This window comes from Pinus tabuliformis, chromosome 2_1, assembly GCF_031772625.1.
Source record: "Pinus tabuliformis cultivar Carrire ecotype Pingquan chromosome 2_1, CPIR1, whole genome shotgun sequence".
Classification (NCBI taxonomy): domain Eukaryota; kingdom Viridiplantae; phylum Streptophyta; class Pinopsida; order Pinales; family Pinaceae; genus Pinus; species Pinus tabuliformis.
In genome coordinates, this window is record NC_142299.1 from 507185063 (window position 1) to 507434750 (window position 249688).

Below are 249688 nucleotides of genomic sequence, written 5' to 3' on the forward strand. Positions count from 1 at the left end.
ATGCAATCTTTCTTTGGGAAAATTAATTTCGTTAGGAAATTCGTTTTAGGTTTCACAGAAATAGTGCGTCCCATGCATTTAATGATGAAGAAAGACGTTGTGTATAGGTGGAGCGGGGAAGCTAAGAAATCGTTTTAGCAAATTAAGGAGGCCATCGCAGAAGCTCTTGTGTTGGTCAACCCCAATTTCGACAAGGAATTCTTCTTGTACACTTTCTCTTCTGATGTTTCATATGCCGCAATCCTCACCCAAAAAAATGATGATGGCAACGAAGTCCCTATTTCTTATATGAGCTCTAATCTTCAAGGAGCAGAACTGAACTACCCAGACGTGGAGAAACAAGGTTTTGCAGTTTTTAAAGCCGTAAAACATTTCCGTCCTTATTTATTAAAGGCCAGGACTAAAGTAATCATTCCCCACCCTACTGTAAGAGCCCTCTTCATGAAGAAAGAAATGGGTGAACGGAGAGGGAATTGGATAACCGCCCTTCAAGAATACGACCTCGAGATTAAGCCGGCGAGATTAAGTTGGAAGGCTATAAATACAAGTGACCTCAACCTCATTTGGACATCATCATGAGACATTCTTCTATTCTCTTTCTTGGTTTTTGGCTCACACAGGTTTGAGACACATCCATGGAGGAATGGGTTCGCTCAAAGTCGAAATTGCAGGGTTTGAATCTCACATCTTTGTTTCAGGGTTTTGGGACTCAGTCATAGGCATGACACAGGAAGAACTAAACCACAGTCACACGCTAACCGGCTCATTCGTGCTACTGAATATTTTTAGTTGCATGCTCAGCGCCTCCTCCATGCGACTGGTATCTAGGGTTTTTGAGTCCTAGTTGCAAACTATAGTTGTTGGCTTATAGGCCCCATGGAGCTATTGGAACCTTCACAGTTGCACACATGACTCCTCCTTCATGCGACCAAGACCTAAATGATGAAATTTCAATTGTCTGAAGATTTTTCTCAGTGATCGTAGTGTTTGATAGTTGACCGCAAACAAGGACAGTTCATTACAGGCTTCAGAATCAAAATTTTGAGTATAAGCATTGTTGGGTTCATTTCATGGATATTGTGTAGTTGTTTTTGCTGGATAGTTGTATGGATGAAGATATGGATCATTGTACTCTCTTTTGTTGAATCATTCGATGACAATCTAATAAGAAGAAGAATTTGAAAGGGTTTTCCCCATAGTGGGTTTTTCCCTGGCCTCCGACCAATCCTAGTGTCTCTGTGTGAATTATTTTCTTCTATTGTTCCTTTATGTTATGTTGCATTGATGATGATGATATTGTTCTTTCTATATAGTTGCATATGTTGCTAAATGATTATGTAAATATGAATAATATTATGATGTTATGGGGTGAACTTAATGTGTTAATGAATAAATGTAATTATCAAAGCAAAGAACAATATAGCCCTAAGAAAAATTAACATGGTATCAGAGTTGGGCTGAATAAAAGTCATGGAGATCACCCCTATGATGACACCATTGATGGAAACAAGAGAGGATGGAGGAGACCTAAAATAATTCTAGGGTTTGAAGGAAACCCTGCGAAATTTGTGTATTAGCGTTTGACGAATATTAGAAGGGTTTGAGAGAAAGCCTGGTTTATGGCAAATATTTTAGATATGGAATCTAGAAACCTTAGCAGGGTCAATATGAAGGTGCTCAAGAACTTGTGTTCGAATTGATGTAGCCCTAGAAGGGGTAGTCTCTATTAGTCCTGGTTGTTAATAAAGTTGGTTGAAATAGTGAAGGAAATATTTTCATATGGACAATAGACTATGATGGCTCTTGAAGGTTGGTTCAAGAGGGAGATGATCACCTCTCATTGAAGATAAGTACTTTTCGACTTATGATGCTCCTTTATATCTTTACTTTTGACTTAGGGATCTAATTATTGTTTTGATTATTACTTATGTTTCCTACATGTATATTTGAGTATTTGGATGCTTTTAACCTCTTGATAAGTTGTGATAAGTGTATTCTTCTTGAGGATCATGGGTTTTTAAGTGGACTAATCCTTCGACAAGATGGATCTCCCTAGATCTCAAATGGAACCTAGTAACAAACAAGAAAAGAATTACTACCTTTCCTTAGCATATCACTGATTGAAACAAGTAATATGTGAAGAATCACTTACCGATTTAACGAATTTCCTGTTGAAGTCCTTTTAGTGCTTTCCACAACCAGCTTCTCCTCGATTCTTTAGATGTCTTTCCAATGCTTTCTATAGCTTATCCATGTTTCTCCAAAAGAGATCTACATAGATAGAAACATACAAAAATATCAAAGCATTTAGCATATACAATCAAAGGTAAATGGAATTCTTAACCCAGCATACATCATAAGTTGAATCAATAACCAATCATAAACTATGTGAGTGATCAAGGAATGTCACAAATAATATAAGAACGGACATGATTAGGAAATAACAATTGTTTTTTATTGAATTCAAAGGATACAAAACTTACAACTTGATTGCCTTCATGTCACAAGCATCTTCCCATGATCTCCAACATTCTCCTTGGATGAAAAGCCTTCTAGCCCTATTTTTGCAACATAAACCTACCTTCAGTGGTCTTCCCCAACCTTCTGGCATGTGTTTTATATATAGGCCAAGAGGAGGAGGTTTGGGATCCCCTTCCTAAGGGAAGAGATCCACAAATAGTGGGATAGGGGATCCACAAAGAGAGGGAATTAGCTCCATGATGAGAGGGATTGGGCTTGAGTAAACATCAATTCAAAGCTTTTCGTTGGGAAATATTCGACTAACAAAGCTTATATATTTTACTTTTTATTTTTTACTTGTGTTGAGTCATGTATGTAGTCCATAATGTAAGATAGAGCACACTTTTGCACTGAATTTAATGGTCAAGTCTGCGTATGCATAGAAACTGGATAGGGAACTACACATGCAACCAAAAATAGGTTTTTGGGGCTTGTAATCCAGAAATTTCATTCTCTTTGGGATTTTTTAGGTTCTATCCTTGCAGGGTGATGCTTTGGGACACTTTGACGGATGGTGAAAGATCCATACTGATGGTCATTTACCTAATGCTACAAAATGACGTGTAATAGTTTGCCCTATAAAGTGCAAAGTCAAAAAAGGTGTTTGAGACTGAAGCGCTTTATCATGCCAAGGTTCAGATTAGAGACCGTGGATGGAGACCTGAAACAATCAATCAAATGTTACAATGGAATATATAATCATCGCGGAGGTAGGCATTCCCATACTCAAAGCATAAATGTCTCAAAGAATCAGCATGGAAATACATTTGAAGATCCATGTCAAAAGAAAACACAGTGTGGACGTAGCCATAAATGGATCTACGTTTACAATCATGAATATTTAATAACTCCAACGTAGCCTGGATGGATGAAACTAGATCCAGGGTCTTGATCTCCATCTCTCAACCCGTAGTACGAATCTAACCATGTGAATGAATGTCTCATAGCCAAACATGGTATAATCACTTGATTATCAGTCAACGATGTGAACCATTAAAAAGTGCGAGAGAAATCACCAATAATGACAATGGTTCTCAAAGTACTTCCAGTACAATCTATGAAGTGTGAAAATATGTCTTGAAGTCGAACACTCATAGAATCATTCGATCAGAGGTCAATGATGAGAACCCGTCGTTGAAGGTGAGAAACATGCCATTAAGACATGCAGGCCCCAAGGTACTGAAGAAGGTTTCTAGGTCAACTTCCTAGATAGTGAGCTGAAGTTGATAGGAAGCGTTGTGTCGTCGGAGGGCCTACGACATGAAACTCATGTCAAGTTTTGAAGAACAACATTTTTGAGTAATCCAGAACTGACTCAAGGATGGTCGATGCGATTGAGGGCTATGAATTTCAAGGTAATTTTGACTAAGGTTGGACTTCTCTTGAACATATTTGTGACATGACAAACTGACTTGCCAACATTTGACTAAAAAATAATACCCAAAACCAGTTTGAAGACTTTCAAGGAGGTATGGCCAACTGAGAGACAAATGTATTTTCCAACCCGGACACAAAAGTGATAGAGTGTCATGTTCTAGAGTGACATACTGCCTTTTGAAATACAAAAACAAACTTTCTTTCCTAAATTCCCCCCACAGTTATTGGCAAGTACCTCTTTGTTTTTGGCAAGCTTGAGAAGGATAACATATGCTTTTCCTGTAAGATCATCATTCGGAGTATTTTTAATGAACACTATGAAGGAGTGGTTCGGTCTCATCATGATTAACGAGTCCTACATTGTTTATGTTTAACGAATCCAGCGAAGGGGTAACTCGATGTCGTTTTCATGTTTAAAGAGTTTGAAAAAACACAAAAAGAAAACTCGTTCCGCGTAAAGTTTTAACGATCCCAGAGAAAGTAAAGCTCGGTGTTTTTCATTTTTAGGGAGTTAGGAGAAAAGCATAAGTAATCTCCACAATGTCATTTTTCGTAAATTTAGTCTCTCAAGCTCGAAAAAGGCTAAAATAATGCAGGAGAGAACTCTATTGACCATGATTAGTCAATGTATACCTTTTTCATAAATAGTCTAGTTCAATCCATAAAATGGGCTAAACTTATACTGAATAGACCACTATTCATTTACTTTTACAAGTTCGAAGTTAAGTACTCGATGATCTTTTCATGTTTAGGGTGTCTGAAAAGGGCTTAAAGCGAACTCTAGCGTTTCACTTTTTTCGTAAGTTTTAACGAGTTTGAAAAAGTGATAAAATTGTACTCATTTCCAAAATGATTCATTTTTGTAAATAACCTGTGTTTTGCACATTTAAACTCAAAGATTATCATCACTGCTTAGAAACATGGTAAAACATTAAAAATTGGGATTTTCAGAAGTTAAAGGCAAAATATAATATTTTAATGGGCCTAAAAAGCTAATAAAAAACCAAAAAGTAAATAATATTTTACCATTTGTGTTTTTACCATTTGACAGTGATTGAGTGCATTAATCACCAACAACTTCAGAGGTGGATTCTGACTAAACTGGTGGACCAAATCACGAATCACTTCCTCGAGGTAAGATATCTTTCTGTTATCTTCATTTTGATTGCTTTCATTTTTCTTTTCACCATGAATTTAGTATTTTTAGAGGGGATTTTATGAACTTAAAAATCTCCCTCGGTGTGCGTAGACGCTCTTCATCGAGTTCGCGCATTAGATTGTCTTGTTTTCTTTTCCATAGGAACCGCACTCTCGTCCTAGGAAGGGAAGTTTTTATGTCGCCCTATTTCAGGTCCTAAGCTTAGATTTTGTGATTGGTCTATTTTCTTATTTATTTTTTTTATTTTTAGGGGCCATTCTCTTGTCCTGGGGAGGGAATTTCTCACCCTGCTCCAGGTCCTAAGCTTTCAATTTGTTTGAATGTTTTCCTTTTATTTTCTGATTGCATGAACAAAGATACAAATAAAAGGGGCAGAGGAAGACCCCCAAAAAGAAGAGGGAGAGATCTAGGAAGAAATACCTACATCCATGAAATCATTTCAAAAGTTCAGTTACGAGCATTGTTGCAAGATGTTGTTAGCGTGAGATCTCACACGAGATCTATAGGGAAATCAATTTCACAACCAAAACCTCCCCCAATAACAGAAGCGCAATTCAGGGAAGAAGAAGTAGCAAGTGGAGGATCTAAGGAACTTCATATTGCAAGTTCAGAGGAAGAAGATTTGAGGGAATTCTCTGCACCATTTGATCGGGGAAGTTCTATTAAACAACCTCAACCGCCTGTTATAGAACAACCAGAGCCAAAACCTGTTGAGATTCCAAGTGAATATTGGAAGATATTCATGGCTCCTACAACTTCTTTGATCGAATTCCCAATTGGATATATCAAAGGTGATGCACCTATGAAGCCTATTCCTCTAACATCATTACTTAATTTCCATGATCTTTCTTCTGAGGATCCGGACACATTCCTTTTTGAATTTGATGTTGTCTGTCGGGGGTATGATTATATTTCTAATGCTCAGAAATTGAAGATATTCCCCACTTCTCTGAAGGGAAAAACTTTGAGATGGTTTATGGGTTTACGGGGGAAATCTATTACTACATGGGACAATATGAAGACGATTTTCCTCGAAAAATATCAAGACTATTGCAAATCCCGAGATGTGAAGGAAGAAATCTTTAAGATTATGCCAAAAGAGGATGAGAACATGGAGGACTTTGTGGAAAGTTTTCAATATATTTTGCAGAGATCAGGCCATAGTGATTTGGATATGAATATCTTGAAGATAATCTTTCTCTGGGAATTGAGGGAGGAATCTTTGGAACTATTGAATGTAGTAGGAAAAGGAGACATATCAAAAGAGGAATTTGATAACATCTACGAATTGTGCATCAAGTGTTCACGAGGAGTTGTGAGGCATAGGCAGGGGATCCAAACTCTCAAGGCATCTAGCGGTAGAGTTACAAAAGCAGAAATAGGGAACTTGATGGACAACTTGAGAACCGATATCCTGAGCACACTATCATCACAATTGGACATTTTGAAGGCGAAACAAAAGAAAATGGAAGCAGAGAAGGCTATGTCCATTTTCTGCCCTCAATGTAGGAAGAAGCATCCACTGAAGGAATTCCCATTGAATTCCATCGAGACTTGTGCGATATGTGAACAGAGTCATTCCACTAGCACTTGTCCATCTCTTCCTAGGTTGAAGGCAGTTTTTCAGGGAACAAATGAAGAAGTAGATCAGTTGTATTTTATGGGATCAAGGAAACCATGGCAACCATGGCCACAGAACATGAATCAAGGTATGCCTCAAGACCCTTCTCAGTATTTTAATAATTTGAATTTTGGGCCTTAGTTTGTACCCTTTTCACCTTCATGGCCGCAATCTTATCAATATCCAATGCCCTGACAACCATGGTACCCTCAATCTGGTCCAAACTCTTCATGGTCCCAGAGCCAGCATGGACCTCCTCCTCCTTCAAGACAATTCTCCCAACCTATTCCACAACAGAAGCTACAACTGCCTTCTAATGCATCCACTAGTAATCCTCCTCTTCATCCACAACTTCTTGTTCAATCCAATCCAAATCCAAACAATAGGCTCAACAGGTTGAGACACTCAACCTCCTTGCATATAGTATTTCCACTGCGGAATATAACGAATTGAATCTCTGATCCGGTTAGGTGGTCAATACTCATACTTCCCCAATAATTGTTAAACATACCGATAATGAAGTCTCATAACCAGAACCTAGAGATTCTACTATAAAAACTGGGGACGAGTCAATACAAATTCCTATGAAACAACAAACCCCTTTGCAAACAATTGTTACTAGAGGATGTCAAACTGGTCCACCTTATCCTGAGATATTATCCTTGAGCAAACAAAGTCCTCGTCCTGAATTTGACTTTTTAGGGGAACTGCATAATTTATTTGTCAAAATCCCGTTACTTCAAGCTATGAAAGACGTAGCGATTTATGCCAAAAAAATTAAAGAATATTGCTTTAAGAAACCTGGTAGAACACCAAAAAATACGCTCACTATTCATGTTATGGGAAAACTATCAGACATAATGTTGGGGAAGCCTATACTTGTTAAATACGGGGATCCAGGGAACCCGATTATGACAGTACAAATTAATGGGGTTGATATCCCAAATGCACTAGTAGATTTGGAAGAAGCAATTAACGTCATAACCTTTGCAACTATAATTATCTCAGGTCTACGAAACTTGATATCGACTACCATCGTCCTAGAATTGGCAAATCGATCTACTATAAGACGGTAGGGAAGGTGGAAGATATAACTATTTCAGTATACTCATGGCAATACCCTATCGACCTTTTGGTTTTACATACCCAATCCATAATCGATGAACATCCTTTTATTTTAGGAAGACCTTGGCTTGCAACCGCAGATGTTTACATTGGGTGTCTGTCTGGAAATATGGTAATATCCAATGTGGAAGTTACAAAGAATCTTATCCTCTACCCCCCTGTAGAACCAAGTTCGTCAGATAAACCAGGATTTACCTTGATACAAAAATCTCTACCCATGAAAGAGCTTGAACATGAGAATGAAGAAGTTAGACCTATCATTACCATCCGTAAGGCTCTCTGTTTTAAGGATGAAACGAAGGATGATGCCATTAGCACCTTTCTCAGTAGTCCCAACTCCATTTCTGATCCAAACTGCTAGTTATTAGAATCTGTCATGAGTTGTGATGATCAGGAAGATATGGAACCAGAAATAAAAGTTGGAAATATTCCTGTAATTGTACCTCGTGATAGTAGTTCTGTAGAAATTGAACCAGGGAAAATGCTGAATATTAATCCTGAACTTTCACCCTCCCAAACCGAACGGTTACTGAAGGTCCTTCGGGAACATAAATAATCCTTTGCTTGGGAGTATACATATATGAAAGAGGCATCCCTGCTGATTTAAGTACTCGTCACATATACATTAAAGAAGAATGTCGACACGTTAAGCAACCACAGAGAAGAATGAATCCTTCCTTAAAAAACATTGTCAAAGGTGAATTATAAAAGTTATTAGATGTGGGTTTTATTTATCCGATATCGAACAGTCAATGGGTTTCCCCGCTGGTCATTGTTCCTAAGAAGAATGGCAAGTGGAGGATTTGTGTTGATTATAGGGAATTAAATAAAGTAACTTTAAAATACCATTTTCCCTTACCCTTTATTAACCAAGTCCTTGATACATTAGCCGGAAAGAAGTTTTTCTCCTTTTTGGATGGTTCAACGGATACAATTAGATACAAATAGCTCTTGAGGATCAAGATAAAACTACCTTCACATGCCCTTGGGGAACCTTTGCCTATCAAGTCCTCCCATTTGGTCTCTGTAACGCATCTGCTACCTTTCAAAGGGCAATATTAGGAATTTTTTCTGATCTAATCAATGATAGCGTTGAAACTACATGGATGACTTCACCCCATATGAGGATTCTTTTGAAGAAGTTCTAGAAAACTCAGATAAAGTACTTAAAAGATGTAATCAAACACATGTTTCTCTTAGTACAATAAAATGCCATATGATGATGAAGGAAGGAATAATGTTGGGACACCTGCTTTCAGCTACAGGAATTCGGGTTGATCCTGCTAAGGTAGACATAATATTGAATTTTCCTACACCTAAGACACCGACACAGGTACGTAGCTTTATCGGTTATGCTAGATATTACAGGCGTTTTATAGTAAAAAATTCTAAGACAACATTCCCACTTTTTCAATTGTTACCTAAAGACGCAGAGTTTGTGTGGATAAATGAATATGAAGTAGCCTTTGTGGAAATGAAAGAACTAGTTTGTAAAGCTCTGATATTATGTGGTATTGACTGGAAGCTCCCGTTTCACATCTCTACAAACTCTTCTCAAACAGCAGTAGGGGAAGTCTTGGGACAAAAGGAGGACAAGAAATCGTACACGATCTATTATGCAAGCAAGAACTTGACTCCTGTTGAACTGAACTATACGGTAATTGAAAAGGAGTTCTTGGCTGTTATTTATGCTATTAATAAGTTTCGGTATTATATTACAGGGTATCCTACTTTCTTGCGCACTGATCATACAACTATCAGGCATCTGATGAATAAACTGATAATCCCTGATGGTATTACAATATGGTTGTTGTCAATTCAAGAATTTGATATTACCATGGTAGATAAGCCAGGGAAAGATAATGTAGTTGCAGATTTCCTGTCTAGGATGGATATTAGTGATGAAGGTACACCTATATAGGATAGTTTTCCGGATGAACATATCTTTGCATTTTCTACTCACACTTCGTAGTATGTAGATATTGCTAACTATCTTGCTACAGGAAAAGTGCCTCAACACCTACCATATAGAGAACAAAGAAATATGATCCATCATAGTGCCCGCTATTCATGGAAAGAAGGATATTTCTTTTATACAGGACCTTACCAACAAATCCGATGTTGCATAAGTGAGGATGACATCTATGATGTCCTAAAAGATGCTCATGATGGCCCCCGTGGGGAACATTTTACAGATAATCAGAAAAATCATAAGGTGTTGCAAATGGGGTACTATTGGCCTTCTATTTTTCGTGATGCAAGGAAGTATGTTCGAGGGTGCGAGAGTTGCCAACGGATGGGTCAACCTAGTCGGGTGGATGAGATGTCGTTACAACCCCAACTAGCTCTTGAGCCCTTTGAAAAATGGGCTCTCGATTTCGTTGGGTCGTTCAATCCACCTTCACATCAGAAAGCTCACATTCTAGTTTGCACGGATTATGTGAAAAAGTGGGTAGAGGTCAAGGCTGTTGTGAAAGCAACGAAACAGGTTGTCTCGAACTTTTTATTTGAATAAATTTTTTCTCGGTACAGAGCTCTTAGAGAGACAGTTTCAGATGGAGGGGCACAGTTTACATCACATTTGATAGCAGGACTTATGAAGAAATGTGGAATCAAGAATAGGGTAACATCACCATATCATCCTCAGGCGAATGGTCAAGTCGAGAGCACAAACAAGGTACTGGAGAATATTCTTACAAAGACCTTAGCGAACCATCGCCAAAATTGGGCTGAAAAGCTTCCTAAGCCACTGTGGGCATATAGAACAACATGACGAAACATAATAGGATTTTCACCATACAAGCTTGTCTATGGGAAATCCCCTTGAAGTAGGTTTGGATCTTTCAGAAGCCTAGAAACACTGATTGGAATAGATAAATGAGTTGGATGAAATTTGTTTAATGGTTGTCCATAATACTGTTGCAATTCAGCAACAACGCACTAAATGGCACGACAAATTTATTAAGAAAAAGGTTTTTCAAAGAGGAGATTGGGAATTTCTCTATGATTCTCGGTTCAAATATTTTAAAGGAAAACTTTGCTCCAGATGGATGGTACCATATGAAGTTGGTACGGTGTTTGATAATGAGACTGTTGGATTTATAACAATTGATGAGGCGCACAACCCCCCTGACTGTAAATGGACACCACCTTAGACTGTATCACCGTCCAGCTTCTAAAGACTCCTTTATTAAACATTTCTCTGATAATTCTGGTTTTGAAGTTGTTAGTGCAAAGAACTCTTCCTCTGCGCCTATGATCTATATATATATATATATATATAATAAAATGTTGTTATTACTCTATCACTCTTTTTCTCGCAGGTACTTCACTAGTGTTGTTACTCCCTCGGTGTTGTTACTCTACGGGTACTGATTTTGTTTAAGTACCTCACTAGTATTGTTACTTCTCCGGTGTTGTTACTCCTTCTATGTTGTTACTCCTCTGGTGTTGTTACTCCTCTGGTGTTGTTACTTTGTTCGTGACGATTTTTTCTAAGTACTCCGCTGGTGTTATTACTCCTTTGGTGTTGTTACTTAGTTCGTGATGATTTCGTCTAAGTACTTCATTGGTGTTGTTACTCCTCTAATGTTTTTACTCCTCCGGTGTTGTTACTCCTCCAGTGTTGCTACTCCTCCGGTGTTTTTACTCCTCCGGTGTTGTTACTTCGTGGAGATTCCATCTAAGTACACTGCTGGTGTTTTTACTCCTCCGGTGTTGTTACTCTGTTTGTGGCGATTCTAGCTAAGTGTTAAATCAGTGATCTTACTCCCCCCGATGTTGTTACTCCCCTCGATGTTGTTACTTCTCAGGTGCTTTTACTCCCTCCGATGTTGTTACTCCTCCGTTGTTGTTACTTCGTCAAGATAAGTCACCAGGTACGTCCTCGATCGCCTTTCTAGATTTGATTGATAATTCATTTGAGATGACTCAACATGACCGTGGACGGTCATCCCTTAGTTGGGGGGGGGATATTATAATAAATTCAAAGATTGCATAATTAAATCGTAGTAATGACTTGTCATTATCACCATTGAACCTTGTGCTAGCGCTTACATTCCATGACCCCCACCATACTTTGCACGATTATCTATATGCATCGAGACTTGAAATAAGTATGATTGTATTAATGGATGGTCCTTTCCAATGCTGTGAAATGATTACCATAATTACCACTCATTATTACCATAATCTGCTATGGATTTTTCCATATTTCACCATTATCTTCCCGGATTTCACTATCACCGCACCTCGTCGCCACCACAACCCTGTCACCGCAAATTTACCTGCCGACACTCTTCCTCAACGGTCTTATCGTTACTCCAATTTTTGTTACTAAGCAACTGCAGAATGGGTGGGCAAGCCGTTAGGCACGAACCAGAAAACACATTGCAGGTTTGACGCAATCCAGATGTATGGCAGGTCTTTTAAGATGCAGGATGGCATGTGTATTTCGAGAGGCTACAGGGATTTCACGAAGCTATCACTGTCAAATTTGAATTAAACTTGCATGTGAATCATTCCAGAGTTCGTGGGCTAGATATTTCAATCACAAAGGAAGTAATTTCGACTGTCAGTGGGTTGCCGCAAGGGGGGCAGGAATGGTTTTCTCGGAAATCTCCTTTGCCAGAGTTCTCATAATTGTTTTTGTAGGCTGGAGAAACAATGGTTTCGAAGGTTAGGGGGTATGATCGAAAGTCTTTGCCACATACATGGGCTGAGGTTGCATATTTTTCATGAGGTATATTACTTGTGAAGGTCAATTTTCTACCCTATTTAAATATCATTTCAAGCTTCTCACATACCTTCGGTTCCAGCATGCGCAGGTTCATTCTTTAGATATGCCATATTTTCTATGGAATAGTCTTCAGCTAATGGCATAGTCTACTCATCGGTCTCAACAAACATTAGCGACCCTTACAAATCATGGGTTGGTCAGACTATTGGTGGTGCATGCTCTGTCTCAAACTTCTATGGCTTGGCCACAATTCACCGAGCTAGTAGAGGAAGAACTTGCGACTATGATGTCTGCAAAGGAGGATGAGGAAGAATTAGTGGCGGAAGAAAAGAGGGCGCATACGACGCTGCTCCACAAGAACCAACATCGCATGCTGGCCCAATGGGAGTAGAAGAAATGGAGATAGAAGAGAATGCAGTCGACGATGCTCCACAAGACCCAACATCACCTACTCGAGTGAATAAGGAACCCTTGGAAGAAACAGGGGCCGCAGTCCACACTGCTCCACAAGAACCAATGTTGACTACTGAGCAGGAGGAAAAATTGAAAGAAGCACAAGCTGAGAAAGAAAAAGGGATCACAAACCAGCGAGTGAATACAGGGGAAGGGGAAGGAGAAGGAGGGCTTGAGGTGGCAGGCATTGAGAGAATGGAAATTGAAGAAAATATCCTTCGTTCTCCACTTCTTGTGTCTTTGCCAAGAGGGGCAAGGAAGTTTCATTCCCCTAGACGCCTGCTGAAAGAAAAAACCTCTCCCCCGATCTTAAAGTTTGTCGGGGCAGTTATAGGCACCATTTTCGACACTGTTACACAAGAACCAGTGTCAACTGGTGAAAAAATTGGAAAAATTGAGGGATTTGTGGTCGGCACTGCCACACAAGAAACAGTGCCGACTGAAGGACAAACTGAAGAAATTATGGCCGATATTGTTTCCACAGGGCCATTAGAGGAAAATGTTGTTGTTGAAACTAACCCGTAAGGGATAGAAACAACTTTTGAGTAGATGAAAGAAGATGGTCGAGCAACGGAGGAGTCGCAAGAAAAGAGTGTTGAAGACACTACCCCACAAGGGCTTGCAGTGACTCCAGAGCCACCAAGGGAAAATGTGGAGGTCCTGAGACCAAAAGGAGAAGATGGTCTGGCAATGGAGTAGTCACAAGAAAATGGTGTTGAAGGCACTACCCTGCAAAGGCCTATAGTGACTCTAGAGCCACCAAGGGAAGATGTGGAGGTTCCGAGACTTGAAGGAGAAGATGTTGGGGTTGTTCCCCAAGTTGAGGAACAAACAAAGGAAATCAGGATAAAGCAAGAGCTAGTTGACGAATTTGTTGACGTCAATCCACCAAAACCCACACTAGCTACGAGAGCAATGGAGGAAATCACTGTTAAACAATAATTATTGAGCGATGTACAAAAAGAAGGCCTCCTCTTAAGGAAAGGTACCAGTCACAGTTTAGAGAAAACATGCAGCTAAAAATGGAAATCATCAAGCTAAGGAAGCAGGTACTGCGCTTAAGGAAAACAGTGAGTAGGCATAAGAAGAATGTTGTGAATTCTAGGGCCAAAACCATTTCAACAGCAATGCAAACCGAAGGCAGGCCCACAACCTCCGCGACTACACAAAACAAGTCATTTTTTCATTTGATCAAGTCACAAGAATTTTTGTTAACTGTAGAGATTTAGAAATGGCATGCTGTTGCATCTCGCCTTCAACGGGGGACCATTCTTGTGGAAGCCCACAGGGAAGGAGTGAGGGGAATTTGTGAGCAAGCCACGAAAATAGTTACTGATTACATGGACCAGATAGAGAAAGAGAAACGGAAGTAGGAGAAGCAGCAGAAGAAAATTGAGGAACTAGAAGAGCAGGTGCAGCTACTGAAGGTTGATAAGGAAGAAATGTTCACTCTGGCGCAGCAGGTAATGGCTTGCCGACCCCCTGCTCACAACTATGCTCTGTTCCTCCATGAACAATATTTATTCTTTTGTTTAGAAAGCATTCATCAGGAAATCAACCATGTAATAGAAGACCCAATACAGTTTTTGTGTATCTTGAAGAGTCACAATACCTTGAACCAACACCTAATGTGCGAACTCTATATGCATGATTACTTTTTGGGTGATGATCAATCATTCAACCCGGTGCCATACGTGGGGGATATTTAGTTAAGAGCCTTTACCTCCTACACAGTTAATCAGGTTAAGTGGAAGAAGGCCTTTGACACGTTCGAAGAGAATCAAGCAAACAAACCACTTGTCCTTCAGATGGAGAATTGTTAGTCTATGAATGTCTATAACAGACACCATACCTTCTTGGAGATCGAAGGATGAAAAGGATAGATGCTGGAAACCCATAAATGGTGTGTTGACATGTGCACAAAACAAATTTTTACTTGTCAGGAGGAGGCTCGGGACAGCTACCAGAAGCGATTGTTGTTATCATCATCAAGTGTCAGGACATGTGAACCTTTTGGGGCCCCCAACTTTGCTCGGGCTTTAAACATAGTACCTTGGTATATTGCATGCATGCAGCTTTGTGGGATCCGATGGATGGGTTTGAGGTTCCAGTTCCCCATTATCTAGATGCCAGTTGATCAGTTTACCCCAGCTTACATGGTAGGCGAGGGTTGGTGGAAGGAAGTCCTTAGGACAGATGGATATTGGCCTCCGAGGATAGAAATGGCTGTAAAATATGATCTCACACAGCTTCATGCTAATCACCACAACTCCAACCCAGATCTGCGCAGGCGACGAGCTGCATGAGGACATGTAGAAAGACTAGTTGGGGGGGGATGTTTGATCTGAATTGGATCCATAAAAGACTGTCGGAAAGAACCATGACTGTATCAGGTCGGGACAAATCTCTAAAGAATTCCAAAACAGTGTTCAAAAACACCCCAAACCAGTGGCAATGGCAGCCAGCGTGGAACGATGAGGACCTCAGCCAAAGCGTGTTGACCCAGGCCCATGGAGACTGCACGGGAGACTAAATTAGCCCCTGGGAGCCCCAGATCGGGAAAAGGAGGTGATTAGCGCTTAGCGCTAATCGCGCATCATTGGGCGAACATGGCTAAAATGGAGGAAGCCCGAGCACTCGGGCGCATGGGAAGCTGGAGAACCGCGGGCGAAAAACGAAAAGCGCTAAAAGTACAAAGGCGGGACCCACATTTTCAAAACCGGTGGTATTAATCGGGGCGCCCTTAAATTGTAAGCGGTTATGGATGGAAGCGGAGCGATCCCACTCAATGATCGACACGTGGCAAGCGGAGGTGAGAGAAAATCGTCATTGATCGCGCGCTAACGGTCGAGCAAGTCAACCGTGCGAAACGTGTGTATGGCGTCAGATCTGGAGGCCCCATATCTAACAGTTGAGATTGCGCCCGATGGGGGAAGCCGAATCGACAATGGATTAAGCCGAGATTTAGAGGAATTTGAGGTCCGTTTGACCGCCACGGTGGAGGAAGACTTCATCCACGACATAACTAAAGAAACGAACCGACGAAGCAGGCTTACGCGAGTTAAAGGAGGACATGTGGCCACTCCCTACGAGCTGATGATGATGCCAAATAGGGAACTCCAAGCGCAGCTGCAGAAGGTGATTTGATAGAGGCAGAAGAGGAACCGATCAGTCTTCGAACGAATGGCTTAAAAGATTTGAACAGAGACAGAATACATATTTAGTCATAGTCAGTCCAAGAGATGAAGAGAGGGACAGAGAACCTCGAGAGACAGAGGAACCAGAATCCCGAGAGGAGGACGGAACACAGAGAAAGAAGACAGTGAAGCAAAAGTAGAAAGAGGACAGAGGGCCAAGCTGACCAGAGGCAGCGTCGAGCACCAGAGGCTTGAGAGATTCGAGCCATCCCATAGAGGAACTGTCTGGGTTGAGCACCACATTGGGCTCTCCACTATAGGCCAGAAGGTCACAGAGCTAGTAGGAAGAAGAAGTTTGTGTACTCAAGTGGCTTGGGGAATCCAAGAACCACCCTGCCAAGTAAAACTGCTTCAGGAGAACTCACATTGAGTCCTTGCATTGTAATTCTCTGCTTAAAGACACAATAAAATAAGGCCACCACTGAGCGCTGGACCGAAGATGTAGCCCTGGAGAATAGGGTGAACTCCTTATTAACTTTTTGTGTTTTGTGTCTGCTTACTGTATTTCTCTGCTGTTTTTCCATTTAAATGTCTGTGTTTTGGAAATCTAATCGATCTGTTGCTTAAATAACACAAAACACACACCGGCACATGAGTCTGTAATACCTTTGTTTAATAAATCTTCAACAGATGTCACTCATAGGGTGATTATCAGATCAAGTGGTATCAGAGCTCTAGGCTGTAAGGTTAGACAAGCTTGTGTTGGTTTAGCTGTTGAATGCTCACTAGATCAAAGCTCAAATTAGGAGAAGGAGAGTTGGTGGAAACTAATCCTGAAATTGGGAGAGTCTATCCTTGGAAGACAATGTCAGAGGAAGGTTTTGTAGGGCCACACCCTCAATTCATAGAAAGTTTCCTAGCTATAAAGTCTATGGTAGAAGAAATGTATAGGGACTTTAAAAAGCATAAGGTTGAAGACTCCTCAGGTTCTAAACAAGATAAAGAAGAAGATGATTCTCACTTCCATGACCACTCCAAGGGAAAAGGGAAAGAGGAAAGCTTTCTCACACCTCCTAATAGCCCTGTGCATAATAAGAAAGCATCTTTGATTAAGTTAGATGTTAAATTTGATTTGCCTATATATGATGGAGAGCTAAATGCTGAAAAGTTGGACAATTGGATTAGACAAATTGATGTGTATCGCAAGGTATAGAACATAGGCTCAGACAAGAGTAAGATTCAGATGGCAAGCCTACGCCTAAGAGGCACTGCCTTGGTTTCGTGGGAAGGCAGAACCCAAGCTGATATGAAAAGACATGGTAAGACCATCTTTGTCTGGAGTGAATCTGTTGCTGCAATCAAGAAGCAGTTCTACCCATTGGCCTACATGCAACAAGCCATGATGAGTTGGAAAACTCTTCGATAGTTGAAAGGGCAAAGTGTGCAAGGGTATACTCAAGAATTCAGAAAGAGAGCATTGATGTTGGGTATCTCATTTGACTCACCAGAGACTCTCTTGAAGTACATTGGTGGTCTACACAGCTACATGAGGCATACCATCCTCATGTTTAATCCCAGTAGTATAGATGAGGTATCTATACAAGCTACTCATCTAGAAGCTAGAGGAAAGAATGGAAATCCAGAAGTTGGGGGACCATCCCAACCCATTGTAAGCAAGAGCAAGGAGAAAAGAAAGCAGAAGTGGAAAGCAAGGAAGGCTAACACTGCACAGAAAAGCAAAGCTTCATGCACTCACTGTAAAAAGGATGGGCATGATGATGAGCATTGTTGGATTCTGCATCCAGAGCTGAGACCTAAGAAGTCCGAGGGCAAGAAGAAGAAGACTGTTGCAGCTATTCAGAAAGATTTGGGGTCAGACTCAGGAGATGAAACAACTATAGCAGCCACAGGTATAAAAGGTTGTCTACTTTAGAGAATGCTGAAATCAAGAAGCAGGTGCAGGAGTTGCTCGAGAAAGGGTTCATCAGGCCTAGCACATCACCATGTGGGTCACCAATCGTTTTGGTGAGAAAGAAAGATGGCTCATGGAGAATGTGCGGATTACCGAGCACTGAATAAGATAACAATCAAAAATCATTATCCCCTTCCTCGCATAGATGATCTTTTAGATCAATTGAAGGAAGTTGTTTATTTCACCAAGCTGGATTTGCACAGTGGATACCATCAGGTCAGAGTTGCAGAGCAAGATGCATGGAAGACTGCTTTCAAAATAAAGCAGGGATTGTATGAATGGTTGGTTATGCCTTTTGGCTTAACTAATGCTCTTGCTACTTTCATGAGATTAATGAATGATGTACTAAGACCTTTTCTTGATGATTTTGTTATTGTGTACCTGGATGACATTATGATTTTTAGTAAAACGTGGGAAGAACATTTAAAGCATGTTAAGCATACATTAGATGTTTTGAAAAGGGAAAAAATTTATGTTAAACTCTCAAAATGTGAATTTGGCAAAACATCTAAACTACTTGGGTCATATAGTAGGGGGAGGTGAATTGAAAATAGATCCCTCTAAAGTGGCAGTCATTGTGAACTGGCCTAAACCTAGGTCTGCTACAGAAGTGAGAAGCTTCTTAGGAGCAGCAACATATTGGAGGAAGTTCATTTCTAACTTTTCCTCAATTGCAGCTACCTTACATGCTTTAACAGGATTGAATAAGGTGTTTCAGTGGGGAGGCAAACATCAGAAAGCCTTCGACACCTTGAAAGAAAAGATTAGTACAACACCTGTACTAGCACTGCCAGATCTACAAAGACCATTTGAGATCCAAACTGATGCCAGTGACTATGCCATGGGAGCAGTGTTGACACAGTACGGTAAATCCATATGTTATCATTATGAGACTTTTAATCTTGCAGTAGTTAACTATCCTACATATGATAAAGAATTGCATGCATTAGTTCAGAGTGTGAAAAAGTGGAAACATTACTTAATGGGCAAAGAGACAGTAATACATACTGATCATCAACCACTTCAATATCTACACTCCCAAATTAAGTTGCAGCAATCAAGACATCACAGATGGATGGGTTTTCTACAACAGTTTCATTTAGTCATTAGATATAAAAAGGGCATACATAACAAAGTTGCAGACATGTTATCTAGACCCATTATAAGTGCATCTACCATAATTAAGCATAATTCTGTGCTACATGAGAGTTACATAGAACAGTATGCTCAGGATATGGACTTTAAAGATGTATATGCAACTTTGAGTCAAGGAAAAAGAGTAGAAGAATTGGACTATCATATGAAGGACCGACTCTTATATCATTGTGGGAAACTATGCATTCCACAAACTGAGAGGATAAAGATAATTAGGGAAGCACACACTTCTCTGATATCAGGTCACTTTGGGGTAAGTAAAACAGTTGCAAAGCTGCAAAGGTTCTGCTATTGGCCGAAAATGAATGAAACAATTTCTAGATATGTAAGAGGGTGTGCCATGTGTGCTAAAAGCAAGCCCAGCAATAGAAAACTAGGCTTGTACACTCCATTGCCAGTTCCTTCTCACCCTTGGGAAAGTATTTCCATGGATTTTGTTGGAGGACTGCCTAAATCTAGGAAAGGTCATGATTATCAATGTTGTTGTGGATAGGTTCAACAAAATGTGTATTTTGATACCTTGTAATAAACAGATTACAACTGAACAGACTACAAAATTGTCTCCTGAACATTTATGGGTTCATTTTGGATTACCCACTTCCATTGTATCTGATCGAGACACCCGATTTGTGGGGAAGTTTTGGTCAAGTCTGTGGGAACTGATGGACACTAAACTGAAGAAAAGCACAACTTTTCATCCACAAACAGATGGCCAGACAGAAGTAGTAAACAGGACAGTGATCCAGTTACTGAGAGGTTATTGCAGCAAACATCCTCAGCTTTGGGATGAACACTTGTGTTATGTGCAGCATGCTTACAACAGAGCAAAGCATTCTTCTACACAGAGATCTCCTTTTGAGACCTGTTTTGGTTTCACACCAAGGTCTCCTTTGGATTTTGTCTTTGGTAAAGATACCATGGTTGATGGACATAATGATGTGGACAAGGCAACTAGGTTCAATGAATAGATCCAGGAGATCCACCAGGCAGTACAGGAACAGTTGGAAAAGAGCCAAGCCAAGTACAAGGCTAGGCATGATAAGCATTGGATGGAGCATAGTTTTCAACTTGGAGACCAAGTCTGGCTGTATATCAATAAGGACAGAATGCAAGGTGAAGGTAAAAAGCTAAAGCCTATCAGGTATGGACCTTTTAGGATACTTGAGAAGATTGGTGAAAATGCTTTTCGCCTTAATCTACCAGCTTACATGCACATCTACTCAGTCATAAATGCAGACTGCTTGAGATTGTTTGAACCTTCAATGGTTGAGGACCCTGAAGAGCAGAGTCCATTGCCTTCTATTGATGACCTACTACCTGAATATCTTAATGAATTGCAGGAAGACACAGTGCTGGGTAAGAATGTGAGGACAACGCGCAGGGGAGATGTGGGATACCTCAAGATTGGGCTCAAGGTTCAAAGCCGAGCAGTGCAAAGTGGATTGAGATTGGACAAGTGAGAAAGCAATACCCTCACTTAGTCGATGCTTGAAAACCAACTTTTGGTGGTCCAAAAGCTTTTTCAGTGGGAAGGCCGTGATTCAAATTGGATCCCTAAAAGACTGTCGGAAAGAACCATGACTGTATCAGGTTGGGACAAATCTCTAGAGAATTCCAAAACAGCGATCAAAAACACCATGAACCAGTGGCAATGGCAGCCAGCGTGGAACGATGAGGACCTTGGTCAAAGCATGCTGACCGAGGCCCATCGAGACTGCGCGGGAGGCCGAATTAGCCCCTAGGAGCCCCGGATTGGTAAAAGGAGGTGATTAGCACTTAGCGCTAATCGCGCATCGTTGGGCGAACAGGGCCGAAATGGAGGAGGCCCGAGCACTCGAACGCATGGGAAGCCGGAGAACCGTAGGCGAAAAATGAAAAGCGCTAAAAGTACAAAGGCAGGACCCACACTCTGGAAACCGACGGTATTGATTGGGGCGCCCTTAAACGGTAAGCGGTTTTGGATGGAAGCGGAGCGATCCCACTCAACGATCGATGTGTGACAAGCGGAGGTGAGAGAAAACTGTCGTTGATCGCCCGCTAACGGTCGAGCAAGTCAACCGCACGAAACGTGCATATGGCGTCAGATCTAGAGGCCCCATATTTAACGATTGAGATTGCGCCCGATGGGGGAAGCGGAATCGACAAGGGATTAAGCCGAGATTTAGAGGAATTTGAGGTTCGTTTGACTGCCATTGTGGAGGAAGACTTCATCCACGATGTAACTGAAGAAACGAACCGATGAAGCAGGCTATCGTGAGTTAAAGGAGGACATGTGGCCACTCCCTACGAGCTGATGATGACGCCAAACAGGGAACTCCAAGCGCAGCTGCAGAAGGTGAATCGACAAAGGCGGAAGAGGAACCGAACAGTCTTGGAACGGATGGCTTCAAAGCCATGAAAAGAGACAAAATACACAATTAGTCATAGTCAGTCCAAGAGATGAAGAGAGGGATAGAGAACCCCAACAGACAGAGGAACCAGAATCCCAAGAGGAGGACAGAACACAGAGAAAGAAGACAATGAAGCAAAAGCAGAAAGAGGACAGAGGGCCGAACTAACCAGAGGCAGCGTCGAGCACCAAAGGCTTGAGAGATTTGAGCCATCCCAGAGAGGAACTGTCCGGGCTTAGCACCACATTGGTCTCTCCACTGTAGACCAGAAGGTCACAGAGATGGTAGAAAGAAGAAGTCTGTGTACTCAAGTGGCTTGGGGAATCCAAGAACCACCCTGCTAGGCAAACTTGCTTCAAGAGAACTCACATTGAGTCCCTGCATTGTAATTCTTTGTTTAAAGACACAATAAAATAAGGCCACCACTGAGAGTTGGACCGGAGATGTAGCCGTGGAGAATAGGGTGAACTCCTTATTAACTTTTTGTGTTTTTTGTCTGCTTACTATATTTCTCTGTTGTATTTCCATTTAAATGTCTGTGTATTAGCAATCTGATCGATCCGTTGCTTAAATAACACAGAACACACACCAACACATGAGTCTGTAATACCTTTGTTTAATAAATCTTCAACTGATGTCACTCATAGGGTAATTATCAGATCAATGTTGGTGGATGAATTTGCATATTTTTACCCACCTTTTTTCCCTGCTTCCTATATCCATTTTACACCATTGTTGGTCAATTTACATTCTAAACCGCATAGGTATACCTCTTGTCATGTCTTTATGAATCATTAATCAATGAAGCATAGTCATAGGGGATTTTTGCCTAAGTGGCTTGCTAATTCGATTATTCTTGTAGATTTGGAAGGAGAATGACTAGGACTGTGGTTTAATGAATGGTGATCATCGAGCTGGCAGTGTTATCTCGGGACATCAACTGCAACAGTTGATCAACCTCTCAATCAACACACTGTTAACTTTATATTCTATTTTACTTTGGAAACCACTATGTAATTGTAGTCAAATAGTTGTCGTAATTCTAGGAGTTGTTAGTGTTAACAAATTGTATAAGTAGAGTTACGTGGCTGTGAAAGCCAATAGTTAAGATCACAAGATAATTACGTTAACTCTGAGTCTGTAACTTCTGAGCATTTCGTGACTTCTTGATCTTGCCACAACCCTGATCAGGGAGTTGGGCCCACTCTCATAACCAAGTGCTGCTAGAATAGATGTGTGCATAAGGTTTATTTCAGTTGAGTTATTCATTACTGTGAATGATTATCAGTGTTTTACTATGAGTCTTAACTTGTTGTTACTCTTATTGTTGTTACAGTTATTGTTTGTTGTTACACATCGTTAAGTTTATAATTGAATGTTAAATGTTGGGTAGGGAAACTGTGGCCTACATATACTTTGCATGATAGCCTTGAAATACCTCATAAAGCCCTGGGTGGACAATTAATGTGGAATTGGGTGAATTGCATGATTCATATCTGAACACCAGCAGAAACAACATCCTCGTCAATCATTGAAATATGCTCAGGAGGGTATGAAAAAACTTTTGAAGGCGATATATTTATTATTTATGTTTCAACACAAAACAAAGTCCTAACTCTCCTGCAAAGGCACAACTGCTCCACGTTGATTTGGTTAATAGCCATGACCAATTGACTATGACAGTGAACATGGGCAATAACGTTATAGAGCGTTTCAAAAACACGTTTACTGTTGGAAATAGTGTTCAAATTACATATTTTGCAATAAGAAACACTGGTATTTATGAACGAGGAGATGAAAAATGTTGCATAGTGTTAAAGGAAAAAACCACGGTTGAATCAATTGCACAGGTTTGTAAAAAACGAATACTGGCTGTAGACACAACAATACACAACCTCATTGTTTCAATCGATGCATATGAAGTTGGGTCAATAGGAGCAATAGTAATAGGCTGCCACCAAAATAACAAGTAACTAGAACTCAATATAAAAGATGGTGAAGTTGTAGAGGACAATGCAATTGTAAGTTTGTTGATAGAATAACTATACTTGCATTTTGAACAAAAAAGCTAATAGTTTCTTTGAAATTGTGTTATTGTATCTTTGTTTTTCATTGTTATCAAGGTAGTAATTATCTCATTTGCTTTTCATAGACAACTTAACCAAAAATATGTTGCTTGGTTGACTGCAACTATTATTAAACGATAGCCATAGAGAGCATTTTTTCAAAATACTGTATGAATTGGCATCAAAGATGACTCCGCTCTATTTGTTCAAAAACATTGTCATAAATGATGTGAAATGGAGTCAACAGTTACGCTCTGGATCAACAACTTTTCTTGAGCCATTGAATGATGAATGTGCAAGAGCGCATTTATTGTTTTTTGTAATGTCATGAACACATGTATATTTACCAATAGCTTCTTTGTTCAAGTAACATTAGTTTTATTTTGATGTGAAAAATCTTGGTTTTTGATAATACATGTTGGTTCTAACAATTCAATTTTCTTTGGGGCAAAAAAAAAACACAAATCCAGGGAGTGTTGAAAGCCAGAAATATTATTTCCTCCTTTTCAACGAATTTGCGATAAATTCAAACAACTCGTTCATCCAACCATAGATAAATGCACAATTTGTAAACATGACACAACATTTAACTATGAGCATAATGTTAAATGCATGCTAGAAACAAAAAAATGCAAAATTGGTTGTATGTTGCAGATGTCACAGCTAAAAGAACATTGCCCAGTTATCGCTGAGACAAGTTTTTAGGAATACATGCAAAACATATCATCTACAATTTTCAATTTAAGAAAACTTAGTATTAGATGTCTTTTTACTTTAAAAGTTAACAACATTATTATTGGGATAAAAGAGTTGTGACCAACAGACAAAAATCTTCTTTCGTACATCAAGTTCATACATTTTGACAGTTAAGTTATTGCTGCTCTTTTCATTTTTTTATTTTTTGTATGGCACCAATTCATAATTGACAAATACTTGCAGAAATACTAATAAATACTTTTGATTTTATTGCAGGTGCGGAAAGAATTACAAAACACAAAAAAAACATTAGTCAAGTGCTCCCTAGATATATGTTGAAATATCTCAACCAAGAATACTTTTTTTTTTTTTTTAATAACTAGTTCTTGTTTCTCTTTTTCATGTAAGTTTTTCTGCTCCGGATGAAAACAGAGAGCAAAATGCACACTATGCAATATGATATTTCAGTTATATCAAAATTTCTATGAGACTATGGTCTCGGTTTTTGGTTAAAAAGAACATTAGATCTTAGCTCCACAATAACATAATGTAACTCCAGAATAGTTAGTATGCCATATTATATATATGTCGATGTTTTGCTGTCCACTGTTAAAATATTGGCTTGGTTTCTCATTTGCTGTAAATTTTGGAACTGTATTCTGTTAGGGAAAAACAAAAAAGAAGGAAACAAACAGTTGCATGTTTATCAATGTGTTCATTTCTGTATATGCACAATTGAATGCCTTGTGTTAAAAGAAGGCAGTAAATGAGAATTGAGATAGTTGTATTTTCAGTTTATTTTTTCATAGATCGAATCATCCTTATTTTCCTATTTGCATGATTGTTTTTCCATGTAGTGTTCATTTTATAATTAGTTATTCTTGTTCCTGTTTTCTGAGCTATATAGTGTTGTGATACAGTCATATACAATTGCAAATTTATTGTGCAATGAATTAAGAGATTTTCTATCTCGTTTCTCTTTCCTAGTTTTTTTTGGTCTCTTCTTATAATGTATATCAATTCATGAAAAAAAATGGAGATTTAAATATAATCTAGGCAGATTGTGGTTTCATTGATAGTAGCTACTTGAACTATGCTACTCAATTACTTTTTGTGACACATATATGGAAACCAGTGTGCATATTTATGGAGCAACTTCTTCTTTCGAAAATTTATGACAACTTAGTGCATTGTTTTGTTAATAGGATCATAATATCTCAGTTGCACAAACACATTGTATATTTACAAAAAAAATCATTATAGCATCTTATATACATATGCATGTTTTATTTTTCGTTGTTACAATATTAAATTGAATTCTCTTTTTCTTGTAAATTATGAAATTGTTATGTTTTAGGGAAAAAACCGCAAATATCTCAATTGTTTGATTTTTGTATATGTTCAATGAAATCTTTTGTGTCAAAAAGAAGGGGGGCTTCTATAAGGGCATCGAGACATTTGTGTTCCTTTTTTTTTCACATATATGAAATTTTCCAGAAATTTTATTTTTATATTTGCACAAGTGTTTTTCCATAGGTTGTGTGTTTTTATTAATTGGCTTTCTTGCGCATGGGTTTTTTATTTCCTAAGCTATATAGTGTTGCATTACAATTATATATAATTGCGAGCTTATTATCGAATGAATTAACAAAATGTGCATCTTATTTTTGTTTTCTAATTTTCTTTGTTTCCTCTTGTAATGCATATCAGCTTACAAAAAAATTGCAAATTTAGCTATAGTATAAGGAAACTGTGGTTCTTCTAATGCTAAGTGCTATAGCAATGATGCCAGATAACTTTTTGGCTCTTTGTCATCAGTGATGCATGGTCACATGCATGCATCTTTTATGTAGCCACTTGTTTTTCAATTTCAAGCTAATAGTTTATTGTTTACCATAACACATGTTAATAGTTTCCAATGTTTAGTCTATGATAATGATTATTTGATGGGTGGTGAAAGATATATGCACTATTTGAAATCAATGATCCATTTTTCGTAGCACACTGTCATTGCTATGAATAATAAATATATTATTTATTTTGAACTATGAGATCTTATGATAAATTTTCATTGAGCTATGTAATCAATCTTACTTGGAAATTATGACAGATTTTAGTTTCTCTCTACCATAGTGTTTTTTGTAACAATATTGCCTTAGGTATTTTATGTATTTATTATTTAACATATACAATTTAGTACTCTAGATATATTGTAAACAAGAGATTGAGAAATTTGTAAAATAATCTCTCAATCATTGGTAATTTGATTTCTTATTTTCGTTTTCTCATGTCACTCTAGAGTTTGTTCTTTCACTGTTACAATATCAAACTCATTATGATTGATAAAAATATCGCTAAATTTGTATATTTGGACACACCTACTTCCGAAATGTTGAAAGTTGTTCAATCGTTGAATCAAGTGCTTTTATCCTTGTATTCATTAAGCATAGTAGAACTATGTTCAATGTTAATTCAATTTCATTTAGCCCTAAATTGGAGGTAGAAATTGTTATTTGCATCAATACACCAATCAAAAACATATGTCAGATGAGCATGTTAAAACAGAGTTACGAAGTATAACATAAAATGTATCTACAATTGCTCTCCATCCACATGTTTTTATTGTACCAATATTATCAATGAATCAATGAACTGAGGTCAATGACGAATGAAAACATGTGCCAAACACTTCAAACAGTGGAATGACTGAGAGAGTAGAAAAGAATAAATTTATGGATAAAGAGGTATGTGTTTTTTAAGCACTTATTACCTATTATTTAATATTGTTGGGAAGTTTTATGAAATAATCTTTGAATGCACTCATATGTCATTTGATATACTCAGTATAACAGTATTATGCATCCACATAATAATGATATTATTAATAATGCACTCATTTCTAAAACTGAAACTAGTCTGCATGCATTGCACATTTTAATATTTTAATGTGAATATGATAATTAATCTCACAATGCAAATTTTGCCCTATAATTTTGTGATTTTCAATCTTAGTATTTGTTTTATCATGTTCCTTTGCAAATAATTCATTCCGTTGCCTTTCTTGTGGGCTCTGTATTATATTGTTCTTTTGCTTGCAGAGTGGTACAAGTTGCTACACTAGGTCACTGAATCCAAAAACTAGAAAAACAACAATGATGTGAAACTCATTTCTAGGTAAACCAGGAAGTCATAAATGGCATGTTTTACTCTCGTGCTTTTTGAACTTTTTTGCTTTACATTGATATTAAGGCCTTTTTTTCACAATATGAATTATGATATATTGATTTTTGTACTAGGCCTCTACAAAGTCTCCCTATGTGCTTCGGCTCATTATTGATATCTAGTGAATTCTAATTATTGTTATTGTAATACACTAATAAAAAAAAAAAACATGCTTTCATGTACAAGGGAAAAAATGTTCTTTGTCACGTATTAAGCAATCTATACATGGTTGTGTTTGATATGTTCTTATATCGTCTCAGTTGCCAACTTTGCAGGAAATTTCATGGTTCTCGAATACTAGAACCACCATGTGTCCTTGATACTCTTCTATTGCACTCGTTGTTAGCATAACAAAAATTGCATGTTTCCTTTGTTTTTCATATTCTCTCTTTGTATTTTCTCATCCAATTTAACTAGAGGTATAGAAATGGTATTTCGTGAGTGAGCTATGAATATAAAAAAAACATTGATTAACATTAAGTCAATCTAAGGATCCTTGGACATACAAAGCATATCTATGTAATCCTAATCAAAGTGCTTATTAATAGATTTTTGTTAACAAATGACACATCATATATGTTCCAATCATTGAACAATATTCCATTTTCCTACTCCTCTTTCAAGATTTTGATTAAAATAAAGATAAATGTTATCAATGTTATTTTCTTTCATGTACTTGGTCAATATTCATAGATTTCCTCTTACTGATTTTGTAGTTATGCATTGTGCAAGATAATCAGAAATTTGTGCCACCGGAGAGGAAACCAGTGAAAAACATGATAGTTATGATATATGTGATGATATTAGGTATACTCTCCTTTGTTCAGAGATTCAGAATCCAAAAAGCTCTTTACTCATTTGTCCCTGTTATTTTGATATGGTTCTTATTCGTTGCTTTCACTGTTATATCGTTACACATGATACAAGTGTCTTCAAAGCATTTTGTTGCAAAAATATCTTTGATTGCTTTGGAAAAAAAATCAAAACAACTTTGTATTCTAGTTGGAGGAATAGTTCTATGTATAGCAAGTCTATAATATGCTTTCAACTGCCTGAACAATTTACCTCGTGGTTATCAAACACATTCTACATTAGTAATTTTAATTATGATACATGTAAACAATTATTTAGAAATTATCGAATCTAGCCTTAATCACTAGTTTCAAGTAACTAGAATCCAAAAATTTATTTAGACATTTACTAATCGAGTCTTTATTGCTAATATTAAGTAAATAACACACAAGAGCTAAAGGTAGAATTGCATATGTCAGTCATTTTTCATTCTCAATTGTAGCTAAAATATGAGCATAAATTAATTGAACACAAGAGGAATACAAAGCCTTTGTGTTATTGTTAATGTTCTTTGTGATTCAAAATCAAAAAGCAATACTCACTCGTTCCATGATCCATGTTCTGTAATTTTTTGATACGAAAGATATAATTTAAAAATTTACGCAATAATTTGCATTCCTGTTATCAGGTTTACAAGGAGCCTTTTTTCTTTTGTGCATCACAAAATAAAAAATAACAAAAAGCATTAAACAAATTAACCTCTGGACTACGCGACCTTCTGACCATGCGACTAGAAAGTCGGGATGACTAGGAATTTTATTATAAATAATCTGAGCAACTCCTGGACCCCAGCATTACCCAACCTTCGAACTAGCTAGCCAAATGAAACCACTCTACTATGGTATAGTCAGGGTCGGGATACAATAAGTGAATCACAAAACAAAGAAAACTCCCGATTGTTCAACCCCCCGACTGCACGATCAAAGAGAAAAGTTGACTATGGTATAGTCGGAATTGAGATATAACAAATTAATCATAAAATAAAAATGCTCGATTGGTCAACCGCCAGACCTCCGATCCATCTGATCATGAAAATAAAATACTATTTATGTTGATTTGTGTGCAATGCGCTTTTTAATAAAGATTTTCAAAATTTCCCATTTCACATTCAATTGATTATTTGTTAAATCAATAATAATTTTTTTAATGCTTTTTCGATTCTTGAAAACAAAAACAGTTGGTCTATTTACAGAGAATTAATACACACGCTTGTTTGCGATTTTCGCATTTTTATAAATAGGATTTTAAAATTTTAGGCTATTGTTCCTTCATGCTATTTTTTGGAGTATTGTTCGAAGAAAATTTGAATTAAGTAAACTGAGTACCAGTTTCAAAAACCTATTTGTAATCATAATCTCATTTTTTTATAGATTCTTGAGCTCAATTTCAAATTTTAAATTAGCAAAATTTATGTATGTTGTATTTGCAATTACAAGTTATAAAATACCAATAAAAGGAAACTCTTTAGTGTCAAATTTAATATTTTAAAGTATTTTTCCTACATGTTGTTCTTTTAACTCGTGTTCAAAGAAGAATTGTATTGAGGCAATGCAGTACTAGTTTCAACAAATTCTGTGTAAGCATAATGTTATTTTTTTGCAAATTGTTGAATTCAATTCTAAATTCTGAGTTATCAAAAACTATATATGTTTTGTTAAGTTTTACAACTCTTAAAATGCTAAAAAATAAAAAATACGCAATTGCAAATTTATGATTTTAGGGTGTTCTGGTTGCATGCTCATTTCTTAAGTCATGCTGCAAGAACCACTGAATTAAGGAAACACAACACCAGTTTTAAAAAATTATGTGTAAGCATGACGTTATTTCCTTAAGAAATTCTTGAATTCAATTTCAAATTTTAAATAAGAAAAAATTATATATCCTTTGTTATTGTTTATAGGTTATACAATGGGGAAAAAAGGGAAAATATGCAGCGACAAAGCAACAAATAGAGAAGACTAAAGAAAAGATTGAGAGCATGGATGTTGGACCAGCACAAAAAGTGAACTTCATTGCATTATTCATGTTAGATTTAACCTACAAGACTCAAAAAACAGGTACGATGACTTGGCAGGAGATATTTGAATTCTTTTAGCAAAGGGAATGGTTAAAAAGTCCAAGAGCTACTGAAACGAAGAACACACTGTTTGAAACAATTAGAGCAATAGAGTTATATAAATTAGCAACTAGGGCCAAAATTTTTCCCTATTATGACATGATTTCATGGATTTTCTCTCACGTTGATATTAAAACCTGAACAATATCTGACCATCAAGAAATTGTGATAGCCTCCTAGAAATTTGAAATGTTATTGTCCATATATAAGCTCAGTGCCCCGCAAATCACACTTAATTTTGAGTTCCTTCATAAAATTCGAAGTATTGTCTTAAAGGAATGTCACGAGAATTATGATATAGTAATTGAAGAATGGTTGAGAGAAGAAGCATAAGATTTCAAGCTCAAAGTTAAAAAGGACTATCAAATAGCTATTTTTAAGAAGCCTGTTAAATTTTGTATTAAAATGCTAAGCAAATTATATGGGGAACAAGAACCTGAGCATTGTAGAATTAAATGGATCCCAATAATCCATAACATTTTGAATGAGGGGAAACACCTAAACTGGGTTGAGTTGTTGTCGTAGAATATCACGGATTCAATGAAGTTGTCATTGTCATCTCCCCTCGAGTTCAATTATATTTGTTGTATGTTTGCCTATTTGTTAGATGTTGTTATTGCCTCGGTCCCATTTCCCCTCATGAAATGGAATTACCCATCTGACCAACAACTACTAATTCAAAATTATGCTCCTATTCTATGGGAGTCTAATTTTAAATACCATTATTATGATATTTTCCATTATGTTTTGATTCCTTTGCATCAAGTGTTCTTTGGAACAATACCTCCCAGAATAAGTGATAATATGAAAAAAGCCTTAGAATCAATAGGTCGTTGGTTTGTTGAAGAATTATTTTCCTACATCAAAGTTTTTGGCAGCGAAGTTGGTCCCCATCTTCTGCCCTGATATATTCTGGAAAGACTTGCTTTGAGAGAAGTGGCTAATCAAGTTGTTTTGTATGGGCAAGCCAAAAAATTGAGTAAGCTGCAAAAAAAACTTTGGCCTAATTTCCCAATAAAGTTTTGTGACATTAATATTCAAGACAAAGGGCACAGAATCATAAAATCCAAAGAGGTTGAGGAAATTTGGTTATTTACTTTGCCTCATTATGACTATGATCCCCAAGGTTTCATTGGCCATCATTATATAATAGTTAGTTATATTAAAAAAATTGTTCATCGAGAACCACCTTTCGATGAGGTTTTTATATGCATTGATGATTTTCATCAAGTTATCCAAAGAGGCGAAGTCCTAAATAGTGAATCAAGACAACAATTGTTTAAATTTAGAGGGAAATGTACGCAAATTTTCTAAAGGAAACGACACTACACCTTAGAATTTCATTAGAAGAGTTAAAGTCTACTAAATTTTTGCAATTTAATTTCAATGAACTCACTTCAAAGTCTTCTATTGTTTCTCAGAAGGGAAAACTGTAGAAATTCTGCAAATTCTATACAAATCTTGCTCTAAGACCTATGTAGAAAATATGACTGTAGATTAACCCTATAATGCAATATAACCAAAGAAAAATACTATAACCTACTTCTACTATCAATTTGTGGAAGCTTAAATATTGAGCAAGATCGAGCTGAACACATATAACCAGAAGAAGAAGAATCAATGCACAATACACATGAAAATACTTTGGGGAAAGCCTTAGCTAAAACCCCCACTATCTGTATTATCATACAAGGTGGAAATACATATAGATTATACAAATCCTTAGCTCTCACAGCTAGCCAGCTCTCAGTACAATCCTCACAGATGCTCACAGGCAATCCTGGCTTCTCACAAGCCTTCTCCTCTGCCCTCCAAGCTCCTATTTCCTTGCGTTGTTCCTAGTGGATGATTCTCACCTCACCAAGTGGAACACTGCTCTAACACACTGTCAGAACTACGCAATCCTCAAGGAAGTTATTCCTTCTGCATGCATGAGTTTTATTTGTAAGAAAACACATGCAACTAATAGTACATTGTCCTTGACTTTAATCTCAACTGGGTCTTTCTCAAAATAGACATGCATGAGTTTCTGATGAGGGAATCTTCAGTTAACTGGAGTACACTAGTTGAGTGCATGCATGCATCAACTGATTGATAAGTCTCTATTAGTTCCTCAAACAGTTTGGAACTAATTTAACTAGACTTAACTCAATAAACTGAGTTAACTAATTACAACTCAAATATAACTCAATCTTATCTCCTTAATTTAAGGGATAACTCTTGCATGACTTCAGAAAGACTTCTAACTTGAATTTCTCCAACTAATTAATCTAAAACAAATTAATTAATTATTTCCAAGCAGCTGGTGAGACTAAATTCGATTTTAATTCACAATTTTAATTCAAGAACAAGTTAAAATTGGAATATTCTTGTTGCCACATTTCAACACTCCCTCTCAACAAGAAAGGGATTATCTGCCACCCCGATCCTGTCTCTATGGAACTCGAATTTACACTTTGACAATGCCTTTGTCAAAATGTCAGCATCTTTCTCCTCTGTCGAAATATACACTGCAGCAACATGATCCTCCTCGATCTGTGAAAAGCCACAGGAAAAAATCTTGCCTTATGCTTCTCCACAATACCATCAGCAGCTTGCTTTACTTGTTCTCCGGTCTCGAAACCACATCCCAAACACTGTTACGAACTATGGAGCCATACTCCTCCACCATAGCATCAACCCATATCGGTTGTTGCACTGCTTCCTCAAAGGAAGATGGCTCGGTCTCAACACATTCCCCAGCAAGGGCCATGTATCCAGTGTACCTCTCAGGTGACCTCCCCTATATGTGCTGAGAAGATGGTGCTCCCAAATTCTCTCTCGCATCCTGCAACAATCTGTCAGCTTCTCTTGTGTGCTTCCATCCATCTCTGGAAGACTTTGCTTGCGTGGATGTCTCCACTCTTGGAACCTCTGCATGCGGCTGCTCCGCATCAGTCTGAGGCTTCTCCTCCTTAGGAACTAACAGTTCCTCCACAGCCTGTAGTTGGAGCTCCCTCTCAAGGGAAACTCACATGGCCTTCTGCTCATCAAACTTGAGATCTCTACGAACCACTGTCCTCCGACTAGTAGGCAAGTGCACCTAATAGTTGTGAGTTGTATCAGTGTACCCCACAAGTATCCCCAACTCTGTTGTCGGCTCAAGCTTCTTCCGTGCATCCTTTGTCACATGGCAATATAGTGATGAGCCAAAGATCCTGAAGTGACCCACATCTGGTCTCTTACCGGAGAAGGCTTCCTCTGGTGTCTTCATCCCAAGTATAAGATGCGGGCTTCTATTTTGCAAATAGACTGTTGTGTTGCATACCTCAGCCCACAAGTGAAGTGGTAGGCCTTGGTCATGCAGCATCGCTCGTGCTACCCCTACAATAGTTTTGTTCTTCCTCTCGGCCACCCCATTCTGCTATGGGTTGTGAGGTTCCGTCAACTCCCATTTAATTCCTTCCGCTGCACAAAAGTCCTTAAACTCTTGAGAGACATATTCTTCACCATTGTCGCTTCTCAAGGCCTTGATCTTCTTCCCTGACTCTTTTTCGCCCAAAGCTTCAAACTCACAAAACTTTGAGAAGGCTTGGTCCTTCTTCTGCATGAAATAAATCCATCATTTACAAGAATAATCATCAATGAAAATCACATAATACCTTTGCTTCGCTGTGGATGCTGTCGAGAATGGTCCACACACATCAGTATGAACTCGCTCTAAGATATCCTTTGCTCAATTGTGTCATTCATGAAAGGAAGAATTGGTGTACTTTCCCAAGGTACAACCTTTGCATGTGTCAACTTGATCAAGTTTACCTTTGGGAAGTCTTGTAGATATCTGTTGCATTATCTTCAAAGCCCCATGATACAAATGGCCCAACTGTCGGTGCCACAACTCGCCAATGTCTTGGCTTTGCACCAATTCTGCTTTCGTACTCAATGTTGCACAATCATCTACCTCTAGTTTATAGAGATTCTTCACCCGAATCCCTATCCTCTTGGTCTGACCCGTGGCTATGTGTCTTAGGAACACCTTTCATTTACTGAAGACAACATTGTAGCCTTTGTCCTCCAACATCACGATCGATACCAAGTTCTTCTTTAGTCCATGCACATACTTCACATCTATCAAGGTGATAGGAGCTCCATGCTTCCTCTGAAAAGCAACCGTGCCCACTCCTGAAACACTATACCTTTGGTCATCAGCCATCTCTATGCACATCTCGATGTCTTAATCCTCCAAGGCACTGAACAAACTTTTATCACTGGTCATGTGGAATGAGGCTCCACTGTCAAGATACCAAACACAACCCATCATCGATGACACCATGCATGCGATGAGGGTAAATTCCATTTCGAACTGAGAGACTAATGCCTCACCTTCCGATCCTTCCGAGGATCCCTTCTTGGACTTCTTCGATGGGCAATTAGTCGCATCATGTCCCATCTCAATTGAAGTATGATATGAATTCGATTTGCACTTGCAACCCTGAACTTCAAACTTCGAATTCTGTTCTCAGTATATTGTTCACAACTCCGATAAACTTGGCTCCGATACCATGTAGAAATTCTACAAATCTCGCTCTGAGACCTATGTAGAAAATCCAACTATAGATTAACTCGATAATGCAATATAACCAAAGCAAAATACTATAACCTACTTCTACTATCAATTTGCAGAAGCTTAAAGATTGAGCAAGATCGAGCTGAACACATAGAACCAGAAGAAGAAGAAACAATGCACAATACATATGAAAATACTTTGGGGAAAGCCTCAGCTAAAAACCCCATTATCTGTATTATCATACAAGGTGGAAATACATAGAGATTATACAAAGCCTTAGCTCTCATAGCTAGCCAGCTCTCAGTACAATCCTCACAGATGCTCACAAGCAATCCTGGCTTCTCATAATCCTTCTCCTCTGCCCTCAAGCTCCTATTTCCTTGCGTTGTTCCTAGTGGATGATTCTCACCTCGCCAAGTGGAACATTGCTCTAACACACTGTCAGAACTTCACAATCCTCAAGGAATTTATTCCTTTTGCATGCATGAGTTTTCTTTATAGGAAAACACACGCAACTGATAGTATATTGTCCTTGACTTTAATCTCAACTGGGTATTTCTCAGAATAGACATGCATGAGTTTCTAATGAGGGAACCTTTAGTTAACTGGAGTATACTAGTTGAGTGCATGCATGCATCAACTGATTGATAACTCTCTATTAGTTCCTCAAATAGTTTGGAACTAATTTAACTGGACTTAACTCAGTAAACTGAGTTAACTAATTACAACTCAAATATAACTCAATCTTATCTCCTTAATTAAGGGATAATCTCCTTAATTTAAGGGATAACTCTTGCATGACTTGAGAAAGACTTCTATCTTGAATTTCTCCAACTAATTAATCTGAAACAAATTAATTAATTATTTCCAAGTAGCTGGTGAGACTAAATTTGATTTTAATTCACAATTTTAATTCAAGGACAGATTAAAATTGGAATATTCTTGTTGCCACATTTCAACAAAAACCAATAGAAATTGAAAAATTAGAAGGTTTTGTTGTCACATGCGAAGAATTTGAATCCACATCAATACAAAATTTGAAAGAGGAACAAGAAACCACAAGAAGAGCAAAGACTCCAGAAAAAAATAAGAAATAGTTGAACAAGAGATTATTGTCATTAATTCTCCTGAGAAAACTGAATAAGAGAAACTAGAAAGTGCAGAAGTCAAAGAAATGGAAGCATCTAAAGACAAGGAAAAATAAATATCCACTGTAACCAGTGCCAAGGAAAATGATCAAACAATGGAATCATATAGGAGAGTGGATACTATATATACTATATCTCCTCAAGCATCAGTAACACTGATTTCTACTAAGATTCCTTTCGAATCTTTCTTGTTTAAACCAGTTTCTAAATTAGAGCTAATTACATATATTATTCCATCTTTGACAGATTATTATTTTAATAGTCAAACAAAATTAGTTATTCGAAGAATAAAGAAAAGAAAACATGATACTCTGGAAACTGTATCCAAATTCAGCGGGCAGGCTTAGGGAGACGTAAAAGAAAAAGCTCAGGAATCTTCCCAAGCTTTAGGAGCTTTTGACAATTACAATTAGAATCATTTGAATGAGCTTGCAACTTCATATGATGACAACTTATAGAAAAATAAATTTTTGGAGGAAAAATTGAAGAAAAATGAATTGTTCACTGAAGAAAACTGGCGATGACATTCTACTAATTTAATTCAAGGATTTGCTATAGAAAAACAGAATGATTTTCAGAAACAATTGGAACAAGCAAATGCAAAACATGAACAAGAGATTCAACAATTGATAAAATTACATGAGGATCAAACCTGTATCTGGAAGGAAGAAGCAAAAAACAATTCTGCCATTATTGTCACAACTTTGCAACATGAAATTGAATCTCTTAAATATCAAGTGAATGAGAATCAACAGGCAACACAAAGTCTTAATATTTTCAAAGATCAAACTTTACAAATTTGTTTAATTTTAAGGAACAATCAAGCAAAGTTCTATAAAAAAAATGGATAAAATATCAATGGTTTATCAAGAAATTAAAGATTTAAGTGAAATAACTTATTCATTGGTAGAAGAAGATAAATCAATTAAAATGAAGTTTCTCTCTATACTTGACTGGGAAAACAAATTTCAATCTACTGAAATTCCAAGAGTTTCTAAGAGAGCCCCGGATGCGGGTGTTAATTACGGTAATTAAGTTGATGAGACAGGGAAACGGTGGATGGGACGACGGTGGACGGGGCGGCCACATGGCCCTCTGCAACCTTTCCAAGGTCACCATGAATGGCATTCATGGCACCTCGCAGGAGTCATTTAATGCCTGCTCAAGTCGAGGCAAGGCCATTACCCGCTTAACCATGGAGCCGGAGAACTTTCCTGTTATTCTGCCCCTGATTCACTGTGTATGCCCTCCGTAGGCGGGAGAGCCGACTGAACGCACCAGCACTGGGCGCAGATGTTGGCTTGTGAGCTGCATTGATTTGGGTAATGGCTTCCACCATTCCCACACAGACCTCTGTAATTCAGCTCACAACCTCCAGCCCTCTGTAATTTCCGCGCAAAGCTCTTCTGTCAATTCCTCTTCTGCTCCTCCTGACTCTCTACTTGTTCCCATATCCACCATGGTCCACCATCGTATGCGTAGCCGACGTGGTGGCACGCGAGGCAGAAGTTCTCGTTCCCCTGCTTTGCATAGCCATGACTCTGCTTCCCCTGCATCCTCTGCCGAAAATCCCCACCAGCACAGTTTTGCAGGTCAGTATCCGGATACAAGAAGTGGCAGAGGCAGAGCCGGCCTCCATAGCTCAAGACGTGAAGCTGTAGCTGTTTGCACTGCAACCTTTCCTCTGCCTCCACATCTTGTTCCTCACATAACGCAATTTCGGTTTCGCAACTCTTTGAACCGCCCGGTTATTGTAGCCACTGTCTCAATTTCCATTACAGAAGAGATCGAGCAGCATATTCCCATGACCATTTCTACGGAGGAGGCAAACAGAGCTGGCCCGAGCAGGAACAGGGGCAACAATGATGAGCAGGCAGTTGATGGAGGTCGGAATAGAAGGCACAGTAAAGCCATTGCTGGCAGTTCGCATGTTGAGATGGGAGTTCACAGTGACACGCAGGCCTTGGAGAGCCGTCTGGATGACACGTCGAGCCCGCAGGTTGAGGCTGGCAGCATGGAGGAAGGCCATCAGGCGTTGGGACATGGCGAGTCGGACAACCCGGATGACTGGGCGTGTCCAATTGTGGAGGAGCCTGCTCTGGAAGACTTTGCGCCGCATGTCATGTCTGCCAGGTGGCATTTCTTCTAGTTCTTGGTTTAGCTTTGTCCAGTCTTATGTGTCCTCAGGATAATCTGTTGGTCGGCTGGTCTAGTCAGGATAAACTGTTGGTTTTGGTCAGTTGGTCTAGTCAGGAAAAACTGTGGGTTAATTTTTGGATATATTCTGGACATATCTTTGGATTGGTTTCCCCTTTGTTGGGGCAGTCTCAGACAACTATCATGGATGCGTGTTGATTAAGGCCTTTATGGCCAAGAATCACTATAATTACTTTTTTTGTATCATATTAATAGATTAACCTTAAAAAAAAAAAAAAAAAAAAGAAGAAGAAGAAGAAGTTTCTAAGAGAAACAAAAGATTGATGCTTGCTTCACTAAGTTGTAGGGAGAGAGATAAAAAAGAAACCAGATCATGCATTCAAACTGCATATAAGCAATGTTTATCAATTTGGGAAAAAGGAACATACTTTATAGAAGAATTTGACTTATCAAGTAGCAAGTCATTAAAGGAAGCAGTTCCAGAAGAATTAAAATTGGCCACATAAGATCTTGTTGCCAAGGGCCATGGAGAAATAAAACACATTACAGTTTGGACACAACAAAGTTTCCAAAATTTTCAGCAACTAGCTTTTGAGAAAATCAAGCTTATTTCCAAGTTTGAGGTCAAATATTAGAGGAAGAAGAAAGAGGCACAAGGATTAATTGCCAACTGTCAAATCAACATCAATCAGTTTCCTCCCATTTATTTCTCTACACTGTATGATTTATATTCACAATGGGCAGCTTATGTCGAAGCACATGAACCTGACCTGCTACTTAGTATCAATTACAATGACTCTGAAGATGATGAGAAGATCCCTTCTTGTCTGCCAGATTTCAATTGAACATACAACATTTTAGAATTCAATCTTTAGTTTCAAAAAAATAAAATTGAACATACAACATTTTAGAATTCAGTCTTTAGTTTTAGGAAAAAATAAAAAAAATAAAATAAAATTGTTGATTTTCATGTTCCAAGACCTATTTTATTGTATTGTATTTTAGTATTTATAAACCTTTATGTGTCGGTGCAAAGGGTCCAGAATCAATGAAGACTGCAGAATTGAATGTTTTTAATCAATTTTGAAATGCCAGCTTTTTTCAATACCATTTTCAATGCTCATGTGTAATGAATTGTGGCATTCATGTCAGTGCATGATTTTAATTATTTAATAAATGCATTTGATTTTATTCTATGACTTGTGTTGTTTGATTCCCAATGAGTGTTTGATAACTCTGTTTAAGATTCCTTATGAAAATTTTACAATTTACATCTTTCTATAATCAAAAATTAAAAAATTGTCAATTCACCTATTCCTAGTTTATCATTGTAGTACAATACTCAAATATAGGCAAATTTGCTCTCCTCTATGACAAAAATTATTATTAACTTACTTTAAATTATGCATGTGTAGATATTCCATAAAATACTAAAAAAAAACTGTTGGATAGTATCAAAATTTGAAAATATTTTTTGAAGTTTTTATTTAAATGTTCAACCAAAACTTATATGTTCAATCTTGTGAATTCAATTCCAATTAGGAATTTAAGTTTCATGATATTATGTGTATTGTTATGCTCATTTGAACTCTTTAATTGTTGGTATTTAGATTGTTTAAATCATTTGTTAAATGAGCATTGTAGTTGATATTGATACATACATAATGTACATGACTTTGGAGCAAGTGTTTTGACGAACAAAATCTCAAGAAAATATCTTTTGTTTCTGTATTACAGATATATATGTTAACATCAAATAGTTCACAAATTCATTTTATTGCAAAACCTTTTTCCTCTAAATGTTGATATGCATATGGTAGTAATGAGTTTATAGTATAAGCCCGTGAATCATTCATACATTGCTCTTGTTCAATGTTTCTAGTATCCAGGTTTTGTTTTAAACAATTGGTAGCAGTATTCTCATTGCAAATGAAACAATCACAAAAAAATTGTACACATATTTTTTTCATATTAGACATATTGAAACATAGCACAAGTGTGCAAATGGACTCAAACAAACAGTTATCACAATCATTGATATGTTGCCAATAGATCTACAAACATTGTTCAAGTAAGATTTGCTCAATTGACAATATGTCAAAGTGCACAAGTGAGAACTGGTATGCACATTTGCATGAACCAGTTGCTTAAGTTATTGAAGCTAGGATATTTATTGTGCTATATAACAAAAGTGGCGCAAATTTTCCACATACATAATTTTTATTATCTTGCAAAATATTATATTCACGATAAAAATAGCAGGATTGAACTGTAGATCTTAGTTTAATTTTAGTTTTAAATAGACATCGGGACCTTGTTACAGGTGCCATGCAGCCATACCAAACGGCCAATAATAATAATAATAATAATAATAATATATATATATATATATATATATATATATATATATATATATATATATATATATATATATATAATTGGAACTTTGATCGAGCACATATTGGCTTGTTCCAAGAGGATTTTTGCCACCTGTCAACAATTGCTTATTTAATATGAATGCAAGCATATTAATTATTGCAGTCATAATTGTTTCTTGATCCTTTTTTTTTTGTAAGCTTAGGTGGGACCTTCTCATTTTCGAGTTTTTACATGTCCGTTATTCACCCCATATAATTGTTTCTTGATCCTTGTTCACATTAACAATGCTTATAATATAACAGGATCATCTATTTCTTGTTGAATTGTTTACTTTTATATATGGCACATTAAAATACTATTCTTTTGAGCATTGTTGTACATGTTTCCTCAACATGATGCATTCCACTAGTTCTCATTGCATTATTGTTTATTGTTATGTATTTGTGTCAATATGTCCATGAAAACCGATATGCCTATAAGATGAAGCACAACATGACAGAGGATTCCATGTTGAACTTCAGTTGCACACTGAGTATGCCCAAAGTCCCAACAAAAGAGCTATTATACACAAAACTAGCACAAGGAATTGGGAAAATACTTGCACATTTTGTCAAAAACTTCTCTGTCAATTACTATGTTATTGTATTCATTTGTGTCAAGTATTTAGTTCTGAATACAACTACAACTAGAGAAGCCAGAGTTATCAGATTGTTGTTCTAACAAAGTAGGTCTTTCCTGAAGATACGTTATTTCTCGAGCTCGATCAGTGCTCATGAAAATTGTTCTTATAACAGCTGAATACAAAGACAAACACAAAACAATGTGCATTGCTTGTCCACTTGACACTTATTGTATATTTAGAAATTTGTTTCCAAGTTTGTGAATAGCTTCAACTTTGTTGTCTCGACAAGACATACATTTTTTTGTCGAATTTGTTTAAATGCAATTGTAATGGAGCATTCCATTTTTGTTATATAAGACTTGGAATATGTTGTTGCACGATAGAGGTCTAAAATAGATTGAGAATCTGTGTTTCCTTGCTACACTATGTTCTTGTATTCAATTGTCTCATGTGTTTTGCTCTGAATACAATTGTAACTATATATAAATGTAAACACAAACAAACAGGGAATATGGGCTTTGAGAATCAGTTACTGAAATTCTAGAAATACTTTATAGTGTCATATACCATATATACTTATGATATCAATAATTGAGCTCAGAGTCAAGAAAAGAATTGTCAATGTGCACACTGTAAACTCTTTTCACAGACTGTTGGACAGAGGCAAATCCAATTTTCTATATTTTTTTGTTTTGTAATTATTTGTTATGAAACTTATAATCTAAATATTCACCGAATAATTTGCATTCTTGTTGTCATGTTTACAATAAGATTATTTTCCCTTTGTCTGTCACAAAATCAATAAAAACAAAGCCTTAAATAATGTTTTTTTTCCTGAAGATTTAGGTCGCAGGTCGCATTGAGGAAAAATTTGTAAAAAAAATAAAAGCTCTCGAGTACCCGACCTTTTGACCTTTTGACCAGGAACTCGAACTAACCATAATTTTTTATTATAAATAATCTGGACGACTTGCCAACCTTAGAATTTCCAGACTTTTGGTCGACCTACCGTCCTCGACATTGCCAGACTATCAAACTACCAGACCTAATGAGTTCACTCGACTCGACTGTGTGGCCTCCCGACTGGATGTTCGACTCACAAAATAAAAATAAAAAATGTGACAATCACAATGTTGATCTTGTAATTTTCGTGCTTTCAGAGTCTGTTGCTAAAACTCTAGTCTCCTTTATCTGTTTGTTCTGCAATTTTTTCTTTTGCCTATCACAAAATGCATAAAAAACAAAAGCCTTAAACATTTTTTTTTTAAATTTAAGTTGGGAGTCAAATCCAGAAACATTTTGTAAAAAAGAAATACGATCTTCCGACTACTTGACATTCTGACCAACCGACTACCAACACAAAGTAGCTACGAATTTTCTATAAATAATTGGCTTAACCTCCGACTTCAACATTGTCGACTATCAAACTACCCGACCTCCTGACTTTAGCAATGGCCGACTATGAAACTACTGAACTAATGAAACTACCCATCCATCAAATGACTCGACCTTCCGTCCACGCGACTTCGAACACCGAGTGACTGCGATATTTATAAATAATCCAACGAAACTCCTGACCTCAGTATTGCCCAACTGTCAAACTACCCGACCTCCATACCTTAGTATTCCCGAATATCAAACTGCTAGACTTCCTGACCTTAGCATTTTTCTGACCTAATGAAATTGCCTGACTATGGCATAGTTGACTCACGATAGAATAATTGCAATGAAACAAAAAACCGCCAATTGTACAATCGACCCAATATTAAGTCGGAAATCGAATCCAATTTTTTTTGACAAAAATGTAACCTCCCGACTACCAGACCTTCCGACCATGCGACTACCAACTCGAAGTGACTACAAACAAATACGACCCAACCTCCCAAGCTTGAAGTAAATGGTTTTTGACACTACTTTTCTTATGCTATTATGCAACTATTAGTCTATCCTGTCGACTCTTCGTTATCCACCATGTCACTTGAACCATGCAGATAATCCATGTGCAATGTCCAATCATACAATAGTATAATCGTGCTACCCCAATCACAAGTTTTCTCGCCCACGGTCCTAACTGCAACGGGATAAGCCTTATCAAATTCTCTCTATAAATTCAACATTTTGCCCCTTTGCTCGACATTAAACATCCTTTCTTATTTTTCAAGAATGGTTGTGTCATGGTCCTTTGGCTTTGCACCATGCATAGTCTTTAGTCAACATTTTTTCACTGTCCTCAGAGACCAGGTGTGTTGTTGCATGAACTACCTCTAGCTAATCCTCTTGATTGCACGCTGCTCTCCAGAATTCATTTCACTTGTAGATCTAAATGAGCACCTTGCCACTTTGTCAAAGTCGTACTAAGACGTTCCATGGTGTTACCCCTTTTGAGCTTGGGTGATAGTCACATTAAGGAATTCTTATCCTGTGGCGTTTATTTGCCTTTGGGTAGAGAATTCCTCACATGGTGGCATAGGCGCTCCTGCAGTTCTTATCTGACAGAAGCTTGGAGCCACCTTACATCGAGCTTCCGCCTCACCTGCCACACATCAACTATTCTAGAATTCTCAGGAACTCTCTAAGTAGCCCCTTGACACTACTCCTTGTGGCAAGAATGGAGGCTCATGGAAAATAAAGGCTAAATCCTGTAGAAAGACTACAATAAGACATAATCGGCTCGGGTACATTTGTTTGATGTTTCACATACTATTTTCCTGTCATAGTAATATTTTGCAAACAAATATCTTAATGTACACATTGACCATCTTTGTCAAACATAGTGTCTCTAGTATAGATTTGTACATTAATACAAAGGCTCTTAGAACCCAATTGTTCTAACTGATCTTGTTTTGCAATTTGAATAGATTATTGAGATCCTTAACTTCATTTATTGAATTTTTTATGATATCATTAAGCAATTTAGAAAAATTGTTATGGGACTCTTCTTCAATCTGAACTTCGGACACTTTGTAATTACTATGGTTTACTACATCAATTTATTTAATTTTTCATGGAACCATGGGATACAAATGCCCAAGCATAATCATAACCACAATCAATATACAAATTAGGAAAATATCAATTCACAGTTGCATCACATATATTCAAAACAACACAGTTATTTATCCTTATCTATCACAATGACAATGCAACATAACCCATTAATTGGGAATTGTAATCATACAATATTTATGGAAACTTGATGATAAAGAGTATTTGAGTTCCTCAATCAAAGAACAACTAAAATTTTAATTGCTTCGTTGAGGACTAGCTCCCATCATCTAAGATGTGAAACCGATTGATGGACGGTCCCTAAAGAAGATTGAAAAGAACTAACTTGCATTTTTTGCAACAAAGGGGTGGTAGAAACATAATGACATTTTATCAAAGAGTGTGCAACATATGAAGTTATCCGTCGTCAGTTTGATAACAACGTAAAAGTGAACAGTATTAGTAAGCTTTTTGAGGAGACAAGGCTTCACAGAACAACAAATTTCTTACTCAAGATCCATAACAATAGAATCAACTAGAAACAAATTTAAATATAGATTAAGTGATAGTAGGGGAGAGATGTCTAATGTCGTGCAAGGACCAGTAATTGATATAGTACTGGTCCCACCAAACCACCAGAAATTGAGACTTTTGCAACCAATATTTAAACAAAGATGAATAATATTAAGTATAAATAAGTATTAATTTATGTCCAAAATTTCCCAAAACATTGACTGGGCCCACAACTGTCCATAAATAGTATCTTAATACTTAAGAGTGCAAACCATATTGACCCAACTAGAAAACAGATAAAACCATAAATGCTTCCAAAATGGTCTATTCCAGAAGTACAAAGTAGCAGTCACTTCAACCCCCACTCATCAAAACTGAAGCTTTGTATCCCAAATAAATATCCATACCTGCACATAATAAAAGTGAATGTATGCCAGCCATAACTGCTGTGTTGTTCAACATTTAAACCCCATATGTTCAATAAATGACACCCAACCCAATAACTTCAATAAATGACACCCAACTCATTCTATTTCTCATTAAAACAAATCAAAGCACATGGATCAACAAATAACAAATTCCCAACCATTAGATCACATCAAATTAAATCCAGACCACACATTCAAAATGAAGCCATTGCAATCCATGTCCATCCTTACCACCAATTAAATTCAAGTGCCAAAAACTATAAAAGAAGTTCAACCACTGTTGAAGTTGCATGTTATGCTTTCAAACTATTCACCAACCTTGAAGACAAAACATCACAGAACAGTTGCCAGTATATCCAGGCTAGTTATATCAATTACATCACATTTTTCCAGGTTAGTTATATCAATCACAACACATTTTTCTTACAGTTATGTTTTTAGTTTCAGTTCTTACAGATTCAGTTTCAGTTATAGTTTCAGTTTCATGAAAATCAACACACAGCCTACAGTTCTATTTTCATTTCTCACAGTTCTTACAGATTCAATTTCAGTTACAGTTTCAGTTTCATGAAAAGCAACACACAGCCTAGGGTATTCTCTCTTAGGTCCATAATGCTTATTTTAAGGAATGGATAAAGACTAACATTATAGAAAGCTAATGGGACGATATTAATAGTATCAATTTGGTAACAAAAAAAAAAAACTAGTAGATGAGACAAATTAATGAAGAAAACGACTCTAGTCAGTACATGAAGAGAAACAGAGTGTCGCTTGTTGCCTTTAGCACATCAAGAATGTCATGTTTAAATACAGAGGCAACATGCAACAATAAAAAGTTGAGTGAAAAGAGAGGAACATGTTGAATGGGGATTTGGACAAAGAAACCCCGAAGAATCACATAGGTAACATTACATATTGAAGGGATTAAGAAAAAAGGAGAGTCTGACAAAGTATGATCATAGGGATTCAAACAAAACGCAGCAAAATCTAAGTATGCCGGCAAAATATTCACCGACATCAACGTGAAGATTGGACTAAGAGCTATCATCCTTCCTAGAGTCAATGTAAGCACAAAAATGTACATGCAAGATCCATTAAGAAAAGATGAGCATGTGGTTCACCTCATTTACATATAGAAAGGAAGTTGAAAATCACCATAACTTGAAAAGCCCCCAACTTTTAATGGTAGTACCTTAGGTATTGCAGCAGAAGTTTGGTTGCTTGGACATTTCTCTAGTGACATGAAGGCTAAAATAGCAACTTATCATAAGACAACATGCAAAAATATGTAGGAACATGATGATAAACTCAATTGAAATTTGTTTAACCATAATTTCACAAGGCAATTTCTTTCTGAGAATCATTTTTAACAAAATCTTAATGAAATTCTATAATAAGAAACAAAAACTATGGCCCAATTGGAAGATAAGCATAGATTTATTGTTCTTGTGTTGGCTGTAATATAGATCAGAAGCTTCAGATGAGTTGCTTAATTAGTGGTCAACTATTGCAATACAACTTTGGGTGTTGGAACCGAAAACCTTGTATGAGGCCACCAATAAACATCATCAATACTAATGGTAGCATAAACAAGACCTGCAAAATAAAGTGAAGAAAAAGTTGAAAGGAGAAAAGGAAAAGGGGGTTTAGATCATTCTTGAAATATGATCTAAAAGTAAACAAAACAATGTAAAAGGAAGAAAATAACATAAACAAATGAACAAGAAGCAGTGGAAGGGCCCTATTGGAAGGTTGTTGTACACAAGGGGAAACCTATCAGAATGAAGGACCACAAAGAAGGCACAACCAGCCTCAAACTATTGCAAATGTGGCAAACTGCACCCTCATTACTCCTATTCACTTTATCTAATTTGATATATGAGGTCAATAATTACTCAAAACTTTACAAATTGATAATATGCTTTCCTGATTTAAGAAAAAGGCATGGCCTCTCTTATATATGTAGACAAGATGCAAATAAGAGTTGTAGTTGAAATGAATGTTTACATGACTAGAAACTTCAACTATAAGTGACATGAAGAAAAAATTTGTTATGGTGGCAAAGTTGTGATCAAGAGTGCTTCAGGGGGTCTCAAGTTGGAGCATTTGTCAAATTAAATACCATGATTGGTTTGGCCAATGATAACTCCTTGATAGCCAGAGATCCATTTCCGCAGAAGTGCATCCTTACAAAAAAAAAACAAAAAACAAAAAAAAACAAAAACAAAAACAACAAAAACAAAAGCAACAAAAACAAAAACAACAAAAAAAACAAAAACAACAAAAAAAACAAAAACAAAAACAAAAAACAAAACAAAAACAAAAAACAAAAAAACAAAAAAACTAGATAATGAATGTTAAGAAAGATAGGTTGTAGTGGGAGGAACTAGAACTGAATTGAACTTAGAACTTAACTAGATGTTTAACTAAATAGGAGGCTGATCTGAAGACCTACAAAAGCAACACTCTAGTTCACTGAAGGTGACACATGCATGCACCCTCTACCAAACAACAACATATATTTCTATCTAAATTCACCCTCATTACTGAAGAACAGACCTATAACATACCTAGAAGGGATTATGCAAGTCCACTTGGTGAGACAGCGGGGGCCTTGAATGAATTCAATTGTGATAACAAACATGAGTCTAAACAAATTAATTCAAACAACAGTAACTACCAGATCTTCTCATGGTATCTTAACTGTAAAGACAAGTTATCAAAACAACAAAACAATATTTTAAGTAGTCAAACCGAACAAGAGCTTTGTTGGGAAATGCGTAACAAAACCAATCAATACAGTCATGGTATTTTAAGTGTAAAGACAAGTTATCAAAACAACAATCACTGATAATTTTGAAGACATACAACAAAATGATTCTGTATATTTGATTTTTCAAGGATACTAACATACATGTTGATAATTTCCTGTAATAAAGCAGAAGTATTTTTGCCTTGTATGAAAGCATAATTTACAAATATTCTTATCTAAATGCATGCAATAATTTTACAGGTTGTTGCATCTATGGCAAAAGGTAGTTATGTTGCTTGTACAAGGAGAAGTGGCAGGAGAGTGACAAGGGGTGCGCAGCTGTGATGCACATTGTCTGATGAGGACAGGACAGGTGATGTCAATGTCAACAATGCCCCAAGGAACATTGTTGAGGATGACCATGCGACTGAAGCTAATGTTAACACAACATCAACCACATAACCATCGTCAACAATAGTCCAAGGGGCAAGTTCAACTAAAAAGATCAGTGCTATAAGAGGATGGAAAAAAGAAGAAATGTTAGTTGCAATTGACGACATAGAGTTTAATGGATACTCAGTTCGGGCATCTACAAAAAAACATGGTATTCCTCCCTCATCAATACATTATTGGATAAATGGATTGACTCATACAAAACGTAGAAGGCCTCTTACAGTTATGACTGAGGAGGAGGAGGCCGAGGTGGTTGAGTGGTGTAAAGAGATGGCCCAATTGGTACATGGGCTAGAGTTGATACAACTCAAATCCATAGTTGCTCAAATCTGTCAAGGGAGGCCAAACCCATTCAAAGATGGGTTTCCTGCTAAATCATGGTGGTTTGGGTTAAAACAAAGGCATCCAGAACTTGTATTACATACTGTTAAGGGCCTTGACAGAGATAGAGCATTAAATTTGCGCCCTGCAGTTGTGCAAAAGTTCTATGACACACTTTCTAGTGCTTACGATAAACATTCTTATGGAGCAGACCATATATGGAACTGTGATGAAACAGGTTTACAGGCAGGGAGGAATTGTGGCATGCAGGTAATTGCCAAGAGAGGGAGCTGAAATGTGCCAAAGATTTTGCCTAAGAGTAGGGAGTGGATAACTATTTTATGTTGTGTCAATGCAATTGGTACTTCAATCCCAGGATTTTATCTATTCAAAGGTAAAAATCAACTGAAAAACTATATACAAAACTGTGAACCAGGTGCATGCATGGCTGCACATCCCCATGCATGGATGACTAAAGAACTATTTTTAAGTTGGCTTTTTCACTTTGCTGCATCGGTACCAGGTGGCATCTCGCCTAATAACAGACACCTATTGATATTAGATGGCCATGGGAGCCACATGGTTGTACAAACAATTGAGGAAGCAAACAATTTAGGCATCGACCTACTGACATTGCCCGCTCATACCACTCACAAACTGCAACCCCTTGATGTTAGTGTGTTTGGCCCTTTCAAGAACTATTTCAGGTTGGAGCGTGTTGCATGGATGGCAAAGAATCCAGGGGTTGAGGTGAGAAGGTTCGAGCTAGCAGAGCTTGCAAGTAAAGCTTTTAAAAGGGCTTTGACACCATCAAATGTCAAGGCTGGCTTTAGGAGGACATGAATTTGGCTACTGAACTATGATGCTCTTATGCATGATACTGGTTGTAGCCAAGCGTTTCATGTGGATGGTCAGGAAGAAGGGAATGCCCAAACAGGTGTTGAAGTGCAAGAAGTAGATGACCAAGATGATGTTGTTGCAGTTGGTAATATGATTTCCCTCTCTCAAGGACACTTATATGATGAAGATGATGAAACTGTATGTGAAACACAATATAACCATGAACAAATTCACAGTAACATGGAGATCGTTCCACCAACTCAAGAACATGAAACTCCTGTTGTTGATATTGTTAATGACATTGTTGAACATGCAGTTGACAATGACCAATTGACATTGCCAAGCCAAGTAACCCCACCTTCATGGCTAGCAGAAGCAATGATTAATATGAATGCACATAGTGTCTCAACAACCAATGAACAAAGCATGAACATGCCCTCACAACCCGCAGAATTAAATAGTGAAATTGTTCATTTTTTGTGGACAATAGATCAATGGAAGAAGATGAAGCACATAATGAGGCATCAAATGAAGATAATGATATAGTTCAATCAGTTCCATCAGATACTGAAAGGGAAGTACCAAGCAATGACAAGTAGGTGGGAGGGGTGGAGAAAATACTTGGCCGGTTCCTAAAGCTACCAGTAGAGAGAGTATCAATGAAAAAAAAGCAAGGTGCACCGGGTAGTCTTCGTTTGGGCTAAAGTTCACAGTTACTCACCTCAGAGGACTATATAAACTTGTTAGTTGAGTCTGAAAAAAGGAAATTTGAAATGCAAGAATTAAAACAGAAAAAGAAGGATCTAGTCAAGGAGAAGAAGGCAGCAAGGATTGTTGCAGCGCAACGTCAAGCAGATGAAAGGATTGAAAGAGATAAAGCAAGGCAAGTTAAGGACCAACAAAAACAAATGGCAAGACAGGAAAAGGAATCAAGAAAGACACAACAAATGCTTGAAAAGGAACAAGGGATGATCAATATGGTTGACAATGATACAAGCATAACTGATGAAACCAAGATTATTTCAAACTCATTGGATTCCATTGTAGATAATACATCATTATTCCAAGCTCTCATAAACATTTAAGTGCCTCACTACCAAACTGAGGGTTTACCGACTTGCCTTATTCCTACCAGAGTTGGTGTCAATTCTATGTATGCTCATTACACACCTCCACTTAATGCAGGGGTCAATAGTGCAAATGTGAGGTATGGGTACTCAATACCTCCATGGTTGGAAGCTGCAAATTTGACTCAATCATATGGCAGTAATCAACCATTTCCTAATCAACCCTTTTTAGGTAGGCCAACCTACCTGGCTCAAGAAGGTAACTCGGGGAGTTGGCACTCAAGATTCTCAGGGCCATAAAGAATAGGGGTGTCATATGTTTTTGGTTGTAACCACATTATGATGTGGATTTTGGATGGATTGTATCTTTTTCTTATCACAGAAACATTTTGGCTTACAACCTAGGTTGTTTTATTTCATACTATGTGCGACATTGTAGCTAAAATCCATTTTAGAAGGAACATCTATAGTATATTATAATGTAGAAATCTTACAAGATTCTCATGGCCATAAAGAATAGGGGTGTCATATGTTTTTGGTTGTAACCACATTATGATATGGATTTTGGATGGATTGTATCTTTTTCTTGTCACAGAAACATTTTGGCTTATAACCTAGGTTGTTTTATTTCATACTGTGTGCGACATTGTAGCCAAAATCCATTTTAGAAGGAACATTATCGCTCTATAAATTTATTGCTTTGAAATGATAACAACATTATGGTTCTATGCATTCACTACATTGAAAAGGCAACAACAGCATGGTTGGTTGTAAAGCAATTTTGTTTGCGAGCTAAGCACAAATGTTTATAAAAAATTGATTAATAACACTGAAAAACTATTTATTATAGCGGAAGAAATATAGTTTGTCCTGGTTAAAAATCTAAACAAGGATCAAGTCCTGACCTGCCTATCTATTGCAGTGGAAGAAATATAATTTGGGCTGGTTAAAAAACCAAACAAGGATCAAGTCCTAGCCTGCCTTTGTTATTGCACTACTCTCCTATTGAGATACATGGCTTCTTGATCAGCCATGAGCCATGTTCAGGTGTGGATTGACAGTCAAACACCTCCCCTCAATCAATATTCATAATTAAGATTTAGCTATAAGAAACTCATAGCATGCAACCATGGTTTCCATAACATGATGAAATTTAAAATTCCAAGATCAAGCAAGTAATATTCATCTAGTGATGTGCAATAGTACCTAATCACAAATGTTTATAAAAAATTGATTAATAACACTGAAAAACTATTTATTACAGCGGAAGAAATATAGTTTGTCCTGGTTAAAAATCTAAACAAGGATCAAGTCCTGACTTGCCTATCTATTGCAGTGGAAGAAATATAATTTGGGTTGGTTAAAAAACCAAACAAGGATCAAGTCCTAACTTGCCTTTCATTATTGGATTGCTCTCCTATTGAGATACATGGCTTCTTGATCAGGCCTGAGCCATGTTCAGGTGTGGATTGACAATCAAACACCTCCCCTCAATCAATATTCATAGTTAATATTTAGCTATAAGAAGCTCATAGCATGCAACCATGGTTTCCATAACATGATGACATTTAAAATTCCAAGATCAAGCAAGTAATATTCATCTAGTGATGTGGAATAGTACCTAATCACAAATGTTTATAAAAAATTGATTAATAACACTGAAAAACTATTTATTATAGTGGAAGAAATGTAGCTTGTCCTGGTTAAAAATCTAAACAAGGATCAAGCCCTAACCTGCCTATCTATTGCAGTGGAAGAAATATAATTTGGGTTGGTTAAAAAACCAAACAAGGATCAAGTCCTAACCAGCCTTTCATTATTGGACTGTTCTCCTATTGAGATACATGGCTTCTTGATCAGGCCTGAGCCATGTTCAGGTGTGGATTGACAGTCAAACACCTCCCCTCAATCAATATTCATAGTTAAGATTTAGCTATAAGAAACTCATAGCATGCAACCATGGTTTCCATAACATGATGAAACTTAAAATTCCAAGATCAAGCAAGTAATATTCATCTAGTGATGTGCAATAATACCTAATCACAAATGTTTATAAAATATTGATTAATAACACTGAAAAACTATTTATTACAGTGGAAGAAATATAGTTTGTCCTGGTTAAAAATCTAAACAAGGATCAAGTCCTGACCTGCCTATCTATTGTAGTGGAAGAAATATAATTTGGGCTGGTTAAAAAACCAAACAAGGATCAAGTCCTAACCTGCCTTTCGTTATTGGACTGCTCTCCTATTGAGATACATGGCTTCTTGATTAGGCCTGAGCCATGTTCAGGTGTGGATTGACAGTCAAACACCTCCCCTCAATCAATATTCATAGTTAAGATTTAGCTATAAGAAACTCATAGCATGCAACCATGGTTTCCATAACATGATGAAATTTAAAATTCCAAGATCAAGTAAGTAATATTCATCTAGTGATGTGCAATAGTACCTAATTTTGATTGGGCAAAGTTTGAATAGTACACACACAAAAAACCCTGATTTTTGTTGAGCAGAAATCTGAAACAAGTCATTTAACTTCATTATTTACAATATAGTAAAGTCACTGAAAAATTAACCAATACCAGAAGTACCAGTAAAAGAAATCAAAATATTTGAATGCAAAATTACCGCATAAAATATACATAACATCTGAAAACCCAAATATACTAGAACAAAGAGCATACATAGCAATACGCAGGAAATATACATACACAAAAAATATACATAGCATTTGAGAGCATACATAGCAATACACAAAAAATATACATAGCATCTGAGAGCATAGACCAAAAGTGTAAAAGAACACAGATTTAGAGCCACCGAAATAGCAATATGCAGGAAATGCTCATCATTCATCCCCGGCAGACAAAAACGCAGGGCCACTAAAGAAATCAAAATATTTGAATGCAAAATTACCAAAGAAAATATACATAGCATCTGAAAACCCAGATCTACTAGAACAAATTAAAACTAACAGACCTAACAAAACACAACAAGTGTAAAAGCCTGAATGGACTACCTCCTTAGGCATTCACATTAGGGATAAGCAAAACCCTAAACCTCAAAATTCATATATTCACATTAGGGATAAGCAAAACCCTAAACCTGCGAAACCCTCAAAACCCTAAACCTGCAAAACCCTTTGAAATCCTGAAACTCCAAGAGCAAAAATAACAAAAATTCCAATAGGAAGGTGAGGTGTTGTGCTGGTAGGATTTTTCCTACCGGATAGACGTAGAAGCCATGTCCAAGCGTCTTCCATGTCCAGACCTTCTCCAAAGCTTGTCAGAGCTTCTCCAGAGCTTACCATACCTGCAACCAACTTGAAAAACATGAAAAAAGTTGGAAATTAGCCAATGGCATAAATATTCACAGACATTTCGAAACAAAAACCATAAAAACCTGTAAATTACCTGTAAATTTACCTTCGACCTCAAACTGGCTAGAAATTGGTACTGGCTCCTCTCCAAACAACAGGTCGCGTGAATGAAACAACCACCAAGGTATTTGTAAACCCCCAACGGTCCAGAATGAACAACAATTGCAGGGAGAATGAAACATGAACATCAGAAACCCTGTTCCATTAATGAGCTCGTGCAAGTAAACTAGCCCGGTTAGCAGGTCAACAATGGCGGACAAGGCACACAGGTAATGGAGCCGTCCCGCACCATCGTCGGCGGAGGGCTTCGCCCAAACACCGGACCCGAACAGAGATACACGGAGCAAAACAGACATCGCAACAAACAAGCGGAAACAATCGAAAGAAAGGTCAAAATTAGGTTTTTGAAGCGCTAACACCCACCACAACACGTGGTAGGGCACATCGGACAGGTGTCGTACATGCGGGAGTGGCATTCACATGCCCGTAGCTAAAGTGGAGGGGAGGGCGCACAGGTAATGGTGTCCCTCGCCTAGGTGGTCCCTTACATTACGAAATCTCGTAGACTTCATTAAAAGCCATTTCATTTCATTTTGTTGAATCCTTTAGATACGCAGCCCCTTGGGGTGGGCCCGCGCCTAAGGGTCATTACCAAAAAGGAAAGAAAAAAAAACATACCGTGGTTTTTTTTGCATTCGATCTGACGACGTTTGCTTCAACTGTTAAATTCTTAACAGCTGTCTATAATGAAATTTTTTCAAACTAAGGTATTCATTTCCCCACCCTTTTATAAGTCTGCAGGATGAGACGGGAATTTTGACAGACCAATACAATTCTCCCTGATTTTCACTAAGCAGGATGCGGTGGACTGCGATTTTACCCACACAAACCTCCATCACGGAAACGAATTTGCTCCAATTTTTCTGCCATTTATTGTAATTCTCGCTTCACGTAGTCCATGGATGCAGGTTTCCAAGGCAGGGATTGAAATGGCTTCAAGATGGGCAATCGCGTGTCTGAGAACATATTTGAAGGGAAGAAACTTTTCTTCCTCCTGTGCATCTGCGAAACCTCTGCATGTCTGCATTGTAGGTAGTGGCCCAGCTGGATTTTACACAGCAGAGAAGGTCAGGCTGTCTTCAGCACTTTGATTTCGCTGAAGCAATCTTTGAATGATTTCATAAGGTTTATACAATTATTTAGCCATCTTTCTATGAATATTTCAGATGCTGAAAAAATATGAGCAGACAAATGTAGACATCATAGAAAGATTGCCGACGCCATTTGGATTGGTGCGTTCTGGAGTGGCGCCTGACCATCCTGAAACAAAGGTTCGCGGAAACAAACCCTAACATTTTTCCTTTAAAGGTAAACCCTATTTGTTGTTGTTGTTGTTTTTTTTTTTTAAATATTCGATTGGTCAAGACTAATCTCGTAATTGTGACAATTGAAGGCTACGGTGTACCGCCATTACATACAATTATAAAAAAAGAGACAAAAGCAAAACGGAAGAATCACAAATAGTTCAGAGTTAACTTTATATTTTCAGCAGACAACACAGAGTAAACACAAACAAGTGAGAAAGCAATTAATTATGTTGCTTCTGCAGAAGTGAATTTAAAAGAACAATTCCACGCGCCATTGAATCCCGTCGTTCATATTTATTTTTTGATGCTGGAAAAATACTTCTACTTATCTATAACTCTCTGTACAGAGAGCACCATGTATAACTATGTTCAGACTCAATATATAAGACAAGATTTCTTCAGTCCACCTTAACAGAGTACTCCAGCATACATACTATAAAGAGCAATTCTACACGCCATTGAATCATGTTGTTCATATTTATTTTTTGATGCTGGAAAAATATTTCTACTTATCTATTCCTCTCTATACAGAGAGCACCATTTACAACTATGTTCAGACTCAATATATAAAACAGGACTTCTCAAGTCCACCTTAACAGAGTATTCCATTATACATACTACATCCAGAAACAAAACAGAATCACATGTATTTGCATGGTTTCTACTGAGTCTGCAGATGTATTCCTGCAACAGAAACATAGGAGAAACATAATATAACATAAACTTCGATGGCTGAATCTCATGGCTTCGACTCTCACTTGGCCTCGATTGATGGAGGCATTTCCTCTTCCACATATACAGGAAGCTGAGAGTTGTGAGGGAGTGCGACACATGCCTGCAAAACAAGACAAAGCATACCCATCCAACAGGTTTTCTGTAGCCCCTCCCCATTCCAGAGCAGAAGTGGGAGAGTGTTTCCATGGAATTTATCACTGGCTTACTTTCGGTGCAGGGCAAAGATTGCATATATGTGGTGGTAGATCGACTCACAAAATTTTCCCATTTCTTGGCCATATAATCAAAATATTCAGCTTCATAGGTGGCCGAGATATTTTCCGGGGAGGTTTTCAGGTTGCATGGGTTGCCGAAAAAGATTGTCAGTGATAGAGATAGCAAGTTCATGGGCGGCTTCTGGTAGGAGCTTTTTAGACTTGTGGGGACTGAGCTAACTCCGAGCACTAGCTAACCCACAAACTGATGGGCAGACAGAGATAGTCGACAAGTGGCTAGAAGGCTATCTTAGGAATTACGTGACTGACCAACAAAGGACATGGGTGAAGTGGTTGCATCTGGGGGAACATTGCTACAATACCACTTTCCACATGTCCATTGGCGTGATTCCTTTCAATGCATTATATGGATACGACGCCCCAACTTTTGCAGACAGGATATTTGGGGACAGTCGGGCACCACTTGCCAAAGACTGGATCTAGGAAATCTAGGACATTTTAAAAGTCGTCAAGGACAATTTGCATATGGCTTAGAATCAACAAACGCTGTATGCAGACAGACACAGGGTGGGGTGCAACTTTGAAGTGGGAAATATGGTATACCTTTGTCTCCAGCCCCATAGACAGTCTTCGCTGAAAATTAAAGATAAAATTCAGATTTTACGAGCCATTTAAGATTGTGAGAAGAATAGGAGAGGTGGCCTATGAATTTGAGCTTTCGGAGGGATGTAAAATTCACAATTTCTTTCATGTCTTGTGCCTTAAAAAGACCTTGGGGCAGCATGTTATTATTTCCACAAAGCTTCCACCATTGGATGAGGAAGGAGAATTGGTCTTAGTTTTCGAGAAGATCCTAGATACAAGAGAAAGAAAGCTGCAAAGCATAACGATCAAGGAGTACCTAGTAAAATGGAGGGATTTGCCGGTAGAAGATGCTACCGGGAGGGCGAACAGGTGCTCAAACATCCTAAATTGAAATTGCTTGAGGACAAGCAATCTTGGACGGGGAGGACTGTAATGACCCCGACCCTTTTTGTGTTGAAGAATGTAACTAGGTTCGGTCTTCATAATTGTACTTGAAGTCAAAATGTGATATATATTTTCAAAAGAAAAGCAAAAAGAATTTTTATTATTATTGAATCGTTAAAGCATGGGTTTCATGCTTGGGTCAACTGTCATAGGTCAAGCCTCCATTGTAGGTTTAGGATTGTTTATTTGAGTCAAAGTCATTTTGTTGATTCGTCAAAGACTCGTCCATTAAGTCTCCTTTTTGTCGATTTCAAATAAATCATCATCAAGTTGGCTACATTTAAATGAATTGAAGTTGGCCCCAACATATACGGAGACACAACCCTTCAATGAAGTCACGTCGACTTATTTTATGCGAAACAACTATATATACAAGCCTAAGGTTTTCGCATTATCTAACCACAGAAGTTCGAGTTAAATCACAAAGATAATCTCGTTAAAGATAGGTGCGGAAATCATAGTGGACAATTTCGTGCTACCACAACTTCGGGCTATTACAATGACCATAGTTTCGGGCTATTACAATGATCACAGTTTTGGTGCCATTACAGTCTCGCTGCTATCACAGTTTTAGTGCTATCATATTTTGGTGCAAACACAGAGATGAAGTCTCACCACAGTGCCACAGTCTTGGTGAAATCTCAGTAAAGGATTTCGGTGCCATGTTACCATAGGTCTCGATTATAGTGGTGAAGATCTCAGTATTTTTACAGTGATGAAATCGTGATGAGGTCTTGGTGCATTATAGTGATGAGGTCTCGGTGCAACTACAGTGATGAGATCTCAATGTAATTACAATGATGAGATCTCGGTGCAATTAACAGTGATAAGGTTTTGATGCTAACACAGTGACAAGTATTCAATGCAAACACAATGAAAGGAAGTCACTACTCAGAAGAACAATCAAGGATGACTTGATGGAGGGAGTCTCTAGTCTAGGTTGTAAGGGTCTTGGTTGTCTCATCTTGAATCTACTGAAGGAAGAATTTTGACCGGGTTTTCCCCTAGAGTGGGGTTTTTCCCTGGCTGCGTGCCTACATCTTGTGTCCTCTTCTATTTGTTGCTTGGCATTAGTCTTGATGATAAGAAAAGATAAATCAAAAGAACTAATAATAATAACGAAAACATCACAAGATAATGTCATAATAAGAGAAATCATTTAACTGCCACACTTTGGATTTCTCAACACTTAGGACTTTGGTCCGCTAGCCTAAAACAGTAATAAGGGGACTTAAATTGCGTAAGGAAACTTTATAAAACTGAAAAAGGAGAAAGAGTAATATTTCCTAGGCAAGTTAGAAGTCACTTTAACTTTATAAAGTGAAATATCATAAAGTGACTTTATAAAAGTGAATTTAATAAAAAGGGAAGGTGAAAAGGCAACCCTAAACTCATAAAAGAAGGAAAATGAGGAGACTCTCATCATTCGTGCATTTGTGACGTTGGAGTTAGAGCTCTTGGAGAGAGGTTTGAAGGAGAAGCATAGGGTTTTGGAACCCTAACCGCCATAACAGACTTTGGTGTTGAAAGTAGACACCCTAGTTTGAATTTTGGAGTGAAGTCATTCAAATTTCACCACTAAGATTCAATGGAGAACAAGATTTCAAAAAATTATTGAGGTATTCTTGTGTTATCATTTGATTTTAGAAGCTTATTGGGTATTCTCTATATCACTTTTGCATATGGAGGAACTACCAACAATCTGAGCCTTGGAGGTTGAAGTTTATAGTGAGTATAGAGGCCGAGCTTATAGTTGTTCCTATTGTGGTGGCTGGTTGAAAGAAACAATGGTTTGATTCAGTTTTTTAAAGCAGCTCGAGTACCAAGTTAGAGTCACTCTTTTACCTCCATGCTGGACGAGTTTCCATGTGCCTGGGCAGCATATTAGTAGCATAATTGTAGGCAGTCATTGTGGGGCCTATTTAATGTCATAACCAGACTATATACTTTCTTTTTGAGCAGCGTATTAGTAGCTGGGTTGTTCGTGGCACCTGGAGAAGCTCAAACGCAGTTGCAGTCAGGACATTTTCTCTTCTAGCTGAGCGCAAAGCTGTATATACTAGCATTTGCACCAGATGTTGCAAAGAAAACGCCGTAAGGCATAATGTGCGGAAATCCATTATCCATGTAGTGTGTGCATTATTCAACAAGGTGGATCTCTCTAAATTTGTTGCAAACATTTATGTTGTTGCATTGCTAATTTATTTAGAATCTACTACTACCTCCTCTTCTTGGAATATTAAATTTCTTATCACCCCATGATGACAATCCCTCTAATTATTGGCATCACAATTTTTGCACTTTAGTGGCTTTACCTTCAACCTAAAGAAACATGAATTTAAGTCACTCAATTAAAAAGAAATTGCTAAATTGCTATTTATCAGATTTTGAGTAAAAACAATTAATAACTCATATTTACAACACTTTAAATATTTACAACCTATTAAGTCTTGTATTTATAACTCATATTTATAACCCTTTAAAATGAAACTAACTATCTATATTTTTATTAATAATAAAAAGAATCTTCTTTATAAATCTAACACTCACATGCTACTCCTATATATTTATCTTATATTTAATATTGAGTGTCCATCAATTGAATGACAAGATGAAAGCTCAACTTAATTGCACATTTTTGAACTTCTTTGTGGGAATTCATGTCCCATTAATTTAATGGCAAATTGAAGTTTCAAATACAACACACATTTTATACCAGATTCAGAGAGTTCATGAACAAACTTTCAAGGTTTTAATGGATCTAGGTCATTTGTATTTTCTCTCATATTCTGGGTCGTTTGTATTTTCTCTGATGTTGACTATACTAGCAATTGTCCCAAAAGGTACAAACCTTAATGTCCTTTTAATGATCAAGCCTTATGTGAAAACAATCATATTGATGCACTAGTGTACATTGATTTGTTACATTTGTCTTGGTCTATAATAGAGGTGTAACAAATATGCATTGCAAGGTATGTTGAGAATTTGGTTATCTAGTAAGCTTAGAGTCATTGTTGAGTCATTATCTTTACCATCTCAGGAAGAAGAAGAAGAAGAAGAAAAGCCTATTGAAATGAAAAAGAGCCCTAAAAAGTATTAGGATCCATGGGTCATTTTTTTGCATCATGTAGCAAGATAACATGGCTAATTGATTATGCCACATGAAGAATTAGCCTTTGCCAATATTTAGGCTTATAACTAGGTGATTTTTTCTACTAATATTCTTATACCAATTTACCATGATAATTCTATTCTAAATTAAAACATTGTTTGCAGGCTATCGCGGGAGCTGAGCGTTTTCTCCCTGAAAATATACCTTCAAGGTTCCTTAGGTGGATAGCAGAGCTACTATACTTGACATTGGCAGTATCCAGTAGTTTTTCTAGCCCAAAATCTGCTATGTATGGCTCCATGTCAAAGCCCAGAAGGATGTTGCTTGGCTTAATATTTGCATGAACAAACTTCCTTTCATGTAAATAAGCCAGGCCTCTGGCTACTCCCTTTGCAATTTCAATCCTGGCCAACCATGGCAGATAAAAGGGAGATTTTGATGACCATCCTGCAAGATTGGAGAGATATAGCGTTAGTCAAAGGATCTGAAAAGGATAGGCCACTAAGAACCTTAGAAGCTGAACAAGATGATTAAGATTAGCATGCAACAAGAGGAGAATAACAATTCAAACCCTACATGATAATGGACTCCCTTTTGCAATGATTACAAAGAACTGGATTTGGTTATCCAGAACGCTGAAATTGAAAAGGAATCAACACTCTTTGATAAGCAATACTCTTTGATAAGCAAGGAAAGCATTATACTCGACCTCAGGGAACTCAGTGGGCAAAATTATCAATAACTAGTTATAACAAAATACAGAGAACCCAGTGAACAAAATGACAAATATCCAATTTAAATGAACCACAGAGAACGTGGTGATAAAAAAGATAAATATCCATCTTAAAGATAAAAGAGAAATGAAATAAACTGCAACATATCCTTGAAACAAAACAAAAGGGTTGATATATATTCTAAAGAAGAGAAAACAGGGATAGACTCTGCAAAATCCAATAATACGGTATAATGGACCTGTTCAATATATAACAGCAGAAACATTCCATAGAAACTTATATAAATGCTGCAGCCAATTGTTCTCTAGCTAAGTAAGAAGATGTTATGTAGAATAAGATACAAATACAAGCACATGGTCACTTGTCTTATTTCATGGTCTTCCTAAGAAGGCTTATGAAGGAAGTTGTGTAGCACTCTCATGGTTTTGATAGATTATCATTTGTTGCTGAGATGAACATGTATATATAAATATTCTAACCTAAAAAAGGAGCAGTTTCTTCTTTGTATATGTAAACTATAGCTGAACCAATAAATCTAATTTTCAATATTGATTTGCATCAATTTCTTTTGGTCCAACCAGCAATTAAAATCCATCCCCTGCCACTGCAACAATAATACACCATATATCACCTTCCCATTAAAACTGAGAATGAGCTGCAAGTAAACTGTGAGAACGCGGATGCCTCATAAGCATGGAGTTAAGTTTGATCCCTGAGTTTTGCTACAATCCTCAACTGTAGAATACTGAAATTTTTAAGAAGACTCTAGAGATTTCATAAGCAGCTGAGTTGACAACAGAGTTTGTCTGAGTCCCAATCATAGAGGTGTCTATGTCAGTTATGGCAATGTCTAAGTAGAGTTGTTGAATACGGAATGTGGGTGTAAGTCCTCATCTCTGTCCAACTTATGTCAAAGCAAGGATGATACATAGGAAGAAAGAATTGGTTAATCGGTTGTGGATGATGGCATTTTTTCTAGAAAATGCAATGCCTCCTTCATTGATGGTCTCTTTTGAGGGGAAGCAGAAGCACAATTCAATGCAATCCCCACAGACACTGAGATTTCTTCCCTTCCTTCAACCTCTGGTTGAAGAGTAGGATCTATGATGTGCAAAAGGCGATGCTTGTCATTAACAAAGTTTTGACCGCATGCTGTAAAATCCTTATCTGAAGGTGGCTTCCCAGTAAGAATTTCCAGAAAAATAACCCCAAAGGAATAAACATCCCACTTTTGGTTGTGTTTGAGATTTTTCAATGCCTCTGGGGCCTGGTAAGGAGATACAAAGTTCTTGGATGTGCCTGGACTGCTCAGCAAATCAGGTGTTGTTTGTGGGCTATGGCAGGAGCCAGTGGAGCGTTTTCTCCCTGAAAATATACCTTGAAGGTTCCTTAGGTGGATAGCAGAGCTACTATACTTGACATTGGCAATGTCCAGTAGCTTTTCTAGCCCAAAATATGCTATGTATGGCTCCATGTCAAAGCCTAGAAGGATGTTGCTTGGATTAATATTTGCATGAACAAACTTCCTTTCATGTAAATAAGACATGCCTCTGGCTACTCCCTTTGAAATTTTAATCCTGGCCAACCATGGCAGATAAAAGGGAGAGTTTGATGACCTTCCTACAAGATTGGAGAGATATAGTGTTAGTCAAAGGATATGCTTGTCATTAACAAAGTTTTGACCACATGCTGTAAAATCCTTATCTGAAGGTGGCTTCCCAGTAAGAATGTCCAGAAAAATAACCCCAAAGGAATAAACATCCCACTTTTGGTTGGGTTTGAGATTTTTCAATGCCTCTGGGGCCTGGTAAGGAGATACAAAGTTCTTGGATGTGCCTGGACTACTCAGCAAATCAGGTGTTGTTTGCAGGCTATGGCAGGAGCCAGTGGAGCGTTTTCTCCCTGAAAATATACCTTCAAGGTTCCTTAGGTGTATAGCAGAGCTACTATACTTGACATTGGCAATGTCCAGTACCTTTTCTAGCCCAAAATATGCTATGTATGGCTCCATGTCAAAGCCTAGAAGGATGTTGCTTGGATTAATATTTTCATGAACAAACTTCCTTTCATGTAAATAAGACATGCCTCTGGCTACTCCCTTTGAAATTTTAATCCTGGCCAACCGTGGCAGATAAAAGGGAGAGTTTGATGACCTTCCTACAAGATTGGAGAGATATAGTATTAGTCAAAGGATCTGAAAAGGATAGGCCACTAAGAACCTTAGAAGCTTAACAAGATGATCAAGATTAGCATGCAACAAGAGGATAATAACAATTCAAACCCTACATGATAATGGACTCCCTTTTGCAATGATTACAGAGAACTAGATTTGGTTATCCAGAATGTTGAAATTGAAAAGGAATCAATACTCTTTGATAAGCAATACTCTTTGATAAGCAAGGAAAGCAATATACTCGACCTCAGGGAACTCAGTGGGCAAAATTATCAATAAGTAGTTAATATCGATTTGCATCAATTTCTTTTGGTCCAACCAGCAATAAAAATCCATCCCCTGCCATTGCAACAATAATACACCATATATCACCTTCCCAAGTTGCGCCTCAATGTCAGCTAAGAGTTTTTCCTAGCTTCTAAGAAGCTACTCACTTGAAATAGAACTCTGGTATTTCACTTTCTGACTGGAATAGCAGAGCTCCTGAATTGAGGATGCAACTAATAGCAGTTACAATTCTTGAAGATAAACAATCCGCAGAAATTCATCTTCAACAGCCAAGGCAATTTGCAAAGCTCAACATTTTGTCATTTATTGGGATAGTTGATGCAGCAAAAATAGCACATGGAATAACCACACAAACACCTGTCTAACCTTAGTGTCTCACCATTCTCGTGTTCTCTTCTACAACCAATGTTTTCACTAGTTGATGATTGAACATGCACAAGATATTAATCCAACAATATAGATCTTTGTAATTTCTGCATGCACTAGGATGAAAGGACCAACGTTATACAAAGAGCAAAGATAATGGCAGATAAATAACGATAACTGACCAGTTTCCTCACTTCAGGAGCAGGATCCTGAGAAAGAGTAAATAGGCCCTGAAGATATTGATCCATTGATATTAACAAGGCCTGCATGCACAAAAATATAAACCTTAGAAACAATTAACTTTCTTATTGAATCTAATACATTGCATTTGTTTAACAGCATAAAGATATGTAGACAGTTAGACCCTGACTGTTATTTCACATTGCATTGTGGTTACAGAGAAACTTACTGTCGGCATAAACACAATAAATTGATTTACGGAGCTAAGTGCTAGTTTCCTGAGAGAAACATGAGGTGACTGGAAGAACTGCAAAGCAATTAAAAGGTTGTAAATACATTGGAGCTTAGTTGGAAGTTGAAACCAACATAAAGCATTCTCCTTTGATAATGAGTTATGCTAGTTTCCCATCAAATCCTGACAAAACAACTATGTAATGCTATCAACAATCTAGAACAAATTCTCCAATGGTATTTACCTGAAATAATCTGGGCAAGAATATATTGATAGCTCGCTCTGGTAAACCTGGCACATCAGCATCTAGTTCCTCTGGTATATCTTCACATATCTACGTGGGCAACACATTGTTATGTTCATAAATAGGCTCCCTGTTGTACAAAACCTACTACAAAGTTGTAAAAATGAATCAACACTTAGAAAGCTCATCCCCATGCATTGCTGTGGTCAAATGATTTCATATCCAATTCATTCTCTTGAAAGCAGAGATATATTGCAGCTGCCATGCACATTATGGATCTCATAAACTCCCGCAAAATATTCCCATTTCAAAACCACATCCCCCCCACCCCGCGATTTCCCCGTCCACCTCAAGCACAATCCCAATGCATTCACTATTCCTGCTGGGATAATTTCTTTCTACCCTCGCTAAAACCATTTGCCTTGTTCAAAAGTTTTTAAAATCAACAGCCAAAAACATTAAAACAAGGTTTAAATCCCATAGCATCTCTTATATATTGTTTGTTGCGTCTCTTATATATTGTTTGCTGCAACCTTTTCTACTTCTGTATTGGAAATGATAGACAAATGCCCATTACTTCCACAAGAAACTTACTTTATATGACTTTTAAAACAAGGCAATCTGAGAGAAAGGCAGACAAGTCTTAATATGTTTAAAATGGCAACCTTGAAAAAAGACAGCCCAGGATCTACTTTAAAAAAAACCTAAAATCAATTCAAATGCTTACATAACAATGTACTCTGCTTTAAAATTTGCATATTCATGATCTGTTTTTGTATGAGAAATTGTGCAACCACAAACAACACAACTAGATCATTCTTGTCACCACCTGCACATGGCAATGATCCAAATCTCACAACCTTCATGCAACTTAAACAGTTACATCTTCCATGTTAACAGGATAAAAATGTCACGACCATTCAGAAATTTCCCTCACTTCTGAAGGGTGCTATAAATGACATGATATACATGAAAGATTTTATATTATTGCTACAACATCATTAATAAAATAAAATTTCATATTCTCTCCATTATCAACTGTTCATTTCTAAGTGTGCACTCCAAAATCTAACAAACATTGGAATTGGAATTGGTTACAGTAGAAGCTGTGACCAAAAGGTTGAATATAGGTTAACGAGTTTTTTCTTTTATTTTTGGAGGGGGTAAGGGGGTGTTTCCTAAATCCTTTGGGGTTCTCAGAAATGCAAGTGTCAGCAAACGAAATCTGGGACATTATTACTCATCAAACAAGAAAATTCCATAACTACTCCACTCTCATGGCTTGATTAGAATTTAGATCTATTATTAAAAATGATAATTTCCAAAAAAGATCCAAAAGAACAAATCCAGTTTTAAATGCAGCTCTCTGAAACATAGGCAAAAGAATTTTAAACATACAACTTTGAATTCTTATGAAATACATAAAATCTGTTGAGATAAACAAAAAATATACTCTGGGAATATATTACAACAGACGGAGAGCCAAAAGTGAGACCTTGAGTTACCTTTGATAGTGCATCAAGAGCACCTTCCATATGATTAAAGTCATTGCTGTCAAAGCATTGAACCAGTGCCTGCATTAATTCTGGCCAACCCCGCACCTGTACTTGCTGAACAATAACACTGACAACAGTTCCTACCGTTGAACGGAGGTGTCTATCTGGTGCCCCCAGACAAGGTAGCAACTCTGATTTGATATATTGTTGATAAGAAGCAATCATCAGATGAAAACTTGTCCTCAGATTATTTTTCAAAAGCAGTCCTGCTGCCTATCGTACTTCAACAGATTTTCCCTGTCCATGTGACATATCACACATGTCAAGCTATTAGTAGATGCATCTAAAATAAGGCCAAGTAAAATCAGGCAATCAAGTTCTAATTAAAATCCCATAGATGCCTCACATCTCACCAAACAAAATGCAGATCAATTATTATTGATAATTATAAAACAAGGGAAGGCACCATATAATCAAAAAGCAGCAGTGACATCGCAGATATGAAAAAGCATTCTAATCCAAATCTATAAATCCCTTGCAACTTGCAATACAGCTTTTTGCTACAATATCTTGAAATAGAATAACCCAAACCATGTCCTCATTTTATAAAGGGATTTGAAAGACAGTTTTCTGCTACAAATTCTTACCCAATAATAAAAAGAACTATATGCTGCTTGATCAGATGGCATGTGTGAAAAAGTATTGTAATACTCTTTTTTCACATTTTATAAAGGAGACACTATAATTTAATAAGCTTTACTTTACATCCACTTTAATTATAATTTCTTTCTGACGGGCCTTCCGCCGATTCTCGGAATAGATTTGCCAGACCCTCTTCTAGACAGATCTGATATTTCATTCAACTGGTTCATTCAACATTCCCTTCGGCTTCAGGAAGCTCATGGAATTCTGATAAATACATGCCAAGAAATGGAACCAGCACAAATAAAAGCTCTCAAGGAAGGAAGGTTCTGAGTGCTGTTGAAATGACCCCTTCTATTTATCCCGTTGGGCTGTTAATAGCTTTGTCTCTGTCAGAATCTGAAGAGAAGTTTGAGAAGGAGGGCTGCCTCAAATAGCTGGACCGCCAGCCCGCCTCGTCAGTTCTGTTCGTTTCTTTTGGGAGCCGCAGCACCCTGTCGGAGAATCAGATTCGGGAACTAGCTTTGGGGCTAGAAGCAAGCGTGCAGCGGTTCCTTTGGGTATTGCGTAAGGAGCCTCCTCCTCCAACTGAATCCACGATGACTACTGAAGCAGATATGAGGGAGGTTCTACCTGAGGGTTTTGAGACTCGAATCCAGGACCGTGGATTTGTGGTGGATTCATGGGCGCCTCAGATTGCTGTCCTCTCTCATCCATTCGCAGACGGTTTCCTTTTTCATTGCGGTTGGAATTCAATGATCGAAAGCATCTTACATGGAGTGTCGATGATCGCTTGGCCTCTCTTTGCTGAACAGAGAATGAATGCCTTCCTTCTAGTGAAGGAGATGAAGGTGGGCATTGAAGCGTAGAAGGGCGCAGATGCATTGGTGAAGAGAGAGGAAGTGGAAAGATCGGCGAGGGAATTAATGGAAGGAGAGGGGGAATGGAAATGAAGAAGGGGATGGCAAAATTGAGGGGAAGGCCCATCATTGAGTGACAACTGTCTTAAGGATGGAAATTGAGGGGAAGGCCCATCATTGAGATACTCAAACAAAATATCCGCCCAAACTCACTTCAACATTTCCTTTGCTAGTTTTGGCCCTATTTCCCATGTACAAATGAAGAAGATCCCCTACTTCTGGGATCTGCTAGTCTGAAAAAAGCCAAAGCAATAGACACGCCATCAAAGTATTTAAAACACCCACAGGTCAGATTATTTGACATGAATAAAGACAAATAAATTATTTTTTTCCTGAATGTAAACCTGGGGCTGGAGAACAAAATCCTGACAATGATGGGAATTAAGGAAGATACTCTTCCTACCGTTTACTCTTCAGTAGCAAATGGAAGACATGCTGCAAAAAATGGAAAGATGTTTTTGATAATATAAGAAAGAGGGTAGAAGTATGAACAAACAATTCCCTCTCCCTAGTAGGTAGAACTCTCCTCATTCAACCTGACATGTAAGGCATTCCGACTTGTCAAATGGAAACTTTTTCTTTTACTCCAAATATATTTGGGGCATTTCGACTAAATTTAGTTGAGATATTCATGGAAGCCTACGGCACAAGTCTTGAACATAACAGTGTTTTTAGGTTAGGCTTTGAACATAACAGTGTTTTTGTTTTTAGGCTTAAAACTAGTATTTGCACCAAATGTTGCAAAGGAAACGGCGTAAGGGATGGATAAATTTTAAGTAAGCTCTAATAATGTGATCTTCACTAATATGTAAGCTCTAATAATTCCATTCAGATTGCACTTACTGTAGGAGAAAAGTGTCACTGAACATAACTCATTCAGAAACATAAATAAACATGATTCAAATTAAAATAATTATCAATATTTTTTTAAAAAGTATAAGATCATTAAAAAAAACTATTTTCAAAGTAGAAACAAGTATCCCAAGATCATATGTATCATAATTCAGAGAATGGGGGAGAAAAAACAATTTTTTTTTAATGTAAAAAGATTTTAAGAATAATATTTTAAAAAGCTATCCCTCGGCACCACTTGGTGACCAAGACACAACAAGCCAATGTGGGTGACTTTCATAGAGTCTCTACCTCCAATTCTATCCAGTTTGACAAAGACGATGAACGCGAAAATGCATTGCACGAAGGTCATTTTCTTTGTAAAGACAAGGTACCTACCCTTCTCTTGTCATCAACTTTTTTGCTATTTATTGTTAGTGTGTGATAGGCATATTGTACAGTTACACTAATTCCTTTATTTTGCTTAGCATAATCTATCTTTACCACCATATTTACCGGGTAATTTCCCAATGTACAGGTTAAGGCATTGCTGATTCTACCATTTCCACTTTTTTATCATTTTAATACCGCAAATCTATCTAACACCAAGCCAAAAAGAAATTAAAAGAACTTGAAATCTTTTTATTATGATTTAGATTTTGTCCATATATACTAAAATGATACAACGTTTTAGCCAACTCTGGTTCAATCTATCGGTTGAAGATTCACTGAAAAGTCCCCGTTACATATTTTTTATTACTCGATTCGAACCAGCAAATGGCTTCCCACTAACTGATAGAAGACACCAACATCCATCAGAAATTTAATGCTACCTAGTTTTTACAGGTGCATAAGAGGCTTAGCATAATCTATCTTTACCACCATATTTACCGGGTAATTTTCCAATGTACAGGTTAAGGCATTGCTGATTCTACCCTTTCCACTTTTTTATCATTTTAATACCGCAAATCTATCTAACACCAAGCCAAAAAGAAATTAAAAGAACTTGAAATCTTTTTATTATGATTTAGATTTTGTCCATATATACTAAAATGATACAACGTTTTAGCCAACTCTGGTTCAATCTATCCCACCCTTTTATAAGTCTGCAGGATGAGACGGGAATTTTGACAGACCAATACAATTCTCCCTGATTTTCACTAAACAGGATGCGGTGGACTGCGATTTTACCCACACAAACCTCCATCACGGAAACGAATTTGCTCCAATTTTTCTGCCATTTATTGTAATTCTCGCTTCACGTAGTCCATGGATGCAGGTTTCCAAGGCAGGGATTGAAATGGCTTCAAGATGGGCAATCGCGTGTCTGAGAACATATTTGAAGGGAAGAAACTTTTCTTCCTCCTGTGCATCTGCGAAACCTCTGCATGTCTGCATTGTAGGTAGTGGCCCAGCTGGATTTTACACAGCAGAGAAGGTCAGGCTGTCTTCAGCACTTTGATTTCGCTGAAGCAATCTTTGAATGATTTCATAAGGTTTATACAATTATTTAGCCATCTTTCTATGAATATTTCAGATGCTGAAAAAATATGAGCAGACAAATGTAGACATCATAGAAAGATTGCCGACGCCATTTGGATTGGTGCGTTCTGGAGTGGCGCCTGACCATCCTGAAACAAAGGTTCGCGGAAACAAACCCTAACATTTTTCCTTTAAAGGTAAACCCTATTTGTTGTTGTTGTTGTTGTTGTTTTTTTTTAAATATTCAATTGGTCAAGACTAATCTCGTAATTGTGACAATTGAAGGCTACGGTGTACCGCCATTACATGCAATTATAAAAAAAGAGACAAAAGCAAAACGGAAGAATCACAAATAGTTCAGAGTTAACTTTATATTTTCAGCAGACAACACAGAGTAAACACAAACAAGTGAGAAAGCAATTAATTATGTTGCTTCTGCAGAAGTGAATTTAAAAGAACAATTCCACGCGCCATTGAATTCCGTCGTTCATATTTATTTTTTGATGCTGGAAAAATACTTCTACTTATCTATAACTCTCTGTACAGAGAGCACCATGTATAACTATGTTCAGACTCAATATATAAGACAAGATTTCTTCAGTCCACCTTAACAGAGTACTCCAGCATACATACTATAAAGAGCAATTCTACACGCCATTGAATCATGTTGTTCATATTTATTTTTTGATGCTGGAAAAATATTTCTACTTATCTATTCCTCTCTATACAGAGAGCACCATTTACAACTATGTTCAGACTCAATATATAAAACAGGACTTCTCAAGTCCACCTTAACAGAGTATTCCATTATACATACTACATCCAGAAACAAAACAGAATCACATGTATTTGCATGGTTTCTACTGAGTCTGCAGATGTATTCCTGCAACAGAAACATAGGAGAAACATAATATAACATAAACTTCGATGGCTGAATCTCATGGCTTCGACTCTCACTTGGCCTCGATTGATGGAGGCATTTCCTCTTCCACATATACAGGAAGCTGAGAGTTGTGAGGGAGTGCGACACATGCCTGCAAAACAAGACAAAGCATACCCATCCAACAGGTTTTCTGTAGCCCCTCCCCATTCCAGAGCAGAAGTGGGAGAGTGTTTCCATGGAATTTATCACTGGCTTACTTTCGGTGCAGGGCAAAGATTGCATATATGTGGTGGTAGATCGACTCACAAAATTTTCCCATTTCTTGGCCATATAATCAAAATATTCAGCTTCATAGGTGGCCGAGATATTTTCCGGGGAGGTTTTCAGGTTGCATGGGTTGCCGAAAAAGATTGTCAGTGATAGAGATAGCAAGTTCATGGGCGGCTTCTGGTAGGAGCTTTTTAGACTTGTGGGGACTGAGCTAACTCCGAGCACTAGCTAACCCACAAACTGATGGGCAGACAGAGATAGTCGACAAGTGGCTAGAAGGCTATCTTAGGAATTACGTGACTGACCAACAAAGGACATGGGTGAAGTGGTTGCATCTGGGGGAACATTGCTACAATACCACTTTCCACATGTCCATTGGCGTGATTCCTTTCAATGCATTATATGGATACGACGCCCCAACTTTTGCAGACAGGATATTTGGGGACAGTCGGGCACCACTTGCCAAAGACTGGATCTAGGAAATCTAGGACATTTTAAAAGTCGTCAAGGACAATTTGCATATGGCTTAGAATCAACAAACGCTGTATGCAGACAGACACAGGGTGGGGTGCAACTTTGAAGTGGGAAATATGGTATACCTTTGTCTCCAGCCCCATAGACAGTCTTCGCTGAAAATTAAAGATAAAATTCAGATTTTACGAGCCATTTAAGATTGTGAGAAGAATAGGAGAGGTGGCCTATGAATTTGAGCTTTCGGAGGGATGTAAAATTCACAATTTCTTTCATGTCTTGTGCCTTAAAAAGACCTTGGGGCAGCATGTTATTATTTCCACAGAGCTTCCACCATTGGATGAGGAAGGAGAATTGGTCTTAGTTTTCGAGAAGATCCTAGATACAAGAGAAAGAAAGCTGCAAAGCATAACGATCAAGGAGTACCTAGTAAAATGGAGGGATTTGCCGGTAGAAGATGCTACCGGGAGGGCGAACAGGTGCTCAAACATCCTAAATTGAAATTGCTTGAGGACAAGCAATCTTGGACGGGGAGGACTGTAATGACCCCGACCCTTTTTGTGTTGAAGAATGTAACTAGGTTCGGTCTTCATAATTGTACTTGAAGTCAAAATGTGATATATATTTGTCAAAAGAAAAGCAAAAAGAATTTTTATTATTATTGAATCGTTAAAGCATGGGTTTCATGCTTGGGTCAACTGTCATAGGTCAAGCCTCCATTGTAGGTTTAGGATTGTTTATTTGAGTCAAAGTCATTTTGTTGATTCGTCAAAGACTCGTCCATTAAGTCTCCTTTTTGTCGATTTCAAATAAATCATCATCAAGTTGGCTACATTTAAATGAATTGAAGTTGGCCCCAACATATACGGAGACACAACCCTTCAATGAAGTCACGTCGACTTATTTTATGCGAAACAACTATATATACAAGCCTAAGGTTTTCGCATTATCTAACCACAGAAGTTCGAGTTAAATCACAAAGATAATCTCGTTAAAGATAGGTGCGGAAATCATAGTGGACAATTTCGTGCTACCACAACTTCGGGCTATTACAATGACCATAGTTTCGGGCTATTACAATGATCACAGTTTTGGTGCCATTACAGTCTCGCTGCTATCACAGTTTTAGTGCTATCATATTTTGGTGCAAACACAGAGATGAAGTCTCACCACAATGCTACAGTCTTGGTGAAATCTCAGTAAAGGATTTCGGTGCCATGTTACCATAGGTCTCGATTATAGTGGTGAAGATCTCGGTATTTTTACAGTGATGAAATCGTGATGAGGTCTTGTTGCATTATGGTGATGAAGGTCTCTGTGCAACTACAGTGGTGAGCTCTCAATGTAATTACAATGATGAGATCTCGGTACAATTAACAGTGATAAGATTTTCATGCTAACAAAGTGACAAGTATTCAATGCAAACACAGTGAAATGAAGTCACTGCTCAGGAGAACAATCAAGGATGACTTGATGGAGGGGGTCTGTAGTCTAGGTTGTAAGGCTCTTGGTTGTCTCATCTTGAATCTATTGAAGGAAGAATTTTGACCGGCTTTTCCCCTAGAGTGGGGTTTTTCCCTGGCTGCGTGCCTACATCTTGTGTCCTCTTCTATTTATTGCTTGGCATTAGTCTTGATGATAAGAAAAGATAAATCAAAAGAACTAATAATAATAACGAGAACATCACAAAATAATGTCATAATAAGAGAAATCATTTAATTGCCACACTTTGGATTTCCCAACACTTAGGACTTTGGTCCGCTAGCCTAAAGCAGTAATAAGGGGACTTAAATTGCCTAAGGAAACTTTATAAAACTGAAAAAGGAGAAAGGGTAATATTTCCTAGGCAAGTTAGAAGTCACTTTAACTTTATAAAGTGAAATATCATAAAGTGACTTTATAAAAGTGAATTTAATAAAAAGGGAAGGTGAAAAGGCAACCCTAAACTCATAAAAGAAGGAAAATGAGGAGACTCTCATCATTCGTGCATTTGTGACGTTGGAGTTAGAGCTCTTGGAGAGAGGTTTGAAGGAGAAGCATAGGGTTTTGGAACCCTAACCGCCATAACAGACTTTGGTGTTGAAAGTAGACACCCTAGTTTGAATTTTGGAGTGAAGTCATTCAAATTTCACCACTAAGATTCAATGGAGAACAAGATTTCAAAAAATTATTGAGGTATTCTTGTGTTATCATTTGATTTTAGAAGCTTATTGGGTATTCTCTATATCACTTTTGCATATGGAGGAACTACCAACAATCTGAGCCTTGGAGGTTGAAGTTTATAGTGAGTATAGAGGCCGAGCTTATAGTTGTTCCTATTGTGGTGGCTGGTTGAAAGAAACAATGGTTTGATTCAGTTTGTTAAAGCAGCTCGAGTACCAAGTTAGAGTCACTCTTTTACCTCCATGCTGGACGAGTTTCCATGTGCCTGGGCAGCATATTAGTAGCATAACTGTAGGCAGTCATTGTGGGGCCTATTTAATGTCATAACCATACTATATACTTTCTTTTTGAGCAGCGTATTAGTAGCTGGGTTGTTCGTGGCACCTGGAGAAGCTCAAACGCAGTTGCAGTCAGGACATTTTCTCTTCTAGCTGAGCGCAAGGCTGTATATATAACTCCATCGAGCTTGGACATCTTTTTCCTTGCTGGCCGCACACTCCTATACCCCTTTACTTGCTGAATATTTATTCTGGGTGGAGTGACATCCCAAATATAAACTTTGCGTGGGATTCCAGAGTTGCTGTTATATGTGGATTGGGGTATCAAATATTGGGCAACGTGCAAGCTAGTCTAGTGCTGGAACGAAGCTTCAAGGGAGCTGATATCTAGGCCTGAACATTTTCTCAAATCGATGCCACAGATAAATTGGGTTCCCTACCTCTTATTTGTTTACTGTACATTCAAATTCGGAGGTAATACTCATATTTTGTGAGTCGAGTTGTTATGTATCAACCATGTTTTAATTTCTAAAATAAGGATAGAGCTGTATGTCTGTTCTGTGGAGTTATATATATATATAAGCATTAAATGAACTTTCCAGCAAATAAAAAAATATAGTGAACAGCTACAGCAGAATGCAGTCTAACTGTTTGTAATATTTCCTCCTTGAAACTTGAATAAAAACATTCAGAAATTTTAAAGAAATTCAAAAGTTTGTTGAAGTGGGAATCTTACAAAAAGTCCGAAATTCTCTTCAAGGGAGCTAATCCAAGAATGTGATTATGATCCAATACAAATGAGGCTCTACTTATTTTTATGAGCTTCTACAAGTTTGAAATTAATCTAATGAGCTCCTAAATTTATTTGAATGTGCAAAATAACGCTACCTTTGGTGACAAGCCCACCAAATAGCTCAAATGTGCAAGATAAGCCACCCTAATCAGGCCGAAATGATAAAATAATGATGCAAAGGGCTGTTGGAATGCCAAGATGAGTCCTCTAAGTGCCATGATGAAGGGGGGGCTCCATAAATGATGATCAAGGGGGTGGCTCCTTGATTTCCAAGCAAAACATCATGTGGTTCTCCCAAGTGGCTGTGGGGCACAATCAATGGTCTCATGGGTCTCCAAATAGTTCCATACAAGTCAATGCTCCATCAATGAGGGCTAGAAGATGACACGTGCCCTCCCACGTCTCTCTGGATGAGACAAAACCTCATATGGGCCCTGGATCAACTGCCAAGTGTTAGGTGCAAATGTGTGGTCGGCTGGGCAATGTGGTCCAACTGCATCATCATCTTTGTATTGTTGGGTCATGAACAAGCAATGTGTGGTGTTGAAGAAGCCCATGGCGTGGCAATCAATGCTTTGCAATGGTGGAGGACCATGGCTCTCAATGCTCACCCTACAAGTGCCATTATGATCGTTTGGAGGGCTTGGATCTTGTATAGGGAGGCCAAGTCCAAGATGGAGACCCACTTGCAATTCTGTATAATATCCAATGCGTCTCCTCACCTTCCAGTACAACAATCCATTAGTGCATGTGAGTAAATAAGCTTGCTAATCTCGGGCAAAAGTGGACAATTCATAGTGGCATGCCCTTCCAAATGGGCTTTAGAATGTACATGTGTTACTTTGGTCGACAAGAGAGGTTAATAAAGGACCCTATTAGGTGGTCACAACCTCTAAGGGAGTGACAAGTCCATGGTACATCCATCAAATGGCAGGTGTCATGTGAAATAGTGATGGAACAGAACGGGGGCAAGAGGGAAGGCTCCAAGCCACATGCCATGGTCCAAGGGTAGTTATGATGAGGGAGGCCCACACCATGGGTGTATGAATGTAAGAGGGAGAAATCGTGATACATGAGTTACCTCGACCTTTGTTTTTTCACCTTTCTTCATATGCCTTTTATTGATTTTTCTTCTTTTCACTGCTTGGGGCTCTAGGGGATGAGAGAATTATGCGCATGATGTGGAAGTGATTACCCCCTTAAGGTTGGGCAGTTCATCACCCACTAGGGGTTGGAGCAATCATGGGTTCCTTCATGATGCGGGGGGTACTCATACGGGCCATAGTAACTAGGGTGGTGGCCATAATGATATGGGGTAGAGCTCATGTTTGGTTGTTGCCCACGCGCGAAATTTTTATGTCCCGACCATCTTTTGCATTTTGTGTTACATTTCCTGTTGTAAGTGGCCAAATTATGCTTTTATTTTTCTTTCGAGATGCATCAACCTTCAGGGCATCGTTCCAGGCCCGACCCAAACTGTGGACAAGGGGAGGGGGAAGCTAACACCTTGTGGACCCAATGGACAAATGTGGACCCAGATGGGGAAAATGTGGCAAGGGCTTGCAATGAGCGAAGAGACAGTGAGATATATGGTGTTGGGAAGTGAGACAATGCAACCAAAATTAGGGTTTCCCATGTAGTGCCACACCTAAAGCTAATAGCCAATAGAGGAGATCCCACGGGATGAGGATACAAGATTAACCCCCAAGTTGAGGCAAGGGAACAAGAGTACAATCCAAGCCCATTCTTTCCGTCAAATGCCCCCCACCAATCCATGTCCAAATGTGCCCAAGAAAAGCAAGCATAAACATCAAATTACATAATGAGAAGTCATCCCTTTTGGGTTGGAAGGCCCACCTTCAAACATATGATCATAATAGAAGGCTCAGGTGGCTGCTAGCTACCAGCTGAAGACAAATCTAGGAGAAAATTTCTCCTATAGGGTTCACCCGCTGGTGGTGGGTAACATTTGGCTCCAATTGGGACATGAGTGTTGGAATTTCTAAGTCTAACTGTTAGAAACCCTTCATGTACTATTCTGATGTATTTCTGCCTACTTGTTCCGTTAAATTAACAAGTTATTTACCATGTAAATACTGAAAATAAATACAAGTACATGCTCAACACATTACAGATCATCAACTGAAGGAAACAAAACAAGCACACAAGTGACACCGTTGTTTTTCGACCAATGTCCTTGGAAAAACCCAATGTGGGAAAATCGGTGCAACTATCTGAGGGTTTTATTATTATGCAGTTTCTGAATACAATCTAGGTGCCAAAACTAGCTCACCCAACAAAGAATAATCTTGGCAGTAGTACCTCTCTACTCGGAAGCAGATATTTCTGCTGAAACCATGGATAAACACTCCGACAACTCCCAGCTCCAATCTGCCCCGCGAAAACCCTAGTGTCAGCATCTAGGGATTGCGTCAGCCCTTCCTGGCCCAGCATCAACCCAATAACCCCTGCGTCAACCTTTGGAGGCACTGCGTTAGCCATGCTGGCTCTCTGAGGCACTGCGCAGCTACTGGCTGCCTCTGTGTGGGCCGTAGCTGGCTTTGCGTGGCCTCTAGTTGGCTATGCGTCCCTCTCTCTTGGCTTCTACGTTGATTCTCCCGGTACCCTCTCTGCCTCTCTGCTTCTGTATTCACTGCCCCTCAGCTGCAACTCTGATCACTCTTTCGACTTGCTTAGCAAACCCTGCCCCAGAAAATCGAAATCTTGATCAATTCAGTGTGTTTTCCAAGTGACCGTCAAGCCTCCTCTTATACCTTTTTCGTTGACAAATTAACAACCGAGATTAAGTCGCTAATCAACGACTAAGATTAGATTTGGCTTGATCCATGACTTTTGGACCATTCTAACACAGTTTTATATTAATTCACATTAATATTTTATTTTCCCTAAAGTTTAGACTTAGGGACTCTATTAAAAATATTAATTATTTTAATATCTCTCCATTTGTTTGGAATCTGCCCAAACCATTTTTGGGTATTGGAGATTTCATGTGCCTTGGCCTCTCCACCAAGTTTCGAGGCTAGAGCACATCCGATGCTACTCCAAATCAACACTCCCTCTTAGCGAGGACTGTGCTCTAGTAATGCTCCTCATTGAGCATCACCCTGATCCTCCGACATCGGTCCTTATGCTGATGCTAGGCCTACTGCCCAACATCTTTTGAAGCTGCTGCATCATGTACTGCTACCCATGGCCTTGCCACTGCGACTATTGCATCTGTACAATAACTCCCTCTATATTCGTGCTGCTACCCATGGCTCTGCCACTGCCACTGTTGCATCTGCGATTCTGCACTGCATTCCCTCTCATCATGTTGCATCGTGTTGCCCATAGCACTACCATTGCTAATTGCTGTATTGCAACTCAGTTACTGAGAAGTAAGTAACTGATCTCCCAACTCTGACATCTTTGTCAGGCTAGAGACACCCTCGATGCCGAAACTCCCTCTGTCACTGATAAGTGCTCCCTCTCTGATCTCTGCGCTGTTGCAACAACTCTATGCATCTTGCACTGTTGCCTCACACTGTCCTGGGAATCCTTCACTGTAGCTCCCTCTGTCGCTCCATCTGCACCCGTCTCTCCTGACATCCGCCAGCACTGCTACTCCTCTTCGGGGCTCCCGTAGCCAGGTATAATCCAAGAGGTTGGGTACCTCAAGGATCCTGCCCCTCATTGCCTGTAGTCTGTCTGACTACAGCACGATGTCTCCCCCCTTCCGCTCAAGTGGCGTGTGAGCACTCATGGCACAGTCATCATCTGTCTCCACTTCTTTCTCTGCTTTCGCTGGCGCTGCCTTGGTCTCGGAAGCCTCTCCTTTGCTCTTCTTCCTCCGACACTGGCTCGCATAGTGACCCAGTTGCCCACAGTTGAAGCATTTGACCTTGGAGAGGTCCTTCTTCTTCCGTTTCTCCTGCTTTCCCTCAGATGCTAGGGAAGCATCCTCCTCTTCCTCCTTCTTGATTCTGATCCCCTTGCCGCTGCTTCCCGCCTTGCTTAGCCTTTTGATCTCTTCTTGGCGAAGAGCCACCCACATTTACTCCCTATCTGGAAGGGTCGCCTTGCCCAATATGCTCTGGACAAACACCTCCTAGTCTTCTGAGACTGCGTTCAGGGTTGTTCTCACGATCAATTCTTGATCCGGCGTGGCCCCTATGGCAGTCAGCTGATCCCGGATCTCCTTCAATCGACCGAGGAAGGTGTCGATCTGTTCTCCCTTCTGCATCTGATATGACCGCAATTGATTTTCTAGTAGCATTTTCCTCTGCACAGAAGTATGCTGATACAACTTCTTTCGGGCCTCCCATATCTCATTTGCCGTATTCTTCTTGGCAATTTGTGGTACTACATGGTCCTTGACCCCGTCAACGATGATGTTCTTAGCTCTAGCCATTGCATCTTCGTACATTGTACTTATTGTTATCAACCGAGTCAACTGAGACCGCTATTGTCCTTAAGGCAAAGTGCTTGACACGATTCCCGTCTAGAACAGACAGGATTCTGGCCTTCCAAACTACGAAGTTTGAGGCTCCATCTAGTCTGTCTTGGTCTCTTACCTCATTCATTGCCATCTCGTTGCTCCTCTACTTCCCTCCTGGGAGTTCTTGGTGTGACTCCCTTTGAGCCTCGATTTCCCTCCTGGAAACCCTTCTGCCAATGTCGAGATGCACTAATGATCGAATTGCACCACTGATCCAGATTTCTTGGCTAGAAATCCTTGACAACAACTCCCTCCTCCTTGGTCTTGCCTTGTTAGGTATTGTTCTGACTACAGAACCTCACCAGCTTCACTCAGCAACTTACCCACAGCCTCCTAAGCCCAAGCAAATTGAAGGTTCGAGCTTCTAGGCTCTGCGTAATCTCGGCACTAGCAAAATCCACACCTCTTGGCCACGGGCATTAATCGTTCCTGACTGAGAAAGATGACCGGGCACTGTGTAGGTCGAGTCTGCTCTCCTTTGCCACTGCACTGATCCTCTTCCCGGCTCAACCTTGATGATGCAGGCACTGTGTCAACCCTTCCTTGCTGCTTCTTTGCTAGGAACAACTTCTGTCACTTGGGACAACTGTTTTTTGCTGTTGCTGTCGCTGCTCTGCTTGGTTGATGTCCTCAGTTCTCCTGTGATCTGCGACCATGCTCTGATACCATGTTGGAATTTCTAAGTCTAACTGTTAGAAACCTTTCATGTACTTTTCTGATTTATTTTTGCCTACTTGTTCTGTTAAATTAACAAGTTATTTACCATGTAAATACTGAAAAGAAATACAAGTACATGCTCAACACATTACAGATCATCAACTGAAGGAAACAAAACAAGCACACAAGTGACACCGTTGTTTTTGGACCAATGTCCTCGGAAAAACCAAATGCGGGAAAACCGGTGCAGCTATCTGAGGGTTTTATTATTATGCAGTTTCTGAATACAATCTGGGTGCCAAAACCGGCTCACCCAACACAGAATAATCTCGGTAGTAGTACCTATCTACTCGGAAGCAGATATTCCGGCTGAAACTCGGGATAAACACTCCGACAGCTCCTAGCTCCAATCTGCCCCACGAAAACCCTAGTGTCAGCCTCTAGGGATTGCGTTAGCCCTTCCTGGCCCAGCGTCAGCCCAATAACCCCTGCATCAACCTTTGGAGGCATTGCGTCAGCCTCTAGAGCCTAGGCGTCAGCCATGCTGGCTCTCTGAGGCACTGCACAGCTCCTGGTTGCCTCTGCGTGGGCCCTAACTGGCTTTGCGTGGCCTCTCGCTGGCTCCGCGTCCCTATCTCCCAGCTTCTACGCTGATTCTCCCGGTACCCTCTTTGCCTCTTTGCTTCTGTATTCACTGCCCCTCAGCTGCAACTCTGATCACTCTTTCGACTTCCTCAACAAACTTTGCCCCAGAAAATCGAAATCTTGATCAACTCGGTGTGTTCTCCAAGTGACCCTCAAGCCTCCTCTTATATGTCTCTCGTTGACAAATCAACGACTGAGATTAAGTCCCTAATCAATGACTAAGATTAGATTTGGCTTGATCTATGACTTTTGGACCATTCTAACACAGTTTTATATTAATTCACATTAATATTTTATTTTCCCTAAGTTTAGACTTAGGGACTCTATTAAAAATATTAATTATTTTAATATATCTCCAACTGTTTAGAATCTGCCCAAACTATTTCTGGGTATTTGAGATCTCATGTGCCTTAGCCTCTCCGCCAAGTTTCGAGGCTAGAGCACATCCGATGCTACCCCAAATCAACACTCCCTCTTAGCGAGGACTGTGCTCTAGTAATGCTCCTCACTGAGCATTACCCTGATCATCCGGGATCAGTCCTTATGCTGATGCTAGGCCTACTGCATCATGTACTGCTACCCATGGCCCTGCCACTGCCACTGTTGCATCTGTACAACAACTCCCTCTGTATCCGTGCTGCTACCCATGGCTCTGCCACTGCCACTGCTGCATCTGCACTGCATTCCCTCTCATCATGCTGCATCGTGCTGCCCATAGTACTGCCATTGCTAACTGCTGCACTGCAACTCAGTTACTGAGAAGTAAGTAATTGATCTCCCAACTCTGACATCTTTGTCAGGCTAGAGACACCCTCGATGCTGAAACTCCCTCTGTCGCTAACAAGTGCTCCCTCTCTGTCCTCTGCGCTGTTGATCCAGATTTAAACAGTGACGCAACAAATTACAAAGATAACCATAAACACAGAGATGCAGCGGAAATAATACTTCATTTCATTAATGTAAAACACTGAAATATGCTTACAAACAGAAATGGAAATAAACCAGCTAGGGCGATGGTAGCTTATCTTTGAGAAGAGATGTGGTGGCTACATGCCTCTGAATTGTGTTACAATGAGGTTCGAAGGCCTATTTATTGTTGAGAAACAATGGAAAACCCTAAACATCCAAAAACCTAACCCTAGGAGATGAAACTGTGGGCTCCGTTTGGGTAAATCGGTACATCAACTTCCGGGGGTTGTAACTTTGGCATACGATCTCTGTTTGACGCGCACAATAGCTTGTTAGAAAGATCTATCCGAGGACTATAACTTTGGGAAGAGCAACATATGTTGCTCTCGGTTTTCCCAAAAAACGTCGTTTAGGGCCTCAAAACGGCTCCGAATGTTCAGGACTCGAAACACTGCTAAAAATTGTAAATTGTGTTGCAATGAAGGAAACTGAAAAACTGAAAGAGATGTAGAAATTTTTGTTTTCCCACCCCGGTTTTCAGTTTCTCCTTATTTCTCCCATGTAGTTAAATGTCCATTCCCATAACCATACATTTAACAGACTGAAAAAAATAAATATTGCTGAAAACACAAATTCTGGAAATTTTTCAGAATGCTGGAAATTGCAGAATTAAAAATCAGCGATCAAAAACAGCCATTAAAACACATTAAAACACTGATATTTTTGGTCAACTTGACCCTGGAAAAACCCCCTACAACTCTTGGGGAAAACCAGTTTGAGAGCTCTTCTTTATTTCTGAAAATTGCCTTTTTACAGTGAGAATTATTCAGCAAAAAATCAGCAAGCAAATTTACAACTTATCTCCTTTCCCGTGCCTCACAGCAATCTGGAAATTACAGCAAACAGGACAGCAATAAATGCTGTACGACCTCTGTTTTGTGTGCAGAAAAATCAGCAAACTGCTCCTCGATTTTTGTGCAAAAATCTGCCTTTCACTATGTGCTGAATCAGCTGTACAAATCTGCTCAACTGCTGCCTTGGAATGTGTGCCAAGCTGCTGTCTCCTTCTCCTCCCTGCTCAGAAATCTCTCTTGCTCTCTTGCTCTCATTCTCCCAATCTGCTCATGAAAGAATGAATGATCTTTTCCTCTTTTTCCTCCTTTAATATAACTCCAAGTGACTTTTGGGTGATCCAAGTGACTTTTGGGTGATCTCTAAATCCAATGGCTGAAATAGATTTAGATCAATGGCTGAGATTAAATGCTCATTTAAATCTCACTTTCTATTTTTTAATTCACCCCACTTTAATAAAGACCCACTTAGTCATTTATTTCCAAAGTCACTTTTCCTTTCTAATTTTTCATTGACTTTATAAAAGTTACTTTAAAATTAGACTTAGTAACTTTATCACTTAAAGTCACTTTTAAATTAGATTTAACTTTATAAAATTATAAAGTTACTTTAGGAGAAAAATTAAATTCTTTTGGACACTTTTCCCTAGGCCAAAGATCAAAGCCTTAGGGAACCACCTGTCCTCCGGTACCAAATTTCAACAAGAGACAGTTGTGGGGGTCTAAGTGGGATAGGTGGGTGGCCACCAACATCCACCTGGATCATTCCTCCCTGCTTAGGAAGTAATGGTCCCCATTGCGTTGAGTTCCTCCATCTGCTGAACTTGGTCCCTGGTGGTCTGTTCTGTAATCTCTGATGTGTCCAGTAATGGTGGGAAGCATGGTCGAGGGCAGTCCACATTGAACACTCGGTACAAGTGAAGGAATGGGGGGATGTTGTGCTCCAAAGCATTGTTTCCCATAGCCTTGGTAATGGTGTAAGGACCATATCAGAGTGGTCTGAGCTTCCGATGGGCTCTGGTAAGGCATTCTTTCTGTAGATGCAACCAGACTTTGTCGCCCACTTGAAACTTGTGTGTGACTTGATAGTGCAACGGTGTTCCTGTGGGTGACGAGAAGATGTTCCTGTTTGCGTTCATGACTGTATCCCTCTGTTGCTGCTGCTGCTGCGTGGAGGAATCCTTCGGGGGGGTCATGGATGTGGTGATGATCTTCCCCTTACTTTGGGAGCGAACCAGACAGAAAATGAATTTCCTAGTTTGGGAGATGAGCTTGCTGCCTTTCTTAGCAGTGATAAAAGAGGTAATGGTAGGTGGGGCTACCTCCGATATCTTTTACAATGAATTACCCAAAGTAATAATAAAAGTGCGAGGCCTTGACTCATACACAGCTTGTCACCTCCATAAGTATGGCTGGCCTAATAATACATCACAAACATCCAGAGGTGCAACATCACACAATACCTCATCTGTGAAGGGCTTCATGCTGTAGGGAAGGCGACACTGCTGGTGAACTTGGAGATCTCGTCCTTGGGGAAGCCACCCGATGCTATATGGTTGCGGGTGTGGTATGGTCGGTAGTCCTAGCCGCTTCACAACCTCTGTTAAAATGAGGTTCTTTTGTCTCCCACTGTCAACAATGAATTGCAGCGACAAACCCTTCACCCACATCTGTGAGTGGAAAAGATGCTCCCCCTCCTCTGGATCTTCAGGCTCATTCTTCTGGATCTTGGCGGTGGCAACAGTGGCGCTAGGCTCTGCATCAATGATCTGCTTCCCTTTGCCATTCCCCTTGTCGGGTTCTGACTCAAGGTCGGAACATGCATCTGATTCGAAAGTCTTCAACTCGGCCAACAGCGACTGCTTGGTCCGTCACTCACTTGTGTTGTGAGTGGGGCTATTATGGAACTCACACCACTTTCCTGTGTCTTTCGACTTAATGGTGTTGATATTTTCTTGCGGCTTCGACGGGTTGTCTTGGGTCACCTCGCCTTGGCTTTGTCCTTTGGTCTTCGGATTTGCAGATCCAAAGTCTCGCTTCTTTTGTTTAAACTTCTGCTCGATTTTGACAGCGTATCGGTACGCCGTGCCGAGCGAGGAGATGTTCAGGAACTCCATCTCTTCCTAGATGTATCTGTGTAGGCAGCCGTGGTATTTGAGTACCAAGTGTAGCTCAGAATCCTTGATACCTAACTGTGTGCGAAGGGTATGAAAAATGTTTGTGAACTCTGGCACATCTTGGTCTCTTCCCTGCTGCAGCGTGGTCCACTTTAGGTATTTGTCCTAATAGCTTTTGATAGGGTAATATTGCTCCTTGATGGCATCCGGAATGAATTCCAAGTGGGTGCGGTTGAAAATAGTGAGCCAGTACTTTCATCCTTCTGCTTGCAGTAGGTTTCCCACCAGTCCTTGACGTGGGGGCTGCTTTGAGAAGAGCGAAAATAATTTTTTCCCGACTGGAAAAATCATGAACAGAAAAATACCCATCTAGCAGATTTAACCATTTATCTACGACATCTGCATCTATTTGACCCTCAGATATGGGGATTTCGAAATTAACTTGTACCTTAAACGGTGTGGCGTTCCAGAGTAGCTGTTGGAAGCTGATGCGTCGCCTCTGGGTAGTCGCTGAAGGATCTGGGCAAAGCTGTCCATCATCGTGTTCCTTTGTCGCTCGAGGGCCTCTTCGAGCAAGATTTTGATAGGATCTCCTACCCCCCTCGTTTTTCTTTTCATCTGCCATGGGAAGCCGTCGGGATTTGCGAGGCTAGTCTTGCAAAGGTTCAACCAGTTCAAGCCCTAACTCCTTATATCCCGACCTCGTTGGGGACATGCAAAGAAAAACAGAGAAAAAGCAGACCGCTCTGATACCACTGATCCAGATTTAAACAGGAACGCAACAAATTACAGAGATAACCATAAACACAGAGATGCAACGGAAATAATACTTCATTTCATTAATGTAAAATACTGAAATATGCTTACAAACAGAAATGGAAATAAACCAGCTAGGGCGATGGTAGCTTATCTCTGAGAAGAGATGTGGCGGCTACATGCCTCTGAACTGTGTTACAATGAGGCTCGAAGGCCTATTTATTGTTGAGAAACAATGGAAAACCCTAAACATCCAAAAACCTAACCCTAGGAGATGAAACGCCATCTTAGGGCCCCGTTGGGATAAATTGGTACATCAACTCCCCGGGGTCGTAACTTTGACATACGATCTCCATTTGATGCGCACAATAGCTCGTTAGAAAGATCTATCCGAGGACTATAACATAAATGTCGTTTAGGGCCTCAAAACGGCTTTGGAAGTTCAGGGCCTGAAAAACTGCTAAAAATAGTAAAATTGTGCTACAATTAAGGAAACTGAAAAACTGAAAGAGACAGTTGTGGGGATCTAATTGGGATAGGTGGGTGGCCACCAACATCCACCTGGATTAGCTGTTGCAACAACTCTATGCATCTCGCACTGTTGCCTCACACTGTCCTGGGAATCCTGCACTGTAGCTCCCTCTGTCAATCCATCCGCACCTGTCTCTCCTGACATCCGCCAGCATTGCTACTCCTCTTCAGGGCTCCTGTAGCCAGGTATAATCCAAGAGGTTGGGTACCTCAAGGATCCTGCCCCTCATCACCTGGAGTCCGTCTGACTACAATCCGATGTCTCCCCACTTCTGCTCAAGTGGCATGTGAGCACTCATGGCACAGTCATCATCTGTCTCCACTTCTTTCTCCGCCTTCGCTGGCGTTGCCTTGGTCTCAGAAGCCTCTCCTTTGCTCTTTTTCCTCCGACACTGGCTCGCATAGTGACCCAGTTCCCCACAGTTGAAGCATTTGACCTTGGAGAGGTCCTTCTTTTTTCGTTTCTCTTGCTTTCTCTCAGTGTTAGGGAAGCGTCCTCCTCTTCCTCCTTCTTGATTCTGATCCCCTTGCTGCTGCTTCCCGCCTTGCTTAGCCTTCTGATCTCTTCTTGGCGAAGAGCCGCCCACATTTCCTCCCAATCTGGAAGGGTCGCCTTGCCCAGTATGCTTTGGAAAAACACCTCCTAGTCTTCTGAGACCGCGTTTAGGGCTGTTCTCACCATCAATTCTTGATCTGGCGCAGCCCCTGTGGCAGTCAGCTGATCCCAGATCTCCTTCAATTGATCGAAGAAGGTGTCGATCTGTTCTCCCTTCTCCATCTGATATGACTGCAACTAATTTTCTAGTAGCATCTTCCTCTGCACGGAAGTATGCTGATACAACTTCTTTAGGGCCTCCCATATCTCATTTGCCGTATTCTTCTCGGCAATGTGTGGTACTACATGTTCCTTGACCCTGTCAACGATGATGCTCTTAGCCCTCGCCATTGCATCCTCGTACAGGGTACTTATCGTTATCAGCGGAGTCAACTAGGACCACTATTGTTCTCAAGGCGAAGTGCTTGACACGATTCTTGTCTAGAACGGACAAGATTCTGACCTTCCAGACTACGAAGTTTGAGGCTCTGTCCAGTCTGTCTTGGTCTCTTACCTCGTTCATTGCCATCTCGCTGCTCCTTTACTTCCCTCTTGGAAGTTCTTGGTGTGATTCCCTCTGAGCCTCGATTTCCCTCCTAGAAACCCTTCTACCAATGTCGAGATGCCCCACTCCGATCGTTAGTGCAGCTGCACCACTGATCCAGATTTCTTGGCTAGAAATCCTCGGCAACAACTCCCTCCTCCTTGGTCTGACCCTGTTAGGTACTGTTCTGACTACAGTACCCAACCAACTTCACTCTGCAACTTACGCATAGCCTCCTAAGCCCCAGCAAATTGAATGTTAGAGCTTCTAGGCTATGCGCAATCTCGACACTAGCAAAATCCACACCTCTTGGCCACGAGCGTCATCCTTCCTGACTGAGAAAGATGAAAGGGCACTGCGTAGGTCAAGTCTGCTCCCCTCTGCGACTGCGCTGATCCTCTTCCCAGCTCAACCTTGATGACGCAGGCACTGCGTCAGCCCTTCCTTGTTGCTTCTCTGCTAAGAACAACTTCTGTCACTTGGGACAATTGTTTTCTGCTGTTGCTGCTCTGCTAAGAAGAACTTCTGTCACTTGGGACAATTGTTTTCTGCTGCTGCTGCTCTGCTTGGTTGATGTCCTCAGTTCTCCTGTGATTTGCAACCACGCTCTGATACCATGTTGGAATTTCTAAGTCTAACTGTTAGAAACCCTTCATGTACTTTTCTGATTTATTTCTGCCTACTTGTTCTAATTAATTAACAAGTTATTTACCATGTAAATAATGAAAATAAATACAAGTACATACTCAACACATTACAGATCATCAATTGAAGGAAACAAAACAAGCACACAAGTGACATCGTTGTTTTTGGACCAATGTCCCCGGAAAAACCCAATGCGGGAAAATCAGTGCAGCTATCTGAGGGTTTTATTATTATGCAGTTTTTGAATACAATCTGTATTTCCAAAACCGGCTCACCCAACATAGAATAATCTCGGCAGTAGTACCTCTCTACTCAGAAGCAGATATTCTGGTTGAAACCCCGGATAAACACTCCGACAGCTCCCAGCTCTAATCTGCCCCACGAAAACCCTAACGTCAGCCTCTAGGGACTGCGTCAGCCCTTCTTGGCCAAGCATCAGCCCAATAACCCCTGTGTCAACCTTTGGAGGCACTGTGTCAGCCTCTAGAGCCTTTGCATCAGCCATGTTGGCTCTCTAAGGCACTGAGCAACTCCTGGTTGCCTCTGCGTGGGCCCTAGCTCGCTTTGCGTGGCCTCTAGATGGCTCCGCGTCCCTCTCTCCCAGCTTATACGCTGATTCTCCTGGTACCCTCTCTGCCTCTCTGCTTCTGTATTCACTGCCCCTCAGCTGCAACTCTGATCACTCTTTCGACTTCCTCAACAAACCCTGCCCCAGAAAATCGAAAGCTTGATCAACTCGGTGTGTTATCCAAGTGACCCTCAAGCCTCCTCTTATACTTTTGTCATTGACAAATCAACGATTGAGATTAAGTCCCTAATCAACGGCTAAGATTAGATCTGGCTTGATCCATGACTTTTGGACCATTCTAACATAGTTTTATATTAATTCACATTAATATTTTATTTTCCCTAAGTTTAGACTTAGGGACTCCATTAAAAATATTAATTATTTTAATATCTCTGCAACTATTAAGAATCTGCCCAAACCATTTTTGGGTATTAGAGATCTCATGTGCCTTAGCCTCTCCACCAAGTTTCGAGGCTAGAGCACAACCGATGCTACCCCAAATCAACACTTCCTCTTAGCGAGGACTGTGCTCTAGTAATGCTCCTCACTGAGCATCACCCTGATCATCTGGCATCGGTCCTTAAGCTGATGCTAGCCCTGTTGCCCAACATCTTCTGAAACTGCTGCATCATGTATTGCTACCCATGGCCCTGCCACTGCCACTGTTGCATCTGTACAACAACTCCCTCTATATTCGTGCTGCTACCCATGGCTCTACCACTGCCACTGCTGCATCTGCACTGCAATCCCTCTCATCATGCTGCATCGTGCTGCCCATAGCACTGCCACTGCTAACTGCTGCACTGCAACTCAGTTACTGAGAAGTAAGTAACTGATCTCCCAACTCTGACATCTTTGTCAGGCTAGAGACACCCTCGATGCTGAAACTCCCTCTGTCACTAACAAGTGCTCCCTCTCTGACCTCTGCGCTGTTGCAACAACTCTATGCATCTCGCACTATTGCCTCACTCTGTCCTGGGAATCCTACACTTTAGCTCCCTCTGTAGCTCCATCCGCACCCTTCTCTCCTGACCTCCGCCAACACTGCTACTACTCTTCGGGGCTCCCGTAGCCAGGTATAACCCAAGAGGTCGGGTACCTCGAGGATCCTGCCCCTCATTGCCTATAGTCTGTCTGACTACAGCTCGATGTCTCCCCACTTTCGCTCAAGTGGCGTGTGAGCACTCATGGCACAGTCATCATCTGTCTCAACTTCTTTCTCTGCCTTCGCTATCGCTGCCTTGGTCTCAGAAGCCTCTCCTTTGCTCTTCTTCCTTCGACACTGGCTTGCATATTGACCTAGTTCCCCAGAGTGGAAGCATTTGACCTTGGCGAGGTCCTTCTTCTTCCGTTTCTCCTGCTTTCCCTCAGATGCTAGGGCAGCATCCTCCTCTTCCTCCTTCTTGATTCTGATCCCCTTACCGTTGCTTCTCGCCTTGCTTAGCCTTCTGATCTTTTCTTGGCGAAGAACCACCCACATTTCCTCCCAATCTGGAAGGGTCGCCCTGTCCAGTATGCTTTGGACAAACACCTCCTAGTCTTCTGAGACTGCGTTCAGGGTTGTTCTCACCATCAATTCTTGATCCGGCGTGGCCTCTATGGCAGTCAGCTAATCCTGGATCCCCTTCAATCGACCGAGGAAGGTGTCGATCTGTTCTTCCTTTTGCATCTGATATGACTGCAACTGATTTTCTAGTAGCATCTTCCTCTACATGGAAGTATGCTGATACAACTTCTTTAGGGCCTCCCATATTTCATTTGCCGTATTCTTCTCGCCAATGTGTGGTACTACATGGTCCTTGACCCTGTCAACGATGATGCTCTTAGCCCTCGCCATTGCATCCTCATACAAAGTACTTATCGTTATCAGCCGAGTCAACTGGGACCGATATTGTCTTCAAGGCGAAGTGCTTGACACAATTCCTGTCTAGAACGGACAAGATTCTGGCCTTCTAGACTACGAAGTTTGAGGCTCCGTCCCGTCTGTCTTGGTATCTTACCTTGTTCACTGCCATTTTGCTGCTCCTCTACTTCCCTCCTGAAAGTTCTTGGTGTGGCTCCCTCTGAGCCTCGATTTCCCTCCTGGAAACCCTTCTGGCGATGTCGAAATGCCCCATTCTGATCGTTAGTGCAGTTGCTCCACTAATCCAGATTTCTTGGCTAGAAATCCTTGACAACAACTCCCTCCTCCTTGGTTTTTCCCTGTTAGGTACTGTTCTGACTACAGTACCCCACCAACTTCAGTCTACAACTTACCCACAACCTCCTAAGCCCCAACAAATTGAAGATTAGAGCTTCTAGGCTTTGCGCAATCCCGGCACTAGCAAAATCGACACCTCTTGGCCACGGGTGCAATCCTTCCTGACTGAGAAAGATGGCCAGGCACTGCGTAGGTCGAGTCTGCTCCCCTTTGCCACTGCGTTGATCCTCTTCCCAGCTCAACCTTGATGACGCAGGCACTGCGTCACCCCTTTCTTGCTGCTTCTTTGCTAGGAACAACTTCTGTCACTCGGGACAACTGTTTTCTGCTGCTGCTGCTCTGCTCGGTTGATGTCCTCAGTTCTCTTGTGATGTGCAACCACGCTCTGATACCATGTTGGAATTTCTACGTCTAACTATTAGAAACCCTTCATGTACTTTTCTGATTTATTTCTGCCTACTTGTTCAGTTAAATTAGCAAGTTATTTACCATGTAAATACTGAAAATAAATACAAGTACATGATCAACACATTACAGATCATCAACTGAAGGAAACAAAACAAGCACACAAGTGACACCGTTGTTTTTGGACCAATGTCCCCGGAAAAACCCAATGCGGGAAAATCTGTGCAACTATCTAAGGGTTTTATTATTATGCAGTGTTTGAATACAATCTGGGTGCCAAAACCGGCTCACTCAACAAAGAATAATCTCGGCAGTAGTACCTCTCTACTCGAAAGCAGATATTCCGGCTGAAACCCAGGATAAACACTCCGACAGCTCCCAACTCCAATCTGCCCCACGAAAACCTCAGCGTCAGCCTCTAGGGAATGCGTTAGCCCTTCCTGGCCCAACGTCAGACCAATAACCCCTGCGTCAACCTTTGGAGGCACTGCATCAGCCTCTAGAGCCTCTGCATCACCCACGCAGGCTCTCTGAGGCACTGGGCAACTCCTGGTTGCCTCTGCGTGGGCCCTAGCTGGTTCTATGTGGCCTCTAGGTGGCTCTGCGTCCCTCTCTCCCGTCTTCTACGCTAATTCTCTCGGTACCCTCTCTGCCTCTTTGCTTTTGTATTCACTGCCCCTTAGCTGCAAGTTTGATCACTCTTTCGACTGTCTCAGCAAACCCTGCCCCAGAAAATCGAAATCTTGATCAACTCGGTGTGTTCTCCAAGTGACCCTCAAGCCAACTCTTCACCTTTCTCGTTGACAAATCAATGACCGAGATTAAGTCCCTAATGAAGGACTAAGATTAGATCTGGCTTGATCCATGACTTTTGGACCATTTTAACATAGTTTTATATTAATTCACATTAATATTTTATTTTCCCTAAGTTTAGACTTAGGGACTCCATTAAAAATAATAATTATTTAATATCTCTCCAATTGTTTAGAATCTGCCCAAACCATTTCTGGGTATTGGAGATATCATGTGCCTTAGCCTCTCCACCAAGTTTCGAGGCTAGAGCACATCCGATGCTACCCCAAATCAACAATGAGCTCTCAGTAGAGTGCACAAACCATGTACTCGAACAAGGAGATCATGAGAACACCAACAATCTCTTTGGACTGTAGACTTGTTACCTGCATATCACAAACAAATCAAACATGGCAACATGTTTTGATGATGTCCTTTGATTGCCCATGCTTTTGTTAGTCCAAAAAAAAAGACCAAGAAATAAAATCTACTCTAAAATGCAAATTTAATCTAAATGCACCTAATCTTGCATGATAACATATTATGATGTTAAATTCTGATGCAAAAATCAATATGCAATGCATCCTCCCTAACATGCATATTACATAATGCAAGTACTAAGTATAGTCATGGACCCAATGCAACCATCGTATCATCCAATCTATATGAGGGGACCTGCCTCTTTGCTTACTCATGCAACAAATCCAAAAGCAAAGATAGGAAGAATTATATGTAGAATCACAAGGGCGGGAGGTGGGAAAATAAGAAACCAAGATACCACAGAAAGGAGTATAGTGCAAAGGGAAAGAGACAAACTTGCAGAATCATATCCTTTATTTTAAACAGAGAATGGATGATTGGATCACTAAGTCCATGAATTTCCTATCTTGATCCCTTTTAAGATTTTCGAGACTTATGGTGTCTTCAGGGTAATGATGGGAAGGAGTAGGGGAACAAGTCATTTGCTCAATAGGATGATTGTATGCAAGAGAAGAAAACATTGTGTGCTCACTTCCTTCAGAGCATGGCTGGGAAGAGGTGATATATCCGATGAATTGTTTTTCCTCAAGACCATCCCCAAAAGGGGAAAGGCTCATTATCATCAATGATTTTGTGAAAAGGGGAGAGGTAATGGCTCAAAAATACTCCTAGGGCTATAAGGAAGGTAGAGGAGGCGAGGCCCTTGTTGATGTCATCATCGGTATCATAAGTGAGACCCTTGTTATAATGACAGTCAATTGCTTCCAACAACCCTCCTTCATGTAGGTGAAAATAACAATCCTCCCTTTCAAGGTTATTGATAGGTATATCATTACGAGTAATATCTAGAAAGGGAAGATCAACCTCAACCCCATCCTCCTTATTGGTATCATAAATATGATTGCTGTTAAAAGATTACCAATGATCTCCCATTTCCCTTCTTTAATATGCAAATAATCTCCAATATCAATTTTTAAGGGATCAATGGGATCACCTTTCCCAAGATCCTCAAATACCACATGATCCTCAGAAGAGGTAAGGCTAGCCTCAACTTCGCTTTCTTGGATCAAAGGACTAGGGTCTTCATTATGGATCAAGGGCTCTATGAGGCTTCCTTCCTCATTGCTATTGATTCCCAAACTTGTAATTGTCAATTCCTCAACACCCTCCTTGTATTCTTGGTTGCCATCTCTTCTTTTCAGGAAGATATCTTCAAATTGTTCAAAATCAATAATGCTTCCCAGAGGGATACTAGTATGCCAATCTCTAACTTTGCCTTCAAATGATAAAGCAAATAACATCATTATTATGTCATCATCATTGATCCCTCGAGAACCTAGTGCCATGAAGAAATCATCTATATGATCATGAGCATTTTGATTGGAAATTCCTTTGAACTTAGGTAACGATTCACGATATTTCTCAGGCAATTCTTTAGGGGTACCATAAAATTCATTAGAGTTTATAGGTTCAAATGAAATGTGTTTCGGATCTTCCATATTTCTTTTTGGTATGGGATGTTAACATTAATGGGAGTCGCCAGGGTGAATTCAAAGGTGCCTTGGGAGATGCTTGCTTCACCCTACAAGCATTAACTTTGAAGTTCAATGAAGAACTAGGGCTTCATTCTTCCAATGGAGTCGCAAAATGGATATATTAATGATGTCGTATGGGAACAAGACACACGTCTTGTGTCCCTAACAATGGTGCCAAAAATATTGCTGCACAAACTAGCAGGCCTAGTTTGTAGGCTAAAACTAAATCACAAACACAGTTTGGGACTAAGGCCCACTGTCACCACAACCTAAGTCCCCTTCTCTTCTCGAATTTTCACCGACGGGAGGAGTCCCTGTATGGAGGAAATCACTTAGGATGATGGATCAATGATGAGGTTTGTAGTGATTTCCAAGGCCCATTCAAAGGAGAGGCTCAATATAAGGTTCTCTTGCTTCAATGAAGCTTAATGGCTCTCCAAGAAGCACTGAAAGGTAGGAATCAAGATCTAGGGATTTATGATGTTACAATAAGGTTAGGTATACCTACAGTCAAGATCTCCAAAGGTATAAGACCTCTCAAATAAGCTCTTTGAAATAAGCAATTGCTTTGGGAAACATGTTGCTAAATTTGAGAGACCTAGGTTGGGTCCACACAAGACCTAGGGTTTATGGATAATCACGGGAGGAGGCCCTCCAAGGAGCTCACTAGGTCAAGGTAGCTAGAGAAAGGGTTTAGAATGATTTATTCCACTGAATACTATGTGCAAAACCCTCAAAGGAGACTGCTAACCAAGTCGTTCAAGATGATTTTCAGAGATATGACTAGGGCTTTACTTTTTTTTTTTGAATTTGACTGTGGGAACGAGCTCAAATTTGGACGATCACTAGGGGAAACAACAACACAATAGCCTATCCAAATAGTTTCTGAAGTCACCCCTCCAATGCAACTCACATCAAGCCCTAGCTAGTTGCCTAGCGTTAGGGCCGAAATTTAGAAAGAGGAGAAAAAGAGAGAAAAGGAGGGTGATCACCAAGATTTCTCAGATCAGTGCCTTGTCCTTGGGCTATGGAGTCTATGTGATTTGAAATTTGGCCAAAATTGTCTTCCAGGAGGCTAGAAAATGATTCCCTAGCAAGTAATCTCTTGCAATGTGTGGTGTTGAAGAAGCCCATGGCGTGGCAATCAATGCTTTGCAATGGTGGAGGCCCATGACTATCAATGCTCACCCTACAAGTGCCATTATGACCCCCTAAAGTGCTTGGATTTCGTATAGGGAGGCCAGTCCAAGATGGAGACCCACCTGCAATCCTATATAATATCCAATGTGTCTCCTCATCTTCCAGTACAACAATCCATTAGTGCAATTGAGTAAATAAGCTTGCTAATTAGGGGCAAAAGTGAACACTTCATATTGGCATGGCCTTCCAAATGGGCTTTAGAATGTACAAATCTTACTTTGCTCGACAAGATAGGTTAATAAAGGACCTTATTAGGTGGTCACAACCTCTAAGGGAGTGACAGGTCCATGGTACATCCATCAAATGGCAGGTGTCATGTGAAATAGTGATGGAACAAAATGGGGGCAAGAGGGAAGGCTCCAATCCACATGCCATGGTACAAGGGTAGCTATGATGAGGGAGGCCCACACCTTGGTTGTATGAACGTAGGAGGGAGCAATCGTGGTACATGAGTTACCTCGACCTTTGTTTTTCCACCCTTCATATGCCTTTTGCCTTTTATTGATTTTTCTTCTTTTATTACTCGGGGCTCCAGGGGATGAGAGCATGATGCGCATTATGTAGCAATGATCACCCCCTTAAGGTTGGGTAGTTCATCGCACACCAAGGATTGGGATAATCATGGGTTCTTAATAATGCAGGGGGCACTCATTGGGCCCTAGGAACTAGGATGATAGCCATAATGATAGCGGTAGAGCTCATGTTTGGCTTTTGCCCATGCACTAAATTTTTATGCCCCAACCATCTTTTGCATTTTGTGGTACGTATTTTGTTGTAAGTGGCCAAATTATGCTTTTATTTTTCTTTTAAGCTGCATCAACCTCGGAGGCATCATTCTAGGCCTGACCCAAAGCGTGGACAAGGGGAGTGGGATGCTGACATCTTGTAGACTCGATGTACAAATGTGGACCCAGATGGGGAAAATGTGAGAAGAGCTTGCGATGAACGGAAGGGGAGTGAGATATATGGTGTTGGGAAGTGAGACTAGTACCACGCAACCAAAATTAGGGTTCCCCAAGTAGTGCCACACTTAAAGCTAATAGCCAATAGAGGATATCCCACGAGACTAGGGTACATGATTAACCCCCAAGTTGAGGCAAGGGAACAAGAGTACAATCCAAGCCCATTCTTTCCGCTGAATCCCCTCACTAATCCATGTCCAAATGTGCCCAAGAAAAGCAAGCATTAACACCCAATTACATGATGAAAAGTCATACCTTTGGGGTTGCAAGGTCCACCTTCAAACATAAGACCATAATAGATGGGTGAGGGCACACAATGGCTAGCTTAGGTGGCGGAGAATGGTGGTACACTAAATTTGCATCTAGAGTAAATTTTATTTCCTGTTCATTTTTATGGACTAACAAAAGCATGGGCGATTAAAGGATGCCATCAAAATGCACTGCTCTGTTTGATTTGTTTGTGATGTGCAAGTAACAGGTCAGATTGTTGGTGTTCTCATGACCTCCCCACACGATTATATGTTTTGCGCACTCTATTGAGAGCTCATGTCCTAGTTGGATCCAGATGTTACCCACCACTAGTGGGTGACTCCTATAGGAGAAATTTTCTCCTAGATTTGTCTTCAACTGGTAGCCAGATTATTTCTCCTTTTGGCATGAGCGGAGAAAGCAATAAGGTTGCCTTTATTAGAAGACATTTCTTGTTCCACCATCCTGGTTTCTTCTTGAATGCATCTTGACATAAATTCTTGAAATCCCAGAATTCGATCATTATTGAGAATAGTGGTTTTGAATATATACCACTCGGGTGGAAGTCCTCCGAGGGTAGTGATAGTAAGTTCCCTGTCAGATATGATTTCTCCAATCGATAGAAGATCATTCTTGATCATGGTGATCCTTAAGAAGTAGGATTGAATATCCTCGTCCTTACCCTTCTTAATATCCTTCAACTTGTTTTTGAGGAACAAATTTGATTTGCATCACTAAACTTGAACATGTTTACCAATCTGTCATAGATTTTCTTGGAGGTGTTCAAATTAGAGATGTAGGCCACCAGACGCTTGTCAATGGAATCTCTGATAATCTTCTTCGCTTTGACTTCACCCTTGGTGTACTTGTTCTTTGTAGCAGCCAGTGCATTTGATGGAGGCTCAAGAATTTTACCCTTCACGTAATCCAACACTTCTTGCTCTTCCAATGTCAGATCAAGAGACATCCTCCATCCGTGATAGTCAGACTTTTCACAGAGCTTGTCTTCAGCCGGGAAGTGGGATGAGGAATCCATTGAGCCTTTTGTCCTTTCCAACTGTCTTTGGTGATTGCTCTTTCACTCTTGCTTGGGCTTTGTCTTCACCTCAACTCAGAAACCATGTTAATTTTAGGTATGTTCTATGCTTAGAGCAATTTACTTCAATTTTTCATATTAGCCCAATGACAATATTCAGATTAGCAATCACACCAGCATGATAGTAAAGTGCAGATAGAACATAAGCATAAACAATAGAAGACAAGCCAAGACAAGAGGACACAAGATGTGGCACCAACCAGGGACAAACCCCAATGTGGGAAAACCCTTGATCAATTCTTCTTATATTCTTCAATAGTTCAGCAGAGAGAGAGAGAGATAGTACAAATATACAAATCAAATATTGTATGACAACAACAGTAAGTCCATCATTCTGATAATGATGACTGTGTTGTCGCGCGAATTGACACGACAACGCTCAGACCGGGGGCTGTCACTCTAATCCCCGATCCCTCCGTTTAAGCCTGTCTCCCGCGGCTAAGGGGGGTAGTCCCTGTGAGATGATGAGACCAACTGTCGACCAGTTGGTTGGGAGACACGAGATACGATATAAAAAGCACTCGATGGATTCGATTAGTTAGCAGACCAGTGCCTTAAGAGATTGTTATTAAAATGATTACTTGTTAAATGATATAGAAAAGTAAACCGTGAACAGCAATCATCTGTGATCAAAGGCATCAGCTAAAACACAATGCTTTAAGAATAACCAAAACGATATCCGTCAACTGAAAATTTCTAAAAGATAAATGCTTTAAACCACCACGAATCATAAACCATTAACCAGATATCAATTTCGCATCTCGATTTGAAAATTTAAATCTCAACATGAAAGATAATAAATCCCGAAAATGACTGGATCTGATGAAGAAAATTTTCCACAAAATTTTTTTTTATACCTTTTTCGATTTTTTTTTTTTTTTTTATATCGAGCAAAACCTAAAAATAAAAAATTAACCAAACTATAAAAATAAAACTAATTTTTATTTATTTATTTATTTATTTTTATTTTATTTTATTTTAAAACCAAATCAAAAATCTAATTTAAATTTAAAAGACTAAATTAAAATCTAAATAAAATAAATCCTAAAACTTAAAAATCTAAGTCAAAACAAAAATAAAAAAAATCTAATTCAAATCTAATTAAGATCTAAATCTAAAATCTATTTTAAAATTAAAAAATAAAATTTAACTACTATCAAAAATTCATTCCTAAGTTAATCTAATCAAACCTAAAGCAAGCATGTCTACGTAAAATCATAAACCTAAATTTTAAACAAAAAATAAAACTAAAATATTGCTACACGATGACTTTAAATCTAACTAACCTACGCTAACAATATCAAAGCGCATTAAAACGACAATGAAAACCCAATGCTACAGATAAACCCTAGCGTCGAGACAAATAAACACATAGTATCGTAAAGCTTCCTCGCATATGAATATAGCAGTCAGCAAAAAAAACGACGGGCTTATCAAAGAGACCTGAGACTGAAATCGAAAGGCCGCAGAGAAATTTCCGAAAGTTTGAGAAAGAAGCGACTTCGTTTGAGGTCAGATCCTCTTACCCTCTGGCGTTTGATGCGTTTTCCCTTTATATTTGGCGATGGACGAATTGGACGGCGGCAATGAAACAGTTAAAAAATCCGATAAATACGCAGGCACCCAAAAGGAATTTTGTTTCGAATTTACCTGAGCGTAATGGCCTGAAACTCATCCGATTTCTCTGCAAGGAAACTTTGATTTTCCTAACTCAACTGAGCCGGTGGTGTGAACGTCCTTTGGCAGAGGAGCAGTAGAGCCTGGCGCCGTTGCGAGAGGAGCTCTGGACCTGTGGCGATGAATTCGAATAATCCAAGACGTTGTATATAGCTGCAAAATAAAATCGTTTTACCTGGACAGCTTTTTGGTAGCAGACGGTAGCTGGGCGGTGATTTCGCAGGTGTATTTGCAAACGCACAATGCCACTGATCGTGAAATTTTGTTTTCTGTATTCTGTTCTATTCGGTTGATTAGCCGCACGTTGACTTGATCAGATATCGTGTTGTTTATCGCGCCCAAGTTCAGCGGGTATTATTATAGCGTATAACTGTCACTCGTTTTGGGTATTTTCCAGTTCTGCCCCGTTTGCAGCTTTTCAAAGTTCACCATCACGTTCTGATGTCAACTTCAGCAACAGTTTGTCTGAGCCGACGGCGGATTTTCTGAGAGTTGCTGCCTGATGCAGGATAGATTGGAAACGGCTTGATTTTGATGAAAAACCCTGTACACGAAAGCAAAACCCTAATGAAAACTGCATAAAGAAAAAAAAAATATTAAAACCCTAGATCAGCTTAATTGAAACCCTAAGACAACTGATTAATTTACAGATTTTTAGCCCCTTAACTGCCAGATTTAACAATAAGAGTAGAAATATTTTCAGAAAACAATTTAAATGTAAAATGCTTCAGAAGACCCTGCATGCATTCATAAAAAAAATTTCGAATGATAAGCCCGGGATCAAGAACTGGCTGGGCTCTTTCAGAAAACACAACCCGGGAGTTGGCTGGTTTAGCCGAGAACTTCCCCTAACGCCCGGTAATCTGAAAAAAGGATTTCCTGCACAGCTTAAAATCAACCATCAACGTAGAAGGAGAAAACAATAGTGAAACCCTGATCAAATGGAGATACCTGCCAATATATTTCAGAATCTAAACTATCATTCAAACCCCAAAGATCAGACAAGATACCTGTGCCTAGATCAATTTTCATTAAGCTATCATTAATGGCTGAAAATAAAATTATGCAGAACAAATAGAACAATCTTACAACATTTTCAGAAGAGTAACACCAGCAAGATTTTTAGCCCCAAAGTCTTCTTTATTGCACAAAAAAAAATGAACTACAAGAGAGCTTCTTCAGCCTTAGACTCACAGATCCGAATATGTATCGAAAATGACTCCTAGCACCCTATTTAAAGGCAATGATCCAACGGCTAGTTCGATTGATCCATGTAGAAATGATCTCGACCGCTGATGAGGATCAAGATATCTCTTGATCTCATCCGTCGATTTATTCAATTAATTTTTTATTATTATTTTTAAAATTTCTTATTATTTATTATTTTTAAAATTTTAAAATTTTTTAAATTATTATTATTATTTTATTATTTTTATTTATTTATTATTTATTTCATTTTTTAAATTTTAATTTTTTATTTATTTATTTATTTATTTTATTTCATTTTTTAAATGGATCATCGAACTAAACCTTTGGAAACATCACCTAGGACCTAGGACTTAGGACTCACGAGGGGATTTAAAACATTTTTCGACCCTCAAGACACATTACATCATGACTTTTACAACTTACATCTCAAGGGGACAAGCCCACTTAACACAGACCCTCATAAATCACCCAGTTCTGCGACACAACTATAATCTAGCAGATTAACACACTAGGATTCTCCTAAAGTTCTAATGACAAAATCCATCCCGGCTTTGTGGTCAGGTTTGAAGGAAAACTCTGCCGATCCATGGATCGGTGAGACGAAAAACCTTCCGGGACATAGATTATCATAGAAAGTTAGGTCCACCTAGGCAATTTTACATACATGACTCTGATCTGCTTAGATTATTTACAATTCATACATGCAGACTAGGTTTACAATTGAAATGATCAAGCTGCTGATGACTGCTGGATGGCACGGACACGCTGATCAGGTGCTGCCCTTTTCTTGCAAAGAAAAAGGAGGTGTACTGCATGGGTAGTTGACCGGTAGAGGTCAACAGATTGTTCTAGGGTGCAGCACTGACAAACTTCAAACACTCACGAAGAGTACTGTAGCATATCCCTTTTGGTTGAGCATCAATGACGCTGCAATGTACTTTTCATTGCCTGCTCCTACAATTTTAGATAGGGCACAAGAAGAAGTCATGTAATCTTACACACTGTTAGACAACTCAGCCCTTCAAGGGTAGCAATCCACCTAGGAGAGTCTCTCCTAATCCACGCTGCCTCTTGAAGTCAATATATACTGCAGTGCTACCTCAGAACAACCTTAGCTGCTTGCTATGGCTCACAGCCTAGCAAAGCAGCTAGATGAAGCTATAGATTCTTCCAACAGGCCTAAATAAATCCTTAATTCATTCCCAGACATAACCTTGTTACAATGCTGTCACCTACAACAATTCAAGCTGCGTTTAGGGCCCCTTTAGCAGTGGCTTAGAGTTTCCTTTAACTGCGACTTGAGGCCTCTCTGATGACTGCGTTATTAGGGCCTCTTTCTAGCTATGAATTAGAACCATACTTACTGTGGAAAGGCCTCTTCTGGACAACGTACAAACTCTCTTGATTGCGGCTAGGAGACCGCTTTTGCTATGGATATGTGCTACACCTTTCAATGAATTAGGGTAGCGTATGGGAGTTTAATTGTTGCGGAATTAGGGCCCTCATGAACTGTGAATAGAGCCTCTTCCTAGCTGTGGATTAAGCCTTCTTTGACAGTGAATAATAGTCTTCCCTTTGACTGCGGCTAGGGCTAGTTATGACAGCAGCTAGGGCTAGATATGATAGCGGTTATGTCTCCTTGTTTGGACTGCGGATTAGGGGTCCTTTTAGGCTGCGTATAGAATTCTCTTTGACCATGTCTAGGGCTAGAGCTCCCCTCTAGGACTATAGCTAGATCCTTCTTTTCACCTGCGGCTAGGTCATGGCTAGATCTCCTCTAAGACATCGTATAGGCTTCCTCCATCAACTGCGTCTAGGGCTTCTCCCTTTTTGATCTCTCTAGCCACCAAACCCAAATGAGTGGAGAGAGATCTTAGGAGTGTGTGTGTGAAATGACTTAAAGGCCATCACTATTTATAGTGCAACGTTGAGATTGAGTTGGGGTAATTTAGTTGTTGGCTGACCTTGACAAATTGTTAAGTAACACAAATAAATTTATATCTCCATGAATACATGTCAGAATCGATGATCTTTAGATCAATCCTAAACCTCTCGATGAGAGGAATCCAAGAAAAATATTAGTTGCCATAAATAAGACGACCCACATGGAGTTTGGCCCTAGTTGCCAATTTTAATAGGCTTCTTTACTTACTTTTGGATACCTTGTAGGCCTAGGTATACATCTGAAAGAGGCTATTCATGCTGCTGCCTTAAACTGCTGTTAAACCCTTCCTGCACCTCGCACGTGTGACTATTTCTAGCCCTAGAAACAGTCCTGTCTTCTTCGATCTTAGTCCTTCTTCCTTTGTATATGAGGGCTTCTTCTTCGCTTGTAGAGAGAGGCCTAGTAGCCCTTGTTTACACCCACAACAGTGAGATATGTTGACTTATTCTTTTCGGCTGTTATGGCTGCAGTCAAGCCTTCTTTGACCTCACATGTGTGCTGATATTGCTTCAGAAATGGCTTCCTTCACTTCATTGTTTTGCCTCCTTATCTTCGCTGTCCTTGTTACCTTTTTTTTTTGCCCTTATCTTTGTGCTTTTTACCCTTCTAGTGTATGCGGATTTCAGAGATATATTGATGTCTTTTTGAGGAGTGGACAACCTCTATAAATAGAGATCTGTCCCTCCCTTTCCGGTCGACATGACTATCATTTAGGCCGACTTGCACTTTGTACTATAAATTGACTTTTATTCATCGTTTTGCTGCTTGTAGACTTCGTTGGTGCTAGGAGCGGATTTGACCATGCTTGGAGGTGTTCCCTTGACCTTGTATGATGTCATACATGATGTAACATGCCCTCAAAGGTTCTTATCATAATTACATTTTGACTTTGACTCTATAGAAGCACTTCAAAATGTGCTTGACCTATTTTCAATGAGCAAGAAATTCATTGACAAATAATACAAAAATAATTTCTCTTTTCTTGAATAAGTACAAATATCAAAATTATATTTATGAAGAACGAACCTAGTTCCATTTCCTTCAACACTCCCTCTTAACTAGGGAGATATTTGTACAACATTACGAGGTGTTTGGCAATTTTCAATCTTGAATAATTCACTTAAGAGAAACCGGATTAGTAATCCATTTGTCATAGCATCATATTCATCAGCATTGTCATAGTGTAAAGCCTTGACTAACAACTCCATCTCTTTACGAGACCATGAGCTACAATGCTGGCAAGACCAATGATTTATAGACACCTTCATCATTGTCTCTCAAGGTACATACCCACCCGGGTGTTCTCGAGTATGACCTTCTAGGACTATTCTTATCTTGGGTTCCCAGCTCTCAAAGAATATCGGTCCTCTTGCCTACTCTTGTCTTGGATTGCCTATAGATCCTCAAAGAGTATTGGATGCCAGATGATTACCTAATCCTCCTATTCTTTCTTCCCAAGTGAAGACAAGAATGTTGTGTCTATTTTTTGTCTACATTTCCATTCATGGCCTTCATCTAGACTTACGGCTGTTAGTCCTGGTCTAGTGTATGACCCATGAAATGGAAAACACAATTGTCACTCCTTTGTATCATGGGCGATTCAAAACTTTCTCTTGATTAGGGACCTATCAGAGCTCCCTCTTAACTGGGGATTCTTTCCTTCATCAGTAGCTTCTTCTTCGTGGGTCCTTCAGCTTGCTTGATCTCCTTCCTTTATTGATGTCATGAAGTCTTCGATCGAACTTCTTCTCGGTAGGGCACCATCCATCGATCACTTTCCTTCTTGGTTTGTCATGTCATTGCTTCGTGGAAAGTGACTATCAGGTTCTTCTTGTCATCTTGGCTACTCCTTTGTCATTTTGTCCATGCTACAGAATGCTCTCCTCATGGATGCTCCATCGTACTTGCTAGGTTATATGCTTTGACCTAGTAGTCCATCATGACTTCATCCTGATATTGCTTCAACATTGCTTTTCCTTTTGTTGGATGGCTTCTTCATCACGACATCTTCATAGAGTAGAATCAGTTATCTGCACCTTTTATATCTCCAAGGCCTTCAAAGGTGTCAAGGGTCCTTTCTTCTTTTATCAGAGTTATCTTGCCTTCTTTCCAGAGATATCTTTTCAAGGAATTTTGTCAGATAGTGATCCTTGGTGATCATGGTGTTCTTCACATGCTTGATCTCTTTCTTCATTTGCTTATTCCTCAGATAGATAGGTCAACCATCTAATGCTTCTTGCGAGAGAATTCCTTCATTGCTTGCTTCCTGGACTTGTTAGCATTTCTTCTTGCTTCTTAGTCAACAATTTTGATGCTCCTTATGTGAGCATATTCTTTTGTTGACCTTCATTGCATTGTAGTGCATGCGTTCAAGCATGTCCTTGGTGAAAGAGATTATTTCATGCTTGATCATATTATACCCATGACTCAATAATATACAGATGATAACATGACTAAAACTTTGATGCATACATACCTCATCTTGATTCTCCTCTGATCATCCTTGCTTCATTTGATTGACCTTGGTGTGGTCCTTCTTGCTTCATCTTAGCTTCCCTGCATATCATCCCTTTTCTTGAATCCCATGAATGGGATTCCAATGAGACATCTGCCTTGGTTCATGAACCTTCTTTTGAAGATTCCATCATAGGATCTTAAAGATCCTTGTCTTGCAAATGTTTCCTTTCTTTTGATGAAGTAGGTCTTCTAAGATTCTTATCATGATCAATTTTTCTTTCATCATGTATGAGGTCCTATACTAGGTATGCTTCTTCTACATGAATGTCTTGAGCTATATCTGCCATGCTCCTATATTCTAGAAGATATTTCTACTTATGCATTTTTGTTCTTCTCATAAATGCTACATCTACATGAGTGTCTAGAACTCTATGTACATCATGCTGCTAGATTCTAGAGGGTGTTTCTAGCAATGCAATTTTAATTTATTCCTACATGCTCCTATTCTACTCAAAACTTTGAAAGAAGTCTAGAAGTAAAGAGTTTGACCTAGTCATAGTAGAGATCCGGAGGATCTTCCTTCTTTTGCTTCTTTCCTTCTTCTTTCATCTCTTGAGTTATGTGAGCTTCTTCCCTCTTCCTTTTGTTATTGTTGTCCTTCTTAAGCTTAGGACAATTCCTTTTGTAGTGTCCATATTCTTGGCATCCAAAACATTGGATTTTGGACATGTCTTTGTTGTTTGTTCTTCGTGGACCAAACTTGCCAAATTTACCCTTTCTTTTGGCCATGGTAGCAAATGCTTGCTCCTTTGATCCCACATCTTCTTTTGCCTTAAGTCTGGTTTCCTCTGTCCTGCATAGAGACCACATTTCATTGAGTGGTTGCTCCTTCTTGGCATAAATGCTAGATGTGAAGTTTCCCCACTCCTCATGTAGAGCATTGAGTACAACAATTGTCATCTCTCTGTTAGACATGACTTCCCCAAGCTCTTGAAGTTGATCTCTCATTTAAGAGATTTTCATGAAGTAGGGAGCTATTCCTTCCTTTGTTATATTCATCTTGTATAGTTCATTCCTCAAAGATATTACTTCTTCGGTGGTGGATACCGAGAATAGCTCTACTAGCTTATCATAAATTACTTTCAATGTCTCAAACTTGGAGACATAGGGAATGAGAGAGCCTTTGATTGATTCTATCAGAATCCTTTGAGCTCTTGTCTCATCCTTATTGTACTTGGCTAAGGCTTGAGTCTTCTCCTTAACAGGGATAGTGATATTCCCTTTGACATGCTCTAGGAGTTCATTTTCTTTGAGAAGTAGATCAATCCTCTTCTTCCATGCAAGAAAGTTATTGCTACCTACTAATTTATTGCTTTCCTTGCAAAAAGACATTGATATATATTCAGAAGGGGACATGTACTTGATAGATTTTGAGATGTAATGGAATTGCTTCCTCCTTGAAGGCTTGGTGACTTGTCTTCCCTGGATCTTGATGCTCTTCAAGTTGCCTTCTTCAGGTGGACTTGCTTGATGATGAGATTTTCTTAATGATTTGTAGCTTGATGTAGGTCCTGCTCCAATCTTCTCTTCTTTGTAGGTGCCTTTATGTAAGGCTCTTCTTCTAGCTTTGTAGACCTCCTTGGTGAATGATGGATTGTAGACCCTTCTTGTCCTTGAAGTGATTGAGACTTCTAGGCTTGATGCTTCAACTTTGTAAATGTTTCTCCTTGATGAGTGTTCTTGAGTTACCCTTTCCTTGATGTGTCACCTTAGCTCCGATACCATGTTAAAGAATCTAGGGCAAAGTAGCATTGTGATGATTCTCTGTTACTTGATAACAATTTGTGAAGTCTTTTCACTTTTCCTATTTGCTTATTCTTCTTCTTATTCTTATTAGTGCATATATGTGTGTTTCATCAAACTGCTACCAAAACAAAATAACAAGAACATAAAATTTGGCTCTCTGCCAGCGAAATTTGACAAACCCTCTCCACTCTTGAGAGGAAAACCCTTGGTAAGTATTCTCTTATTGAAGCTTCTTATTTGAACAACTGCCAAACCCTAGACCCTTGACTAGGATATCCTCCAAGCATAAGTCAAATCCTTCCTCTTTCTGCATTGTCACTTCAGCGCATCTTCCGACACTTTGTCTTCCAACACTTTGTCTTCTAGGTTAGGAAACCCTAGAATATTAGGACTTCTTTACTTTTTTATAGATAGAGGCTTCTTTGCTTACCTTTGGATACCTTGTAGGCCTAGGTATACATCTGAATGAGGCTATTCATGCTGTTGCCTTAAACTGCTGTTAAACTCTTCCTGCACCTTGCACGTGTCACTGTTTCTAGCCCTAGAAACAGTGCTATCTTCTTCGATCTTGGTCCTTCTTCCTTCGTATATGAGGGCTTCTTTTGTAGAGAGAGGCCTAGTAGACCTTGTTTACACCCAAAACAGTGAGATATGTTGACTTATTCTTTTCGACTGTTATGGTTGCAGTTAAGCCTTCTTTGACCTCGCACGTGTCGTTGATACTGCTTCAGAAATGGCTTCCTTCACTTCGCTGTTTTGCCTCCTTATCTTTGCTGTCCTTGTTACCTTTTTTCTGCCCTTAACTTCGTCCTTTTTACCTTTCTAGTGTATGCAGATTTCAGAGATAGATTGATGTCCTTTTGAGGAGTGGACAACCTCTATATATAGAGGTTTGTCCCTCCCTTTCCAGCCAACATGACTGTCATTTAGGCCGACTTGCAGTTTGTACTATAATTTGATTTTTATTCATTGTTTTGCTGCTTGTAGACTTCATTGGTGCTAGGAGAGGATTTGACCATGCTTGGAGGTGTTCCCTTGACCTTGTATGATGTCATACATGCCCTCAAAGGGTCTTATCATAATTACATTTTGACTTTGACTCTATAGAAGCACTTCAAAATGTGCTTGACCTATTTTCAATGAGCAAGAAACTCATTGACAAACAATACAAAAATAATTTCTCTTTTCTTGAATAAGTACAAATATCAAAATTACATTTACGAAGACCAAACCTAGTTACATTTCCTTCAACAAAAAGGGGAGAGCTAATGGCTCATGGATGGCTCAAATATACTCCCAGGGTCATAAGGAAGGTAAGAGGAAGTGCAACCCTTGTCGATGTCATCATCAGTATCATAAGTGAGGCCCTTGTTATAATGATAGTTAATTGCTTCCAACAACCCTCCTTCTTGTAGGGGAAAATAACAAACCTCCCTTTGAAGGTTATCGATAGGTATATCATTATGAGTAATATCTAGAAATGGAAGACCAACCTCAACCCCATCCTCTTTATCGGTATTGTTGACCACTACATGTCAATGACCCATAACAGTACACCCCCTTTTTTCGCAAAAGGGATAGCGCATGATTGATGTGTCCGTGCCGTTCAACTATCATCATCAACCTGATCATCATGTTATATTGTAAACCCTTTCTGCATGTGTAAATTGTAAATAATCTCAGCAGATCCGTGTCGTGTATGTAATTGCCTAGGTAAACCTATTTTTCTGGTGACGATCTACATTCCAGGAGGTTTTTTGTCTCTCCAATCCATTCTCGGATGGTCGACAGAATTTTCCTTCAGCCTTACCCCAAAGCCAGAGTGGATTTTGTCACTGGGATCTTAGGAGAGTCCTAGTGTTCTAGATCGAGTTTATGTAAAAGTGATTGGGAATAATCCTAGCTATTTGGTTAGGTTATTTTATTACAAATTGCTTGATCTGCTAGACTATATTTGTGTCACAAAACTGGGTGGTCTGTGAAGGTCTTTTGCAAATGGGTTTTCCCCCTTGAGATGTAAAAAATGTAAAAATGATGATGGAAAGTGTCTTGAGGGTTAGAAAAATAATTTATCCCCTCATAGGTTAATTAATTAAATTTTCTGGCCAAAATTAATTAAAATCCTTAGCCAGAAATTTAATTAATTATAGGTCCTAGGTAAATTTAAATTTTCCAAAGGCAAAATTCGTGGGTCCTTTAACAATTAAATTTTAAGAGGTTCAGGGACTAAGGTTAATTGATTATTTTGCTAAATTTTAAGCTTTTGGTCCTTGGGGTTAAGTCAAAGTCAAAATTTTGAGGAAATTAATTCAAAAATTTATTTTTTGAATTAACTAAATTGCATTTAATTGAAAAATTCGAAATTTCCTCAATAATTAAAATTTTGATGGATGAGATTAAAAGAAATTTTGATCTTCATCAACAGTGGAGATTACTTTGACAAGGATCACTCGAACTAGCCGTTGGAAGATTTATCTTTAAATAGAAGGTCAGTTGTCAGTGGAAATCATCCGATCTCTGGATCGTGTACTAAGCTGTCAAGCTCTCTTGTATACTTTTTTGAATTAATGCAAAAGTCTTTGGGGTTTCAACGCGCTGTAGTGTTCCTCTTCATGAATTTATGGTAACATTGTTTTAATTTCTGCTTAATATTATGTGAGAACTATCAATCAATAACTCTCTTAGAATAATCTAAATACAGGTATCTTATTTAGTTTGTTGGATCTAAGGTAACATTTTTAATTTTGATTGAAGTAGCAGGTATCTCTATTTCTTCATAATTTTATTGTTGTTCTATTTCTCTACTTGATTTGATGGTTGATCTAGTGTTTGCAGAAGATTTCTCAAGTTCTCATTGAGCGTTTGGGGATAGTCCTTGGTTGGATCAGCCAACTCTCAACACATATTTTCTGAAGAGTCTACTTCATATAAGCCTCAGGATTTATCTAACGATAATCTTTTTTTTGCAGGGTGTTTTTGGGCTAGTACCTCTATAAAATTTTAAAATATTTTAAATATTTTATGGAAATTTTGATAGATTTGGCCTTAGATTATCAGATCTGGGAGCGGAGTTGGACTCATACTCCTCAGATCTGATAGATTTGTAAAATATTTGTATAAATTTGTTATTTAATTGTGTAGATCTGAAATTTTGTAACATAATATTTTATTTATTTATTTATTCAGTAAAGACTAATTCTATTAAGGGGAAATAAAAATAATATTACAAGGAGGTTGAAACCTCAGATGGGAGCAACTTCTTGCCTTTAGCTCATCAAAACTGTCCCAAGATTGGGAGAACTAGTTACAGGATGCCAAAAACCATACATGGGGACCTGAATATAGCGATAAGACCAGAAAGAAGATATGGGGTAACCCCCTGTGAAGCTGTCGATCCTTACAACAAAAGACAGAAAAACTATCCAAATCTGCCGAACCATAGAACCAAAACAGATAGACACTACCAAAACCATAGAACCCAGACAAAGTGACAAGGTGAACCAAAATAAAATGCTGTCGGAGCATACAGGGGGCCAGGAGGCTTCACATGACCACGTCCTGGTCCGGAAATTCCTCCACAACAGGGCATGCATTGCAAAACCAAAACTCACCAGCCTTTGCCTCGTCATCAACACCGCTGCCACCTGGATGATCCGACGAACGACGGTTGCCGCTAGAACTACCTGCAATGTCAACAGAGGCCCCATGTGAGTTGCCACCTGGTGGCTGGGCGTCATCAGGAGCATTACCCTCGACATGCAGATCACTGCGTATGATTACGTTGCCTTCGTCTTCCATATTCTGCTCGCTGTCGTGGCCGCCCTGAGAATGCATCGCCGAGGTGTGCTCTGTAACATTAGGCTGAGCCTCTTCCTCTGAGAAGATGATGGTAATGCTGGCTGAGATAATAGGCTTGTTGAGGCTGCTTTGAAACTTAAAATGGGTGGTCTGGAAAGAATTATGCGGGAAAGGTTTGTGGGCAGTGCTGGGCTGAGGCATATTTGCTTGAGATGAGGTCGGGGAGGCAGGAGTCGGAGGCCTATCAACCGAATGAACAGTCTGAGAACGCCCACAACCACCATGACTTCCACCATTACGGCTTCGCATGCGATGGCAAACCATGGTCAGGCTACGAAGGGGGAACGAAGCAGAGCAGGTAACTGAGGATGGGCTACGAGACAGATTGAAGGGAAACCGAGCAAAATTCAGAGAGCAGAGTTGGGCCTGAGAAAAGGAAAGCTTAATTCCAACAGCAGAGGCCCCCCAGAGCCCAACGCAGATGGTTGCATCCGTTCTGCTGCAGAAATTATTGATCTGAAGCGAGCAATGGTAAGAGGGCAAGGAGAATATAATGGAGAGGAGAAGCAAATGCGCCATAAATAAAACCGATGGAGTCTTGTCTCGACTAGAGTGAACAATTAAGTCGAAAAGCAGGCGGACCTGCTGTCTCCTTGTGTGAACTTGCATGAGCCTTGAATGAGCTTGGAGGAATGTGCAAACCTGCCACGGGCAAGGCCGAACGCCGATGCTGTTGTAAACCTCCATTAATAAGCATTTAATTCACCCGCATCCGGGTCATAATTTTGAATTTTAACACTCGGGATTTTTGGATTTTCTTTATTTTTGTACAGATTGGGTATTGGGTTTTTCTCTTTTCACTTGTGCAGAAATAGATCTGAGAAATCAGCCATGAAAATATTTAGATCTGAGCTAGATCTAGATCCTGGAGGGAAAGATCTAGGCTCAAAGATTGTTTGCAGGAATAGATCTGAGAAATCAGCCAAGAAAATTTTCAGATCTGAGTTAGATCTAGACCCTGGAGGGCAAGATCTAGGCTCAAAGACTGTTTGCAGGAATAGATCTGAGAAATCAGCTAAGTAAATCTTCAGATCTAAGCTAGATCTAGACCCTGGAGAGCAAGATCTGGGCTCAAAGATTGTTTGCAGGAATAGATTTGAGAAATCAACCAAGTAAATCTTTAGATCTGAGATTTTTCAAGCAGATCTAGGGGTTTTGAGACAGATCTAGGCCTTGGAGGGCAATATCTTATCCCAAATCTTTTTACAAAGCCAACCATTAAAGATTTTGTAATAAATCTGAAGATCTGAAACAAAATAATTTTTTTTCAGAACAAAGGTTTCAAGTTTTGGGGCTCCTAAGCCCAGATCTGCCTTCTCCTAGCCCAACGCTAGTTCTATTGGGCCTAGTGCTAGCTCTCATTGGCCCTAGATTCCCTTGCTCCATTTTTGATTTGAATATTTGATTTTCTGAAGCTAATCATTGGTGGGTTTTGCAGAAAATTTGGTAAAAAATTGTGTTTCAGATATTGAATTTTTTTTTGGCAACTTGGGCAAGTGATCTTCAAGGCCTAGGGCCTAAGGGTTTGATCTCTAAACCACCTTTTTCCTCACTATTTGCTACAATAGTCATATACCTTTCTAATAGTGGTGAAAAACACATCTAAGTGGTTTGAAATTAACTAAAAAATTGCTAAATACATTAATAAGTCGTTTATGTTTGATGTGTATCAAGTATTTGACCTAGATCTACATTTTGGGTCACTGTTATCTCTGAATAATTCTGTTTCTGAAGTCTGAAATATAACAGTGGAAAAATTTCATGTGGGTTAGCCTAAAATCAGTTCCTAAGTTGTCTAATACATTAAGGAATTAATTTCTTGAGTTGGGTATTCATCATTAGGCTTATGTCATGTTTTAATTGCTGGCTATAATAAGTATATTAGATCTGATATAATACCGGAAATCACATCATAACACACTGAAAATTTTTGATAATTCATGTGGGCAAGTTTGGAAAAATTTCGGTAAATTTTTGGCATAAAGATATTATTGATAGCTTACTGTTTTCATTGTTATATTGCTGCTGTCATAAAGTTTTTCTTACTGCTGTCCTAAAAATTAATTTCTGAAAATTAAGTACTCTGTCATGGAATTGTGATAAAATGCATATCCTCTGTTTCATAAACTGAGTATTTTTTTTGAGCATCTGTTGACATTGATATCGAGTTGCAAAGTTGTTTTTGTTCTCTTTGAGCTAAATTGTATCAAGAAGATTTGAAATAAGTTGGTGTTTTAACTATAGTATCTTCAAGAGGCTATTTTCTAAGTCTTCATCTAAAAAAAGGCAAGCATTTCATTTGGGTAATTGAGGGCTTTTGCGGCATAAGTGTTTTCCTATTCTCGAGTCTAACTTCATCTCATCTTCCGGTGCATTTGCATATAAGTTAACTTTGCATAGATAAAATTTACTTCCAAGCATAAGCTTGGTCGATAGACAGATAGATCTTCATTCGTCTTTTCTTGAGAAACTTGTTTTAATAGTACTTAAAACGGTGACCTTGCAGTTGTCAGAGCCACAGTTCTCTGCAGCACCGGAGGCACCAAGTATGTTAGAATTTTAGGAGAAGTATCGTTAATCACACCTTAGTGTGCTTCCCCTGATCTTCTCTCTGCCAATTACTACGAAATCAGGCTCAACACAGAAAGGATTGAAGGGTTCACATTTAAATAGGCATTTAACTAAAATTAACCAAGATTCTTGCATCTCACATTAGTTTTAGGATCTGCATTTCATATAAAATAGTCATTCATCTAAGCAGTAGTTGCTAATCGATTACTTGGTCTTAATTTCCCTAGCAAGATCGTTGACTCCATAAGGCACTGGTATCAATTGTTTAAAATCTAATCAAATCCTATAAGTCTTGCTAAATCTTAATCAAGTACTTGATTGCTTCACTGTGTCTCCCGAACTAGTTGGTTCCTAACTAGTTCTTCTTCATTCCACTTTTCCATAGGGTCTGCCCCCCTTAGCCTGCTGTAGGGAGATAGCTTGAATGGAGAGATTGGGGATCAGGGTGATAGCCCCCGATCTGAGCCATTGTCACGGTGCCTAGACATTCTGTGCGACAACAGGTATCATAAAGAGGATCGTTGTCAAATTGATTACCAATGATCTCCCATTTCCCTTCGTTAATACACAAGTAATCTCCAATATCAATTTTCAAGGGATCAATGGGATCGCCTTTCCCAAGATCCTCAAATACAACATGATTAGGAATGATATTCTCAAAAGAGGTAGGGCTAGCCTCAACTTTGCTTTCTTGGATCAAAGGTTCTACAAGGCTTCCTTCCTCATTACTATTGATTCCCAAACTTGCAATAGACATTTCCTCAATATCCTCCTTGTATTCTTGGCTTCCATCCCATTTTTTTCAGGAAGGTATCTTCAAACTGTTCAAAATTAATAATGCTTCCTGGAGGGAGACTAGTATACCAATCTCTAACTTTCCCTTCAAATGATAAAGTGAATAACATCATTTTTATGTCATCATCATCGATCCCTCGAGGACCTAGTGCCATGAAGAAGTCATCTATATGATCATGAGCATTTTGATTGGAAACTCCTTTGAACTTAGGTAACCATTCATGATATTTCTCAGGCAATTTGTCAGGGGTACCATAAAATTCATCGGAGTTTATAGGTTCAAATGAAATGTGTTCTAGATCATCCATCTTTCTTTTTGGTATGGGATGTTAACATTAATGGGAGTCGCTAGGGTGAATTCAAAGGTGCCTTGAGAGATGCTTGCTTCACTGTACAAGCATTAACTTTGAAGTTCAATGAAGAACTAGGGCATTCTCAAAGGCATATTCTTGAGGGCACACAATGGCAAGGTCACTTAGGGCTAGGAATGATATGCCATATAAATACACATCAAGGCAACCTCATTTGGATATCATCATCACACATCTTCTATTAACCTGTTGGTCCAAACTATGGCAAGGTCACTTAGGGCCAAGAATGATATGCCATATAAATACACATCAAGGCAACCTCATTTGGACATCATTATCACACATCTTCTATTAATCTGTTGGTTCGTACAAGTTTGAAATTGCAGGTCTATCTTTACACATGCGAAGAAGAGGAAGGATTTTATTGTTGACTGGAATTATCTTCAATTTTGGGATGTTGACCAACGTTGACTTGTTGATCTTGGAGCTTGTTTGACTTCGTTTGACTTGGGGAATTTCTCTATTTTGGAAGGCCGAGTTGTTTGACAAAGAGAGTGAGGCTTTCTGGGCTACTATGACTGTTGACTTGGACCATAGAAATCTAAACTTGACCATAGGGATTCTCTCTCCTCTTACCGAGCTGTTTTGGGACTATTTTGCTTGACTTTGACCAGCAAAGGAGGCCGGGTTCCTAGACTATTGACCGAGCTCTTTTGGAGGTAGTTTGACCATTGGCTTGTGGAGTGGTTAGGGCATCTTTGCCTATTGTTGACTTTGACAAAAAATTGTAGACTTTGGCTTTGGATCAAATTTGACTTTTGGGCTCATCTTTCCTTGGATATTGGTTAGTTGATTTGGATAGTCAAAGCTATTGACCTTTGACTATTATGTTGATGAATTGGAACATTGTATCTCTCTGTTGAACATTTGATGACAATCTAATAGAAGAAAAATTTGGACAGGGTTTCCCCCTTGTGGGGTTTTTCCCTGGTCTTTGTCCAGATATCGTGTCTGTTGTCATTGCTCTTGGTTGTTTTCTATTGTGCATGGAATTTACCGTTCTATCTACAACTGCTCATTGTCATTGAAAGATTAAATTTGTTTGAAAGTGATCGCTAATTGAAGAAAGAATTGGGCTAAGTGATTGTGTTGGCATAGAACGTTGGAAAATTAACATGGTGCTCATAGCCAAGATGTCATCCTCAGGAAACTTGTCCTTCCCTGCTTGATCAGCTGGTTTAGTAACTTTTTCCAAAACAATACCCAAGACTTTATTCCTTGCAAGCACTAGGTCAATTCTAGTCTTCCATGCCTTGTAATTTGTAGCTCCTTCAAGCTTGTTCTCTGTCTTCACAATCAAAACAAAAGATTTAGAATTCCAATGCTCTTCAAGGTGATCTCAATGCCTTCTCCCTTCACCAAAGCTCTGATACCATGTTGATTTTCTAGTGCAGTCAAGACTCAAGACTAGTACAATTTTTCTAACTGATAACTACTTCCAATGATACAATTAGACTTCTTTAGAGCATTCCAATTATTAAGCAGTTATACATGAAATTTTTTATCTATTAACTTCTTCAATAGAGCAATAGAGACCACAGTAAACAATGAAACAAAAGACACCAAAATTTAGGTCAATGACAAGGCAAAACCCACAAGGGGAAAACCCATGAATCTTTCCTTATGAGAGAGATACTTCAATTCATCAAAATGTACATCAGAATATTCCAATCAAAATTCCAAACTTCCGATCTCATTAAATGCCAAGTCAAACCAGTCAAAGTCTAGAACGGAGGGGCTGAATTTTGGCTTGAAGCAGCTGGTCAAAGGGCCAAAATTCGGCCTGCAATACCACAGTCAAATTTTGGTCAAAACACAGAAGTTGACCTGTGGTCAAGGAGCCAGAACAGGAGCAAAATTTCGGTCAAACAGAGTCAATGAAGCACTGAAAATCTCGGCCTCCAAAACCAGTCAAAATCTTAGTCAAACAGAAGCAAATAATCCCAAGTCAACGCTGGTCAAACAGAAGTCAAGAGAACTGGTCAATGCAGAAATATTCTTCTTCTTTTCTCCTTGGCACGTGTGGATAGATCTCCTTGCTTCAGATCAAATGGATGATGTGAGGAGGTGGCAAATGAGGTAAATCGATCTCCCATTTCTATGAATGCTAGGAGGAGGGTTTTGACCATAGGGTCAAACCCATTCAATGAGTGGGCTGATGTGAGCAAATGAGGCTGACTTGGTTAATGTAGAAATTCATGATTTCTCCTTTGATTTGCTAATGAAATACCAACAGTAGCTACCAATTTTCAACACTTTCTACAATGTATACTAAAAACCCCTTAGAAATATGATTGACCAAACCTAGTAAATGGAAACTTTAAAATAGAGCATAACACAAAAAAGGGCAGACAGCCAAAATGATGTCACAATAAGACATGAGTCAAGGGCTAAACACAAGGACACTAGTCAAAACCTTAATCTGAAACAGACATGCTTGAACCAAAAGATTGGGGAGAACCACAAATACAGCCAAATCACCCTAGAATGGAAATAGGGAGAAACAAAGAATGACAGGAACTATGCCTTCACACACTCTCAGGCAACATACAAGTGAGCAGCATGTCCCTGACTAAGATAATATGATACAAAAAGAAACACAGGAAAAAATGTGGCTGCTGTCACTGAAATTAGATCTGAGAAATGGCCCATCTGAAATTGCTAAGAGGTGTTAGGGAGCACTTCACCTTTTATGGCTGTCGTATTCTGGAAATACCTTTATGCAGAAGGGTGCCATCTTGTAAATAAGCCATCTGGCACCCAGCAAGTCTTTTGGGATTACCCAATGCACAAGCAGTGAACAAGTGCAGAAATACCAAGCAGTGAATAGCTTCACAGCCACCGAGCAGTGAATAACATGGGTTGACCTCTGCAAGCATAGCAGCAGGTTGGCCACTGTGACTGCCCATGCATATATACATGACAACACCTGCTGAAAACCCTAGAAACACACTATTCCAGTGGGGATCCTGGTTTAGATAATAAGCAACAATTGCAGAGGGTGATCTCTTGCTACCAAAATACTAGTTGCCATACCATACTCGTTTTAAAAAAATAATCCTAGGCCATGAACGACAGCTGCTTGGGCGCCTTTCTCAACTCACCAACACCAACCTCCCTGCTCTGCCTGGCCATTTGCAAGCATTCCTTTACTTGGAGGCAAAACTCTACTGGGGTGTGCGGTGGGGGATACAGGGGTGAGAGGGAGGTAGGTGCCTCTCCTTTTCCTTTTCAATTCATCTACCCCCATACAATGTTTTACATTTGTTTTATCATGCGTGTTTTCCTTTGTATGATGATGTTTTCGCCAACACTGGATCGTATTGATCACATTTGTTGGATTGTGGACATTCATATATTTGCTTTTTTTTTTGTTTCATGGTATAACACACATTCTATTGTCAGCATCACATGTCATTTTTTTCTTGGTTCCTTCTTCGATGCAATCCTACACTGATTCTGTTTTATAAAATAAAAGATCCTTATTTTTAAATTTTGGCTATTAAGAGTTTGGTAATGGTTACTTGGTTATTATTATTATTATTTAAATCAGCTGTGAATTAAATTTTTCTCTTACTGTTTCAAATTGATTATTCTATAGAGATTTTTTAGTGTCCTGCATGAATTTTCAACTGAAGTAGGCAATCATATTAATGTTAATATGACTAATTTATGGATTATACTATTATTTGGAGGATTTGGTGGAACCCTTCCCTTCATTTTTCTGGTTCTGCATTGAGGATAGGGCTAAAAGAAACAATGAATTTGAGTTATCAATATTTCATTTTTTTAGCTATTTTGATTTAACTGACTTCTTCATAAATATGTTGAAGGTTGTAGTCAACCAGTTTTCTCGAGTTGGTGCAAATGAACGGTGCTCCTTTTTTGGGAATGTATCCTTAGGAAAGGATATATCTCTGATGGATCTTCGCAAACTGTACCACGTGGTATTATTATCATTATTAACTGTCCAGATTTGATATGAAAATACAATTGTTTCGTCTCTGATTAGCACACTGATTATTGCCCTTCGCTCATTTTTTTGAGCTCAAACAAGTCTTTAAAATGTCATTGTGATTTGCAGGTTGTACTTGCATATGGGGCAGAAAGCGATAGAGAACTTGGTATTCCAGGAGAGGTATGTCCTTATGAAGTAAATCATTTCATCCTTAAATTTGGTGTTTTTATTTCACGGCACCAGTTATTTCATTTCCCTTATTTCTATTGTTTTATGGTTGAGGGTTCTCTAATCCATCAACTTCTTTTGACTGGCTCAGAATTTAGCTGGAATTCATTCTGCAAGAGAGTTTGTTTGGTGGTACAATGGTCATCCTGATTGCAGGTATTTTCCGGTGGATTTGCAGAGCACTGATACAGCAGTTGTCCTTGGTCAGGTGCCATTTCTAGTCCATCACAGGCTAATTACTTTGGTTTAATTTGAACGGGTTCTCAAACAATGCTATTCTCAAATATAAAGTAGAAAATAATGAATTTATCAGAACCTCGGCTTGAGTTTTTAATGCCAACAAATTCTGTATATTAGGGAGCTGAATGGCTAGCCAAAGCCATCAATGAACTCTGTATTAATTTTTTGGTTTCAGAGATTTGGCTACATATTGGTTGTTGGTCCTTCCTAATGAGAGCTTACTGTAAAGGCTGCCTGGCCTTTAGGAACAACTGACCTGCGTTGGTCCATTTTCTACTAGATTTACCTATGAATATTGTAGGTGTTTTCCCTACATACTGTATGAGAGGTAACCATGTGATTCTCATTACATGCTAGAGATTTCAATGAGGTTCACTCTGTTAGTGGCATGGCGTTCTAGTTCACACCTGATTGTGAGCACTTCAGATTGGTTTTTCAGAGCTTACATGTCAGAGATCTTATGGTGGTCGTCTTTTGGACAGTGGATATGCCCACCTTTGATGATTTCATGATGATGCTAGCATGGTTTAGTTGATTTGGCACAATGATGACTGTTGCTGCCTTAATCCACACGTGGGATTATTGTGGAGACTTTTTTTAACTCCACTTGGTGTGGCCTTGGGGGCAAGTCTCGAGTTGAGGCTGTCACTTAATATTAGAATAATGCTATTTTATTATTTAATGCTCATCTGTGATTGTAATTAGCAGTTTCTTGCTAGAAACTTGCTGTTTCTATATTCTTAGTAGAAACTTGCTGTTTCTACTTTCTTAGTTAGCAAGTTTCTACTTTCTTAGTAGAAACTTGCTGTTTCTGTAAATATAGTTGTACTATTTATTGAGCATCATTGCTCATTGTAAATCAATCAATTCATTCATTGAAATCCATATGCGTGTTTTCGCACTGTTTTATGGTATCAGAGCTAGGTTATATTTTTTTCGGATTTTTTTTTTTGAAAAATTTCGTGGAGTTTGAGAAAATTGTGGTTGCTTACTGGGTGTCACGAGTGGCCGCACCCCTTGCCAACTCTTACTCGCAAGTTAAGTACGAGAACGTTGGCATACCTCTGTCGTTGGCATACCACTATTTCATCGCTCTCTGCCGTGGTTACTTCCGCTTGCGGCTGGTGCAAGCCATCGAAGTAACATCCAACTACATAGGATTTGAGCATTTGCTTTTAGGGTTGTTGAGGGAAGGTGAAGGTGTTGCAGCTCGTGTGCTTGCGAATCTTGAAGCTGACCCCAACAATATTCATACGTAGGTAAATCATTGGTAGAGGCAGTGGGTTTATCGCTGTGGAGATTCCGTTCACTCCAAGAGCAAAGCGTGTGTTGGAACTTTCACTTGAGGAAGCTCGACAACTTGGACACAACTACGAGGATCTGTGTGCAGGCAGTGGCTGGAGACGGCACGTCCACCTGTTATTCGTGTCTTTGATATCCGCCACTGGAATACTCTGAGATAGCAGACATTTGAGGATAGAAACCCGCGAAGGGCCGATATTTTCTAAATTTTGCCAATGAGCGTTGTCGCCTCGGAAACCCGAGACCTATTCTCTATCACTGTCAATTCTACTGCGTTTTTTTTTTACCCAGGGGTCGCCGTCAGTAGAGGCCAATTGTTTTGATTTGAGCCAGCAGAGTACCGCTTGGACTATACAGCTTTGCAGAAATACACAGTTTTCTTGACAGGAACGTGCGATTTTCTTGACAGTAGCTTGGGATTTGGTAGTAGCGGAAGGTATTTTCTTTTCCGTATTAATGCTTATTGCCCGCCCTGCACTAAATATTTCAATACTCCTGAATATATCGATTCCTCCAAAATCGAAGAACCGAGTTCTTCGTCACACACGCGGACATCAGCCTTGAGACTGGGCATTTGAAAGCTGGGAATCCAGCGGTGGACAGCACGACCAGAGACCGTCCGTGTCATTTAGTAGACCCGAGAGCATCACGCGGATACTATCTTGATCATCAGAAAATTCCACCCATCTTCTCTTCTCGGTTCGGGTTGCAGTCGGAACTAGGTATTTTATTTTCATTTGTCGATTTTTTTTTCCGATTACAGATTTGATGTGGGTTTTGTGATATCACAACTGGGTAGTCGTCAAAATTTTCTGGGTGCATTGTTTTCCGTGCCTCGATTTTCGAGTCAGTGGATTTGAATTTTGTTTCTAGCACCTGTCAGATTTTGTCCGGATCAACCGACATCTGCATTGAAATCTGTGCCAGACTCCTTTGTTGTTTTCCGTGTCTTGGGAAACGTGCAGATGGCCTCGCTAACCAATTTGATGTTGGAAAGCAATTAACGCTTTAATGGCACCAATTATAACATATGGAAACAGAGAATGTTGACCGTTTTTGAATATAGGCGTCTTGACTAGCTCGTTTTGGGCAAAGAGCTCCATCTTGGTACAGTTGGTGCCGATCAAGATAAGTTTGATGATCGAAATCGAGAGGCTGTTATGCTTCTCAAACTCTCTGTGACTGATGATCAGTTACCACAGATTCCTTCTGGCAAGATAGCTGCCGAAATCTGGCAACATTTGAAGGAACTGCATGAGACATCCGACAAGAGCAGAGCTTTCTTTCTAAAGAATCAGTGGTTCTCCATCATGATGGACGAACATATGTCTTTACAGGAACATATTAACAAGATTAAAGACATTCGAGATCAGCTCGAAGCCATTGGTCAAACCATGGAGGAAGAAGATATGGTAGTCATCACTCTGAAAAGTCTACTGAAACCTTATGAACACTTCATAGAAACACTCAACATTACCACCACTAATGTTGATCTGAAGTTTCCAGAGTTATGCACCAAACTCCTGCAGTAGGGTCGTTGGAAACAACAATTTGGTAGTGGTGCTTCATCAGCCTCATCAAAAAATGCTTTTGTTGCCAAGTATCGGTCCTCTCAGTTCTTTCAGCAGAAAGGTTCTTCTCAGCCTTTTGATCTTGCTAAAAAGAAAAATGTGCAGTGTAATTATTGTCACAAGTTTGGCCACATGAAGAAATATTGCCGACAGAGGATTGCTTCTCAACAAAAGAAACATGGACTGTCTCATCAGACAGCGAATGTTGCAGAACATTCCGAGCATACAAAATCTGCCTTTTACGCCTTTATGGCTAAGAGGTCCTCAGATCATGTCCCGTCTTCTGCCTGGTACATTGACTCTGGTGCATCATGTCATTTCTATCACAGGCGTGATTGGTTTATTGACTTCTCATCTTTCAGTGATTCCGTAGTATTTGGTGGAGGTGAGGAGTACACAGTGGTTGGTAGAGGTATAGTTCAGATCCAGTCTAGTGGGCGCACACTCATTTTCCTGAATGTGTACTATGTTCCTGGTATGGAAATTAATCTGCTGTCTGTTAGCCAGATTATGAGAAACTCTCCTTAGCTCGATGTGGTGTTTAGTGCACACAAGTGCTCCATTATTGATAGGGAAACTCGTCTTATGGTTGCTGTTGGCCTAGAAGATCATGGCCTATACAGGCTTCTTAACACTGGTGATTCTCCAGAAGTGGCTCTAGCAGCTTGTGTTTCTCCCATCAGCACTCTGTGGCATCAGAGATATGGGCATCTAAACATTCAGTATCTCTCTCAGCTATCTCGGGAGGGACTTGTGTCAGGGTTACCTGATATTCAGACTCAGCAGTTGGGAGTGTGTGGCACCTGTCAAGCTGGCAAGCAACATTGGTCTTCATTCAAGGATGGAGAATTTTGGCGCGCATCTAAGGTACTCCAGTTAATTCATGCTGATATTTGTGATCGTATGAATACATCTTCTGTTACTGGTTGCAAATATTTTTTACTTATTGTAGATGATTTCAGTAGAAAGATGTGGGTGTACTTTCTAAAACATAAATCTGATGTATTTAGTATCTTTCAGAAGTTTAAGTCCTTAGTTGAAAAAGAGTCTGGCTGTAATATCATAACTCTTAGGACAGATAACGGGGGGGGGGGGGGATTTTGTTCTTCTGCTTTCTCCAACTTCCGTGATACCCATGGCATCAAATGGCAGTTAACTACACCCTACACTCCTCAGCAGAACAGTGTTGTCGAACGTCGCAATCGTACGGTTGTTGAAATGGCTCGTTCCATGTTACAACACAGGAATGTTCCGAACAAATTTTGGGCTGAAGCAATGTTTACTGCTGTCTATCTTCTTAACCGATCACCTACTCAAGCTGTTAAGGGGAAGACTCCAGAAGAGGTTTGGTCTGGCCATAAGCCTAAGATCAGTCACCTCAAAGTGTTTGGCTCGGTTGCATATGTTTGGATTCCAGCTGCTAAACGCTCTAAGTTGGATTCCAAAAGCCAGAAACTCATGATGACAGGGTACAATGATCACCACAAGGCCTATAGGTGGATCGATATAGACACTGATCGTCTTAGCTTCAGTCGGGACGTAGTATTTGATGAAGACAGAGGGTTCTTTCAGTCTCCTCCTTTTGAGCAGTGTTCTGAGGATCAACCTCACAGTGTTCTTCTTCCGTTAGGTCCACCTGATGGGAGGGATGATGCAACATCAGTATTTGATGATGCACTACCTGAGCTTCCTCCGGAAAATAACCCTCCTCTTGCTGCTCCTATTGTTCCTGAGCCTCCTCCACCTCCTCCTGATATTGGTTCCTCTACTCTCCGGCTTAAATGGTGGGCTAAAACTATTGTTGATCTTCGGGATAATGAGCTCCTTGAATGTAGAACTTCCAGAAATAAGAGCAAATAACAGTCTACACTAATTTTTGCTCTTATGGCTAACCTACACAGTATTTTTGAGCCTCAAACCTATTCAGAGGCTAAGGGTACACCTGAGTGGGAACAGGCTATGGAAGCTGAATTCCAGAGTCTTCAGAAGAATCACACTTGGACCCTTTCTGATCTTCTTGCAGGGAAAAAGCCCATTAGCTGCAAATGGGTGTATAAAGTGAAATACAAAGCTGACAGAACCCTAGACAAGTATAAGGCTCGCCTTGTTGCTCGAGGGTTCTCACAGAAGGAAGGCATAGACTATGAGGAGACCTTTGCTCCTACAGCCAAGATGAGTACCATACTGCTTGTCCTTGCCTTTGCAGCTCAGTTCAATTGGAAAGTCCATTAGATGGATGTAAAGAGTGCTTTTTTGAATGGTGACTTACAGGAAGAAGTCTACATGATGCAGCCTCTAGGATTCAAGGTTGTCGGTCAAGAACAGAAAGTCTGTAGATTAGTCAAAGCACTTTATGGTCTCAAACAAGCCCCTCGGGCTTGGTACATGAAAATTGACAAGTACCTAATAGATCATGGCTTTCAGCGGAGTCCATCTAATGCAACCCTGTATATCAAACATACTGGTGATGATATTCTGTTTGTGGTTGTCTATGTGGATGATCTTATCATTATTGGCAGTTCAGCACATTTGATCCATGGGATCAAACAGGATTTGTGCAGCACTTTTGATATGACATATTTGGGACTTCTTCATTACTGTTTAGGGGTGGAAGTCTGGCAAATTGAGAACAACATCTTTCTCTCTCAATCCAAGTATGCCATAAATCTTGTGGACAGGTTCAAAATGCAGGATTGCAAACCTGCCACGACTCCTATGGAACCAGGGCTCAAACTTTCAGCTCAGTCATCCTCACCACTTGTGGATGAAACTTTATTCAGGCAGTTAGTGGGCAACCTCATCTACCTTACTGCCACTCGACCTGATATCAGTTTTGCAGTAAGCTACATTTCACGCTTCATGTCAGCTCCTAAGGCTGATCATTGGATAGCAGCAAAGCGTGTGCAGCGTTATGTAGGAGGCACTCATGATTATGGACTTCTGTACACTCAGAGTTAAGATCCTACACTCAGAGTTAAGATCTTACACTCAGTGGTTACACAGATCCAGACTGGGCTGGTTTGGTTGATGACCATAAATCTACAGTTGGGTATGTGTTTAGTCTAGGATCCGGTGCTGTCACATGGAATAGTAAGAAGTAGCAAGCAGTGGCTCTCTCCTCGACAGAAGCAGAGTATTGGGGAGCAGTTAAGGCATCTTGTGAGGCAGTTTGGCTTTGACGTATGCTTGCGGATATGCATGTTTCCCAGGCAGGTCCTACTCCCTTGTTCTGTGATAATCAGGGAGTGCTCAAACTCGCCAAGAATCCAGTCTTCCATGAACGAACAAAGCATGTGGAAACCCATTGTCACTACATTCGACAGCTTGTTGAAGACGGATCCATTCAGTTGCTGTATGTTCCCACAACGGAGCAGCCAGCAGACATCTTCACCAAGCCTCTTGGTCTTGATAAGTTTGTAAAATTTAGAGGGTCTATAGGTGTTGTAAATAGATTGAGCATTAAGGGAGGGTATTAGAATAATGCTATTTTATTATTTAATGCTCATCTGTGATTGTAATTAGCAGTTTTTTGTTAGAAACTTGCTGTTTCTATATTCTTAGTAGAAACTTGTTGTTTCTACTTTCTTAGTAGAAACTTGATGTTTCTGTAAATACAGTTGTACTATTTATTGAGCATCATTGCTCATTGTAAATAAATCAATTCATTCATTGAAATCCATATGCGTGTTTTCGCACTGTTTTACTTAATTCTCAACTCCTCTGTCTAGGCTTACTCCTAGCGAAGCCAAGGGGGCTGGACCCTAAATTATCTAAGGCTCAACTAAATAAGTTAAGTTCCAGGAGTTAGTGAAAGATGACCAAGATACAATTCACTCTATAGAGCAAATAAAAGAATCAAAGCATATCCATGGGTTTAATGAACATATACATCGCAAATATAGAAGTTGCAATATAAGACGAAGATACCTGTGCCAAATTATAAGTACTTGCTAAACTAATGCTCCAAGTAAAAATAATAACTTTGAAAAGAAGTGCTCGGAGCAAAGATGCCACAAAATAAAAATGCCTTCAAAAGTAAAATGGAAAATAATAACTAGCAAGTACAATAACTTGAAAATGTAATAAAGTGCTCGATAAAGATACTTGAAATAATAATGATTGCTCAAAATAAGTAGTACTTGCTAAGTAAAAGAGCAAATGAAGCACAAACCCAAGTATCAACCTTGCTTTGTAATGTAGTGAATTAATCTTGGTAAATTTTAGCTTAAGTTAGTAAGTTAGTCATAGGATCTAAAGCAAGTTTTAAAGTAACTCCCTTCCCTAGACCTTACCCTCACCCGGGCTCAGATCTATGCGCAAGGAGACAATAGGGGATGGAGGGTCCCCATTCACTACTTCAACTAACCTAAGTTGGAGGTAAATTATCACTGCAAAAATTGCCAAATTGCTAATAAAAAATTGCTTGAAAAATAGAAAATGCTTGAAAGTAAAGGCAAAGCAAATCCAAAGAGAGATTAAACAAGAGATGCACAAGTAAGTTTCACAAGTTAAACCAATTGCATGGAAATGGAAGGAATTGAAATAAAGTGAAATTATCAAGTAAATAAATTAAACTAATGAGACCTTCAATGGAGATGTTGCATAGGTAAAGAAGAGCACATTAGACTAAATTGCATGAAATAAATCGCATAAATGCAAGTAAGAAATTAGATGCACTAGATTGTTAATCTACTCTAATTTAGTTAAGTAAATGAAAACAAAAATCGAACCACCCAAGCAACAAATACAAGGGTCTTCCCCAAATGGGGAAGGGGATACCTTGGGGGAAAATCCCCCAAACTGCTACAAAAAAATTGCTCTTTATTAGATTAGGTTCCCCTTATAAAAATGAGGGATAGAGAATGGTCTATGGAAATAACTTACAAGTGAATCCTTCAAAGGGGAAATGATGCTCTTTTCAAAATGTTACAAGTGATCTAATTTTCACTCAAAGGTTACAAGTTGAGCAAAGACTTACAATCTATGTTGCAGGAAACGTAGGGCAAGGGGGCGTTTTCGTACGGAAACGGGTACGAAACGCTGAAACGCGTATGGTACGGCCCTGAAACGTGTTTCAGGCCGTACTGCCATGTTTCACGAAACTGAAACGTGGCCAGTACGGCCTGAAACACATTTCAGGGCTGTACGACTCACGTTTTAGCTTTTTACTTGTGTTTTTTTTTTTAAATTTGTTTTCTAATTTATTTTTAGGTTATCCTAGTGACTTCTAGTTGCTTTTAGATGCTTGTCTAAAGTTATAAAAGTGAACTTTTGCCCCAGTGTTGATATGCAGTTCATGGTAATGTTAACTTCTTAAAGTAAAAAGATGAAAATGAAAAATTTTACTTATATTTTTAACATTACCATGAAATGACTCAGGATGTTTGAGAGTGGTTTCGCCCTCATTGGATTTCATATGGAGAAAGTAGAATTTTAGATCTCACTCAAAATCCAGGAGACTTATCTGTTTTTCGGGATTTCAGGATTGCAATGTTTCCATTGGATTTTATCATGTACTAGGGTATGGAACTTGTATTTAATCAAGAGAACCAAGCCCTCTATGCAGGGGAGACTCCCAATAATGAAGAGCATGTAAGGTACTAGGGTATGAAACTTGTATTTAATCAAGAGCACTAATATCATTCGAATATGTAGGAGGAGACTCCCAATCAAGCATGAGACAAGAATTAGAAATTTCTTGTGGCTGATTTTGGATATTTCTGTTTTCATTATGTGATCATTCATGAGTAAATGTGATGTAAATTTAGAAACTTATAGTTTATGCATTGACAATTGACAATTTTATCATAATGTAATAAATTAGAATGTATCATATATGTTTTATGATTGCACATATTTCTTAAATGTCCTTATATATATATATATATATATATATATATATATATATATATATTCGTGTTTCCCCGTTTCCAAAATTTGGGGAGGTCGCATTTCGTATCGGTTCCCGTTTTGGAAACTCGTACCCGTTTCCCCGTTTCGTGCAACCTAGCTTACAATGCTTGGCTTGGTTTGGAGCTCCCTTATAGGCAAATGGGAGATGTTACAAAATATTACAAATAGGGAAGTCCCCAAAGGGTTTTCCATTGTAGAAGGAGGTTTAGAGAGGGTTACAATAGTGGAGATTTGATGATCCTCCAAGGTGTTTGTTAATGTGACCAAACTTTGTTAGTGTTCTTTCCTACTTGATCATGTTATAGAACTATTCCCATGACTCAATAATATACATATGATAACATGACTAAACTTTGATGCATACATACCTCATAATGAATCTCCTTTGATCATCTTAACTTCAATTGATCGTCCATGGTATGGCTCTTCTCGCTTCATGTTAGCTTGCCTGCATATCATCCTTTTCTTGAATCCCATGAATGGGACGCCCAATGAGACATCTGCTTTCTCTTATGAATTTCCTTTTGAGGATTCCATCAGAGGATCTTGAAGACCCTTACCTTGCAAATATTTCTTTCTTTTGATGATGGAGGTCTTCTAAGATTCTTAATCATGATCAATTTTCTTTCATTGTGGATGAGGTCCTATACTAGGTATGCCCTCCTTCTACAAGAATATCTTGGACTATATCTACCATGCTCCTATATTCTAGAAGATATTTCTAACCATGCATTTTGTTCTATTTATAAATGCTCCTTCTACATGAGTATTTTGAACTCTATGTACATCATGCTTATAGATTCTAGAAGATGTTTCTAGCCATGCAATTTTATTCTATTCCTACATGCTCCTATACTACTCAAAACTTTTGAAAGAAGAATTTAAGTAAAGAAGTAGACTTGGTCATAGTAGAGATCAGAAGGATCTTCCTTCTTTTGCTTCTTTTCTTCTTCTTTCACCTCTTGAGTCCTGTGAGCTTTGTTGGAATTTCTAAGTCTAACTGTTAGAAACCCTTCATGTACTTTTCTGATTTATTTCTGCCAACTTGTTCTGATTAATTAACAAGTTATTTACCATGTAAATAATGAAAATAAATACAAGTACATGCTCAACACATTACAGATCATCAATTGAAGGAAACAAAGCAAGCACACAAGTGACACCGTTGTTTTTGGACCAATGTTCTTGGAAAAACCCAATGCGGGAAAACCGGTGCAACTACCTAAGGGTTTTATTATTATGCAGTTTCTGAATACAATCTGGGTGCCAAAACCAACTCACCCAACAAAGAATAATCTCGACAGTAGTACGTCTCTACTCGGAAGCAGATATTTCGGTTGAAACTCCGGATAAACACTCCGAGAGATCCCAGCTCCAATCTGCCCCATGAAAACCCCAACGTCAGCCTCTAGGGACTGTGTCAGCCCTTTCTGGCCCAGTGTCGCCCTAGCTCACCTTGCGTTAGCCTCTGGAGGTACTTTGTCAACCCTTAGAGCCTCTGCGTCACCCACACTGGCTCTCTGAGGCACTGCACAACTCCTGGTTGGCTCTGCGTGATCCTCTGGTTGGCTTTGCGTCCCTCTCTCTCGGCTTCTGCGCTAAGCCTCCCGGTACTATCTCTGCGTCTCTACTTTTGTATTCATTGCTCCTCAGCTGCAGCTCTGATCACTCCTTCGATTTCCTCAGCAAACCCAGCGCCAAAAAATCGAATTCTTGATCAACTCGGTGCGTTCTCCAAGTGACCCTCAAGCCTCCTTTCATACTTTTCTCGTTGACAATTCAACGGCCGAGATTAAGTCCCTAATCAACGACTAAGATTAATTCTGGCTTGATCCATGACTTTTGGACCCTTCTAACATAGTTTTATATTAATTCACATTAATATCGTATTTTCCCTAAGTTTAGACTTAGCGACTCCATTAAAAATATTAATTATTTTAATATCTCCCAAACTGTTTAGAATCTGCCCAAACCATTTCTGGGTATTGGAGATCTCATGTGCCTTAGCCTCTCCACCAATTTTCGTTGCTAGAGCACATCCGATGCTACCCCAAATCAACACTCCCTCTTAGCGAGGACTGTGCTCTAGTAATACTCCTCACTAATCATCACCCTGATCATCCGTTATCGGTCCCTATGCTAATGCTAGGCTTGTTGCACAACATCCTCTGAAGCTGCTGCATCATGTACTGCTACCCATGGCCCTACCACTCCCATTGTTGCATCTGTACAACAACTCCCTCTGCATTCGTGCTGCTACCCATGGCTCTGCTACTGCCACTGCTGCATCTGCATTGCAATCCCGCTCATCATGCTACGTCGTGGTGCCTATAGCACTGCCACTGCTAATTGCTGCATTGACTCAGCTACTGAGAAGTAAGTAACTGATCTCCCAACTCTGACATCTCTGTTAGGTTAGAAACACTCCCGATGCTGAAGCTCCCTATGTCACTGACAAGTGCGCCCTCTCTGACCTTTGCGTTGCTGCCACAACTCTGTGCATCTCGCATTGTTGCCTCACGCTGCCCTAGGACTCCTGCACTCTAGCTTCCTCTCTCGCTTCATCCGCATCCGTCTCTACCGACATCTGCCAGTCCTGCTACTCCTCTTCGGGGCTCCCGTAGCAAGGTATAATCCAAGAGGTTGGGTACCTCGAGGATGCTGCCCCTCATCACCTGTAGTCCATCTGACTACAGCTTGATGTCTCCCCACTTCCGCTCAAGTGGCATGTGAGCACTCATGGCATAGTCATCATCTGTCTCCACTTCCTTCTCTACCCTTGCTGGTGCAGCCTTGGTTTCAGAAGCCTCTCCTTTGCTCTTCTTCCTCGGACACTGGCTCGCATAGTGACCCATTTCCCCACAGTTGAAGCATTTGATCTTGGAGAGGTCCTTCTTCTTCCGTTTCTCCTGCTTTCCCTCAGATGCTAGGGCAACATCCTCCTCTTCCTCCTTCTTGATTCTGATCCCTTTGCCACTGCTTCCCACCTTGCTTAGCCTTCTGATCTCTTCTTGGCGAAGAGCCGCCCACATTTCCTCCCAATCTAGAAGGGTCGCCCTGCCTAGTATGCTCTGGACAAACACCTCCCAGTCTTTTGAGACTGCATTTAGGGTTGTTCTCACCATCAATTCTTGATCCTGAGTGGCCCCTATGGAAGTCAGCTGATCCCGGATCTCCTTCAATCGACCGAGTAAGGTGTCGATCTGTTCTCCCTTCTGCATCTGGTATGACCGCAGTTGATTTTCTAGTAGCATCTTCCTCTACGCGAAAGTACGCTGATACAAATTTTTTAGGGCCTCCCACATCTCATTTGTCGTATTATTCTTGGAAATGTGTGGTACTACATGGTCCTTGACCCCGTCAAGTATGATGCTCTTGGCCCTCACCATTGCATCCTTCTACTTATCGTTATCCTGTCTAGAACGGATAAGATTCTGGCCTTCCAGACTACGAAGTTTGAGGTTCCGTACAGTCTGTCCTGGTCTTTTACCCCGTTCGTTGCCATCTCGCTGCTCCTCTACTTCCCTTCTGGAAGTTTTCAGTGTGACTCCCTCTGAGCTTCGATTTCCCTCCTGGAAACCCCTCTGCCAATGTCGAGATGTCCCCACTCCGATCCTTAGTGCAACTGCACCACTGAGCCAGATTTTTTGGCTAGAAATCCTCAGTAGCAACTCCCTCCTCCTTGGTCTTGCCCTATTAGGTACTGTTCTGACTACAGTACCCCGCCATCTTCACTCTACAACTTACCCACAACCTTCTAAGCCCTAGCAAACTGAAGGTTAGAGCTTCTAGGCTCTGCACAATCCTGGCACCAGCAACATCCGCACCTCCTGGCCACTGGCGTCAGTCCTTCCTGATTGAGAAAGATGACCGGGCACTGCGTAGGTCGAGTCTGCTCCCCTCTGCCATTGCGCTGATCCTCTTCTTGGCTTAAACTTGATGACGCAGGCATTGTGTCACCCCTTCCTTGCCGCTTCTCTGCTAGGAACAACTTCTGTCACTTGAGACAACTGTTTTCTGCTGCTGCTGCTCTGCTTGGCTGATGTCCTTAGTTCTCCTATGATCTGCAACCTCGCTCTGATAGCATGTTGGAATTTCTAAGTCTAATTGTTAGAAACCCTTCATGTACTTTTCTGATTTATTTCTGCCTACCTGTTCTGATTAATTAACAAGTTATTTACCATGTAAATAATGAAAATAAATACAAGTACATGCTCAACACATTACAGATCATCAACTGAAGGAAACAAAACAAGCACACAAGTGACACCATTGTTTTTGGACCAATGTCCTCGGAAAAACCCAATGCGGGAAAACTGGTGCAACTACTTGAGGGTTTTATTATTATGCAATTTCTGATACAATCTGGCCTTTCTGGCCTAGCGTCTGCCCATCGTCTCCCTCGCTCACACTGCATTAGCCTCTGGAGGCACTGCGTCAACCCTTAGAGCCTCTACGCCACCCACGCTGGCTCTCTGAGGCATTGCGTAGCTCCTGGTTGGCTCTTAGTGAGCCCTGGCTGGCTCTGCGTCATCCTCTGGCTGGCTCTGCATCCCTATCCCTTGGCTTCTGCGCTGAGCCTCCCAGTACTATCTCTGCCTCTCTGCCTCTGTATTCACTGCCCCTTAGTTGCAACTCTGATCACTCCTTCGATTTCCTCAGCAAGCCCAACCCCAGAAATTTGAATTTTTGATCAACTCGATGTGTTCTCCAAGTGACCCTCAAGCCTCCTTTTATACTTTTCTCGTTGACAATTCAATGGCCGACATTAAGTCCCTAATCAACGACTAAGATTAACTCTCGCTTGATCCATGACTTTTAAACCCTTCTAACACAAATTTATATTAACTCACATTAATATTTTATTTTCCCTAAGTTTAGACTTAGGGACTCCATTAAAAATATTAATTATTTTAATATCTCCCAAACTGTTTAGAATCTGCCCAAACCATTTCTGGGTATTGGAGATCTCATGTGCCTTAGCCTCTCCACCAATTTTCGTGGCTAGAGCACATCCGATGCTACCCCAAATCAACAAGTTTCTTCCCTTTTTCTTTTGTTGTTGTTGTCCTTCTTTAGTTTAGGACAATTCCTTTTGTAGTGTCCATATTCTTGGCATCCAAAGCATTGGACTTTGGACATATCTTTGTTGTTTGTTCTTTGTGGACCAAATTTGCCAATTTTCCCTTTGCCATGGTAGCAAAAGCTTGCTCCTTTGATGCCACATCTTCCTTTGCTTTGAGTCTTGTTTCCTCTATCTTGCATAGAGACCACATTTCACTTAGTGGGGTAACTTCCTTCTTGGCATATATGCTTGATGTGAAATTGCCCTAATCCTTAGGTAGAGCATTAAGTACTACAGTTGTCATTTCTCTGTCAGACATGACTTCTCCTAGCTCTTGAAGTTGATCTCTTATCTCAAAGATCTTCTTGAAGTAGGGAGCTATTCCTTCCTTTAATATCTTCATTTTGTACAATTCATTTCGTAGAGATATTACTTCTCCAACTTTGCTTACCGAGAATAGCTCTGCTAGTTTATCGTAGATTCCTTTTGATGTTTCAAGTTTGGAGACATAAGGAATGAGAGAGTTTTTGATGGATTCTGTTAGAATCCTTTGTGCGCTTTTCTCATCCTTATTGTACTTGGCTAAGGCTTGAGCTTGTTCCTTAGCAGGGATAGAGATATTTCCTTTGATGTGTTCTAGAAGTTCATTCTCCTTGAGAAGTAAATCAATCTTCTTCAATGCAAGAAAGTTATTGGTACCTACCAATTTGTTGCTTTCCTTGCAAAAAGACATTGATGTATATTTTGAAGGGGACATATACTTGATAGATTTTGAGATGTAGTGGACTTGCTTTCTCCTTGAAGACTTGATGGCTTGCCTTCCTTAGATCTTGATGTTCTTCAAGTTGCTTTTTCCAAGTGGACTTGCTTGATGATGAGATTTGCTTGTTGACTTGTAGCTTTATGTAGGGCCCTCTTTGATTTGTTCTTCTTGTAGGTGCCTTTATGTAAGGCCCTTCTTTGTAGTCTTCCTTGATGAGTGATGGATGGTAGACCTTCTTGTCCTTGATGTGATAAAAAATTCTTAGCTTGATGCTTCAACTTTTGTAGATGTCCTTGCTTGATGAGTGTTCTTGAGATGCCCTTTCCTTGATGTGTCACTTTAGCTCCGATACCATGTTGAAGAATCAAGGGCAATAAGGTGTGGTGTGATTCTTCTTGACTTGATAACAATTTTTGGAGTCTTTTTACGCTTCTTGTTAGCTAAATCTTCTTCTTCTTCTTATTAATGCATGTGTGTACTTCATCAAACTGCTACCAAAACATAAGAACAATAACGGTTAGAATTAGAAATTCCAACATGGTATTAGAGCAGAGCATTTGCAGTAGAATCAGTTGTTTCGAGTGGCAGTAGCTGATCCTTGTAGAAGCGACAGAGGAAGGGTTGACGCTGAGGGACTAAGTCATCAGTCTGGGCCAGAGAGAGGCCAACGCAAAGGTTGAGGAGGGCAGAGAGAGGCTCACGCAGGGGCCAGGAGGGCTGATGCAGTTGGATGAGGGAGTTGTTTTGCCGATGACGAGATTGTGCAGAGCCAAGAGACTCAATCCTTTAGTTGCTGGGGCAAAGGAAGCTGTGGGCAATTTGTGAAAGCGACACTGGTGGGGTATTGTGGTTAGAACAATACCTAACAGGGCAAGACCAAGGTAGAGGGAGTTGTTGCCGAGGCTGATTTCTAGCCAAGGAATCCGGATCAATGTTGCAGTTGCATAGACAATCGGAGAGGAGCAACTTGATAGTTGGCAGAAGGATTTCTAGGAGGGGAATCGGGACTCAGAGGGAGTCCAAAAGAGAAATTCCAGACGGGAAGTAGAGAGACTCAACGGAGTCGAACCGAGAACTTCCAGACGGGAAGTAGAGAGACTCAGAAGGAGTCGAACCGAGAACTTCCAGGCGGGAGGTAGAGAGAGTCAGCAGGAGTCGAACCGAAAACTTCCATGTGGGAAGTATAGAGACTCGGAGGAGTCGACAGAAGAGTAGCGAGATGGCCATGAATGGGCTGAGAGATCAGGACACGTTGGACGGAGTGTCCAACTTTATGGTCTGGAAGGCCAGGATCTTGTCCATTCTAGACAGACATCGTATCAAGGGCTTCGCCTTGAGAGTGATGGCTATCCTAGTTGACCCGGTAGCTAATGAAAGGTACGAGGAGGCAATGGCTAAGGCAAAGTGTATCATCCTTGATGGGGTCAAGGATCATGTGGTCCCACATATTGCCGAGAAGGAAACGACAAAGGAGATGTGGGACACTTTGAAGACATTGTACCAACATACTTCCGTGCAGAGGAAGATGCTCCTAGAGAATCAGCTAAGGTCATACCAAATGTAGAAGGGAGAGCAGATAGATGTCTTCCTCGGTTGGTTGAAGGAGATTTGTGACCAACTGAATTCCATAGGGGCCACGCCGGATCAAGAGTTGATGGTAAGGACCGCACTCAACGTAGTCTCCGAGGATTGGGAGACATTTGTCCAGAGCATATTGGGCAGGACGAGTCTTCTGGATTGGGAAGAACTGTGGGCGACTCTTCGTTAAGAAGAGATCAGACAACTGACCAAGGCGGGAAGTAGCAACAAAGGGATTGGGATCAAGAAGGAAGAGGAAGAGGATGCAGCTCTAGCATATTGGGGAAAGCAGGAGAAGAGGAAGAAGAAGGACCTCTCCAAGGTCAAGTGCTTCCATTATGGGGAACTGGGTCACTGTGCGAACCAGTGTCCGAGGAAGAAGAGTAAGGAAGAAGCTTCTGACTTGAAGGCAGCGACAGTGAGGGCGGAGAAAGAAGTTGAGGAGGATGACGATTGTGCCATGTGTGCTCATGTGCCACTTGAGAAGAAGTGGGGAGACATAGAGCTGTAGTCAGGAGGACTACAAGCGATGAGGGGCAGGATCCTTGAGGTATCCAACCTCTTGGATTATACCTTGCGATGGGAGGCCCGAAGAGGAGTAGTAAGACTAGCGGATGTAGGTAGAGACGGATGCGGATGAAGCGGCAAAGAGTGCTACAGTGTAGGAGTCCCCGGGCAACGCGAAGCTAGCAAGCTGCAACAGTGTGAGACGAGAGTGTTGTACCAGTGTAGGATGACATGGAGAGGTGTGCAACAGTGCGAGATGCAGGGAGTTGTTGCAGCAGCGTAGAGGTTAGTAGAGGGAGCACTTGTGAGCGACAGAGAGGGCTTCAGCATTGGGAGTGTTTCTAGCTTGACAGGGATGTCAGAAGTTGGGTGGATTAGTTACTTTCTTCACAGTAACTAAGTTGTGGTGTAGTAGCACGATGCAGCATGATGAGAGGGGATGCAGTGTTGGGAGGATAGACCAACAACAACACAGATGGAGAGGGAGCTGCCATACGGATGCAACAGTGGCAGTGGCAGGGCCATGGGCAACAATACAGGATGCAACAATGCAGAGGATGTTGGGCAGGGAGGCCTAGCATCAGCACAGGTACCGGTGCCGGATAATCAAAGTGATGATCAGTGTGGAGTATTACTAGAGCACAGTCCTTGGTAAGAGGTAGTGTTGATTTGGGTTAGCATCGAATGTGCTCTAGCCATGAAATTTGGCGAAGAGGCTAAAGCACATGAGATCTCCAACACCTAGAAATGGTTTGGACAGATTGTACCTGGTTTGAGAGATATTAAAATATTAATATTTTTAATGGAGTTCCTAAGTCTAAACTTAGGAAAAATAAAATATTAATGGGTATTAATATAAAACTGGGTTAGAAGGTTCCAAAAGTCATGGATCAAGCCAAATCTGTTCTTAGCCGTTGATTAGAGATTTAATCTCGGCCTTTGAAGGCCTTGTTGTCGCACAGATTGTTACGACAACGCTCAGACCGGGGGCTGTCACCCTGATCCCCGATCTCTCCGTTTAAGCCTGTCTCCCGCGGCTAAGGGGGGTAGACCCTATAGGAAAATGAATGGCCAATTGAGGACCGGTTGGGTTGGGAGACACGAGGGGGAACAAGCACTTAGTTGATTTTATTAAGTTAATAGACCAGTGCCTTATGGAGTTAATGTTTAAATGACTACTTGCTAAATGTTAAACCATGTAGACCAATCATTTATCATCAAATAACCTGAGCGAAGATCAACTTTTATCAAATGCGAGAAAATGCTTAACGACTTAATGATACTCCAGCAATTTAAAATTTCGAAAGATAAAGTGCCTTGAACAATCACGTAAAATATTAACCAGAGACCACATTCACGCAGTTAATCCTCAGATGAACATTGAATCATATTAAACACTAATTCCCACGTCAAAAATTTTAGCCTCAGCATAAAAGATGAAACCTAAGAAATTTCCGAGCCAACACTGAAATTGGCAAAAAAGCTTCCAAATTTTTTTTTTTTTTTTTTTTTTTAAATGAAAATGAAATTTAAAATTAAAACCTAAACTAAAACTAAAACAAAACTTAAAAAAATCTAATTTAAATTTAAACTAAGGTCTAATAAAAAAAATCAAATTTAAATCTAAACTAAGGTCTAATAAAAATAAAAGAAACTTTTTTAATCATTTTATGAAATTTTTTTTTTTATTGATTATAAAACAAAACTTAAAATTAAAAAACTAAACTAAAACTAAAGTTAAAGTTTTAAATCTAAAAATTAAACAAAATATAAAACTAAACTAACAGCTAAAACCTAACCATGCTAACTATATCAAAAAAAAAAAAATCGATTTTTTATTTTTTTATGTTAACAACACATTTCATAACAAATGACACGCTAAAAAATCGAATGAAAATTAACTAAAAATTATCCTAACTCTAAACGAAATAAACCAAATGAAAATCGGATATAATTATACATACGCCTATCTAAAACCTAGCTGCATCGAAATATTGTTTGTGCTTGTGATTTTGCAGGTACGCAGGTCGACAGCAGGGACGAGGACTTGCAGCGAGAGGATGGAGAAGGATCCGTAGGTAGCTGAGGGAGATGCGGATAGCCACAGCGAAGAGGGAAAAGTGCTGCACGGCAGTATGCAGGCTTGGATGAGAGGAGACCATGCAGGGAGGCTCCAAGACGGTAGGGATATGGACAACGCGGAGATCTTTTGCGTATGGTGTATTGCTGCAGGTTTAATGTGTAATATATGCAGGTGCGTGGAGTTGAAGGGTGTATGGCTTGGACGTTGCGGATGAGCGTGAGAGAGTTTTGATGGATAGGAGGAGGAGGTTTTCAGCGTGGAGGCAATAAAATCGTGGAGCAGAGGGAGGCAATTTGTAGGTGAATGCTGATGGAGGGAGCTGCGTTTTTTTATTTTTATTTTTATTTTTATGCAGATTTCTGGCAGCTGAAGATAGCTGGGGGATTTGAAAAAATGATCTTGCAGTCCTTGGAAAAATATTCCAAACCCCAGAAGCTGATATCAATGAAACCGATGTAAAATTTCTTCCGGACCTGAAAAACAATTGAAATTGAAACCCTTGGACAGCGAAACAACGCAGATAAACCTTGGAAATCTTCAGAAACCCTGCAACCTGGAATGAAAAATCACCCAAAAATGATATGTGCATAAAACAAAACTGAAAACCCTAAACCCAACAATTTTTTTTTTTACAGTATTTACAAACTGAAAGCCCTTAAGAAGTCAGATTTATCAATAATCACAGTAATATTATCAGAATTTAATTTTAATGTAAAACGCTTCAGAAAACCCTGTATGCATTCATAAAAAAATCAAATGATAAGCCTTGGATCGAGAATTGGCTGGGCTCTTTCAGAAAACACAATCCAGGAGTTGGCTGGTTCAGTCGAGAACTTCCCATATCGCCCGGTAATCTAAAAAAAAGGATTTCTTGCATAGCTTAAAATCAACCATTAACATAGAGGGAGAAAACAATAGCGAAACCCTGATCGAATGGAGATACCTGCCACTATATTTCAGAATCTAAACTATCATTCAAACCCCAAAGATCAGACAAGATACCTGTGCCTAGATCAATCTTCTTTAAGCTATCATCAATGGTTGAAAATAAAATTATGCAGAAAAACTAAAACAATCTTACAGCATTTTCAGAAGAGTAACACCAACAAGATTTTTAACCCCAAAGTCTTCTTTATTGCACAAAAAAATGACTACAAGAGAACTTTCTTTAGCACCAGACTCTCCGATCGAATCCCATCTCAAATGACCCCTAGCACCCTATTGAAAGGAAAAATTCCCAACGGCTAGTTCGAGTGATCCACGTCAAAATGATCTCAACCATCGATGAGGATCAAGATATCTCTTAATCTCATCCGTCGAATTTTTAATGCATTAAAAAATTGAAATTCTGCATTTATTTATTCAAAATATTATTATTTTATTATTTCTAAGTTTTTTTTTTTATAATTTTTTTATTTATATCTTTAATTTTTTATTGTTTTTTTTTCAATTTTTTAATTTTTAATTTATTTTTTAAATGGATCCTCGAACTTAGCCTTTGGAAAAATCACCTAGGACCTAGGACTTAGGACTTGTGAGGGGATTAAAACATTTCCTAACCCTCAAGACACTTTACATCATGACTTTTACAATTTTACATCCCAAGGGGGAAAACCCATTTGACATAGACCCTCATAAACCACCAAGTTCTGCGACACAACTATAATTTAGCAGATTAACACACTAGGATTCCTCTAAGATTCTAATGACAAAATTCATTCCGGATTTGGGGTTAGGCTGAAGGAAAACTCTGCCGATCATGGATCGGTGAGACGAAAAACCTTCCAGAACGTAGATTATCACTAGAAAATTAGGTCCACCTAGGCAATTTACATACATGACTCTTACCTGCTAAGATTATTTACAATTCACATATGCAGACTAGGTTTACAACATAGTACGATCAAGTCAACGGTGATTGTCGAATGGCACAGACATGTCGATCAAGCGCTATCCCTTTTTGCGAAGAAAAGGGGGTGTACTGCTATGGGTAGTTGACACGTAGTGGTCAACATCTGGCTCTACTTGGGGACACGTTGCTGCATTGTAGGAATGTGAGAATCCAGAATCTGCATCCACGCAACACACAACAAAACATAAGTAGCGTCCATCCAAAAATCATCATATAACGTTAAGCACAGGAAAGATATAAGCTCTTCATTTATTAACTATCTAGAAAAGCAAATCTAATCCTAAAACAGAAATGAAAATGCTGAAATGACAAGGAGTAGGGTTAGAAATACAATACAAAGGATGCCCCATGGCATCAGATGTGTTCAGTATAGTGTATACTGAGCATTTGCCTGCTTTCAGGCAAATTTGTCGGCTGCTTGTCGGATGTGCCATGTCCAATTCTACATATGGTAGGACTTTTTCCTATTCGAAAATCAGGCTGCTCGCGGCCGTCTGATGCATCAAATCTTTTTCTCATTTTCTTCCTCTTGCGCTTCTTCTTCCTGGTAGGCTATATTATTGATGACGTGGAACTTTCTGTTTCAAAGCTCTTAGATGAAGTATGTAAGATATGTGTGACATGTCTTTCTTCATCTTGCATCTGATCTTTATCATTTTTAAGCTTATTTGGATCACCTTCAATTAACCACCTTTGAAACGAACCAATGACCTCCTCATAATAAGATGGAGCTTGTTGCATCAAATGAGAAGGCTCCTGATCTATTGATGTTTCCTGGTTTCTTTCATCCTCTGACCATTGTTGAAACTTCTGAACTTGTATTTTAATGGCATCTATCTGACTAGAGTGTTCAACTTTCATAGCACTGATTTCCCTGGCATGATCTTCTTCCATGGTCAATAACTTTTTCTGAAGACATATCTGATTAGCTTCCATATCTTTTATTACTTTATCATCTTTTTCTTTTATGGTCATTAAGCAATGCTGCATAGAGTTTATCTCTTCCTTATGATTTGCTTGCATGGTCGTCATATTTTCCTCTAAGCCTGATAACTTGCTTTGCATAAAACTAATTTATGTGTCATGATTAGTCTTCATGGCCTCAATTTCCTTAGTATGCTGATTTTGCATGATCTCCATCTCCCTATTATGTTTTTCCAGGTGGGTGCATAAAGTTCTCCCATCATTGACGTAATTAGTTTGATTGATCTCCATATTTTTTACCAGCAGCATTAGTTCTTGTATAATTTGCCTTTGATCTTCCTTTTCATTGTCATTTATCCCTGCTTTTCCACTGTCATGGATTTGATCTGCAATGGTACAAGTGGATGGCACATTCTGATCTTGAAATCTTTCGTCGACAGCTGGACCTTTTATAAGATTACTTTCATTCTATTGCACAATTTTAGGGGCACAAGGCGAGCTATCTGGATCACCATGTTTATCTTTAAAAGCATCGACAATGTCTTGCAAAGAAGTGAAGGAATATTCAGGACAACTATTAAACCAATTCAAAGCATCATCTTCTAAAGAAAGGACAAACAGACGCATTTTGACATCTTCATGATTATACTGAGGAGATCTACAATACATGATCATTATACGAGTAAACCAGCCTAGATGCTTTTTAACAGCGACTGAATCACCACCCGAGAACACTGGTAATTTACAAATGGCCACCTCTGGAATATCATGGCGAACACCAGTAAAATGACATGGTTTAAACGAATAATCCATGATGAATAATAAGGGATCAAATGGATGATAGAAAGAGATCTCTGCTCAAGAAAATTAATAAATGAAACCAGTGGAGTCGGCACTTGAACAATGAATCTAATTCTAGGATCCAAAAAGCAACCAATAAGCAGATATGAGGGAGGCTTCTTGTCTGGGAAAAATAAGAAAATGGAGTCACCACCCAAACAAGAAACGAACTGAAGAAAAGTTGCTGATATGACGAAAGATAAGGTGATGAAAAGATCCAAATGATGCCAAAAAATGTTGACTCTGCCAGCTCAAATGAGATATGCAAAAGATGAAAGAATGATAAACGTCGTTGAAATGCCAGGGCCAGAAAAATTCTGTCCCCGGCAACGGCGCCAAGAAATGTTGTCGCACAGATTGTTACGACAACGCTCAGACCGGGGGCTGTCACCTTGATCCCCGATCTCTCCGTTTAAGCCTGTCTCCCGCGGCTAAGGGGGGTAGACCCTATGGGAAAATGAATGACCAACTGAGGACCAGTTGGGTTGGGAGACACGAGGGGGAACAAGCACTTAGTTGATTTTATTAAGTTAATAGACCAGTGCCTTATGGAGTTAATGTTTAAATGACTACTTGCTAAATGTTGCAGAAATGTAAACCATGTAGAGCAATCATTTATCATCAAATAACCTGAGCGAAGATTAACTTTTATCAAATGCGAGAAAATGCTTAACGGCTTAATGATACTCCAGCAATTTAAAATTTCGAAAGATAAAGTGCCTTGAACAATCACGTAAAATATTAACCAGAGACCACATTCACGCAGTTAATCCTCAGATGAACATTGAATCATATTAAACACTAATTCCCACGTCAAAAATTTTAGCCTCAGCATAAAAGATGAAACCTAAGAAATTTCCGAGCCAAGACTGAAATTGGCAAAAAAGCTTCCAAATTTTATTTTATTTTATTTTTTATTTATTTATTTTTTTTAATTTTTAATTTTTAATTTTTAAATGAAAATGAAACTTAAAATTAAGACCTAAACTAAAACTAAAACAAAACTTAAAAAAATCTAATTTAAATTTAAACTAAGGTCTAATAAAAAAAATCAAATTTAAATCTAAACTAAGGTCTAATAAAAATAAAAGAAACTTTTTTTTTAATCATTTTATGATTTTTTTTTTCTTAAAACAAAACTTAAAATTAAAAAACTAAACTAAAACTAAAATTAAAGGTTTAAATCTAAAAATTATACAAAATATAAAACTAAACGAACAACTTAACAACACATTTCATAACAAATGACACGCTAAAAAATTGAATGAAAATTAACTAAAAATTATCCTAACTCTAAACGAAATAAACCAAATGAAAGTCGGATATAATTATACATACGCCTATCTAAAACCTAGCTGCATCGAAATATTTTTTGTGCTTGTGATTTTGCAGGTACGCAGGTCGACGGTGGGGACGAGGACTTGCAGCGAGAGGACGGAGAAGGATCCGTAGGTAGCTGAGGGAGATGCGGATAGCCACAGCGAAGAGGGAAAAGTGCTGCACGGCAGTATGCAGGCTTGGACGAGAGGAGACCACGCAGGGAGGCTCCAAGATGGCAGGGATATGGACAGCGCGGAGATCTTTTGCGTATGGTGTATTGCTGCAGGTTTAATGTGTAATATATGCAGGTGCGTGGAGCTGAAGGGCGTATGGCTTGGAGGCTGCGGATGAGCTTGAGAGAGTTTTGATGGACAGGAGGAGCAGGTTTTCAGCGTGGAGGCAATAAAAACGTGGAGCCGAGGGAGGCAAATTGCAGGTGAATGCTGATGGAGGGAGCTGCGTTTTTTTATTTTTATTTTTATTTTTATGCAGATTTCTGGCAGCTGAAGATAGCTGGGGGATTTGAAAAAACGATCTTGCAATCCTTGGAAAAATATTCCAAACCCCAGAAGCTGATACCAATGAAACCGATGTAAAATTTCTTTCGGACCTGAAAAACAATTGAAATTGATACCCTTGGACAACGAAACAACGCAGATAAACCTTGGAAATCTTCAGAAACCCTGCAACCTGGAATGAAAAATCACCCAAAAATGATATGTGCATAAATCAAAACTGAAAACCCTAAACCCAGCAAAAAAAATTTACAGTATTTACAAACTGAAAGCCCTTAAGAAGCCAAATTTATCAATAATCACAGTAATATTATCAGAATTTAATTTTAATGTAAAATGCTTCAGAAAACCCTGCATGCATTCATAAAAAAATCAAATGATAAGCCCGGGATCGAGAACTGGCTGGGCTCTTTCAGAAAACACAATCCGGGAGTTGGCTGGTTCAGCCGAGAACTTCCCCTAACGCCCAGTAATCTAAAAAAAAGGATTTCCTGCACAGCTTAAAATCAACCATTAACATAGAGGGAGAAAACAATAGCGAAACCCCGATCAAATGGAGATACCTGCCACTATATTTCAGAATCTAAACTATCATTCAAACCCCAAAGATCAGACAAGATACCTGTGCCTAGATCAATCTTCTTTAAGCTATCATCAATGGCTGAAAATAAAATTATGCAGAAAAACTAAAACAATCTTACAGCATTTTCAGAAGAGTAACACCAGCAAGATTTTTAACCTCAAAGTCTTCTTTATTGTACAAAAAAATGACTACAAGAGAGCTTTCTTTAGCACCAGACTCTCCGACCGAATCCCATCTCAAATGACCCCTAGCACCCTATTTAAAGGAAAAATTCCCAACGGCTAGTTCGAGTGATCCACGTCAAAATGATCTCAATCGTCGATGAGGATCAAGATATCTCTTAATCTTATCCGTCGAATTTTTAATGCATTAAAAAATTGAAATTCTGCATTTATTTATTCAAAATATTATTATTTTATTATTTCTAAGGTTTTTTTTTTTTAATTTTATTTATATCTTTAATTTTTTAATGTTTATTTTTTTATTTTTTCAGTTTTTTAATTTTTAATTTATTTTTTAAATGGATCCTCGAACTTAGCCTTTGGAAAAATCACCTAGGACCTAGGACTTAGGACTTGTGAGGGGATTAAAACATTTCCTAACCCTCAAGACACTTTACATCATGACTTTTACAACTTTACATCCCAAGGGGGAAACCCATTTGACATAGACCCTCATAAACCACCCAGTTCTGCGACACAACTATAATCTAGCAGATTAACACACTAGGATTACTCTAAGATTCTAATGACAAAATTCATTCCTGCTTTGGGGTTAGGCTGAAGGAAAACTCTGTCGATCATGGATCGGTGAGACGAAAAACCTTCCGGAACGTAGATTATCACTAGAAAATTGGTCCACCTAGGCAATTTACATACATGACTCATATCTGCTAAGATTATTTACAATTCACATATGCAGACTGGGTTTACAACATAGTAGGATCAAGTTGACGATGACTGTCAAATGGCATGGACATGTCGATCAAGCGCTATCCCTTTTTGCAAAGAAAAGGGGGTGTACTGCTATGGGTAGTTGACACGTAGTGGTCAATAGGACCAACAAGAAAAGTATAAGAAGAGGCTTGAGGGTCAGTTGGAGAACACACCAGAGTGATCAATCATTCATTTTGCTACAACGGGGTTGCTAAGCACAAGTGAATCAGTGATCAGCAGCGAGGGGCAGTGAGTAGTGGACAGAGAGGCAGACACAGTACTGAGAGACCAGTGCAGAAGCAGGGAGAGTGAGAGCAGCAGATAGTTTAGGCCACGCAGAGCCCAACAGAGAGCGCAGAGGCCAGAGGGGCTGCATCATCCACGTAGAGGCTGTTGGAGTGATGCAGAGTGTCCCAGAGGCTGCGCAGTGCCTCAGAGGGTTGACGCAGGTCAGGGGGCTGATGCAGAGGCCAGAAGGGCCAATGCTGAGCTTCAGTTGTGCCGGAGAGGGTTTCGTTGGACAGGTTTTCTGAATACCTGTTTCCGAATATAGAGGTATTGTTGCCATGTATTTTTCTCTGTCGGGTGAGCCAGTTAGGCACCCAATTGTACTCAGAAAGACTGCATTATAATATAACCCTCAGAATAGTTGCATCGGTTTTCCTGCATTGGGTTTTTCCGGGGACATTTGTCCAAAAATAATGGTGTCACTTGTGTGTTTGTTTTCTTTCAGCTGATGATCTGTAGATATTGAGACTGTACTTGAGTTTATTTTCAGCATTTATATGGTTATATAACTTGTTAAGTAATTAAACAAGTAGGTGAAATAAACTAGATAGTACAGGAAGAATTTCTAACGAGTTAGAATTAGAAATTCCAACACTTTGATTAGACCCTTTCACATGGGATGATGTCTTCCTATTCTCCACCAACAAATGAACTTGTATGTCTGTAATGGGAGGGCTGTTATGACAGCAGAGACAACCTCCTTCTCCTTGCTCGTGTGACTGTAATAGGCTTGAGAAAAACCACATTACCTTCACTTTTCTTCCTTATTTCTTCGCTTGAGTGGGAGGCCCTTTAGGCCTATGTCTCTAGCGCAAATGATAAGATATGTTTGACCTGTGAGTCTCTGCTGTTATGACCGCAGGCAACCTTCCTTTTCCTCGCACGTGTGACTACATCTGCCCTAGAAATAGTCTTCTTAGGCTCGGTTGTGTACCCTTCTTCTTCGCTGCACTTGGAGACCCCTTCTTTATCCTTCGTTCACTCTTTTCTTGGCTTCTACCTTCGCTGATTTCAGAGATGGATTACGTTGTCTTTTGAGGGAGTGGACAACGACTATATATAGAGGGTTGTCCCTCCTTTAGGCTGAATTGAAGGCTGACTTGAAGACTGCAGGCCGACTTGAAGATTCTTCATCATTTTTGCTTCTTGAAGGATGTCATTGCATGGAGAGGACTTGACTATGCTCTGATGGTTTTCCTTTGACTCTTTATACAAGTATATACATGGTGTAACATGCCCTTAGGGTCTTCAACATAATTCTTTTGACTCTTTGACTCACCTATAGCACTTTAACATGTGCTAGACTTATTTCAATGAGCAATAAACTCATTGACATATATTATAAAAATAATATTTTTTTTCTTGAATAAACACAAATATCAAAAGTACATTTATGAAGATTGAACCTAGTTACATTTCCTTCAACACTCTCTCTTAACTAGGGAGGTATTCATACAACATTACAAGGTGTTTGGCTATGTTTCAATCTTGAAGAATTCACATAAGAGAAATCGGATTGGCAAAACCCTTCCAAGGGGAAAACCCAAAGATTCTCTTCGTATAGATCCAAATCAAATGAGATATCCAAGCCCCATAACCACAAAAACTTCCACCTCTAGATGCCAAGTCAAACCTTCCTTTCTTCTAGCATATTCATTAGCAAGAGACCAACAACAAGAGATGTACCATAGTAATTTTCCACAAATTCTAGTACAAGAAGATGTTGTCTTTTTCAGATTTTGGTTCTCCACTTCTTCTTTGTCCTCTCTGCAATATTGTAGACCAAAACCATCCAAGTATGTGTGTCCAAATGAGCTCCATCTTCCCCTTGTTTATGTTGTTTAGAGGGGGCGCAAATAGACATGTCCATTGGGGCAGGGCTGACTTGGCACCTAGAGGGGTTTTTGACCCAAAATTACATACTTAAAAAATCTTTTTCTTTTTCTTTTACAATAGATCCAAATACGACTTTGACTCAAAAACCTAAAAGCATGAAGAACATGCTTGTCTTGAAAAATAATATATATATATATATATAGATATACATTTTTTTACATAACATACATAATGGAACAAATTATGAAGACCGAAACTAGTTACATTCTCCAACAATGGATGGGCGATTGAATGCGAAGGAAGAGGGTTAATACATGGGAGGTGGACTAGTGTGCAAGAGAGGGTTGATGTGACGGAAGAGGGTTCACATAGAGTAGTGCACATAACGTAGAAAGATTCAAACTTTGCCCTGTTGGCATGAAACTATCCAAATGCCCAATAACATTGGTGAGGGCTAGTTGATGTAATATCTCGGGCTTAAATGCTTGGAATATCTTGTCCGCCCCTCAGCCACTTAAGTGAGAGTGAGATTGTTTGTAACTTGCCAATACAGATTGGTCTAGGAGGGGCAAACATGTCACCGATGAATCTAAACCTAGGCAGGGAGGATAGCTTCTTTTAACTACCTAATCTAGATGTAATATATATATATATATATATATATATATAAACTGTAGTCATAATTTTAAACTGTAGTCATAATTTTAAGAAAACCACAAAAGAACACTATTGTTTGTGAAATGATAAATGCAACAAAATAATGGCAACTTGTAGATGCAATCTCATTCTCATTCTTTGATATCCTTTGCTACTAGGGTTTCTGCAAAAAGTTGTGAGTGGTGTAGGGCAAATGGCCCTTTATTTCAATTTTGGATGCATTACATTTTTCATGTCTCATGAGTTTGACTTGTCAATACTTGTCCTCTATTGAACTCACATGGGACACATCCCCTATGTAGGACACATGTACCATGTTAGTTTGACTTGCAAGAAGTGTGAATTGACACATTGACGAGTCTAATCCATCGGATTCATTGCACATTAGGGGAGGTGGATGCGTTAGGTGTGCTATATGGAAATCAATGTGTAATTTTAAAAGCCTATCTAGTATCCATACTTATTTGCTAAAAAAGAAATCAACAAATGAAATATAAAATGAGGGCTTGATCTTTTTTTTTGACATAACTCCAAATGGGTACAAGAATCCGAATTCTAGTCATGTGGATAATATGTAGACCATTGATCTAGATACTAGATCCACCAAAATCAACCCACAAACAACTCCAAGTCAACTGCAATCTCACTTTGTATCAACTTTCTTAGCTACAATTCTAAAATTTACAAATGCTCATAAGCACTTAACAAGAAAAGTGCGAGGAAAATAAGGTCAAATCAATGTTCAGTTGGGCTTGAGCCAGTTCCTGTCCAAGCTGGTGGCTTCAGGGTTTGAACCATAGTTTTAAAAAAGGCCAGTTGAACTAGTAATCGGTCAAACCGATCAGTTAGATATGGCCAGATAATGAATTGGTAGAAATATCCGGTTGGAGGGTTGGTTTGTATCTATTAGTTACCAAACTAGCCAGTTTGGTACCTAATCGGTACAAACCAGCCCTAACTAGCTGGTTCCAAGTTCCAACCCTAATTAGCTTGGTCAGATCTCACATGTGTGGGGGGGAGTTCAGGATCCTCAGTTGCTATTTTTCATATGGTTTTGGAGGAAACTGTTGATTTTTGGGTAGCATCGGATGTGCTCTAGCTCTGAAATTTTGTGGAGGGGCTAGAACACATGAGATCTCCAAGACCCAAAAATCGTTTGGAGAAATTCCACCCAGATTGTATTTTATTAAAATAATTAATATTTTTTAATGGGGTTCCTAAGTCTAAACTTAGGAAAATTAAAATATTAATAGGTATTAATGAAAATATGGGTGAGAAGCTTCTAAGAGATGAGGATAAAGTCTAATTTAATCTTAGCCGTTGATTAGAGATTAGATCACGACTGTTGATTTCTCAACAGGAAAAGTATAAAAGGAGGCTTGGGGTTAGTTGGAGAACACACACAGAGATTGAGGAAATTGATTTTCTAAGGTGAGAAGTTCTCAGGAGGAAAATCGATTGGGGAGATCTTGCAGCTGAGGGGCAGGGATAGCTTGGGAATACTAACAGAGAGGCGGAGAGAAGCTTGTGGAGGGAGCGCAGTAGCCAGGAGAGTTGATGTTGGGCCAGACTGGGCCCACATAGCCTTGACGCAGAGCCAGAAGGGCTAGTGCAGAGGGAGAAAGCTGCCTTCCACGCAGAGGGTCGGAATAGCCGGGAAAGCTGACGCAGTGGGCAGAAGAGCCAATGTAGAGCCTCAGAGAGCTCCATGTAGGCCCACGCAGTTATTGCGAAGGGGCAGCACAGTTGTAGCCAAGGCTAGCCAGTTTTGCTGCCGGATCAGCCGAAATCTGCCGGGTGAAGTGAGGTAAAACTCGCTCAGGTTTTTCCGCCATTGTATTTCTCTGTCATTGGTTTGCCGGGAGGGAAACCAGCGTCTGTATTTAGAACTACTGCTTAATAATAGAAAACCCTTAGAGTTGCTGCATCGGTTTTCCCTCATTGGGTTTTTCCGGGGACGTTTAGTCCAAAAATAAGTGTGTCCTTTGTGTGATTGTCTCATTTATTTTTCAGTACTTGATCTGTATGTTGGTGTAGGCTGCAGTGTATTTGCATTAATATTTTCTGAATATTTATGAAAATAACTTGTTAAATGAAGAACACAAGTAGGTAATGCAAATCAGTTTACTGCAGTAGGATTTCTGGTTGATTAGATTAAGAAATTTTCACATGGTATCAGAGGGATTGCCGATCAAGGAAGACTGAATCCATCAACGAAAGGACAGAGGAAAATCTGTGCTGAAGACAACTCTCCCGAGAGACAGCACAATGTCAGGCCAAGAGAGAAGAGGAGGGGTGACGCAGTCACCAAGGGAGGCTCACGCAGAGCTTGCGTCAGCCTAATTAGGTGACGCTATTGCTGCAGAGCGCAACGCAATGATTATTAGGCCAGTGCAGTGACTGTTGAGTCTCATTTTTCCAGTTGTCGGGGCTAGAGGTGCAACACAAACTTCATCTGGAGTGGTTGGTGTGGTGCTAATTTTGTTGGCGCAGAACAATACCTAGTGGGGCAGAAGCAAAGTAGAGGGAATCAGTTCCTCAGAAGATTTCTTGCCAAGAAATCTAGATCCAGTGCTGAGTAGCAACAAAGAGAGATCAGAGAGGGGTGGTTCGATAGTGGTTGGCAGAAGGATTTCCATGAAGGAAATCAAAATTCAGAGGGAGCTTGTTCCTTAGAGGAATTCTAGTGCCAAAGAAATCCAGATCCAAGTTTTGCTGGGGCAGCAACGAAAGAGGGAGAAGAGAACTAGTTCGACATTCATTTGAGTAGAGATGGCGGTTAATGGATTGAGGGATCATGATAGGTTGGATGGAGCATCCAACTTCGTCATCTGGAAGGCCAACATCCTAGCAGTTTTGGATAAAAATTGGATCAAGGATTATGCCTTGAAGACGGTTGTTGTTCCGGTTGATGCTGATCCTCTCAAGAAGTACAAGGAGGCTCAGGCAAAAGAAAAGTGCATGATCTTGGATGGGGTCGAAGATCATTTGATCCCACATATTGCTGAAAAGGACACAACAAGGGAAATGTGGGAGGCCTTGACCAGATTGTACGAGGGGACTTCTGTTCAGTGGAAGATGTTGCTTGAGAGTCCGCTGAGACAGTTTTAGATGCAGAGGGAGAAGAAATCGATCCCTTCCTTCTCAGGTTGCAAGGGATCCGTGACCAGCTAACTTCCGTAGGGGCTGCACCAGATTCTGAATTTAGGGTCAGGACTGCCCTAAATGTAGTCACTGAAGACTAGGAAACCTTTGTCCAAAGCATCTTGGGCAGGGCTTCTCTTCCCAGTTGGGAGGAGATGTGGGCAGGTCTTCGATAGGAAGAGATCAGACGGTTGACCAAGGCAGGAAGCAACAACAAAGGGATTAGAGTCAAGAAGGAGGAAGAGGAGGATGCAACTCTCGCATCAATAGGAAAACAAGGGCAGAAGAAGAGAAAGAAAAAGGACATTTCCAAAGTCAAATGCTTCAGATGTGGAGAAATGGGTCATTTCGCCACGCAGTGCCCTCGGAAGAAGGGCAAAGAAGACAAGTCTGACTCAAATGCTACTCTAGCGCACGCTGACAAGGAGGACGATGAGGATTGCGCCATGAGTGCTCATGCACCTCTAGAGAAGAGGTGGGGTGATATTGAGCTGTAGTCGGGAGGACTACAAATAGGGCAGGATCCTTGAGGTGCCCAAACTCTTGGATCACATACGGCTACGGGAGCCCTTAATGATAGTAGCAGAATGACGAGAGTCAGTTGGTGTGAGGGATGATGGAGCAACAGTGGCAGAGCTAGAGTGCCAAAGTCTAAAGCAGTGCAGTGGAGTGTTGCAGCAGTGCGGAAGGCACAAAGTAGATACAACAACAATGCAGTAGCATCAGAGGGTCAACACAAATTAGCAGCAGAGGTAGCTTCAGCGTCAAGGTGCATCCAGACTGACCAACATGTCAACTTTTGGGTGGCTTTTCTGTTGCTTACTTCTCAGCAATTGAGTTGCAGTGCAACAATTAGCAGTGGCAATGCTATGGGTAGCATGATGCAGCGTATTGGGAGGGAGTTGCAGTACAAATGCAGCAGTGACAGTGGCAGTGTCATGGGAAACAATACAGATTGCAGCAGTGCACTGGATGAAGGGCAGCAAGCCGAGCATCAACAACTCAGAGGACCAATGTCGTGGATCAGTGTGATACTTTAGCTGGGAAGTATTGCTAGAGCACAACCAATGTCGTGGATTAGTGTGATACTTCAGCTGGGAATTATTGCTAGAGCACATTCCTCGCTAAGAGGATGTGTTGATTTTTGGGTAGCATCGGATGTGCTCTAGCTCCGAAATTTTGTGGAGGGGCTAGAACACATGAGATCTCCAAGACCCAGAAACCGTTTGGAGAAATTCCACCCGAATTGTATTTTATTAAAATAATTAATATTTTTGATGGGGTTCCTAAGTCTAAACTTAGGAAAATTAAAATATTAATAGGTATTAATGAAAACATGGGTGAGAAGCTTTTAAGAGACAATGATCAAATCTAATTTAATCTTAGCCATTGATTAGAGATTAGATCACGATCGTTGATTTCTCAACAGGAAAAGTATAAAAGGAGGCTTGGGGTCAGTTGGAGAACACACACAGAGATTGAGGAAATCGATTTCCTGAGGTGAGAAGTTCTTAGGAGGAAAATCGATTCAGGAGATCTTGCAGCTGAGGGGCAGGGATAGTTCGAGAATACTGACAGAGAGGCGGAGTGAAGCTTATGGGGGCAGCACAGTAGCTAGGAGAACTGACGTTGGGCAAGTCTGGGCCCACGCAGCCTTGACGCAGAGCCAAAAGGGACGAGGGAGAACGCTGCCTTCCACACAGAAAGTTGGAACTGTCGGAACAACCGGGTAAGTTGACACAGTGGGCAGAAAAGCTAACGTAGAGCCTCAAAGTGCTCCATGCAGTTACTATGAAGGGGCAGCGTAGTTGTAGCCGGGGCTGGCCAGTTTTGCTGCTGGATCAGCGGGAATCTGCCGGGTGAAGTGAGGTAAAACTCACTCAGGTTTTTCTGCCATTGTATTTCTCTGTCACTGGTTTGCCGGGAGGACAACCAACATTTGTATTCAGAACTATTGCTTAATAATAGAAAACCCTCAGAGCTGCTGCACCAGTTCTCCCGCATTGGGTGATTCCAGGGATGTTTAGTCCAAAAATAAGTGTCCTTTGTGTGATTGTCTCATTTATTTGTCAGTGCTTGATCTGTATGTTGGGGTCGGTTGCAGTGTATTTGCATTAATATTTTTTGAATATTTCTGAAAATAACTTGTTAAATGAAGAACACAAGTAGGTAATGCAAATCAGTTTACTGCAGCGGGAATTCTGGTTTATTAGATTCAAAAATTTTCACATGGTATTAGAGGAATTGCAGATCAAGGATTCAAACGTTTTTGATGTGATTCAAGCAATCGGTAAGTGCATTTTGCTCCTCATTTTTTTTTTCCATTTTTGCTACAATAGTTTTCCTGTCCATTTACTTACATGCTAGTGTATTTTTTCTTTATTTTTTTACATCATTCATGGCTCAATTAAGGGCAGCAGGGAAGGGGCAAAAGAAGGGGAAGAATCTCCCCATTGGTAATGCCACTCCTATTCCAGTTTCATCAGGGTCTGTAGGTGCTCTATCTATTGGAAGTGGGGCTGCAACAACATGCTCAAATATTGAGGGAAAATAAATTTAGAAAGACATCAGGTTCAAGAAAGTAAATATCCCTTGTGGAAGCATGTCACTCTTGAGGGGTCATCCTCCACACCAACAGATGCAAAGATTACATTGGATACAAAGGAGATGGATGCAAAGGAGAGCAATGGTGACCATGACAGTGATGCTGATTTTGATGATGATGATTGATTAGCTACCTACTACCTTGTAGTTGTTTTGTATTTGTCATTGGCATTGCTAGTCAGGAGTCCTCAGGACTCAGTACCTATGTAACACATTTTGATTTTGATGACTTAATGAAAAAACTGCTTGCCTTTCTCCTATTGGATTATTGATGAATCTGTCACGATTGTATTTGTATGCATAATGTTACAACTTACAAATTTACAATGTAGAATTTAGATGTATGTCTGAATTTGTATCATCATGGGAATTTGTGTAATATGAAATCATTGAAATATATATATATATATATATTTTGATATAATAATATATAACGTGTCCTGTTCTGTGGGGTCTACATGCCCTGTTGGACACTCAAATTTACGTGTCCCGTGTCCCCATGTTAGGTGACTTAGTTGATATGTATTGCACTCTGTGCCATTTTGATATATTCACCCTCACATGATATATAGATGAACAAACTTTGCATATTTTGTCTTTAATGGTTTGGAATCATGGTTTCATTCCTTAAAAATAAACTTTTCACTAAAAATTAGTTGTTTTATGTGTTTTTTCCAAATCTAGTTTGAATCCTGGTTAGATAGGTGTGCTGGTTCAAAACCTGGTTCCAGTTTTCAAAACTATGTTCTGAACTGGCTGGTTCTACCAAGAGTCAGTGGAAAAGCAGTTACAAGCCAAAATGGACTGGAAAGACTGCAAAACTGTCTAAAATTGCCAGTTTTGACTACTGAGCAGTGAGCACAAATGTAATGTGTGTTTAAATTCGTGCTAAGTAAGATCGCACTGAAAGATATTTGGATATTCTCTCTTAGTATTTCGGTGAAATTTCTCCTACCATCCAACAGTTTAGCATATTCTATATATTGCAAAGAAATTGGTGATTAGGCTGTACTTTAGGGCATTTCTCCTTTTCTCTTGGTGGTCACTTTCCCAAAGTGGTGCATGGGGAAGGGCTGGATTGAATTAAAGTCGGGGGTTCTTGGATTTTACCTAATATCCCAACAAACATTATATGAGCTCACTTATGTGTATGGAGGTAGATGGCAAAGGATGAAATAATGCCATGATTTCATGCTATGCCATGGCACCACTGTAGTTTTCACTCTGGATTCTAGGCATCTATATTCCTCCTCTTGATGTCAGAGCTACTATTCAAAAGTGCATCAGATGTGGAAAGGTCATAGTGAAGGCTAGTGACTTGAAATGAATGTAGTGTCTACTAATGCATCAAGTATTTTGTGAGCTTGAATTGACACGTCTACTTGGAGGTAGATGGGAAGAGCTGAGAGAATATTATGACTGCTTTCTGCATTACTGATTGCCCTTTTATGAGGGGAAGGCCATAGCAAAGGCTGGCTAGTGACTTGAATTGAAGGTGGTGTCTATTAATGGATTGAATATTTTGTGAGCTTGGAGGTCAATAGCAAGAGCTGGAAAAATATTATGATAGCTTTCTGCAGATTGATTGTCGTCTGTACAGTTTCACTTGCGAGGTGCCACATCCAGAATGAGCTCTTTATGGAAGCAGTACTGGCATTTGTTTCTAGTAAACTGGGCAATGATCTTTTAAGGAATTTTCTGTTATATGTCTTTTGAATAAAGGTGGCAATTTTGAATTCTGTAATGGAAAACTTGGGCTGTACCTGAAGATGATGTTGATGATTATAGCAGTGGACAGATACTTATGCATAGGCTAACTGTCAAGCATGCGGGAGTCGTCCAAAACTCTCTAGGTACTTGCTTACTTTATTAAGTGACTTTTATGATTCTTTCCTTAGTATAACCTAGGAAAAGCACATTGATTAATTAATTAATTAATGTTGGCTATTGGGCTAAGGTTTCTTAAAGAAAGTGAATTAGATCTAATCTATACCATTGATCTCAAGTGTGTTAGGATTTAATCCTAGCCATCTATCATTTTTGAGATTAGGGTTAGGGATTTAGCTCAATGAGAAATTACAAAAAAAAAGCCTAAAGAGAGGAGGAAGACTCATCATAATTATTGAGTGTGATTTTCTCAAGAGAAGAGTGAGAGACTCAGGGCTATGGAGAAATAAGTGTTGCAGTAAAATATTTGGAGAAGGAATCGTGTGGAGGCCAAGTTACTGAGCACTAGAGGGACGAGACTTAGCTAGCACAAGTTGAGGGTTAGCGCAGAAGGCCATATGTGTTATGGCTAGGCTGAGGTTGAGAGGATCATTCAGCGTGTGGACTGTATGAGTGGTGGCTAGGAGAGAGGAAAGACGAATTGCAGATTGTTAATGTGCTGTTTCTTGCCTGAATGCTTTCATCCCTCCCAGGCACAATCAAAGTCTTAATCAATTACGTAGTTAATGAAGTTCATATTATTTTGTTGGTTGATCATACCTAATACTTCTGATGCTCGATAGTGGATATTCAATTCTTATAGACAACAACTGCATTGCTTGTAGGTATTTAGAGTGCTTTGCAACTTAGTATTGATATGAAAGATTTTATAGGTAAAAGAGTATATTTATCTTTTCCACTAGTGGCATATGCTTTTTAATTGTCAGGTTATATAAATAAGATAATATACAGAAAATTAAGATGATCCTTGAGAATTTTAAGGACCCCATGTGGAATATTCTGTCATTTTACAGGGAAATGTAGCTCTTGATGTTGCTCGAATTCTTCTTCGTCCATTAAATGAACTGGCTACGACTGATATCGCAGAACATGCTTTATCTGCCCTTCAGAGGAGTTGCATCAGGTCAATGGATAGTCTTTTGATTCTATCTTTATGCTTATGATATAACTACATATATTATAGTTCTTAGTTCCAATTTCAAATATTTCAATTTCTGAAACTCTTCTGGGAATACAGGAAAGTGTATTTGGTTGGAAGGCGTGGACCTGTCCAAGCAGCTTGCACAGCAAAGGAATTGCGAGAGATTCTTGGTATGACTTTATGCACCTTTTTGTTGCAGCATGTGCAACAACACTGCATTTCAAGATCCTTGATTATGTTTTAACTTTTTGTATTGCTTATGTTTAAATTTGATCAAATAGATACATTTAAGGGTCTTAAGTCACAACTTTTTGTTTCTGAACTTGTGTTAACTGCATTACATGTCACATTGACAGTTTTGTAGACATTAGGTGACTTCATAGTTGCACAGCTTGCCAAATTTTTGTCTTGGTTCATGAATATTTGTCTGACCCTAGTCTAGGTTACCAGAATGGCAGAAGGTGTTCTGGCACCAAGTTAGTTGATTGCTGAATGATATGGTTAGTAAAAAGATATTTACATTAAGTCCAAGACTATGGATTTTCGTATTGTAATTTTTCCAGCAGGCATTGGTCTTTATGTGGGGGTGCTTTTCATTGTTTTCTTCCTAATATTTCACATTATGGAAGTGCTTTTAAGTTGACAGTCTGTCAACCTCTATAATAGTGGTTCTCCCAGTTGAGATATACAAATTCGTTCCAAATTTTTATTTTGGTTTGTGAATATTTGTCTACTCTTCAGCACTGTTACTGGAGTGCCAGAATGTATGCTGGCACCAAAATAGATTATTGGTGAATGGCATGGACACTAAAACAATATTTACATTAGGTCAAAGGGTTCAGATTTTCATATTTTAATTTCTCCTGCATTCATCTGTCTTTATCTGGGGTTGTTTTTCATCAATTTATTGTTAAATTTTCACAATACAGAATTGCTTTTAGTTGGATAGTCTGTCAACCTTTATAACAGTGGTTCTTCTCCCAGTTGAGATGTAAAAAATTGTTGCAGGGATTTCTTATCTTTTTAATTTATATATGTACTTTTGCATATAGGATTTCATAGCAGTCGTTATTGGTAAGGTGCTAAGTCACATGACACAAGGACACGAGACATGGAGGACATGTAAATACGAGTATTCGACACGAGACACAACAACCCTGGAAATAGGACATGAGGGACACGTTTTATATATATATATATATAATACTGAAATATAATTCCTGATCCATATTAAGTTACTGAAATATAGTATTAGTTTATTAATTTACTACATCAATGATGTTCATTGCTCACAGTTCAATGTTCATTCTTGAATTTTCATGTTATTAACTTATTAAACAGATTGGGAACCAAATCGAGGATCTCAACAGGGGCATTCTGCGTATTGCACATATGACATCAGACACTGATATTTTCTTTCTCGGCAGTTCTAGTTCTCTTGTTGGCTAGTCTATGAAGATGACTAACTCAAGCTGCACATCCTGGAAAATGTGGGCAATTACAAGACAGACTCAACTAGGTAGAGCCCTATATATTTAAGTCAACTCTTTGTACCCATTGAAATTTGCAATTAAAACATTACAATGGCTATACATGCATGCTTTCTTCATTGGTCAGACTTCGAGATATGCAGGGAGTCGAAAAATGTTTTGAAGAGTGGGAATTTGATGGCCTAAGTTATGATATCAGAGTGCCCAATGTACTAATTGATGCCTATATCACAAAAGGAATGATTGAAAAGGCAAGCCACAGAGTCTTTCTTGAACATGTTTTAGAAAAAGGAGGAAAACCAAATTTCAAAACATGGGAAATGTGGATATTTAGAGAACAAGCAAATGAATCGAGCTATAGAGACCATGAAGAAAGCTATTTCAAAAGTCAAAAATTGTGAATGGCAGCTGACACCTGAAAAGGCTCTTGAATACATTGATACAAATTATATAGGTATGGGTGTATGGAATACAAGAAAATGCTGACTTGGTCCCCACATGCTCAAAAACAAGAAATTTAAGCCCCAAACCACGAGCTCCTAACCATGAAATCTATTATCCAGGACAAGTCGATGTGACGCTGACAGTTGGGAATCGCTAATGGAACTTCCAACACAACACAACAATGACTCCAATGAGCAAACAATGACCAAGTTCCAACACAACAACGACTCCAACAAGCTTCGACGGCGAAAATGACCAAAAAAACCAAAAAATGAACCATGTGCGGGTTTTATGAGTGACTTTTTGTGGGACATGTGTCCTAAGGGGCAAAAACGTTAGGGCGCGTTTTTGCCACGTCCAAAATGCGTGTCACGATTGGGGGACACGATAAAAAACGTTTTGGACACGTTTTAGGTCGTATTTCGTGTCCAACACGTGAAATATGGGACACGTGACCCTGAGGGATGTGTCCTGTGACTTTGGTAAGGTGTAATTTATCAGGAAGTCTACCTAGGGATGTAATGCAGTGTTTTTTGGGTAGAAAAAATAGAGGTAGTAGAAGTTGAGAGTAGAGGTAGGTTGTATAATCTTGATGTGTATGATGGAGCCATATTATATCACTAATGTATGTCACTATGGCCAAGATATGTTCATTTATTGTAATACTAGGTCATGGTCAAGATTGACCTAATCATAACTCATTCCAATTGGTCTTTTTCCACAGACATTTCCCTTTGACTCCATTAGCTAAGGATTGAGAAAATGCACGAGTCCATTAGTGTGTCAATCCTATAAATTTAAAACCCTATTTTTTTAATGTTTTCTAGGGTAAATCAGGGTTGGGTTACAGCAAAATCTGCATTAAATAGAATAAAAATATCTTGGACATCTGTCCTAGGGTTAGGATTTGCATATACAAAATTGTAAAAACAAAAACATCATTTTATTGCATTTTTTTGGCCACTTGTTAGGGTTGACGTTTAGGGTTTTATAGCTGTTTTATGTGTTTTCGGCCATTGAAAGTTTGCTGCAATCTATTTCCTAGTTTAATCATTAAGTAGTGTTTGTTTATTTCTTGCCTATCATCAATTTTAGGCTATTTTGTTATTTCTGTCATAAATTTTGCATGCTGTAAATTGTGCTGCTTAGAAACCCTAATTTATAATAGTGATTGGTAACTCAAAGGTAGCATGTGTTTGGGAACCTATTTGAGCCTCTCTAGGACTAATTAAGCCCTATGGATTTAGCCACAAGGTCCTTTGAACTCGTTACCTTGGAATTACATCTCACTCGGAGCCCTACTTTCTTTTTTTATGTAAGCTTTTTTTTATTAAACTGATACTAGATTCCATAATATACAAAATTGTAAAAACAAAAACATCATTTTACTGCATTTTTTTAGCCATTTGTTAGGGTTGAAGTTTAGGGTTTTATAGCTGTTTTATGTGTTTTCAGCCATTGAAAGTTTGCTGCAATCTATTTCCTAGTTTAATCATTAAGTAGCCTTTGTTTATTTCTTGCCTATCATCGATTTTAGGCTATTTTGTTATTTCTGTCATAATTTTGCATGCTGTAAATTGTGCTGCTTAGAAACCATAATTTATAATAGTGATTGGTAACTCAAAGGTAGCATGTGTTTGGGAACCTATTTGAGCCTTTCTAGGACTAATTAAGCCCTATGGATTTAGCCACAAGGTCCTTTGAACTCGTTACCTTGGAATTACATCTCACTCGGAGCCCAACTTTCTTTTTTTATGTAAGCTTTTTTTTATTAAATTGATACTAGATTATGTAATATCAAAATCCTTTTGCTGTGGTTTGCCAGATTGGAAACCAAACCAATGGCAAAAGTTAATGTATTTTGTCCATGGTTTGCTACATTAGAAACCAGACCAATGGCAAAAGTTAATGTCTTTTGTCCCAAATGTCCATATACTAATTGGATATATACAAAAAGGTTCATTGATCAAGACTTTTTTATGCAAGATATTATGCCACAACACTGGTAAATTCCAAGTGAAGTAGAAAAACCATAAGTTAATTAGAATCAAGAGGACATGGAAATGTCAGTAGTGCCTGGAATGGTTGGATTGATTGGAGGTGCAGGATTTGGATTGTTGCAGAGCTGCTTTTCAATGCTGTTGGAAATGTAACTAGTTTCAGTCTTCATAATTGTTGTTGTACTCATTTCAATATGTATCTTATGTAACAAACAAAAGAAGAAAATAAAAATTTACTATTTTAAAGCATGGGTTTCATGCTCATTATTGATGGCCTTCTAGGTAAAAGCATCATAAGATATATTGTCACGAGTCAAGAGAGTCAATATCATGTTTATAAGACCCTTCCGAGCAAAATGTAATTGGAAAAAGAATTATTTTTGAGTCTAGAAAGTCCTGGAAACTCCAAAAGTACAAGTCGGCCCTAGCAGCTTCAAGTTAGCCTAGAGGAAGGAATTCGACCCCCTGGAAAGGCTATATAAAGAAGCAGTTCGACCTCATTTGGCATTCACTCACACACAAGTTCAATCTCAAGAAGAAAGTTCGATCCGTACTTGGGAAGCAGGAGAAAAAGATAACGAAGGTCTCAAAGAAGAAAGGAAGGACGAAAATCTTGTTTTCGGGCTCTACCTCTTTCACACGTGCAAAATTCTAGGGTTTCTACAACTACAAAGGAGGCCAACACTGCAGGTCTAAGTTGCATAAGAGCGAAGTACAATATCTTGTGGCTGGAAGGGAGAATACTCTCTTGACCTCGTTGACCTTGGAAGGAACTATCTTGCTCTAGGAAGGACTCAAGAAGAAGTTGGATTAGGGTTTTTGCAGCAACTACAAGGCGAAAATTGCAGGACAGAATTACAGGGAAGAGGTTGTGGTTGAAGTTGCCATTAGAAGCTCATTCTATTGGAAGGGCTGACTTGGTACTTGGAGAAGGACTTGGTCTAGGATTTGGGTCTTCGTTGTCTCATTTGAAGCAAATTTATAAGAAGAGAAGAGTTTTTTGGGTTTTCCCCTTGGAGGGGTTTTGCCCTAGCTTGGAGCCTAACTTCTATGTCCACTGTCTTTACTATTTTATTTTTGATATTTGTTTGATGAAGAAGATCTAATTAAAAAACACAGGAAGAATAATAAAGTTCACGAACAATTATTAAGGTTAAGGAAAATTGGAATTAATAGCTGCCACATGTTGGACATTGGATAAATCAATGCTCCCCGTATGTTTCGTGACATGGACTAACCGCCTCTTGTGGATCCTTATCTCTAACAATGTGATTGTTGACTAACACCTGTGGATTTTGGTCTAACGACATTCGTGGTTCCCAACAAGTGGTATTAGAGCGTAGGTCATGAGTTCGATACACAATTGGCTTGCGTTGGGGGGGGGGGGGAGATTGTTGGACATTAGATAAATCAACGCTCCTTGTGTGTTTCATGACATGGACTAACCGCCTCTCATGGATCCATATCGTTGGCGATGTGATCGTTGACTAACACCTGCGGGTTTTGGTCTAACGACAATTGTGATTTCCAACACCGCATTGCATTTTCCAACAAATGCAAGCCAATTCTTCCTGTTCTTCCACCCCTAGTAGTGCACCCAGACCCCTATTTTATTGAACATTATCCTTGGGTGTTTTATTTAGTGGAAATCTTGGAGGATATTTGGCCTGGGAGTACTTGGATTATCCAATCTATGAGATTCGTTGGGGAAGCCTCCCTTGTAGGGAAAATATTTGACCATTGAACAAGAGAGAAATTGTCAAGGTGGTAGTGACAAATGATCCTATTATTGCCTTTACCTAGAGTGCTTATTGAGGCTTTGCACTAAGGTGCTAAATTTTGCTGTAATAGGCACATAACCTCTCTAAGTTAGGGTGCCCTACATGCATAATACATACTTATTGACTCAAGTATCATTTTTTAATCATCATAGTGATCTATTGCTTTCTCTAAAAGTGTTAAAGCTACGAGTACCATATACTATTCCACCCTCTTGCTATCTTGGCTATTGCTACCACCACCTTGCAACCACCTGATGAAACCATATTCAAACTAGGGTATTTCACCATGGAGGTAATTTTTAGACTAGCCATACTCGATAACCACAAATACTAGGAAATTTTTGATGATGATGCTCAAATCCTCAACTTTATACAAAATACTGATTAGGCTAGAAATCAAAGCAATGAGGAGCTCACTTTAGAAGATGTCCATGAAATGTATACACTTGAAAAGGTGATTCCCTTAGAAAAGTCTTTCACTAAAATCATGGATTCAAAGTTGAAAGAATAACAAATAGACCACTAGACGTAATTGAGATAAAAATAGGATTTGAATCGAACCCTCAGATGGTTAAAGTAGGCAAGGGAACAACTTACCAAGGGCGATATGAACTTGGAAAGCTATTTTGTGAATTTAAGGATGTCTTTGCTTGGTCATATCAAGACTTAGAGGCATATAATAAGGACACCATTCAACACACTATTCACTTGAAGGATGGGGCGAAGCTAGTTAGGCAGAAGCACAAAGCCAAAACTAGTCCCCCTCATCCAAAATGAATTACAAAAGATGCTTGATGCCAAAATTATAACCCCAATTAGACATTCCTCTTGGCTCTCTAACCCTGTAGTCACGAGAAAGAAAATCGACAATATTAGAGTGTTTTTGGACTTCAGGGACCTCAACAAAGGATGCCTCAAAGACAATTACACTTTGCCTAACACGGAAAATATTTTGTAAAGAGTCACGAGCATAGGAATGATGTCCATGTTAGATGGATTTTTTAGGTATACTGAAATCATGGTTAAAGAAGAGGATCAATTAAGGATTGCTTTTACAACTCCGGGGGGAACCTTCAAGTATCTAAGAATGCCATTCGATATTTTAAATGTTGGATCTACCCTCCAACAAGCCATGGACTTTTCCTTTAGATATTTGATTGGAAAAATTGTCGAGATATACCGAAATGATTTGATTATGGCCTCTAAAAAAACAAAAGACCATTGCCAACATTTAATAAATGTTTTTGAGCGAGATGGAAAGTATCGGATATCTCTGAATATTAAGAAATCTATTTTTGGGGTTGATCAAGGAAAACTCCTTAGGCATGTTGTGTCCAAGGAAGGTATCATCATAGATCTCGAAAGGTTTGAGGTGATTAAGGCCGTTCCCCACCTGAGGATATAATAAAGCTTTGAGATCTTTCTTTGGCAACATAAATTTTATAAGGAGGTTTGTCTCAAATTTTATTGAAATTGTTAAACCCATGAATAACCTATTAAAACGGGATGTTGCTTTTTTGTGGGATGTGTTGTAACTTTTTCTGACACCTTTAAAAGTTACAATTTTTTTTTTTGAAATTTGCCAATTGTTCTTGGCTAAATTCTCTGAACATATACAAAGTTGTCAAGACAAATGGTATTATTTTAATAGAAGTTTTTAATTTTAAAATTAATTTAATTTTTATAGAAATATTTTGTATATTTTTCTAAGTTTTCTTTTTAGAGATTATTCTCATGTGCATTTTCATGAACATGTTTGGGTAAAGAAATATAAAAAATTCCAAGTAGGGGAAGTGGAAAAAGAGCAGGATTAAAGATTTTGGCTTTGTATTTGCCAAGGGTTTTCCCCTACTCTCCGGTATTTACAAGACTGTTTTGTTTCTATCAAAAGAGAAAGAAATTGCACAATGGCAGGGGGTTTGCATTGAAAGATAAAGCTCCATTTCTTCATAGTTCGGTCTGTGAAGAAAAGGTTGTGAACAATGCAACGTCTGTAGTGGTTTTCAGAGATTTCCATAAGTTTTATTTTTCAAGAATTAATAGCGTGATAGTGAAACATTCATATTTCTCCTTGACCTGGATTTGTAACTGGAGTAGAGCAGAGCATTATCATATATGTTGTGTTTTGAGGGATGGTTTTCAATTACCTAATAACCCTAGAAACTATTCATGAATGGTCATGAGCAGATCCTGATTGAATAACAATATCCTTTGTGTAGCTCAGAGGCAATTAGGTGGTGTTTCATGGCCAAACTTGTTTACTGGTTGATTGGTGTAGGATTAGAACGAGAGCGGCAGCTTTTGACCAACCATATGCCTGTAAAAGAATGAATGCAGTGAGTTGTAGAGACAAGCGTTGATTGAGGATTTTTTATTAATTCAATAACATGACATCTGGACAGGAAGGTGGCAGTCAATAGAAGTCATGAACATATTTTCAGGGATCGACATCAACAATTCAGATTTTCAGGATGAGGATCAGCAGTCAAATAAGCATGATCCAGATTTCAAGGCACAGAATAACTGTTAGTCAAATGATAGGTGGCAAGTAAAGATAAAAGCTCCATTTTTGAAGAAATTGACAGGAGGTTGCATTCACTATTTCAAGCAGAGAACTAATCAAACAACTCCAATATTTGAGACACCTTGTAGCCTGTTCCAAATTTGTTTTATTTTTACAGATTTTAATTAATTTTTATTCCTAAAGTTTAGTTTTCTGTTCCTAGGAATTAGAGACAGTTAGCTTAATTCAATGTTCTATATATTATTTGATTTAGAATGTAAAAGGGTTGGCTTTTGATGCCAAAACCCTGACCATTTTTGTAAAATCTCCTGTTGCAGAATTTTTAATCAAGGGCTTCTGGCTTCAGTTTTACGACAAAATCTGTTTCTGATGTATGTTTTTTCCAATGATTTCATAATCTGTTTCTTCATATGTTTTAGGTAATACACAAGTACATGGTAAGGCTAAGTTGAGGATTGACTTCTCTGAAAACCCACTTCAAAGTTATAATCATTACCGAGAATAGTTAATTGAACAGGTTATTTAAATTAGTACATCTGCATCATTAAATTGTTGCCTTTTGTCGTCTCTCAAATGTATTTATGTGGGTTATAGATATTCTTTTGTACGCCTCTGCTATATTATATGATTAGGTATTCAGGGATATTTAATTATCTAATTTATCTTCTATTCCTCTTCCAAACTCTTTCTAGTTATGTTTTTCTGCCATAGCTGAACGCTCACTTTGATAAGGCCTTTGCAAGAGAGGCCTTTATTTGTTAACCAGGGATTTATGACTCATCAACAACCACCTATACATATCCTAGATCTGGCCGTTGTGCTTCATACGCTACTATGCAGTGACAGTGAACAACATTAAAAAGCCTCGTAACACTTGAGGGAGCCCCCTCTGGTTCAAGGGCCAACTTGGACCTAAAGATTGGTCGAGTTAGTGCAGTTTCGCAGCCAAGAACTGCCTTCGAGAAACAGATACAACAGGATGAAAAAGTGGGAAATCTTTTGAAGAAATAAAGGAGAAAATCAAAACGACTGTTGCTTTAATTAGCATAGATTATTCAAACAATTTCATTATTTATTCCTTTTCTTCTGAGGATACAATCAAAAGGATTCTAATGGAAAGGGATGGTGAAGGAAATGAGGGACCAACTGTTTTCATGAGCAAAGCTCTTGGGGATGCTAAGGTGAGATATACCATTATTGAAAAACAAGCATATGCTTTGCTCAAATCTCTTAAGCATTTTAGGACATATGTGTTGAAATTTGGGCAATTTCGGGATGAATTTCCCCAAAGGGGATACCCTCCAGTCCCATTGAAGATTTAGATTGGTCATAATAAAAATTCAATTGGAATATTATTATTATTATTAATTTGATGTCAATTTGAGAAAGAAATTATTTGGAAGTTATGAGTGAATTCAAATTTGAATTATCCTCCAAAAGGAACGCCTACTATATATTGGAATGCCTACTCCAACTATTCACATCTTCGTATGGTTCATTGCATTTCTGAGAATGTGGTTTGTTGCGTCTTTGAGGATGTCTAGCTCTCTGTATTGACTTCTATTTGGGTCGGATTATTACATATTTGAAGCTTGTAGTCTGAAGCATCAAAGATCTGAGGTTTCTCATCTATACCTGTGATCCGCATATCAATTCTTTCATGGCTCGAACGTATACAACATGCAACTCTCGCAATGCATATTCTCTGTGGACATCGCATGGGCATCTCTTATGTTCTGTGGACATCACATGGGCATCAGAACTATGGTATAAACTCACTCTGTGGTATAGTATGATCTGCATTGTGGCATCCCTGCATATAGTACAGTTCGCATCGCTGGGTTATCTTTGTTAAGCATGATCTCTGCATATGGTATTATATTTCTGCGTATAGGATTATATCTCTGTGTATGGTAGCTCTATTCCATTCTCTGCGTATGGTATTTTTGTTCCATTCTTTGCATATGGTATTGCTATGATGGTTCGCATTCCAGTGAATGGTATGGTCTGCCCGAGTCTAATTATGGTGTCAAGGTTCCTATTCCACATAATCGTTTTATACAGTGACATAGTTCCTATTCCGTATGTGGATCGTCTCACATCCAAGTGTTTGTAGTTTAAATCCTTTATGACACATATTTGTATGTATTACATTAACATAACTACTATACTCTGCGACATCTACACAAAGACGTCGCTCTTAGACATAGTGGCATTGTGATCATAATTGTACAATGGCTTGCATACTTTTACATGGTAGCCGTAAAGATGGGTTTTGACAACGATGATCTTCATGTATGGACAATGATCCATATGACATAATACTTGGCATAACTATAGCTTTAACTGTGAAGTGATCCTTGATATAGAACAATAACCCTAACATAGCAGACTTTTGTATCAGACATTGCGGATGACTGTTGGTAGACTTAATTGGTGACAATATGTCTTATGATGTATATTTGACAGTTGTGACAGATGATGTCAATGACCATGATCTTATGATGACAGTGACAATGATAATTTTTCCTGAGACAATGATATGGCAACAACTCTCTAGAAGTCAGCTTGTTCAGTTCACAATCGAAGATGTGAACTGACTTGGATTGGCCCTAGGTGGCCCGATGTGATTGATGCTTTTCATTATGGATGTACTTTGTATTTTGTCTGAACAATTGATGAATGTCTAATAAAAGAAGATTTTTCATGGGTTTCCCCCTTGTAGGGTTTTGACTTGGTCTATGACCTAAATCATGGTGTCCCTATCCATGAAGCATGACCCTTATAAGACCCGTGGGTCTTGACGGGTCTTATAGCGAGATGGGTCATTCTCATAAACCTGCGGTTCTCACCCCTACCTGTGAAGACCCGACTTAGGCTCGTCTACCCACATTAAACTTGCATTAAACCCGCACAAGACCCACATAAGACTTGTGAAGACCCTCAAAACTCAATTTTTTATTTTTATGCCTATTTTGTGCATGCTTTTCTTCCGCTGTTCTTTTATTGTTCTGCTGCTCTATTGATGTTATTGTTCTTTCAACATAATTGCTAATGATGATATGATATTATGGGGTGAATGCAATATGTAAATGTTGAAGATGTTTGTAAATGCAATTATCTAAAGCAAAGAACAATCAAACCCTCAGAAAATTAACAATATGTTGGATACAATAAGATTGTTTCCTATGTTCTCTATATTGCGATTAAGGATGTCTTAACTCAACTAGATTGTTAAGGGTTTAGGGGAAAATTAGGTCTCCAAAATCCAAGAATACAACCCGAACATTAGACAAATGATAATAATCGAAGGTCGAGGATTGACAAAGATGTTAATTGAATGGAAATTGAAAGCCTTTGAGTTAGAAGAAGACCAAATATGTGCCGTTGTAAGTGGGTTGGAATGTGATGTTTGGTATTTTGATCTAATTTATTACCTAAGAAACTTGCTTGCTCCACCACTTGTTGATCGTAAGAGAAGAGCCCTAACATAAAAAGTTATGAAATATTGCTTATTTCAAGACAGCCTTGGTTGGTAAAACCCAGATGGAGTCATTCTTAGATGTCAGATCTTAGATGGAGTAATTCTTAGATGTTAGATCTTGGATGGAGTAATTCTTAGATGTTAGATCTTGTCATCCATGCCGATTTCTTGCTGGGAAAAAGCAATTCTCTGCCCTTCCTTTTAAATGTGTGATAGTTGAAGCACCATTTCAACATTGGGGCTTAGGTTTTATCGAAGAATTTAAGGTTGACTCTAATTATGGGCATAAATAGATTTTGTCTGCTACAAACTATTTTACCAAGTAGGTGGAAGCTATACCGACCAAAAGGGCAAATGAAGACATTGTAATAAGTTTCCTTGAAAACAAGATAATCATTGGGTTTTTGAATTCCTTCCAAAATTGTGACAGATAATGCCAAGGCCTTTAGCTCTATTTCCCTTGCTTCCTTTTGTTGCAAATATGGAATTGTGTTCGCCCATTCTTCAAATTGCTAACCCCATGGTAATGGTCTAGCCGGATCCAACAATAAGAACCTCATGGCTATTATTAAAAAGAATGTGATGGAGAATAAGAAGAGTTGGGATAGCAAAACAAAATATGCACCTTGGGTGAACTGTACCACTATTAAGGCATCTATTGGGAAAATTACTTTTGAATTAGTATATGGACCTGAAGCCAAGCTACCTATCCACCTGCAACTTCTTGTCTTGCAGTGCTTGCAGTATAATACTATTAAAAAAGATGTAGTGCAGCCTAGAATAGATCAATTTGTTGAGTTAGATGAATCTTGATGTCTTGCTTATGATCAAAATTCAAATAGCGAGGAATCCAAAGAAAATTAAGTCCACATTTGATCAAAAGGTTATGCCAAGGGAATTTGAAGTTGGAAGTAAGGTTATTTTGTGGGAAAAGAGAAAAGAAAAGACAGACATGCATACAATATTTGCTAAATCTTGGCAAGGGCCATATAAGATTCATGAAAACGTGAGAGATAATTCATATTACTTGATAAACCTTGAAGGAGAACACCTCTTTCTACTTGTAAACAAGCAACTCCTGAACGCCTTCTTCTCTGATGAAACTTGATGCATGTTATTGTAGGTAGTTAACGTAGGATTGTGTGCCTTGCATTATTGTTTTTTCATCTGTTCTTTAATTGTTTGCATGCTGAATTTCCTTCCATATTTAGATAGATTTAAAATTTATTTTAGATAATATTTTTATTATTATTCTCTTATATTGCAAGGGTGACGATCAACACTCAACTTGATTACTATCAACAAGTTGCTTTGAGTGTACAGGTAACATGTCCGCGAACACTTGGGATTGTTGGGATTGTCATGCCCTCTTCATTTGAGCTCATGACCCCGAGTTTGAGGAAAATGATGTTCGCCCAAGTGGGTTACCCATAGGAGAAATCATTTTCTTCCCTTTGGTCAACAAGCAAGCTAGCAACCCTATGATAAACCACAAATAAATTTGCTCCAGAGCTCTTCAACTATTGTTTCTGTTATTGCTCTCTCCCATCTAACATACTTCTTGAAGGAAGGCAGATCATCTATTGGAAGGTACACTGACCATTTATGTAATCATGCACTTTCATTTATTGTTAAGGGCATTCTAATATGGTTCATAGGTTAAGCTGAATGATTGTCCACTTCTGGTTATATCCTTCTTCCTACTCTTCATTGAGAGGTTATCCATTGCCTCTCGTCCAATGGGACCTTCCTTGAGGTCTTTTCTTTCCATGAATGGTACAAATAGGAAGCACTAATTGATATAATGCGCATGAGGTAATCCATACTTGTCATTTTCCATCTATCCTTTATATTCATTTCCTTTGGGTTGATTATCATTTGTCATTGGTACTAGCACTCTATATCCACATTTCTGAGTTAGGGCCCAAAAAATTTGCTCTTAAAGGTTAACGGAATTGAAAGAAAGATAATAGCATACATGGCCACAAATAAAAGAAAATGAAAAATGTAAAAGATATCATGCTCTCTCATATGGTGTTCTAAGCATATCATGCTGTCTCGATTCACGTTGAACTCCATGCCCCAAAAGTATTGGCACTAATCTTCATATCCTCTCATCACTCTTTTCTCTTTTTAACAAAAACCCTTTTTTCCTTTTCTTACAGAAAACCCTAAAAATCCAAAATATCTTTTTTTGCTAAGGCTATTGTCGACATCACCTTGTGCTTACTTGACTTTGTCTTATCAATTCTAATGGGGACACCCCCTTGAGTTGGAGGAGAGTCAGCGTAAAGTGAAAGGAACATTGCTGAGGTTACATTGGGTGACATTTTTGAGTTGTTCCTTGCAAATTGTGCTTGTGGATTGGGGCTTTTATCGCTTATGTACAATTTGGGTGGTAATGAGACCTTGAGGAGCCTTCTCATGGATGTATAGCCTCCTTTAAACATCTAGATGCTGAAACACTAAGCAAAGAAGTCAGGGCATTAGCTTGATTGATAATGTGCCCCATAGGACCTTGGAAGCCCTTAGGTTAGTCTTATACCTACTTGATGGACGTTGCCTTGTTCCTAAGCCCAAATGATGATGGAGATCACTTGAGACACCTTGGTATGGCTGGCACACTCCGTTTTGATGCTAACACCATGTTCTAGGGTTGCCACGTCAACCATGCAAACCTAGAAAGGTGACATAGGGCTTCTTGATGATGTCTTGGATGAGTAGATGTGCTTTATGGAGGATGATGTCATGTTGGAGAGTTAATTATCCCCACGTGTGGGGAAATTATGGAATTTTATTATAATTTATCATTTTATAAGGCTATCTTTAGGTTAACTTATGAACTATAAGCATTGTTGAATGCTTTGAGGAAACTTTTAGGGCTTCTAATTTTAAATTAAGGAAAATCGACTCAGTTATGTTCATATAAATAAAGGGGATTCAATTTCCTTTGAATCATTGTCACACACACTCATCATTCTTCTCTTGAAGGGGTGCACACGTGTTTCTTCTCCTTCTCTTGGATGCAATGGCTAAGTATAGTGTGAATTATCTTGGGGAGGATATGTTTTGCATGGAGAGGAGGTCGACTTATGACCTATTAGCCTTGTTGAATGCTTTGAGCAATTTTTTAGGAATTTTAATTATAAATTAAGGAAAATTGACTTGGTTACCCTCATTTAAATAGAGGGGATTCAGTTTCCTTTGAATCATTGTCACACACACTCATGATTCTTCTGTTGAAGGGGAGTGCACAAGTGTTTCTTCTCTTTCTCTTGTACACAATGGCTAAGTAGAGTGTGAATTGTCTTGGAGATGATATATTTTGCATGGAAAGGCTTTCTTATGGACTGATGAAGTGATTCTTTCTTCAATGATGTAAGTTTAATGCTATTATTATTCAATTTTGCATGAAATTTCTAAAATTAGGTTTTTCATATGCCATGTTAAAAAGTTTAATATCTTTTATGAACTCTTGTTTCTGTGTTTATGCAAAATTTGTCGTAAAAAATCCATCGAAGGAATTGGTTTTCTTTCATCCTTTAACCTTAAATCTCCTAAGAAGTGTTAGTTTTTGTAGCTCGAACAAGTGTTCTAGTTTTGAGAGGTGTCATTGAGGCTAGAGACATATACCAGTTAATTATCTCCAAGCTCATGTAATTTTTCCTAAGGTTTTGTTAATTTTAGATAACAATGGTATGTTTTATGCTTGCAACAATTACTTCAATGTCCCTTAGATAGCCCAATGACAAATTTCAATTTAATTTCCAATAGCAATCACATTAATCATTAATCACATTGACAATAACTGTAGATAGAATATAAACAATAAATGTAGAAGACAATCCAAGACAAGTGAACACAAGTATTTGGCAAATGCCAGGGAAAAACCCAAAGATAGGGAAAACCCTTTGATCAATTCTTCTTATTATTAGATCAAATGTTTAGCAGAGAGAGAGTATATAATAAAGTCAAAATTGACTTGGCAATAGATGATCAAAACAACCCTGTCGAGTTTGCAATTTAGCCCTCAGTCAACAACAGTCAAATCAACAACAGAGTGTGCCCTAACCAGAAAGTCAACACTGGTCAAGGCAACAACAAACATTCCACAATGTAGCTCGGTCAAGCCCTGTCAAACTCGACCCTTTTTGCTTGTCAAAGTGAGTCCAAAACAATCCCAAAATAGTAAGTCAAAATCGGTCAAAGTTTGCACTTCTAGCTACGGTCAAACCTACAATTTATCTCTGCAGTCAAAGGCTAAAGTGCCTAAATCACCTCTGTTCCTGTGCCAAATAGAACGACCTGTTGAGACAAAGATTCTCCTAGAAAATCGAAGTCAAAAGCTTCCCAAAAAGTCAAAGTTAATGCTAGTCAAACCTTGGTCAAACTGCAGAAAAACTTCAGATTTTCGGCCTTGTAATTTTGTCCTCCTTTCTGCCACACCTGTGAGAAAATTCAGCTGCCCAATAATAGTACGAACCAATCAGATGAGAGAGAAGGATGAGTGTGATGATGAGGTGGCAATTAAGGTTTCAGGTCTCTCTTATTTATACAAGTCGTTGAGGGTCAAAAGACATGTCCATTGGGCTTCATGAGCCTACATGATAATGTGGCCGACCTTGACAATTTGCACATGTGTGGGCTTCACTTCAAAAAAACATTTTTCCTTCCCAATTTGGGTGATCTTTAGGTCGATTTTGGTCCTCTCAAAAAGAGGAATTCAATGCAATAATTATCTCCATCAAATGAGCTGTCCAAAGTGGAATTTGGCCGTAGTTTCCAATTTTAACACTCCCTCTCAACTAGGGAGAATTCCACCTGCCAATATCTATCCATCGATCATCATGTCTTCCTGACAGCATGTAACATCTCTGCATCTTGTCTCAACTCTGCTGAACACTGATATAGATAATGAAGAAGAATAGATCAAGAGCAAGTCACAAGACCTTGCCACTCTCCACTGATAAAAGTTAGTTCACATAACCAGGGGTAGAACCCCAATCAAACTTGATCTTGAATGATGAAGTTGTTGAACATCATGCATCCTAAACATAGGGAGTACAACAATACACGATGCATCCATCTGTAGTGCTATGTTCCCTATCCTCTTCTTCCAACTCATTGGCCAGATGAAAGGTACTTCCCAAGAGTCTTGGACTACATGGGTAGGATGTATGCTAGGGCATCCACAGGAGAAGGTGGACCACTCGTCCTATTCATATGCCATAGGGGAAGGTGAACTACTCATCCTATGCCTATATCATCAAATATAGGGGAAGGTGAACCACTCACCCTATGCTCTCATATATCATCATGGGGTATCACAGGGGAAGGAGAACCACTCACGCTATGGTCGCACATAGCTCCAAGAATTACCCCAAGCCCCCAAGAGCTCCTAAAGCTCAATGTCCAACCCAAGTAGGATCCTCATGGGAGGGTCCTTCCACGACTCCTAGTCTCTCTTGAAGGGTTAAGAATTTGACCTTCCCCTAGGGCTTCATGAGGATGTCAACGACCTATTCATTAGTCATGATGTGTTGGAGCCTTATTTCTCCCCATTGTACCATATCTCGGATAAAGTGGTCCCTGATATCAATATGCTTGGAGCGGTCGTGGAACAAGGGATTCTCTGAAAGGCGAATCTCACTTTGATTACCGCAATAGATGATAATGGTATCCAACACGTGCTCAAATAGCTCACTGAAGAGCTTCCTCAACCAAACAACTTCACAATAGGCCATACTAGTTGCAATGTATTTGGCCTTGGCGGTGCTTAGAGCAATTGATTTCTGCTTCCTGCTTATCCAATAAATCGAAGCAGATCCCAATGAGAAGCAACATCCTGATGTGTTCTTTCTATCCACTACATTGCTAGCCCAGTTAGAATATCCATGTAGCCTCAAATTGTCGACAATGTATTTCAACCAGTAGTTGGTTGTGCCACAAAGATATCTCAAGAGATTCTTAGCAACAATCCAATGTATGTGTTGAGGCTCAACCATAAATTGACTCAAAGTTTTTACAACGAAGCATATGTCCGGTCAGGAGTTTACTTAGAACATCAGGGCCCCCACCAATTGTCTATATTTAGAAGGGTTTGCTAATTCGGGCCCAACAACACTAGCTTCTTGAAGTTGAGTTCCATCGGAGTAGACACCGATTTGCAATCCACCATCCCACATCTCTCTAGCAGCTTCGCAATGTATCTTCCTTGAGAAATGAAAATCTCGCATGGCTTTTGCCAGACCTCTAGGACTAGGAAGTAGTACATGAGTCCTAGGTCCTTCATCTCGAACTCGGAAGTCAACTCCCTCTTGCATTGATAAATGAGAGGGTCTGCACCGGCCAAAAGAGATCATCAACATAAAGGACCAAAATAAGAGGCATGTCCTTTTCAACCATGAAGTATAGGTTTGGATCAACATAACTCCTCGTAAATCCCAAATTCATAAGACCACTGTCAATCCTTTCGTACGAAGCCCTAGGGGCTTGCTTCAACCCATAGAGGGATTTCTTCAGCCAACAAACATATGTCCTTCTATCTTGTGCTTCAAACCCTTGAGGTTGCTCCAAGTAGACTTCCTCCTTAAGCGAGCCATGCAAGAAAGCAATTTTGAAGTCCATTTGATGTAGGCTCCATCCTTGATTGGCAATGAGAGCAATAATAGATTGGATAGTGGTATATCAGGAAACCAATGCAAATATTTTGTCATAGTCCACTCCTTCCTTTTAAGAGAAGCCGTGAGCAAAGAACCTGGCCTTATATTTTTCAACACTTCCATCAGCTCCATGTTTAATTTGGTAATGCCATTTAGAGGTGACCACGGACTTGTCCTTGGGTCTAGGCACCACGTCCCAGACATCATTCTTCATGATTGATTCATATTCCTCGTTCATCACATCCTTCCTTACTTGGTGCTTTACAACCTCTTCGAATGTGCGTGGTTCAACTGGAACAATAATACTCATAGTAGCGAAATACCCTTGATACCTGATCGACTTCTTATTTTCGCGAAATGCCCCTCTTGGAGCAGTATGTCTTTCAACATCTTTGAGAGAGTATCCTTGAGCCACAAAGGTCTTTTCCTCGAGGTAGAGGAATCACCAGGAGGTGGATCAATAGGATCCATCGGGCCATCGACATCGGGCTTAGGTTCATTTGTTGGAGGTTCATCTTGTTTTTCGGCAACATCATCATAATCCTTCCTTGAAATGGGGAGATCTTTGGCTTTCCTGAGGGCAGTGTCTTCATCAAAGGTAACATCACGACTTACTTCCATATATCTTTCACCAAGTACATAAATTCTATATGCCTTTGAATTTTTGCTATAGCCGACGAATATACCTTTCTTCCTAGATGCTTCCAACTTATTCCTTTTCTCTTTAGGCACATCGAAATATACTGGACAACCAATGATTCTAAAATGAGAAACATCAGGTTTCTTACTAGTGAAGACTTCCTTGGGTGTCTTGAAATCCAAAGCTTGATGCGGGCTCCTATTTTGAATATATACGACAATGTTGGCAACATCTCCCCATAAAAACTTTGGTAGACCTTGATCATAGATCATGGCATGGGTGGCTTTCATAATCGTTCTATTCTTCCTTTCAGCAACGCCATTTTGCTTAGGAGTGTATGGAACAATTGTCTTTCTCTTAATGCCAGCCTCTCTGCAAAAGTCATTGAATTCATTTGATTCATATTCGGTTCCATTATCTGTCCCCAACGACTTGATCTTCTCCCCTGTTTGGTTTTCTACCAATTCCTTGAAAGAACGAAACCATTTGAACACTTCATCCTTCCTCTTCAAGAAATAGATCCATGTTTTGCGTGAGAAGTCATCCACAAAGATTGCATAATATATGTATCCTCCCAATGAGGTTACGGGCAGGGCACCAGATAGGTCAGAATGGACCAATTGAAGAATATCGGTTGTCTTGATTTCACTAGAAGGGAATGGTCCCTTTGTATGTTTCCCAACTGCACAACCCTGACAAGCTCCTTCATGGTTCATGTTAAAGTCGGGCATCCCTGTGACCATTTTCCTTACCCTAGATTAGGCTTTGTAATGTAAGTGGGTGAACCTCTAGCGCCATAGCTCAGATTGAAGAGAAGTATCGCTTGCAGCTCCCAAAGGACTTCCACCAACTTTATAGATACCATCAACCCTAAATCCAAGAGTAAATGCATCTTTTGGGTTTTTTTGCCAAATACGCACTTTTCCATCTATGAATGCTACCTTGAAGACTTTATCTTCCATTGCTGATATAGACACCAAGTTCTTCTTCAAATCGGGCACATACATCACTTCTTGTAGATGTATGGTTTGACCTTGATTCAAGTGAAGAGTGATAGTACCTATCCCTTTCATGGTGTAGGCGGCATTATCTCCAAGTATAATCTTTAAATTAGTATTCTTTTCAACCAAATTTGTGAGGGCCTCCTTGTACCCAGTGAAATGCCTTGAGGCTTCAGTATCAATCAACCAATGATCCAAAGTATCCGGAGGAGAGGCATTAGATAGAGCGAAAATAAGATAAAACTCATCTTGTTTTTCTACAATATTACTTTCATCATACTTGGTATTTTTTGTCCTTTTGGGAGGTTGACCATTTCCATTTTGAATAGCGGGAGCATTCCTCTTTCCTTTGTTGTTGAACTTGTTGTTCCTTTGATTGCCATTGTTTAAATTGTTGTTGTTGTTGTTGTCATCATCCCTAGGAGGATTCTTGTGAGGACATTTTCTAGCATAGTGGCCGAACCTGTTGCAATTATAGCACCTTACTTTTCTTCTTTCTTTGAATCCCTTCTTAGATCCTTGACCCTGTCTCCTTGGACCAACATTATTCTTCCTTTTTGCATGAGCGGAGAAGGCAATAAGCTCATTTCCATTGGAGGACTTATCTCTCTCCATCATCCTAGCCTCCTCTTGAGTGCATCTAGCCAATAAATCATTAAAACCAGGTACCCTGTCATTGTTGAGAATGGTGGTGGTAAATACATCCCATGGCCTTGAAAGACCACCAAAAGCAATGAGAGTGAGCTCCTTGTCGGCAACAACTTCTCCAATAGATATAAGGTCATTCTTGATTTGAGTTATTTTCATGAAGTGGGATTGGATAGACTCCCCTTTATCCATCTTGATATCCTTCAACTTGTTTTTGAGAAAGAGGATTTGATTTTCATTGTTCACTTTGAACATCCCAACCAACTTATCATATATCTCTTTAGAAGTTCCCAAATCAGAAATATAGGCATCCAAATGCTTTTGAATGGAGTCAATCAAAATTTTCTTTGCTTTGACCTCACCTTTTCTATACTTTGTCTTAGCAGCAGCTGGTGCATTTCAAAGAGGCTCCACCACTTTTCCTTGTACATAGTCCAATACTTCATGCTCCTCCAAAGTCATCTTCCATGCATGATAGTCAGATTTGTCATTGAGCTTGTCCTCAGTCTTGAAGTAAGATGTGGAGGCCATGGGGACTTGTTGAATGATCTTTGACCAATTGATCTCTTAGTGATTTCTTTTTTCTCTTGCTTGGGCTTTGTCTTCACTTGGCTATGATTCCATGTTAATTTTAGATAACAATGATATGTTCTATGCTTGCAACAATTACTTCAATGTCCTTTAAATAGCCCAATGACAATTTCCAATTTATTTTCCAATAGAAATCACATTAACCATTAATCACATCGACAATAATTGTAGATAGAACATAAACAATAATGGCAAAAGACAAGCCAAGACAAGAGAACACCAGTATTTGGCGAATGCCAGGGAAAAACCCCAAGATGGGTAACACCCTTTGATCAATTCTTCTTATTATTATATCAAATGTTCAACAGAGAGGGAGAGTACAATAAAGTCAAAATTGACTTGCCAATAGATGATCAAAATAACTCCTTGTAAATCCCAACATCTGGCTTTCCTTCATACAACTACCTCTTCTACATCATGTTTCCTTCAGGATCTTCCATCCAATCACATGAGTGCTAGTTGTATGTAACATCTACATCTGTCTCTCGGTAGACCTGTATCAACCCGTCTAGATGTTCAAAAATAAAAAATGAACATCAAATCAAAATTACCTTTAGGGATGGCTCTTCATGACATTTGCTTGTTGCAATATCAACATCTTGCATACATATTAACACATCTCCAAGGTATTCTATGTCAAGGGTCTCCTTCCTTTCCAGACTTCATCAGAGTCTCCATACCTTTTTCATGGAGATGTCATGCCATATCTTTTTATTCGTCAGATGTTGATTCCTTTTCCATAGTTGCACCTTTATGATCTCTTTCTTGCTTTCTTCACATATAGTTTCCCAGGGACATCCATCCAATTCCTTCCTCTTTGTCAACCACCTCATACTCCACATGTGGACATATTATGTTGATTTCATCTAGTCAACATGTGAACCATGCTTTTATGCATTCTTCAAAGGAGGTGATCCCTTTACTTTGACCATGCTCATAAGGTAGAGAACTTACCCATGCTATATGCAACTATATGATGACATTACTTAATTAAATACATGCATACATACCTCTTTCCTTCTTTTGATCATCTAGGCTTCCTTCAACATCTTTCTTGAGAGTATTTAAACCTATGTTGCACGAAACTTCTAGGAACTCGGTGTTTCGGGCCATACCCATACCCGAAACTTCAAAACTTGGCCGAAACTCGACCATCATGTAATCATCTATGAGAGTTAATATAGACTTGTTTTTCCTTCTAAATTGTCATCTATGGGTCTTATTCCCTTTTTCTTGCAAACGTAATGTGTTATTCACTTATTTATTTATATATACATATATGACGTTTTGGCGGGCGTTTCGACCGACGTTTCCATTTTTGGGAGGTGACGTTTCTAAACGTACCCGTTTCGGAAACTCCGAAACATTTCGGTGTTTCGTGCAACTTAGATCTAAACCATCTCGACATGCTGCATTCCATTGTCATCATACCATCTTTCAAACAATGAATCCCATCCAAGGTGGATTTCTCAGCGAGACACTTGCTTCTTCCAAGAGTTGAACCTTCTAGTGAAGATTCCAATGGAGGATCTTGATTATCCTCATCTGCAAATGCTCCTTTCTAATGATGTATGATGAGCTCTACACTAGATGACTTCCTTCTACCCATAGTACTACTTATGCTTCCAATCAGGTTACCAAGAGCTATTTTCTTCTAATGATGACTGCCATAGACTTCTACTTCAGCTATCTTTCAAGCTTCTTATGATGATGTCATGCACTCTTGCTTCAATCGTATGCTCTTATAATGCCATCTCCTAAAAATGATGCATCCTATCACGCTTCTAGAGTTTCGTACCAAAACTATAAAGAACTTGGTGGAGAAGATTATCTCAATCATAGTAGAGATATTTCACTTCCTCCTTCTTTGATTTCTTCTTTTCAGCGTCTTCCACTTCTCTAGTGATATGGGCTTCTTCCCTTCCTCTTTTGTTGTTGTCTTTCTTGAGCTTTGGACAATCTCTCTTGTAGTGCCCATATTCATGACAACCATAGCATTGGATTTTTGACATATTTTTCTTCTTTTATCTAAGGACCAAACTTTCCAAACTTCCTTTTGCTCTTGGCCATGGTAGAAAATGCTTGTGTTTGCTCGTTTGATCCTACATCACTTTTTTCCTTAAGCCTGGTTTCTTCGATTTTGCACAATGACCAAAGTTCATTGAATGGGGTAGCTTCCTTCTTTCCATAGATGCTTGTTGTAAAGTTGCCCGACTCCTCTGGTAGTGCATTGAGCACTATGGTGGTCATTTCCTTATCAAACATTATTTCTCCTAACTCTTGTAGTTAGTCTCTAATTTCTGAAACCGTCATAAAATATGAGGCTATTCCTTCTTCTTTTGATATCTTTATCTTGTAGAGTTCTTGTCCTAATGAGATCACTTCTCTTGCTGTGCTTATGGAGAACAATTTTACAAGTTTGTCGTATCTCTTTTGATGTGTCCAATTTTGATACATAGGGTATGAGTGGATCTTTAATGGATTTTATGAGAATCATTTGAGCCCTTACTTCCCCTTTCATGTACTTTGCAAGAGCCTGAGCTTCTTCCTTTGGAGGTTTAGTGATTGAGCCCTTAATATGTTCCACAACTTCATTTTTTATGAGGATCAAATCTGTCCTCTTCTTCCATGCAAGAAAGTTTGATGACCCAACAAATTTGTTGCTTTACTTGCAAAAAGACATTTTGATAGATACAGATGTGGACATAAAGATAGTTACTTGCGAAGATACTCCTTGATGAAAATATCTTCAACCTGTTGCCTTCTTGATTTTGATGATGATATTGATAGTGGAAGATGACTTTTTGATGGAGATGTCTTCCTTCAAAAAGTGATCCTTGACTCAAGAAGAGGGAAAACATCTTGAATCCTTGATAATGATGACAATGCCTTTACCTTGTTTTTCTTTGATGTAGAGGCTTCAAGATGCTCCATTTTGTACTTCTTCTTTGTTAAAATTGGCAACTAGGGCCAAATTCCACTTTGGACAACTTATCTGATGAAGATAATCCTTGCATTAAATTCCTCTTCTCGAGAGGATCAAAATCAACCTAAGGATCATCAAATTTGGATAAGAAAAAGTACATATTCATTCAAAAGAAATTCTATGAGGCATAACCTTATCAAGGCAGAAAAATTGAAATTTGAATTTGCCTCCAAAGTGTCAAGGTCGGCTTCACCTCCATAAGGGAAAATCATCATATTTATTTGTATATATATAGTCACCCTCCATCCTCATTTGAGGATATAAGAGCGAATCATATCTACCTTTGGAACATCACTGGACTAGGCAGAAATAAGAGTTTGGGGAAGGATTGTCTTAACGTTTTGGTGTGGATCTCTTGAAGGAACAAGGTTGAGACATCTGAGGTAAGTGTGTGCCATTCGATGCTAGTTTCTATTGGAAAATGTAACTAGGTTCGGTCTTCATTAAATGTATTTGAGTCATCATGTAATGTACTTGTCAAAAGAATAAAGAAAAGAATTATTACTATTATTATTATGACTTATTAAAGCATGGGTTTCATGCTTGGATCATCATGTTTTAGGTCAAAGTCCCCATTGAGGACTCCTAGGATTTATTCTGAGTTAATAGAGTCATTGTACTTTTAAAGAGACCCTTCTTGGGCTTTTGAATCATGTAAAAAGGTTAAGTATTGAGTCAAATATGAATTATGTTCTCTCCACACCAAGTCGGTCGTAAAGATGATCAAGTCAGCATCTAAGAGGGCTATTCCACCTCACCAAAGGACTATAAATAGAGCAGTTTGAATTCCATTTGAAGCACACACTCAACAAGCAAGTTTGATATCTCTTGAAGTTGGGAAAAAGTGCGAAATAGAGGAAGGAAGGCAAAAGGAGTGCGAGTTTGGTCTAAGTGAGGGAAAGAAGGAAAATCGAAGTTTTGGTTCATTTATCTCTCTCTCGTGCCCTGGTTTGGAAGATCGAAGTTCTCAAGTTGATGCTGTAGCCAGTTGCTGCTGCCATAGGTCGAAGTCGCTGGTGCTGGACGCTGCTACCTCAAGAAGCTGTATTGGGTCAAGTTCAAAGTTTCTAAGTGAGGATTGAAGTTTTTCAGTGAAGATCGAAGTCTATAAGGCTAAGTCAAAGTTGCTAGGTCAAAGAATGTGCTGCTACTGCTGCTGCTGCTGCCAGGTCAAGAAGGATCATCTGCAAAGAAAGAAGAAGGTTGACTTGGTGTGGAGGAAAGTTTGTGTCCAAGTCTAGAGTCCTGGAATATCTCAGGAAAACTATTGAAGGAAGAATTACTGACTGGGTTTTCCCCTAGAGAGGGGTTTTTCGCTGGCTGTGAGCCTATATTTCCTCATCAAAATGGCTTAGCAACACTTCATAGAATAACTGCATACATACGTGACTTTGACTTAGCCACTTGAGAACAACAATTCACTAATCACATCCACTTAGCATACATGACCAACATGACATGACAAACTTATAGCCTGTATGATCAGCAAGAAACCCATATTATATGCATAGACTCTGACATCACAGATATACAAAGTTTCACACAAGGAAATCTTTGCTACAATGATATAATGATAGAAGGAATGAAGATAATTTATAGTAAGAGTCCCAGTGTTGTTAAAATCGCGATTTTATCGGAAAATCGCGATTTTATCCCTTTCCCGCTTAAATCGCGATTTTTATACCAAAAAATCGCGACCTTTTTTTTGTACCGATTTTTTCGGAAAAAATCGCGTTTTTTTCGAAAAAATTGCGATTTTTAAGGTAAAAATCGCAGATGGTCGGGGCAACGGGCTTTTAATAGGCAAAAAACGATTTTTTTTATGTCATTTCGCTGTCTGCGCGCGGAGGAGGAGAAGAGGTGAGGGAGAGGAGCTGAAGGGTTTCCGTCGAATTTGGGAGCGAATCCAAGTGGTTTTAGGAGAAATCCAAGACAAGATCACCAATTTGTCCATAAAAAAGGTATGTAGATTAATTTTTTTTTGTTTTGCTTCTATAAAAACTTTGTTTTTCATTGTTTTTAAAGAATTTTTTGTAATTTTTCATTGATTTGGGATGGGTAATTTGTTATGACTATGAGAACCAATTTTTTATTTTTATTTTCTCATTTTTTTTAAACATTGTTTATTTTTTTTGAATTTTCATTGTTTTTTGGCATTTGCCATTGGCATTTGGTTGGGTAACTTGGGTTTGGAAATTGGGATTTTGGAAATAATTAACTTGTAATTTTGTAAATGCTAAATTGTAATTTGTATTATGTAATCCTAAATTCCTATTTCCTAATCCTTATTTTTCCATAGGTTTGCAAATTCAAAATTCAAAAACAAACATGCCAAGGAAATTGGATCCTTTCTGGGAATATGGTGAACCTAAAACTCCGAATGATAGACAAAACTTGTATTGCAAGTTGTGTGGAAAGGAGATATTCGGGGGGGTGTACAGGTTGAAGTTCCACCTTGCACAAATCCCTGGACGTGATGTGGGGCCCTGTCTAAATACAACTGCTGAAATTATCCAAAGAGCCATGAGAGCATTGGGAGAATTAGAGCACACTAGAGAGACCAAAGAAGAACTCAAAAGGCAACTAAAAAGGTCAGCTGAAGGAAGTGGGCCAAGTGGCACTGGTTCTACTGCAGCGTCAGTCAATTCGGTAGCTGCATCATCATATTTTGTTCCTCGAACCACACCTGGTTCACAACCAACTATCGGTTCAATGCTAAAAAGAACTGAAAAAGAACAAGCTGACAAGTTGATGACAAAATTTCTCCTCTGGAGTGATATTCCTTTCAGCATTATAAGGAATAATCCATTTTTCCAACCTACTGTTGATGCTATTGCCAGTGTTGGCCCGGGGTACAAAATCCCTTCTCTTCATGATTTCAGAGGCCAGCTTCTTCAAGATGAAAAGCGTGACTGCACCCAAAGATTGGAGGATTTTAGGGCATCATGGGCACAAACAGGATGCACTGTTATGTCAGATGGTTGGACTGACCAAAAGGGGAGAACCCTTACAAACTTCTTGGTTAGTTGTCCCAAGGGGACTATGTTTATCAAATCTATTGATGCAACTCATCAAATCAAAGATGCAAGAACTTTATGTGATTTGCTGGATGTGTTTATTTTGGAGGTGGGTGCAGAAAATGTTGTCCAAGTCATAACGGACAATGCTGCAAATTATGTTGCTGTTGGTAGAATGCTTATGGACAGGCATCCTACTTTATTTTGGACACCTTGTGCTGCCCATTGTATTGATTTGATGTTAGAGGACATAGGGAAAATTCCCTTTGTCAAAGAGACTGTTGACTCATCAAAAAGCATCACAAAATTTATTTACAATCACACATCTGTGCTTAGCTTGATGAGAAAATGCACCAACAACAAAGAGTTGGTGCGCCCCGCCATTACACGGTTTGCGACGAGTTTCATATCTCTTCAATCCCTCTTGAATTCTATGTGGGATTTGAAGAGAATGTTTCTTTCAGAGGAGTGGCGTGCTTCGTCAATGAGCCGCAAACCAGAAGGAGAGGCCGTGTGCAGACTAGTTTCATACCAAGAAGACTTCTGGGCGGGAGTGCAGGAGGTGTGCGCTGTTACTGAACCTTTGGTAAAGGTTCTTCGGTTGGTTGATGGTGAGAAGCCCGCAATGGGCTATTTGTATGAAGCCATGGACAGGGCCAAAGAAGCCATTCGGTCCTACTATGATGATAAGGGAGATGATGGGTTTCAGAGACAACTCCTTCTATGGGAAGTCATTGATGAGCGATGGAACAACACGCTCCATCGTCCCATTCACGCTGCTGGGCTTTTCCTGAACCCTGCATTTTCTTATGCATGTGGGTTTCATTTTGATGGTGAGGTCGTGGAAGGATTATTAACCTGTGTCCAGAAGCTGGTGAGATCTCCAGAAGAACGTATAGAGATCTCTAGACAAATTGAGACATATAAGATGTCAGGTGGCACATTTGGCTTTGAGATGGCTGTCACTGATAGGACGATTAAAATGCCAGGTATTTTTTAGTTTGTACTTTGTAACTTTGTTTCAAATTTCATTGTCTCTTCAAATTCCATTTTTTTCTTATGTTTATTTAAAATTTTATTTGTAATTTTGTTGTAGACGCATGGTGGAAGATATATGGTGTCAGAGTACCCCTTTTGCAAAAGCTTGCCGTACGCATCCTCAGCCAAACATGCAGCTCCTCGGGATGTGAGCGCAATTGGAGTGTATTTGAAAAAATACACAACAAGAAGCGCAATAGGTTAACACTTAAACATTTAAAATATTGCAAATTTCCAAATAAATTTTTGAATTCATTAAAGTTTTAAACAATATTTTTTTTATAATATTAATTATTAATTTATTATTTCATGAACTTTGTACAGGTTGGAGTCCCATAGACTTAATGACATGGTCTATGTCTACTACAATCTTCGATTGTGGGTGAGACAACTAGAGAAGACACCTGATACGGAAGCCATCTCATTGGATGGGATTGACACCACTGCTGAATGGAGGGTTGAGACCGAGAGGCCTCTCATGGATCCCACTGATGATTGGTTATTGTAGGATGAGGGGGGGGGAGGAGGGGGGAGGAGGAGGAGCAGGAGCAGGAGCAGGAGGAGGAGCAGGTGGAGGAGGAGGAGGAGGAGGAGGAGGTGACACCGCCTACCCGAGCTACCACTACCACCAGTAGAGGACGTGGTCTCCGTCCACCTCAGCCTCCTGTAGCTGCTACTACTAGTTCTTCAGCTTCTAGAGCACGTCAGACTCCACTGCCATTTCCACCAGCACAGGCACCAGCTTCTACATCTAGAGGGAAAGAGAAAGCTGTGCCATTTTCTCGCAAGAGGGGCAGAGGAAATCAATAGGATTAGACTTTCATTTTATTGTATATGACATTATGACATGATGAGATACATTATCATATTTTTTGTTGATATTTTGAGGCTGAGTTGGGACTCAGGACTTACTATTCAGGACATGATTCAATGTTATGTGTGATTTTAGCATTAGAAATGATATTAAACATCTTATATATTAGTTTTTTTATCATATTTATGTGTCAATGTATTTATTTTATGTTGTAGATGGTTTAGATATTAAAAAAATTGAAAAAAAATGAAAAAAAATGAATATTTTTGTGCCAAACGCTTTTTTCCCGCTTTTGTCGATTTTTTCCGCTTTTTTCCCGGCGCCGATTAAATCCCGATCGCGCTTTTAACAACATTGAGTAAGACCACAGGCTTTTCAATTGGCTATACCTTAGTAATAGATATTTTTGGATTAATATGTTAAGAAGTAAATAAAAGTGGAACCTGGTCTGTAATAGCTGCCAAATGCGCCTTCAGAATTGTGAAGAGATACACGAGCAAGGGAGGCACTTTCCAGCAGTGCAAAATATATCAGTGTTTGTAAATGCGTATACAGTCCTCCATGCATTCAGCGAGTAGAAGAACGAACAACGTTGGCCCTCTAGTCATATACAATTTGGATCAACTACTATTGAAATTTCTAAGTTTAACCCGTTAGAAATTCTTCCTGTACTATCTGATTTATTTCTTCCTACTTGTTCAATTGCTTAACAAGTTATTTATTATGTAAATACTGAAAATAAATACAAGTACAGTATCAACATCTACAAATCATCAACTGAAAGTAAACAAGCACACAAGTGACACCGTTATTTTTGGACCAATGTCAATGTCCCCGGAAAAACCCAATGCGGGAAAACTGGTCCAACTATTCAAAGGGTTTTATTATTATGTAGTTTTCAGCAGTGTTGTGAAAATCGCGATAATATTGCGATATTATCGTTTTATCGCGATTTTTTCCCAAAGCCGATATTATCGTGAGTAATAATCGCGGATTTTTTTTATACCCGATAATTTCGAAAAAATCGCGATAATTTGAAAAAATCGCGATTTTTTCCCAATTTATCGTCGAGGGTCGGGGCAGCGCAGTTTTATAAGGGATGCTAAATGTTCGAAATGCAATTTTTTTTGAAAGAAACAAATAATTTTTGAGTGGGGCAGCTTAATGATCAAATCTAGGCCCTAGTATTGATATGCTATTCATGGTAATGTTAAATTCTTAAAGTAAAAGTGACATTCTCCTTAATCTTCATTTTCATCCTTTTACTTAAATTTTTAACATTACCATGAAATGACTCAGGATGTTTGGGAGTGGTTCCGACTTCATTGGATTTCATATGGAGAAAGTAGAATTTTAGATTTCATTCAAAATCCAGCAGACTTTCAGTTTTTCAGGATTTCAGGATTGGGAGATTGTAATGTTTCCAGGGGACACCACCTGCCCGGGCTACCCCTGCCACCAATAGAGGATGTGGTCTACCTCCTATAGCTCCTACTTCTAGTGCTTCAGCTTCTAGAGCATAGCAGACTCCATTGCCAACTCCACCAGCACCAACATCTACATCTAGAGGGAAAGGGAAAGCTGTGGCATTTTCTCACTAGAGGGGCAAAGGAAATCAATAGGATTAGACTTTAGTTATTTTCTTCATTTTATTGTATATGACATTATGACATGATGAGATACATTATTATAACTTTTGTTGATATTTTGAGGCTGAGTTGGGATTCAGGAGTCAAGACTTATTGTTCAGGACATGATTCAATGTTATGTGTGATTTTAGCAATAGAAATGATATTAAACATCTTATATATTAGTTCTTTTATCATATTTATGTGTCAATGTATTTATTTTATGTTGTAGATGGTTTAGATATTAAAAAAATTGAAAAAAAATGAAAAAAAAAGAATATTTTTGTACTAAATGATTTTTTCTGATTTTTTTCCTTGTGCCGATATTATCCCGATAACGATTAATGCAACATTGGTTTTCAGAATACAACTAGGGTGCCAGACATGGCTCACCCAACAAAGAATTCCTTCGGCAGTAGTACCTCTCCTCGGAGACAAATATTCCGGCTGATTAATCACCAGATGAACGATCCCACAGCAACAGTTGCAGCTTTTGCTGCTCTGCGTCACTTTGATAGGGACTGTGTCACCCTATCTGGCTCACCAACTCCCAGTTTGTCCCACGAAATCCTCCAGTGCTGCCTCTAGGCCTTGTGTCAGCTCTGCTAGCCTTTGCGTCAGCTTTTGGAGCCTCTGCGTCAGCCCCTAGACCCTCTACATCTCACACGCTGGCCTCTCTGGCTTTGCGCAGCTCCTCGCTGCCTCTACGTAGCCTCTAGCTGCCTCTGCGTCAACCTCTTCGGGCTCTGCGCTGCCTCTGTGGTACCAACTCTGCCTTTGTGCTATGTATTCACTGCCCTTTAGCTGCAACTCAGATCACTCACTTGATTTCCTCAGCAAACCCTGCCCCAAAAAATCGAATTCTTGATCTCTCTTGGTGTGTTATCCAATTGACCCTCAAGCCTCCTCTTATACTTTGTTCGTTGGTCCATCAACGACCGAAATTAAATCTCTAATGAACGGCTAAGACTAGATTTGGCTTGATCCATGACTTTTGGGACATTCTAACTCAGTTTTATATTAATACCCATTAATATTTTATTTTTCCCAAGTTTAGACTTAGGACTTCATTAAAAATATTAATTATTTTAATATCTCCCAAACTGGTTAGAATTTGCCCAAACCATTTCTGAGTCTTGGAGATCTCATGTGCTTTAGCCTCTCCACCAATTTTCATGGCTAGAACACATCCGATGCTACCCCAAATCAACACTCCCTCTTAGCGAGGACTTTGCTCTAGTAATACTCCACACTGAGTATCACCCTGATTATCTAGCACCGGTCTCTGTGCTAATGCTAGGCCTCCCTGCCCAACATCCTCTGCACTGCTGCATCCTGTATTGCTGCCCATGGCCCTGCCATTGCCACTCCTGCATCCGTACGACAACTCCCCTTGCATTTGTGCTGTTGTTGGTCCATACTCCCAGCACTGCATCTGCACTGCATCCCCTTCTCATCATGCTGCATCGTGCTGCCCATAGCACTACCATTGCTAATCGCTACACTGCAACTCAGTTACCGAGAAGTAGGTAACTGATCCACCCAACTTTGACATCCCTGTTAGGCTAGAGACACTCCCGATGTTGAAGCTCCCTCTGTCGCTAACAAGTGCTCCCTCTACTGACCTCTGCGCTACTGCAACAACTGCATGCATCTCTCACCGTTGCACATTTCTCTGTGCGATCCTGCACTGGTGCAACAACCCCGTGCTTCTCGCACTGTTGCAGCCTACTGTGCCGGGACTCCTGCACTGTAGCACTCTCTGTCTCTCCATTCGCATCCGTCTCTACCAACATCTACCAGTCCTGCTACTCCTCTTTGGGGCTCCCGTAGCAAGGTATAATCCAAGAGGTTGGGTACCTCAAGGATCCTGCCCTCATCGCCTGTAGTCCATTTGACTACAGCTCGATGTCACCCCACTTCCTCTCAAGTGGCGCATGAGCACTCATGGCACAATCGTCATCCTCCTTGACTTCTTTTAACGCCCTTGCTGGCGTTGCCTTGGTCTTAGAAGCCTCTCCCTTGCTCTTCTTCCTAGGACACTGGTTCGCAAAATGACCTTGTTCCCCACAATGGAAGCACTTGACCTTGGAGAGGTCCTTCTTCTTTCTCTTCTCCTGCTTTCCCGTAGATGCGAGAGCTGCATCTTCTTCTTCCTTCTTCTTGATTCTAACCCCTTTGCCACTATTCCCCGCCTTGGTCATTCGTTTGATCTCTTCTTGACGAAGAGCCGCCCACAGTTCCTCCCAATCCGGAAGGCTCAACCTGCCCAGTATGCTCTAGACAAATACCTCCCAATCCTCTGAGACTGCGTTCAATGCGGTCCTCGCCATCAATTCCTGATCCGCCATGGCCCCTATGGAAGTTAGTTGGTCCCGAATCTCCTTCAATCGACCGAGGAAGACATCTATCTGCTCTCCCTTCTGCATCTGGTATGACCGCAATTGATTTTCAAGTAACATCTTCCTTTGCACGAAAGTATGCTGGTACAATTTCTTTAGGGCATCCCACATCTCATTCGCTGTGTCCTTCTCAGCAATATGCGGCACCACATGATCCTTGACCCAATCAAGGATGATGCACTTCGCCCTGGCCATTGCCTCTCGTAGTTCTCATTTTCAGTTGGGTCAACTGGGATCGCTATTGTTTTCAAGGCGATTCCTTGATGCGATATCTGTCTAGAATGGACAAGATCCTAGCCTTCCAGACCATGAAGTTGGATGCTCCGTCCAACCTATCTTGATCTCTCAGTCCATTCACGACCATTATGCTGCTCTTCTTCCGACTCCTCCGAGTCTCTCTACTTCCCTCCTGGAAGTCCTTGGTTCGACTCCCTCTGAGTCTCGATTTCCCTTCAGGAAATCCCTCCTCCTCGGCCTTGCCTTATTAGGTACTGTTCTGACCACAGTACCCCACCAGCTTTGCTTCGCAAATTATCCGCAGGCTCCTATACCCCAACAACTTGAAGGACTGAGCCTCTAGGCTTTGCGCAATCCTGACATCGGCAAAATCTGCACCTCTTGGCCATAGCGTCGATCCTTCCTGACCAAGAAAGATGACTGGCATTGCGTAGGTCAGGTCTTCTTCTCTTTGCCTCTGCGCTGATCCTCCTTCTGGCTCGAACTGATGATGCATGCCCTCTGCGTCACTCCTTCCTCGCTGCTTTCTACTAAGAACAACTTCTGTCACTCGGGACAGCTGTTTCTGCTGCTACTGCTCTGCTTGGCTGATGCCTTCAGTTATCCTGTGATCTGCAACCACGCTCTGATACCATGTTGGAATTTCTAAGTTTAACCCGTTAGAAATTCTTCCTGTACTATCTGATTTATTTCTTCCTACTTGTTCAATTACTTAACAAGTTATTTACTATGTAAATACTAAAAATAAATACAAGTACAATATCAACATCTACAGATCATCAACTGAAAGTAAACAAGCACACAAGTGACACCGTTATTTTTGGACCAATGTCCCTGGAAAACCCAATGCGGGAAAACCATGTAGCTATTTAGAGGGTTTTATTATTATGCAGTTTTCAGAATACAACTAGGGTGCCAGAAATGGCTTGCCCAACAGAGAATTCCCTCGGCAGTAGTACCTCTCCTCGGATATAGATATTTCGGCTGATTAATCACTAGATGAATGATCCCACAACAACAATTGCAGCTTCTGCTGCTCTGCGTCACTCTGATAGGGACTGCGTCACCCTATCTGGCTCACCAGCTCCCAGTCTGTCCCACGAAATCCTCTAGCGCTGCCTCTAGGCCTTGCGTTAGCTCTGCTAGCCTCTGCGTCAACTTCTGGAGCCTCTGCGTTAGCCCCTAGACCCTCTGCGTCTCACACGTTGGCCTCTCTGGCTCTGCGCAGCTCCTAGTTGCCTTTGCGTAGCCTCCAGCTGCCTTTGCGTCAACCTCTCTGGGCTCTGCGCTGCCTCTCTGGTACCAACTCTACCTCTTTGCTATGTATTCACTACCCCTCAACTGCAACTCAGATCACTCACTCGATTTCCTCAACAAACCCTGCCCCAAAAAATCGAATTCTTGATCTCTCTTGGTGTGTTCTCCAACTGACCCTTAAGCCTCCTCTTATACTTTTCTCATTGGTCCATCAACGACCGAGATTAAATCTCTAATCAATGGCTAAGATTAGATTTGGCTTGATCCATGACTTTTGGAACATTCTAACCTAGTTTTATATTAATACCCATTAATATTTTATTTTTCCTAAGTTTAGACTTAGGAACTCCATTAAAAATATTAATTATTTTAATATCTCCCAAACTGGTTAGAATCTGCCCAAACCATTTCTGGGTCTTGGAGATCTCATGTGCTTTAGCCTCTCCACCAATTTTCATGGCTAGAGCACATCCGATGCTACCCCAAATCAACAACTACTGGAGGTGGAACTAATCTATATCAAACTTTAAAACTCCAGCTACCAGTTCAAGTGAGAAATACGACCTCTAATTGCAAGATAATTCGACCCAAAAATGCTACACCTCATTTAGTGACCAGAATAGGGAGATTCAACTCTTCAAAACTCGTCCACCCTTTAGGAATCGATGATTTGGCCTTGTCTCGTAGTGAATGGCTCGTGTATTCATTGACCATTGCTTGCATTTGGTAATTCCGGTCCCCACGCAATGGAATTTTGGCCCAGTTCTAATTAGCAATTGAAAATCGAGCTTGAACCTTTGTTGTTATACACCCAGAAAGGAGGATAGAACTCGCCCTTCAAGAAACAAATCGGCCCAAAATGACTGTATAGCATGGAATCGAACCCACTGTAGCTACAGGTGACTATTACGCTCTCCCTAGCCTCAGAGAATTCGAGCATCAGGTAGCTTAGGTACCAGACTTTAAGTTTATGGGAAACTCGACCAGCTAGAAGTTGTAACTCGGCCCCAAAAATGGAAATTTGGCAAACCAGTTCTCAAAGAAGAACCCACGCCCACTGCTCTATCAAGATAATCGATCCTATTAAGATCACATCTTACAAAGACGAAAGCACAGAGATATAAATATCGACTCCAAAAATTGCTTGCTCAGAATTTTTTTTTCGTGCTCCCAATCTCGCTTGGAAGTTGCTCTCAGTTTTGTGCAGTCTATAGGCATTCAAAATTTTAATGCGGCCTCCTGTAAATAATATTAGACTCCACAATTAATTGTAGCTTGGTCATGTATCGACCTGCTTTGAACCAATGATTGTTCAGCACCTGCGGAAATAAATATTGGACGACCCTTGGCTTACTACAATTTTGTTCTCTGACTTTATCTTTAGAAGCAGATTTGCATGTCGACTCAGCGTTAATGTGATGACGCGTCCTCAAGCTTTGAAATGAGTCAGTTCCTTTTTGCTTCAATTTTTTTTTCTTTAATTTAATTCTTGGCCCCTTGCAAATCAACCGCTCCCAATTGTATGCAACTCTGAGTTGCCCAATGGCCACATAGTCAAAAGACAACAACCACTGGCTACTCCGTTGACTCGGCCTATTCAACGCCACTCAAGCATGCTCGTTTCTCATTCGCACCCTACATGATGTGGAGCTGATACCTTTTCCGGCCAACTGCGTAATCTTGCAAGAGCGTACGCACTATATCTCTGTCGATCTGCTGCAAGAAAGACAACTCAACCCCTGAACTCGTTTAACCACAAAATTGACGTTTTGTTATTTGCAACCACTGCTTGCATAGGCACTCAACCCTTTAAAAGTACACCCGATCATGGCAGTCAACACGCCTCGTAAGAATACTGAGACCGACTCCAATATGTCACGCCTAGTCCTCACGATGAGTGCAGTCAACCCCTTCTGCTATGCGAAACTAATTATCATGACCCTGCAAGTATCTTGCATCATAAATGTGGCATGTACTGGGCTTCAACCACGTGCAAAATAAACAACTGGAGGTCGGTCTATCACCCACCATCACGCCTAGAAAATGAAAGCTCTCGGCCTCAAGGCGATGGCTCCAGCCAAATAATTTTCCCTCCTGCTCAGAACGATGAAGGAATGTCCGCAGACGGATCAACCCATCGACTTTGCCATAGCAAAGTTAATTTAAAATATTTGGCCTTTCAATTTTACAATGGCACTTTGATTAATTCCGACATTCATAATATTTATAGGCCCCTCGTAAAATAATCTCAACCTTCTAATACATCTTGGCCAAATTGTCAAATTCTCGTTATGCATGCAACAATTTGTCAAAGAATTTGTTGCATATTTAATAAGGAAAATTTGTGCTACTCTTTTTAATAAATTTGGACTGGAACTTTGGTTTCTCCGACAAATAGAATATGGGATGAACAATCTGCAATTGAAATTGAAAACCCCGCAGGCTGGTAGGAAAAACCAGCTTTGGTACCATTGTAATATCCCAAACTCAAACTTTGCAACTTCTCAAAATTTAACTCAACAAATGCTCCATATAAAATTTCCATTCATTAACAAAACATTTCCATGTAAAATTCAACAACATAGAACAACAAAATAACAACATAATGAGCAGAAATAATCTCATCTTTATTTATAATATATATAAACTGGGGTTTTTACATGCTGAAACAACTGCTATAGCTGCGATAGAATTGGCCTCAAGAATCTTCTCTAATGCCACACATATCTCTACCAAAACTGAACTGAACTGCCACTGCTAAGCTCTCCTGTGAATTCTGGATGAATTCACCAAGGGGAGATGGGTACTCGCCCAATCTCACTGAATCACCCAAGGGTTTCCGTCCTGGGGCTACACTTGAAGTAGAGAACTGAGTTCTCAAACCTCTCATACAAGAAGAAAATCAAATCTAAGATATCCTCTAATGGTCTCCTCCTCCTTTTATAGATCCGATGGACCCCTCTAGAAGCTCCTATTTTTTATTATTTTAATCATTGAGCACATTTCTCTTAATTAAAATATTCTTTTTAATATGGGAAAATGGTAAATTAGCCACTATGCCCCCTTAGGCCATTGAAAACCACTTCTAACTATCCCATCCTGTAGATCTTCTCGTTCCGGTTCCAATTAGCTATTATGCTAAGGTGTTCTGCCAAGTATTCCCCCTGGAATGCCACCTTAAGCGTAACTAATTGAGTTAGGCCCATTAATAACTCTTTTTTGAAAGTTGTCGGAATGCCACAAAACGAAAGGCAAACTATGCAGATGATGGAATATACCAAGCGAATACCATTGGACCTCATAAAAACTCCTCAAAACCCCTCCAAGGGCCCCTGGGTTCGTTGATGACGCTACCTGTGACCTGTTTGCTTCAACTCTGAAAGTCCATCCTAACCATGCCATAAGGAACACTAGAAAAAAGAACATCACAGGATCATATACATCTTTTGAGAATTTTTAAATAAATTTCATGGATGAACAATTTTGAAAGATAGACTAGCCAAAACCCTCCTGCAAAATAATTCTTCGCAAAGAAAACTTAAAGCCCAAACAAGGTTAGCTCTCCCCCACAGTCTGTGAACTTGGAACCCAAGGGCTAGCGTGCCTGTAAATCTCCATTAAATCTCAAGATAAACTGTTAGATCATATAGTGAATAAGATCACTTAAGATAACTTGTACCAATAGAATGTTCTTATCACCGCCAAATGAAATAACAATTAAATATATTTAGCACAATATAGGATAAACACATAGCTAACACATACCACAGATCAACAGATAGAATAACAACATGAATTGAACCCCAAACTCTTTCTATTATGAGAAAAATGTTTCCAACAGAGCCACAACTCAGTACATGTGTTACAAAATTATGTCATCCAAAGATGGGGAATAGAAGCTAAATGGCTTCCTTATATAGAGAAAACCCCTCTAAGTGGATAACAACGACTAATTGGCTTGATCCTTATCAAAATGATCTCGACCATTGAAAATAACTTGTTCTTTTAATTGTTGAATTTTCTAAGTCTATTCGTTAGAAAATTAATCTGTATTCTGTTGGTTTATTTCTTCTACTTGTTAATTTTGAACAAGTTATTTAAAACATTTAAATACCGAAATAAACACAATACAGTCACAACATCTACAGATCATTAACTAAAAGAAAACAAGCACTATGTGCCATCCTGCATTGGTGCAACACTCCCGTGCCTCTCGCATTGTTGAGGCTTGCTAGCCTCGTGCTGCCCGGGGACTCCTGCACTGTAGCACTCTCTGCGGCCTCATCCGCATCCGTCTCTACCTACATCCTCCAGTCCAGCTATTGCTCTTCGGGGCTCCCGTAGCAAGGTATAATCCAAGAGATTGGGTACCTCAAGGATCTTGCCCCTCATTGCCTGTAGTCCTCCTGACTACAACTCGATGTCTCCCCACTTCTTCTCAAGTGGCACATGAGCACTCATGGCACAATCGTCATCCTCCTCGACTTCTTTCTCCACCCTCTCTAGCGTTGCCTTCGAGTCAGAAGCCTCTCCCTTACTCTTCTTCCTCGGACACTGGTTTGCGTAGTGACCCAGTGTCCCACAGTGGAAGCACTTGAGAGAGGTCCTTCTTCTTCCTCTTCTCTTGGTTTCACGCAGATGATAGAGCCGCATCCTCTTCTTCCTCCTTCTTGATCCTCACCCCGTTGCTGCTACTCCTCGCCTTGGTCAGCTGTCTGATCTCTTCTTGACGAAGAGCCGCCCACAGTTCTTCCTAATCCAGAAGACTCGTCCTGCCCAGTATGCTCTGGACAAATGTCTCCCAATCCTCGGAGACTGCGTTTAGTGCGGTCCTTACCATCAACTCCTGATTCAACGTGGCCCCTATGGAAGTTAGTTGGTCACGGATCGCCTTCAACCGACTGAGGAAGACATCTATCTTCTCTCCCTTCTGCATCTGGTATGACCTTAGCTGATTCTCTAGGAGCATCTTCCTCTGCACGGAAGTATGCTAGTACAATGTCTTCAAAGTGTTCCACATCTCCTTTGCCGTTTCCTTTTCGGTAATATGTGGTACCACATGATCCTTGACCCCATCAAGGATGATGCACTTTGCCTTCGCCATTGCCTCCTCATACCTTTCATTAGCTACCAGGTCAACTAGGATAGCCATCACTCTTAAGGCGAAGCCCTTGATACGATGTCTGTCAAGAATGGACAAGATCCTGGCCTTCCAGAACACAAAGTTGGATGCTCCGTCCAACCTGTCCTGATCTCTCAGCCCATTCACGGCCATCTCACTGCTCTTTTGTCGACTCCTTCGAGTCTCTCTACTTCTTGCCTGGAAGTTCTCGGTTCGACTCCTGCTGAGTCTCTCTACTTCCTGTCTGGAAGTTCTCGATTCGACTCCTCCGAGTCTCTCTACTTCTTATCTGGAAGTTCTCTTTTGGACTCTATCTGAGTCCTGATTTCCCTCCTGGAAATCCTTCTGCCAACTGTCAAGTTGCACCTCTCCAATCGTCTGTGCAACTGCAACACTGATACGGATTCCTTGGCTAGAAATCCGCCTCGGTAGCAACTTCCTCTACCTTGGTCTTGCCCTGTTAGGTACTGTTCTAACCACAACACCCCACCAGCTTCGCTCTCGCAAATTGCCCATAGCTTCCTTCACCCCAGCAACTGAAGGATTGAGTCTCTAGGCTTTGCGCAATCTTGGCTATAGCAAAAATAACTCCCTCAGCCACTGCGCAACCCTCCTAGTCTTTGCGTGGCTCTGCATGAGCCTCTCTTTGCCGTCCTCAGCCTCTGCGCTGGCCTCTCTCTGGCCCAGACTGATGACGCAACCCCTCTGCATCAACCCTTCCTTTGTTGCTTCTGCAAGGATCAACTACTGTCACTCGGGACAACTGATTTTGCTGTAAATGCTCTGCTTAGCTGATGCCTTCAGCTCTCCTGTGATCTGCAACCACCCTCTGATACCATGTTGAATTTTCTAAGTCTATCCGTTAGAAAATTAATCTGTATTCTGCTGGTTTATTTCTTCTACTTGTTAATTCTGAACAAGTTATTTAAAACATTTAAATACCGAAATAAACACAATACAGTCGCGACATCTACAGATCATCAGCTGAAAGAAAACAAACACATAAGTGACACCATTATTTTTGGACAAATTTCCTCGAAAAAACCTAATGCGGGAAAACTGGTTCAGCTATTCTGAGGGTCTATTATTATGTAGTATTTCCTTGAGTAGAACTGGGTGCCTTACTGGCTCACCCTACAGAGAAAAAAATACATGGCATCAATACCTCTATATTCGGAAACAGGTATTCAGAAAACCTGTCCCATGAAACCCTCTCCGACACAACGTAAGCTTAGCGTTGGCCTTTCTGGCCTCTGCGTCAGCCTCCTGCTGACCTGCGTCAGCTCTAGGACGCTCTGTGTCAGCCCTTTGAGGCACTGCGCAGCCTCTGGGACCCTCTTTGTCACTCCAACAGCTTCTGCGTGGATGACGCAATACCTTTGGCCTTCGCGCTCTCTGCTGGGCTCTGTGTAGCCTGGACTGACTGCTGCTCTTGCTCTCTCTGCTTCTGCTTTGGTCTCTAAATACTCTCTTTGTCTCTTCGCCTCGTACTCACTGCTGATCACTAATTCAACTTTGCTTAGCAACTCCGCTCTAGCAAAATGAATCACTGATCAATCTGGTGTATTCCCCAACTGACCTTCAAGCCTCCTCTTATACTTTTCTCGTTGGTCCTTCAATGACCGAAATTAAATCTCTAATCAACGGCTAAGATTAGATTTGGCTTGATCCATGACTTTTGGAACTTTCTAACCTAGTTTTATATTAATACCCATTAATATTTTATTTTTCCTAAGTTTTTAGACTTAGGAACTCCATTAAAAAGATTAATTATTTTAATATCTCCCAAACCGGGTACAATTTGTCCAAACCATTTCTGGGTCTTGGAGATTTCATGTGCTTTAGCCTCTCCACCAATTTTCATGGCTAGAGCACATTCGATGCTACCCCAAATCAACATTAATCTCCATTGTCGATTCCTTATTTTTGAGGAAAATTCGAGTCTCTTAAAAACCATTATTTTATTAATACAAAAATAATATTTTAGATTTATTTCCTCAAAAATTTGACTTTGACTTAACCACCAAGGTCCAAGGGGCTCAAAGTTTTTTAAAATATCTATTTTTCCCTTGGTGGGAGGGCCTTCAAAAATTTACTTCTTTTCGACGCATGAATTTTTTTGCTTATTTTGCACTTGGAGAGAAACTAATTTCTCTGTAATTTTTTTTGACTTAAAACTAATTAATTTTCTGTTTTAAGATTTTTAGTTAACCAAAAAACTTAATTAATTGACTCTAGAGGGGATTAATAATTTTTTCCACCCTCAAATATTTTAGCTATGGTTTTTGATTGCGAGAGATGATGCACTAAAATATTTTTTACATCAAAATAATTACAATATCAACCCTTAGAAGGGAAAAACACCTTTAAACATAGACACTCAATAATTTACCCAATTTTGCGGCACAATATGATCTAGTATGAAACCAAGTGTGTTTATAATAAAATAATTTAGCCATGGTGTTCTGATTACGAGGGACCATGCACTAAAATTATTCCTAAACACAATTTTACGTTAGATTCAATAAACATTAGGACTCACGTAAGACCTTGTCAATGAATTCCACCCTAGCCTTGGGGTTTAAGCCGAATGAAAAACTCTGCTGATTATGCGTGTTTACAAACACACATAGTTCAATGAGGTTAAAAAACTTCCTAGGATGAAATCCTTTGTCAAAATTAGAGGCTTACCTAGGTGTTGTTACATAATTAAATGGTCATACTAACATCATTTACAATAAACTTTGCAGAAATTAGGTTTACAATGATGAATGATGGCAACTGCTAACTTTGATCTTTGAAATATTCTCTCCACTTTGCACTTTGCATTCTCGGACTGTTGACAAAGTGTGGTCAACATGGCCTTCAAGAATTTGCAAGGCTTTGTGATGGTGTATCCTTAGAACTTTGCATGTCTTCTTTTCAAAACTTATTAAAGAAAGCACTGAATTGCTTGCTTTTTGATGGAGGACGTATGCTAGTACAAGGTTACTTGGGAGCAGGAACAAGGAGCGACATTTTCAAAAGCTACTAGTTTGGGAGCGAATTTCTATATAATATAAATTGTTATATATTTTGATGCATATATGTCAATAGAAACATGTAGAATGATGATTTAGATATAAAAAATGTAAAGACATGGATTGAACCATATAACATCAATAATCTAGAAGTTATAATCTTCGTCAACCACATCCACTAGTTAGTAACATACAACATATCGAATCTCATGATTCGTCAATCTTAAAGTTTCAAAGTTTCAAAATTCAATATATAACATTTATCATCGTTGATCACTAAAGTTGTAACTTGTACTTGTAACCATTACCATTACCAAGTAACCAAATGATAACAAAGAATATCTAACATGAAATGAAATGTTTCATCTTTCAACTTTCACGAATCATCATATCCATAATTTATTGCCAATAAGTTATAAATGCCAACTTCAAACTTCAAACTTAAATTGTCATATATTGTTTACAAAAAATACCAAATAAATATGAAAGAATCAATAGTTGTAAAAAGTACTAGAAACTAGAAAAGACAAGTAAATCTATTATCTACACTTGACCCTCTTTCCACGAGAAATTTCTAATTTCTTGTCTCGTGCTTTATGGGGAGTCTCCTCCTACATAGTTGAACAACCTTGGTGCTCTTGATTAAATGCAAGTTCCATACCCTATTCCTTAGGTGCTCTTGATTATTGGGAGTCTCTCCTGCATAGAGAGCTTGGTGCTCTTGATTAAATACAAGTTCCATACCCTAGTACATGACAAAACCCAATGGAAACATCGCAATCCCCCAATCTTGAAATCTTGATAAAATGATAAGTCTGTTGGATTTTGAGTGAGATCTAAAATTCTATTTTCTCCATATGAAATCTAATGAGGTCGAAACCACTCTCAAACATCCCAAGTCATTTCATGGTAATGTTAAAAATTTAAGTAAAATGATGAAAATGAAAGATAAAGGAAAATGTCAATTTTACTTAAGAATTTAACATTACCATGAATTGCATATCAATACTAGGGCCATAGGCTTGATCATTAGGCTGCCCCACTCAAAACATTTTGTTTCTTTGAAAAAAATTTGCGTTTGGAACTTTAAGAATTTAACACTACCATGAACTGCATAACAACACTAGGGCCTATTCCACCATTTTGTGGGTGACATCCCTAGGAGAATTTTTTTGTTCAAGATGGTCTTTAGCCTGCAGCCAGTAGCCCCTTCTAGCCACCAGCTAGCTCGTTGTGCCATTTCTTTGCCACTTGAGCCAGAAATGTGGTCCCTCGCCCATCTGCCATGATCGTATATTTGAAGGTGGGCCTCCCGAACCTAAAGGTATGCCTTGTCATTTGGTAATTGAGTATTGTTGTTTGCTTATCATGGACACTTCTGGGCATGGATTAATGGGAGTATTCGTTGGAAAGAATGGGTTAGGTCTGTGCCCTTGTCCCCTAGACCCCTTTTGAATATTAACTTTGTATTCTCGTCCCATGGGATCTCTTTTACTGACCATTTGGCTTTAGGGATGGTATTTCATAGGAAACCCTAATTTTGGTTGCGTGGTCCCGCTCCTCATCCATCTATATTACCCTCTTTCCACTCATTATTACCCCATTCATCATTTCTCTCATCTGGGTCCACATTCCTCCACTGGGTCCACATAGGGTTAGCTCACTCCTTCCCCTTGCCCACCCCTTGGGTCAGGCCTGGAATGATGCCCCAGAGGTTGATGAAGTTAAAAAGAAAGATAAAAGCATATTTGGCCACATTCAATCGGAAAATGTACCACAAAATGCAAAAGATAGCTGGGACAAACACATTCAGAACATGGGCAAAAGCCAATACATGAGCTCTACCCCATCATCATGGCCATCACCCTGGTTCCTACAGGTTCTATGAACCTCCTTTATCATAAGGGAACCCATGATGTTCCCAACCCCTCGTGGGCAATGAACCGCCCTACCTTAAAAGGGGGTATTCACTGCTATATCTTATGCATCATGCTCTTATCCCTTGAGCCCCAAGGAGTTAATCAAAGAAAAATCATAAAAAGGAAAAAGGCATATAAAGAAGGGTAAAAAATTCAAGGTCGGGGCACCACATGTACCATGATTTCTCCCTCCTATACATTATAAACCCAAGTATGGACTGCGCTTTTATTAACTACCCTTTGTTAGTTTTTGCAGCATTAGATATATTCTAGCCATGAAATTTGGTGGAGAGGCTAGAATACATGTATTTTCCAAAACCCAGAAATTGTTTCTTGAAATTCCACCTAGAGACGACTTAATTAAAGTAATTAATCATTTTTTAATGTTTCCTAAGTCTAAACTTAGGAAATCTGATTTAATTAAAGAGTATTAATTAAGTCATGGTGAGAATTTTCTAGAAGAAGACATGGATCAAGTTCTAGTTAATCTTAGCCATCGATTATGTTTTAATTTTCATCGTTGATGTCTCAACGAGAAATTATAAGAAGAAATTCGATGGGGGTTGGAGAACACACTTGAGAGACGAGGAATTCGATTTTGTTGGGAAATTGAACTCTAGTGTAGCAACAGTCAGTTGCTAGAGTTGATTCAATGAAGTCGAAGTAGTGAGAGAGGGGCAGGGATAGTAAGGCCGGAAGGAAGTTTCTCCAATCCGTTGAGTGCATAGCAGAGAGGTAGTGAGTGCCACAGAGAGGCAACGTAGAGCAGAGAGGCATCGTAGAGCTTAAGAGGGAGATTCGTATTTTGCTTAGGAGAAGTCGAAATTTAGTGCCAGAAGCCGGAGTGGGAGCTAGGAGGCTAAAAGAATTGATCTTCCTGACAACAACTGATCAATTAGCGAGAGAGACTCTGGTCTGAGTTGTGTGATGCAGCATTGCGTAAGGTGACGCAAGGACTGCGTAGAAGCAGCAGAGAGCAACTCATCCTGAGCCAAGATCAGTGTCAGATCACCAGTGGGAGTGAGATTTTTCTCACTAGATCTCGTGTCATTTATTTCTCTATATGGAAAGCTATATTTGAGCTTCCATAGATTTGTACTCAGATTTGCTACTGCATAATAAATAAAACCCTCAACTACTGCACCGATTTTCCCAAGTTGGGTTTTTTCGGGGACATTAATCCAAAAACAACAGTGTATTATTGTGTGCGTGTGCATCTATTCTTCCAGTGTTTTTATTTCTTCTGCAATATTTATTTTGTGAAGGTTGCAGTGTATATGTTTCGATATTTGCTGTAGGAAACTGCAAATAATTTGGTTGATTAATTTGACAAATAGAAGAAACATTATTAGTTGCTGCAGTAGGATTCGAGGTCATCGAATTTTCACATGGTATAGGAGCACAGACCGTAAGCCAGAGAGCTCAACGCAGAAGGAAGGAGGCAGTTCGAATCTCTGCAGAGGTAGTAGTTCAAAACCCTCTAAGGCAGCACAATCCCTTGGGCTAAGAGGGCTAGTTTTTCGAGGAAATTTATTTCTCTGAGAGAGTTGACAGAGAAACTAAAATTTTCTAGATCGAAGATTGACAGAGACAGAGGGAATAGTAGCAATTTCCTTGCAGAGCAGATCTTCAGCTGGGACGTAGATATTTTGCAGCAGTTTGCTAGTGTAAAATAGTGTCAGAATAGAGAAAGAGCACACACTGAGGGAATTCTAGCACAAAAGTTCGATTTTTCCTATGAAAGCAACAATAGTTGTGTGTAGAGTTTCTCACTCCAAAAGGGAGTGCGAATAGCTGGGCAACAGTTGCGCAGAGGAGAAGAGGAGGAGTTCGATATTTTTAGAGAGGTGGCATCAGCAGGGTTGAGAGATCAAGATCAGTTGGAGGGATCCCCCAGCCATGTGATCTGGAAGGCTAGACTTTCCTTCTAGATGAACATGATCTCAAGACTTACATCGAAAGTGTGGTAGCTGTACCTGTAGATGTAGATCCGCTTAAGAAGTACAAGAAGGAGATGGCGAAAGCAAAGAGGCTGATTCTCGATGGAGTTGAAGACCACGTGGTGTCTCACATAGGTAGCAAAGACATTGCCCGACAGATGTGGGAGGCACTGCCGCACTTGCTACGCAGTACGAAGGATCTTCCAAGCAGCAGAAGATGTATCTTGAGGAGTAGATGATATGCATGGGGAAGCAGAAATGGGAGCGTGTAGACACCTTCCTTACTAGACTTCAGGATATCCAAGATCAACTGTCTGTAGTAGGGTCAATGCCTCAACCTACAGAGTTGGTGCGATTTTCCCTCAACAACATTTACGAAGAGTGGCAATTCTTGGTCCAGAGTATTCTGGGTAGAGACAAGTTGCCAGACTGGGATCGTATGTGGGCTAATTTGCAGCAGTTAGAGATGAGGCGAGATTTGGTGAAGACCACCATCACTGGCAGCAACAACTGTAGTGGGTTGAAGTAAGTAAAGGAAGAGGAAGATGTGGCCCTCGCATCAAAGGGGCAATAGAAACAGTGTAGGAGGAAGAAGGATGTTTCCAAGGTCAAGTGCTTCAGGTGTGGTGAGCTTGGTCACTACAACACTCAATGTCCTCTCAGAAAGAAGGACAAGGAGGAGAAGCAAGATCAGCAGGCTGCATCCGCAGAGATCGACAGGCTGTCTTCCAGATTGGAGGAAGAGTTTGCCATGGTCATTGAGATACCTCCAGGAGTGAGGTGGGGTGATCTGGTTTTGTAGCCCCAGAGAGCTATAGATGGACATGATTCTTGAGGAGGTCCACCTCATGAATCAACACCTTGCTACGGGAGCCCAAGACATGCAGTAGCAGGATGGATCAGTGGCAGTTGGTGCAGTCAGGTGCCAGAGTTATAGATGCAGTAGTTAGTAGTAGGTCAGATACTTGGCAGCGCAGAGCAAAGTTGGCAGCAATGCAATTGGCACAGAGCAGAGTCAATAGCAGTGCGGAGGTTTCAGTGACAGCGTAGAGTCTAGCAGTCAGGAGTCGGGTGACAGATGTATCATATTGACCACAGTTGGTTCAATAATTTTGGATGCTTTTTAGTTGCAGTTGCAACAACAATAGATGGAGAGGGAGTTGCATTGTAGATGCAGTGTTGGCAGCAGTTCTGCAGGGCCAACAACAACACAAATGCAACGTTTATCATATTTGCGCAGTAGTTGGTGGGCAGCAACATTTAGACATCAACAGTGTAACAGGAGGTGGCGCAGAGACAGGGTGTTGCTTCAGTGGTTTGCAGCGCTAGAACACATTCCTTGTTAAGAGGGAGTGTTAGTTTTTGTAGCATCAGATGTGTTCTAGCCACAAAATTTGGTGGAAAGGCTAGAATACATGTATTCTCCAGAACCAAGAAATCATTTCTAGAAATTCCCTCTAAAGACGACATATCTGAAATAAATCATTTTTTAATATTTCCTAAGGCTAAACTTAGGAAATTTGGTTAATTAAAGGGTATTAATTAAGTCATGGTGAGAAAGAAGACATGGATCGAGTTCTAGTTAATCTTATCCATCGATTATGTTTTAATCTTGGCCGTTGATTTCTCAACGAGAGATTATAAGAAGAAATTCGATGGGTGTTGGAGAACACATTTGAGAGACAAGGAATTCGATTTTGCTGGGAAATTGATCTCTAGAGTAGCAACAGTCAGTTGCCGGAGGTGATTCAGTGAAGTCGAAGCAGTGAGAGAGGGGCAGGGATAGTAAGGCCAGAAGGAAGTTTCTCTAGTCTGGTGAGAGCATAGTAGAGAGGCAATGAGTGCCACAGAGAGGCAGCACAAAGCAGAGAGGCAGCACAGAGCTTCAAATGGAGATTCGTATTTTGCTGAGGAGAAGGCAACAAGTAGTGCCAGAAGCTGGAGTGGGAGCCCGGAGGCCAGAATGTTAATTTTAGGTATGTTTTATGCTTAGAGCAAATTTACTTCAATTTTCCATATTAGCTCAATATCAATTCCAGATTAACAATCACATTTAGCATGATAGTACAATGCAGAGAGAACATAAATATAAATCGCAGAAAACAAGCCAAGACAAGAAGACACAAGATGTGAGGCCAGCCAGGGACAAACCCCAATGTGGGGAAACCCTTGATCAATTCTTCTTATGTTCTTCAATAGTTCAGCAGAGAGAGAGATAGTACATATACATCAAAAGTCAACATTTTGACTTGACAGAATAAGAGCAGAGATCTTCACTAAGAAGATAACACATGAGGTAGCTGATCTGAACTCAGGTGAATGCATATTGCTTCAACTGATTCTCCAAGGTGATTACATCATCACGCTGCACCCATCACTGTGTTGCACCTCATCATCATGCTGCACCCGACACTGTGCTGCACCTAATCACTGAGATGCTCTCATCACTGTGCTACTCTCATCACAGAGCTGCACCCAATCATTACTATCCTGCATCTGTCATGCTGCACTTATCATTATGCTGCACCCATCATGCTTATGCTGCACTTTCATTGTCACTATGCTGTACCACTTGTCATTATGTTGCAGGCACCCAATCACTGAGCTGCTCTCATCACTGTGCTACTCAGATCACAGAGCTGCACCCAATTCTTCTTATGTTCTTCAATAGTTCAACAGAGAGAGAGATAGTACATATACATCAGAAGTCAACATTTTGACTTGACAGAATAAGAGCAGAGATCTTCACTAAGAAGATAACACATGAGGTAGCTGATCTGAACTCAGGTGAATGCATACTGCTTCAACTGATTCTCCAAGGTGATTACATCATCACGCTGCACCCATCACTGTGTTGCACCTCATCATCATGTTGCACCCGACACTGTGCTGCACCCAATCATTGAACTGCTCTCATCACTGTGCTACTCCCATCACAGAGCTACACCCAATCATTACTATGCTGCATCTATCATTTTGCACTTATCATTATGCTGCACCCCTTATGCTGCACTTCATTATGCTGCACCATGCTGCACTTTCATTGTCACTATGCTGCACCACTTGTCATTATGTTGCACTATGCTGCACCCATCATGCTTATGCTGCACTTCATTACATTGCTACATTGCTTGTCATTATGCTGCACCCAACATCACTGTTATGATACCGAAACTACTACAGAGATATCATTTTCGATCTCCTTCATTGTCAGTGTGCTGCGACTCTAGTAAAGCTCCTTATTATAAATTGACTGTAATACTGCTTCTTCTCCTTATATCGAGATAGTGGGATTGTGACTGTGTCTTTTTATGAGATCACCGAGATGCATACATACAGGACCGAATCTCACTGTGATATATTCAAGATTCTGTCACAGTTATGCCGAGACTGTTAGGGCTAGTGTAGGATTCAGAGATCCCTTTCTTCCATCAAAAGATAATCATCGTGCTTCCTTTCGTTGAGATATGCACCACCGAGGAGGAGAGGAATACCCTCTATATCACTGTGATCATCATCGAGACTTTGTTGTTTGTCTAGACTGCTACAGGAACACTACCGAGATTCATATGCCAAGACTTGCTCCTTGTCATGTGAGATCAGGCTGACTTAATGCCGAGATTATCATCATGAAGATTAGGTCTCTGCGATAAGCCTTCTTATCAATGTGATGATCATCCTCTATTAGAACAACGTTTATATAGCTCCTTCCTTGATAGCGAAGAGCCTTCATTCATGACTGCATTAGGAGGCTTCTTCATTAAGCAGCGTTAGGACTATATTAGTGCAGTGTATCATCTTAAGATGTCTCCTCCCACCAAAACCCAAAGACAAGTGGAGAGGAAGAGATCACAAGAGGTGTTTTCCAAATGATTTGCAAGCCACCTCTTTTTATACTAAAACGTTGAGGACAAGTGGGTGCAATTTGGTTGCTAGCCGACCTTGAAGAATTGCCCCATAACATAACTAAATCCATATCTCCATGAATACATGTCAGAATCGGATGATCTTTAGATCAATCCTACACCTCTCGACGAGAGGAATCCAAGAAATATATCAGCTGCCATGAATAAGTAGACCCAAATGGAGTTTGGCCCTAGTTGCCAATTTTAACACTGCCTGTCAACTAGGGAGAACTCCATCTGCTAATCCATTTGCCAGACTGTACTATCTCTGCCATCAGTGCCCTGCACTGCTCTGCTCTGCTCTGTACTGCTCTGTTGAACTATGAAGAAGAAGAAGTGATCGAGAATGTATCATACCATCCTTTAGTGACCTGAAGTCAGTTCCATATAGAAGAGAGTTTCTCATACCACTCTTACTGACCCGAAGTCAGTTCCAATAAGGAGAGTGTGTCATACCATTCTTATTGATCCAAAATCAGTTCCAAATAAAGAGAGTGTATCGTACCACTCTTAGTGATTCGAAATCAGTGCCAAAAGAGAGTGAGTTATATCACTCTCATTGACCCAAAGTCAGTTCCAATTGATCCCAGATCAATATCATCCTAGCATAGTGAGTACGGTAGATACATGATGCGTCGATCGATACTACCATGGTCCTTATCCTCATTTCCCTACTCATTGGCCAGATGAGAGGTACTTCCCATGAGTCCCAGACTGCATGGGTAAGATGTCTCAGCAGGAGAAGTATGAACCACTCATCCTGCCTACATGTCGCCAGGGGTATCCCAGGGGAAGGCAGAAGCACTCACCCTGTACACAACAAATCACTAGGGGAAGGCTGAACCACTCACCCTATGACTGTGTCTCAGCAGGAGAAGGATGAACCACTCATCCTGCCTACATAGCAGACCACTAGGGGAAAGTTGAACCACTCACCGTATGGTTGCTCATTGTTCCAAGATGTACCCCCAAGCCCCTCGGAGCTCCCAGAGCTCAATGTCCATATCACACAGGACCTTTAGGAGAGAGTCTCTCCACGACTCCTAGTCGTTCTCGGAAATTTAAGAATTTGACCTTTCCTAGGGGCTTCGACAAAATATCGGCGACCTGCACATCACTCCCAATGCGATGGAGCCTTCTTGCTCCTCGATGTACTATATCCCAGATAAAGTGGTACCTTATGTCTATATGCTTGGAGCGATCGTAGAACACGGGATTCCTCAACAATCGAATCCCCCCTCTGGTTGCCACAAAAGATCACAATGGTATCCAACATGTGTCCAAACAACGCACTAAAGAGCTTCCTCAACCAGGCAGCTTCACATGAGGTCATACTCGTAACTATGTATTTGGCCTCAATGGTGCTCAAAGAAATTGACTTCTGCTTCCTGCTCATCTAGGATATCAAACTAGAAACAAAGAGAACCAGCACCCAGAAGTGCTCTTGCGATCCTCCACACTGCCTTCCTAATCAGCATTAGAATAATCATGCAGCTTCACATTTCTGGTAGTGTCTTAATCCATGAGAGATTGTGCCCTGAAGATATCTCAAAAGATTCTTGGCACCAATCCAGTGAGGTTCAACCATATATGAGCTCAACATGCTAACTGCAAAACATATATCGGACGAGAGTTCACCAAGAACATCAATACTATTATGAGTTGACGAAACTCAGAGGCATTTCCCAAATCAGGTCCGACAACACTACCACATATCTTCTTAAAGTTAAGCTCCATCAAGGTAGTCACGGGCTTGCAGTTCACCATTCCAAATCCATAATCCAACTCCGTCTTACTTTTGTAAATGAGAGGGTCTATACCTGCCAGAAAGAGGTCGTCCTCATAAGCTACCAGTATGAGAGGTCTATCATCCACAACCTTAAAGCAATGGTTTGGATCGGCTTCACTCCTAGTGAATCTCAGCTTCATCAGATAACTGTCAATCCTCTCATACCAAGCTCGGGGTGCTTGCTTTAAATCATAGAGAGCTTTCCTTCACTTGCATACATGAGATTCCCGATCATGAATCTCAAACCCCTCGGGTTGTTCCACATCTAAGGTCTTGCTATTACATGAGGGGAATGGTCCCCTTTGTAAGATTTCCTTCGGTACATCTCGAACATGTACCTCCATGCTCTTCCTTTGAGTTTAGGCATCCTTGTCACCATCCGACTCACATCGGGTAGGGCCTTACAATGAAGATGGGCAAACCTCCGGTGCCATAAAAGAGATGTGTCACATGACATAGTCCCTAATGGACTTCCTGCAACTTGATACAAATTGCCAACCCTGACCTCAAAAGCATCTTTTAAAAATTCCTTATCCACACACGTAACTTTTCATTGATGAATGCCACCTTGAAACCTTTGACTTCCATTGCTGAAATGGACACCAGGTTCTTCTTGAGATTTGGTACATAAAGAACTTCTTGTAAATGAATTGTGTTACCCTCATTCAATTGAGTGGTAACATTCCCTACACTGGTACACCCTTTCCAGGATAGGTGGCATCGTCTCCAAGAATAATCTCCACGATTGTTTCCTTCTCTATCAAATTAGAGAGAGCTTCCTTGAATCTAGTGAAGTGCCTTGAGGCACCACTATCAATTTTCCCAACGAGTCTGGTGGAGAGGGCTGACATAAGATAATACTTAGAAACAACATTTGATTCTTCATACTTCTTGCTTTCTTTGAAGATTCGGCCATTTCCTTGATGACCTGAATTCCTTTTTCCTTTGCCATTGTACCTATCATTCCTTCAATCATTAAAGATGCCCCTGGAATGATTGTTATCATCATCAAGTGATGTGTCCCTACATAATGGCCAAACTCGTTGCAAGCAAGGCATCTGCCTTTCCTTCCACCCTTAGATCCAGACTTCCCATTGAAGTGACCTTTAGGTAGGCCACCAAATGCTTCCGCCACGCCACTCTAATAATCTTCTTTGGTTTGACTTCACCCTTGGTGAATTTGAAGTGGGATGAGGAACCCATTGAGTCTTTTGACCTTGTCCAACTGTCTTCGGTGATTGCTCTTTCACTCTTGCTTGGGCTTTGTCTTCACCTCCCTTTGATCCCATGTTAATTTTAGCTATTTTCTATGCTTAGAGCAAATTTACTTCAATTTTCCATATTAGCTCAATATCAATTCCAGATTAGCAATCACATTTAGCATGATAGTAAAATGCAGATAGAACATAAATATAAATCATAGAAAACAAGCCAAGACAAGAGGACACAAGATGTGGCGCCAGCTAGGGACAAACCCCAATGTGGGGAAACCCTTGATCAATTCTTTTTATGTTCTTCAATAGTTCAACAGAGAGAGAGAGATAGTACATATACATCAGAAGTCAACATTTTGACTTGACATAATAAGAGCAGAGATCTTCACTAAGAAGATAACACATGAGGTAGCTGATCTGAACTCAGGTGAATGCATACTGCTTCAACTGATTCTCCAAGGTGATTACATCATCACGCTGAACCCATCACTGTGTTGCACCTCATCATCATGCTGCACCCGACACTGTGCTGCACCCAATCACTGAGTTGCTCTTATCACTACGCTGCTCCCATCACAGAGCTGCACCCAATCATTACTATGTTGCATTTATCATGCTGCACTTATCATTATGCTGCACTATGCTGTACCCATCATGCTTATGTTGCACTTCATTATGCTGCACCCATCATGCTTATGTTGCACTTCATTACACTGCTACACTTATCATTATGCTGCACTATGCTTCACTTTCATTGTCACTATGCTGCACCACTTGTCATTATGCTGCACTACTTGTCATTATGCTGCACCCAACATCACTGTTATGATACAAAAACTACTACAGAGATATCATTTTGGATCTCCTTCATTGTTAGTATGCCGAGACTCTAGTACAACTCCTTATTATAAATAGACTGTAATACTGCTTCTTCTCCTTATATCGAGACAGTGGGATTGTGACTGTGTCTTATTATGAGATCACCGAGATGCATACATACAGGTCCGAATCTCAGTGTGATATATTCAAGATTCTGTCACGGTTATGCCGAGACTGTTAAAGCTTAGTGTAGGATTCAGAGATCCCTTTCTTCCATTAAATGATAATGATCATGCTTCCTTTCGTTGAGATATGCACCACCGAGGAGGAGAGCACTACCCTCTATATCACTGTGATCATCACCTAGACTTTTTTGTTTGTCGAGACTGCTACAGGAACACTACCGAGATTCATATGCCAAGACTTGCTCCATGTCATGCGAGATCAGGCTGACTTAATGCCGAGATTATCATCACGAAGATTAGGTCTCTACAATAAGCCTTCTTATTAATGTGATGATCATCCTCTATTAGGACAAAGTTTATATAGCTCCTTCCTTGATAGCGAAGAGCCTTCATTCATGACTGCGTTAGGAGGCTTCTTCATTAAGCAACATTAGGACTATTTAGGGCAGCGCATCATCTTAATATCTCTCCTCCCACCAAAACCCAAACTCAAGTGGAGAGGAAGAGATCACAAAAGGTGTGTTCCAAATGACTTGCAAGCCACCTCTTTTTATACTAAAACGTTGAGGACAAGTGGGGGCAATTTGGTTGCTAGCCGACTTTGACGAATTGTCCCATAACATAAATAAATTCATATCTCCATGGATACATGTCGGAATCGGATGATCTTTCGATCAATCCTACATCTCTCGATGAGAGGAATCCAAGAAAAATATCAACTGCCATGAATAAGTAGAGCCACATGGAGTTTGTCCCTAGTTACCAATTTTAACACAAAAGAATCGATCTTCCAGACAACAGCTGATCATTTAGCGAGAGAGACGCTGGTCCGAGTTGTGTGACGGCAACACTGTGTAGGCTGCTCCATGGATCCCTGAGGAGGGTCAGAGATGGTCGAGATACTCCCATTGGATGAGGGTGATGCACCTGGTTCACCTTTTGCCCTGCTGGCCCCAGAGATGTACCATGCACTTGGCAACTGACCCAAGACTTGTAGGATGATGTGTCATCCCCTACACAATCATCAGAGCCCTTGCAAATGATCTACATGCATCCTCGACTGATTTGAAGACCCATCAGGTTATTATTGTGCCCCCACACCCATTGGGAGCACCACAGGTTCATTATGGCACCCATGGACCTTGTTATGCCATGCATAGATTTTTATTTGACCTCTTGAGAGGCTTATTCTTTCAGTTATGACCTAGTTTGGTGGGATTGTCACCAAAAGTTAGACTATTAGAACATTATTTTATTTTTGGGGTTTATGTAGGCCAAGGAGGCTAATTTGAACTCCTCATTAGTGTATAAATACAAGTGAGATGAGTTCATTATCTCATTATCACTTTATATTGGATCTCTTCTCTCTCTCGTGAGTTTCACACTTTTTGGAGCATTATGGATGAATTTTGATTTGTGGATTTTGTCTCTCTTATCGTGGAGCTTCTCTCTTGTCAAATTGTCGATGGTTGGATATATTCTATTACATGTAAGTACATGCTTTTAATGTTATTCTTGTTTTACTTTGTCATATACATTGGAATGGGATTTTCGCTATTCTTAGGGCTAATTGTTGCATGCATTATTGCTTTAAATTGTGGAATTTTGTCTCTACTATAACATCTCTCCATGTATGGGCCATGTAATGTGAATGAAATCTCCTAGGGGTAATTCTATCAATGAATTGATCTTGATAAGTCATCACGTTTTTTGCACTCGACTGATAAGGACCGGCAACGGGGCTCGACTGATAAGGACCTTTAGGTACTCGACCCCAAGGACCTTTAGGTGCTCGACTGTTAAGGACCTTTAGGTACTCGACCCCAAGGGAGAGGATGCGCAAGCAGGCTCGACTGTTAAGGCCGCCATCACCTTTAGGTGCTCGACCATTAGAATTGTCGATGGTTGGATATATTCTATTACATGTAAGTACATGCTTTTAATGTTATTCTTGTTTTACTTTGTCATATACATTGGAATGGGATTTTCGCTATTCTTAGGGCTAATTGTTGCATGCATTATTGCTTTAAATTGTGGAATTTTGTCTCTACTATAACATCTCTGCATGTATGGGCCATGTAATGTGAATGAAATCTCCTAGGGGTAATTCTATCAACGAATTGATCTTGATAAGTCATCACGTTTTTTGCACATCGAGGTATAAAAGCTGCAAGATTGCTTCTCTTTGTCCTAGAATGCTAGCGAAGTAGACTTGAAGCCTCCTTGACCGAGAACGAAAGGTCCTCACTCATATTCATCATAGAGTCTATTCACCCAAGACTAAGGCACTGATCTACCAAAAGGTGGTCACCTTAAACCAACATCTTTCACCTTTTCCTAGGTCTAGCTAAGTTGGGTCACCTAGGGCATCATTTTCTTGATGAACTAGCCCTCCAAAAAGTTCGATCTCCTAGCCCCTCCTATGCTGGTGTTTCCTCAAGACCTTGTCCAAATTTGAGGCCATTTCGACGGTGGAGTTGTGAGAAAATCCAAGCCCTAGCTTCGTGATCAAACTTTGCCCTAGCATCCCGAAAAGCTAGTACCTTATTGGATGAATTCAACACCTTTAAGGGAAAATTCCTTCTTTGATCCTTTCCCCTACCTTGTTTAGGCCAAGGACACCATTGGTTGCTAAACTCTTTCTTCCTGACCTAGACTGGGTCCACTTGGTCCCGTGTGGTTTCGTTCCTTCGAAAGACAATTCTTTAAGAACCATCTGAGATACCAACTTCAACAAGGTTTTTAGGGTTTGGGAATCTCCTTGACAAGTCATATCCCATAAACCTAACCCTCGAATCCTCCCTTCCTTCTCCTAGAAGACATTGTACCTTGCTTAGGAAGCAAGCAAGCTCTATCTTTCAAAGTCTTCTAGAAAGGGATTATTTGGGTCACTCCACATCCATTCATTAATTTATCCTTCATCGGTGACTCCATAATATATTGAGTCTCCTCCCATCGATGAAAGTCCGTAAATAGTAGGGAGCCTTAGCTGAGGTGACAGTGGGCTAAGTCTCCATTTGTTTCCCTTAGTCTAGCATTTGCCCTTTACGGATCCCCTTCAAGTCCCCTGCTAGTTTGAGGGGTAGCATTTTGGCGCCGTTGTCGGGGACGTGAAACGTGGCTTTTTGTTCCCATACGACATAGACATATTATTATTGGTGACTTTAAGGTCGATGCTTGTAGGGTGAAGCAAGCATTTTTCTAGGCATCTTTAATTTCACCCTGGCGACTTCTACATATTTTTCATGTATACCTCAAACAGGTTGTCTTTCTTTGATAAATTTTCCGCTTTGGACATTGCTAGCATCCCTAGGCATCCTAATCACGTCGTAGGAAGGATGGTACATGGGGTGCCTGTGTTTGATGGTGATCCACTCTTCAAAATTGACCACGTAGAAAGATTTAATGCACATACTTCAAGAGAGAAGGTTGTCCACCAAAATTTCCTTATGTCATTGTTCATGGGATCTCTCGGTGGTTATAACTCATGGCTGCATGATCATGAACCTAGGAGCATCTCATCTATTGAAGAGTTCGTTGATGGCTTTCTTAGACATTTTGAAGTACACTCTAGATTAGCATCCAAGAGGAAACCTTCATTGAGCATCATCAAAACATTAAGAGTCTAGGTATTGAGCAAGAAGACGAGTCCTCCTTGGGTCCACTTGATGAAAATAATGATTTTGAGGACATGTGCTGGGAAATATGAGTTTATGGAAAGTGAAATTGAGACCAACCTTACTTTTCTCAAGTATATTTCTCTCGATGAATCCTAATTTGAAAACCTTGAGAAAGATGATCCCATTAGCCGCTTGGAAGATGACATTGAAGATTATTTCCACATTGAAAAAGAGAAATGGGAAATTGATGGTCCTCAATTTGTTTGTGCTCCCATTTACGACACCGACAAGGAGGGTGAGGATGAGATTGGTCTTCCCTTCCCCTCAGGCACTATTTATGATGACATACCCTTTGATACCCTTGGGAAGGAGAATCTTCATTTTCCTTTGCATAAAGAGTTGCAGTTGGAAGTGATCAATTTCCTTTTAGGAGAGACCCAATCTTTGATACTAAGGAAATCGATAAGGCTCGCAGTTCTCCTGAGTATGATTCTTTGTTCAAATCACTTGAACCTTTAGATTATGATTTTGGGAAAGTAAAACCTATTGAATACAATACGTCTTTCTCCCTTTTTCCTATTGGTCATTATCTTGGGTCTTCATCAAGTGATTCCCTCACCCTTGGTCATATGATCTCAAGTAACTGTGAGCCCTTTCCCCCTTCCCGAGTATAGTGTCAAGGAAAGGCCCATCATTGATTATACTTTTCCTCCTTGGACGCACCCTCAGGGTTTTGATCACTCCATAGTCTCCCATCTCCAGTGTAATCATCATGTGCAACCTACTTGTGCTTCTCCATCTCGTCGGTCTCCCTTTCCTGCTTATCATAACCCGATGAAGGCCATAAGCCATGATGTAAATAATAAGGACAATGGTGGAAGTGATATGCTAGAGGTTGCCATCCATCGAAAGTTTATGAGCTTGGTTGTTGACATCTCTATGTTTTGGTTGCAAGAGAAGATCTCATGGACTAGATACATCCTTTTCTTACATCTTCTCACATAATCATCCATATGTGGGCATCATATTTTCCCACCAACTGCCCACAACATCCTCCATGTGTTTGGGTTTGCATTCGCTTTGGGACTTGCTTCATGAGTAATAATATAGGCAAGCATATTTATATTGACTTGATGATATGTTGGTTGCACTGGCTTTATGATTACACTTAATAATAGCTTCATCATATACATGTTTAGAGTAGGATGCGTTGCATGCCCATTTCTGCATTAAAATTAACTTCATATGATATTTCTCATGGTAGATTGATGCATATTTGCATATTTTATTTTCTGTTGATTTTATGGCTTAACATATAGCATGTGTGATCATGAGACGTTGCGAAAGCATGCTGCCTTGTGTTTTTCATCCATCATATGTGCAGGTGACAGGTCTATGGTAACCAAGAGATTGCTAGGGTTCTCGTGACTTCCCGTTCGAGTAGCTTTGCCCACTTCTTCAAGAGATCACATCCTAGTTGGAGCCAGATGTTACCCACCATTTTGTGTGTGACATCCCTAGGAGAATTTTTTTCTCCAAGATGGTCCTTAGTCGGTAGCCAACAACCCCTTGTAGCTACCAACTAGCTCATTGTGCCATTTCTCCGCCCCTTGAGCCAGCCATGTGGTCCCTCGCCCATCTGCCATGATCGTATGTTTGAAGGTGGGCCTCTCAAACGTAAAGGTATGCCTTGTCATTTGGTAATTTAGTATTGTAGTTTGCTTATCATGGACACTTCTAGGCATGGATTAATGGGGGGATTCAGTGGAAAGAATGGGTTAGGTCTGTGCCCTTGTCCCCTAGACCCCTTTTGGGTATTAACCTTGTATTCTAGTCCCTTGAGATCTCTTTTACTGACAATTTGGCTTTAGGGATGGTATTTCATGGGAAACCCCGATTTTGGTTGCGTGGTCCCGCTTCCTCATCCACCTATATTGCCCTCTTTCCACTCATTATCACCATTCATCATTTCTCCCACCTGGATCCACATTCCTCCACTGGGTCCACATAGGGTTAGCTCGCCCCTTCCCCTTGCCCACACCTTGGTTCAGGCTTGGAATGATGCCCCGGACGTTGATGAAGCTAAAAAGAAAGATAAAAGCATATCTAGTTACATTCAATAGGAAAATGTACCGCAAAATGCAAAATATGGTCGGGACAAACACATTTAGCATGTGGGCAAAATCCAATACATGAGCACTACCCCGTCATCATGGCCATCAACGTGGTTCCTACAGGTTCTATGAACCTCCTTAATCATAAAGGAACCCATGATTGCCCCAACCCCTGGTGGGCAATGAACCACCCTACCTTAAAAGGGGGGGTATTCACTGTTATATCTTATGCATCATGCTCTTACCCCTTGAGCCCCGAGTAGTTAATCGAAGAAAAATCATAAAAAGACAAAAGGCATATAAAGAAGAGTAAAATAATCAAGGGTGGAGCACCTCATGAACCACAATTTCTCCCTCCTATACATTATATACCCAAGTATGGGCTTCCCTTTTATTAGCTACCCTTGTACCCTGTTATGAAACCACGTGGCCTAGGGCTGCCCCTTCTCATCCCCGACTTCATTCACCTATCTGTCACATGCCGCCACCTTTTGAAGGATGTACCTTGAATATATTATCCCCTTTAGAAGTAGAAACCACTTATAGGATTCTTGGTTAACCCCATTTGGAGTTTAGGAGACAATGGCACATCCCAAAGCCCATTATGGAAGGGCAGGCCATTATGAAGTCCCCACCTGTGGTCCATGATTGGTAAGCTCACTTACTCAATTTCTCTAATGACTAGTTTCACTGGAAGGCTAGGGGACGCATTAGATCTTATGCATGATTGCAGATGGTCTCCATCTTGGGTTTGGTCTCCCTATACGGGGTCCTAATCCTCCAAAGGGCTACATTGGCACATGTAGGGTGTGTGTTAAAAGCCATGGACCTCCACAGTAGTAGAAAACACTCCATGGATCCCTGAGGATGGTCAGAGATGCTCGAGATACCCCCATTGGACGAGGATGATGCACTTGGCTCACCTTTGCCTAGCTGATCCCAGAGATGTACCATGCACTTGGTAGCTGACCCAGGACTTGTACGATGATGTGGTATCCCCTACACAATCATCATAGCTCTTGCAGATGATCTTTAAGCATCCTCGACTAGTTTGGAGACCCATGAGGTTATTATTGTGCCCCCACACCCATTGTGAGCACCACAGGTTTATTGTTTTGGAGAACAAGGGGCCAATCCCTTGTCCATCACTTTTGAGGGTCTTATTCTTCATTATGGCACCCATGGAGCTCATTAGGCCTCTTAGAGGGCCCTACGACATGCATAAATTATTATTTGACCACTTCATGGGCTTATTCTTTCATTTATGAGCTAGTTTGGTGGGCGTGTCACCAAAAGTTAGATTATTAGAACATTATTTTATTTCTGGGGTTTATGTAGGCCAAGGAGGCTAATTTGAACTTCTCATTAGTATATAAATATAAGTGAGATGAGTTCATTATCTCATCATCACTTTGGATTGGATCTCTTTTCTCTCTTGAGAATTTCGCACTTTTTCTTAGTGGATGAATTGGAGCTTTATGGATGAGTTTTGATGTGTGGATTTGGTCTATCTTATCTTGGTGCTTCTCTCTTGTCAAATGGATATTTTCTATTACATATAAGTACATGCTTTTAATTTTATTTTTGTTTTACTTTGTCATATACATTGGACTGAGATTTTCGCTATTCTTAGGGCTAATTGTTGCATGCATTTACTGCTTTAAATTGTGGAATTTTGTCTCTATTATAGCATCTCTCAATGTATGGGCCATGTAATGTGAATGAAATCTCCTAGGGGTAATTCTATCAACTAATTGATCTTGATAAGTCATCACCTTTTTGCCCATCGAAGTATAAAAGATGCAAGATATCTTCTCTTTGACCTAGAAGGCTAGCGAAGTAGTCTTGAGGCCTCCTTGATCGAGAACCAAGGTTCCTCACTCATATTCATCATAGACTCCATTCTCCCAGGACTAAGGCACTGATCTACCAAAGGTTGTCACCTTAAACCAACTTCTTTAAACTTTACCTAGGTCTAGCCAAGTTGGGTCACCTAGGGCATCATTTTCCCGATGAACTAGCCCTTTAAAAAGTTCGATCTCCTAGCCCCTACTGCGCTGGTGTTTTCTCAAGACGACCTCCAAATTTGAGGCCATTTCGACGGTGGAGTTGTGAGAAAAGCCAAGGCCTAGCTCCAAGATCAAACATTGTCGTAGCATTCCCAAAAGCTAGTACCTTATTGGATCAATTCAACACCTTTAAGGGAATATTCTTTCTTTGATCCTTTCCCCTAACTTGTCTAGGCCAATGACACCATTGGTTGTTAAACTCCTTCTTCTTGACCTAGATTAGGTCCACTTGGTCTCGTGTGGTCTCATTCCTTCGAAAGACAATTCTTCAAGAACCATTTGGGTTACCAACTTCAACAAGGATTTTAGGGATTGGAAAACTCCTTCACAAGTCATATCCCATAAACCTAACCCTCAAATCCTCCCTCCCTTCTCCTAGAAGACATTGTACCTTCCTTAGGAAGCAAGCAAGCTCTATCTTTCAAACTCCTTTGGAAATGGATTATTTGGGTGAGTCCACATCCATTCATTAATTTATCTTTCATCTGTGACCCCATAATATACTGGGTCTCCTCCCATCTGTGAAAGTCCATAAATAATAGGGAGCCTTAGCTGAGGTGACAGTGGGCTAAGTCTCCATTTGTTGCCCTTGGTCTAGCATTTTCCCTTTAGGGATCCCCTTAAGGTCCCCTACTAGTTTGAGCGGTAACAAGGCCATAGGCTTGAACATTAGACTGCCCCACTCAAAAATCTTTGTTTCCAGTTTTCAATAACTCTCTTTATGACTCTTGAATTGGCAGGGAGCGAAATTATTTTTAGGGAGTGTGCTCTTGGGGTCGCTCCCGATGCACTCCCACCTGGAACGCGCTCCGGGAGTGGGTTCGAGGGGGGGGTCGATCCCTCGCAACCTTGTGCCAATATATAGTTTTCATATGCAAAAAGGCACATCTTTTGAGTGAACCGACTTGTCATCTAAGAGGGCCGACTTGGCTTCTTGAGATGAGTTAACCCAAATAACATTTAAAAAAAATTCTTTTTGCCTTTTTCTTTACAAGAAGCCCAAATATGACTTCGACTCTTTGGACTCAATATGTCCTAGAAGTCTGAAGGACATGTTTAACTAATACATAATGATAATTTTACATAAAATACATAATGATACAAGTACAATGATAATTATGAAGACCGAACCTAGTTACATTTTTTAACACTCCCTCTTAACTAGGGAGGTATTCATAATTACACTATAGTATAGAATGATATTTTCAGATTGAAATATTCTCATAGGAAGAATTCAAATTGATAAGTGTTGTCGCTCAAATTGTACAGGCGATATGCGACAATGCTCAGGATGATGACTGTCACTCTGATCCTTGCCCTCTTTGTTCTAGCTGTCTCCCTACAACATGCTATGTGGGGTAGTCTCTACGAAATGTGAAGATGAGAGACTCGTTTGCAGTCAACAAGTTCGGGAAACACAATTGAATGGCCTAGCAACTTGGTTGAATCAACAAGTGTAAAGGATTAGATTAGATTATTGTGTGAGACTAGTTTCTTGATGGAGTCAATTACTTGCTTTATACAAATTATATACCAAGTAACTAGATGAATAGTTGCTGCCTTAGGATGCTTCACTATCCTGAATGAGATGCAACTCTTAAAATCTAAGTGAGATGCAGCGTCTTGGTTTATTTTAAATCATATGGCTATCTAGGTGAATCCTTCCTCTCCACTTATTTGAAGATAGTCTCTAGAGTAGGTTGTGAGAGAGAACCAAGGGGAAGCAAGCTATGGCTTGATTAACGGTCCCTCCCCTTGAGTTCTAACCACTCGATGCCTCTGGTGCTGCAGAGAGTGTGGCTCTGACGACTGCAAGCTCACTGTTTTAACCACTAAAGAGGTTCTAGACTTCGCAAGCTGGGTGAGAAAGGTGGGCCTATCTCTCTATTGACCAAGCTTATACTTGGAAGTTAATTAATTAGTGCAAAACTAGGCCTAAGATGCCAATACAAAGTATGAGTGAATGCTCTTAAGGTGAGATTGTTAAAGATCTAAAGTACTTAAGACAAGCTACAATGATTTTCAATTTAGGACAATGAAGTACTTAAACATTGAATTATTGACAATTTTCACCACAAGAGAAAGTGCTCAAATTAAACGGTGCCAGAAAAATGTTGCCGAGATTACAAGTAGACAATTGCCAAGATCAATGCTTTAGCAATTAGATAAACAAATCTTTAAGGTTATAACAATGGAACTCTAATATGTTAATTAGATACAAGAAAAAATTCCATATGGACAAAATTAGATCTTTATCACAATCACGATTAAACTTGATTTAGTGCTTTAAGAGTGACTTAGATTGCAAATCCACAAGATGTGTTTATTCAACAAAAAGGAAGATATCCACTTATCCAAGAAGAATGATAGCAATGAGAAACAAGAACATTAATCACAATGTATTCTTACAACAATTAGCCAATCTCATCAAACAATTACCAACTCAGTTAGAGTACTTGTATTTGCTATTAGAAATATGCCTATGCAAGAGTGCAAATGGATGCCAATGATGCAAAAATGCAATGGGATGCAAGATGGGACAGCCAATAGATAAATGATTGCAGTAGTAAGAGAATCACCAAATTCCTAGCTAAAAATTATTTAATAAGCACAAGATGTTAGGAACAAGAGCCAATTAAAATTAAATGACTTCTAACAATTTTTCCACCACTGTAAATTTTATATCAAACCTTTGTGTAGTGTATATCAGACCTTAAATTATTATAACAACCTTCAAATAATGATCAAATATGCAATTAATGCAAGCCCAAAAAGTGCAAATGATTCCAATGATGAGATATGCTTGTAACTTGACTATTAGGCCAAGATTATGCTATTTTATCACTGCTGTAAGTGAAATTATCTGGCTTTAACAAACCTTTCAGATCTGGAAAAACAACCCACAGTCCAAAAATATTCACTTATATGCACCCAATTTGACTTTAGATTATTCCTTGATGCCGTAGGTGAATTATTTAGTGAAAATAGGCTTGTTTCAAATGCACTTAAGCCCTGAATATGCTGCTGTCATAAAATACTTTAGAATTCAAAGTGATAATAGTGATGAAATTAAAGGGTCAGAGAGAAAACCAAGAGGCCTAGTGGCCTTGTAGATGGCTAGAGAGGCTCTCAATGAACTTGACAACTTGCAACCACCAAGTTAGCTCTAGAATTGCTACAAAACCAAATGTTAGAGATGAAATATTAAATCAATGACTGAATAATGGCTGAATGAGGGCTAGAGTGAGAGGCTAGGGTTAGGAAACCATAACTCTAGGGCTAGAGAGGACAAATGAAGGGCAACAATGAGGGAGAAAGAGGCCTAATAAGGCCACGACCAAGGAGGAGAATCCCTTTAGGGTTGACATCAAGCCTCAAAACGCTGATGTTGGGCATGAGAAGGCCCTAAAAGGGCTAGCAGCTAAGGGATAAGCCCCTTAGGGGCTACAACTAGACGTTGAAAGGGGGCTGAGGGCCAAAGGAGGCCCCCCAAGCCCACGACAAGAGCAGAAAAGGGAGGCTGAGGCCTCTAAAGGCCTACAGCTAGGCAAAAAGAACAGGTCGAGGAACTTAAGAGGCCACAGAAAGCCCTAAAGGGCTGCGACCAAGCCAAGGAGGGGGGCCAAGGGCCTAAAAAGGATTTTAGGCCTGACATCTAGGGTAAGGGAGGAGGACGGCTAGGCCCTAGGGCCTAAAAAAACAAATTTTAGAAACCTGCAATTACCAAAAAGTCACTGCCAAAATGGTGGACGACTTCCCTTCTTCCGCTGGACGTTGAGCCTGGAGGGTGATTTGAAGGCTAGATCTTGCCTTCCTAGGCCTAGATCTACCTCAAAACCCCAACAATTTCTCTTGAGCAATATGAAAATCCACTTGCACAAATGGATAAAAGAATTCCAAACCCCAAATATATATACAAAATATAAAACTCCAAATACCGAAGTGCTACAAAATAAAATGGGTTAGGAAATAATTTACAAATCGTTTACAAGTGTACAATATTTACAAAATTAAATTACAAGCTCTCATTAGTATATAAATTCTTTTTAGCCCAAGATCAAATAAGAATTTTGAAAATATTTTTTGAATAAATGACAATGGATGAGTAATTCTGAAAGATGTATTGGCCAAAACCCTTCTGCAAAATAAATTAGCACAATGAAATCTCAGAACCCAAACATAGTTAGCGCTTCCCCATAGTCTGTGAACTTGGAGCCCAAGGGTTATCGTACCTGTAATATCTATAATTTTCTCAAGATATGGTGAATCAGATTACCTAAAGATATCATGTACCAATGAAATGTTCTTATCATCGACGAATGAAATAACAATTTATTTAAAATATTTAGCACAATATAGGATCACATATAGCTAACACATACCAGAAATCAGCAAAAGAAGAACTGCATGAAATGAACCCCAAAGTCTTTCTATCATGATAAACAATGTTCCCAGCAGCTCATCAACTAAATACCAACGTTGCATAATTACATCGTCCAGAGATATCAAATAGAAGCTCAATAGCTTCTTTATATAGAGAAACCCCTCCAAGTGGAAAATAACTTTTAGTTGTCTTGATCCACATCAAAAATAATCTCGATCGTTGAAAATATTGATCAATTTTTAATCTCCACTGTTGAATTTTCTATTTTGAGGAAAAATGTGATTTTTTCTTAAAACCCACTTTTAATTAATACATAAATTAATATATGGGATTAATTTTTTCAAAAAACTTTGACTTAACCACCATGGTCCAAGGGCTCAAATATTCTTAAAATATCCATTTTTCCCTTGATGGGGGACCTCCAAAAATTGACTTTCCTTTGACCCATGAATTTTTTATTATTTTCCACTTGCAGAGAAATTAATTTCTCTATAACTATTTTTTGACTCAAAATTACTTAATTTTCTGGCTTAGGATTTTAATTTAATTTAGCCAAAAAAAGCTATTAATTGGCACTAGAGGGGATTTAATAATTTTTCCACCCTCAAATATTTTAGCCATGGTTTCTGATTGCCAGGGACCATGCACTAAAATATTTTTTACATCTAGTAATTACAAATTCAACCCTTAGAAGGGGAAATACACATTTAGACTTAGACCCTCAATGACTTTACCCAATTTTGCGACACAATATGATCTAGTGTGAAACCAAGTATGCTTGTAATAAAATATTTTAGCCAAATGTGCTAAAATTATTTCCAAACACACTTTTACAATAATCTCGATATAACACTAAGACTCACCTAAGACTTTGTCAATGATTTCCACCCTAGCTTTGGAGTTTAAGCTGGAAGAAAAACTCTGCCAATTATCCGTGTTTAGAAATACACATAATTTGGTGATGTTAAAAAACTTCTTAGGATGAAATCCTTTGCCAAAATCAGAGGCTTACCTAGGTGTTGTTACATAATTAAATGGACTGAGCTAGCATCTTTTACAATATAACATGCATAAATTGGGTTTAAATGACATAATTGCGCTGGTTGGTGACTTTGATCTTCAAAAATTTTTCTTCACTTCTTTGTACCATGCTTCCTAGCACTGTTAAAAAAGTGTGGTCAACAATAAGCATCATCAAGCATCATCATCATAACCAACATTGTCAATTACAAAATAGCAAGGCCTTGACTGACAAGCTCCAGTTCTCCACTAGATTAGAGCACAATGTTGGGAGGCATACATTTGGACGCCACCACAACTGTCTCTGAAGGCCATACCCCATCTGTATGTTCACCAGTATGTCCGTATAGGTTTATTCTTATCTTGGATTTCGAATCCTCAAGGAATATCGACCCTCTTCGACTACTATTATGTTGGATACCTTGCCCTATCCTCAAAGAGTATCGCTCCATGGGATTACTCCTATATTGGATTCCCAATCCTCAAGGTGTATCAGTTTTATATGCTTATCCAATCCTCCATTCGCCCTACCAGTGCCTTCACTAGACTTATGGCCATTAATCTTGGCCTAGTGCATGAAACATGGAGAATACGATGTCCCTTATCACTCCCTCTCAACTAGGGAGAAGATCCTTACTCCCTCTCAACCAGGGAGACATAAGCCCGCACCTTAGCTTGTCTCATTCATTAGCTACTTATTCTTCCGTGGAGATCTTAGTAGTAGCTTGCAGGGCTTCTCAACTCCTAATAGCATCACATCATATTGAATTTCAAATATTGAATTTCAACCTTCCTGGATCTTCACAATCTTCATGCAACTTTGTCATCAAATAGTTCATATATTATCTTCAAGGAGCCAAAACTCCTCATAGCTGCTAGCACATGCCTTCTTCCTTACATAACATAATTCTACCCTCATGCTCTTCTAAGCCATCATTAGTGTTGTCCACACAATCCATGTTCTTCTGAATCGAATCAAACAATTGCCGGTACAATATCATCAAACAACTTATCTCAATTACTACCTTTCTAGCCTCTTGACATACTTCTGCAAAATATCCTTTTAGGGAGCCAAACCATATCTCATCATTATCAGAGTTTCCAAATCACAATAGCCTCTAGTCAAGGTGTGGGATTCTTCATATCGAATTTTTGATGCTTGCTCCCTTTGAGGTCAACATTCCTTTATAAGGTCTAGCTTCATATTGCAATAGAGTTTTGCTTCATGCTCCTCAGCTTTTAATCATCAATCAATGTGTTTCAAGCTTCAATTAATATCGTATCCATCAGGGTCTTTACAACTCCCTCTTTCCATTTGAGGTAAGTGAACTTCTTGACCTCTAATTTACTTCTTTGATTCAAGCTTCAAACTGCTCCATTCGTCTTCATGCTTGGCCACGTTCTTCCACTTCTTCTTTCTGCGAGTCAAGCTTTTAGATAAATCTTGTCTTGACTTGCAACCTTTATTAGAAGACCATGAAAGGACAAGGCACATAGATAATAAACAGGGAGATATAAATTACTTATCTTTTGAGAGGAATTAGCTCCCTCTTAATCTTGGAATTGTTCACCAATCTTGTTCTCACATTAAGCATCAAGGGTTAGATCTATCTTTAGTGGTGAACATGATTATATAGGGTTTTGCTCCTAGGGTTCTTCTTGATCCAAACTAAGCAAGGGTTCATAAAGCCTAAATGCCAAAAGTCTTTGCAAGTTCTGCAAACCCTAGATTCTCAAGGTCTTCAAAGCATGCAAAAGGATCAACTGCAAAACCCTTGGGACACTATTTCATTTCTTGATCTCAAGACTTAACCTTCACATTCAACTAAATACTTGGAGTGCTATCATATCAACAATTATATGTCACTCTCTGTTCTATATCTATGCAAACCCTTTTTCTATCTTTCAAATGACCATCTTGATCTAGTAAACTTGACACATATCATGAAATGCACACAAAATTTATACATACCTTTGTAACCTTACATTATCTCTTCATTGCAAAGACCCAACTCTTTTTCAAGTGCCAACATTCTTCAATAGATGTTTATCTTCAACATAGGTGCCTCAGTTCTTTGTCCTTCAAGCTAGGGTATGATCCACAAAAGTCCTTTGTTTCCTACAAGATCTCAACCTCTAGTGATGTTTTACATAGTTCTGGTCCCTTCCTTAAGTTATATGTATCACAACAAGGTGACTCAAATTTCTTTAACAAAAGGTGCCTCAACTTCTTCAACTACAAAACCTTCATTGAGCTGCTAGCTTTGTCTTGGTTCCATCAGTTGACATGTATTGACTTCATTCAAGACTGCTTCTCATATTCATAATGCAAAGTTGAGCTTCATCAAACTCAAAGTCTCGGTCCATTTGTGCCTCAAAGATGTGCTTCAAGTACTTAAGATTTTAGTGATAATCTTGGTTTCTTTCTCAGAGTTCTGGTTCCTTCTAAACAGGGCAACTTCATGGTGAAATCCATCATGTTTATATGTATAGAAACAAAGTCTCATGGATGCTATACATACTTGTCATAATTGACATAGAGTTGTTGTCACAATTCACAACCATGAGAACATTTCATAGTCCATCACTGTCATACACTATAGTTGTACATCATAGGTATGAGGATATTTTGTCATACATCTATATTACTGTTATCAAGGGTCTTATAGAGTGTCACTCTCGTACATAATTATTGCCATATATCGTATTCCTAACTAAACAAAAATAATGATGCGAACCATAGAGAATTGCGGGTCATTACTGTGAAAAGGAGTGAGCCACATAGAGAATATGTGATCCATCCATATTTGATGCGAGTCATAAAGATGTGGCGAGCTACTAAATATAGTAGGTTCTTAGATTCAAAGATCATGGAGTATAGATCATAGCGAGCCTGATGCGAGCTATTGTGTATAGAATACGAGCCACTTGTTGTGAGCCACAAGGGATACAAACCTCTGTGTATCAATGCAAGCTAGATCCATTGTGGTATACAGAGTGCGAGCCATAAACAAAAAATGCAAGCCTCATAGTTAACGATGCAAGCAACAATTGACTAGATACAAGCCTCGATATATATATATATATATATATATATATATATGTATGTATGTATGTATATAGCGAGCCTCAGTAGTATTGTGAACCAAGCAAGTCATTGTAAATGGTGCAAGTCATAGAAGGATAATACCAAGCCACTGTAAAACAATAGTGAGCCACTATATTTTTCAATGTGAGCCATAGAAATAGATAGATATGTGCCACAGTTGTAGAGCGATCCTTTAGAGAATAGCGTAAGCCACAGGTGATATGGATCGAGCCTCAGATGAGATTGTGATGTTACAAAGAAATTGTATGCGGTTCTTGTCTTTCATCTTCCTTTGCTTCATATAAGTATCATAGATCTTGTCACAATCTTGTAACTTGTTTGGTCATAGGTACATTACAAGTTCATATTACTGTCATTGATCCTAATGTTGTAGCTCTTATTATGAAGAGATATATATTTAAGGAGATTGAATTGTATTTATAGAAGATGTCATTGACATTTGATTCAGATGTTTTGAATATAGGCTATGTCTTGAAAATATACTTTAGAAGATTACCAATCTTTGTCACTACTGTCTCTGCTAGGTTCGGATTTTAAGAAGTAGGCTTCCACAGGTTGGGATCTGTTGTCGCCCAAACTATACACGTGAATGCGACAATGCTCAGGGTAGGGGCTATCACTTTGAACCCGACCCGCTTTGTTTAAGTTGTCTCCTTATAGCAGGCTAACAGGGGTAGTCCCTATTGATGAAATGTTGAATTCAGGAGACACAACTGAATGGCCTAGCAACTTGGTCAAAATAATCGGCAAGTTTAATTATTTAGCACAACTTGATTAGATTTACCAAAATTATTAATTAAAGACCAGTGCCTTAGCAGTCAATTTACTTGCACTATATGTGAAAATTCGGCTAACCCCGAATCCAACTACAACAACTGATAATGTTTCTTCTATTTGTTAAATTAATCAACCAAATTATTTGCAGTTTCTTGTGGCAAATATCAAAACATATACACTACAACCTTCACAAAATAAATACTGTGGAAGAAATAAAAACACTGGAAGAATAGATGCACACACACAATAAAACACTGTTATTTTTGGACCAATGTCCTCGGAAAAATCCAACTCGGGAAAATCGGTGCAACAACTGAGGGTTTTATTATTATGCAGTAGTAAATATGAGTACAAATCTATGGAAGCTCAAATCTAGCTTTCCATACAGAGAAAATGACTGACAGAAGTCTAGTGAGAAAAATATCACTTCCACCGGTGATTCGACATTGACCTTAGCTCAAGATGAGTTGCTCCTTGCTGCCTTTGCGCTGCCTCTGCGTCACCCTACGCAGATTTGCGTCAGCCTTGCTTGGACCAATGTCTCTCTCACTCTGCTGATCAACTGCTGCTCTGGAAACTCGATCTTCTGGCCTCCGGGCTCCCACTCCGGCTCCTGCCTCTGAATCTCGACTTCTCCTCAACAAAATATGGATCTCCCTCTGAAGCTCTGCGCTGCCTCTCTGCACTGCGTCAACCTCTCTGTGGAGTATGCTGTCTCTCTGCTATGCACTCACCGGACTGGAAAAACTTCCTTCCAGCCTTACTATCCCTGCCCCTCTCTCACTGCCTCGAAACTACTGAATCACCTCTGGCAACACACAGCTGCTACTCTGGAGTTCGATTTCCCAGCAATATTGAATTCCTTGCTCCTCAAGTGTGTTCTCCAACCCCCATCGAATTTCTTCTTATAATCTCTCGTTGAGGCTTCAACGACCAAGATTAAAACATAATCGATGGCTAAGATTAACTAGAACTCGATCCATGTCTTCTTTTAGAAGATTTCACCATGACTAAATCAATACCCTTTAATTACTTAGTTTTCCTAAGTTTAGACTTAGGCACCATTAAAAAAAGATTAATTATTTTATTTAAGTTGTCTTTAGGTGGAACTTCCATAAATGATTTCTGGGTTTTGGAGAATACATGTATTCTAGCCTCTCCACCAAATTTCGTGGCTAGAACACATCCGATGCTACAAAAATCAACACTCCCTCTTAGCGAAGAATGTGTTCTAGTGCTGCAACCCACTGAAGCAACACTCTGTCTTTGTACCATCTCCTGTACACTATTGATGTCTGGCTGCTGCTGCCCACCAACTACTACGCAACTCTGATAAACGCTGCATCCGTGTTGTTGCTGGTCTTGCTGAACTGCTACCAACACTGCATCTACACTACAACTCCCTCACCATTTGCTGTTGCCGCTATTGCAACAACTGCAACGGAAAAACATCCAAAATACTAAACCAACTGTGGTCAGTATGATGCATCTGTCACCTGAGTCCAGACTGCTGCTAGACTTTGCGCTGTCACTGAAGCCTTTGTGCTGCTCCTGACTCTGCTCTGTGCCAACTACACTGCTGCCAACTCTGCTCTGCTACTGACTCTGCTTTGTGCCAACTGCACCGCTGCCAACTCTGCTCTGCACTGCCCAGTATTTGACCTGCTACTAGCTACTACATTTGCCACTTGTTGATTTGGGGTAGCATTGGATGTGCTCTAGCCATGAAATTTGGTGGAGAGGTTGGGGCACATGAGATCTCCAATACCCAGAAATGGTTTGGGCGGATTCTAAACAGATCAGGAGATATTAAAATTATTAATATTTTTAATGGAGTCCCTAAGTCCAAATTTAGGGAAAATAAAATGTTAATGTGTATTAATATGAATCTGTGTTAGAGTGGTCCAAAAGACATGGATCAAGTCAGATCTAATCTTAGCTGTTGATTAGGGACTTAATCACGGCCGTTGTTATGTCAACGAGAAAAATATAAGAGGAGGCTTGAGGGTCACTTGGAGAATACACCAAAGTGATAAGTCATTCTATTCTCTAGAGCGGGGTTTGCTAAGAGAGATAGAATCAGTGATCGAGAAAGAAACTGATGGGCATTGAGTACAGAGAGACAAAGAGGCAGAGATAGTGCCGGGAGAGCAGCAGAGCAGCCAGAGAGAGTGACGCAGGAGCAACCAGTGCTCACGTAGGGCCACGCAGAGGCAGCTAAGTGCTGCGTAGAGCACTAGAGAGGCCAGCGTAGCTGACACAGAGGGTCAGAGAGCTGACGCAGGGCCTCCTGGGGCTGACACAGGCCAAGATAGGCTGATGTAGGGCCAACGCTGGGCTAGGAGAGGTTGACACAGTCTAGATTGGGCAGACGCTGGGGTTTCTGGGGTAGATTGGTGCTGAGTAGCTGCTGGAAGGATTATCCGGGGTTTCAGCCAGTAGATTTGTCAGAAACTGAGAGGTATTACTGCCAAAGAAATTCTCTGTTTGGTAGGCCAGTTTTGACACCTAGGTTGTACTCTGATATTGCTTAATAAGAAAACCCTCAAATAGTTGCTTCGGTTTTCCCACATTGGGTTTTTCCGGGGACATTAGTCCAAAAATAATGGAGTCATATGGTGTGTTTGTTTCTGTTTCTTTTTAGTCGTTGATCTGTAATATGTTGAGCATGCACTAGTGTTTATTTTCAGTATTTACATTGTAAATAACTTGTTAAGGAAAATAACAAGTAGGTAGAAATAAATCAGATAAAGTGCATGGAGGGTTTCTAAGTAAGTAAACTTAAACTTCAACATGGTATCAGAGCATGATTGCAGATCACAGGAGGACTAAAAGACATCAGCCGAGCGAAGCAATAGTAGCGGAAAACAACTGTCTTGAGGTGATAGAAGCTGTTTCTAGCAACGTAGAAGCCAAGGAGTGTGACGCAAAGCCAGCCAGGGCCACGCAGAGGAAGCCAGGAGCTGCGTAGAGCCCCAGAAAGGCCAGTGTTGTTGACGCAGAGGGTTAGAGGGCTGACGCAGAGCCAGCGTGAGGCAGAGAGGGGATGACGCAATTCACAGAGAGGCAGTTGCTGGGGTCTAGAAGGCTGCAGGAATATTGCAGAGTGGAGTTGGTGAGGTATTGTAGTCAGAACAATACCTGACAGAGCAGGGCTAGAGGAGTTGTTACCGAGGGTTTCTAGCCGAGGAACCCAGATCAGAAGTGCAGTTGCACAAGTCGATCAGAGTAGGGGGCATCTCGACAAGCGGCAAAAGGATTTCTAGGAGGGAAATCAGGACTCAGAGGGAGTCCAGAAGAGAACTTCCAGACGGGAAGTAGAGACTCAGAGGAGTCGAACAGAGAACTTCCAGGAGGGAGGTAGAGGAGCATCATGGCACTACACGGGGTAAGAGACCAGGATAGACTGGACGGAGCATCGAACTTCGCTGTCTGGAAGGCCAGAATCTTATCAGTGCTTGACATGAATCGTGTTAAGAACTTCACCTTAAAGGTAATACTTGTCCCTGTCGACCCCAATGATAATGACAGGGACGAAGAGGCGATGGCGAGGGCGAAGTGCATTATCCTTGACGGGGTCAACGATCATGTGGTACCACATATAGCCAAGAAGGAAACGACATTTGAGATGTGGGAGGCTCTCAAGAAGTTGTACTAGCATACTTCTGTGTAGAGAAGAATGTTGCTCGAGAACCAGATGAGGTCGTATCAGATGAAGAAGGGTCAATCGATTGGCACCTTCCTCGAAGGACTGAATGAGATCCGAGACCAGTTGACTGCTATAGGAGTGACACTAGATCAAAAGTTATGATGAGGACAACCCTGAATGTTGTCTCAGAAGATTGGGAAGTGTTTGTCCAGAGTATCCCGAGCAGAGGAACTCTCCCACCTTGGGACGAGATGTGGGCAACTCTTCGCTAGGAAGAGATCAGACTGTAGTCGAAGATAGGTAGCAGCAGGAAAGGGATCAAGGTCAAGCAGGAGGAGGAGTATGTGGCCCTAGCATCTGAGGGAAAGCAAGAGAAGCAGAAGAAGAAAGATCTCTCCAAGATCAAGTGCTTTCACTGTGGGGAGATGGGTCATTATGCGACTCAGTGCCTAAGGAAGAAGAGTAAGGGAGAGTCTTCCGAGACTAAGGCAGCGCCAGCACGGGTGGAGAAGGAAGTTTTGACAAGGAGAGAAGAGGCCTCTAAGGCTTGCTGCAAGCCCAATTAGTGCTGCAGCCTAATGGGAAAAGGCCCTAAGGCCACGACCAATAGAGAAGAGGCTCCTAGAGCCTACGTTTAGGGAAGAAAGACCTCTTAGGGCCGCCTTCAAGTGCACTCGGACCCCTGCAAACAAGAGAAAAATGCCCAAAATGATGAAACCCTCCTTCAAAGGGCTGCGACCTTGCTTCCTTGGGAAAATTTTGAGCATATGTGTCTTGGAAGGGCTAAATCTTACTCGCAAGGCCCTAGATTAGCCTTCCTCTCTTGAAGAGATTGATTCCTTACTTGCAAAATGAAAAAAATGGACAACCCAAATACCCAATATATACAAAAATTTCAAATTTTAAACCCCAACCCCAAATGCTATACAAAATTAAAAAAATGGGTTAGATCTAAAATACAAGGGTTAAATTCAAAATTATTTTTCAAATATCTGCAATATTTACAAACAATAAAACAATTGCTCTCATTAGCAAATTAAATCTTTATAGCACAAGAGAAAGAGATTAAATTTTTGAGAGGTTTTAAAATAAATGATGTATGTAAATGGATCACCGACCCAAACCCTCCTGCAATGTGTCCTGCAAAATGAAAGCTCAGAATTGAAACGCGGTCGATTCTTCTCCACACTCTGTGAACTTGGAGACCAAGGGCTAGCGTACCTGTAGATCTCTATTCAAACTTAAAATATGAATTGCTAGATCATGAGAGATCTAGATCTACGAGTGTAGATCTCAACCCAACACTTAAGGCAAGATACCTGTACCAATAGATGTTCCGTCTTGCAACAAATGAAATAACAATTTATAAAGCGCATATAATATAGAGCATGAAAATTACTAGCACATACCACATGTCAGCAGATAGAAGAACACCATGAATTTGAAACCCCAAAGTCTTTCTATTATGAGAAATACAATTACAACAGAGCAAGGCTCAGTACATGAATTATAGATTACATCATCCAAAGATGAAATGAGGAGCTTGATAGCTTTCTTATATAGAAAACGAGAGAAGACGACCCCTCCAAGTGGAAATAACAACTAGTTGGCTTGATCCTCGTCAAAATAAACTCATCCGTTGATCTTCCCTTGAAAATAACTTGATCTCCACCATTGATTTTTTATTTTTGAGGAAAAATTCAAAATTTTCTTAAAACCCCTTTTTTATTAATCCGAAAAATAATGTTGGATGAATATTCTCAAAAAATTCACTTTTACTTAACCACCAAGGTTCAAGAGGTCAAATTTTCTTTAAAAATCCATTTTTCCCTTGGTTGAAGACCTCAAGAAATTAATTCTTTTTTGACCGACGAATTTCTGATTATTTATCACTTGGAGAGAATTTAAGTTCTCTCAAATAAAAAGAAAATAATTAGCCAAAAATTAATTAATTGACTAAAGGGGATTAATTATTTTTTTGCACCCTCAAATATTTTAGCCATGGTGTCTAACTATAAGTAACCATGCACTAAAATATTTTTACAAGATGTTACAATTTAATTCAACCCTTGGAAGGGGAAATACCCATTTAGACATAAACTCTCAAGACACTAATCAATTCTGCGACACAATATGTATTATGATCTAGTATGAAAAATACATAGACCCGATAAACACTAAGACTGACCTAAGCTTTGGGGTATATTTGGGAGAAAAACTCTGCGAATTATGCATGTTTACAAACACACATAATTCAGGGAGTTTAAAAAACTTCCTAGGATGAAATCCTTTGACAAAAATCATAGGCTTACCTAGGTGTTGTTACATGGCTTCATAGTCATACTAGAATCATTTACAATAATAAAAGAAGAATTTGGGTTTACAATGACTAAATGATGTTGAGTGATGATAATAATCTCTTAAAAAAATTGCCCACTGCCTTGTACTTTGCTTCTCGGACTGTTGACAAAAATGTGGTCAACATGATCCATTACTTAGGGTTACCATAGAGTCTCATATTATTGTTTTTCAGAGATCTGTTCTTCTTTCGAAACTAGAGTGAGTGCACATTTCGTCTTTTCTTGAGCTCGGATTCCATCCTAATTATATAAATATTTTAATTGGAAGTTGCAGACCTCAGATCTCAGAGATGATAATTGCTACAATGATGATGAGTCTTCTTCAAGAATGCCAACGGAGAGTGATCTTCAAACTGCTATCCATTAACCTTAACTCATTAAGGGCAGTAGATTAAGGTTGATTTTTCTTTACTTGATAATTGCTTGTGAATATGTGTTGGCCTCTTATTACTTTTGTTATGTTCTCTTCATCAATTAAGTAACAAAACATAAATCATGAAGATCACAAGAAGACAAGGAACACAAGATATAGGCTCCAAGCCAGGGGAAAACCCCACAAGGGGGAAAACCCAACCAAACTTCTCTTCTTATAGAATCAGATCAAAGTGAGAAACCCAAGACCCAAGACTTATACAAGAATCCAACCTCCAAGATGTCAAGTCTAGCCCTCCAAATTTTTAGCCACAGTGAACTTGCTTTTATCTTAGAACATCTGGTATAGAAAACTCGCATTTATTTCAGACATTTATCACAGAGAACTTTGCATTCTTATCTCAGACATCTGCTGCAGAAACTTCGCCCATAAAGCTTGACATTTCAGGCCTAGCTGCTTTAACTACTCAACTACATGTGATCTTTGGTCATGACCAAATAAATAATGATATTCTTCTGTTTACTTGCCTGCCCCCTTCCTTCCCGCCCCCCTTACTTCTTATAAAGCCCACACCTCCAGACTTACCACCCTTTCACTTTCTGAATTGAACTTTGCATTATTATCTCTGACATCTGCCACAGAAACTTGCATACATGACCTGCAGAAATTCGCAAGACTTCATGATGTTGTAACCTCAGAACTTTGCATGTCTTCACTTCAGAACTTGTTACAGAAAGCGCCAAATTGCTTGCTTTTTGATGGAGGACATATGCCAATATATAGTTGTTCTCATATGTGAAAAGACACATCTTTTGAGTGAGCCAACTTGTCATCTAGGAGGGCCGACTTGGCTTCTTGAGGTGAATTAACCCAAATTACATTTTGAAAAATTCTTTTTCCTTTTTCTTTACAAGAAGTCCAAATAGGACTTTGACTCTTTGACTCAATAAATCCTAGAAGCATGAAGAACATGCTTAACTAATGATAATAATAATAATAAATTCTCTCTTCTTTTTCTTCTTTTTATGCAAAATACATAACGATACAAGTACAATGATAATTATGAAGACTGAAGCTAGTTACACTTTTCAACATAGAATACCCGGTGAAAAGATAGAAACAAAAAAATACATACCGATTATTATTAAGATGTTGCAAATTAGAAAATTTAAAATAATTAGAAGACTCTTTTGTGTAGACAGATTATATAGTTGCTTTCCTAGTGAAGTTGCCACATTAACGGGACATTTTATTTGCTTTCACTTTACCAGAGGTGCTCGTTATCAAGTTACCAACAGTCTAAAAGGATGATTGGGTCCAAAGAATTAGGCACAATTTATTCAAACTATCATGGAGTTTGTACTTACATTTTCAGTCTATACACATTGAAAGAAGTGACACCACACCTTCTGGTGCTACTCAACATGATAACTTTCGTATCCCAGGAATACTGTAACTCCAACCTGTGTATGGAAGTGTCACCAAGCGTACCTAGGAAGTGGCTGCAGGCATGCTAAAGTCAAAGAATTCACATTTCCAAGGCCATTATTCTGGCAATGGAAATTCTAAATAATGTTTGAACTCTAAATATAGCAACTTGAACTCTAGTGTGGGAAGTGGCTTTTATTGCATTGGAGGTGCTCACTCCAAAATTGTTGATCTCAGGGATTTGCAATGTTTGCATTTCAAGGCCACTTATTGGACAAACTGTCTTTCTTTTGTTGTTGAATGCACGGAAGTCATATCATGTGGCAGTTTCCTGCTGATCTTGTACATGCCTTGTATCTTATAGATAACTATCAACTCATTTTATTCACAAATTTTAATGCCAGTAAATTTACTGTCCATTTCTTTATATGATTTGTAAGTGGTAATTTTGGCTACAGGTATACAAGGCGTGAATATGCATATAAAGGAAGCAGATTTAGTCACCTCATCATTGGATGAGGTTCGATCTACTTTTCTCAGTCCTATCATTTGAAAAGTCAAATATACAGTGTTTGAATTTTTTGCTTGCTTCATCTGTTAATAATAATATCTCCATTGTGGTAAAGATCCAATAGGTGACACTGTGATTTATTAATCAATTGTTAATCAACGAATTGTTGATTCTAATAATATCAAGCTTTGCTATAGCTTCCCATATTTTGATGGCATGTTTATTATAAATACTGTTTTTGCATTAATGGTATTTTTTTTGTTTGGGTCTTGAATTGAGAATACTAAGTGTTGTTGCTACAAAGTGCTCTTTTTGTGGTTGATAACAGGAAGAAACCAAAAAGAAGAGAAGTAAAAAACGTGTATATGAGCTCTTTTGCAAGGCTGCCAAATCAAAGCCTTGCCAAGAATTCTCAGCCCATGATCGTGACCTTCACTTTGTTTTCTTTAGAAAGCCGGAAAGATTTTTACCCTCAATTGACCAGAGAAAGGTGGCTGGAGTGCGCTTAGAAAAGACTATTTTGAAAGGTTTGTTATATACTATGACTAGTATTCTATCTGCCAAACTGTTTTCCAGTCCCTGTATATTACTTTCCTAGTTCTCTTTATCAGATAGGGTTTTCTTTTTTACTTTCCTAGTTCTTTTTATCATATAGGGTTTTCAATTCTAGATCAGTGTTTTTAGTTTTACCTCATTTCCATGTATCTTGTATTCTTGATCCTTGAACTATAGTTGGCTTGTTTTCTTGCAAAAGTAGCTTTTCAAAACAATAAACACTTGATAATTTTTGTGGCAATTAAAAAACAAAAGATCATTTTGAATGCATCTACAGGAGATGATGCTACGAGCTACCAATATGCTGTGGGGACTGGAGAGTTTGAAGAGATTGAATCTGGGTGGGTACCTTTCATTTTAGAATTGATTTGGTATTAGGGAGCTAATTATTAAATATTTCCAAAGAAATAATTGGATCTTTTTTGCATTTATCTTGACATAAGATGTTTGCATGGAGATATGTTTTGTGTTTTGCTATTCTAGGAATATTGTAGTAAATGTTTTTATTCTGCTTTGAACTTGTACGTTCTTGATTGCAATATGGAGGTATCAGTAAGATTTATTTTGTGTGACATAGATGTGGGATTTACAACCCTTGTAACTTCTGTGAAGTTTTGATCTTTGATATGAAATGCCTTTTGTCTTTGTAGCATGTTGGGCTTCATTAAAGTACCGAATCTGATATGGCATTCCCAAATTCTCAAACCAGACCCAAACCAGTGATGAAACTAGGTTGAAGAATTAGTCAACTGAAATAGAGATAGAGTATTCAAATTTTAAAAGATATATATATATATATATATATATTCATGACCATGAACATAAATTCAAGATTCTAAAAACCATTAGGTACTAGATCTGGAAGCTTGCTCATGTACATACCATGTAGGGGTGTTAATTTTAGATAACAATGGTATGTTTTATGCTTTAGCGCAATTTACTTCAATGTTCTTTATCAGCCCAATGACAATTTCCAATTATGTTATGTAGCAATCACATTAACTTAAACAAATTGATAGTAAATGCAGATAGAACATAAAAACATGTCCATAAGATGAGCCAAGACAAGAGGACACAAGATGTGGCGGATGCTAGGGAAAAACCCCAATGTGGGGAAACCCTTTGATCAAATCTTCTTATTATTCTTCAATAGTTCAGCAGAGAGAGAATACAAATATCAAATTAACTTGCCCAAAAACAGTCCTGTCAAAATAAGCAGTCAACTGCAGCCCTAACCAAAAGTCAACGCTGGTCAAAGCAGCCCCAAAATGTCCTCCAAGCGGCTTAGTCAACAGCAGATTAATTCAGCCTTCCAAGAGAGTCAATGTCAGCCCAAAACAGTTCAGTCAACCCAGTCAAAGGAGAGAGAAAACACTGCTGTAATAACTGCAGTTAAATCTGAAGTCAACGCTGAAGTCAACTCTGGTCAAACTATCCCAAACTCCTCGATATCTGGGCCAATAAATGCAGCCTCCAAAAATTGAATTTCTGCCCAAGAAAACACAGTAAACGCTAGTCAAAAGAGCCCTGGTCAACGCTGGTCTGATTTCCTGAAATTCGGCCAGCAGACAATCCCAGAAATTCATCGTCCTATCACACGTCCGAAGTAGGTAGAGGCCACCTCCAAGCTGTACGAACCAATCAAGAGAGGAGATAGAGAGATATGTGATGAGATGAGTGATGTTCAAATAAGGTGTTGAATTTTCTAAGTCTATTCGTTAGAAAATTAATCTGTATTCTGCTGGTTTATTTCTTCTACTTATTTAAATTTGAACAAGTTATTTAATACATTTAAACACTAGAAACAACTTCCCTGTCAGGCTAGAAACAATCCTGATGCTGAAGCTCTCTTTGTCGCTAACAAGTGCTCTCTCTACTGACCTCTATGCTGCTGCAACAACTCCCTGCATCTCGCACTATAGCACACCTCTCTGTGCCATCCTGCACTGGTGCAACACTCCCGTGCTTCTTGCACTGTTGCAGCCTGCTAGCCTCGCGCTGCTCGGGGACTCCTGCACTGTAGCACTCTCTGCTGCTTCATCTGTACCCGTGTTTACCTACATCCGCCAGTCTTGCTACTCCTCTTCGGGGCTCCAGTAGCAAGGTATAATCCAAGAGGTTGGGTAACTCAAGGATCCTGCCCCTCATCGCTTGTAGTCTTCCTGACTACAGCTCGATGTCTCCCCACTTCTCCTCTAGTGGCACATGAGCACTCATGGCACAATCGCCATCCTCTTCGACTTCTTTCTTCGCCTTCACTAGTGTTGCCTTAGAGTTAGACGCCTCTCCCTTGTTCTTCTTCCTCGAACACCGATTTGCATAATGACCCAGTTCCCCATAATGGAAGCACTTGACCTTGGAGAGGTCCTTCTTCTTCCTCTTCTCCTACTTTCCCATAGATGCCAGAGCTGCATCCTCTTCCTCTTCCTTCTTGATCCAGACTCCTTTGCGGCTACTTCCCGTCTTGGTCAGCCGTCTGATCTCTTCTTGGCGAAGATCCGCCCACAATTCTTCCCAATCTAGAAGATTCGCCCTGCCCAGTATGCTCTGGACAAATGTCTCCCACTCCTCGGAGACTGCATTTAGTGCGGTCCTCACCATCAACTCTTGATCCGACGTGGCCCCTATGGAAGTCAGTTGGTCCCGGATCTCCTTCAACCGACTGAGGAAGAGATCTATTTGCTCTCCCTTCTGCATCTGGTATGACCGTAGCTGATTCTCATGTAGCATCTTCCTCTGCATGGAAGTATGCTGGTACAACTTCTTCAAGGTATCCCACACTTCCTTTGCCGTCTCCTTCTCTGCAATATGTTGGACCACATGATCCTTGACCCCATCAAGGATGATGCATTTTGCCTTGGCCATTGCCTCCTCGTATCTCATTAGCTACGGGTCGACTGGGATAGCCATTACTCTCAAGGCGAATCCCTTGATGCGATGTCTGTCTAGAATGGACAGGATCATGGCTTTCTAGACCACAAAGTTGGACGCTCCGTCCAGCCTATCCTGATCCCTCAGCCCATTCATAGCCATCTCTCTGCTCTTCTCTGTCGACTCCTCCGAGTCTCTCTACTTCCAACATGGAAGTTTTCGGTTCGACTCCTGCTGAGTCTCTCTACTTTTTGTCTGGAAGTTCTCTTTTGGACTACCTCTGAGTCCCGATTTCCCTCCTGGAAATCCTTCTGCTAATCGTCAAGTTGCCCCTCTCCGATCGTCTGTGCAACTGCAACATTGATCCAGATTCCTTGGCTAGAAATCTGCCTCGGCAACAACTCCCTCTACCTTGGATTTGCCCTGTCAGGTACTGTTCTGACCACAGTTCCCCACCAGCTTTGCTCCCGCAAACTGCCCACAACTACTTTCACCCAACAACTGAAGGATTGAGCCTCTTGGCTCTGCGCAATCCCGGCACTGACAAAACAACTCCTTCAGCCAACTGCGTTAGCCCTTTTGTCCTTTGCATGGCTCTGCGTGAGCCTGTTTCGCCCTCCTTAGCCTCTGCGTTGGCCTCTCTCAGGCCCAAATTGATGACACAGTCCCTCTGCGTCAACCCTTCCTTTGTCGCTTTTTGCAAGGATCAGCGCTGTCACTCGGACAACTAAATCTGCTACAAATGCTCTACTCAGCTGATGCCTTCAACTTTCTTGTGATTTACAACCACGCTATGTTACCATGTTGAATTTTCTAAGTCTATCCGTTAGAAAATTAATCTGTATTCTGCTGGTTTATTTCTTCTACTTGTTTAAATTCGAACAAGTTATTTAATACATTTAAATACCGAAATAAACACAATACTGTCACAACATCTACAGATCATCAATTGAAAGAAAAAAAGTAGACAAGTGACACCATTATTTTTGGACAAATGTCCCCGGAAAAACCCAATGCCGGAAAACCGGTGCAGCTGTTTAGAGCATTGTTGCAGGAAACGTTCCCCCCCCTCCCCCTCCCCCGAATATAAACCCCGATCCGCGATCCGTATGGATGCGTGGGGGAAGCGTCGTACAAGACGCATTTTGAAAAAATTGACAAGCGTTTCGGACTGATAAACACACTTCCTGGAAATTCTGGAAGTGTGTGACCGAAACGCGCTTCGGAGTATGAAGCGTATGGATCGCGAGTGATTTCGTACACACTTCCTCCATTTCCGCCGCGTGGCCAAAGAAACGCTGTTTTTATTTTTTATTATTTTTTTATTCTTTTGGCATTTTGACTTGTTGGGGGTGGGTCCACCTTGGGTTAGGGTGAGGAATGAAGGGATTTAAGCCCCCATTCATCTCTCATTTTCTCACTTTGAGTTTATGAGAGTTGGAGAAGAGAAGAGAGGAGAAGAGAGGAGAGCTTGGAGGAGTGAAGGAGGAGGAGCTAGGAAAAGGAGGAGGAGCTTGGAGGACTTCCATCTACGAGAGCTAAAGAGGTAAGTGCAAACCCCAAACTCCCTTATTTTTTGACATTTTTTTTGTATTTTTCTCCTCCCTCTCCTACTCTTTCCCATTGTTTCTACTTGCTCATTTGATTGCAGGTTGTCCACCACCTATATCCATATTCCAAGATGGTGTTCTTTTGGCTTCTATGTATTATTCCACTTTTGGTTTTAATGATGCCAAGGGGGAGTAGGAATAGAAGAGAAGAAGCACAAGAGGACAGTGGTCCAAATATGTGTGACCCAATGTATCATGAGGAGGAAGGGTTTGAAGAGGAAGGGAATAAAGTTGAACCTGAAGGGGAAACTGAAACACTAGAGGGGAAAGCTGCATTAACACCCTTGTGGAACTATGTGACCAAACTTGAAGGGGGAAAGGGTGGTGGAAGCTACAAATTTTTGTGCCCTCATGGTTGTCATGGAGGAAAACCATTTAGTGGTTCATATACCTGTGTGAGGAGGCATCTTTGTGGGATGATGGACAATGATGATAAAAGGGTGTTGTGGGGATACAAATTTGCCCAAACATTTCATCTGAACAAAGAAGAAAATACATCCAAATAGAGGAGGCTGCACAACAAAAAAGCAAGAAACAAAAAACTCATTCTGAATCAAGTGCAACCTCTAGATTTGGTAGTTCATCTCCTCATGGTACTTCTGGAAGCTCTGGAGGTAAAAGAACAATAGGGGATTTCCTTGATGTTGCTGGGAGGGATGATGTGGATGGAAAGGTCTGATTTCTTTGTGCTTGCGGTGTACCATTCAATGTGCTTCTCTCTCCCCATTGGCGTGAAATGGTAAAGGCCATCAATGAAGCCCCAAAAGGATACAAGTCCCCCAACTATGAGAAAGCTAGAATAGTGTTATTAGAAAGAGAAAAAGCAAAGGTTCAAAGAGCTTTGACACGTTTTACAAATGAGTGGGTAGATTGTGGGGTATCCATTGTATCAGATGGGTGGACAAATATTAGAAACCAACATTTGATAAATGTTCTTGGTGTTTCTGCTAGTGGTGCAATATTTATTACATGTCATGACTCCTCCTCCATCAGTGCATCTTCCCAAAACATTGTAGATCTCCTATTGCAATCAATCAAAGATGTTGGTCCGAATAATGTGGTTCAAGTGATCACAGATAATGCAACAAATTGTAAGGTAGCAGGAAAAATTATTGAGCGTACTCATCCACACATCTTTTGGTCTGGGTGCTTGGTTCATACATTGAACCTTTTGATGCATGATATTGTGAAGCATAAAGAATGTGGGTGGATTAATGAGCTTTACAAGAGAGGGAAGCAACTCATTAAATTCATCACAGGGCATACAAGGGTAAACTACTTCTATGGCACTTACTCCAAGTTGCAGTTGCTTAAACTTGCAAAGACAAGATTTGCCAGTTATTACCTCACCTTTAGGCGGTTAGTGAAGGTGAGACAAACTTTAACTAATATGGTGTGTGCTGAAACATGGGATGAAATTAACACTGATAGAGATGGTGCTAATGCAACGAAGGACACTATTCTTGACATGTACTTTTGGTCACAGGTTAAATATGTTTTGCAATTCACCAAACCAATTTATTACATGATCAAGTTTGGAGATTCAAATCGACCAATAATTGGGGAGGTGTATGAGCAAATGGATAGCATGTTGGGGCAGATTAAAGACATTGTTGAGCCTAGAGATATCACCTTGTACAATTATATTCGTGCAGAGGTGGAAAACCGATGGGAAATGCTAAATGTTCCATTGCATGCATTAGCATATGTTTTGACACCTAAATACTATCATCCATCATGGCTTTCAACACCAGCACCTGGGGGGGGAAGCAGGAGAAAACCACACCAAGATCAAGAGGTTCACAAAAAATATATGATTGCATTGAGTAAATTAGTCCCTGATGAGGAGGAGGCTGCCATGGTACGGAGACAGTTGAGCAACTATACGCTTAACACTGGTCATTTGAGAGCATGCATGCAATTAGAGATCGAGAGACTTTTTCTTCTCTTGAGTGGTGGAACATGCATGGAGGGGCTACTCCACTTCTACAGACTTTGGCATTGCAGGTGCTATCACAGGTGGTAAACACTTCTTCTGCAGAGAGGTGTTGGAGCTCTTATTCTTTCATCCACAGTGTTAAAGGAACAGGTTGAGTTTAGACCGAGCAGAGAGCTTGGTTTATGTTCATTACAACTTGCGATTGTTGTCCCATTACTGTGATGATGCAAAGACTAATAAAGACCTTAAGATTTGGGACAGGAATCCAGAGGAGCCCAATTTGGAGGATGGAGTGTTGCGATTAGAGAAATTAGAGGATGCTCTTATCCAGGTATGTCCATTGTGGTATGAATTTTCCTTATAAAGCATTTCTCTAATTCATGTTTTTAATTTTTTTTGTTAACTAGTGTTTTTTTTTGTATGAATTTTTTGAGTGATTCCAGGATGATGATGATTGTGTTGAGATGCCACCCCCATATGGTCCCTTGGTTCCTAGGTTCCATGGTTCAACACCAACAACTGGGAGTTCGTCTTCATCAGTTTCAGTGCCACAACTTCCACACGCACCATTTTCTTCATTGCCACCATGTGGAGGCCCGTCGCCACGTTCTCTTCATGGTGGAAGGAGGAGAGATTAGTAGATATATTCACAATTTACTACTTTTGTCATAGATTAATCATTAGACTTGTAGGCTTGTGAATTTGAACCTTTTTGTCTTGGCGGTGACCAAGTGACATATTTTGTAAACATTATTATTTGAATTTTGGACAAGACAAGTGTTGACAGTTGCTCACTTGCTAGATAAATCATAATATGCTCTATATTTTATGTTTTATAATATGCTTAAATGTTTTATGTTTTATAATATGCTTAAAAATTTGATGTATGTTTGTAATTGCTAGAATATAGATGGTTGATGTTCGAATAATTAATCATCGATGTACATACTAGTAATTACAATGGAATCATGGATGCAATATCTATCTTGATTTATGCAAACATATGCATGTTTTCATGTCTTCTACAACTAATTTGGTATTTGGGATGTTTGTTTTGAGTATAAATGCAAACATATATATATATATATATATATATAGCAGACGCTTCGCTTCCTAGATTTTAGAAAAATGACGCTTTCGCGTCCCCGCTTCCAGAAAACGTACCCATTTCGTCCCCGCTTCGTGCAACATTGGTTCAGAGAGTTATATTATTATGCAATGGATCTGAATACAACTGGGTGCCTAATCGACTCACCCGACAGAGAAAAATACACAGCAACAATACCTCTATATTCGGAAACAGGTATTCAGAAAACCTGTTCCACGAAACCCTCTCCGGCGCAACTAAAGCTCAGCGCTAGCCCTTCTGGCCTCTGCGTCAGCCCCAGGACCCTTTGCATCAACCCTCTGAGGCATTGTGCAGCCTCCGGGACCCCCTTTGCATCATTATAGCAGTCTTTGAGTGGATGACACAGTCCCTCTGGCCTCTACATTGTCTTTGCTGTGCTCTGCATAGCCTTGACTGGCTGCTGCTTTCGCTCTCTCTGCTTCTGCGCTGGTTTCTCAGTATTGTCTCTGCCTGTGTTGCACGGGTACCCGCACCCGAGGGTGGGGTTCTCGAACCTGTCCCGGGTTCCCGCACCCAAGTACCGGATTCGGGTACGGGTTCTTCCCAGACGAACCCAGAAGAACCGGGTTCTTCCATGAAGAACCAGGTTCTTCAAAAAAAAAATTGGGTTCTTTTCCTTTAACGGGTTCTTGGGTTCTTCGGGTTCTTCGGGTTCTTCGTGTGCTTGGGTTCTTGGGTTCTTCGGGTTCTTCGGGCTGGGTTCTTTGGGTTGGGTTCTTTGGGTTCTTCATAAAAAAACTATATTAAAAATTTAATTTTCAAATATTTTTTTTTTATTGAAATTTAAAAAATGATATGCCATAAACAAATGATATGCCATAGAATATAGAATATATGCCATAAACGAATGATATCATTTTTGGAGTCATTGATGGTCATTGGTCTGGATTGTCCTTCAGAGATGGTTGTAAGGTCTTCTGAATGTTTCTCAAGGAAATTTTCTGCCATCATTTCCAAAGATTACAGTTTCCAAAGACTGTCTTTGTTCACATGCCTTAGCATTGCTCTGTGGGCATGACGTGTTGCTCAAGGGTAATGAATCATTGTAAAAATTTATCAACAGTGATAAGTTTTTCAAAACTTATGAGCGACACAGTATTCTGAAATCATATATGATTATGATATCTCAATATTATAAAAGGAACATTATGGGTGTACAATCCCACAAGCAGAATCATATCATATTGGCTGTAGCTTTGTGGAAATATTTAATAGGTGATGACCATAGTTGGAAAAAAAAGGGTAGTTGTTTGCACATTCATGAGTCCCTTCCTACCGCAGGAGACCCTTATGATCAGTATCTCCATTAGTCTTATGCTATAAATTTATAAAAACAATTTCAAAACTTATGCCCAAGGTTTGTTAGAGTCTCAATGTAAATTATGAGTCTCTTGTATTTGTGGATATTCAATGCCTTTAATATTATATGGCATCGAAACCAGAACTGGAAAAGAGACCTCTTACTCTGTAATTTGAGCCTGCAGATTCTTGTAAATCAATTTGGAATGAATTTATGAAACATTCATTCCCGAGCCAAATAAGTTAATAACCATCAAATTATAAACTGTAAATGCACACATACAGGTTCAAATATTTTCGGTCAAATAGAAAGTAGGATTGAGACCAGCCATAAGCTGTAATCAGCTGATGCTGTTAAATGGCGAAGGGCTATTTTGGAAAATGGCAAAATTAAGTATCAAAATCTGCCAATTTCTCACGGCATTCTGATAACATCATGTTAAGATTAAAACTAGGAAAATATGCCTAAATGAATAAGCGTGTTTTGTGGAAGGGTAAGGCTGCCACTGTTTTAACTTTTTGGGATTGCTTTACCACAGAGCACACCATGCATGGGGCAGGTGGATGATTAGACATCAAGAAAAGTCTAGACCACTATCAGGTTGAGAAGAATCTCCTATGAAAAAATTGTGTTTTTATATGGGAGAGACTAAACATGTTTAAATGATTATCATTAAAGTTTTCTTGTTTAAAGTTGAAAAAATATACAAATTCAAATTTCATATATATTATTAATTATAAATTTATAATTTATAAAATTTAATTATTAAAATTTAATATTATTATATTACCCGACGAACCCACGCACCCTGTTTCCAAAAATGTCGTCCCCGTCCCCGTCCCCGCACCCCCACCCACGTTTCCTGGCAACATAGGTCTCTGCCTCTCTGCCTCGTACTCACTGCCCCTCGCTGCTGATCACTGATTCAACTTTGCTTAGCAACCCCGCTCTACCAAAATGAATAACTCTGGCGTGTTCTCCAATTGACCCTCAAGCCTCTTCTTATACTTTTCTTGTTGGTCCTTCAACGGTCGAGATTAAATCTCGAATCAATGGCTAAGATTAGATTTGGCTTGATCCATGACTTTCGGAACCTTCTAACCCAGTTTTATATTAATACCCATTAATATTTTATTTTTCCTAAGTTTAGACTTAGGAACACCATTAAAAATATTAATTATTTTAATATCTCCCAAACTAGGTACAATCTGTCCAAACAATTTCTGGGTCTTGGAGGTCTCATGTGCTTTGGCCTCTCCATCGATTTTCATGGCTAGAGCACATTCGATGCTACCCCAAATCAACATAAGGAGAGAGGTCACTCCTATGTATACACTTCGTTGAGGGTGAGGAGACACATCTATTGGGCTTCATGAGCCTACATTTGACTGAGGTCGACCTTGACATTTTGTTCATAAAGAGAATAAATTCAAAGTTCCATTTCTGCTTGTCAGAATGAGATGATCTTTATATCAAAATTGGACCTCTCGAAAAGAGGAATCCAATGCAATAATCATCTCTATCATATGAGTTGTCCTAAGGTGGAATTTGGCCCTAGTTTCCAATTTTAAAAGGGGTGAATACAGTGAAGTGCCATCGAGATATAAGTTTTGCAATACATATAATCGTTTTCTGAATGAAAATGCTTAAAAATTGAGGCTCTAAATGGCACCTAGATCGAGAGTCAAAAAATCATCATACCATAATCAAATGATTGCATAACTCTTCTATAGTCTATCTTATTGATCTAACTCAAACAAGATATTATATATAAATATATATATATATAGTCATGAACATAAATTCAATATTCTAAAACATTAAGCACTAGAAATGTGAAGTTTTCTCATGTACATACCATGTAAGGGTGAATATAGTGAAGTGCCATTGAGATATAATGTTATATAAAAATTATTAATTAGTAGTTATTAGGAAAAGGGCATGATCTGGCAAAGGGATCATGATCATGCCCATTCACCAAAAGGCACCCAAGGCAGTATAAAGCTAGGGGCCTCCCACAAATTGTAATCATCTTCTATTTGTTTAATAATAATAAAATATGAAATCGCTGAATAACTGATTTATTTGTGCCATCTGGTATAGAGCCTGTTCGGTTCTTCGACAAGACGCTACACTAAAGTATCATCTGCTGTCAAGCCATTTGATTCCCCGTTGACTCAATCCAGCCGCATCCGAAACCCCTCTGTTCCTCCACGTCACTCCGTTTGCGTCCACCCTCCACACCACCGCACTGTCTGCATTCAACCCTGCTGTTGTATATGTTCAACCACCCTACTATCTGCGTCCACCACATTGTGCTGTATATGCCTTACTCTCCGCTGTCGCCGCGTCCACAACCCGCACTCTCTGCGTCGTTCCTATCCTTCGTCGTCATCACCCGTTCCTCTGCGTTAGTATATTTCTGGTTGCTGTAGCCACAGGAGCCGCCGACGTCTGCCATGGTTGACGGATGTGACTAATCAACCAAGGGTCATCGGTGGTCGGGTCAGCGTTTGGGGAGATTGGTTAATGATCTACAATAATTACATTATAAAAATTAAATAATTTAATTATTATTTAATTTAAAAAATAAAAATAAAAATATTATTATTAATTAATTAAAAAAAATTAGCACAAATTAAGGAAGAAGGTTTAAGCTGACAGACAAATATACACCCCCACAAACCCGTTCAATGTCATCGATGACAATGACCGATTTCAACAAAAAATTGGTTGATATTGAGAATAGGATTACTAGCCACTCCGATGATTTTAACCAAAAAATAGTTGATCTTGAGAGTAAGGTTACCAGACATTCCGACGATATCAAGAAGCTTCAGGATACGACAAATCATATAGAACAACAACTCGGGCATAACCATATCGAATCCAAAATGAATCATAATCAGACAATGACAATGCTGACCGTTATTTGTGATAGGATGAAGATTACACCCGAACAACTATTCCAGGATGATGGAGGTAATCACAACAGAATTCATCAGATTCAACAAATACTGCAGATTCTCATGAAAAAATCGAGTCTCCAAAAAAATCATCCACACACCATCAAGAAAATAGTAACGCAAATTTTCAAAATAAGCAGCTCCGCAATTCATTCACCGATCAATATCCTCTTTTCACTCCACCATTAGCAACGTATCAACGAAGAGCAAAAATCGAGCTGCCCAAGTTCGACGGTAACAAAAAATGCAGCATTGCGTGGCTCAATAAAGCAGAAGAATATTTCAAGATTGACGATATTGACAATGATGACGAAAAGATTAGGCACACTTCCATGAAAATGGAAGGCGAAGCATATAATTGGTATATGTGGTGGAAGAAGACGACACTCGCTATCAGTTGGAGAAAATTTAAGGATGCGTTCTTTAAAAGATTCCAAGGTGTCAAGGAAGAAGAGTTTTTTTTCAACGCTCATCAGATTGCGACAAAAGGAGATGTGGATGAATACACTCGAGAATGGGAGACCTTAGCAACACGAGTACCTGGGTTATCAGAATCTCGTCTAATCCAATCATACATCTTTGGACTTAAAACTCATCTACAAGTAGAACTTGAGCTTCATGACATTACGTCGATAGAAGTAGCAAGACAAAAAGCAAAAGCTGCTGAAAAGAAATTTGAAAAGATACTGTGGTCAAAACCGGAAAAAGTATATTCGAGACGAAGAATTCCCCAGTCTGTGAATACGGATAATACAAGATATGTTCCACCACATCTTCGTGAAGGCGAAAAATCTAACGTGGAAATGCAAAGGATGAAAGAAGGCAAGTGCAAACACTGCGGCGAAAAGTGGGACCCTAAACATAGGTGTGCTAAAGGAAAAGAGACAAAGAACCTATATAACTGTGAAGCAACTAATGATTCAAACAGTGATGAATCAGACATAGAAGGAATAGAAGATGCCCCAGAATTCTCTCCAGAATTAGATGACGGAAGCATTCCGCAAGTGTCATTATCGGCTATGACAGGGATATCACAACCCTAGACTTTAAAATTAAAAGGACATATCAAGAAGGACAATGTAATGGTTCTCATCGACATCGGTAGCACCCACAATTTTTTAGAATCAACCATGGCAAAGAGACTCAACATTTTCACATTTCCCATGCCCAACATGAAGGTGATGGTAGCCGATGGTAAGAAGATTGAAAATGTAGGGAAATGCCATAAGGTCAAATTGCATATTCAAGACTTTAATTTAGAATCTCCATTCTACATTGTACCATTAGGAGGAGTAGATGTGGTCTTAGGTATCCAATGGCTACAAACTCTAGGCACTTACTCTGCCAACCATCAAAAGTAGTTTATAAGCTTTAAATGGGAAGGGTAGAGGTACAAGTTATACGAATTTCAAGCATCAGAAAATCAAATCGTGTCGTCATTCCAAATGATGAAAATGATTCGAAAAGGAGCACCAACCTATGTAGTACAATGTCACCAGAAATGTTATCTGCAAAAGTAATCAACGAAGAGTCACCAGAAGTACAAGAGCCAATTCAGATGCACGAAAACAATATTCCAAGACCTGCCTATGAAAATGCCGCCTAAACAGGGAAATCGAGCATACAATAGAAGTCAAAGTAGGATCACACCCTATCGACATCAGACTTATTGATATCCACATCACCAAAAGAC

At 39.6% G+C, this 249688-nt stretch overlaps 3 protein-coding genes across 3 annotated transcripts; 2 read left to right on the forward strand and 1 right to left on the reverse strand.

Annotated features, from left to right (window-relative positions):
• Window positions 1-54969: 54969 nt before the first annotated feature.
• Window positions 54970-55569, forward strand: LOC149201185 (NADPH:adrenodoxin oxidoreductase, mitochondrial-like). The gene is made up of 2 exons (XM_089399684.1): window positions 54970-55318; window positions 55418-55569. Exons 1-2 carry the CDS (start codon window positions 55154-55156, stop codon window positions 55541-55543), a joined length of 291 nt encoding a protein of 96 aa, XP_089255810.1. The 5' UTR covers window positions 54970-55153; the 3' UTR covers window positions 55544-55569.
• Window positions 55570-64326: 8757 nt separating this feature from the next.
• Window positions 64327-66636, reverse strand: LOC149201186 (transportin-1-like). Its single transcript, XM_089401218.1, has 4 exons — window positions 66372-66636; window positions 64867-64956; window positions 64620-64697; window positions 64327-64473 (listed from the first exon to the last, which is right to left on the reverse strand). Exons 1-4 carry the CDS (start codon window positions 66585-66587, stop codon window positions 64327-64329), a joined length of 531 nt encoding a protein of 176 aa, XP_089257344.1. The 5' UTR covers window positions 66588-66636.
• A 2843-nt stretch (window positions 66637-69479) lies between these two features.
• On the forward strand, window positions 69480-243518 carry LOC149201187 (NADPH:adrenodoxin oxidoreductase, mitochondrial-like). Its single transcript, XM_089401219.1, has 12 exons — window positions 69480-70193; window positions 70293-70397; window positions 117853-117966; window positions 118104-118157; window positions 118297-118413; window positions 155527-155636; window positions 155751-155824; window positions 235573-235634; window positions 235954-236152; window positions 236458-236521; window positions 242862-242931; window positions 243504-243518. The coding sequence occupies exons 1-12, from the start codon at window positions 70029-70031 to the stop codon at window positions 243516-243518; spliced, it is 1149 nt and encodes a 382-aa protein (XP_089257345.1). The 5' UTR covers window positions 69480-70028.
• Window positions 243519-249688: the final 6170 nt, after the last annotated feature.

What these genes read in the sequence shown, in the direction of transcription:
- LOC149201185 (XM_089399684.1), top strand. Translation starts at nt 55,154, where the DNA reads ATGCAGGTTTCCAAGGCAGGGATTGAAATGGCTTCAAGATGGGCAATC. An exon ending in GATTTTACACAGCAGAGAAG is followed by an intron (nt 55,319 to 55,417) that starts GTCAGGCTGTCT and finishes TGAATATTTCAG; the next exon opens with ATGCTGAAAAAATATGAGCA.
- LOC149201187 (XM_089401219.1), top strand. Translation starts at nt 70,029, where the DNA reads ATGCAGGTTTCCAAGGCAGGGATTGAAATGGCTTCAAGATGGGCAATC. An exon ending in GATTTTACACAGCAGAGAAG is followed by an intron (nt 70,194 to 70,292) that starts GTCAGGCTGTCT and finishes TGAATATTTCAG; the next exon opens with ATGCTGAAAAAATATGAGCA. An exon ending in CAGCAGTTGTCCTTGGTCAG is followed by an intron (nt 118,414 to 155,526) that starts GTGCCATTTCTA and finishes GTCATTTTACAG; the next exon opens with GGAAATGTAGCTCTTGATGT.
- LOC149201186 (XM_089401218.1), bottom strand. Translation starts at nt 66,587, where the DNA reads ATGATTGCTTCTTATCAACAATATATCAAATCAGAGTTGCTACCTTGT. An exon ending in TCTTGCCCAGATTATTTCAG is followed by an intron (nt 64,698 to 64,866) that starts GTAAATACCATT and finishes ATTGCTTTGCAG; the next exon opens with TTCTTCCAGTCACCTCATGT. An exon ending in TTATTGTGTTTATGCCGACA is followed by an intron (nt 64,474 to 64,619) that starts GTAAGTTTCTCT and finishes TTGTGCATGCAG; the next exon opens with GCCTTGTTAATATCAATGGA.